The 274,080-nt window shown below is 42.5% G+C and overlaps 3 protein-coding genes across 6 annotated transcripts; 2 read left to right on the forward strand and 1 right to left on the reverse strand.

The window, feature by feature from the left end:
- The first annotated feature begins 5,911 nt into the window (after nt 1–5,911).
- On the forward strand, nt 5,912–63,054 carry Remo (Remoulade). Its single transcript, XM_071661054.1, has 5 exons — nt 5,912–7,694; nt 12,142–12,278; nt 12,635–13,102; nt 14,839–15,079; nt 53,224–63,054. The coding sequence occupies exons 1-5, from the start codon at nt 7,447–7,449 to the stop codon at nt 57,005–57,007; spliced, it is 4,878 nt and encodes a 1,625-aa protein (XP_071517155.1). The 5' UTR covers nt 5,912–7,446; the 3' UTR covers nt 57,008–63,054.
- Nucleotides 62,270–164,207, reverse strand: Tgt (tRNA-guanine transglycosylase). Of its 4 annotated transcripts, none has more exons than XM_071661058.1 (10): nt 163,952–164,207; nt 137,571–137,621; nt 136,113–136,202; nt 112,215–112,368; nt 110,607–110,742; nt 106,803–106,964; nt 79,008–79,176; nt 68,244–68,438; nt 64,555–64,703; nt 62,270–64,408 (listed from the first exon to the last, which is right to left on the reverse strand). In XM_071661058.1, exons 2-10 carry the CDS (start codon nt 137,604–137,606, stop codon nt 63,811–63,813), a joined length of 1,689 nt encoding a protein of 562 aa, XP_071517159.1. In that variant the 5' UTR covers nt 137,607–137,621; nt 163,952–164,207; the 3' UTR covers nt 62,270–63,810. The 4 variants fall into 4 exon arrangements, with proteins under 4 accessions (XP_071517159.1, XP_071517156.1, XP_071517161.1 ...); XM_071661055.1 differs by having other exon boundaries at nt 137,433–137,621; XM_071661060.1 differs by having other exon boundaries at nt 62,270–64,295; nt 64,551–64,703; nt 137,433–137,621.
- A 1,097-nt stretch (nt 164,208–165,304) lies between these two features.
- Nucleotides 165,305–186,710, forward strand: Sbds (SBDS ribosome maturation factor). Its single transcript, XM_071661302.1, has 6 exons — nt 165,305–165,612; nt 169,342–169,459; nt 175,003–175,105; nt 176,271–176,410; nt 183,191–183,322; nt 186,267–186,710. The coding sequence occupies exons 1-6, from the start codon at nt 165,470–165,472 to the stop codon at nt 186,396–186,398; spliced, it is 768 nt and encodes a 255-aa protein (XP_071517403.1). The 5' UTR covers nt 165,305–165,469; the 3' UTR covers nt 186,399–186,710.
- The last annotated feature ends 87,370 nt before the right edge of the window (nt 186,711–274,080 follow it).

Genomic DNA, 274,080 nt, shown 5'->3' on the forward strand with positions numbered 1-274,080 from the left:
TATGTAGGGAAGCAGTGATGGCTTGCACAAAAGATGCTTGTGGCATGAGAAGCGTGGGAGGTGGTCAGATTAGAAAGGGTGGTGGGATGAAGATTATTAGTGAAAGAGAAGAGAGAGGCATTTGGACGATTTCTGCAAGGAAATAATGCAAATGACTGGGAGGTGTATAAAAGAAAGAGGCAGGAGGTCAAGAGAAAGGTGCAAGAGGTGAAAAAGAGGGCAAATGAGAGTTGGGGTGAGAATCATTAAATTTTGGGGAGAATAAAAAGATGTTTTGGAAGGAGGTAAATAAAGTGCTTTAAGACAAGGGAACAAATGGGAACATCAGTGAAAGGGGCTAATGGGGAGGTGATAACAAGTAGTGGTGATGTGAGAAGGAGATGGAGTGAGTATTTTGAAGGTTTGTTGAATGTGTTTGATGATAGAGTGGCAGCTATAGAGTGTTTTGGTCGAGGTGGTGTGCAAAGTGAGAGGGTTAGGGAGAATGATTTGGTAAACAGAGAAGAGGTGGTAAAAGCTGTGCGGCAGATGAAAGCCAGCAAGGCAGCGGGTTTGGATGGTATTGCAGTAGAATTAATTAAGAAAGGGGGTATCTGTGTCGTTGACTGGTTGGTAAGGTTAGTTAATGTATGTATGACCCATGGTGAGGTGCCTGAGGATTGGTGGAATGCTTGCATAGTGCCATTGTATAAAGGCAAAGGGGATAAAAGTGAGTGCTCAAATTACAAAGGTATAAGTTTGTTGAGTAGTCTTGGGAAATTATGTGGGAGGGTATTGATTGCTTTGAAGAATGTATATGAGAAATACTTAGAAAAGCAAATGGATATGTATGTAGCATTTATACATCTGGAGAAGGCATATGATAGAGGTGATTGAGATGCTCTGTGGAAGGTATTAAGAGTATATGGCGTGGGAGGCAAGTTGTTAGAAGCAGTGAAAAGTTTTTATCGAGGATGTAAGGCATGTGTACGAGTAGGAAGAAAGGAAAGTGATTGGATCTCAGTGACTGTCGCTTTGCGGCAGGGGTGCGTGATGTCTCCATGGTTGTTTAATTTGTTTATGGATGGGGTTGTTAGGGAGATGAATGCAAGAGTTTTGGAGAAAGGGGCAAGTATGTAGTCTGTTGTGGATGAGAGAGCTTGGGAAGTAAGTCAGTTGTTGTTCACTGATGATACAACGCTGGTGGCTGATTCGGATAAGAAATTGCAGAAGCTGGTGACTGAGTATGGTAAAGTGTCTGAAAGAAGAAAGCTGAGAGTAAATGTGAATAAGAGCAAGGTTATTAGGTGTAGTTGGGTTGAGGTACAAGTCAATTGGGAGGTAAGTTTGAATGGAGAAAAAATGGAGGAAGTGAAGTGTTTTAGATATCTGGGAGTGGATTTGGCAGTGGATGGAACTATGGAAGTGGAAGTGAGTCACAAGGTGGGGGAGGGGGCGAAAGTTCTGGGAGCGTTGAAGAATGTGCTGAAGTCAAGAACATTATCTCGGAGAGCAAAAATGGGTATGTTTGAAGGAATAGTGGTTCCAACAATGTTATACGGTTGTGAGGCGTGGGCTATAGCTACAGTTGTGCGGAGGAGGGTGGATGTGTTGTGAATGAGATGTTTGAGGACAATATGTGGTGGGAGATGGTTTGATCGAGTAAGTAATGAAAGGCTAAGAGAGATATGTGGTAATAAAGAGTGTGGTTGAGAGAGAAGAGGGTGTTTTGAAATGGTTTGGTCTCATGGAGAAAATGAGTGAGGAAAGACTGACTAAGAGGATATATGTGTCAGAGGTGGAGGGAACGAGGAGAAGTGAGAGACCAAATTGGAGTTGGAAAGATGGAGTGAAAAAGATGTTGAGTGATTGGGGCCTGAACATGCGAGGTAGCGCAAGGAAACAGACAAAAGAATGGCCCAACCCACCCACATACACATGTATATACATACACATCCACACACCCACATATACATACCTATACATTCCAACGTATACATATATATAGACACACAGACATATACATATATACACATGTACATAATTCATGCTGTCTGCCTTTATTCATTCCCATCGCCACCCCGCCACACGTGAAATAACAACCCCCTCCCCCTGCATGTGCGTGCGGTAGTGCTAGGAAAAGACAACAAAGGCCACATTCGTTCACACTCAGTCTCTAGCTGTCATGTAATAATGCACCGAAACCACAGCTCCCTTTCCACATCCAGGCCGCACAGAAGTTTCCATGGTTTACCCCAGACACTTCACATGCCCTGGTTCAATCCATTGATAGCATGTCGACACCGGTATACCACATCGTTCCAATTCACTCTATTCCATACACGCCTTTCACCCTCCTGCATGTTCAGGCCCCGATCACTCGAAATCTTTTTCACTCCATATCTCCACCTTCAATTTGGTCTCCCGCTTCTACTTGCTCCCTCCATCTCTGACACATATATCCTCTTTGTCAGTCTTGCCTTACTCATTCTCTCCATGTGACCAGACCATTTCAAAATGCCCTCTTCTGCTTTCTCAACCACACTATTTTTATTACCATACATCTCTCTTACCCTATTTTTACTTACTCGATCAAATCACCTTACACCACATATTGTCCTGAAACATCTCATTTCCAGCAGATTCACCCTCCTCCGCACGATGTTATCTATAGCCCACGCCTCACAACCATATAACATTGTTGGAACCACTATTCCTTCAAACATACCCATTTTTGCTTTCCGAGATAATGTTCTCGACTTCCACACATTCTTCAACGCTCCCAGAACTTTTGCCCCCTTCCCCACACTGTGACTCACTTCCGCTTCCATGGTTCCATCCGCTGCCAAATCTACTCCCAGATATCTAAAACACTTGACTTCCTCCAATTTTTCTCCATTCAAACTTACCTCCCAATTGACTAATTTACCAAACTCAGTCACCAGCTTCTGCAGTTAATCACACATATCAGCCACCAGCGCTGTATCATCAGCGAACAACAACTAACTCACTTCTCAAGCTCTTTCATCCACGACAGACTGCATACTTGCCCCTCTTTCCAAAACTCTTGCATTCACCTCCCTAACAACCCCATCTGTAAACAAATTAAACAACCATGGAGACATCACGCACCCCTGCCATAAACCAACATTCACTGAGAACCAATCACTTTCCTCTCTTCCTACACTTACACATGCCTTACATTCTTGATAAAAATTTTTCACTGCTTCTAACAACTTGCCTCCCACAGAGCATCTCTATCAACTCTATCATATGCCTTCTCCAGATCCATAAATGCTGCTACATACAAATCCATTTGCTTTTCTAAGTATTTCTCACATACATTCTTCAAAGCAAACACCTGATCCACACAGCCGCTACCACTTGTGAAACCACACTGCTCCTCCCTGTTCTGATGCTCTGTACATGCTTTCACCCTCTTAATCAATACCCTCCCATGTAATTTCCCAGGAATACTCAACAAACTTATACCTCTGTAATTTGAGCACTCACTTTTATCCCCTTTAACTTCTTACAGTGGCACTATTCAAGAATTCCACCAATCCTCAGGCACCTCACCATGAGTCATGTCATACTATTCGCTATTTCCCGCGATAGCGAGGTAGCGTTAAGAACAGAGGACTGGGCCTTTGAGGGAATATCCTCACCTGGACCTCTTCTCTGTTCCTTCTTTTGGAAAATTAAAAAAAAAAAAAAAAAAAACGAGAGGGGAGGATTTCCAGCCCCCCGCTCCCTTCCCTTTTGGTCGCCTTCTACGACACGCAGGGAATACGTGGGAAGTATTCTTTCTCCCCTATCCCCAGGGAATACATACATGAGTCATACATACATTAAATATCCTTACCAACCAGTCAACAACACAGTCGCTCTTTTTTAATAAATTCCACTGCAATACCATCCAAACTCGCTGCCTTGTTGGCTTTCTTCTTGCAAAGCTTTTACTACCTCTTTTCTGTTTACCAAATCATTCTCCCTAATCCTCTCACTTTGCACACCACCTCGACCAAAACACCATATATCTGCCACTCTATCATCACACACATTCAACAAACCTTCAAAATACTCACTCCATCTCCTTCTCATATCTCCACTACTTGTTATCACCTCCCTGTTATCCCCCTTCACATTTGTTCTCTTGTTTTATGCACTTTATTTACCTCCTTCCAAAACATCTTTTTATTCTCCCTAGAATTTAATGATACTCTCTCACCCCAACTTTCATTTGCCCTCTTTTTTTACCTCTTGCACCTTTCTCTTGACCTCCTCCCTCATTCTTTTATATATCTCCCAGTCATTTGCTCTATTTCCATGCAAAATTCGTCCAAATGCCTCTCCCCTCTCTCACTAATAATCTTACTTCTTCATCCCACCACTCACTACCCTTTCTAATCTGCCAACCTCCCGCGCTTCTCATGCCACAATCATCTTTTGTGCAAGCCATCACTGCTTCCCTAAATACATCCCATTCCTCCTCCACTCCCCTTTTGTTCTTTGCTCTTACCTTTTTCCATTCTGCACTCAGTCACTCCTGGTACTTCCTCACACAAGTCTCCTTCCCAAGCTCACTTACTATCATCACTCTTCACCCCAACAGTCTCTCTTCTTTTCTGAAAACCTCCACAAATCTTCACCTTTGCCTCCACAAGATAATAATCAGACATCCCTCCAGTTGCACCTCTCAGCACATTAACATCCAAAAGTCTCTCTTTCCCGCTCCTATCAATTAACATGTAATCCAATAACACTCTATGGCCATCTCTCCTACTTACACAAGTATACTTATTTATATCTCTCTTTTTAAACCAGGTATTCCCAATCACCAGTCCTTTTTCAGCATATAAATCTACAAGCTCTTCACCATTTCCATTTACAACACTAAACACCCCATGTACACCAATTATTCCCTCAACTGCCACATTACTCACCTTTGCATTCAAATCACCCATCACTATAACCCGGTCTCATGCATCAAAACTACTAACACACTCACTCAGCTGCTCCCAAAACACTTACCTCTCATGATCTTTCTTCTCATGCCCAGGTGCATATGCGCAAGTAATCACCAATCTCTCTCCATTCACTTTCAGTTTTACCCATATCAATCTAGAGTTTACTTTCTTACACTCTATCACATACTCCCACTACTCCTGTTTCAGGAGTAGTGCTACTCCTTCCCTTGCTCTTGTCCTCTCACCAACCCCTGACTTTACTCCCAAAACATTCCCAAACCACTCTTCCCCTTTACCCTTGAACTTCGTTTCACTCAGAGCCAAAACATCCAGGTTCCTGTCCTCAAACATACTACATATCTCTCCTTTTGTCTTATCTTTGTTACATCCACACACATTTAAACACCCCACTCTTAGCCTTTGAGGAGGATGAGCACTCCCCATGTGACTCCTTCTTCTGTTTCCCCTTTTAGAAAATTGAAATACAAGAAGGGGAGGGTTTCTAGCCCCCTGCTCCCGTCCCCTTTAGTCGCCTTCTATGACACGTGAGGAATGCGTGGGAAGTATTCTTTTTCCCCTACCCTCATATATATACATATGTGTATGTATATATATTTTTTTTTTTTTTTTGCTTTGTCGCTGTCTCCCGCGTTTGCGAGGTAGCGCAAGGAAACAGACGAAAGAAATGGCCCAACCCACCCCCATACACATGTATATACATACGTCCACACACGCAAATATATATATATATATATATATATATATATATATATATATATATATATATATATATATATATATATATATATATATATATATATATATATATATATATATATATATATATATATATATATATATATATATATATATATATATATAATTACCTCACTGGAGGGGGGATGTTATTTCATGTGTGGAGGGGTGGTGATGGGAATGGATGAAGGCAGCAAGTATGAATATGTACATGTGTATATATGTATGTATATGTGTGTGTATGGGCGTTTATGTATATAAATGCATATGTGGATGGGTTGCGCCATTCCTCGTCTGTTTCCTTGTGCTACCTCGCTGACACGGGAGATGACGATTAAGTTTATTAAAAAATATAGATATAGATTTATAGATAAAGATAGATATCTGGGAGTGGACTTGGCAGCAAGTGCAACCAGGGAAGCAGATGTGAGTCATGGGGCGAAGGTTCTAGGAGCGATAAAGAATGTTTGGAAGGAGAGAATGTTATTGCCGAGAGCAAAAATGGGTATGCTTTAAGGAATAGTGGTTCCAGCAATGTTATATGGTTGTGAGGCATGAGGCTATAGAAAGGGTAGTGCAGAGGAGGATGGATGTGTTGGAAATGTTTGAGGACCATATGTGGTGTCACGTGGTTTGGTCGAGTAAGCAGTGAAAGGATAAAAGAGATGTGTGGTTGAGAGAGCAGAAGAGGGTGTGTTGAAATGGTTTGGACCTATGGAGAGAATGAGTGAGGAAAGGTTGATAAAGAGGATATATGTCAGAAGGGGAGACAACAGGGATAAGCAGGAGACCGAATTAGAGATGGAAGGATGAAGTGAAAAAGATTTGAGTAATCAGGGTCTGAATATGGAAGAGGGTGAAAGGGATGCTTGGAATAGTGTGAAATGGAATGATTTGGTATACTGGGGTTGACGTACCATCATTGGATTAAACCAGGGCATTTGAAGCATCTGTGGTAAACCATGGAAAGGTCTGTAGGGCCTGGATATGGATAGTGAGCTGTGGTTTCATTGCATTACACATGACAGCTAGAGGATGGATGTGAGTGGATGTGGCCTTTTTTTATCTGTTTCCTGGCACTACCTCCCTGACACATGGGGTAGCGATGCTGTTTCCTGTGGGGTGGAGTGGCGCCAGGATTGGATAAAGGTGATTAAATATGAATATGTACATTCATATATATGTGTATGTGCATGTATATATTTATATGTATGTGAATGTTCGTATATGTGTGTGAGTGGATGGGTCCCTCTTCGTCTGTTTCCTAGTGCTACCTCACTGATGTGGGAAATGGCAATCAGGTATAATAAATGATTATAATAAACTTGAATTTTATTTTTTCATATATGTTCACCATTTCCCATGTCAGCAAGGTATTATCAAGAACGGCTGACAGAGCCTTCAAGGAAAAAATCCTCTCTTGACTTTCCTCTGTTCATCCTTTTGGAAAGTATTGCAGGAAGGGAGGATTTCCAGTTGCCCACTCCCGCCCCTCTTAGTCGCCTTCAACAACATGCAGGGAATACATGGACAGTATTTTTTCTCCCCAGTCCCCAATTCTTTCACTTTATTTATCCATCTCTTTTTCTTGCAGTTTTTAACTATATTACTGCATATCTGCTAATAACTCTAGTTTGCCATATAAGCATAAAATTTTTTTTGTTAATTGCCTAGATATTTTGATAATTGCTGAATTAGCTTGTCAGTGAATTATTATTTTCTCTCTCTAGATGGTCCAGGTATGTCTGTAGTAGAGCTGGAGCCAGGTCTTGATCAGGTGGTGTTTGCGGGGGACTCTTTACGTCTGCGATGTCGAGTGACAAGTGCTGAAGAAGGTCACCGTGTCTGGTGGGCTCGGGGAAATACTCGCCTCATGCCTAGAGAACCTGCCTCGAACAGCTCTGCTACCGTCACCAACTACCTTGATCAGCACCTGCAGCGTGAGGGAGCCATAATCAAGTATACTTTTCTGCCGGAGGCTATAGAGAGGTTTGTTCAGAACCATTAATCATGGTGTGAAGAATCTAATTGCTATCAGCTGCAAATGCTGGAAACAACATTATATTTCTTAGAGGGTATATTGAATCAGTAGTAAGGTAGACAGTAAATCATATAGATATATATTTATTTTTATTTATTATACTTTGTTGCTGTCTCCTGCGTTAGCGAGGTGGCACAAGGAAACAGACAAAAGAATAACCCAACCCACCCACATACACATGTATATACATATGTGTCCACATACGCACATATACATACCTATACATCTCAACGTATACATATATATACACATGTACATAATTCATAGTGTCTGCTCTTATTCATTCCTGTCGCCACCCTGCCACTCATTAAAATGACAACCCCCTCCCTCCGCATGTGTGCGAGGTAGCACTAGGAAAAGACAACAAAGGCCACATTTGTTCACACTCAGTCTCTAGCTGTCATGTATAATGCACCGAAACCACAGCTCCCTTTCCACATCCAGGTCCCACAGAACTTTCCATGGTTTACCCCAGATGCTTCACATGCCCTGGTTCAATCCATTGACAGCATGTTGACCCCGGTATACCACATCGTTCCAATTCACTCTATTCCTTGCATGCCTTTCACCCTCCTGCATGTTCAGGCCCTGATCACTCAGTCTTTTTCACTCCATCTTTCCACCTCCAACTTGCTCTCCCACTTCTCCTCGTTCCTTCCACCTCTGACACATATATCCTCTTGGTCAATCTTTCCTCACTCATTCTCTCCATGTGACCAAACCATTTCAAAACGCCCTCTTCTGCTTTCTCAACCACACTCTTTATATTACCACACATCTCTCTTATCCTTTCATTACTTACTCGATCAAACCACCTCACACCACATATTGTCCTCAAACATCACATTTCCAACACATCCACCCTCCTCCACACAACTCTATCTATAGCTCACGCCTCGCAACCATATAACACTGTCGGAAGCACTACTCCTTCAAACATACCCATTTTTGCTTTCCAAGATAACGTTCTCGCCTTCCACACATTTTTCAATGCTCCCAGAACTTTCGCCCCCTCCCCCACCCTGTGATTCACTTCCACTCCCATGGTTCCATCCGCTGCCAAATCTACTCCCAGATATCTAAAACACTTCGCTTCCTCCAGTTTTTCACCATTCAAACGTACCTCAACCCTACTGTACCTAATAACCTTGCTCTTATTCACATTTACTCTCAGCTTTCTTCTTTCACACACTTTACCAAACTCAGTCACCAACTTCCGCAGTTTCTCACCCGAATCAGCCACCAGCGCTGTATCATCAACAAACAACAACTGACTCACTTCCCAAGCTCTCTCATCCACAACAGACTGCATACTTGCCCCTCTCTCCAAAACTCTTGCATTCACCTCCCAAACAACTCCATCCATAAACAAATTAAACAACCATTGAGACATCACACACCCCTGCCGCAAACTAACATTCACTGAGAACCAATCACTTTTCTCTCTTCCTACTTGTACACATGCCTTACATCCTCGATAAAAACTTTTCACTGCTTCTAGCAACTTACCTCTCACACCATATATTCTTAATACCTTCCACAGAGCATCTGTATCAACTCTGCCATATGCCTTCTCCAGATCCATAAATGCCACATGCAAATCCATTTGCTTTTCTAAGTATTTCTCACATACATTTGTCAAAGCAAACACCTGATCCACACATCCTCTACCGCTTCTGAAACCATGCTGCTCTTCCCGAGTCTGATGCTCTGTACATGCCTTCACCCTCTCAATCAATACCCTCACATATATATATATATATGTGGTGGCTGATTCATGTGAGAAACTGCAGAAGCTGGTGACTGAGTTTGGTAAAGTGTGTGAAAGAAGAAAGTTAAGAGTAAATGTGAATAAGAGCAAGGTTATTAGGTACAGTAGGGTTGAGGGTCAAGTCAATTGGGAGTTAAGTTTGAATGAAGAAAAACTGGAGGAAGTAAAGTGTTTTAGATATCTGGGAGTGGATCTGGCAGCGGATGGAACCATGGAAGCGGAAGTGGATCATAGGGTGGGGGAGGGGGCGAAAATTCTGGGAGCCTTGAAGAGTGTGTGGAAGTCGAGAACATTATCTCGGAAAGCAAAAATGGGTATGTTTGAAGGAATAGTGGTTCCAACAATGTTGTATGGTTGCGAGGCGTGCGCAGGAGGATGGATATGCTGGAAATGAGAAGTTTGAGGACAATGTGTGGTGTGAGGTGGTTTGATCGAGTAAGTAACGTAAGGGTAAGAGAGATGTGTGGAAGTAAAAAGAGCGTGGTTGAGAGAGCAGAAGAGGGTGTTTTGAAATGGTTTGGGCACATGGAGAGAATGAGTGAGGAAAGATTGACCAAGAGGATATATGTGTCGGAGGTGGAGGGAACGAGGAGAAGAGGGAGACCAAATTGGAGGTGGAAAGATGGAGTGAAAAAGATTTTGTGTGATCGGGGCCTGAACATGCAGGAGGGTGAAAGGAGGGCAAGAAATAGAGTGAATTGGATCGATGTGGTATACCGGGGTTGACGTGCTGTCAGTGGATTGAATCAGGGCATGTGAAGTGTCTGGAGTAAACCATGGAAAGCTGTGTAGGTATGTATATTTGCATGTGTGGACGTATGTATATACATGTGTATGGGGGAGGGTTGGGCCATTTCTTTCGTCTGTTTCCTTGCGCTACCTCGCAAACGCGGGAGACAGCGACAAAGCAAAAAAAAAAAAAAAAAAATAATTTCCCAGGAATTCTCATCAAACTTATACCTTTATAATTTGAGCACTCACCTTTATCCCCTTTGCCTTTGTACAATGGCACTATGCAAGCATTCTGCCAATCCTCAGGCACCTCATCATGAGTCATACATACATTAGATAACCTTACAATCCAGTCAACGACACAGTCACCCCCTTTTTTAATAAATTCCACGCAATACCATCCAAACCCGCTGCCTTGCCGGCTTTCATCATCCGCAAAGCTTTTACTACCTCTTCTCTGTTTACCAAATCATCTCTCTAACCCTCTTACATTGCACATCACCTCGATCAAAACACCCTATATCTGCCATTCTATCATCAAACACATTCAACAAACCTTCAAAATACTCACTCCATCTCCTTCTCACATCACCACTACTTGTTATTACCTCCCCATTAGCCCCCTTCACTGAAGTTCCCATTTGTTCCCTTGTCTTATGCACTTTATTTACCTCCTTCCCAAACATCTTTTTATTCTCCCTAGAATTTAATGATACTCTCTCCTCCAACTCTCATTTGCCCTCTTTTTCACTTCTTGCACCTTCCTCTTGACCTCTCGCCTCTTTCTTTTATACATCTCCCACTCATTTGCATTATTTCCCTGCAAAAATCGTCCAAATGCCTCTCTCTTCTCTTTCACTAATAATCTTATTTCTTCATCCCACCACTCACTACCCTTTCTAATCTGCCCACCTCCCACGCCTCTCATGCCACAAGCATCTTTTGCGCAAGCCATCACTACTTCCCTAAATACATCACATTCCTCCCCCACCCCCTTACCTCCTTTGTTCTCACCTTTTTCCATTCTGTACTCAGTCTCTCCTGGTATTTCCTCACACAAGTCTCCTTCCCAAGCTCACTTACTCTCACCACTCTCTTTACCCCAACATTCTCTCTTCTTTTCTGAAAACCTCTACAAATCTTCACCTTTGCCTCCACATGATAATGATCAGACATCCCTCCAGTTGCACCTCTCAGCACATTAACATCCAAAAGTCTCTCTTTCATGCGCCTATCAATTAACACATAATCCAATAATGCTCTATGGCCATCTCTCCTACTTACATATGTATACTTATGTATATCCCTCTTTTTAAACCAGTTATTCCCAATCATCGGTTCTTTTTCAGCGCACAAATCTACAAGCTCTTCACCATTTCCATTTACAACACTGAACCCCCCAGTGACCATGGATGTGGAAAGGGAGCTGTGGTTTTGATGCATTATCCATGACAGTTAGAGACTGAGTGTGAATGAATTTGGCCTTTGTTGTCTTTTCCTAGCGCTACCTCACACACATGCAGGGGAGGGGGTTTTTCATTTCATGTGTGGTGGGGTGGCAACAGGAATGAATAAGGGCAGACAGTATGAATTATGTACATGTGTATATATGTATATGTCTGCGTGTATATACATGTATACGTTGAGATGTATAGGTATGTATATGTGCGTGTGTGGACGTGTATGTATATACATGTGTATGTGGGTGGGTTGACCATTCTTTCGTATGTTTCCTTGTGCTACCTCGCTAACGTGGGAGACAGCGACAAAGTATAATAAAATATATAAATGAATATATATCATTCAACTGAGTTATGTGCAGTGAAGTAAGTTATTGGGAAACAATTTTTAGTGTGGTATATAAACTTGTTGTTCTCTTTCCTCCTTCAAAGCTTGGTTGAAATCCATGAGCTGAATGGTACACACAGTGGGGAGTGGTCATGCCTGGTGCAGGGCAAGCAGGGTAACCACACCCGCACAGTCAGTATATATGTGATTGCCCATGATACGAAGTATTGCCCCATGAATGGTAAGCATGTGTTCTAGATGGGATTTGGATGCTGTCATGATTTAATCACTGATTCAATCCTGTTTTGTAAATGTTTAAATAATCTTTGATTCAGCTTGGTATCATGATGATGTCAGAATATGATGACATCATTACAGTATTTGGTCCTGTTATGTAAAATATTTTTAAAGTCTTTTCTTCTACATTGCATCTTAATGTTATAATTTAGTGATTATTGATAATAGTCATAATTTATGTCATTTTAATTTATTTGGGAATAAGATTTGTCATAATAAGCAATTTATCATGACTAATGTCTTTGACTAACAGTATTCAGTAGTACACCACAGTCTGACACATCATCATCATCATTTCAGTGACCAGCAATAATCGTGGATCATATGTTTGGTCCAGGACTGTGGCTGGGGTAACAGTAGAGTTGCCATGTGCTGGTTTAGTGCCGTCTCACCAACGAGGTCCCAAATTTTCAACCAGAACATCATCATCTGTACCTACCCTCCAAGTTGCTAAGCACACATGTGCTCTTGACGGATACTGGCATGAACTAGACACCTCAGATTGTCCCTTTGTATCAGAAACCACAAAGATCTTGGAACATTTTGCCTCAACAAATGTCTTTGCCAGCAAAACACGACTTGAAGACAGCACAAGAAGTTTGCGCAATTTTACTCGTGATGGGAAAATTCTGCATGATGCCATGGATATTGTGTTCTTAGCCAAAACAGTAGAGCAATACACAAATCTCTTAGGAACCCTTTCTGGTCCCAAGGAGACGGCTTTTACACTTGTTGACATCATTAGTGCCTCAATGGCAGCTACAAAAGGTTAGTTACCCTTAGCCAGTTATGCTACTTAGAATAAAGAATAAAGGTAATTATACAGAGAATTAAAGCACTGTTTCATCTGATAGAGTAGGAACGCATAGTGAAATCTAGTTGAACATGAAAGTTGTTATATTGTATGGAGTTAGAATGAAAATAATGTTTCATGTGATGGGATAGAAAAGTGACAGTGAAATCTAGTAGTAAAGAGGGTTAGAATAGTGAATGCCTCAGATTTTGTGCAGCTTTGTAGAGTAATTTTGAAAGAGATGGTGTTGATATCTTCGACAGTAAAAACAGAAGAATGCTGATAAACTTTCGTAGAAGATAAATATGTTAGCATACTTATACAACAGATTTTAAGAGATGCACTTAATTCAGTTCATGGTTACAATCAAATAAATGTAAGATGACCATCAGAGAGCATGGTTTATAATACTTTTAAATGCTGGAAATTCAGAATTTGACAGTGTAGAACCATATTCCAGAAAAATGTGCTATTAACTCAATCAGTCCAGTTGCAATTGTCATCAAACTTTTGATACTTAGCAACCTGTGATTTTCTGAGCATTGATTGCAACTGTGATGATTTTGGAGCACTAGATGTTCTGGAATCATTCAAGCCCATCTTAGACAGATGATTGAAAAAAATTAATTGCAAATTATTTTCTTGTAACCTTACCAGGGGGAATGGTAGCTATAAAAGACTACTGAATATGTTAGAGTTTGTAAAACATCGTGCTTAAGGTAGCTTGTTCACAGAGAGAACTGATACATGAAAAGTCACTGGGGTCTGTAGTAGTTAGGCTGGATGCAGAAGCTATTGCATGGAAATTTGAAAGCCACAGGGTTAAACTGATATTTTGTAGAATGACTGGTGTGAAGATAGTTTGCAATGACAGGAAAGAAATAGAGATTTAGACGAGCAGGAACTGCATTGCCTGAGTGAATTCTTATTTTTTGCGATGTCATTAAGATTTATATGACAAACAGGAAAGGATTTCCTTGGAATGGGTTTCCAAAGAAAATTGACTAGAGAAAAAACATGGTAAAAGAACATCATTGGATATGAGTCTGGCAGGTAATTACTTTCAGCTCACTGGATGTTCATACTGTAACTACACACAGAATAGGCACTGAGAAGACAGTGTAGAAAAAGACGTGATTGATACGAATACTCTTTCTACCATTATTAACATTCTTTTTCACCCCCGTACTGTAGATCATTTTATGATATGCTACATTCCAGACTTTATACTCTCCTTGAAGGATACATACACAGATTTTTCTTTCTTGTTTCACTATTTTGTTGCTACCTTAATCAGGCACTGCTGCTCTGCAACAGTACCTCCAGTTTTCTTCACCTTTCTTGCTGAAGCAACCCTCAGTATTTTTACACAGTCTCGTTTCTTTGTGTAAGAAAGTTGCTTCTTATTCATTATAGTTCAGCCAAAAATCAGAACTCCAGTGATTATTTGAGACGTTGCCATTTTGGATGCTTGATACACATGAGGTTGTAGAAATAATTTATATCCCAGATTTTTTTTTTTTTTTTTTTTTAATATTCTGAATGCTTCCCAGAACTGAAAGTATTTTCAGTTAGGTAGATTGAGTTGTAGTTTTAGTTGTAATACATCATTTAATGTATAAATGATGCACTTCATATTATAACTCATGTAATTTTTCTACTTTCTTTTATCCACTGGAATAAGTGTATCATAAAAGTTCCCTTTTTCCAGAGTTACTGCATACAGCGGAGGTCTTGGATGGTGCCTGTCAGCGGCTGTTGAAGTGTCTGTGGGATGTTGCATCATATTTTCCGTCTCTGAATCATGCTGCTTTTCCCCACATAGAGATGCACCAGTTCAGTAGACAGCCAGAAACCTTCTCGGGCCTGACCTGTAACTGGTACAGACGTAGCCTACACTCAACGGAGAAACACTTCCGTTGTAATACTAACAATTACTCCATGTATTATAGGTATGGTAATGAATCTCTCTATTATAATACTGTAATTCTGGATTGTTAATGTAATTTTTTAATGTGGCTGTGTATTATCAGAAACTTTTCTCCCTATTGCGTCTGCTGCATCAAATACCTACTACACCTCAAATACACATCCTTCACCCATGCCAATAGTGTAAAATTGAAACATGAGCTTTTACATTTATATAGATGTTTCTTCCTTTTTCTATTTCCACATAGTTGATTCTCCAGGTGAGACAGTCTTCATTCACACTGCCTATATACACAAAATGCATACATTCCATTTAATCCTGAATCATACCTCAGGCATTCCCCGTATATACTCAATAGCTCCAGCTGATTTTCTTGCTGCATCTGTCAGTTCCTTCCAGAGCTATCAATACACCTGTGATAGGGCTTCACTTGCCCAGATGGTAATCTGTACTGAACTTTACTCCCACATATAGCTCCCAGGTCTTGACGATTCAGAGTGATATTACATTGTAATATCCAATATCTTTCCAAGAGAGAAGCCTTACTTTTGCTCTCAAACACCTGCGGCAGAAGCATCCTACATACATCATCAAAGCAGCCAACCATTTTATCAAGTCATCCATGGATACAGTTAACAGCATGGCATTATCAACATACAATTGTAGCAACTACCTATGTGTTTTACTAGATTTACTGCTGCACCACCAATCAACCCACTACCTTTTGCTTATCTCATGGAACACCCCATCTATAAAAACATTAAACAGCCGTGGTGACAGCACATTACTTTGAACACTCTTACATTAATTTCAAACCTCTTGGATGTACCACCATTTGTGGTACTACTCCATGGTGTTCTTGTCATGGATTATGCTGAAACTTTTGTCATGGCCTTCAGCCTCTCCAAAGCATTTTCCTTTGAGGTTTCTTTTCTCTTTGTTCCCTAATGCATAGATTACTCTGCTGTAGTTCTGTTGTGGTAGTCATGGTTGGAGCAACTTCCCTCTTACATCTTATCGACACGGGTGTCCCTGAGTTTTGTCCCATTGCCCACTTCCCTTCATAAATGATTTACTCTCTCCAGCTTCAAACTCTGTTTGCTCTTATGCTGATGATTAAAGTTTACACACTTCAGCTTAATTTCCCTACCCTACCCTTCATATATGTTCTCCCTCTCTCATACTTAACATACCGCTGCATCTCAGAACGGGGAAGCAGTGACCCATTTACATTTGATAGTACTGATGATACAGCGCTGGTGGCTGATTTGTGTGAGAAACTGCAGATGATGACTGAGTAAAGTGTGTGAAAGAAGAAAGCTCAGAGTAAATGTGAATAAGAGCAAGGTTATTAGGTACAGTAGGGTTGAGGGACAAGTCAATTGGGAGGTAAGTTTGAATGGAGAAAAACTGGAAGAAGTGAAGTGTTTTAGATATCTGGGAGTGGATTTGGCAGCGGATGTAAGAATGGAAGCGGAAGTGAATCATAGGGTGGGGGAGGGGATGAGAGTTCTGGGAGCATTGAAGAATATGTGGAAGTCAAGAACATTATCTCGGAAAGCAAAAATGGGTATGTTTGAAGGAATAGTGGTTCCAACAATGTTATATGATTGCGAGGAGTGGGCTATAGATGGAGTTGTGCAGAGGAGGGTGGATGTACTGGAAATGAGATGTTTGAGGACAATATGTGGTGTGAGGTGGTTTGATCGAGTAAGTAATAATGAGGTAATAGATTTTATTTTTCATACTATTCGCCATTTCCCGCGTTAGCAAGGTAGCGCTAAGAACAGAGGACTGGGCCTTTGAGGGAATATCCTCACCTGGCCCCCTTCTCTGTTCCTTCTTTTGGAGAAAATAAAAAAAAAATGAGAGGGGAGGATTTCCAGCTCCCCACTCCCTTCCCTTTTAGTCGCCTTCTATGACACACAGGGAATACGTGGGAAGTATTCTTTCTCCCCTATCCCCAGGGATATATATATATATATATATATATATATATATATATATATATATATATATATATATATATACCTATCCCCCAGGATATATATATATATATATATATATATATATATATATATATATATATATATATATATATATATATATATATATTTTTTTTTTTTTTTTTTATACTTTGTCGCTGTCTCCCGCGTTTGCGAGGTAGCGCAAGGAAACAGACGAAAGAAATGGCCCAACCCCCCCCCCATACACATGTACATACGTCCACACACGCAAATATACATACCTACACAGCTTTCCATGGTTTACCCCAGACGCTTCACATGCCTTGATTCAATCCACTGACAGCACGTCAACCCCTGTATACCACATCGCTCCAATTCACTCTATTCCTTGCCCTCCTTTCACCCTCCTGCATGTTCAGGCCCCGATCACACAAAATCTTTTTCACTCCATCTTTCCACCTCCAATTTGGTCTCCCTCTTCTCCTCGTTCCCTCCACCTCCGACACATATATCCTCTTGGTCAATCTTTCCTCACTCATTCTCTCCATGTGCCCAAACCATTTCAAAACACCCTCTTCTGCTCTCTCAACCACGCTCTTTTTATTTCCACACATCTCTCTTACCCTTACGTTACTTACTCGATCAAACCACCTCACACCACACATTGTCCTCAAACATCTCATTTCCAGCACATCCATCCTCCTGCGCACATCTCTACCCATAGCCCACGCCTCGCAACCATACAACATTGTTGGAACCACTATTCCTTCAAACATACCCATTTTTGCTTTCCGAGATAATGTTCTCGACTTCCACACATTTTTCAAGGCTCCCAAAATTTTCGCCCCCTCCCCCACCCTATGATCCACTTCCGCTTCCATGGTTCCATCCGCTGCCAGATCCACTCCCAGATATCTAAAACACTTCACTTCCTCCAGTTTTTCTCCATTGAAACTCACCTCCCAATTGACTTGACCCTCAACCCTACTGTACCTAATAACCTTGCTCTTATTCACATTTACTCTTAACTTTCTTCTTCCACACACTTTACCAAACTCAGTCACCAGCTTCTGCAGTTTCTCACATGAATCAGCCACCAGCGCTCTATCATCAGCGAACAACAACTGACTCACTTCCCAAGCTCTCTCATCCCCAACAGACTTCATACTTGCCCCTCTTTCCAAAACTCTTGCATTTACCTCCCTAACAACCCCATCCATAAACAAATTAAACAACCATGGAGACATCACACACCCCTGCCGCAAACCTACATTCACTGAGAACCAATCACTTTCCTCTCTTCCTACACGTACACATGCCTTACATCCTTGATAAAAACTTTTCACTGCTTCTAACAACTTTCCTCCCACACCATATATTCTTAATACCTTCCACAGAGCATCTCTATCAACTCTATCATATGCCTTCTCCAGATCCATAAATGCTACATACAAATCCATTTGCTTTTCTAAGTATTTCTCACATACATTCTTCAAAGCAAACACCTGATCCACACATCCTCTACCACTTCTGAAACCACACTGCTCTTCCCCAATCTGATGCTCTGTACATGCCTTCACCCTCTCAATCAATACCCTCCCATATAATTTACCAGGAATACTCAACAAACTTATACCTCTGTAATTTGAGCACTCACTCTTATCCCCTTTGCCTTTGTACAATGGCACTATGCACGCATTCCGCCAATCCTCAGGCACCTCACCATGAGTCATACATACATTAAATAACCTTACCAACCAGTCAACAATACAGTCACCCCCTTTTTTAATAAATTCCACTGCAATACCATCCAAACCTGCTGCCTTGCCGGCTTTCATCTTCCGCAAAGCTTTCACTACCTCTTCTCTGTTTACCAAATCATTTTCCTTAACCCTCTCACTTTGCACACCACCTCGACCAAAACACCCTATATCTGCCACTCTATCATCAAACACATTCAACAGACCTTCAAAATACTCACTCCATCTCTTCTCACATCACCACTACTTGTTATCACCTCCCCATTTGCGCCCTTCACTGAAGTTCCCATTTGCTCCCTTGTCTTACGCACTTTATTTACCTCCTTCCAGAACATCTTTTTATTCTCCCTAAAATTTAATGATACTCTCTCACCCCAACTCTCATTTGCCCTTTTTTTCACCTCTTGCACCTTTCTCTTGACCTCCTGTCTCTTTCTTTTATACATCTCCCACTCAATTGCATTTTTTCCCTGCAAAAATCGTCCAAATGCCTCTCTCTTCTCTTTCACTAATACTCTTACTTCTTCATCCCACCACTCACTACCCTTTCTAATCAACCCACCTCCCACTCTTCTCATGCCACAAGCATCTTTTGCGCAATCCATCACTGATTCCCTAAATACATCCCATTCCTCCCCCACTCCCCTTACTTCCATTGTACTCACCTTTTTCCATTCTGTACTCAGTCTCTCCTGGTACTTCCTCACACAAGTCTCCTTCCCAAGCTCACTTACTCTCACCACCCTCTTCACCCCAACATTCACTCTTCTTTTCTGAAAACCCATACAAATCTTCACCTTAGCCTCCACAAGATAATGATCAGACATCCCTGCAATTGCACCTCTCAGCACATTAACATCCAAAAGTCTCTCTTTCGCACGCCTGTCAATTAACACGTAATCCAATAACGCTCTCTGGCTATCTCTCCTACTTACATAAGTATACTTATGTATATCTTGCTTTTTAAACCAGGTATTCCCAATCATCAGTCCTTTTTCAGCACATAAATCTACAAGCTCTTCACCATTTCCAAATACAACACTGAACACCCCATGTATACCAATTATTCCCTCAACTGCCACATTACTCACCTTTGCATTCAAATCACCCATCACTATAACCCGGTCTCGTGCATCAAAACCACTAACACACTCATTCAGCTGCTCCCAAAACACTTGCCTCTCTTGATCTTTCTTCTCATGCCCAGGTGCATATGCACCAATAATCACCCACCTCTCTCCATCAACTTTCAGTTTTACCCATATTAATCGAGAATTTACTTTCTTACACTCTATCACATACTCCCACAACTCCTGTTTCAGGAGTATTGCTACTCCTTCCCTTGCTCTTGTCCTCTCACTAACCCCTGACTTTACTCCCCAGACATTCCCAAACCACTCTTCCCCTTTACCCTTGAGCTTCGTTTCACTCAGAGCCAAAACATCCAGGTTCCTTTCCTCAAACATACTACCTATCTCTCCTTTTTTCACATCTTGGTCCTCTGTTCTTAACGCTACCTTGCTAATGCGGGAAATGGCGAATAGTTTGAAAGAAAGAAATATATATATATATATATATATATATATATATATATATATATATATATATATATATATATATATATATATATATTATCCCTGGGGATAGGGGAGAAAGAATACTTCCCACGTATTCCCTGCGTGTCGTAGAAGGCAACTAAAAGGGGAGGGAGCGGGGGGCTGGAAATCCTCCCCTCTCAATTTTTTTTAATTTTCCAAAAGAAGGAACAGAGAAGGGGGCAGGTGAGGATATTCCCTCAGTGGCCCAGTTCTCTGTTCTTAACGCTACCTCGCTAACGCGGGAAATGGCGAATAGTTTGAAAAAAAACGAAGGAAATGGCGAATAGTTGAAAAAAAAAAAGAAAAAAAAATATATATATATATATTTTTTTTCTTTTTTTTTGCTTTGTCGCTGTCTCCCGCGTTTGCGAGGTAGCGCAAGGAAACAGACGAAAGAAATGGCCCAACCCACCCCCATACACATGTATATACATACGTCCACACACGCAAATATACATACCTACACAGCTTTCCATGGTTTACCCCAGACGCTTCACATGCCCTGATTCAATCCACTGACAGCACGTCAACCCCGGTATACCACATCGATCCAATTTACTCTATTCCTTCCCCTCCTTTCACCCTCCTGCATGTTCAGGCCCCGATCACACAAAATCTTTTTCACTCCATCTTTCCACCTCCAATTTGGTCTTCCACTTCTCGTTCCCTCCACCTCCGACACATATATCCTCTTGGTCAATCTTTCCTCACTCATTCTCTCCATGTGCCCAAACCATTTCAAAACACCCTCTTCTGCTCTCTCAACCATGCTCTTTTTATTTCCACACATCTCTCTTACCCTTACATTACTTACTCGATCAAACCACCTCACACCACACATTGTCCTCAAACATCTCATTTCTAGCACATCCATCCTCCTGCGCACAACTCTATCCATAGCCCACGCCTCGCAACCATACAACATTGTTGGAACCACTATTCCTTCAAACATACCCATTTTTGCTTTCCGAGATAATGTTCTCGACTTCCACACATTCTTCAAGGCTCCCAGGATTTTCGCCCCCCTCCCCCACCATATGATCCACTTCCACTTCCATGGTTGCATCCGCTGCCAGATCCACTCCCAGATATCTAAAACACTTTACTTCCTCCAGTTTTTCTCCAGTCAAACTTACCTCCCAATTGACTTGACCCTCAACCTTACTGTACCTAACTACCTTGCTCTTATTCACATTTACTCTTAACTTTCTTCTTTCACACACTTTACCAAACTCAGTCACCAGCTTCTGCAGTTTCTCACATGAATCAGCCACCAGCGCTGTATCATCAGCGAACAACAACTGACTCACTTCCCAAGCTCTCTCATCCCCAACAGACTTCATACTTGCCCCTCTTTCCAAAACTCTTGCATTCACCTCCCTAACAACCCCATCCATAAACAAATTAAACAACCATGGAGACATCACACACCCCTGCCACGAACGTACATTCACTGAGAACCAATCACTTTCCTCTCTTCCTACACGTACACATGCCTTACACCCTCGATAAAAACTTTTCACTGCTTCTAACAACTTGCCTCCCACACCATATATTCTTAATACCTTCCACAGAGCATCTCTATCAACTCTGTCATATGCCTTCTCCAGATCCATAAATGCTACATACAAATCCATTTGCTTTTCTAAGTATTTCTCACGTACATTCTTCAAAGCAAACACCTCATCCACACATCCTCTACCACTTCTGAAACCACATATATATATATATATATATATATATATATATATATATATATATATATATATATCTTTTTTTCTTTCTTTCAAACTATTCGCCATTTCCCGCACTAGCGAGGTAGCGTTAAGAACAGAGGACTGGGCCTTTGAGGGAATACCCTCACCTGGCCCAATTCTCTGTTCCTTCTTTTGGAAAATTAAAAAAAAACGAGAGGGGAGGAGTTCCAGCCCCCCACTCCCATATATATATATAAGTGATTGGTTCACAGTGAATGTAGGTTTGCGGCAGGGGTGTGTGATGTCTCCATGGTTGTTTAATTTGTTTATGGATGGGGTTGTTAGGGAGGTGAATGCAAGAGTCTTGGAAAGAGGGGCAAGTATGAAGTCTGTTGGGGATGAGAGAGCTTGGGAAGTGAGTCAGTTGTTGTTCGCTGATGATAGAGCGCTGGTGGCTGATTCATGTGAGAAACTGCAGAAGCTGGTGACTGAGTTTGGTAAAGTGTGTGAAAGAAGAAAGTTAAGAGTAAATGTGAATAAGAGCAAGGTTATTAGGTACAGTAGGGTTGAGGGTCAAGTCAATTGGGAGGTGAGTTTCAATGGAGAAAAACTGGAGGAAGTGAAGTGTTTTAGATATCTGGGAGTGGATCTGGCAGCGGATGGAACCATGGAAGCGGAAGTGGATCATAGGGTGGGGGAGGGGGCGAAAATTCTGGGAGCCTTGAAGAATGTGTGGAAGTCGAGAACATTATCTCGTAAAGCAAAAATGGGTATGTTTGAAGGAATAGTGGTTCCAACAATGTTGTATGGTTGCGAGGCGTGGGCTATGGGTAGAGTTGTGCGCAGGAGGATGGATGTGCTGGAAATGAGATGTTTGAGGACAATGTGTGGTGTGAGGTGGTTTGATCGAGTAAGTAACGTAAGGGTAAGGGAGATGTGTGGAAATAAAAAGAGCGTGGTTGAGAGAGCAGAAGAGGGTGTTTTGAAATGGTTTGGGCACATGGAGAGAATGAGTGAGGAAAGATTGACCAAGAGAATATATGTGTCGGAGGTGGAGGGATCGAGGAGAAGAGGGAGACCAAATTGGAGGTGGAAAGATAGAGTGAAAAAGATTTTGTGTGATCGGGGCCTGAACATGCAGGAGGGTGAAAGGAGGGCAAGGAATAGAGTGAATTGGAGCGATGTGGTATACCGGGGTTGACATGCTGTCAGTGGATTGAATCAAGGCATGTGAAGCGTCTGGGGTAAACCATGGAAAGCTGTGTAGGTATGTATATTTGCGTGTGTGGACATATGTATATACATGTGTATGGGGGTGGGTTGGGCCATTTCTTTCGTCTGTTTCCTTGCACTACCTCGCAAACGCGGGAGACAGCGACAAAGCAAAAAAAAAAAAAAAAGATATATATATATATATATATATATATATATATATATCTATATATATATATATATATATATATATATATATATATATATATATATATATATATATCCCTGGGATAGGGGATTAAGAATACTTCCCACGTATTCCCTGCGTGTTGTAGAAGGCGACTAAAAGGGGAGGGAGCGGGGGGCTGGAAATCCTCCCCTCTCGTTTTTTTTTTCTTTTTTAATTTTCCAAAAGAAGGAACAGAAAATTGGGCCAGGTGAGGGTATTCCCTCAAAGGCCCAGTCCTCTGTTCTTAATGCTACCTCGCTAACGCGGGAAATGGCGAATAGTTTAAAAGAAAAAAAAATATATATATATATATATATATGTATATATATATATATATATATATATATATATATATATATTGGATTACGTGTTAATTGACAGGTGTGTGAAAGAGAGACTTTTGGATGTTAATGTGCTGAGAGGTGCAACTGGAGGGATGTCTGATCATTATCTTGTGGAGGCTAAGGTGAAGATTTGTATGGGTTTTCAGAAAAGAAGAGTGAATGTTGGGGTGAAGAGGGTGGTGAGAGTAAGTGAGCTTGGGAAGGAGACCTGTGTGAGGAAGTACCAGGAGAGACTGAGTACAGAATGGAAAAAGGTGAGAACAATGGAAGTAAGGGGAGTGGGGGAGGAATGGGATGTATTTAGGGAATCAGTGATGGATTGCGCAAAAGATGCTTGTGGCATGAGAAGAGTGGGAGGTGGGTTGATTAGAAAGGGTAGTGAGTGGTGGGATGAAGAAGTAAGAGTATTAGTGAAAGAGAAGAGAGAGGCATTTGGACGATTTTTACAGGGAAAAAATGCAATTGAGTGGGAGATGTATAAAAGAAAGAGACAGGAGGTCAAGAGAAAGGTGCAAGAGGTGAAAAAAAGGGCAAATGAGAGTTGGGGTGAGAGAGTATCATTAAATTTTAGGGAGAATAAAAAGATGTTCTGGAAGGAGGTAAATAAAGTGCGTAAGACAAGGGAGCAAATGGGAACTTCAGTGAAGGGCGCAAATGGGGAGGTGATAACAAGTAGTGGTGATGTGAGAAGGAGATGGAGTGAGTATTTTGAAGGTTTGTTGAATGTGTTTGATGATAGAGTGGCAGATATAGGGTGTTTTGGTCGAGGTGGTGTGCAAAGTGAGAGGGTTAGGGAAAATGATTTGGTAAACAGAGAAGAGGTAGTGAGAGTTTTGCGGAAGATGAAAGCCGGCAAGGCAGCAGGTTTGGATGGTATTGCAGTGGAATTTATTAAAAAAAGGGGTGACTGTATTGTTGACTGGTTGGTAAGGTTATTTAATGTATGTATGACTCATGGTGAGGTGCCTGAGGATTGGCGGAATGCGTGCATAGTGCCGTTGTACAAAGGCAAAGGGGATAAGAGTGAGTGCTCAAATTACAGAGGTATAAGTTTGTTGAGTATTCCTGGTAAATTATATGGGAGGGTATTGATTGAGAGGGTGAAGGCATGTACAGAGCATCAGATTGGGGAAGAGCAGTGTGGTTTCAGAATTGGTAGAGGATGTGTGGATCAGGTGTTTGCTTTGAAGAATGTATGTGAGAAATACTTAGAAAAGCAAATGGATTTGTATGTAGCTTTTATGGATCTGGAGAAGGCATATGATAGAGTTGATAGAGATGCTCTGTGGAAGGTATTAAGAATATATGGTGTGGGAGGAAAGTTGTTAGAAGCAGTGAAAAGTTTTTATCGAGGATGTAAGGCATGTGTACGTGTAGGAAGAGAGGAAAGTGATTGGTTCTCAGTGAATGTAGGTTTGCGGCAGGGGTGTGTGATGTCTCCATGGTTGTTTAATTTGTTTATGGATGGGGTTGTTAGGGAGGTAAATGCAAGAGTTTTGGAAAGAGGGGCAAGTATGAAGTCTGTTGGGGATGAGAGAGCTTGGGAAGTGAGTCAGTTGTTGTTCGCTGATGATAGAGCGCTGGTGGCTGATTCATGTGAGAAACTGCAGAAGCTGGTGACTGAGTTTGGTAAAGTGTGTGGAAGAAGAAAGTTAAGAGTAAATGTGAATAAGAGCAAGGTTATTACGTACAGTAGGGTTGAGGGTCAAGTCAATTGGGAGGTAAGTTTGAATGGAGAAAAACTGGAGGAAGTGAAGTGTTTTAGATATCTGGGAGTGGATCTGGCAGCGGATGGAACCATGGAAGCGGAAGTGGATCATAGGGTGGGGGAGGGGGCGAAAATTCTGGGGGCCTTGAAGAATGTGTGGAAGTCGAGAACATTATCTCGGAAAGGAAAAATGGGTATATTTGAAGGAATAGTGGTTCCAACAATGTTATATGGTTGCGAGGCGTGGGCTATGGATAGAGTTGTGCGCAGGAGGATGGATGTGCTGGATGTGAGATGTTTAAGGACAATGTGTGGTGTGAGGTGGTTTGATCGAGTGAGTAACGTAAGGGTAAGAGAGATGTGTGGAAATAAAAAGAGCGTGGTTCAGAGAGCAGAAGAGGGTGTTTTGAAGTGGTTTGGGCACATGGAGAGAATGAGTGAGGAAAGATTGACCAAGAGGATATATGTGTCGGAGGTGGAGGGAACGAGGAGAAGAGGGAGACCAAATTGGAGATGGAAAGATGGAGTGAAAAAGATTTTGTGTGATCGGGGCCTGAACATGAGGAGGGTGAAAGGAGGGCAAGGAATAGAGTGAATTAGAGCGATGTAGTATACCGGGGTTGACGTGCTGTCAGTGGATTGAATCAAGGCATGTGAAGTGTCTGGGGTAAACCATGGAAAGCTGTGTAGGTATGTATATTTTTGTGTGTGGACGTATGTATATACATGTGTATGGGGGGTTTGGGCCATTTCTTTCGTCTGTTTCCTTGCGCTACCTCGCAAACGCGGGAGACAGCGACAAAGTATAAAAAAAAAAAAAAAAAAAAAAAAAAATAATTTGTTTAATTTGTTTATGGATGGGTTTGTTAGGGAGGTGAATGCAAGAGTTGTGGAAAGAGGGGCAAGTATGAAGTCTGTTGTCGATGAGAGAGCTTGGGAAGTGAGTCAGTTGTTGTTCGCTGATGACACAGCACTGGTGGCTGGTTCATGTGAGAAACTGCAGAAGCTGGTGACTGAGTTTGGTAAAGTGTGTGAAAGAAGAAAGTTAAGAGTAAATGTGAATAAGAGCTAGGTTATTAGGTACAGTAGGGTTGAGGGTCAAGTCCTGGGAGCCTTGAAGAATGTGTGGAAGTCAAGAACATTATCTCGGAAAGCAAAAATGGGTATGTTTGAAGGAATAGTGGTTCCAACAATGTTGTATGGTTGCGAGGCGTGGGCTATGGACAGAGTTGGGCGCAGGAGGGTGGATGTGCTGGAAATGAGATGTTTGAGGACAATGTGTGGTGTGCTGTGGTTTGATCGAGTAAGTAATGTAAGGGTAAGAGAGATGTGTGGAAATAAAAAGAGCGTGGTTGAGAGAGCAGAAGAGGGAGTTTTGAAATGGTTTGGGCACATGGAGAGAATGAGTGAGGAAAGATTGACCAAGAGGATATATGTGTCGGAGGTGGAGGGAACGAGGAGAAGTGGGAGACCAAATTGGAGGTGGAAAGATGGAGTGAAAAAGATTTTGAGTGATTGGGGCCTGAACATGCAGGAGGGTGAAAGGCGGGCAAGGAATAGAGTGAATTGGATTGATGTGGTATACCAGGGTTGACGTGCTGTTAGTGGATTGAATCAGGGCATGTGAAGCGTCTGGGGTAAACCATGGAAAGTTGTGTGGGGCCTGGATATGGAAAGGGAGCTGTGGTTTCGGGCATTATTGCATGACAGCTAGAGACTGAGTGGGAACGAATGGGGCCTTTGTTGTCTTTTCTTAGCGCTGCCTCGCACACATGAGGGGGGAGGGGGATGGTATTCCATGTGTGGCGAGGTGGCGATGGGAATGAATAAAGGTAGACAGTGTGAATTGTGTGCATGGGTATATATGTATGTGTCTGTATGTGTATATATATGTGTACATAGAGATGTATAGGTATGTATTTTTGCGTGTGTGGACGTTTATGTATATACATGTGTATGGGGGTGGGTTGGGCCATTTCTTTCGTCTGTTTCCTTGCGCTACCTCGCAAACGTGGGAGACAGCGACAAAGCAAAATAAATAAATATAAATATATATATATATATATTGGTGATTATTGGTGCATATGCACCTGGGCATGAGAAGAAAGATCATGAGAGGCTAGTGTTTTGGGAGCAGCTGAATGAGTGTGTTTGTGGTTTTGATGCACAAGACCGGGTTATAGTGATGGGTGATTTGAATGCAAAGGTGAGTAATATGGCAGTTGAGGGAATAATTGGTATACATGGGGTGTTCAGTGTTGTAAATGGAAATGGTGAAGAGCTTGTAGATTTGTGCTGAAAAAGGACTGGTGATTGGGAGTACCTGGTTTAAAAAGCGACATATACATAAGTATACGTATGTGAGTAGGAGAGATGGCCAGAGAGCGTTATTGGATTACGTGTTAATTGACAGGCGCGCGAAAGAGAGACTTTTGGATGTTAATGTGCTGAGAGGTGCAACTGGAGGGATGTCTGATCATTATCTTGTGGAGGCTAAGGTGAAGATTTGTATGGGTTTTCAGAAAAGAAGAGTGAATGTTGGGGCGAGGAGGGTGGTGAGAGTAAGTGAGCTTGGGAAGGAGACTTGTGTGAGGAAGTACCAGGAGAGACTGAGTACAGAATGGAAAAAGGTGAGAACAATGGAAGTAAGGGGAGTGGGGGAGGAATGGGATGTATTTAGGGAATCAGTGATGGAGTGCGCAAAAGATGCTTGTGGCATGAGAAGCGTGGGAGGTGGGTTGATTAGAAAGGGTAGTGAGTGGTGGGATGAAGAAGTAAGATTATTAGTGAAAGAGGAGAGAGAGGCATTTGGACAATTTTTGCAGGGAAATAATCCAAATGAGTGGGAGATGTATAAAAGAAAGAGACAGGAGGTCAAGAGAAAGGTGCAAGAGGTGAAAAAGAGGGCAAATGAGAGTTGGGGTGAGAGAGTATCATTAAATTTTAGGGAGAATAAAAAGATGTTTTGGAAGGAGGTAAATAAAGTGCGTAAGACAAGGGAGCAAATGGAAACTTCAGTGAAGGGAGCTAATGGGGAGGTGATAACAAGTAGTGATGATGTGAGAAGGAGATGGAGTGAGTATTTTGAAGGTTTGTTGAATGTGTTTGATGATAGAGTGGCAGATATAGGGTGTTTTGGTCGAGGTGGTGTGCAAAGTGAGAGGGTTAGGGAAAATGATTTGGTAAACAGAGAAGAGGTAGTAAAAGCTTTGCGGAAGATGAAAGCCGGCAAGGCAGCAGGTTTGGATGGTATTGCAGTGGAATCTATTAAAAAAGGGGGTGACTGTATTGTTGACTGGTTGGTAAGGTTATTTAATGTATGTATGACTCATGGTGAGGTGCCAGAGGATTGGTGGAATGCGTGCATAGTGCCATTGTACAAAGGCAAAGGAGATAAGAGTGAGTGCTCAAATTACAGAGGTATAAGTTTGTTGAGTATTCCTGGTAAATTATATGGGATGGTATTGATTGAGAGGGTGAAGGCATGTACAGAGCATCAGATTTGGGAAGAGCAGTGTGGTTTCAGAAGTGGTAGAGGATGTGTGGATCAGGTGTTTGCTTTGAAGAATGTATGTGAGAAACACTTAGAAAAGCAAATGGATTTGTATGTAGCAATTATGGATCTGGAGAAGGCATTTGATAGAGTTGATAGAGATGCTCTGTGGAAGGTATTAAGAATATATGGTGTGGGAGGCAAGTTGTTAGAAGTAGTGAAAAGTTTTTATCGAGGATGTAAGGCATGTGTACGTGTAGGAAGAGAGGAAAGTGATTGGTTCTCAGTGAATGTAGGTTTGCGGCAGGGGTGTGTGATGTCTCCATGGTTGTTTAATTTGTTTATGGATGGGGTTGTTAGGGAGGTGAATGCAAGAGTTTTGGAAAGAGGGGCAAGTATGAAGTCTGTTGTGGATGAGAGAGCTTGGGAAGTGAGTCAGTTGTTGTTCGCTGATGATACAGTGCTGGTGGCTGATTCATGTGAGAAACTACAGAAGCTGGTGACTGAGTTTGGTAAAGTGTGTGAAAGAAGAAAGTTAAGAACAAATGTGAATAAGAGCAAGGTTATTAGGTACAGTAGGGTTGAGGGTCAAGTCAATTGGGAGGTACGTTTGAATGGTGAAAAACTGGAGGAAGTAAAGTGTTTTAGATATCTGGGAGTGGATCTGGCAGCAGATGGAACCATGGAAGCAGAAGTGAATCATAGGGTGGGGAGGGGGCGAAAATCCTGGGAGCCTTGAAGAATGTGTGGAAGTCGAGAACATTATCTCGGAAAGCAAAAATGGGTATGTTTGAAGGAATAGTGGTTCCAACAATGTTGTATGGTTGCGAGGTGTGGGCTATGGATAGAGTTGTGTGCAGGAGGGTGGATGTGCTGGAAATGAGATGTTTGAGGACAATGTGTGGTGTGAGGTGGTTTGATCGAGTAAGTAATGTAAGGGTAAGAAAGATGTGTGGAAATAAAAAGAGCGTGGTTGAGAGAGCAGAAGAGGGTGTTTTGAAATGGTTTGGGCACATGGAGAGAATGAGTGAGGAAAGATTGACCAAGAGGATATATGTGTCGGAGGTGGAGGGAACGAGGAGAAGTGGGAGACCAAATTGGAGGTGGAAAGATGGAGTGAAAAAGATTTTGAGTGATCGGGGCCTGAACATGCTGGAGGGTGAAAGGCGAGCAAGGAATAGAGTGAATTGGATCGATGTGGTATACCGGGGTTGACGTGCTGTCAGTGGATTGAATCAGGGCATGTGAAGCGTCTGGGGTAAACCATGGAAAGTTGTGTGGGGCCTGGATATGGAAAGGGAGCTGTGGTTTCGGGCATTATTGCATGACAGCTAGAGACTGAGTGGGAACGAATGGGGCCTTTGTTGTCTTTTCCTAGCGCTACCTCGCACACATGAGGGGGAAGGGGGATGGTATTCCATGTGTGGCAAGGTGGCGATGGGAATGAATAAAGGCAGACAGTATGAATTGTGTGCATGGGTATATATGTATGTGTCTGTGTGTGTATATATATGTGTACATAGAGATGTATAGGTATGTATTTTTGTGTGTGTGGACGTGTATGTATATAAATGTGTATGGGGGTGGGTTGGGCCATTTCTTTCGTCTGTTTCCTTGCGCTACCTCGCAAACGCGGGAGACAGCGACAAAGCAAAATAAATAAATATATATAAATATATATATATATATATATATATATTTTTTCTTTTCAAACTATTCGCCATTTCCCACGTTAGCGAGGTAGCGTTAAGAACAGAGAGCTGGGCTTTTGAGGGAATATCCTCACCTGGCCCCCTTCTCTGTTCCTTCTTTTGGAAAAAAAAAAAAAAAAAAGAGAGAGAGGAGGATTTCCAGCCCCCCCGCTCCCTCCCCTTTTAGTCGCCTTCTACGACACGCATGGAATACGTGGGAAGTATTCTTTCTCCCCTATCCCCAGGGATAAAGGGAGAAATATATATATATTACAGAGGTATAAGTTTGTTGAGTATTCCTGGTAAATTATATGGGAGGGAATTGATTGAGAGGGTGAAAGCATGTACAGAGCATCAGATTGGAGAAGAGCAGTGTGGTTTCAGAAGTGGTAGAGGATGTGTGGATCAGGTGTTTGCTTTGAAGAATGTATGTGAGAAATACTTAGAAAAGCAAATGGATTTGTATGTAGCATTTATGGATCTGGAGAAGGCATATGATAGAGTTGATAGAGATGCTCTGTGGAAGGTATTAAGAATATATGGTGTGGGAGGAGAGTTTTTAGAAGCAGTGAAAAGTTTTTATCGAGGATGTAAGGCATGTGTACGAGTAGGAAGAGAGGAAAGTGATTGGTTCTCAGTGAATGTAGGTTTGTGGCAGGGGTGTGTGATGTCTCCATGGTTGTTTAATTTGTTTATGGATGGGGTTGTTAGGGAGGTGAATGCAAGAGTTTTGGAAAGAGGGGCAAGTATGATGTCTGTTGTGGATGAGAGAGCTTGGGAAGTGAGTCAGTTGTTGTTCGCTGATGATACAGCGCTGGTGGCTGATTCATGTGAGAAACTGCAGAAGCTGGTGACTGAGTTTGGTAAAGTGTGTGAAAGAAGAAAGTTAAGAGTAAATGTGAATAAGAGCAAGGTTATTACGTACAGTAGGGTTGAGGGTCAAGTCAATTGGGAGGTAAGTTTGACTGGAGAAAAACTGGAGGAAGTAAAGTGTTTTAGATATCTGGGAGTGGATCTGGCAGCGGATGGAACCATGGAAGTGGAAGTGAATCATAGGGTGGGGGAGGGGGCGAAAATCCTGGGAGCCTTGAAGAATGTGTGGAAGTCGAGAACATTATCTCGGAAAGCAAAAATGGGTATGTTTGAAGGAATAGTGGTTCCAACAATGTTGTATGGTTGCGAGGTGTGGGCTATGGATAGAGTTGTGCGCAGGAGGGTGGATGTGCTGGAAATGAGATGTTTGAGGACAATGTGTGGTGTGAGGTGGTTTGATCGAGTAAGTAATGTAAGGGTAAGAGAGATGTGTGGAAATAAAAAGAGCGTGGTTGAGAGAGCAGAAGAGGGTGTTTTGAAATGGTTTGGGCACATGGAGAGAATGAGTGAGGAAAGATTGACCAAGAGGATATATGTGTCGGAGGTGGAGGGAACAAGGAGAAGTGGGAGACCAAATTGGAGGTGGAAAGATGGAGTGAAAAAGATTTTGTGTGATCAGGGCCTGAACATGCAGGAGGGTGAAAGGAGGGCAAAGAATAGAGTGAATTGGATCGATGTGGTATACCGGGGTTGACGTGCTGTCAGTGGATTGAATCAGGGCATGTGAAGCGTCTGGGGTAAACCATGGAAAGTTGTGGGGCCTGGATGTGGAAAGGGAGCTGTGGTTTCGGGCATTATTGCATGACAGCTAGAGACTGAGTGTGAACGAATGGGGCCTTTGTTGTCTTTTCCTAATGCTACCTCGCACACATGAGGGGGGGGGGGGGATGGTATTCCATGTGTGGCGAGGTGGCGATGGGAATGAATAGGGGCAGACAGTGTGAATTGTATGCATGGGTATATATGTATGTGTCTGTGTGTGTATATATATGTGTACATTGAGATGTATAGGTAGGTATATTTGCGTGTGTGGACGTGTATGTATATACATTGTGTATGGGGGTGGGTTGGGCCATTTCTTTCATCTGTTTCCTTACGCTACCTCGCAAGCGCGGGAGACAGCGACAAAGCAAAATAATAATATATATTTTTATTTTTTTTTTTTTTTTGCTTTGACGCTGTCTCCCGCGTTTGTGAGGTAGCGCAAGGAAACAGACGAAAGAAATGGCCCAACCCACCCCCATATACATGCCTTGATTCAATCCACTGACAGCACGTCAACCCCGGTATACCACATCGCTCCAATTCACTCTATTCTTTGCCCTCCTTTCACCCTCCTGCATGTTCAGGCCCCGATCACACAAAATCTTTCCACCTCCAATTTGGTCTCCCTCTTCTCCTCGTTCCCTCCACCTCCGACACATATATCCTCTTGGTCAATCTTTCCTCACTCATTCTCTCCATGTGACCAAACCATTTCAAAACACCCTCTTCTGCTCTCTCAACCACGCTCTTTTTATTTCCACACATCTCTCTTACCCTTACATTACTTACTCGATCAAACCACCTCACACCACACATTGTCCTCAAACATCTCATTTCCAGCACATCCATCCTCCTGCGCACAACTCTATCCATAGTCCACGCCTCGCAACCATACAACATTGTTGGAACCACTATTCCTTCAAACATACCCATTTTTGCTTTCCGAGATAATGTTCTCGACTTCCACACATTCTTCAAGGCTCCCAGAATTTTCGCCCCCTCCCCCACCCTATGATCCACTTCCGCTTCCATGGTTCCATCCGCTGCCAGATCCACTCCCAGATATCTAAAACACTTCACTTCCTCCAGTTTTTCTCCATTCAAACTCACCTCCCAATTGAATTGACCCTCAACCCTACTGTACCTAATAACCTTGCTCTTATTCACATTTACTCTTAACTTTCTTCTTTCACACACTTTACCAAACTCAGTCACCAGCTTCTGCAGTTTCTCACATGAATCAGCCACCAGCGCTGTATCATCAGCGAACATCAACTGACTCACTTCCCAAGCTCTCTCATCCCCAACAGACTTCATACTTGCCCCTCTTTCCAAAACTCTTGCCTTCACCTCCCTAACAACCCCATCCATAAACAAATTAAACAACCATGGAGACATCACACACCCCTGCCGCAAACCTACATTCACTGAGAACCAATCACTTTCCTCTCTTCCTACACGTACACATGCCTTACATCCTCGATAAAAATTTTTCACTGCTTCTAACAACTTTCCTCCCACACCATATATTCTTAATACCTTCCACAGAGCATCTCTATCAACTCTATCATATGCCTTCTCCAGATCCATAAATGCTACATACAAATCCATTTGCTTTTCTAAGTATTTCTCACATACATTCTTCAAAGCAAACACCTGATCCACACATCCTCTACCACTTCTGAAACCACACTGCTCTTCCCCAATCTGATGCTCTGTACATACCTTCACCCTCTCAATCAATACCCTCCCATATAATTTGCCAGGAATACTCAACAAACTTATACCTCTGTAATTTGAGCACTCACTCTTATCCCCTTTGCCTTTGTACAATGGCACTATGCACGCATTCCGCCAATCCTCAGGCACCTCACCATGAGTCATACACACATTAAATAACCTTACCAACCAGTCAACTATACAGTCACCCCCTTTTTTAATAAATTCCACTGCAATACCATCCAAACCTGCTGCCTTGCCGGCTTTCATCTTCCGCAAAGCTTTTACTACCTCTTCTCTGTTTACCAACTCATTTTCCCTAACCCTCGCACTTTGCACACCACCTCGACCAAAACACCCTATATCTGCCACTCTATCATGAAACACATTCAACAAACCTTCAAAATACTCACTCCATCTCCTTCTCACATCACCACTACTTGTTATCACCTCCCCATTTGCGCCCTTCACTGAAGTTCCCATTTGCTCCCTTGTCTTACGCACTTTATTTACCTCCTTCCAGAACATCTTTTTATTCTCCCTAAAAATGGATTTGTATGTAGCATTTATGGATCTGGAGAAGGCATATGATAGAGTTGATAGAGATGCTCTGTGGAAGGTATTAAGAATATATGGTGTGGGAGGAAAGTTGTTAGAAGCAGTGAAAAGTTTTTATCGAGGATGTAAGGCATGTGTACGTGTAGGAAGAGAGGAAAGTGATTGGTTCTCAGTGAATGTAGGTTTGCGGCAGGGGTGTGTGATGTCTCCATGGTTGTTTAATTTGTTTATGGATGGGGTGGTTAGGGATGTAAATGCAAGAGTTTTGGAAAGAGGGGCAAGTATGAAGTCTGTTGGGGATGAGAGAGCTTGGGAAGTGAGTCAGTTGTTGTTTGCTGATGATAGAGCGCTGGTGGCTGATTCATGTGAGAAACTGCAGAAGCTGGTGACTGAGTTTGGTAAAGTGTGTGGAAGAAGAAAGTTAAGAGTAAATGTGAATAAGAGCAAGGTTATTAGGTACAGTAGGGTTGAGGGTCAAGTCAATTGGGAGGTGAGTTTGAATGGAGAAAAACTGGAGGAAGTGAAGTGTTTTAGATATCTGGGAGTGGATCTGGCAGCGGATGGAACCATGGAATCGGAAGTGGATCATAGGGTGGGGGAGGGGGCGAAAATTCTGGGGGCCTTGAAGAATGTGTGGAAGTCGAGAACATTATCTCGGAAAGCAAAAATGGGTATGTTTGAAGGAATAGTGGTTCCAACAATGTTGTATGGTTGCGAGGCGTGGGCTATGGATAGAGTTGTGCGCAGGAGGATGGATGTGCTGGAAATGAGATGTTTGAGGACAATGTGTGGTGTGAGGTGGTTTGATCGAGTGAGTAACGTAAGGGTAAGAGAGATGTGTGGAAATAAAAAGAGCGTGGTTGAGAGAGCAGAAGAGGGTGTTTTGAAGTGGTTTGGGCACATGGAGAGAATGAGTGAGGAAAGATTGACCAAGAGGATATATGTGTCGGAGGTGGAGGGAACGAGGAGAAGAGGGAGACCAAATTGGAGGTGGAAAGATGGAGTGAAAAAGATTTTGTGTGATCGGGGCCTGAACATGCAGGAGGGTGAAAGGAGGGCAAGGAATAGAGTGAATTGGAGCGATGTGGTATACCGGGGTTGACGTGCTGTCAGTGGATTGAATCAAGGCATGTGAAGCGTCTGGGGTAAACCATGGAAAGCTGTGTAGGTATGTATATTTGCGTGTGTGGACGTATGTATATACATGTGTATGGGGGGGGGTTGGGCCATTTCTTTCGTCTGTTTCCTTGCGCTACCTCGCAAACGCGGGAGACAGCGACAAAGTATAATAAATATAAATATATATATATATATATATATATATATATATATATATATTTTTTTTTTTTTTTTTTTTTATACTTTGTCGCTGTCTCCCGCGTGAGTAATGAGTAATGTGGCAGTTGAGGGAATAATTGGTATACATGGGGTGTTCAGTGTTGTAAATGGAAATGGTGAAGAGCTTGTAGATTTATGTGCTGAAAAAGGAATGATGATTGGGAATACCTGGTTTAAAAAGCGAGATATACATAAGTATACTTATGTAAGTAGGACAGATGGCCAGAGAGCGTTATTGGATTACGTGTTAATTGACAGGCATGCGAAAGAGAGACTTTTGGATGTTAATGTGCTGAGAGGTGCAACTGGAGGGATGTCTGATCATTATCTTGTGGAGGCTAAGGTGAAGATTTGTATGGGTTTTCAGAAAAGAAGAGTGAATGTTGGGGTGAAGAGGGTGGTGAGAGTAAGTGAGCTTGAGAAGGAGACCTGTGTGAGGAAGTACCAGGAGAGACTGAGTACAGAATGGAAAAAGGTGAGAACAATGGAAGTAAGGGGAGTGGGGGAGGAATGGGATGTATTTAGGGAATCAGTGATGGATTGCGCAAAAGATGCTTGTGGCATGAGAAGAGTGGGAGGTGGGTTGATTAGAAAGGGTAGTGAGTGGTGGGATGAAGAAGTAAGAGTATTAGTGAAAGAGAAGAGAGAGGCATTTGGACGATTTTTGCAGGGAAAAAATGCAATTGAGTGGGAGATGTATAAAAGAAAGAGACAGGAGGTCAAGAGAAAGGTGCAAGAGGTGAAAAAAAGGGCAAATGAGAGTTGGGGTGAGAGTATCATTAAATTTTAGGGAGAATAAAAAGATGTTCTGGAAGGAGGTAAATAAAGTGCGTAAGACAAGGGAGCAAATGGGAACTTCAGTGAAGGGCGCAAATGGGGAGGTGATAACAAGTAGTGGTGATGTGAGAAGGAGATGGAGTGAGTATTTTGAAGGTTTGTTGAATGTGTTTGATGATAGAGTGGCAGATATAGGGTGTTTTGGTCGAGGTGGTGTGCAAAGTGAGAGGGTTAGGGAAAATGATTTGGTAAACAGAGAAGAGGTAGTGAAAGCTTTGCGGAAGATGAAAGCCGGCAAGGCAGCAGGTTTGGATGGTATTGCAGTGGAATCTATTAAAAAAGGGGGTGACTGTATTGTTGACTGGTTGGTAAGGTTATTTAATGTATGTATGACTCATGGTGAGGTGCCTGAGGATTGGCGGAATGCGTGCATAGTGCCATTGTACAAAGGCAAAGGGGATAAGAGTGAGTGCTCAAATTACAGAGGTATAAGTTTGTTGAGTATTCCTGGTAAATTATATGGGAGGGTATTGATTGAGAGGGTGAAGGCATGTATATATATATTTTATCCCTGGTGATAGGGGAGAAAGAATACTTCCCATGTATTCCCTGCGTGTCGTAGAAGGCGACTAAAAGGGGAGGGAGCGGGGGGCTGGAAATCCTCCCCTCTTGTTTTTTTTTTTTTTTAATTTTCCAAAAAAAGGAACAGAGAAGGGGGCCAGGTGAGGATGTTCCCTCAGAGGCCCAGTCCTCTGTTCTTAACGCTACCTTGCTGATGCGGGAAATGGCGAATAGTTTGAAAAAAAAAAAAAAAAAATATATATATATATATATATATATATATATATATATATATATTTTTTTCATACTATTCGCCATTTCACGCGATAGCGAGGTAGCGTTAAGAACAGAGGACTGGGCCTTTTTTGGAATATCCTCACCTGGCCCCCTCTGTTCCTTCTTTTGGAAAATTAAAAAAAAAAAGAGAGAGGGGAGGATTTCCAGCCCCCCGCTCCCTCCCCTTTTAGTCGCCTTCTACGACATGCAGGAAATAAGTGGGATGTATTCTTAAGCCCCTATCCCCAGGGATAATATATATGTATATAAATATATTTTTTTTTTTCTTTTTTGCTTTGTCGCTGTCTCCTGCGTTTGCGAGGTAGCGCAAGGAAACAGACGAAAGAAAATGCCCAACCCACCCCCATACACATGCCTTGATTCAATCCACTGACAGCACATCAACCCCGGTATACCACATCGCTCCAATTCACTCTTATTCTTTGCCCTCCTTTCACCCTCTTGCATGTTCAGGCCCCGATCACACGAAATCTTTTTCACTCCATCTTTCCACCTCCAATTTGGTCTCCCTCTTCTCCTCGTTCCCTCCACCTCCGACACATATATCCTTTTGGTCAATCTTTCCTCACTCATTCTCTCCATGTGACCAAACCATTTCAAAACACCCTCTTCTGCTCTCTCAACCACGCTCTTTTTATTTCCACACATCTCTCTTACCCTTACGTTACTTAATCGATCAAACCACCTCACACCACACATTGTCCTCAAACATCTCATTTCCAGCACATCCATCCTCCTGCGCACAACTCTATCCATAGTCCACGCCTCGCAACCATACAACATTGTTGGAACCACTATTCCTTCAAACATACCCATTTTTGCTTTCCAAGATAATGTTCTCAACTTCCACACATTCTTCAAGGCTCCCAGAATTTTCGCCCCCTCCCCCACCCTATGATCCACTTCCGCTTCCATGGTTCCATCCGCTGCCAGATCCACTCCCAGATATCTAAAACACTTCACTTCCTCCAGTTTTTCTCCATTCAAACTCACTTTCCAATTGAATTGACCCTCAACCCTACTGTACCTAATAACCTTGCTCTTATTCACATTTACTCTTAACTTTCTTCTTTCACACACTTTACCAAACTCAGTCACCAGCTTCTGCAGTTTCTCACATGAATCAGCCACCAGCGCTGTATCATCAGCGAACAACAACTGACTCACTTCCCAAGCTTTTTTTTTTTTTTTAAACTATTCGCCATTTCCCGCGTTAGCGAGGTAGCGTTAAGAACAGAGGACTGGGCCATTGAGGGAATATCCTCACCTGGCCCCCTTCTCTGTTCCTTCTTTTGGAAAATTAAAAAAAATTGAGAGGGGAGGATTTCCAGCCCCCCGCTCCCTCCCCTTTTAGTCGCCTTCTACGACATGCAGGGAATACGTGGGAAGTATTCTTTCTCCCCTATCCCCAGGGATGAATATATATATATATATATATATATATATATATATATATATATATATATATATATATATATATATATATTATCCCTGGGGATAGGGGATTAAGAATACTTCCCACGTATTCCCTGCGTGTCGTAGAAGGCGACTAAAAGGGGAGGGAGCGGGGGGCTGGAAATCCTCCCCTCTCGTTTTTTTTTTTTTTTTTTTTTTTTTTTTTTTTTTTTCCAAAAGAAGGAACAGAGAATTGGGCCAGGTGAGGGTATTCCCTCAAAGGCCCAGTCCTCTGTTCTTAATGCTACCTCGCTAACGCGGGAAATGGCGAGCAGTATAAAAGAAAGAAAGAATATATATATATATATATATATATATATATATGGGAGCGGGGGGCTGGAAATCCTCCCCTCTCGTTTTTTTTAATTTTCCAAAAGAAGGAACAGATAATTGGGCCAGGTTAGGGTATTCCCTCAAAGGCCCAGTCCTCTGTTCTTAACGCTACCTCGCTAATGCGGGAAATGGCGAATAGTTTGAAAGATATATATATATATATATATATATATATATATATATATATATATATATATATATATATATATATATATTTTATTTATTTTATTTATTTATTATACTTTGTCGCTGTCTCCCGCGTTTGCGAGGTAGCGCAAGGAAACAGACGAAAGAGATGGCCCAACCCCCCCATACACATGTATATACATACGTCCACACACGCAAATATACATACCTACACAGCTTTCCATGGTTTACCCCAGATGCTTCACATGCCTTGATTCAATCCACTGACAGCACATCAACCCCGGTATACCACATCGCTCCAATTCACTCTATTCCTTGCCCTCCTTTCACCCTCCTGCATGTTCAGGCCCCGATCACACAAAATCTTTTTCACTCCATCTTTCCACCTCCAATTTGGTCTCACTCTTCTCCTTGTTCCCTCCACCTCCGACACATATATCCTCTTGGTCAATCTTTCCTCACTCATCCTCTCCATGTGCCCAAACCACTTCAAAACACCCTCTTCTGCTCTCTCAACCACGCACTTTTTATTTCCACACATCTCTCTTACCCTTACGTTACTCACTCGATCAAACCACCTCACACCACACATTGTCCTCAAACATCTCATTTCCAGCACATCCATCCTCCTGCGCACAACTCTATCCATAGTCCACGCCTCGCAACCATACAACATTGTTGGAACCACTATTCCTTCAAACATACCCATTTTTGCTTTCCGAGATAATGTTCTCGACTTCCACACATTCTTCAAGGCCCCCAGAATTTTCGCCCCCTCCCCCACCCTATGATCCACTTCCGCTTCCATGGTTCCATCCGCTGCCAGATCCACTCCCAGATATCTAAAACACTTCACTTCCTCCAGTTTTTCTCCATTCAAACTCACCTCCCAATTGACTTGACCCTCAACCCTACTGTACCTAATAACCATGCTCTTATTCACATTTACTCTTAACTTTCTTCTTCCACACACTTTACCAAACTCAGTCACCAGCTTCTGCAGTTTCTCACATGAATCAGCCACCAGCGCTGTATCATCAGCGAACAACAACTGACTCACTTCCCAAGCTCTCTCATCCCCAACAGACTTCATACTTGCCCCTCTTTCCAAAACTCTTGCATTTACCTCCCCAACAACCCCATCCATAAACAAATTAAACAACCATAGAGACATCACACACCCCTGCCGCAAACCTACATTCACTGAGAACCAATCACTTTCCTCTCTTCCTACACGTACACATGCCTTACATCCTCGATAAAAACTTTTCACTGCTTCTAACAACTTGCCTCCCACACCATATATTCTTAATACCTTCCACAGAGCATCTCTATCAACTCTATCATATGCCTTCTCCAGATCCATAAATGCTACATACAAATCCATTTGCTTTTCTAAGTATTTCTCACATACATTCTTCAAAGCAAACACCTGATCCACACATCCTCTACCACTTCTGAAACCGCACTGCTCTTCCCCAATCTGATGCTCTGTACATGCCTTCACCCTCTCAATCAATACCCTCCCATATAATTTACCAGGAATACTCAACAAACTTATACCTCTGTAATTTGAGCACTCACTCTTATCCCCTTTGCCTTTGTACAATGGCACTATGCACGCATTCTGCCAATCCTCAGGCACCTCACCATGAGTCATACATACATTAAATAACCTTACCAACCAGTCAACAATACAGTAACCCCCATTTTTAATAAATTCCACTGCATTACCATCCAAACCTGCTGCCTTGCCGGCTTTCATCTTCCGCAAAGCTTTCACTACCTCTTCTCTGTTTACCAAATCATTTTCCCTAACCCTCTCACTTTGCACACCACCTCGACCAAAACACCCTATATCTGCCACTCTATCATCAAACACATTCAACAAACCTTCAAAATACTCACTCCATCTCCTTCTCACATCACCACTACTTGTTATCACCTCCCCATTTGCGCCCTTCACTGAAGTTCCCATTTGCTCCCTTGTCTTACGCACTTTATTTACCTCCTTCCAGAACATCTTTTTATTCTCCCTAAAATTTAATGATACTCTCTCACCCCAACTCTCATTTGCCCTTTTTTTCACCTCTTGCACCTTTCTCTTGACCTCCTGTCTCTTTCTTTTATACATCTCCCACTCAATTGCATTTTTTCCCTGCAAAAATCGTCCAAATGCCTCTCTCTTCTCTTTCACTAATACTCTTACTTCTTCATCCCACCACTCACTACCCTTTCTAATCAACCCACCTCCCACTCTTCTCATGCCACAAGCATCTTTTGCGCAATCCATCACTGATCCCCTAAATACATCCCATTCCTCCCCCACTCCCCTTACTTCCATTGTTCTCACCTTTTTCCATTCTGTACTCAGTCTCTCCTGGTACTTCCTCACACAGGTCTCCTTCTCAAGCTCACTTACTCTCACCACCCTCTTCACCCCAACATTCACTCTTCTTTTCTGAAAACCCATACAAATCTTCACCTTAGCCTCCACAAGATAATGATCAGACATCCCTCCAGTTGCACCTCTCAGCACATTAACATCCAAAAGTCTCTCTTTCGCACGCCTGTCAATTAACACGTAATCCAATAACGCTATCTGGCCATCTCTCCTACTTACATAAGTATACTTATGTATATCTCGCTTTTTAAACCAGGTATTCCCAATCATCAGTCCTTTTTCAGCACATAAATCTACAAGCTCTTTACCATTTCCATTTACAACACTGAACACCCCATGTATACCAATTATTCCCTCAACTGCCACATTACTCACCTTTGCATTCAAATCACCCATCACTATAACCCGGTCTCGTGCATCAAAACCACTAACACACTCATTCAGCTGCTCCCAAAACACTTGCCTCTCTTGATCTTTCTTCTCATGCCCAGGTGCATATGCACTAATAATCACCCATATATATATATATATATATATATATGGGGATAGGGGATTAAGAATACTTCCCACGTATTCCCTGCGTGTCGTAGAAGGCGACTAAAAGGGGAGGGAGCGGGGGGCTGGAAATCCTCCCCTCTCGTTTTTTTTTAATTTTCCTAAAAGAAGGAACAGAGGGGGCCAGGTGAGGATATTCCGAAAAAGGCCCAGTCCTCTGTTCTTAACGCTACCTCGCTAATGCGGGAAATGGCGAATAGTTTGAAAAAAAAAAGAAAAAAAAAAAATATATATATATATATATATATATATATATATATATATATAATATATATATATATATATAAATATATATATATATATATATATATATATATATATATATATATATATATATATATATATATTTATTTATTTATTTATTTTGCTTTGTCGCTGTCTCCCCCATTAGCGAGGTAGCGCAAGGAAACAGACGAGAGATGTGTGGTAATAAAAAGAGTGTGGTTGAGAGAGCAGAAGAGGGTGTTTTGAAATGGTTTGGTCACATGGAGAGATTGAGTGAGGAAAGAGTGACAGAGGATATATGTGTCAAAGGTGGAGGGATAAAGGAGAAGTGGGAGACCAAATTGGAGGTGGAAAGATGGAGTGAAAAAGATTATGAGTGACTGGGGCCTGAACATGCAGGAGGGTGAAAGGTGTGCAAGGAATAGAGTGAATTGGAACAATGTGGTATACTAGGGTTGACGTGCTGTCAGTGGATTGAATCAGGGCATGTGAAGCGTCTGGGTTATACCATGGAAAGTTCTGTGGGGCCTGGATGTGGAAAAGGAGCTGTGGTTTTCGGTGCATTATACATGACAGCTAGAGACTGAGTGTGAACGAATGTAGCCTTTGTTGTTGTTTTTCCTAGCTTGTTGAGAAAGAATATAAGGCGTTGTTATTTCATGTGTGGCAGGGTGGCGATGGGAATGAATAAAGGCAGACAGTATGAATTATGTACATGTGTATATATGTATATGTCTGTGTGTGTATATATATGTATACATTGAGATGTACATGTTTTTTTTTTTTTTTTTTTTTTTATACTTTGTCGCTGTCTCCCGCGTTTGCGAGGTAGCGCGAGGAAACAGACGAAAGAAATGGCCCAACCCCCATACACACGTACATACACACGTCCACACACGCAAATATACATACCTACACAGCTTTCCATGGTTTACCCCAGACGCTTCACATGCCTTGATTCAATCCACTGACAGCACGTCAACCCCTGTATACCACATCGCTCCAATTCACTCTATTCCTTGCCCTCCTTTCACCCTCCTGCATGTTCAGGCCCCGATCACACAAAATCTTTTTCACTCCATCTTTCCACCTCCAATTTGGTCTCCCTCTTCTCCTCGTTCCCTCCACCTCCGACACATATATCCTCTTGGTCAATCTTTCCTCACTCATTCTCTCCATGTGCCCAAACCATTTCAAAACACCCTCTTCTGCTCTCTCAACCACGCTCTTTTTATTTCCACACATCTCTCTTACCCTTACGTTACTTACTCGATCAAACCACCTCACACCACACATTGTCCTCAAACATCTCATTTCCAGCACATCCATCCTCCTGCGCACAACTCTATCCATAGCCCACGCCTCGCAACCATACAACATTGTTGGAACCACTGTTCCTTCAAACATACCCATTTTTGCTTTCCGAGATAATGTTCTCGACTTCCACACATTTTTCAAGGCTCCCAAAATTTTCGCCCCCTCCCCCACCCTATGATCCACTTCCGCTTCCATGGTTCCATCCGCTGACAGATCCACTCCCAGATATCTAAAACACTTCACTTCCTCCAGTTTTTCTCCATTCAAACTCACCTCCCAATTGACTTGACCCTCAACCCTACTGTACCTAATAACCTTGCTCTTATTCACATTTACTCTTAACTTTCTTCTCCCACACACTTTACCAAACTCAGTCACCAGCTTCTGCAGTTTCTCACATGAATCAGCCACCAGCGCTGTATCATCAGCGAACAACAACTGACTCACTTCCCAAGCTCTCTCATCCCCAACAGACTTCATACTTGCCCCTCTTTCCAGGACTCTTGCATTTACCTCCCTAACAACCCCATCCATAAACAAATTAAACAACCATGGAGACATCACACACCCCTGCCGCAAACCTACATTCACTGAGAACCAATCACTTTCCTCTCTTCCTACACGTACACATGCCTTACATCCTCGATAAAAACTTTTCACTGCTTCTAACAACTTGCCTCCCACACCATATATTCTTAATACCTTCCACAGAGCATCTCTATCAACTCTATCATATGCCTTCTCCAGATCCATAAATGCTACATACAAATCCATTTGCTTTTCTAAGTATTTCTCACATACATTCTTCAAAGCAAACACCTGATCCACACATCCTCTACCACTTCTGAAACCGCACTGCTCTTCCCCAATCTGATGCTCTGTACATGCCTTCACCCTCTCAATCAATACCCTCCCATATAATTTACCAGGAATACTCAACAAACTTATACCTCTGTAATTTGAGCACTCATTCTTATCCCCTTTGCCTTTGTACAATGGCACTATGCACGCATTCCGCCAATCCTCAGGCACCTCACCATGAGTCATACATACATTAAATAACCTTACCAACCAGTCAACAATACAGTCACCCCCTTTTTTAATAAATTCCACTGCAATACCATCCAAACCTGCTGCCTTGCCGGCTTTCATCTTCCGCAAAGCTTTTACTACCTCTTCTCTGTTTACCAAATCATTTTCCCTAACCCTCTCACTTTGCACACCACCTCGACCAAAACACCCTATATCTGCCACTCTGTCATCAGACACATTCAACAAACCTTCAAAATACTCATTCCATCTCCTTCTCACATCACCACTACTTGTTATCACCTCCCCATTTACGCCCTTCACTGAAGTTCCCATTTGCTCCCTTGTCTTACGCACCCTATTTACCTCCTTCCAGAACATCTTTTTATTCTCCCTAAAATTTACTGATAGTCTCTCACCCCAACTCTCATTTGCCCTTTTTTTCACCTCTTGCACCTTTCTCTTGACCTCCTGTCTCTTTCTTTTATACTTCTCCCACTCAATTGCATTTTTTCCCTGCAAAAATCGTCCAAATGCCTCTCTCTTCTCTTTCACTAATACTCTTACTTCTTCATCCCACCACTCACTACCCTTTCTAAACAGCCCACCTCCCACTCTTCTCATGCCACAAGCATCTTTTGCGCAATCCATCACTGATTCCCTAAATACATCCCATTCCTCCCCCACTCCCCTTACTTCCATTGTTCTCACCTTTTTCCATTCTGTACACAGTCTCTCCTGGTACTTCCCCACACAGGTCTCCTTCCCAAGCTCACTTACTCTCACCACCTTCTTCACCCCAACATTCACTCCTCTTTTCTGAAAACCCATACTAATCTTCACCTTAGCCTCCACAAGATAATGATCAGACATCCCTCCAGTTGCACCTCTCAGCACATTAACATCCAAAAGTCTCTCTTTCGCACGCCTGTCAATTAACACGTAATCCAATAACGCTCTCTGGCCATCTCTCCTACTTACATAAGTATACTTATGTATATCTCGCTTTTTAAACCAGGTATTCCCAATCATCAGTCCTTTTTCAGCACATAAATCTACAAGCTCTTCACCATTTCCATTTACAACACTGAACACCCCATGCATACCAATTATTCCCTCAACTGCCACATTACTCACCTTTGCATTCAAATCACCCATCACTATAACCCGGTCTCGTGCATCAAAACCGCTAACACACTCATTCAGCTGCTCCCAAAACACTTGCCTCTCATGATCTTTCTTCTCATGCCCAGGTGCATATGCACCAATAATCACCCACCTCTCTCCATCAACTTTCAATTTTACCCATATTAATCGAGAATTTACTTTCTTACATTCTATCACATACTCCCACAACTCCTGTTTCAGGAGTATTGCTACTCCTTCCCTTGCTCTTGTCCTCTCACTAACCCCTGACTTCACTCCCCAGACATTTCCAAACCACTCTTCCCCTTTACCCTTGAGCTTCGTTTCACTCAGAGCCAAAACATCCAGGTTCCTTTCCTCAAACATACTACCTATCTCTCCTTTTTTCACATCTTGGTTACATCCACACACATTTAGGCACCCCACTCTGAGCCTTCGAGGAGGATGATCACTCCCCGCGTGACTCCTTCTTCTGAATAAATTGTACATTTCCTTTTCCATAGCCAGAGGTTGAACCATTATGTGACATTCATTTTTTCATTCATTTCAAGCTAAAAGTTTGTTTTCTAAATTGTTTCTTACATTTTTCATATGTATATATATGTATGTGTGTGTGTGTGTGTGTATGTGCGTATGTGTGTGTATGTGTGTGTGTGTGTATATGTATATATATATGTATATTATCCCTGGGGATAGGGGTGAAAGAATACTTCCCACGTATTCCTCGCGTGTCGTAGAAAGCGACTAGAGGGGACGGGAGCGGGGGGCCGGAAATCCTCCCCTCCTTGTATTAACTTTCTAAAATGGGAAACAGAAGAAGGAGATGTACATGTATAGGTATGTATATTTGCATGTGTGGACGTGTATGTATATACATGTGTATGTGGGTGGGTTGGGCCATTCTTTCGTCTGTTTCCTTGCACTACCTCACTAACGTGGGAGACAGCGACAAAGTAAAATAAATAAAATAAATAGTACTGTAACACAGTTACTCCCTGAAGCTCTGTTGAAGAGTCACTCATTTCCCTTTTTTTAAGTTTCAAAACATCAACAGTTCACCAGTTAAGAAACATAAGTCATACAGCCATATCCTCCATTATAATCTCAGAAATATATCACAGAATCTATTCCAAAAAGCTGGGGGAGCAGTATAGGTGCCATTATTACTACTCTTGTAAGCAAAATTTTTTTATCTACAGGTTTTTTTTTTTTATGCCTTAGTGTGGAGCACTGCTCTTCTTCCACCTCTTTGATAGCAGGATTGGAAATAAAAGTCTTCCTTCTTATTAATTCTACTGGTATCCTTCCTCCTCACTCTTCCCTTTCTTTATACCACAGTGGTCATACCCTCTTTCTGTTTTGCATGTATGATTTGGACCACTGCTTTTGTGAGCTTTCTGCATGTTTCCTTACCATGGGCCACTGCTTTTGTGGGCTCTCTGCATGTTTCCCTGCCACCAAGGCATGCGTCTGGTTGCTGCTTCCCACAGTTTCTATATAGAGACTGGCCACTTTTGGAAAGACCATTATTATATACACTTTCATTGAACAGCTAATCTGTTGAACCATTTTCCTCTGCTTGTAACCTTTCAGGTCCACAAACACTTGCTGAACCTTGATTAATTTCTACAGTTTCTTTCTCTCTACATTCTTGTTTTGTCCAGGATGGCCTTTGATTGGGACATGTTTTTGCTTATACCATGTTTGACATTGTGAAAAAAAATACTCTCACATGTACCACTTCCAATTTGAAAGCTCTTAACAGTATTCAAAACTCTTCCATACACACCACAGAGAGGACTCTTTTATTCACTTTATAGGCCTTTTTTCTAAGCCCACAAATACAGTAAATATTTCCTTTTTGTTTTTGAAGTTTTTCTACAACCAGTTTAACTGAAAACATCTCATGTACATACCTTCTTCCATTCTAGATTCCACCTGGTTCCTCACATGTACAGGATTTGCTAATCCATTTAGAATCATCAGTCACTGCCCAACATATATTGTACTAGATACCCTTAGAATTTATTCCTCTGTAGTTCTAATGGTCACACTTACTCCATTTATATGTACACCCATTCATTCTTTTGCATTCAAGACCCAAGATTTTGTCCAGTCATTAGGCACATGATCATTTTATCATGATTCCTCACCTTCTTAATCTGCTCGCCAGCAGATTTATCCCCTTCTTCACCTTTTTATTCACAAGTCCATCTACACCCACAGCTTTTCCATTCTTTAAGAACAGTATTGCTATTTTCACTTCCTTTTTATAATATTTTCCTTTTCCCAACATCTATTTCTAGTTATCCGTACTTCTAATCCTATTTTATCAACAACGACATCAAATCATACTCAGTCAGTTTTTGAAGTACACTCTCCTTATTCTACAAACTTCTTTTGTCCCAAGATTCCTCCTTCCAATATAATTTCTTATTCTTATTTCAACTCTCATTTTTCTCCCAAGAGTTCCTCATTTGTTATTTTGATTCATACTCACCATCTTTATAGCTCTGCTCTTAAACATACTTTTCTAAATTTTCGTTCCACTGTGCTGCATTTTTTCCAGGGACTGTATGTAGTGCTACATATCATCATGACAGTTTGTAATTAATAATGCATTCTTAAACTACTTCCACAGCACCTCTTCTCTCTCACTGCAGTTTTTAATTCTCTCAGCTTCCTCAACTTTTCTTTTACCTTTTTTTTTTCATGTTTATAATCCTCTGACATCAACATTATGAAGCTAGCCTTATGACCCAAGGATGCTATATTACTTTTTTCCTTATGTTATACTTTGTTGCTGTCTCCTGCTTTAGTGACATAACGCAACAAAACAGACAAAAGAATGGCCCAACCCACCCACATACACATGTGTATACACAAACGCACATATATATACCTATACATTTCAACATATACATGAATATACATACACAGACATATACATTTATACACATGTACATATTCACACTTACTGCCTTCATCCATACCCGTCACCACCCCACCACACATAAAATGACACACACACACACACACGTGCAAGGTAACACTAGGAAAAGACGACAAAGGCTACATTCATTCACACTCAGTCTCTAGCTGTCATGTGTAATGCACTGAAACCACAGCTCCCTTTCCACATCTAGGCCCCACAAAACTTTCCATGGTTTACCCCAGATGCTTCACATGCCCTGGCTCAATCCATTGTCAGCATGTCGACCCCAGTATACCCCATTGTTCCAATTCACTCTATTCCTTGCACGCCTTTCACCCTCCTGAATGTTCAGGCCCCGATCGCTCAAAATCTTTTTCACTCCATCCTTCCACCTCCAATGTGATCTCTCACTTCTCCTCATTCCCTCCACCTCTGACACATATATCCTCTTTGTCAATCTTTCCTAGCTCATTCTCTCCATTTCACCAAACCATTTCAATGCACCCTCATATGTTCCCTCAACCACACTCTTTTTATCATTTATCATCTTACCCTTTCATTACTTACTCGATCAAACAACCTCTTACCACATATTGTCCTCAAACATCTCATTTCCAACACATCCACCCTCCTCTGCACAACCCACGCCTTTCAGCCATATAACATTGTTGGAACCACTCCTTCAAACATACCCATTTTTTGCTCTCCAAGATAACGTTCTTGCCTTCCACACATTTTTCAATGCTCCCAGAACCTTCGCCCCCACACCCACTCAGTGACTCACTTCCGCTTCCATGGTTCCATTCGCTGCTAAATCCACTCCCAGATATCTAAAATACTTTACTTCCTCCAGTTTTTCTCCATTCAAACTTACCTCCCAATTGACTTGTCCCTCAACCCTACTAAACCTAATAATCTTGCTCTTATTCACATTTACTCTCAGCTTTCTTCTTTCACACACTTTACCAAACTCAATCATCAGCTTCTGCAGTTTCTCACCCGAATCAGCCACCAGCGCTGTATCATCAGCGAGCACCAACTGACTCTATTCCCAAGCCCTCTCATCCAGAACAGACTGCATACCTGCCCCTCTCTTCAAAACTCTTCCATTCACCTCCCTAACAACCCCATCCATAAACAAATCAATCAGTCATGGAAACATTACACTTCCCTGCCGCAAACTGACATTCACTGGGAAACAATCACTTTCCTCTCTTCCTACTTGTACACATGCCTTACATCCTCGATAAAGACTTTTCACTGCTTCTAACAACTTACTTCCTACACCATGTACTCTTAATACCTTCCACAGAGGATCTCTATCAACTCTATCATATGCCTTTTCCAGATCCATAAGTGCTACATACAAATCTATTTGTTTTTCTAAGTATTTCTCACATTCTTCAAAGCAAACACCTGATCCAACACATCCTCTACCACTTCTGAAACCACACTGCTCAGAAGTGGTAGAGGATGTGTGGATCAGGTGTTTGCTTTCAAGTATGTATGTGAGAAATACTTTGATGCTATATCATATTATATTCTTTCTCAACAGGAACGTATCAGTCATGCTCGTTTCCCTATGTTCCTTTTTTTCTTTGACGTCTTTTTGTGAACATCTTTATCACAAAGTATTTTTTTCAGTTATGCTTGCTGATGTGCATACACCATGTATTCTTTGTGGTCGTTATTTACATCTTGGATTCCATACCTGTCACTATTTGTTCTGCTCTGTCCCCTTACATATCTATTCAAATCTCTCATCACACAGTTTCTCCTATGGATCTACATCCCCATTGCTCTTTCATGTTCTTTATTGAAGGTAACTTTAACCTATATTTTCCTACACAGTTGCTTCTACCATCATAGTGAGGTAGATTAAAGAACAAACAAATTATGGCCTTATCTGCATATATCCACTCCCAAGCCCCACAGACTACTCCATGGGTTACTTTGACCCCTCGAAATGCTCTGTTTCATCCCATTAACAAGACTTGGCCCCTTCATACACTGCATAGACCCCTCTGTATTCTGTTATCTGCATGCTTCTCACTTCTCACCCCACCTCCTCCTAATGCTCAGGCCCTTATGCCTCTGAATCATCCTAATTCCCCTTCTCCCTCTTTCCACTCCTGACATGCAAATCTTCTCTCAGTTAGTCTTTCTTTGTTCATCTTCACATTGTGGTTAGCTTGCTCAATCAGGCTGTGCTTACTATCACACCTCTCTATTACACTGTCATCCTTATTTGATCAAACTGCAACACCCCAGATAATTTTCATAAGCACTTCATTTCCAGCATGTACACCCTCTTCCATTCTTTCACATTCAAGACCCAAGACTTAAATCTGTACAACACTATTGGGACTGCTGCACCTTCTAACATAAGTATAACTGTCTTTGCCCAAACAGATGATGACCTCCCCTTCTATACACTACTCAATGCATCCAAGACCTAATCCCTCTTACCACACTGCGAGACACTTCAGCTTTCATAATTCCATCGGCTGCCACAAACATCCCAGGTACCCAAAGCACTCCACTTCCTCTAGGTCGTCTACACTTAGACTTACGTTCAGAACCATCTTGTCATATTCTTACTGCACTGTATTACTTACTTTTGTTCTTATTTAATCAATACTTTCTTTTTTCACACATTCTCCCACTCTGTCTCCAGCTTCTGGAGTTTCTCAGCAGAGTCTGCCACCAGAGACATGCCCTTTGCAAACAGCATCTGATTCACTTGCCATGTCCCCCATCCACCAGCATACCATAAACCTGCCTTTTTTCCAGTCCCCTTGCAATCAACTCCATCACCAACCAGTATGTAAACAGATTAAACGACTGTGGTAACATCAAACATCCTTGATGCAGATCCACCTTCACTGGGAACCTTTCCCTCTTCCCTTCCTACTCACAAATGCCTTATCCTCCTGGTAGAAACTCACTACATTCAGTAACTTTCCATTTAACCCATATATGTGCAGCACCTTCCACAAAACTTCTCTGTCAACCTTGTCATGCCTTCTCCAGATCCAGAATTACCATATACAGTTCACTTTCTTGCTCCATGTATTTCTTACATGGATTCCTCAAAACAAACACCTGGTCCACACATCCTCTTCATCCCCTAAAGCCACACTGCTCCTTTCCAATATTCTTCACATACCACCACCCTCTTAGTCACCTCTCTCCAATATACTCATCCCATATTAGGTATACTAAACAGACTTATACCTATGTAATGCAAGCATTCACTTTTGTCCCCCTTGTCTTTATGTAAGGGAACTATACATAAATTCTGCCAGTTTTCAGGCACCTCATCTTTGATTATACAAATGTTGAATTGCCCCTTGTTGAGAAACTTAACTGCTGTCCCATCCACTTGTGCTATTTTGCCACATTCTTTGTTAAGCAAAGCCTTCTTTACCACTTGTTTTTTACCATACCATTTGCTAGAGCTCTTGCACAATGCATCCCAAACACTTTCTGTGTGCTACTCTTATCATTTAACACTGTCGACATTCCTTCAAAATACTCATTCCACCTCTTCTCTGCCTGTTACCTCTTACCCATTTGCTTCTGTCACTGTTGTTCCCATTTTCTCCATTGTTATCCAAAACATTTTCTCATTTACCCTGAAGTTCATCAATATTCTTACCTCATCTTTCTTTTGCACTTATTTCAGCTCTTTTCTCTCAGCCTGCTGCATCTCTTGTACATTTTCCAGTCAGTTCACTTCAAATGCCATCCATACATATGCAACCAGTACAGTGATTATAAATGTCTTGCATTTGAATTTTGTAACTAAGACACTTCAAATGATACACTTGTTATCTTTTCAAATCACTACTTCAAATGATACACTTGTTATCTTTTCAAATCACTCATCATTCTTGAACATCCCCACACCTCATACATAACCATCTATATCATCTTGCGAACTTGATATCTGGTATTTATAAAAGTTTAGCCGATTGATTCCTAGTATTTTCTAAGTTTCTAATACTTTGTATTCATTTTCATTTTACAGCGGTGATGATGAAATCATGGAGGCTCAAATTCAAGTACCGTCTAGTTTATTTGCAAGAGAACAGTTAAGGAGTTCAAACACATCAGAAGAGGAAACAGGACCCACAACTACACCACCTAATGTGCAATTTCAGTTTTTTGTGTACGACTCTGCCAGCCTCTTTCCAAGGGTGTTAGCAGGAAAGTCCGATACATGGGAAGTTACTTCATCTGTAATTGGTGCACGGGTGAGTGACATGGAAGAGGAATTACAGCTGCAAGACAATGTGTATGTTACTTTACGCTCAGAGATCCACAGCCATAATGTAATGCCTGTATGGTGGAAACAGAATGCCACAAGTAATCAAGGAAACTGGACCAGTGAAGGTTGTAAGATTGTTCGCATGTTGAATTCACTGATAGTTTTCAGATGTAACAGGTTGGCCCACTTTGGCCTCTTGGAAGACATGGCAGCTTCTCATAGGGATCAAGCAGGAGCAAGAGGTGCAGAATTTAGGCCAAGTGCCCCAGGAGTCTATGTTGGCAGTGCAATATGCATTTTATTCTTGATGGCATCTATTGTAACATGGGCAGCTCATCACCATCGCATTGCCACAATGAACAAAAATAAGCATTCATTAATGAATACTTGGATTGCATTATTGTTACTCGTTACTTTGTTCACAGTGGGTGTGTACCAAACTGAAAATCAAAAATTGTGTCAGGGGATTGGAGTGGCTCTTCATTATTTGACAACGTGTGTGTTATTATGGATTATTGTGACTGTGACAAACTTGTACAAGAAAGTAACAAAGGCTCTTCGTCCTCCTGTCCCAGTAGAGGATTCACCACCAGATATTCCTCTTCCACCTAAGCCAATGCTGCGTTTCTATCTGGTTGGTTGGGGCATTGCACTTATCCTCTGTGGCATATCTGCAGCTGTAAACCTCCAGCAGTATGCAGGGTATAGCTATTGTTTTTTAGCATGGGGACCAAGCTTGGGGGCATTTTATGCTCCCACTGCTGCCCTTGCTTTTATACTTTCAACTTTCTTCCTCCTCACTCACTGCATGCTGAGATCACTTCGGGCTAATTATCCCGAAGCTGCTGGTGCTACCGAGACAACAGAACTAGAACTCCTAGATGCAAACTCCCCAACCTCGGAAAATGCAAATGGTCCAGGTGAGGAGGAGCTTAGTATTGCTTCACGTGATACTGCTGTAAGTGTATCTGATGGCCAACACAGCCCACTTACACAACTTAGAGCACATGTAGTTACTCTCTTGCTTTTCATACTCACATGGGCAGCTGCAGCAATCACTACTGCAGCACCTTTTGCTTCAGTCATCCCGCACCATACTACAATCTTTAGTATTATATATGCCATATGTGCTAGCAGTTTGGGCATATTTATATTTGTGTTCTTTTGCATTAGCCGTAATGATGTATGGGATGCTTGGCGAGAATCTTCTTGCCCTTTTAATAAACAGAGAAAAGAGGAGGAAGAGGCACATTTAACAACTCCAGCTAATAATAGTGGTGCTAATCATGTGGTGGTGTCCAATAACCAGTCACGAGGACCTGTAGGAGCACCCAGTACGCACAGCCTAGACTCTTCACACACCCATCAAACAAACAAATCATCCTCTGTTTCACAGAGCATTCTTACTTCAAACAAACCAGAGAGTCTCAATAAAGCCACCAATAATCTTCAGCTACTGAGCTTAGGCACCATGACAAATGATTTACATTATGCACCAGAGATCTTTTACAATCCCAAACAGGCAGGAGTTGCAAAAAGATTCTTTCAAAAACAGCGCATGAGGCAGATGGTAAAACAGAATAACCTGGAAATCAATAGGACAGACAGCGACTGTAATTCTACTGTTTACAAACCAAAGGTTTCACGATCGGTAAATTCAGAATCTAACAAATCAAATTTCGATCCCTCATGTTTAGGAGCCTCCAGTAAGGTAAACAATACAAATATACATGTAGATTCATTGTATGCATATATGCCAAGTGAGTTTCAGAAGGGTGCAGGGAAGCATGCCAGCAAAGATCCCACTCCTGAAGTTTTGTGTGTTTTGGGACCAAGCAATGATGATAATAAAATGACTGGCATTTATCCTTCAATGAGCCTTGGGAGACCCACAGAGGTGGACAGAGGTTGGTCAACCATCCCTCGTAAACCTCGTGCTTTCATGGAGGAACCACTCAGTCCCATGCGCCGTGGAGGATCTTTCCCTAGCATTGTAGAGGAAGGCCAGCTGACTTCTCAAGCCACCAGTCAAAGTTCAGCCCTAGAACAGTTGCCCTATATTTCCCAAGAGCCACTACAGCAACAAAGATTGTGTAATTACCCTGTCCTAGGGCAGATAGCACCTTTGAATCAACAGCCAGTGCAGTACCACAACCCTAGACACCTCCAGTCACACTTGGATGAGGAGGGACATGTTAGAAAAAACAGAAATTCTTTTAACGTGGACCACTCTGAAAGAGCTGATGCAACAGGTATAGTACGTGGTATGGATCACTCACGGATGGTTCGACACCATAAGTACAGGTCAGGACGAGAGAGGCCTCGACCTGGGAGAAACCGGCGCAAAACATCCAGACTAAGAGGCACTTGTGCACATAATGAAAAAAATGATTGGACGGATGATAATACTTCTCCCATTATCATTAATCACTTGCCTTCTGGGGAGCCTGGAACACGCTCTTCTGAATCTGACAAGGATGGAATTCCACATCAGTTTGTATCATATCCTCAGCATGTCCATGCCATATCCCCTCCCAACACACAGCGTGCTATTCTCCAAACTAGTCTTGATTCTGTTAATCCTGCTCTTTCTTCAGAGCAGACAGGAGATATGCTTTGTGTTGACATGTCTTGGCCACATGTCATAACTTCTGGGATTTCTGGAGACAAAAATGGGAGAACCAGATCAGAAAAAAATAATTGTCATTGTCTTCACGCATATTCCTCAAACTTGGAAGATTCTTCACACTTATCATTAGGGATGTGTTGCGAGGGCCATGGTGAAGAGGAGGATTGTGGAGCATGGGACAGTGAGTGTGGTGAAGTATATTGGTGTGATGGAGGTGGTGAGGAACGTGCTAGTGTTTGTGAAATAAGTGGATGTGAGAACTCCAGCCTGTGTGGAGGAACATGTGGGGTGCGGGGAGATTTATGCGGTAGCCAGAGCAGTGAGGGTGGAACCAGCATAGGGGGTGCAAGTGTGGATCCTGCTGTTGGCACCAGTCCTCGTGGCAGTGTCAATATCTCAGATTCACCTTATGATTCCCCTTTACATCGCCTTCATCAAAATACTCCTGACAGTGGTTCATTAGATTCAGGCTTACTAGGATCTCCAGGTCGGCCACCCTATGATGCAGCAGTTGCAGACTGTGTCCCTATTCACAGTACACCAAAAGAAGGGGTTATGCTCCAAACAAATGATCTTCCACCTTGTGAAGGATATGCTCAAGAAGCAAGTTCTGAATCTGCGAACACTCACGACAGTCAAGACTCCACAAATATGAACCACAGTGAATTATATAATGCCACTTTAAGTACTGCAGATTCTTCTGGGAACTCTATTTTCTACCTTACTAATAGCTCTGCAGAGACAGTTCTGAGAAATGGTGGGAAATATGATGGGGATAATGGCAGTAGTGAGGAAGGGAGAGAGGACTGTCGGAAAGATCTTAGAAGTGTTAATAGTGGTAGTGATGTGGAAGACCAAAAAAGCAACACAGACTTGGACTCGGAATCTAATCCAAAGAGAGAAACCTGTGTTTAGCAAAGCTCTCATTGTGGTTTGAAGTGTACAGTATTTATATTGTAAAAGTTCCTGTTTGTGGCATTTTAATTATTTTTTCTCTAAACATACTTTGTGTTACTGAATTATAATTGATATTCGTAGGAGTGTATAGTAGAATTGAACTTGTACAGATCAAGATATATTTCTAATCATCTTATATATATGGAATGGCTCACTTCTCAACATATCAGCCAACACAATTTATACAGTATTCAGACTGGTTTTTATATACCATAATTTACAATGGAAATCAAAGCTGTTATTGTAAATTACATGAGCTGATATAAGTTGTGGTAGGTTAAAAACAGCGTTTTCTTTATTGGCATACAGTTTAGTGTATGAATATTGTTTTCTATCATGCAGCTACTTTTATCATAGTAATGTTGGCTGCTCTGATCGTATGTTTTTGGCAGTATTCTGATCGCCATGCCCAAGAAAAGGGTGATGCAGAGTGCCGTGTTAGCCAGAAACTACAAAGTTGTTTTTATTGATATTTGACTTTTTATGGCTTTTAAACATGCACTGTTTGTGTGTTGCTCATATGGAAACTTGACAGCTGCTGTTCTTGCTCTGTCAAGTATTAGAAATTCCAGACTATACAAGGTTGTCATTTGACTACAGCAGTTTATATATTAGGACGGTGCAGTATGGAAGTAGTTTATTCATTATGAATGTTGCTATTTTGATCACAAATGTAGATCTCCAGTATTATGAATCTGATGATAATTACCTATCATTTAATGTCAATGCTAAAGTTCGAAAGTTTAAAGACTTGTGAAGGTGTGGGTTCCATGTTTGTCTCAGCTCTGGTTTTTTCCAGGGTAGGTGTGAAAGAGTGGCATTTATACCCTTTTACATAAATACATCTATTTCTCTATATGATATGTTAGAGAAGACTATGAATTTAATAAAAAGAACTCCAAAATTGATGGTGGTAATGGGACTAAGTACAAAATTGCTAAGAATAGGGCCAGTTTAAACATTTTTCAGGACTAGATAAGCCAGGTTAATGACTGTTTTCTCACAGAAGAAGGCGGAGGGACTGAAAGTGATGGATGTACAAGGAAGGAAGTAAAAATATCATAAATAGTGTGTTACCAAATATAATGAAGTGGTTAATGTTTTGGTATTAGAACTGTATTTTGGTTAGGTCTGAATAGGGTAGGTATTGAGAAAGAAAATAACATGTTCTGGTATCAGAATTTCTTCGTCCTGTATGGTTTAGTTTACATTAGCTAGGGGGACCTATGCTCCCTAGAAGCAACTTCAAAATAAAAGTGGAAGTTTCCCTTATTCCCAACCCTCCATCCACCAGTGAAAAATTGAGGTCATAATGGCATGCATAATTGAAACCTCTTGTGTTGGACATATGAACAAGATAAGTAAGGCTCTTCAATCCTCGCCCCAAGCTTAAGGCACCCGCAGCCACAGTTTCGGTAGGTGTATTCCACAGTCTTAGTAATTTCAGTGCTTGCATTCCCTTTCTGTACATTTAAATTTTTCCCAGGCCCAAGCAATTTCAGTATCTGTGTTATCTCATACTTTTAGATATTCCCAACATGATCTAAAACAACTTTGTATTCATCATCTGTGCGTGCTCACACACACACAAACACAGAGCTAGGGACTGGTTGATTGAATGGGCACCTGCAATAGGCCAGGGTGTGTGTGTGTGTGTGTGTGCATACAAACATATGAGTAGGGGCAACACAAGTGTAAAACTCTGTGAAAACACAAATAGTAATCACACATACCTAAGGCCCTAGAAATTTTAGTGTTTGCAATGTCTGTTTCACTTTTAAATTTCTCCTGACCTAAGAACCAAGTAGTGTCAGTATATGCAATCCCCTACCAATGCTTTCAGACCTCTAAAAGCCCCAAGTTCTTAATAACTTTAGCATTTCCATTCCCTTTAAACCTTAGCAGTCCTCTTATTTGCATCTAGCACTATAGTTTTAAGTTCCCTTTCCCTTCCAGAAGGATCGAACACTTTATGATTTGTGATTTTCTTTTGTACTTTAGATATCACTCCCCTTCTAACCAATATAGATATCACACCCCTTCTAACACATATCACCCAAACAATAAGATGCATAGCTCAGATAAGATCTTGCCCTTCGTATCAGGTAGCATCCTACTATCAATCTATGTATTTGATGCTCGTTCCTTCCAGGAATTCCTATCAAGGGTTTGGCCACAGCAAAAGACTCTCGACTTATTCCTGTCCTTACATACCTCCCTTGTATATACCATTCCATGCATTCTTCCACCACTTCTCAGTCCCCATTACTCTTCCAGTCTATTTTCCCATATCACAGGTCGTCTTCCTCTCACACTAACCCCTTTAATCACACTATCAACCTCTCCTTGTAAACTACACCTTGCATTCTTTCCACACACCCAAACCACCTCAAAGTATTACGTTTCACCCATGCCACAACTCCACAATTCATTCCTTTTGCATTCCCTGCCACACCACCTCACTCATACACCCCTTCATTTCTTTATTCTGCCTAGAGTCATACCACGTGTTCCTCTCAAATGGCTAATTTCCACAGCCTGGATTGGTCAGTGTCAGGAGGACTATGCAGTCTCTTAATCCTGTCTTCACTTCCATACTTACATCCTTCATCCTTCTTTGTTCTATTAAGGGACCCAATGCCTCTTCTACCCTGCACTGCTCTCTCCTTCCGTATCACCAAACTTACCCAAGATAGTTCCTAAATCCTTAAATTCTCTCACCTCTTCCAGTCTTTCTCCCCATATGTCTTTAACACATTTTAGTACACATCTTTTTTACTCATTGTAAGGTTTTAGAAAATATGTTTTTTCATTCTTTCCCTTCTTACATGATCACTTTATTTTTACTAGAATGTACCTTCAGCTGCCTAAGCTTACACTCATCATAAAACACACATCATATTACAACCCCCATACTATATTTTCTGAAATCCTTTTGCAGTAGCATTTGAGTTTTGTCATCTTGAGGATTTAGAATTTTAGAGCAAATTACATGTATTTGATCTCCCCCACCTCGTATTTTAATAGCATCCAACCCTCAGCAATATCACTACTTGTATCCCTAGTACACAGTTTGATAATCGTCAATACTATATCTCTACATAATCTTTTATTTTTTTTCTATTAATTTCATCAGCTCTGACCTTATTTTCAAATATGCCTTCCACCAAATTTTCTAGTGCATCCACTAAACAACTTCACTAAGAAAGATGCCAATAAGATCAGGGTAGTTTGGGTGCAAGTTATGCTAGGCTAAGTTAGCCAGAAACACAGTTTGGTAAAGTTAAGATATTGTAGTGTTTTCCTCTGCCAGTTACACTGAAGTTCTAGTTATTTGGACCCCACTGGATTAGATCTGTAGATGGACTGAACAAAGTCTGGATACAATTCAGTCGCAGGCACATGTGCTGGTTGACTGAAGTGCATGTAGCTGTATCTTCACAACAGTTAATTATAACTGTGCATACCATATACAATATAGAATTAGCAAAATGTAAAAATATGTTCAGTACTATAGTATAAAGCGTGGATGAAAGCAAACAGCACAGTATTATCGGGAATATGCCAGACCATTTACTTCCCCATATGGCTGTTAGTTTATCCAGATTAACTTACAAGTTTTCATTGAGAAAACATCCAGAAAAATAAGTGTTTGTAAACTAACAGTAGTAAAACTACAGACTAGTGCTGAAACATAAAAACTGCATCAGTACTCTATTGTAAAAAGGGCATGTAGTGTTCAGCTGAAGTATTAAAAGAGCCAGCAACAATACAAAAATTATTAATGTAAATCAGAAACATGATCATACGTCAGTCTGCTTTTCTTGAATTCAGCACAGGTACTTACTTCCTGCCCCGGGAGTTACATTTGTCCTTATGAGGCTTCTGCAGCACTCGGGAAGCTGGCTACATCCACAGGCTATAAAGTGTGATGTGTTTGTGTCTGTGAGAAAAGAGAGTGTAGGGCAGGTGATCAGTAAATAATTTATAGCAGTTGCAGGGCAGGCACGAGGAGGTCTTGGAATATGTTGAAATGGTGTTTGTAGTGATGGGTTATGTTCAGAGTGCAAACTCAAGAGTGTGACTCAAGTTTGTCTGAGTGTGGTATGACTGAGTTGGGGTTTAAAGCAGAGTTGGGAGGTCAGTTGTTTAGTGCTTGTCCAGTTATTTTATTTGGTATAAGTTTCATCAGTTATATTTGTTAGGGGTGGTGGGATCTGTGAATAGAGGTTACGGAAGTGTGACAGCACGAATGTGTATTTATATTTCTACTTGGGGGTTGGTGGTTAGTTATAGAGTGATTTGGGTAGGAGGTGTCTAATGCTGCTGAAATAGAATTAGGTGTCGAACATGTTGAGGTGGGTCTGTATTAGGATCTTTAATTCATTGTGAAGGTGTTGAGAGTTTGTGGTGGCTAGGCAGCCAGCGATTGACAGAAATACTATTTTTTTGTGATTTTGCAGCTTTGTTGTTTTTTATTTTAAGAGAGTGGAGGACCAGATACGTGAGGCACAGTTTACATTGGAGTGGATGAATTTTCTTTTAAATGTTGAGGGATTCCTTTTCTTGTTCAAAGCTGGTACTGGTTAGCTTTCCGAGGACATTTAGTTTGTGTGTTGCTTTTGTGTTTATGTTACTTGCATGGGGAGTGAATGTTGTACGTGATGCCTAGAATGGTTGGTGTTTTCTTCAGTGGGTGAGACTGAAATGGGGGATCTGAGCTAGATTTTTCTGTCTGGGATTAAAAGACCAATGGAAGATTCCCATGGAGATGCAGACATTCCATACTGGATGAGCCATTGTGATGGAGTGCTGCAAATATGATGTTGCTAATGTGGTTTTAGGGTGATGTGATGTGACTGTGAGGTTGTCTGCATAGGAAAGGACCTTCAAGGTGAGGTTGTGTAGGAAGAGAGTTGGAGAAAGTACTACTCCTTGAAGTAATTATGTGAACAAAATTCTCATCATTGACAACAAAAAAAATGCTCTGCATTGTTAAAAATGCCATACCATTTCAAATAATATTGCATTATTACAGTAATATATAGAGAAGTAAAGAGGAGCTTGATAAAAATTCACCAAAAGGATAACTTTCTGAAAGGCACAACAAGAGACCGAGCATCTGGTATTGGGTAATTCAGATGCAATAAATTCACATGGATATACTAGTACTGAAAGAAATATTGAGATAAGTGTAGGTGAAAACTTATAGGTTACATGTACAGAATGGTATATTATATTTAATGTTTTATCAGTATTTGGTACAATATTTGTTTCAAAGGTTAACAATATGCACCTGAAGACCATTTTTTTCCTGTATGATACTGTATTTGGTAAAAAAAAAATCTAAAATGGGAGGGAGGGGGGTGTGTGGTCCCAAATTAATCTATGTAACTAGAACTTCGGTGTATAAATTCCACAAAAGGTAAAAGATGGGTTAATTGAATCTAAGCATAGACTTCTTGAGACACTTGATTTTATATTCAATTTTGACTTTTGTCCTGAAGTTTGTCAAATATCTTGAAAACTGAACATTATTTTAGTAAGGAAACACCCTATATGCACATTTTCTACTCATGAACACAAATTTAGGAAACACATCCTTTATAAAACAGCAAATTCTCTTCTTTATGGGCACAGGTTGAGTTCTTGACATTACAAAAATCAAAATACAACTTGATTTCATTTGCTTCTGCTTTGTGATTCTTAACAATACTTTGTTTTCTATGCATTTAAGAAAAAGTATGCCTAGAACAGTGCAAAGCTGAAATTAGGATACTGCTAGAATATTAATTTTTTCAAATATATGTATGATCAACTCTTTCAAAATATTTATTGAAAGAAAATGTTTTGTTCCAAAGATGTCCATCTATTACATAGTTTTATGGTAAAGTGTCATGACAGTATGATCTTTGCCCTGGTTATCAGCACTTCTAAAGTCAGATGTAAATAAGCTGTACGAGTCTGATTTATAAAATGTAAATTAAATGTAAATTTTGGCATAATTCTTCATTATCCTTCTAAAAAAATTCAATTTTATATGACAAGACATTGAGACTGGTATCATATGCAAAGGCATAGTGATTGAGAGACCTTGGACACAAATGACTTGGAGGCAAATAAACTTATTTGACTTCATGAAGGGGTATACCAATAAAAACTGTTGTCACAGAAATGCTGGTACTGAGGGCTGTATTAAGCAGTACACCTTATAATTTTCTTAAGTGTCTGAGCTTTTCAGTTCCTGTATGGACTGGTGCAGGAACTCTACAAAACTACTGTTCATAGTTCCAGTAGAGTATGGCTTTTGTTAATTTCCTAGTTGGACCTGGATTATACCTATGATGCAATGCCACTTGATGAATCCTTGGTGGGCCTTGCTACTGGGTCTTAAGATCATGAACATGAAGGGAAGATATTCCACTTTCAGATCTCTTAGCCATCTGTGCCTCACCCTTAACAGGCCAGTAGCAGAGGGCAACTACAGAGCAGTGTTTCCAGAGGTTCCTACCTTATGTACCCACCGACTTCTTTTAGCTAACATATCTACCTATGTTCCTGCCTAAAGTTCTAGCCTAACTAATGCTCTTGCCTAATGTTCCTACCTACTACAATTATCTATTGCTCTTAACATTTTGCCAAAAAGCAGGACTAACACGTAGCATTCACTAAAGGTGACTTTTCACACATGGTATAACGTCTCACAGATGGAGCCCAGTAACACCAATATCGCATTCACAAAAGTATGCTAGAATTGCAGATTACAAAAAATCGGGTACTTTCCATCCAGTACTGTGATACAAAGTTCTAATTCGAGCGAGAATAATAATTAGGTGTGTTTCTATCTTGCCAGTTTCTTTACTGATAGTACAACACTCACCCACTTTGGCCGTGGAGCAACTAGTATCTTGGCAACATCTATCAGATTCTAATCTGAAATTCTTTCTCTCAAATATTTTAATGTTTGGCTTACTTTTTAAGGTCTCTTCAAGCAGGGCACTTGATGGTTCATAAAACTGAGACTGTAGCTCCTTGATCTCTTTTTGTATCTGAAGAGCTTCAGTTCTTTGTTCCTCACTTAGACAACTCTTGCACTTTGATAAAAATGCAATCAACAATCCATCCAGCCTGGCTAATGTAACTGTAGGATTCACATCAGCTTGGGACCGAAAAGCGCTTCGAAAACCCTTCACTCTTCCAGCAGCTTCCTCCTCCTCAAAATCTCTTAGCACAGCATTTCTGTAACCTGTGAGGTAGAGTTTCTTAAAACCTGACTGAAGGTCCCAAAGATTTTCATTACTTTCTTCTTGGTCATCCCAGACATCAAAAGTCCTGTGTGCTACAATGTCACTGGAATTCGTAAAGAATGAAACTTTAACTAATGCAGTCTGAAAGATAGGTATACAGTGATATCGCTGAACAGTATTTCAAACGTCTAACTTGGGATATGAACAAGTAACATGTATATCTCAAACAAACTGAACATATGATATATAGTTACTTATTTTTTCAAGGTAATGTTGACAGCATCCAATGCATTTATGACCCACTGTGGATAGTCTTGATCTTTATAGTAGGTATTCATGAAGTCTTGGACAAAGTTCACAAAATTATCTTCCTTGATGCTATCCCGAATTTCCTGCAATAACCTCATCTGTGGGGAAAAAAGAAAACCTGTACATAACATTATGCACAACATGGACAAAAATTACAATTTCCCTAAAGTCAAACACAGCTTTGACAGGAAATGGATTCACTCACATGAAGGCAGCAAGTATGGATATGTACATGTGTATATATTTATGTGTGTGTATGTATATGTATGTATACGTTGAAATGTATAGGTATGTATATATGCATGTGTGGGCGTTTATGTATATACGTGTGTATGTGGGTGGGTTGGGCCATTCTTTCATCTGTTTCCTTGCGCTACCTCGCTAATGCAGAAGACAGCGACTAAGTATAATAATAAAAAAAAATAAATGTATATGTATGTATATGTGTGTGTGTGTGTGTGGGGATTTATATAGGTACATGTGTATGTGGGTAGGTTGGGCCATTCCACGTCTGTTTCCTTGCGCTACCTCGCTATCTTGGGAGATGGCCATTAAGTATAATGAAAAAAATAAAACCTATACCTCTAATGCCTGTTCCCTCCAGGAACTCCCTCAAGGGGTGGCCATGGCAAAAGATTCTCCATAACTGGGAACTTCAGTGCCGATTCTTAGCCTGTAATGCCTCGCCCTTAATAGGCCACAGGCAAAGAGCAACTCTAGTGCAGTGTCTCCTATCTAATGTGTCTCCCTAATGTTACAACCTACTACTTTTGCCTTATGCATCTGCCTGATATTCCTACCTACAACTCCTACCTAAAGTTCCTACTTACTACTTCTACCTATGCTCCTGCCCACCTAATGTTCCTAACTACCACATCTTTCTATTGTTCCTACCATCTTGCCAAAAGGTAGGGCTAATACAGAGCTTTCGCCACGGGAAGATATAGTTACAAAGTGAGTTGTTAGTATTTACAAGTGCTATGTGTGACATGGAGAAATTGTATGTTTGTGGACAAAAAACCAGCAGTCCATGAGGGGGTGAGACAGAAGGAACATGATAACCACTGGGTCACTACACAGCCATCACTAACCCTCCCGATACCCAGGTGGGTAGTACTTGTAATATGAATCCCTCATGCAGCCCAACCTTGGTCCCTGTAGGTAGTATCTTGTAGATGTAGATATGCTTATTTTCATATTTCATTTAAGCAATACTTTATGAGATTCTTTAGCATTACATTCAACAGTTGTGTGGTATCTCAAAGTTCTTTTCATTTCTTTGTTGCTTGAACATTTACAGGATGACGAAATCATCTGAGGCATTGCTTTACAAAAATTTTATTGGAATCTGCTCTCAATTGTGGCAATTCTGACATTCCTTTATAAAATGGACATACTCTCAATAATAATCCAGTTTTACTGAGAATCCTGAAAGTTTTCAGTATTTCAATAGGTAGGGAGAAACCTTTTCTGGTTGTTAAGCACTAAAGTTCTTACCATCTTGTTTGGCACATTTGTGTGCAAGTGTTCAGACAGACGACAAAAGATAGAAAAGCTGTGATTCCTCATGTCATTAGTGCAGTTCAATCCTTCCATCCCCTTGTTTTATCAAAGGATGATGTTTCTCATAAAGTTAAGGGATGTGGAATTCTATTCAGATTTCAACAGATGATTTTGGAAATGAAGAGTTGTAATGACACGGCAAGTATGTTCAGATTCTATCTGACAATGCAGTGGCTCTCGCTTGTTTCAGAAAAAAAATTTTCTTGAAAAAACCCCATGATTACTTATTGCAAGATGATTCCTTCTCATTCATCTCTTCAGCAAACTGAATGTTCTGTTGCACTGCTAGGTTTGTATGAAACCCACTGTCGTGAAATGGAAGCTGCAATGTTGTTCCCTTATGGTTTCCCGTGGGTCTCTTTGCCACAATAGTCATTTATTAGATTTCCCAGTTTATGTGTTGCATTTTTTCAAATTAGGCAGCTAGGGTTGTGGATAATTAATTGCTGAAATAAAGTTGTGGATAGTACAATGCTGAACTAAAGTCACTGGGAATCCTTCTACCTCCTCCCTTATATTTTCTCTCTCATCAGCTGTGGAGGCCAAGTTTCAGATTTAGGGTTATAATTGGTATTTTTCCCCATCCTTTAAGGTTTGATGGATTCTTTGGAGTAATTTTTGTCCGAGATCTGCATAACCATTTCTTCTTTCTTTCTTTTAAACTATTTGCCATTTCCCGCGTTAGCGAGGTAGCGTTAAGAACAGAGGACTGGGCCTTTTTTGGAATATCCTCACCTGGCCCCCCTCTGTTCCTTCTTTTGGAAAATTAAAAAAAAAAAAAAACGAGAGGGGAGGATTTCCAGCCCCCCGCTCCCTCCCCTTTTAGTCGCCTTCTACGACACGCAGGGAATACATGGGAAGTATTCTTTTTTCCCCAAAATGAATTTAATGCAGAGAATTCAGGATAGCATCAAGAAAGATCATTTTGTTAACCATGTCCAGGACTTCATGAGTACCTGCTTATTATAAGGATCAGAATTTTCCACAGTGGGTCTCAAATGCCTTAGATGTCTTCAACATCACCTTGAAAAAAAGAATAACTATATATCATATGTTCAGTTTGTTTGAAATAAACATGTTACATGTTCACATCCCAAGTTTAGATATCTGAGTTAGTATTTAATGGTATCACTGTATACCATTACATACTAACTCTTTGAGACTACATTAAAGTTTCACTATTTATGAATTCCAGTGACACTGACGTCTGGGATGACCAAGACGAAAAAACAAAAATCTTTGGGACCTCCAGTCAGGTTTTAAGAGAGACTACCCTAGAGATTTTCAAGAGGAGGAAGCTACTGGAAGACTGAAGTGTTTTCAAAGCACTTTTAAGTCCCAACCTGATGTGAATCCCACACTTACATTAACCAGGCTGGATGGATTGTTGATTGCATATTTATGAAAGTGCAAGAGTTGTCTAAGCGAGGTACAAAGAAATGAAGCTCTTCCGATACAAAAAGAGATTACGGGATTACAATCTCATTTTTATGAACCAGCAATCTGGATTACAACAATAACTCAGGTAATGGTTAGCAAGTAGCCACCGACCAGGGAGGTACTGGTAAGATCTGCCTGGGTATTGGGAGGGTTAGTGATGGCTGCATTGGAAGTCAGTACTATAGTGTATATCACACCGCACTCCAATGACCCATCCACACATGGCCTACTGGCATTCTGTCCACAAACATACAAACTCTCCTTGTCACGCTTACCATCTAAGAACACTTAACTCACACAACTCATTCTTCATAACTCTAGACAGAAGCAGTGGTAGGAACATTAGGCAGGAGCATTAGGTAGAAGTAGTAGGTAGGAACATTAAGTGGGAGCATTAGATAGAACATTAATCAGACATGTTTCATAGAAGTAGTCAGCAGAAAAATTACGAAGAAGCATCTAAAAACACTGCACTTGAGTTACCCTTTGTGAGTAGCCTGTTAAGGGTGAGGCACTATAGGTTAAAAAGTGATATTGGAGCTCATCAGTTATGGAGACTTTTGCCATGGCCACCCTCTTATGGAAGTTTCTAAAGGGAACAGGTATCAGAGATATAGGTATATCGAATAACTCACCTGGTAGGCAATATTGTGTATGGATAAGAGATGACATGCAACTGTCTCCTTTGTGACTATAGTGTGGAGATATGCACGAGTATAATTTTTGCATGTTGTACAGTCACATTTCTCGTCAAGAGGCTTGAAGTCACTGGCAAATTCACGAGCCTTGAGGTTCAGCTGGCCGTTGTCCACAAGAGCGCAGCCAAATCTCTACAGGGAATAAATAACAATAATTAGTAATGGAGAAAAGTGCAAGAAGACTGTAAGCAAAAGCAAATTTAGGTACAAGCATACGTAAATGTACTTATCAATGGAGTAAGATATGGAATGTATCCAGTGGCACATTCAATTAGCACTCATGTCACAACCTAATAAGTTGGAAATGGAAGTCTCATGTAGATCTAAACTTTTAAAGTATTCTTATCATTCCTTCAAGAAAACAAGGCTTAATTTAACAATATCCATGACTGGAATTATTTGAAGAATTATTATGTAACTCCAAGACCCGTTTTATGGCGCTCAAGCAACTTCAAGACTGTTCTCCACACAGAAGCAGGGTAAGATGGGTTCCTAAGGGGTGTGAAGGTCCTCAATGAAGTTGTGCTCTATTTTGCTTCAAGGGTAACTTCTTCCTCACAACGTTACCACATGCAGATGGAATTTACTAACACCAATTAGCAATAGAAGAATGTTCTTAAGTATAGTATGACTTATGGATTATATAAAACATGACATTGTCATATAGGTGTTCATAACTCATGATTTAGGGTTACAGTACATTAAAGGTATGTACAGTGTTCTTGCTTCTGGGATAACAACCTCACAATGTTACCACATGCAGATGGAATTTACTAACACATACTAACAATAGAAGAATGTGTGTAAGTATACAGTATGACTTTTGGAGTGAATAAAAACATGACACTGTCATATAGGCATTCATAACTCATGGTTTAGGGTACATTAAAGGTATGTAAGATGTTCTGGTTTCTGGGATAACGACCTTACAATATATAGCACAAATGCATAACTAGAATGAATAAATTCTTACTAAAAATTTCACTGTCATTTTTGCAGAATAAAAAGTGTAAGAAAGTAAACTCTAGATTGATGTGGGTAAAACTGAAAGTGGATGGAGAGAGATGGGAGATTATTGGTGCATATGCACCTGGGCATGAGAAGAAAGATCATGAGAGGCAAGTGTTTTGGGAGCAGCTGAGTGAGTGTGTTAGTAGTTTTGGTGCACAAAACCGGGTTATAGTGATGGGTGATTTGAATGCAAAGGTGAGTAATGTGGCAGTTGAGGGAATAATTTGTGTGCATAGGGTGTTCAGTGTTGTAAATGGAAATGGTGAAGAGCTTGTAGATTTATGGGCTGAAAAAGGACTGATGTTTGGGAATACCTGGTTTAAAAAGAGAGATATAAATAAGTATATATATACATATGTAAGTAGGAGAGATGGCCAGAGAGCGTTATTAGATTCGTGTTAATTGACAGGCGCGTGAAAGAGAGACTTTTGGATGTTAATGTGCTGAGAGGTGCAACTGGAGGGATGTCTGATAATTATCTTGTGGAGGTGAAGGTTTGTAGAGGTTTTCAGAAAAGAAGAGAGAATGTTGGGGTGAAGAGAGTGATGAGAGTACGTGAGCTTGGGAAGGAGACTTGTGTGAGGAAGTACCAGGACAGACTGAGTACAGAATGGAAAAAGGTGAGAACAAATGACGTAAGGCGAGAGGGGGAGGAATGGGATGTATTTAGGGAAGCAGTGATGGCTTGCGCAAAAGATGAGTGTGGCATGAGAAGCATGGGAGGTGGGCAGATTAGAAAGGGTAGTGAGTGGTCGGATGAAGAGGTAATATTAGTGAAAGAGAAGAGAGAGGCATTTGGACGATTTTGCAGGGAAATAATGCAAATGACTGAGAGATGTATAAAAGAAAGAGGCAGGAGGTCAAGAGAAAGGTGCAAGAGGTGAAAAAGAGGGCAAATGAGAGGTGGGGGTGAGAGAGTACAATTACATTTTAGGGAGAATAAAAAGATGTTTTGGAAGGAGGTAAATAAAGTGCGGAAGACAAGGGAACAAATGGGAATATTGGTGAAGGGGGCTAATGGGGAGGTGATAATAAGTAGTGATGTGAGAGGGAGATGGAGTGAGTATTTTGAAGGTTTGTTGAATGTGTTTGATGATAGAGTAGAAGATATAGGGTGTTTTGGTCGAGGTGGTGTGCAAAGTGAGAGGGTTAGGGAAGATGATTTGGTAAACAGAGAAGAGGTAGTAAAAGCTTTGCGGAAGATGAAAGCCGGCAAGGCAGCGGGTTTGGATGGTATTGCAGTGGAATTTATTAAAAAGGGTTGACTGTATTGTTGACTGGTTGGTAAGGTTATTTAATGTATGTATAATTCACGGTGAGGTACCTGAGGATTGGCGGAATGCTTGCATTGTGCCATTGTAAAAAAGCAAAGAGGATAAAAGTGAGGGCTCCAATTACAGAGGTTTGTTGAGTATTCCTGGGATATTATATGGGAGGGTATTGATTGAGAGGGTGAAGGTATATACAGAGCATCAGATTGGGGAAGAGCATTGTGGTTTCAGAAGTGGTAGAGGATGTGTGGATCAGGTGTTTGCTTTGAAGAATGTATGTGAGAAACACTAAGAAAAGCAAATTGATTTGTATGTAGCATTTATGGATCTGGAGAAGGCATATGATAGAGTTGATAGAGATGCTCTGTGGAAGGTATTAAGAATATATGGTATGGGAGGCAAGTTGTTAGAAGGAGTGAAAAGTTTTTATCAGGGATGTAAGGCATGTGTACATGTAGGAAGAGAGGAAAGTGTTTGGTTCTTAGTGAATGTTGGTTTGCGGCAGGGGTATGTGATGTCTCCAGGGTTGTTTAATATGTTTATGGATGGGGTTGTTAGGGAGGTGAATGAAAGAGTATTGGAAAGGGGGGCAAGCTTGGGAAGTGAGTCAGTTATTGTTCGCTGATGATACGGCGCTGGTGACTGATTCAGGTGAGAAGTTGCAGAAGCTGGTGACTGAGTTTGGTAAAATGTGTGAAAGAAGAAAGCTGAGAGTAAATGTGAACAAGAGCAAGGTTATTAGGTACAGTAGGGTTGAGGGACAAGTAAATTGGGAGGTAAGTTTGAATGGAGAAAAACTGGAGGAAGTGAAGTGTTTTAGATATCTGGGAGTGGATTTGGCAGCAGATGGAACCATGGAAGCGCAAGTGAATCATAGGGTGGGGGAGGGGGCGAAAGTTCTAGGAGCGTTGAAGAATGTGTGGAAGTCGAGAATGTTATCTTTGAAAGCAAAAATGGGTATGTTTGAAGGAATAGTGGTTCCAACAATGTTATATGGTTGCAAGGCATGGGCTATAGATAGAGTTGTGCGGAAGGGGGTGGATATGCTGGAAATGAGATGTTTGAGGACAATATGTGGTGTGAGGTGGTTTGATCGAGTAAGTAACGAAAGGGTAAGAGAGATGTGTGGTAATAAAAAGAGTGTGGTTGAGAGAGCAGAAAAGGGTGTTTTGAAATGGTTTGGTTACATGGAGAGAATGAGTGAGGAAAGATTGACCAAGAGGATATATGTGTCAGAGGTGGAGGGAACGAGGAGAAGTGGGAGACCTAATTGGAGGTGGAAAGATGGAGTGAAAAATATTTTGAGTGATCAGGGCCTGAACATGCAGGAGGGTTAAAGGCGTGCAAGAAATAGAGTGAATTGGAACGATGTGGTATACCGGGGTCGATGTACTGTCAATGGATTGAACCAAGGCATGTGAAGCGTCTGGGGTAAACCATGGAAAGTTTTGTGGGGCCTGGATGTGGAAAGGGAGCTGTGGTTTCAGTGCATTATACATGACAGCTAGAGACTGAGTGTGAACAAATGTGGCCTTTGTTGTCTTTTCCTAGCGCTACCTCACGCACATGCGGGGGAAGGGGGCTGTCATTTCATGTGTGGCAGGGTGGCGACAGGAATGAATAAGGGCAGACAGTATGAATTATGTACGTGTATATATGTATATGTCTGTGTGTGTATATATATGTATACGTTGAGATGTATAGGTATGTATATGTGCGTGTGTGGACGTGTATGTATATACATGTGTATGTGGGTGGGTTGGGCCATTCTTTCGTCTGTTTCTTTGCACTACCTCGCTAACGCGGGAGACAGTGACAAAGTATAATAAAATGAAATAAATAAATAAAAAGAATGAGTGAAAGACTCAAGAGAAAAAACTCCAGAAGCTGGTAACAGAGTCTGGGATAATATGTGAAAGGATAAAGTGAGAGTAAATGTGAATGCAAGCAAAGTATTGAGGTGCAGCAGAGGGTATATTTGAGGTTAGAGTTGTCCCAACAAAGGTGTATGGATGTCCTGAGTCATGAATGCCAAAGAAAGAAATAGGGTGGACCTGCTGGTAATGATTTGCCCAAGGAAAATATGAAGAGTGAGGCAGGTTCATCAAGTAAAGAATGACAGTGTTAGAAATTTATTTTTTTTTTTATTATACTTTGTCTCTCTCATTAGCAAGGCAGCGCAAGGAAACAGACAAAAGACTGGCCCAACCCACCCACATACACATGTATATACATAAATGCCCACAGGCACATATACATGCCTATACATTCAACATATACATACATATACAGACACAGACATATACATATATACACATGTACATATTCATACTTGCCGCCTTCATCCATTCCCATAGCCACCTCGCCACACATGAAATGGCACCCCCTTCCCCCCACATGAGGTAGTGCTAGGAAAAGACAATAAAGGCCACATTCGTTCACACTCAGTCTCTAGGTGTCATGGGTAATGGACTGAAATCATAGCTCCTTTTCCACATCCAAGCCCCACAAAACACCCCAAATGCTTCACATGCCCTGGTTCAATCCAATGACAGCAAGTCGACCCCAGTATACCACATTATTCCAATTCACTCTATTCTTTGCACGCCTTTCACCCTCCTGTATGTTCGGGCCCTAACCACTCAAAATCTTTTTCACTCCATCCTTCCACCTCAAATTTAGTCTCAAACTTCTCCTCGCTCCCTCCACCTCTTGACACATATATCCTCTATGTCAATCTTTCCTCACTCATTCTCTCCATGTGACCAAACCATTTCAATACACCCTCTTCAGCTCCCTCAACCACACTTTTTATTACCACACATCTCTCTTACCCTTTCATTACTTACTCGATCAAACCACCTCACACCACATATTGTCCTCAAACATCTCATTTCCACCACATCTACCCTCCTCCACACATCTTTATCTATATAGCCCATGCCTCAAAACCATATAACATTGTTGGAGCCACTATTCCTTCAAAATACCTTTTTTACTCTCCGAGATAATGTTCTCGCCTTCCACTCATTCTTCAACGGTCCCAGAACCTTCGCCCCCTCCCCCACCATGTGACTCACTTCTGCTTCCTTGGTTCCATTTGCAGCTAAATCCACTCACAGATATTTAAAACACATCACTTCCTCCAGTTTTGCTCCATTCAAACTTCCCTCCCAACTGACTAGTCCCTCACCCTACTAAACCTAATAACCTTGCTCCTATTCACATTTACTCTCAGCTTTCTTCTTTCACACACTTTACCAAACTTAGTCACCAGCTTCTGCAGTTTCTCACATGAATCAGCCACCAGCGCTGTATCATCAGCGAACAACAACTGACTCACTTCCCATTCCCTCTCATCCACAACAGACTGCATACTTACCCTTCTCTCCAAAACTCTTGCTTTCACCTTCCTAACAACCTCATCCATAAAAAAATTAAACAACCATGGAGACATCACGCACCCATGCTGAAAACCGACCTTCAATGGGAACCAATCACTTTCCCCTATTCCTACTCATACACATGCCTTACATCCTCTATAAAACTTTTCACTGCTTCTAGCAACTTACCTCCCATACCATATACTCTTAATACCTTCCACAGGGCATCTCTGTGAACTCTATCATATGCCTTCTCCAGATCCATAAATGCCACATGCAAATCCATCTTTTTTCTAAGTATCTCTCACATACATTCTTCAAAGCAAAAACCTGATCCACACATCCTCTACCACTTCTGAAACCACACTGCTCTTCCCCAATCTTATGCTCTGTACATGCCTTCACCCTCTCAATCAATACCCTCCTATATAATTTCCCAGAAATACACAACAAACTTATACCTCTGTAATTTGAACGCTCACCTTTATCCCCTTTGCCTTTGTACAATGGCACTATGCATGCATTCCGCCAATCCTCAGGCACTTCACCATGAACCATACATACATTGAATATCCTTACCGACCAGTAATAAGCACAGTCTGAATGACCGAATTGAAGTGGCTCAGATATAGAAAGTCTTGAAGAAAGACAGATTAAAAGGATCTATGTATAAATGTGGAGGTTGCAAAGTTGGCAAGATGGACTGAAGGAGGCTTTCAAGTATTGGGTATTACACAAGATGAATTGGATAGATGTGGTACATGATGGTGATGTGCTGCTATCAATGGGTTGAACCAGGGCACATAAGGCAGTCAGATAAACTATGCAGCAGTCTGTGGATGGTAGGCTCTGGATTCAGTACATCATATATGGCATCTGAAGAATGGATATGTTCATGTGAAACCTCTTTTCATTTGTTCCTAATGCTAACCTGCCAAAGCAGGAAAGGAAACAAAACCAATTATGAAAAAAAAAGTATATGAATATTTCAAAAGATTTCAAAATCAAAATATATATCTAGATTCTAAATCAAAGACATCAGAAGTCTGATGGTGTTCAAACCAGATCTATAACTTAAATTTCTACTTTTTATGTTCATTTATCTATTTATTTATTTATTTTACTTTGTCGCTGTCCCCCCCGTTAGCGAGGTAGCGCAAGGAAACAGACGAAAAAATGGCTCAACCCACCCACATACACATGTATATACATACACTTCACACACACAAACATACATACCTATACATCTCAACATATACAACATATACACACACAGACATATATGTACATATATACACATGCACATAATTCATACTGTCTGCGTTTATTCATTCCCATCGCCACCTCGCCACACATGAAATGACAACCCCCTCCCCCCGCATGTGCGCGAGGTAGCACTAGGAAAAGACAGCAAAGGCCACATTCGTTCACACTTAGTCTCTAGCTGTCATGTAATAATGCATCGAAACCACAGCTCCCTTTCCACATCCAGGCCCCACAGAACTTTCCATGGTTTACCCCAGACGCTTCACATGCCCTGGTTCAATCCATTGACAGCATGTCGACCCGGGCATACCACATCGTTCCAACTCACTCTATTCCTTGCACGCCTTTCACCCTCCTGCATGATCAGGCCCCGATCACTCAATATCTTTTTCACTCCATCTTTCCACCTCCAATTTGGTCCCCCAACTTCCCCTCGTTCCCTCCACCTCTGACACATATATCATCTTGGTCAATCTTTCCTCACTCATTCTCTCCATGTGACCAAACCATTTCAAAACATCCTCTTCTGTTCTCTCAACCACACTCTTTTTATTACCACACATCTCTCTTACCCTATTATTACTCGATCAAACCACCTCACACTACATATTGTCCTCAACCATCTCATTTCCAGCACATCCAACCTCCTCTGCACAACTCTATCTATAGCCCACGCCTCGCAACCACATAACATTGTTGGAACCACTATTCCTTCAAACACCCATTTTTGCTTTCCAAGATAATGTTCTTGACTTCTACACATTCTTCAACACTCCCAGAACTTTCGCCCCCGCACCCACCCTATGATTCACTTTCACTTCCATGGTTCCATCCGCTGCCAAATCCACTCCTAGATATCTAAAACACTTCACTTCCTCCAGTTTTTCTCCATTCAAACTTACCTCCTAATTGACTTGTCCCTCAACCCTACTGTACCTAATAACCTTGCTCTTATTCACATTTACTCTCAGCTTTCTTCTTTCACACACTTTACCAAACTCAGTCACCAGCTTCTGCAGTTCCTCACACGAATCAGCCATCAGCACTGTATCATCAGCGAACAACAACTGACTCATTTCCCAGGCTCTCTCATCCACAACAGACTGCATACTTGCCCCTCTTTCCAAAACTCTTGCATTCACCTCCCTAACAACCCCATCCATAAACAAATTAAACAACCATGGAGACATCACACACCCCTGCCGCAAACCAACATTCACTGAGAACCAATCACTTTCCTCTCTTCCTACACATACACATGCCTTACATCCTCAGTAGAAACTTTTCACTGCTTCTAACAACTTGCCTCCCACACCATATATTCTTAATACGTTCCACAGAGCATCTCTATCAATGCTAATCATATGACATCTTCAGATCCATAAATGCTACATACAAATTCATTTGCTTTTCTAAGTATTTCGCACATACATTCTTCAAAGCAAACACCTGATCCACACATCCTCTACCACTTCTGAAACCACACTGCTCTTCCCCAATCTGATGCTCTGTACATGCCTTCACCCTCTCAATCAATACCCTCCTATATAATATCCCAGGAAAACGCAACAAACTTATACCTCTGTAATTGGAGCACTCATTTTTATCCCCTTTGCCTTTGTACAATGGCGCTATGCAAGCATTCCGCCAATCCTCAGGTACCTCACTATGAGTCATACATGCATTAAATAACCTTACCAACCAGTCAACAATACAGTCAACCCCTTTTTTAATAAACTCCACTGTAATACCATCCAAACCTGCTGCCTTGCTGGCTTTCATCTTCCGCAAAGCTTTTACTACTTCTTCTCTGTTTACCAAATCATTCTCCCTAACCCTCTCACTTTGCACACCACCTCAACCAAAACACCCTATATCTGCTACTCTATCATCAAACACATTCAACATTCCTTCAAAATACTCACTCCATCTCCTTCTTACAGCAGCACTACTTGTTATCAACTCCCCATTAGCCCCCCTTCACTGAAGTTCCCATTTGTTCCTTTGTCTTATGCACTTTATTTACCTCCTTCCAACACATCTTTTCATTCTCCCTAAAATTTAATGATACTCTCTCACCCCAACTCTCATTTGTCCTCTTTTTCACCTCTTGCACCTTTCTCTTGACCTCCTGCCTCTTTCTTTTATACATTTCCCAGTCATTTGCATTATTTCCCTGCAAAAATCATCTAAATGCCTCTCTCTTCTCTTTCACTAATAATCTTACTTCTTCATCCCAGTCACTACCCTTTCTAATCTGCCCATCTCCCATGCTTCTCATGACACAAGCATCTTTTGCGCAAGCCATCACTGCTTTCCTAAACACTTCCCATTCCTCCCCCACTCCCCTTATGTCATTTGTTCTCACCTTTTTCCACTCTGTACTCAGTCTCTCCTGGTACTTCCTCACACAAGTCTCCTTCCCAAGCTCACTTACTCTCACCACTCTCTTCACCCCAACATCAAGGTCACTTACTCTCACCACTCTCTTCACCCCAACATTCTCTCTTCTTTTCTGAAAACCTCTACAAATCTTCACCTTCGCCTCCACAAGATAATGATCAGACATCCCTCCAGTTGCACCTCTCAGCACATTAACATCCAAAAGTCTCTCTTTCGCATGCCTATCAATTAACACATAATCCAATAACGCTCTCTGGCCATCTCTCCTACTTACATACGTATACTTATGTATATCTCTCTTTTTAATCCAGGTATTCCCAATCACCAGTCCTTTATCAGCACATAAATCTACAAGCTCTTCACCATTTCCATTTACAACACTGAACACCCCATGTATACCAATTATTCCCTCAACTGCCACATTACTCACCTTTGCATTCAAATCACCCATCACTATAACCTGGTCTTGTGCATCAAAACTACTAACACACTCACTCAGCTGCTCCCAAAACACTTGCCTCTCATGATTTCTTCTCATGCTCAGGTGCATGTGCACCAATAATCACCCATCTCTTTTCACCAACTTTCAGTTTTACCCATATCAATCTAGAGTTTACTTTCTTACACTCTATCACATACTCCCACCACTCCTGTTTCAGGAGTAGCGCTGCTCCTTCCCTTGCTCTTGTCCTCTCACTAACCCCTGACTTTACTCCCAAGGCATCCCCAAACCACTCTTCCCCTTTACCCTTGAGCTTCGTTTCACTCAGAGCCAAAACATCCAGGTTCCTTTCCTCAAACATACTACCTATCTCTCCTTTTTTCTCATCTTGGTTACATCCACACACCTTTAGGCACCCCAATCTGAGCCTTCGAGGAGGATGAGCACTCCCTGCGTGACTCCTTCTGTTTCCCCTTTTAGAAAGTTAAAATACAAGGAGGGGAAGGTTTCCAGCCCCCCGCTCCCGTCCTCTTTAGTCGCCTTCTACAAAACATGAGGAATGCGTGGGAAGCATTCTTTCTCCCCTATCCCCTGTTCAATAAGCTATAATTTTATTTGCTTAACCTTTGGTGAATCATGAGACCATTACAAACCCATCCCTATCTTTTGCATGCCCTGATGCCACAGGAAAATAAAATTTGCTTGCGGAGGTATTTCTAATATATCAGAAGCACTGTCAAAACATAAAACTAATTAAGAGAATCAGACGATAAATGTAAAGACCAACCTAAAGTACGAATATGTATTCCTTCTATAGCATAAATAATGATTTTGTCCTTAAAGCCAACATTTAAAATTTTAAAATATTGCAACAGTATCAATATCACCACCTTTCTGACAAACATGAACAAAAATAAGAACTTACAGCAGTTCGAGTGGGAAATACACAGTCAAACATATCGATTCCAAGAGCACAGCAAACAACAATATCTACTGCAAATCCAACACCCATGCAGTATCGAGGTTTATTCTTTGGAAGTTGATCTGTGCACAAGTGAATAGTTGGCCAGAATTTGTCCTTTTCCTCACCTCCACTGTGAAGAAAATTGAAAAAAATTAGTGCAATGCATATTGAAATTACAGTAGAAAAAGAAGGCAACTTCTTAAAGAAAAAGTTGCTGGTACCAATTTAGTTCACATGGGTAGCAAAGAACGTAAGAAAGTTAAGGCTACAGTGAAACACCAGGTCAGGTGTAGTAAATACAATATGTGAGAACTTGGAGCTATTATAAATTTTCTGAAAAATAACGAGGAGCAAAATCGAAAAACATAAGAAACTAAATGTCACAAAATTATAAAAAAATAATGAGGTACAAAGAATGCTAATGCAGGTTCCTAAAGAGGTTTGGATAAATAAGCTGATATCAGCAGTTAATATCACCTGAATCTCTTCTGATGGTTTCTCACTACAAGGAAATTCCATTTATCCAAAATGATCTTTTTTTTTTTTCTTTTTTTTTTTTTCTTTTTTTTTTTATACTTTGTCGCTGTCTCCCGCGTTTGCGAGGTAGCGCAAGGAAACAGACGAAAGAAATGGCCCAACCCCCCCCCCATACACATGTACATACACTCGTCCACACACGCAAATATACATACCTACACAGCTTTCCATGGTTTACCCCAGACGCTTCACATGCCTTGCTTCAATCCACTGACAGCACGTCAACCCCTGTATACCACATGACTCCAATTCACTCTATTTCTTGCCCTCCTTTCACCCTCCTGCATGTTCAGGCCCCGATCACACAAAATCTTTTTCACTCCATCTTTCCACCTCCAATTTGGTCTCCCTCTTCTCCTCGTTCCCTCCACCTCCGACACATATATCCTCTTGGTCAATCTCTCCTCACTCATTCTCTCCATGTGCCCAAACCATTTCAAAACACCCTCTTCTGCTCTCTCAACCACGCTGTTTTTATTTCCACACATCTCTCTCACCCTTACGTTACTTACTCGATCAAACCACCTCACACCACACATTGTCCTCAAACATCTCATTTCCAGCACATCCATCCTCCTGCGCACATCTCTATCCATAGCCCACGCCTCGCAACCATACAACATTGTTGGAACCACTATTCCCTCAAACATACCCATTTTTGCTTTCCGAGATAATGTTCTCGACTTCCACACATTCTTCAAGGCTCCCAAAATTTTCGCCCCCTCCCCCACCCTATGATCCACTTCCGCTTCCATGGTTCCATCCGCTGACAGATCCACTCCCAGATATCTAAAACACTTCACTTCCTCCAGTTTTTCTCCATTCAAACTCACCTCCCAATTGACTTGACCCTCACCCCTACTGTACCTAATAACCTTGCTCTTATTCACATTTACTCTCAACTTTCTTCTTCCACACACTTTACCAAACTCAGTCACCAGCTTCTGCAGTTTCTCACATGAATCAGCCACCAGCGCTGTATCATCAGCGAACAACAACTGACTCACTTCCCAAGCTCTCTCATCCCCAACAGACTTCATACTTGCCCCTCTTTCCAGGACTCTTGCATTTACCTCCCTTACAACCCCATCCATAAACAAATTAAACAACCATGGAGACATCACACATCCCTGCCGCAAACCTACATTCACTGAGAACCAATCACTTTCCTCTCTTCCTACACGTACACATGCCTTACATCCTCGATAAAAACTTTTCACTGCTTCTAACAACTTGCCTCCCACACCATATATTCTTAATACCTTCCACAGAGCATCTCTATCAACTCTATCATATGCCTTCTCCAGATCCATAAATGCTACATACAAATCCATTTGCTTTTCTAAGTATTTCTCACATACATTCTTCAAAGCAAACACCTGATCCACACATCCTCTACCACTTCTGAAACCGCACTGCTCTTCCCCAATCTGATGCTCTGTACATGCCTTCACCCTCTCAATCAATACCCTCCCATATAATTTACCAGGAATACTCAACAAACTTATACCTCTGTAATTTGAGCACTCACTCTTATCCCCTTTGCCTTTGTACAATGGCACTATGCACGCATTCCGCCAATCCTCAGGCACCTCACCATGAGTCATACATACATTAAAAAACCTTACCAACCAGTCAACAATACAGTCACCCCCTTTTTTAATAAATTCCACTGCAATACCATCCAAACCTGCTGCCTTGCCGGCTTTCATCTTCCGCAAAGCTTTTACTACCTCTTCTCTGTTTACCAAATCATTTTCCCTAACCCTCTCACTTTGCACACCACCTCGACCAAAACACCCTATATCTGCCACTCTGTCATCAGACACATTCAACAAACCTTCAAAATACTCATTCCATCTCCTTCTCACATCACCGCTACTTGTTATCACCTCCCCATTTACGCCCTTCACTGAAGTTCCCATTTGCTCCCTTGTCTTACGCACCCTATTTACCTCCTTCCAGAACATCTTTTTATTCTCCCTAAAATTTACTGATAGTCTCTCACCCCAACTCTCATTTGCCCTTTTTTTCACCTCTTGCACCTTCCTCTTGACCTCCTGTCTCTTTCTTTTATACATCTCCCACTCAATTGCATTTTTTCCCTGCAAAAATCGTCCAAATGCCTCTCTCTTCTCTTTCACTAATACTCTTACTTCTTCATCCCACCACTCACTACCCTTTCTAAACAGCCCACCTCCCACTCTTCTCATGCCACAAGCATCTTTTGCGCAATCCATCACTGATTCCCTAAATACATCCCATTCCTCCCCCACTCCCCTTACTTCCATTGTTCTCACCTTTTTCCATTCTGTACACAGTCTCTCCTGGTACTTCCCCACACAGGTCTCCTTCCCAAGCTCACTTACTCTCACCACCTTCTTCACCCCAACATTCACTCCTCTTTTCTGAAAACCCATACTAATCTTCACCTTAGCCTCCACAAGATAATGATCAGACATCCCTCCAGTAGCACTTCTCAGCACATTAACATCCAAAAGTCTCTCTTTCGCACGCCTGTCAATTAACACGTAATCCAATAACGCTCTCTGGCCATCTCTCCTACTTACATAAGTATACTTATGTATATCTCGCTTTTTAAACCAGGTATTCCCAATCATCAGTCCTTTTTCAGCACATAAATCTACAAGCTCTTCACCATTTCCATTTACAACACTGAACACCCCATGCATACCAATTATTCCCTCAACTGCCACATTACTCACTTTTACATTCAAATCACCCATCACTATAACCCGGTCTCGTGCATCAAAACCGCTAACACACTCATTTAGCTGCTCCCAAAACACTTGCCTCTCATGAACTTTCTTCTCATGCCCAGGTGCATATGCACTAATAATCACCCACCTCTCTCCATCAACTTTCAATTTTACCCATATTAATCAAGAATTTACTTTCTTACATTCTATCACATACTCCCACAACTCCTGTTTCAGGAGTATTGCTACTCCTTCCCTTGCTCTTGTCCTCTCACTAACCCCTGACTTCACTCCCCAGACATTTCCAAACCACTCTTCCCCTTTACCCTTGAGCTTCGTTTCACTCAGAGCCAAAACATCCAGGTTCCTTTCCTGAAACATACTACCTATCTCTCCTTTTTTCACATCTTGGTTACATCCACACACATTTAGGCACCCCACTCTGAGCCTTCGAGGAGGATGATCACTCCCCGCGTGACTCCTTCTTCTGTTTCCCATTTTAGAAAGTTAATACAAGGAGGGGAGGATTTCCGGCCCCCCGCTCCCGTCCCCTCTAGTCGCTTTCTACGACACGCGAGGAATACGTGGGAAGTATTCTTTCACCCCTATCCCCAGGGATAGGGATGATCTTGATACCTGAAAATTACAAAATTACAAATTTAAGCGAAAACGGTAAATCATAAATGAAAATGATGAAAAGAGTCCCTAACAGACAAGCTGAAGGATGACACTACACAGATGTGGTGGGCTGCATTTGCTAATGACTGCATGGTAAACATATTCCCCAGTAAGGGTTTACCTATAAAAGTAACAATCAACATGTCTGAGTCCTTAATGGATGTGGATAGGGAGCTGTGGGTTTGGTGCATTACACATGACAGCTAGAGACTGAGTGTGAATGAATGTGGCCTTTTTTGTCTGTTTTCCTGGCACTACCTCGATGAAGCAGGGGATAGCAATGCTGTTTCCTGTTGGGTGGGGTAGCACCAGGAAAGGATAAAGGCAAGTATGAATATGTACACATAGGTATATATGTGTGTGGATGTAACCAAGATGAGAAAAAACGAGAGAGAGGTAGTGTGTTTGAGGAAAGGAACCTGGATGTTTAGGCTCTGAGTGAAACGAAGCTCAAGGGTAAAGGGGAAGAGTGGTTTGGGAATGTCTTGGGAGTAAAGTCAGGAGTTAGTGAGAGGACAAGAGCAAGGGAAGGAGTAGCACTACTCCTGAAACAGGAGTGGTGGGAGTGTGTGATAGAGTGTAAGAAAGTAAACTCTAGATTGATATGGGTAAAACTGAAAGTTGATGGAGAGAGATGGGTGATTATTGGCGCATATGCATCTGGGCATGAGAAGAAAGATCATGAGAGGCAAGTGTTTTGGAAGCAGCTGAATGAGTGTGTTAGTGGTTTTGATGCACGAGACCGGGTTATAGTGATGGACTATTTGAATGCAAAGGTGAGTAACGTGGCAGTTGAGGGAATAATTGGTATACATGGGGTGTTCAGTGTTGTAAATGAAAATGGTGAAGAGCTTGTAGATTTATGTGCTGAAAAAGGACTGGCGACTGGGAAAACTTGGTTTAAAAAAGAGAGATATACATAAGTATACGTATGTAAGTAGATGAGATGGCCAGAGAGCGTTATTGGATTACGTGTTAATTGATAGGCACGTGAAAGAGAGACTTTTGGATGTTAATGTGCTGAGAGGTGCAACTGGAGGGATGTCTGATCATTATCTTGTGGAGGTGAAGGTGAAGGTGAAGATTTGCAGAGGTTTTCAGAAAAGAAGAGAGAATGTTGGGGTGAAGAGAATGGTGAGAGTAAGTGAGCTTGGGAAGGAGACTTGCGTGAGGAAGTACCAGGAGAGACTGAGTACAGAATGGAAAAAGGTGAGAACAAATGACATAAGGGGAGTGGGGGAGGAATGGGATGTATTTAGGGAAGCAGTGATGGCTTGCGCAAAAGATGCTTGTGGCATGAGAAGCGTGGGAGGTGGGCAGATTAGAAAGGGTAGTGAGTGGTGGGATGAAGAAGTAAGAGTATCAGTGATAGAGAAGAGAGAGGCATTTGGATGATTTTTGCAGGGAAAAAATGCAAATGACTGGGAGATGTAAAAAAGAAAGAGGCAGGAGGTCAAGAGAAAGGTGCAAGAGGTGAAAAAGAGGGCAAATGAGAGTTGGGGTGAGAGTATCAGTAAATTTTAGGGAGAATAAAAAGATGTTTTGGAAGGAGGTAAATAAAGTGCATAAGACAAGGTAACAAATGGGAACTGCAGTGAAGGGGGCTAATGGGGAGGTGATAACAAGTAGTGGTGATGTGAGAAGGAGATGGAGAGAGTATTTTGAAGGTTTGTTGAATGTGTTTGATGATAGAGTGGCAGATATAGGGTGTTTTGGTCGAGGTGGTGTGCAAAGTTAGAAGGTTAGGGAAAATGATTTGGTAAACAGAGAAGAGGTAGTGAAAGCTTTGCGGAAGATGAAAGCCGGCAAGGTAGCGGGTTTGGATGGTATTGTAGTGGAATTTATTAAAAAAGTAGGGTGACTGTATTGTTGACTGGTTGGTAAGGTTATTTAATGTATGTATGATTCATGGTGAGGTGCCTGAGGAGTGGCGAAATGCTTGCATAGTGCCATTGTACAAAGGCAAAGGGGACAAAGGTGAGTGCTCAAATTACAGAGGTATAAGTTTGTTGGGTATTCCTGGGAAATTATATGGGAGGGTATTGATTGAGAGGGTGAAGGTATATACAGAGCATCAGATTGGGGAAGAGCAGTGTGGTTTCAGAAGTGGTAGAGGATGTGTGGATCAGGTGTTTGCTTTGAAGAATGTATGCGAGAAATACTTAGAAAAGCAAATGGAATTGTATGTAGCATTTATGTATCTGGAGAAGACATATGATAAGAGTTGATAGAGATGCTCTGTGGAAGGTATTAAGAATATATGGTGTGGGAAGCAAATTGTTAGAAGCAGTGAAAAGATTTTTTCAAGGATGTAAGGCATGTGTACGTGTAGGGAAGAGAGGAAAGTGATTGGTTCTCAGTGAATGTAGGTTTGCGGCAGGGGTGTGTGAAGTCTCCATGGTTGTTTAATTTGTTTATGGATGGGGTTGTTAGGGAGGTGAATGCAAGAGTTTTGGAAAGAGGGGCAAGTATGAAGTCTGTTGTGGATGAGAGAGCTTGGGAAGAGAGTCAGTTGTTGTTCGCTGATGATATAGCACTGGTGGCTGATTCATGTGAGAAACTGCAGAAGCTGGTGACTGAGTTTGGTAAAGTGTGTGAAAGAAGAAAGTTGAGAGTAAATGTGAATGAGAGTGAGGTTATTAGGTACAGTAGGGTTGAGGGTCAAGTCAATTGGGAGGTAAGTTTGAATGGAGAAAAACTGGAGGAAGTGAAGTGTTTTAGATATCTGGGAGTGGATTTGGCAACGGATGGAACCATGGAAGCGGAAGTGAATCATAGGGTGGGGGGGCTACATTCTGGGAGCCTTGAAGAATGTGTGGAAGTCGAGAACATTATCTCAGAAAGCAAAAATGGCTATGTTTGAAGGAATAGTGGTTCCAACAATGTTGTATGGTTGCGAGGCGTGGGCTATGGATAGAGTTGATAGAGTTGTGCGCAGGAGAGTGAATGTGCTGGAAATGAGATGTTTGAGGACAATATGTGGTGTGAGGTGGTTTGATCGAGTAAGTAATAATAGGGTAAGAGAGATGTGAGGTAATAAAAAGAGTGTGGTTGAGAGAGCAGAAGAGGGTGTTTTGAAATGGTTTGGTCACGTGGAGAGAATAAGAGAGGAAAGATTGACCAAGAGGATATATGTGTCAGAGGTGGAGGGAGCGAGGAGAAGTGAGAGACCAAATTGGAGGAGGAAGGATGGAGTGAAAAAGATTTTGAGTGATCAGGGCCTGAACATGCAGGAGTGTGAAAGGCGTGCCAGCAATAGAGTGAACTGGAATGATGTGGTATACCAGGGTCGACGTGCTGTCAATGGATTGAACCAGGGCATGTGAAGTGTCTGGGGTAAACCATGGAAAGTTCTGTGGGGCCTGGATACGGAAAGGGAGCTGTGGTTTCGGTGCATTATTACATGACAGCTAGAGAGTGAGTGTGAACGAATGGGGCCTTTGTTGTCTTTTTCTAGCGCTACTCGCACACATGTGGGGGGGAAGGGGTTTGTTATTTCCTGTGTGGCGAGGTGGCGATGGGAATGAATAAAGGCAGACAGTATGAATTATGTACATGTGTATATATGTATATGTCTGTGTGTGTATATATGTATACGTTGAGATGTATAGGTATGTATATTTGTGTGTGTGGATGTGTACGTATATACATGTGTATGTGGGTGGGTTGGGCCATTCTTTCTTCTGTTTCCTTGCGCTACCTCGCTAATGCGGGAGACAGCGACAAAGCAAAATATTTTCTTTTTTTTATACTTTGTCGCTGTCTCCCGCGTTTGCGAGGTAGCGCAAGGAAACAGACGAAAGAAATGGCCCAACCCCCCCCCCCATACACATGTACATACACACGTCCACACACGCAAATATACATACCTACACAGCTTTCCATGGTTTACCCCAGACGCTTCACATGCCTTGATTCACTCCACTGACAGCACGTCAACCCCTGTATACCACATCGCTCCAATTCACTCTATTCCTTGCCCTCCTTTCACCCTCCTGCATGTTCAGGCCCCGATCACACAAAATCTTTTTCACTCCATCTTTCCACCTCCAATTTGGTCTCCCTCTTCTCCTCGTTCCCTCCACCTCCGACACATATATCCTCTTGGTCAATCTTTCCTCACTCATTCTCTCCATGTGCCCAAACCATTTCAAAACACCCTCTTCTGCTCTCTCAACCACGCTCTTTTTATTTCCACACATCTCTCTTACCCTTACGTTACTTACTCGATCAAACCACCTCACACCACACATTGCCCTCAAACATCTCATTTCCAGCACATCCATCCTCCTGCGCACAACTCTATCCATAGCCCACACCTCGCAACCATACAACATTGTTGGAACCACTATTCATTCAAACATACCCATTTTTGCTTTCCGAGATAATGTTCTCGACTTCCACACATTTTTCAAGGCTCCCAAAATTTTCGCCCCCTCCCCCACCCTATGATCCACTTCCGCTTCCATGGTTCCATCCGCTGACAGATCCACTCCCAGATATCTAAAACACTTCACTTACTCCAGTTTTTCTCCATTCAAACTCACCTCCCAATTGACTTGACCCTCAACCCTACTGTACCTAATAACCTTGCTCTTATTCACATTTACTCTTAACTTTCTTCTTCCACACACTTTACCAAACTCAGTCACCAGCTTCTGCAGTTTCTCACATGAATCAGCCACCAGCGCTGTATCATCAGCGAACAACAACTGACTCACTTCCCAAGCTCTCTCATCCCCAACAGACTTCATACTTGCCCCTCTTTCCAGGACTCTTGCATTTACCTCCCTAACAACCCCATCCATAAACAAATTAAACAACCATGGAGACATCACACACCCCTGCCGCAAACCTACATTCACTGAGAACCAATCACTTTCCTCTCTTCCTACACGTACACATGCCTTACATCCTCGATAAAAACTTTTCACTGCTTCTAACAACTTGCCTCCCACACCATATATTCTTAATACCTTCCACAGAGCATCTCTATCAACTCTATCATATGCCTTCTCCAGATCCATAAATGCTACATACAAATCCATTTGCTTTTCTAAGTATTTCTCACATACATTCTTCAAAGCAAACACCTGATCCACACATCCTCTACCACTTCTGAAACCGCACTGCTCTTCCCCAATCTGATGCTCTGTACATGCCTTCACCCTCTCAATCAATACCCTCCCATATAATTTACCAGGAATACTCAACAAACTTATACCTCTGTAATTTGAGCACTCACTCTTATCCCCTTTGCCTTTGTACAATGGCACTATGCACGCATTCCGCCAATCCTCAGGCACCTCACCATGAGTCATACATACATTAAATAACCTTACCAACCAGTCAACAATACAGTCACCCCCTTTTTTAATAAATTCCACTGCAATACCATCCAAACCTGCTGCCTTGCCGGCTTTCATCTTCCGCAAAGCTTTTACTACCTCTTCTCTGTTTACCAAATCATTTTCCCTAACCCTCTCACTTTGCACACCACCTCGGCCAAAACACCCTATATCTGCCACTCTGTCATCAGACACATTCAACAAACCTTCAAAATACTCATTCCATCTCCTTCTCACATCACCACTACTTGTTATCACCTCCCCATTTACGCCCTTCACTGAAGTTCCCATTTGCTTCCTTGTCTTACGCACCCTATTTACCTCCTTCCAGAACATCTTTTTATTCTCCCTAAAATTTACTGATAGTCTCTCACCCCAACTCTCATTTGCCCTTTTTTTCACCTCTTGCACCTTTCTCTTGACCTCCTGTCTCTTTCTTTTATACTTCTCCCACTCAATTGCATTTTTTCCCTGCAAAAATCGTCCAAATGCCTCTCTCTTCTCTTTCACTAATACTCTTACTTCTTCATCCCACCACTCACTACCCTTTCTAAACAGCCCACCTCCCACTCTTCTCATGCCACAAGCATCTTTTGCGCAATCCATCACTGATTCCCTAAATACATCCCATTCCTCCCCCACTCCCCTTACTTCCATTGTTCTCACCTTTTTCCATTCTGTACACAGTCTCTCCTGGTACTTCCCCACACAGGTCTCCTTCCCAAGCTCACTTACTCTCACCACCTTCTTCACCCCAACATTCACTCCTCTTTTCTGAAAACCCATACTAATCTTCACCTTAGCCTCCACAAGATAATGATCAGACATCCCTCCAGTTGCACCTCTCAGCACATTAACATCCAAAAGTCTCTCTTTCGCACGCCTGTCAATTAACACGTAATCCAATAACGCTCTCTGGGGTAAAGCAAAATATATATATAATAATAAATATAATAATAAATAATTTACCAGGAATACTCAACAAACTTATACCTCTGTAATTTGAGCACTCACTCTTATCCCCTTTCCCTTTGTACAATGGCACTATGCACGCATTCTGCCAATCCTCAGGCACCTCACCATGAGTCATACATACATTAAATAACCTTACCAACCAGTCAATAATACAGTCACCCCCTTTTTTTAATAAATTCCACTGCAATACCATCCAAACCTGCTGCCTTGCCGGCTTTCATCTTCCGCAAGGTTATTAGGTACAGTAGGGTTGAGGGTCAAGTCAATTGGGAGGTAAGTCTGACTGGAGAAAAACTGGAGGAAGTAAAGTGTTTTAGATATCTGGGAGTGGATCTGGTAGCGGATGGAACCATGGAAGCAGAAGTGGATCATAGGGTGGGGGAGGGGGCGAAAATTCTGGGAGTCTTGAAGAATGTGTGGAAGTCGAGAACATTATCTCGGAAAGCAAAAATGGGTATGTTTGAAGGAATAGTGGTTCCAACAATGTTGTTTGGTTGCGAGGCGTGGGCTATGGATAGAGTTGTGCGCAGGAGGAGGGATGTGCTGGAAATGAGATGTTTGAGGACAATGTGCGGTGTGAGGTGGTTTGATCGAGTAAGTAACGTAAGGGTAAGAGAGATGTGTGGAAATAAAAAGAGCGTGGTTGAGAGAGCAGAAGAGGGTGTTTTGAAATTGTTTGGGCACATGGAGAGAATGAGTGAGGAAAGATTGACCAAGAGGATATATGTGTCAGAGGTGGAGGGAACGAGGAGAAGTGGGAGACCAAATTGGAGGTGGAAAGATGGAGTGAAAAAGATTTTGTGTGATCGGGGCCTGAACATGCAGGAGGGTGAAAGGAGGGCAAGGAATAGAGTGAATTGGATCGATGTGGTATACCGGGGTTGACGTGCTGTCAGTGGATTGAATCAGGGCATGTGAAGCGTCTGGGGTAAACCATGGAAAGCTGTGTAGGTATGTATATTTGCGTGTGTGGACGTATGTATATACATGTGTATGGGGGTGGGTTGGGCCATTTCTTTCGCCTGTTTCCTTGTGCTACCTCGCAAACGCGGGAGACCAGCTTCTGCAGTTTCTCACATGAATCAGCCACCAACGCTGTATCATCAGCGAACAACAACTGACTCACTTCCCAAGCTCTCTCATCCCCAACAGACTTCATACTTGCCCCTCTTTCCAAAACTCTTGCATTTACCTCCCTAACAACCCCATCCATAAACAAATTAAACAACCATGGAGACATCACACACCCCTGCTGCAAACCTACATTCACTGAGAACCAATCACTTTCCTTTCTTCCTACACGTACACATGCCTTACATCGATAAAAACTTTTCACTGCTTCTAACAACTTGCCTCCCACACCATATATTCTTAATAACTTCCACAGAGCATCTCTATCAACTCTATCATATGCCTTCTCCAGATCCATAAATGCTACATACAAATCCATTTGCTTTTCTAAGTATTTCTCACATACATTCTTCAAAGCAAACACCTGATCCACACATCCTCTACCACTTCTGAAACCACACTGCTCTTCCCCAATCTGATGCTCTGTACATGCCTTCACCCTCTCAATCAATACCCTCCCATATAATTTACCAGGAATACTCAACAAACTTATACCTCTGTAATTTGAGCACTCACTCTTGTCCCCTTTGCCTTTGTACAATGGCACTATGCACGCATTCCTCCAATCCTCAGGCACCTCACCATGAGTCATACATACATTAAATAACCTTACCAACCAGTCAATAGTACAGTCACCCCCTTTTTTAATAAATTCCACTGCAATACCATCCAAACCTGCTGCCTTGCCGGCTTTCATCTTCCGCAAAGCTTTTACTACCTCTTCTCTGTTTACCAAATCATTTTCCCTAACCCTCTCACTTTGCACACCACCTCAACCAAAACACCCTATATCTGCCACTCTATCATCAAACACATTCAACAAACCTTCAAAATACTCACTCCATCTCCTTCTCACATCACCACTACTAGTTATCACCTCCCCATTTGCGCCCTTCACAGAAGTTCCCATTTGCTCCCTTGTCTTACGCACTTTATTTACCTCCTTCCAGAACATCTTTTTATTCTCCCTAAAATTTAATGATACTCTCTCACCCCAACTCTCATTTGTCCTCTTTTCCACCTCTTGCACCTTTCTCTTGACCTCCTGTCTCTTTCTTTTATACATCTCCCACTCAATTGCATTTTTTCCCTGCAAAAATCATCCAAATGCCTCTCTCTTCTCTTTCACTAATAAACTTACTTCTTCATCCCACCACTCACTACCCTTTCTAATCAACCCACCTCCCACTCTTCTCATGCCACAAGCATCTTTTGCGCAATCCATTACTGATTCCCTAAATACATCCCATTCCTCCCCCACTCCCCTTACTTCCATTGTTCTCACCTTTTTCCATTCTGTACTCAGTCTCTCCTGGTACTTCCTCACACAAGTCTCCTTCCCAAGCTCACTTACTCTCACCACCCTCTTCTCCCCAACATTCACTCTTCTTTTCTGAAAACCCATACAAATCTTCACCTTAGCCTCCACAAGATAATTATTAGATATATATATATTTTTTTTTTTTTTATACTTTGTCGCTGTCTCCCGCGTTTGCGAGGTAGCGCAAGGAAACAGACGAAAGAAATGGCCCAACCCCCCCCCACCATACACATGTACATACACACGTCCACACACGCAAATATACATACCTACACAGCTTTCCATGGTTTACCCCAGACGCTTCACATGCCTTGATTCAATCCACTGACAGCACGTCAACCCCTGTATACCACATCGCTCCAATTCACTCTATTCCTTGCCCTCCTTTCACCCTCCTGCATGTTCAGGCCCCGATCACACAAAATCTTTTTCACTCCATCTTTCCACCTCCAATTTGGTCTCCCTCTTGTTCGCTGATGATACAGCGCTGGTGGCGGATTCATGTGAGAAACTGCAGAAGCTGGTGACGGAGTTTGGTAAAGTGTGTGGAAGAAGAAAGTTAAGAGTAAATGTGAATAAGAGCAAGGTTATTAGGTACAGTAGGGTTGAGGGTCAAGTCAATTGGGAGGTGAGTTTAAATGGAGAAAAACTGGAGGAAGTGAAGTGTTTTAGATATCTGGGAGTGGATCTGTCAGCGGATGGAACCATGGAAGCGGAAGTGGATCATAGGGTGGGGGAGGGGGCGAAAATTTTGGGAGCCTTGAAAAATGTGTGGAAGTCGAGAACATTATCTCGGAAAGCAAAAATGGGTATGTTTGAAGGAATAGTGGTTCCAACAATGTTGTATGGTTGCGAGGCGTGGGCTATGGATAGAGTTGTGCGCAGGAGGATGGATGTGCTGGAAATGAGATGTTTGAGGACAATGTGTGGTGTGAGGTGGTTTGATCGAGTAAGTAACGTAAGGGTAAGAGAGATGTGTGGAAATAAAAAGAGCGTGATTGAGAGAGCAGAAGAGGGTGTTTTGAAATGGTTTGGGCACATGGAGAGAATGAGTGAGGAAAGATTGACCAAGAGGATATATGTGTCGGAGGTGGAGGGAACGAGGAGAAGAGGGAGACCAAATTGGAGGTGGAAAGATGGAGTGAAAAGGATTTTGTGTGATCGGGGCCTGAACATGCAGGAGGGTGAAAGGAGGGCAAGGAATAGAGTGAATTGGAGCGATGTGGTATACAGGGGTTGACGTGCTGTCAGTGGATTGAATCAAGGCATGTGAAGCGTCCGGGGTAAACCATGGAAAGCTGTGTAGGTATGTATATTTGCGTGTGTGGACGTGTGTATGTACATGTGTATGGGGGGGGGTTGGGCCATTTCTTTCGTCTGTTTCCTTGCCCTACCTCTCAACCGCGGGAGACAGGGACGAGGTATAAAAAAAAAAAAAAAAAAAAAATATATATATATATTTGCCTGAGGTTAAATGACAGAAGAATGAGTGACTTAAAGTGCAACTTTATCAACTAAAGAATGCTTCAAAAATCTTGAGAACCAGTGAACTTTTATTTTCAACTCTATAAAGATTAACATGGACACATCAAACATAACAAAGCAACTCCTGCACCCGTAACCGTTGTTTATCTAAAGAGGGATAAGAATTGTGACCCTATAATTCACCCTTTTCATGAAAAGTTGAAGGAACTTGTCAAGTATTTTCATCAAGCTTAATTAACTTACTTCAAAAACTCAAAACAATCAGGATTCCTTTCTAAGAAAGTCCTGGTGTTGCCTAGGAACTCTTTCCAGGAGCTCCTATATCTCAAGGACCACACTACTTCTAGAAGTAGGGAACAATGGACTCCTTTGGGGTAAAATGCTCTTTGATGAGACAGTACTCCAAAATGATACAGCATCGCAAAAGGTAACTCCTCCCTTGAAATTTTTTTCTATAGTTCTCGATGCTTAATTACCTCAGCTTAATTATTGTCAAACAACTCAGTCATATAAGTATCTAAAAGTCAACACCTTTCATTCACTGTCATATTACCTACATTCGTAAATCAGATAAATTTTTTTTTTTGCTTTGTCGCTGTCTCCCGCGTTTGCGAGGTAGCGCAAGGAAACAGATGAAAGAAATGGCCCAACCCACCCCCATACACATGTATATACACACACGTCCACACACGCAAATATACATGCCTATACATCTTAATGTACACATATATATTACACACACAAACACATACATATATACCCATGCACACAATTCACACTGTCTGCCTTTATTCATTCCCACCGCCACCTCACCACACATGGAATACCATCCCCTCCCCCCTCATGTGGGCGGGGTAGCGCTAGGAAAAGACAACAAAGGCCTCATTCGTTCACATTCAGTCCCTGGCTGTCATGCAATAATGCCCAAAACCACAGCTCCCTTTCCACATCCAGGCCCCACGCAGCTTTCCATGGTTTACCCAAGACACTTCACATGCCCTGATTCAATCCACTGACAGCCCGTCAACCCCGGTATACCACTTCGATCCAATTCACTCTATTCCTTGCCCGCCTTTCACCCTCCTGCATGTTCAGGCCCCGATCACTCAAAATCTTTTTCACTCCATCTTTCCACCTCCAATTTGGTCTCCCACTTCTCCTCGTTCCCTCCACCTCTGACACATATATCCTCTTGGTCAATCTTTCCTCACTCATTCTCTCCATGTGAAAAAACCATTTCAAAACACCCTCTTCTGCTCTCTCAACCACGCTCTTTTTCCACACATCTCTCTTACCCTTAAATTACTTACTCGATCAAACCATCTCACACCACACATTGTCCTCAAACATCTCATTTCCAGCACATCCACCCTCCTGCGCACAACTCTATCCATAGCCCACGCCTCGCAACCATACAACATTGTTGGAACCACTATTCCTTCAAACATACCCATTTTTGCTTTCCGAGATAATGTTCTCCACATCCACACATTCTTCAAGGCTCCCAGGATTTTCGCCCCCTCCCCCACCCTATGATTCACTTCCGCTTCCATGGTTCCATCCGCTGCCAGATCCACTCCCAGATATCTAAAACACTTTACTTCCTCCAGTTTTTCTCCATTCAATCTTACCTCCCAAGTGACTTGACCCTCAACCCTACTGTACCTAATAACCTTGCTCTTATTCACATTTACTCTTAACTTTCTTCTTTCACACACTTTACCAAACTCAGTCACCAGCTTCTGCAGTTTCTCACATGAATCAGCCACCAGCGCTGTATCATCAGCGAACAACAACTGACTCACTTCCCAAGCTCTCTCATCCACAACAGACTTCATTTTTGTCCCTCTTTCCAAAACTCTTGCATTCACCTCCCTAACAACCCATCCATAAACAAATTAAACAACCATGGAGACATCACACACCACCTGCCGCAAACCTACATTCACTGAGAACCAATCACTTTCCTCTCTTCCTACACGTACACATGCCTTACATCCTCGATAAAAACTTTTCACTGCTTCTAACAACTTGCCTCCCACACCATATTCTTAATACCTTCCACAGAGCATCTCTATCAACTCTATCATATGCCTTCTCCAGATCCATAAATGCTACATACAAATCCATTTGCTTTTCTAAGTATTTCTCACATACATTCTTCAAAGCAAACACCTGATCCACACATCTTCTACCACTTATGAAACCACACTGCTCTTCCCCAATCTGATGCTCTGTACATGCCTTCGCCCTCTCAATCAATACCCTCCCATATAATTTACCAGGAATACTCAACAAACTTATACCTCTGTAATTTGAGCACTCACTCTTATCCCCTTTGCCTTTGTACAATGGCACTATGCACGCATTCCTCCAATCCTCAGGCACCTCACCATGAGTCATACATACATTAAATAACCTTACCAACCAGTCAACAATACAGTCACCCCCTTTTTTAATAAATTCCACTGCAATACCATCCAAACCTGCTGCCTTGCCGGCTTTCATCTTCCGCAAAGCTTTTACTACCTCTTCTCTGTTTACCAAATCATTTTCCCCAATCCTCTCACTTTGCACACCACCTCGACCAAGACACCCTATATCTGCCACTCTATCATCAAACACATTCAACAAACATTCAAAATACTCACTCCATCTCCTTCTCACATCACCACTACTTGTTATCACCTCCCCATTAGCGCCCTTCACTGAAGTTCCCATTTGCTCCCTTGTCTTACGCACTTTATTTACCTCCTTCCAGAACATCTTTTTATTCTCCTTAAAATTTAATCTACAAAATGTTTCTCAATACAATCTTCATTATTTGTTCTTATGAGATTTATCTTTTTTTTTTTTCTTTTTTTTTTTTTTATACTTTGTCGCTGTCTCCCGCGTTTGCGAGGTAGCGCAAGGAAACAGACGAAAGAAATGGCCCAACCCCCCCCCCCCATACACATGTACATACACACGTCCACACACGCAAATATACATACCTACACAGCTTTCCATGGTTTACCCCAGACGCTTCACATGCCTTGCTTCAATCCACTGACAGCACGTCAACCCCTGTATACCACATGACTCCAATTCACTCTATTTCTTGCCCTCCTTTCACCCTCCTGCATGTTCAGGCCCCGATCACACAAAATCTTTTTCACTCCATCTTTCCACCTCCAATTTGGTCTCCCTCTTCTCCTCGTTCCCTCCACCTCCGACACATATATCCTCTTGGTCAATCTCTCCTCACTCATTCTCTCCATGTGCCCAAACCATTTCAAAACACCCTCTTCTGCTCTCTCGACCACGCTCTTTTTATTTCCACACATCTCTCTTACCCTTACGTTACTTACTCGATCAAACCACCTCACACCACACATTGTCCTCAAACATCTCATTTCCAGCACATCCATCCTCCTGCGCACATCTCTATCCATAGCCCACGCCTCGCAACCATACAGCATTGTTGGAACCACTATTCCCTCAAACATACCCATTTTTGCTTTCCGAGATAATGTTCTCGACTTCCACACATTTTTCAAGGCTCCCAAAATTTTTGCCCCCTCCCCCACCCTATGATCCACTTCCGCTTCCATGGTTCCATCCGCTGACAGATCCACTCCCAGATATCTAAAACACTTCACTTCCTCCAGTTTTTCTCCATTCAAACTCACCTCCCAATTGACTTGACCCTCACCCCTACTGTACCTAATAACCTTGCTCTTATTCACATTTACTCTCAACTTTCTTCTTCCACACACTTTACCAAACTCAGTCACCAGCTTCTGCAGTTTCTCACATGAATCAGCCACCAGCGCTGTATCATCAGCGAACAACAATTGACTCACTTCCCAAGCTCTCTCATCCCCAACAGACTTCATACTTGCCCCTCTTTCCAGGACTCTTGCATTTACCTCCTTTACAACCCCATCCATAAACAAATTAAACAACCATGGAGACATCACACACCCCTGCCGCAAACCTACATTCACTGAGAACCAATCACTTTCCTCTCTTCCTACACGTACACATGCCTTACATCCTCGATAAAAACTTTTCACTGCTTCTAACAACTTGCCTCCCACACCATATATTCTTAATACCTTCCACAGAGCATCTCTATCAACTCTATCATATGCCTTCTCCAGATCCATAAATGCTACATACAAATCCATTTGCTTTTCTAAGTATTTCTCACATACATTCTTCAAAGCAAACACCTGATCCACACATCCTCTACCACTTCTGAAACCGCACTGCTCTTCCCCAATCTGATGCTCTGTACATGCCTTCACCCTCTCAATCAATACCCTCCCATATAATTTACCAGGAATACTCAACAAACTTATACCTCTGTAATTTGAGCACTCACTCTTATCCCCTTTGCCTTTGTACAATGGCACTATGCACGCATTCCGCCAATCCTCAGGCACCTCACCATGAGTCATACATACATTAAATAACCTTACCAACCAGTCAACAATACAGTCACCCCCTTTCTTAATAAATTCCACTGCAATACCATCCAAACCTGCTGCCTTGCCGGCTTTCATCTTCCGCAAAGCTTTTACTACCTCTTCTCTGTTTACCAAATCATTTTCCCTAACCCTCTCACTTTGCACACCACCTCGACCAAAACACCCTATATCTGCCACTCTGTCATCAGACACATTCAACAAACCTTCAAAATACTCATTCCATCTCCTTCTCACATCACCACTACTTGTTATCACCTCCCCATTTACGCCCTTCACTGAAGTTCCCATTTGCTCCCTTGTCTTACGCACCCTATTTACCTCCTTCCAGAACATCTTTTTATTCTCCCTAAAATTTACTGATAGTCTCTCACCCCAACTCTCATTTGCCCTTTTTTTTCACCTCTTGCACCTTTCTCTTGACCTCCTGTCTCTTTCTTTTATACTTCTCCCACTCAATTGCATTTTTTCCCTGCAAAAATCGTCCAAATGCCTCTCTCTTCTCTTTCACTAATACTCTTACTTCTTCATCCCACCACTCACTACCCTTTCTAAACAGCCCACCTCCCACTCTTCTCATGCCACAAGCATCTTTTGCGCAATCCATCACTGATTCCCTAAATACATCCCATTCCTCCCCGACTCCCCTTACTTCCATTGTTCTCACCTTTTTCCATTCTGTACACAGTCTCTCCTGGTACTTCCCCACACAGGTCTCCTTCCCAAGCTCACTTACTCTCACCACCTTCTTCACCCCAACATTCACTCCTCTTTTCTGAAAACCCATACTAATCTTCACCTTAGCCTCCACAAGATAATGATCAGACATCCCTCCAGTTGCACCTCTCAGCACATTAACATCCAAAAGTCTCTCTTTCGCACGCCTGTCAATTAACACATAATCCAATAACGCTCTCTGGCCATCTCTCCTACTTACATAAGTATACTTATGTATATCTCGCTTTTTAAACCAGGTATTCCCAATCATCAGTCCTTTTTCAGCACATAAATCTACAAGCTCTTCACCATTTCCATTTACAACACTGAACACCCCATGCATACCAATTATTCCCTCAACTGCCACATTACTCACCTTTGCATTCAAATCACCCATCACTATAACCCGGTCTCGTGCATCAAAACCGCTAACACACTCATTTAGCTGCTCCCAAAACACTTGCCTCTCATGATCTTTCTTCTCATGCCCAGGTGCATATGCACCAATAATCACCCACCTCTCTCCATCAACTTTCAATTTTACCCATATCAATCGAGAATTTACTTTCTTACATTCTATCACATACTCCCACAACTCCTGTTTCAGGAGTATTGCCACTCCTTCCCTTGCTCTTGTCCTCTCACTAACCCCTGACTTCACTCCCCAGACATTTCCAAACCACTCTTCCCCTTTACCCTTGAGCTTCGTTTCACTCAGAGCCAAAACATCCAGGTTCCTTTCCTCAAACATACTACCTATCTCTCCTTTTTTCACATCTTGGTTACATCCACACACATTTAGGCACATTTATCTACATACACAAAAAATTGTGGATACACAATAATGTGTACCCACCAACACAACATAAAATAAATGTTTTACCGGACTAAGCTTGCTCAAGGTTACATCATTATAGAAATGTCCCCTTTGGTGAGACTGTATCATTAGGAGTACAGCCTCATCAAAGAGTCACTCCATAAGACTTCCCTGATATTGAAAGAGGTGCAGCGTTGGACTGCAAAAGCCTCTAGCAAAAGATCCTGAATAATACCAGACTATTTCTTAAAAACTGGTCCTGGTGTAATTTATTTCTATTACATTTAAGCAGGGGGGGCTGGACCCCCCCCCCCCCCCACCTTGTATTTAAATTTCTAAAAGGGGAAACAGGAGGAGTTACGTGGGGAGTGCTCATCCTCCTTGAAAGCTCTGATTAGGGTGTCTAAATGTGTGTGGATGTAACCATGATGAGAAAAAAGGAGAGACAGGTAGTATGTTTGAGGAAAGGAACCTGGATGTTTTAGCTCTGAGTGAAACGAAGCTCAAGGGTAATGGGGAAAAGGGGTTTGGGAATGTCTTGGAAGTAAAAGTCAGGGGTTAGTGAGAGGACAAGAGCTATGGAAGGAGTAACACTCCTCCTGAAGCAGTTGTGGGAATATGTGATAGAGTGTAAGAAAGTAAACTCTAGATTGATATGGGTAAAACTGAAAGTGGAAGGAGAGAGATGGGTAATTATTGGTGCCTATGCACCCGAGCATGAGAAGACAGATCATAAGAGGCAAGTGTTTTGGGAACAGGTGAGTGAGTGTGTTAGCAGCTTTGATGTACGAGACCAGGCTACAGTGATGGGGGATTTGAATGCAAAGGTGAGTAAAGTAGCAGTTGAGGGTATAATTGGTGTACATGGGGTGTTCAGTGTTGTAAATGGAAATGGTAAAGAGCCTGTGGATTTGTGTGCTGAAAAGGACTTGTGATTGGGAATACCTGGTTTAAAAAGAGAGATATACATAAGTTTTTGAATGTGAGTACGAGAGATGGCGAGAGGGCGTTATTGGATTACGTATTAATTGATAGGCATGTAAAAGAGAGACTTTTGGATGTTACTATGCTGAGAGGAGCAGCTGGAGGGATATCTGATCACTATCTTGTGGAGGCAAGGGTGAAGACTTGTAGAGGTTTTCAGAAAAGAAGAGAGAATGTTGGGGAGAAGAGAGTGGGGAGAGTAAGTGAGCTTGGATAGGAAACTTGTGTGAGGAAGTACCACGAGAGATTGAGTGCAGAATGGAAAAAGGTGAGAGCAAATGACATAAGGGGAATGGGGGAGGAATGGGATGTATTTAGAGAAGCAGTGATGGCTTGCACAAAAGATGCATGTGGCATGAAAAACGTGGGAGGTGGGCAGATTAAAAAGGGAAGTGAAGGGTGGGATGAAGGAGTAAGATTGTTAGTGAAAGAGAAGAGAGAGGCATTTCAGCAATTTTACAGGGAAGTGGTGCAAATGACTGGGAGATGTATAAAAAAAAAAAGTGGCAGGAGGTCAAGAGAAAGGTGCAAGAGGTGAAAAAGAAGGCAAATGAGACTTGGGGTGAGAGAGTAACATTAAATTTGGGGATAGGGGAGAAAGAATCCTTCCCATGTATTCCCTGCGTGTCATAGAAGGTGACTAAAGGGAGGGTGTGGGGGGGCTGGAAATCCTCCCCTCTCATTTTTTTATTTTCCCAAAGAAGGAACAGAGAAGGTGGCCAAGTGAGGATTTCCCTCAAAGGCTCAGTCCTCTGTATTTAACGCTACCTCGCTAAAGCAGGAGATGATGAATAGTATGAAAAAAAATGTTGTGGAAGGAGGCAAATGAAGTGTGTAAGACGAGAACAAATGGGAACGTTGGTGAAGGGGGAAAATGGGGATGTAACAACAAGTAGTGATGAAGTGAAAAGGAGCTGGAGTGAATATTTTGAAGGTTTATTGAATGTGTTTGATGATAGAGTAGCAGATATAGGGTGTTTTGGTCAGGGTGGTGTGCAAAGTGAGAGGGTCAGGGAGAATGGTTTGGTGAACAGAGAAGAGGTAGTGAAAGCTATGCAGAAGATGAAAACCGGCAAGACAGTGGGTTTGGATGGTAATGCGGTGGAATTTATAGAAGAAATGGGGTGACTGTTGTTGATTGGTTGGTAAGGATATTCAAAGTATGTATGGATAATGGTGAAGTGCCTGAGGATTGGCAGAATGCATGCATGGGACCACTGTACAAAAGAAAAGGAGATAAAGGTGAGTGTTCGAATTACAGAGGCATAAGTTTGTTGTGTATTCCTGGGAAATTATTATTTCTTTTTTCTTTATTATACTTTGTCACTGTCTCCCACCTTAGCGAGGTTGCGCAAGGAAACAGACGAAAGAATGGCCCAACCCACCCACATACACATGTATATACATACACATCCACACACGCACATATACATACCTATACATCTCAACATATACATATATATACATATATAGACATATACATATATACACATGTACATAATTCATACTGTCTGCCCTTATTCATTCCCGCTGCCACCCCGCCACATATGAAATGACATCTCAACATATACATATATATACATACATAGACATATACATATATACGCATGTACATAATTCATACTGTCTGCCCTTATTCATTCCCGTTGCCACCCCGCCACACATGAAATGACAACCCCCTCCCTATGCATGTGCGCGAGGTAGTGCTAGGAAAAGACAACAAAGGCCACATTCATTCACACTCAGTCTCTAGCTGTCATGTACAATGCACCGAAACCACAGCTCCCTTTCCACATCCAGGCCCCACACAACTTTCCATGGTTTACCGTAGACACTTCACACGCCCTGGTTCAATCCATTGACAGCACGTCGACCCCGGTATACCAAATCGTTCCAATTCACTCTATTACTTGCACGCCTTTCATCCTCCTGCATGTTCAGGCCCTGATCACTCAAAATCTTTCTTACTCCATCCTTCCACCCTCAATTTGGTCTCCCACTTCCCCTCGTTCCCTCCACCTCTGACACATACATCCTCTTCGTCAATCTTTCCTCACTCATTCTCTCCATGAGACCAAACCATTTCAAAACACCCTCTTCTGCTCTCTCAACCACACTCTTTTTATTACCACACATCTCTCTTACCCTTTCATTACTTACTCGATCAAACCACCTCACACCACATACTGTCCTCAAACATCTCATTTCCAGCACATCCACCCTCCTGCGCACAACTCTATCTATAGCCCACGCCTCGCAACCACATAACATTGTTGGAACCACTATTCCTTCAAACATACCCATTTTTGCTTAGAAAAGCAAATGGATTTGTATGTAGCATTTATGGCTCTGGAGAAGGCATATGATAGAGTTGATAGAGATGCTCTGTGGAACGTATTAAGAATATATGGTGTGGGAGGCAAGTTGTTAGAAGCAGTGAAAAGTTTTTAACGAGGATGTAAGACATATGTACGAGTAGGAAGAGAGGAAAGTGATTGGTTCTCAGTGAATGTTGGTTTGCAGCAGGGGTGCGTGATGTCTCCATGGTTGTTTAATTTGCTTATGGATGGGGTTGTTAGGGAGGTGAATGAAAGAGTTTTGGAAAGAGTGGCAAGTATGCAGTCTGCTGTGAATGAGAGAGCTTGGGAAGTGAGTCAGTTGTTGTTTGCTGATGATACAGTGCTGGTGGCTGATTCGGGTGAGAAACTGCAGAAGCTGGTGACTGAGTTTGGTAAAGTGTGTGAAAGAAGAAAGCTGAAAGCAAATGTGAATAAGAGCAAGGTTATTAGGTACAGTAGGGTTGAGGGACAAGTCAATTGGGAGGTAAGTTTGAATGAGAAAAACTGGAGGAAGTGGAGTGTTTTAGATATCTGGGAGTGGATTTGGCAGCGCATGGAACCATGGAAGCGGAAGTGAATCATAGGGTGGGGGAGGGGGCGAAAGTTCTGGAAGCATTGAAAAATGTTTGGAAGTCGGGAACATTATCTTGGGAAATTATATACCGGGAAATTATATATTCCTGGGAAACTATATACTGAGAGGGTAAAGGCATGTACAAAGCATCAGATTGGGGAAGAGCAGTGTGGTTACAGAAGGGGTAGAGGATATGTGGATCAGGTGTTTCTGTGAAGAATGTATGTGAGAAATACTTAGAAAAACAGATGGATTTGTATGCAGCATTTATGGATCTGATGAAGGCATATGATAGGGTGGATGGAGATGCTTTGTGAAAGGTTTTAATAGTATATGGTGTGGGAGGTAAGTTTCTAGAAGCAGTGAAAAGTTTTTACCAAGGATGTAAGGCATGTGTATGAGTAAGAAGAGAGGGAAGTGATCGGTTCCCAGTGAATGTTGGTTTGCGGCAGGGGTGCATGATGTCTCCATGGTGGTTTAATTTGTTTCAGGATGGGGTGGTTAGGGAGGTGAATGCAAGAGTTTTTGAGAGAGGGGCAAGTATGTGGTCTGTTCTGGATGAGATGGCTTGGGAAGTGAGTCAGTTGCTGTTTGCTGATAATACAGTGCTGGTGGCTCATTCGGGTGAGAAACTGCAGAAGTTGAAGACCGAGTTTGGTAAAGTATGAGACAGAAGAAAGTTTAGAGTGAATGTGAACAAGAGCAAGCAAGGTTATTAGGTTCAGTAGGGTTCAGGGACAAGTTAATTGGGAGGTAAGTTTGAATGGAGAAAAACTGGAGGAAGTGAAGTGTCTTAGATATCTGGGAAAGGACTTAGCAGCAGATGGAATCATGGAAGCGGAAGAGAGTCACAGGGTCGGGGAGAAAGTGAAGGTTCTGGGAGCATTGAAGAATGTATGGAAGGCGAGAACGTTATCTCAGAGAGCAAAAATGGGAATGTTTGAAGGAAAAGTGGGGCCAACAATGTTACATGGTTGCAAGGCATGGGCTATACATAGGGTGGTGTGGAAGAGGGTGGATGTGTTGAAAATGAAATGTCTGGGGACAATATGTGGTGTGAGATGGTCTAATCGAGTAAGTAATGAAAGGGTAAGAGAGATGTGTGGTAATAAAAAGAGTGTGGTTGAGAGAGCAGAAGAGGGTGTGTTGAAATGGTTTGGACACAAGGAGAGAATGAGTGAGGAAAGATTGACAAAGAGGATATATGTGTCACAGGTGGTGGGAAGAAGGAAAAGTGGGAGACTAAACTGGAGATGGAAGGATAGTGCAAAAGATTTTGAGTGATTGGGGCCTGAACATACAAGAGGGTGAAAGGCGTGCAAGGAATAGTGTGAACTGGAACAATGTGGTATACCGGGGTCGATGTGCTGTCAATGGACTGGACCAGGGCATGTGAAGCGTCGGGTAAACCATGGAAAGGCCTGTAGGACCTGGTTGCGATATGGGAGCTATGGTTTCAGTGCATTATACATGACAGCTAGAGACTGAGTGTGAACTAATGTGGCCTTTTTTGTCTGTTCCTGGCACTGCATCGCTGGAGGGAGGGGGGATGCTATTTCATGTGTGGCAGGGTGGTGACGGGAATGGATGAAGGCAGCAAGTATGGATGTGTACATGTGTATATATATGTATATTTCTGTATATGTTGAAATGTTATATTTATTATACTTTGTCACTGTCTCCCGCGTTAGCGAGGTAGCACAAGGAAACAGATGAAAGAATGGCCCAACCCACCCACATACACATGTATATACATACACGTCCACACACAGCACATATACATACCCATACATCTCAATGTATACATATATATGTTTCCTTGCGCTACCTCGCAAACGCGGGAGACAGCGACAAAGCAAAATAAATATATATATAAATACAAATATATATATACACACACAGACATATACATATATACACATGTACATACTTCATACTGTCTGCCCTTATTCATTCCCGTCGCCAACCCGCCACACATGAAATGACAACCCCCTTCCCCTGCATGTGCGCGAGGTAGCACTAGGAAAAGACAACAAGGCCACATTCGTTCACACTCAGTCTCTAGCTGTCATGTATAATGCACCGAAACCACAGCTCCCTTTCCACATCCAGGCCTCACAGACCTATCCATGGTTTACCCCAGATGCTTCACATGCCCTGGTTCAATCCATTGACAGCACGTCGACCCCAGTATACCACATTGTTCCAATTCACTCTATTCCTCACACCACATATTATCCTCAAACATCTCATTTCCAGCACATCCACCCTCCTCCGCACAACTCTATCTACAGCCCACGCCTCACAACCATTTAACATTGTTGGAACCACTATTCCTTAAAACATACCCATTTTTGCTTTCCAAGATAATGTTCTCGACTTGCATACATTCTTCAACGCTCCCAGAACTTTCGCCCCCTCCCCCACCCTATGACTCATTTCTACTTGCATGGTTCCATCCGCTGCCAAATCCACTCCCGGATATATAAAACACTTCACTTCCTCCAGGTTTCCTCCATTCAAACTTACCTCCCAACTGACTTGTCCCTCAACCCTACTGTACCTAATAACCTTGCTCTTATTCACATTTAATCTCAGCTTTCTTCTTTCACACACTTTACCAAACTCAGTCACCAGCTTCTGCAGTTTCTCAACCAAATCAGCCACCAGCGTTGCATCATCAGCGAACAACAACTGACTCACTTCCCAAGCTCTCTCATCCACAACAGACTGCATACTTGCCCCTCTTTCCAAAACTCTTGCATTCACCTCACTAACAACCTCATCCATAAACAAATTAAACAACCATGGAGACATCACGTACCCCTGCCGCAAACCAACATTCACTGAGAACCAATCACTTTCCTCTCTTCCTACATGTACACATGCCTTACATCCTCTATGAAAACTTTTTACTGCTTCTAACCACTTACCTTCCACACCATATATTCTTAATACCTTCCACAGAGCATCTCTATCAACTCTATCATATGCATTCTCCAGATCCATAAATGCTACATACAAATCCATTTGCTTTTCTAAGTGTTTGTCACATACATTTTTCAAAGGAAACACCTGATCCACGCATCCTCTACCACTTCTGAAACCACACTGCTCTTCCCCAATCTGATGCTCTGTACATGCCTTCACCCTCTCAATCAATACCCTCCCACATCATTTCCCAGGAATACTCAACAAAATTATACCTCTGTAATTTGAGTATTCACTTTTATCCCCTTTGCCTTTGTACAATGGCACTATGCAAGCATTCTGCCAGTCCTCAGGCACCTCACCATGAGTCATACATACATCAAATAATAATACCAACTAGTCAACAATACAGTCACCACCTTTTTTAATAAATTCCACTGCAATACCATCAAAACCTACTGCCTTGCCGGCTTTTATCTTCCGCAAAGCTTTTACTACCTCTTCTCTGTTTACCAAATCACTGAAATGTATATGTATGAATATGTGCTTGTGTGGGCATTTATGTATATACATGTGTATGTGGGTGGGTTGGGCCATTCCTCATCTGTTATCTTGCATTACTTTGCTAGCGCAGGAGACAGTGGTTAAGTATAAGAGAATAAATAAATAAATTGATTGCCATTTCCCACATCAGTTCATTATACACATTAATCACAACCTTCATTACCTGAGTCCTCCAATGGCATAACCAGGAGCATCTCGAGCAATCAGCTGTTCAAGTGAGATCTTCCTCAGGTCTGGAAAAAGTCCACCTTGGATGATAGGAAACAAGCTCTGTCTCTCAGGATTCTCATTAGCTTTCATGCAACGATCTAGCCAACGTGTGGTTCTGAAAACGTAAAGACATTTCTTAGACATCATCACTCATCAGAGACCTATGTTTCATCTCCAATTCTTACTTAATGCATTCATGAATCTGAGTGTAGAATTCAAATGCTTCAGATAATGTCTAAAAATATATGGTAAGATAGTACATGTATTCACCATAAAAACAAAATGTAAAGGTTTGCCATTTCGTGCTTTAGCAAGGTAGTGCCAGGAACAAATGAAGAAATGGCCTCATTCATTCTCAAAGCTGTAATGTATAATTCACCAAAACCAAGAGCCCCTATCCAAATTCAGGACCTCCAGACCTTTCCATGGTCCCCCTAACTACTTTATGCCTTGGTTCATCCTACTGATAGCATGTCATTCCCTGTAACCCACATCACTCCAGTTCACTCTATTCCTTGCCTGCTTCATATCCCCCTGCATGTTTAGGCTCTGAGTTTTCAAAGCATCTTTCACTCCATCCTTCCACTTCCTCCTTGGTGTCTCCCTATTCCTTGCTCCTTCCATTTTTGACATGTAAACCCGCTTAGTCATCCTTTATATATGTCCAAACCATTTCAGCACACCCTCTTCAGCTCTCTCACACATCCACTCATGCTACCAAACCTCTCTTATCCTATAATTTCTTATTCTATCAACCCTCCTCGTATTACTTCTGTCCTCATATATTTTATGTCCAAGACATTTGATCTAGCACTTACATTTTTTCCTATGAACCACTCATATCCATACAGTAATGATTGGACTCATATACTATGAAACATACAGTGACCTCTGTTTCCATATATTCCTCAATGTACCTAAGGCCTTTCCCCTCAACCATCCTGTGGCTCATGTCACTTCCTATGGTTCCATATGTTGCCATATCCATTTCCAGGTATCTAAGGAAAAATAAGCTCTCTTTGTTCAAAATCACACTCCGAATACCCTATATCTTTTCACTGCTAACTCTAAATACATTGCTTTTATTCACATTTACTCTTTCCTTAATTTCTCCTTTCACACACTCTCCCAAACCTTGACACCAACTTCTACAGTTTCTCAGTCATATCTGCAACCAGGACTGTATCATCAGCAAACAACTGACTGACCTCCCAGGCACCATCCATTCACCCATAGCATACTGCATACCTCCTCTTCTCCCCCCAAGACCTTTAAGAATAATATAAATGCATGATATAGATTACCTGCAAAAGAATAATGAACCAAAAACTCTGCTCACTATCCACCTGGGGCACCATCAAATACAGAATTCCCAAGAAATGTTAAAATGTCTCATAAACTGTATTCCAATCACTCTCCAGCATTTCCCACGGCCAACAGTTCACCAGCCATCAGACAGAGGTTGCACGTATGCTAAACTTCCTTATTTTGTGGTTTGTAGTGTTGTTCACTTCGATGCCCCACACTCTAGGCAGACACTATCCTTTCTATTATTCTCATGTGGCCTTTTTTCATATTTCAAAATGCATAAATTGGTAACCACAGGCTTTAGGCTGGGGAAGCCAATTTTTCAAGCAGTTTGGCTTCAGACAGCCAGCTGTCAAACTGATTTTATGGGTTACTACAGTTTAAATTCAACAATGAAGATATGAGTTTAATGGACAAACAAGGGGATATCAAACAGAACATGGATTACTATAAAACAAAATTAGTGGTGATGTGAGAAGGAGATGGAGTGAGTATTTTGAAGGTTTGTTGAATGTGTTTGATGATAGAGTGGCAGATATAGGGTGTTTTGGTCGAGGTGGTGTGCAAAGTGAGAGGGTTAGGGAAAATGATTTGGTAAACAGAGAAGAGGTAGTGAAAGCTTTGCGGAAGATGAAAGCCGGCAAGGCAGCAGGTTTGGATGGTATTGCAGTGGAATTTATTAAAAAAGGGGGTGACTGTATTGTTGACTGGTTGGTAAGGTTATCTAATGTATGTATGACTCATGGTGAGGTGCCTGAGGATTGGCGGAATGCGTGCATAGTGCCATTGTACAAAGGCAAAGGGGATAAGAGTGAGTGCTCAAATTACAGAGGTATAAGTTTGTTGAGTATTCCTGGTAAATTATATGGGAGGGTATTGATTGAGAAGGTGAAGGCATGTACAGAGCATCAGATTGGGGAAGAGCAGTGTGGTTTCAGAAGTGGTAGAGGATGTGTGGATCAGGAGTTTGCTTTGAAGAATGTATGTGAGAAATACTTAGAAAAGCAAATGGATTTGTATGTAGCATTTATGGATCTGGAGAAGGCATATGATAGAGTTGATAGAGATGCTCTGTGGAAGGTATTAAGAATATATGGTGTGGGAGGAAAGTTGTTAGAAGCAGTGAAAAGTTTTCATCGAGGATGTAAGGCATGTGTACGTGTAGGAAGAGAGGAAAGTGATTGGTTCTCAGTGAATGTAGGTTTGCGGCAGGGGTGTGTGATGTCTCCATGGTTGTTTAATTTGTTTATGGATGGGGTTGTTAGGGAGGTAAATGCAAGAGTTTTGGAAAGAGGGGCAAGTATGAAGTCTGTTCGGGATGAGAGAGCTTGGGAAGTGAGTCAGTTGTTGTTCGCTGATGATACAGCGCTGGTGGCTGATTCATGTGAGAAACTGCAGAAGCTGGTGACTGAGTTTGGTAAAGTGTGTGGAAGAAGAAAGTTAAGAGTAAATGTGAATAAGAGCAAGGTTATTAAGTACAGTAGGGTTGAGGGTCAAGTAAATTGGGAGGTGAGTTTGAATGGAGAAAAACTGGAGGAAGTGAAGTGTTTTAGATATCTGGGAGTGGATCTGGCAGCGGATGGAACCATGGAAGCGGAAGTGGATCATTGGGTGGGGGAGGGGGCGAAAATTCTGGGGGCCTTGAAGAATGTTTGGAAGTCGAGAACATTATCTCGGAAAGCAAAAATGGGTATGTTTGAAGGAATAGTGGTTCCAACAATGTTGTATGGTTGCGAGGCGTGGGCTATGGATAGAGTTGTGCGCAGGAGGATGGATGTGCTGGAAATGAGATGTTTGAGGACAATGTGTGGTGTGAGGTGGTTTGATCGAGTGAGTAACGTAAGGGTAAGAGAGATGTGTGGAAATAAAAAGAGCGTGGTTGAGAGAGCAGAAGAGGGTGTTTTGAAGTGGTTTGGGCACATGGAGAGAATGAGTGAGGAAAGATTGACCAAGAGGATATATGTGTCGGAGGTGGAGGGAACGAGGAGAAGAGGGAGACCAAATTGGAGGTGGAAAGATGGAGTGAAAAAGATTTTGTATGATCGGGGCCTGAACATGCAGGAGGGTGAAAGGAGGGCAAGGAATAGAGTGAATTGGAGCGATGTGGTATACCGGGGTTGACGTGCTGTCAGTGGATTGAATCAAGGCATGTGAAGCGTCTGGGGTAAACCATGGAAAGTTGTGTAGGTATGTATATTTGCATGTGTGGACTTATGTATATACATGTGTATGGGGGGGGGTGGGTTGGGCCATTTCTTTCGTCTGTTTCCTTGCGCTACCTCGCAAACGCGGGAGACAGCGACAAAGTATAATAAAAAAAAATATATAAAAAAATTATTTTAAAGGACAGTAAAATTTTGCCTTTCTAAGCTTAATAGGTAAATTGTATGATGTCTCTTCTTATCCAGTTTTCATTTTTAGGTATATGAATGGCATGATCATATCATACCTGTAAGTTGCTGTCTTGAACCGTTCATATTCCTTCTCCTTAACATCCACCACATCATCTAGCTGCATCATGATGTCTCCTCCGATTGCATTCTGAATTTTAATACTTTCCTCTGGTGTTAGCATACACTCTGATCCTGTGGAATAAGATCTCTCAAATTACTTCATAACATGATTAATGTTTACCTCTTTAATGGAAATGTCTGCCTTTCACTCCTTCCCACACCAACCTACATAAAGATATCTGCTTCTGAAATAGGTTCATTCTCATAAACCCACAATAAAAGGTAATTTAGTGATTTTTATGATGGCTTCTATTTGCTTAGTTTCGATCCCAACTGAATATTCTGAAAACAACTGTAAGAATTCTTAATTATATTTCCTACACTAGCAAGAAAGGCCCCATCTACTCACATCCATTCTCTAGCTGTCAAGTGTAATGTACTGAAACCACAGCTCCCTATTCACAACCAAGCTCCTCAGACCTTTCCTTGGTGTACCCTGCCATGGTGCAGTCCACTGACAACGCGTCGGCACCTGTATACCAAATCATTACAATTCACTCTATCCTGTGCATGTCTTTCACCCTCCTTCATGTTCAGGCCTTGATCACTCAAAATCGTTTTCACTCCATCCTTCCACCTTCAATTTGGTCTCCCCGTTCTCCTTCCCTCCACTTCTAACACATTCATCCTCTTTCTCAACCTTTCCTCACTCATCTTTCCATATGTCCAAACCATTTCACCGTAACCTCTTCAGCTCTGTAAACCACACACATTTTATGATCAGTGATATCTCTAGTCCTTTCATTATTTACTCAATCAAACAACTTCACACCAATTATTGTCCTTAACCATTTAATTTCCAATGCATCCACTCTCTCCTCCACACACCACTATCTACTGCCCATGCCTCACATCCATGTTATCTTGTTGGGACTTCTTTAACATAACATTTATTCTAAACTTCTTCCTTTCACACACTCCTTCACACTCAGTCATCAACTTCTGCAGCTTCTCACCTGAATCTGTCACCAGGGATATATCATCAGCGTGAAACAACTGACTCACTTCCCAGGCCCTTTCATCCCCTACAGACTGCACACTCGCCCCTCTCTCTCCAAGACTCAACCCTCTAACTCCCTCCCCATCCCATCCATAAACAAATCAAACAACCATGGTACCAATATTTGCAGTTTATATCCATACAGAGACTGAATTTTTAGATACTGTATAGTAACTACAGATCGAGTCTTTCTTTTTGTGGAGTTAATTTTGTTGCTCTTCTTTGCATTCAATCTTTTTTTTTATCTCTAATAGAGCAAACTGACCAGAACTGAGGAGTCACTTCTAAATGTGGTATTCCTTGGGCACCGTAAAGATTAAGTACCTTGTTTTCTGTTTGACAGTTCATACTACAGTATATGGTTGTTGAGAGCTGTGAACAAGCATCTGCTAGCCTTAAATGTTGCATGATGGAAACTGGAGGGTGAATCTTCATGGAAATGCACCTCCTTTAAAAAGTAAAACTGTGTTTTAACCCCCTGTGAGCAAGCCTACGCTCTCCTCTCAGAGTTGCACAACTCTAACAGTAAGTGAAAAAGACTTACCATCATATGGGGATTTGAACTTGACACCTTCTTCAGTAATTTCAGCCAAATCCAAGAGTGACACCATTTGAAAGCCACCAGAATCAGTGAGAATGGCTCGATCCCATTGCATAAATTTGTGGAGACCACCAAACTCATTGAGAAGATCTTTACCCTGTAAGATATTGACAAATGTCACATCAATTCATTCAAAGTGCTCTTATTATCAGGCAACCCTAGGACTCCTTTCATAGAACTCCTGCAGTTTAGAAACTAAGATCCATGAGGACTCCTCTGATGCAAAAAGATCTTTGATGATGCTACACTCTTTACTGTACACTGAGAATGATACAGCCTAATCAAAGGTGCCTTCTCACTTCAGTGTCACCACTTACAGTCAGAATTTACTTCCACCAATAGAGATATAGGACTGCACACAATTTCTATGACAACCAGGTGATTGCTACTAAAAGTTTAAGCATGTTTTCAATGTGACACCATATCTTAGTTTCCACCTCAAGCTGCAACAGTCTGCTAAATATTTCATTACAGTAACCAATTTCACCTTCGCCATTTAAGGTGTAAAAAAAGGTTTAGAAAATTGAGCATGATAACTAACTGCACTTTCTTGTGTCACCTTGACATCAGCCTGTAAAGTATATGGAGTCATTTCAATATGTTTGACAAGAATAATATAGGCATGCAAGGGAATACGAGAAGTAACCATACCAACTTAAAAGTGAAATTATACATGCTTCAGACATGTATATGAGATGAAACTCACAGCTATGGCTAAGTCTATGGGTCTCATTCATCATGAAAATAACAATAAAATATATTTCACCGTCTGGCATTCTATTAACTTACATCATGTTACGAACACATGTATTTGTATCTATTTCTTATCAGGGCGAGGAGTGATGCTTGACACTGGCTCGGAGTTTCTGTCCACCCAGCATTTTACGAGAGTGTGACTGCGCCAAGACTCTGGGACCCTCCAACCAATGAGAATTGCTCCTATATTTCTATAGCCAATCAAAATGTAAGGTTTATAGCAGCAAGGGTGAATGCTTGTCTTCTTGTACCCACTACCCCCGCTGAGATCTGATTCCTTTCTCTGAAGCCCAGCGAGGTGGGTGGTGTCCCCTGCTGTAAGCCTGTAAGCCTGTAAGCCCTGCTGTGCTATAAGCCGTTACTGCTGTAAGCCCGTTACCCGAGTGCTGTGCTATAAAGCCGTTACTGCTGTAAGCCCATTACCCGAGTGTTGTGCTATAAGTGTTTACTGTGTTACATCAGATTTAGCAAAGTGTTTACTGCGTTACATCAGATTTAGCTAAGTGTTTACTGTGTTACATGAGGTTTAGATAAGTGTAACGATGAAGTTCATTGTGTCACATCAAGCGTAACTAAGTGTCACAAGAAAGAGATCTCCTGGCTTGAAATCTTATCTAGAATACTGACCTATGTTCAGTGTTAACGTAATGTTTCATGCTTGATTCATGTGCCTATCTTTGTACACTTGAATTCTTTCTTTATAAGTAGATTTAATGTAATGCTGGTCTTTAATTCAATCCCATAACTTTATTATTGTGTTATCCTGAGTTGTGCAACTTGACAAATCTGTAACATCCTTGCAAGACAAGGTCAGTAGTATTTGTAACATATGTTACTGGCGACCTTAATAAATATTGAGTTCGTAACATATGAATTGGCGACCTTGCCAGGATATTTCTTGCCTTAATGGAATCTCTTTCCTTTTCGTTAATCATGCCGTTGACCAGCAACGCTGACGTTGACCAGTTCTGTCGATCTGAGCCCTCTCACGAGGACATCAAATCTTTAACAAAGCATGAGTTGAAGCTTACTGCAAATAGGTTAAAATTGAATTATGACTGGAAAGCTAGTAAAGTACAGTTGGAGACCTTAGTCATAAATCATTTTGCTAGTGAACAGATAGTAGATGCTGCGCCTGATGTTGAAATTAGTGTCGATAATACCGCTCCATCAGTGACGTCGGCCGAAGCCTTGATCCCTCCCAATATCCATGGTGATGTTAATGTTGATCCCGAATACTGGCGAATTCAACTAGAGATAGCTAAGATCAATGCACAAGCACAACAAGCACAAGTGCAAGTACAGAAGGAGCAGACTGAACAAGCTAGGTTCCAGGCTGAACAAGCTCGGTTAGCTCTCGAACGTGAAAAACTTAGACTTAACGCTTCACCATTAGGACCAGTGTCGTCTCGGTTGGGAGACTTACATCTCGTACCTAAGTTCGATGAAGATAATGTGGCTTCCTTTTTCCTTAAATTTGAACAGACTGCCCGTGACTGCTCTTGGCCGAAGTCAGCCTGGGTGACAGTTTTGCGGCCCCTCCTTTTTGGCAAAGCTGAATCCACATACACTGCGTTTAACGATGACCAGTGTGGTGATTATGAGGTCGTTAAGCAGGCAGTGATAAATTCTTATCATTTAAGCCTGGAAGCAAACCGACTCAGATTTCGAGCTAAGCATAAGCGCCCTGATCAAACCTACCTAGATCACTTTTGTGAGAAGTACAAGTTAGGCGCGCAGTGGATTCACTCCGCAGGAGCTTATATCGATGCTGAATCAGTCCTGAAACTATTTGTGTTCGAGGAATGTAAAGACGGTCTACCCCGTGATGTATGGCAGTACGTAATAACTAAATCAGCGAAGGATTTTGAGGAGGCTGGGAAACTAGCAGATGAGTACATGTTAGATGTCAAACTTGACGCGGGCAGGCATTCAAAGGGCTACGACGGCAGAGAGAGGACCAATGGTCATGTAATCCCACCTGAATCTGCTACCTTGCCGGTAACTCATAAAAGTCAGGGGAAATACTCCCAGAAAGTAAAGTTTTGCTCTCACTGTGGCAAGGCTGGGCACCAGGTGAGGGATTGCTGGGCTCGAGTGAAGGAATCCAGAGATTCTACCAAGAGTGGATCGGAGCATCTCGTCTCAACTTTAGGGCCACTTAGTAAAGAAGGTGAGGCTGTCCCTGCTCTTAGGAAAAAGAGAAGGTTGCAAGAGTATTAATCAATCTGTAATTAAGGATCCGTTCTGTGGGAACTACAATGCGTTCCTGTCTGAGGGCTATGTTAGTAGGTGTGGTGTACGACGAAAAGTGACCGTATTACGGGATTCTGGTGTGCTACAGTCCCTAATGGTGGATAGCTTGGTGCCGCGAGGAGAGTTTGGAGACTGAGTCTTGCTAGATGGACTGTCGGGTCCCAAGGAAGCTCCACTAGTCGATGTGAGGGTAGAAACAGATCCCTTCACGGGCCATGCTCTCATAGGGGTTGTGGATAGGTTACCTGTCTCAGGTGTGGACTTTGCGTTAGGCAATGACCTAGCGGGTGGGAAGATGAACCCAATGCCGGTGTTGCCTATGGGCCTGGTGGAGTCCACGGAGGCAGTGCAGCTTGAGGAAGAGGTACCAGACCTATTCCCCGTATACACAGTTACCCGGTCCATGTCCGCTAAGAAAGCAAGTTGCAAGCCCCAGGAGACAGAGTGTGAGGCGGGAAAACTACAGTCACTGCACGAGAGTGAGGTGGAGCTCACTGATACCTTCTTGGCTGAGTTAGGCACTGAACCCGCATCGACGGGTGAGACTGATAATTTGTCTCGTCAGAATCTGAAGAGATTACAGAGAGCCGAACCCGAGTTTAAGGAATTGTTTGAGTCTACTGAGGCATCGGATGATGGTTATTACCTCCGGGATGGGTAGTTAATGAGGAGGTGGTGTCCAGTGTCATGTAATGGGGAAGACGAGGAGTGGCAGGCAGTTCACCAGGTGTTAGTGCCGCGTCCCTACAGGAGGGAGATTTTGAAGCTGGTGCATGACTCAAATTTCGCTGGTCATTTAGGGGGAAGGAAGACCCTGGACCGTGTGTGGCGGAATGTATATTGGCCTGGTGTCCGCCGGGATGTCGCTCAGTACGTAAAGACATGTCATACATGTCAAGTGATGGGAAAGCCTAATCAGAAGCTTAAGGCTGCCCCCTTAGTTCCTATTCCCCCATTTGAAGCTCCGTTTGATCGAGTCATAGTTGACACTGTGGGCCCATTGCCAAGAACCTCCTTTGGCCACTTTTACATTTTAAGTATTATTGATATGGCCACGAGATATCCCGAAGCAATACCGTTGAGAAGCATGAATGCCAAGACTGTTGTCCAGGAGCTGCTTAGCTTCTTCACAAAATTTGGACTTCCTAAAGAGGTGCAATCTGATCAGGGATCCAATTTCATGTCCAGGACTTTTCGACAAACCCTGAGGGAGCTGGGTATCGGTAAGATTACCTCCACTGCTTACCACTCTCAGAGCCAGGGAGCACTGGAATGTTACCATTCCACCCTGAAGTCCATAATAAAGAAGTATTGTGCTGACAACACTAAGGACTGGGATAAGGGACTCCCATTTCTTCTCTTTGCCACGAGAGAAGTGCCTAATGAATCTCTAGGTTTCTCCCCCTTTGAGCTGATGTTTGCCCACGAGGTCCGAGGGCCTCTTAAGTTACTGGAAGACGTGTGGCTCAACTCGAACGAGAGTGTCGGCCTGTTGGACTCTGTCAGCGAGTTCAAGGAGAAACTACAAAGGCGCTGGGAAACCGCTCAGCAGAATTTAACAGAGACCCAAGCACGAATGAAGAGATGGTATGACAAATGATCTCGTTCAAGAAGGTTTGAGGTGGGCGACAAGGTGTTGCTCCTACTACTGCAACCAGGTCAACCCTTGGCTGCCCGGTTACAGGACCCCTACACCATTATCCGGAGTGTAGGAGACTCAAATTACCTTGTCTCTACCCCCGATAGGCGCAGAGGTTGGAGATTATGCCACATCAACATGCTTAAGCCATATTTCAGTCGTGATCCTCCCTCCTTGGAACCGAAGGTGCCAGTCTGCATCATCCAACGTCCAGCGGTAGCCGTGTGTGACGAAGTCGACGACATAGCTGCGAGCGCCTCGGAAGCCTGGGAACCGGATGAAGGCGCGAACGGGAAGTGGGAGACCAAAATTTCGCATCTATCGGAAGATCAACGTGTGCAAATGTCCGCCTTGTTGTCAAAACACCCGGAGGTTTTCCGAAACACACCTGGACAGACCTCACTCGCAACCCATAATGTGGACGTGGAAGCAGCCCGACCGGTTAAATTGGCTCCGTACCGGGTGAGCCCACAACGAGAGGCCATCCTTCACACTGAGGTGAACTATATGCTTGAGCACGACCTGATTGAGCCATGTCAGTCAGAGTGGAGCTCCCCTGTTACTCTCGTATCCAAGTCCGATGGGACCCATCGGTTCTGTATTGACTACCGCCGGGTTAATGAGGTAACAAGAACTGACAGTTACCCCCTGCCGCGAGTGGAAGATTGCATAGATCGCGTCGGCAATGCTCGCTTCCTGTCAAAACTATACCTCAGGAAAGGGTACTGGCAGATTAGATTGACGGAGAGAGCACAAGATATTAGCACCTTTGTAGCGCTAGGACAAACTTATAAGTGTAAAGTGATGCCTTTTGGCATGAAGAATGCCCCTGCTACATTTCAACGACTTATGGACATCCTCATCAGAGACCTGCCTGGTTGTGTCGTCTACCTGGATGATATTGTGATATACAGAGTTGGGACGAACATCTACAGAGACTTGACAACGTTCTGACGGCCTTGAATAAAGCTAACCTTGTTCTCAATTGGAACAAATGCGAGTTTGTGAAGGCCAAGGTGCAATATTTGGGTTATGTGATCGGTCAAGGTGAGCTAGCCCCATCGACTGTAAAGGTCCAGTCTTTATCCCAGATGAGTGCCCCCCGATCTCGAAGAGAACTGAGACGTTTTATGGGTATGGTTGGGTACTATAGGATGTTCATTGTAAATTTTGCAACAGTCGCAACCCCTCTGACAGATTTATTGAAGAAAGATGTTAAATATGTTTGGAATGAGCAGTGTGACATAGCCTTTCATCAATTAAAATCCATACTTTGTAATAGTCTTATTTTGCAGGCGCCTGATTTTGATCAACCTTTCAAGTTAGCTGTTGACGCCAGCAATGTGGGAGCCAGTGCTGTCCTCTTGCAGGAGGACGAGAACCATGTTGAGCACCCTGTAAGTTATTTTAGTAAGAAATTCAATCAAGCCCAAAGGAATTATTCTACCATTGAGAAGGAACTTTTGTCTTTAATATTAGCATTGCATCATTTTCATGTTTACTTGTGTCCTTCAGGCAATGTCATCAAGGTGTATACTGATCACCACCCCTTGAAATATGTTAATAAGTTCCGAGATAAGAATCAAAGGTTAACTAGGTGGGCCTTGTTCCTTCAAGAGTATAATTTAGATATTCACCATATTGCTGGTGCACATAATGTGTTAGCTGATTGTTTATCCCACTCTTAACGTGAGAAAATTCCTCTTCTAGGAATTTTCTCCTTTAAGGAGGGGGGTGTTACGATCACGTGTGTGTTTGTATCTATTTCTTATCAGGGCGAGGAGTGATGCTTGACGCTGGCTCGGAGTTTCTGTCCACCCAGCATTTTATGAGAGTGTGACCGCCGAGACTCTGGGACCCTCCAACCAATGAGAATTGCTCCTATATTTCTATAGCCAATCAAAATGTAAGGTTTATAGCAGCAAGGGTGAACGCTTGTCTTCTTGTACCCACTACTCCCGCTGAGATCTGATTCCTTTCTCTGAAGCCCAGCGAGGTGGGTGGTGTCCCCTGCTGTAAGCCTGTAAGTCCTGCTGTGCTATAAGCCGTTACTGCTGTAAGCCCGTTACCCGAGTGCTGTGCTATAAAGCCATTACTGCTATAAGCCCGTTACCCGAGTGTTGTGCTAAAGTGTTTACTGTGTTACATCAGATTTAGCTAAGTGTTTAATGCATTACATCAGATTTAGCTAAGTGTTTACTGTGTTACATGAGGTTTAGATAAGTGTAACGATGAAGTTCATTGTGTCACGTCAAGTGTAACTAAGTATCACAAGAAAGAGATCTCCTGGCTTGAAATCTTATCTGGAATATTGACTTATGTTCAGTGTTAACGTAATGTTTCATGCTTGATTTATGTGCCTATCTTTGTACACTTGAATTCTTTCATTATAAGTAGATTTAATGTAATGCTGGTCTTTAATTCAATCCCATAACTTTATTATTGTGTTATCCTGAGTTGTGCAACTTGACAAATCTATAACGTCCTTGCAAGACAAGGTCAGTAGTATTTGTAACATATGTTACTGGCGACCTTAATAAGGAGTTCATAACAATGTACAAGCAAAGAATCTGTGCACTGGAAAAATGGAAAACCTTCCGGGTTTCTGGGTAGAACACCAGAATTAAATAAACTAAAATTATCAAGTAAAGTCTTAAATCATTATCTAATGAGCTGATGAATGAAACACGAAAGACAACTAAAGAAGGAACTTTTGGTATGAGTAAGAGGTGGTCTGTGAGGTTCAAAAGGCATCATGTTTTGCATAACAATTACATTACTGCCAAAGATGCTAGTCAGGATACTGAAGCAAAAGAATGATATCCCTTTCACTGCAGTAGCCCGAATATCCAATGTAAATTCAGTGAGTGGGAGATTCTCAAATACTCTACAATATCTGTGAAGTTTGTAATCGGAAATAACAAGAACATAATTCTCTACATAAAATGATGCACAGCACAAGCTAGAGCAACATTTTTTACATGTGATATGCACCCTTTACCTTGCGCTGCTCTTTTGCCAGAAGAAGGAGTCACGCGGGGAGTGCTCATACTCCTCGAAGGCTCAGATTGGGGTGCCTAAATGTGTGTGGATGTAACCAAGATGTAAAAAAAGGAGAGATAGGTAGTATGTTTGAGGAAAGGAACCTGGATGTTTTGGCTCTGAGTGAAACGAAGCTCAAGGGTGAAGGGGAAGAGTGGTTTGGGAATGTCTTGGGAGTAAAGTCAGGGGTTAGTGAGAGGACAAGAGCAAGGGAAGGAGTAGCAGTACTCCTGAAACAGGAGTTGTGGGAGTACGTGATAGAATGTAAGAAAGTAAATTCTAGATTAATATGGGTAAAACTGAAAGTGGATGGAGAGAGATGGGTGATTATTGGTGCATATGCACCTGGGCATGAGAAGAAAGATCATGAGAGGCAAGTGTTTTGGGAGCAGCTGAATGAGTGTGTTAGTGGTTTTGATGCACGAGACCGGGTTATAGTGATGGGTGATTTGAATGCAAAGGTGAGTAATGTGGCAGTTGAGGGAATAATTGGTGTACATGGGGTGTTCAGTGTTGTAAATGGAAATAGTGAAGAGCTTGTAGATTTATGTGCTGAAAAAGGACTGATGATTGGGAATACCTGGTTTAAAAAGCGAGATATACATAAGTATACTTATGTAAGTAGGAGAGATGGCCAGAGAGCGTTATTGGATTACGTGTTAATTGACAGGCGCGCGAAAGAGAGACTTTTGGATGTTAATGTGCTGAGAGGTGCAACTGGAGGGATGTCTGATCATTATCTTGTGGAGGCTAAGGTGAAGATTTGTATGGGTTTTCAGAAAAGAAGAGTGAATGTTGGGGTGAAGAAGGTGGTGAGAGTAAGTGAGCTTGGGAAGGAGACTTGTGAGAGGAAGTACCAGGAGAGACTGAGTACAGAATGGAAAAAGGTGAGAACAATGGAAGTAAGGGGAGTGGGGGAGGAATGGGATGTATTTAGGGAATCAGTGACGGATTGCGCAAAAGATGCTTGTGGCATGAGAAGAGTGGGAGGTGGGTTGATTAGAAAGGGTAGTGAGTGGTGGGATGAAGAAGTAAGAGTATTAGTGAAAGAGAAGAGAGAGGCATTTGGAAGATTTTTGCAAGGAAAAAATGCAGTTGAGTGGGAGACGTATAAAAGAAAGAGACAGGAGGTCAAGAGAAAGGTGCAAGAGGTGAAAAAAAAAGGGCAAATGAGAGTTGGGGTGAGAGAGTATCATTAAATTTTAGGGAGAAAAAAAAGATGTTCTGGAAGGAGGTAAATAAAGTGCGTAAGACAAGGGAGCAAATGGGAACTTCAGTGAAGGGCGCAAATGGGGAGGTGATAACAAGTAGTGGTGATGTGAGAAGGAGATAGAGTGAGTATTTTGAAGGTTTGTTGAATGTGTTTGATGATAGAGTGGCAGATATAGGGTGTTTTGGTCGAGGTGGTGTGCAAAGTGAGAGGGTTAGGGAAAATGATTTGGTAAACAGAGAAGAGGTAGTAAAAGCTTTGCGAAAGATGAAAGCCGGCAAGGCAGCAGGTTTGGATGGTAATGCAGTGGAATTTATTAAAAAAGGGGGTGACTGTATTGTTGACTGGTTGGTAAGGTTATTTAATGTATGTATGACTCACGGTGAGGTGCCTGAGGATTGGCGGAATGCGTGCATAGTGCCATTGTATAAAGGCAAAGGGGATAAGAGTGAGTGCTCAAATTACAGAGGTATAAGTTTGTTGAGTATTCCTGGTAAATTATATGGGAGGGTATTGATTGAGAGGGTGAAGGCATGTACAGAGCATCAGATTGGGGAAGAGCAGTGTGGTTTCAGAAGTGGTAGAGGATGTGTGGATCAGGTGTTTGCTTTGAAGAATGTATGTGAGAAATACTTAGAAAAGCAAATGGATTTGTATGTAGCATTTATGGATCTGGAGAAGGCATATGACAGAGTTGATAGAGATGCTCTGTGGAAGGTATTAAGAATATATGGTGTGGGAGGAAAGTTGTTAGAAGCAGTGAAAAGTTTTTATCGAGGATGTAAGGCATGTGTACGTGTAGGAAGAGAGGAAAGTGATTGGTCCTCAGTGAATGTAGGTTTGCGGCAGGGGTGTGTGATGTCTCCATGGTTGTTTAATTTGTTTATGGATGGGGATGTTAGGGAGGTGAATGCAAGAGTTTTGGAAAGAGGGGCAAGTATGAAATCTGTTGGGGATGAGAGAGCTTGGGAAGTGAGTCAGTTGTTGTTCGCTGATGATACAGCGCTGGTGGCTGATTCATGTGAGAAACTGCAGAAGCTGGTGACTGAGTTTGGTAAAGTGTGTGAAAGAAGAAAGTTAAGAGTAAATGTGAATAAGAGCAAGGTTATTAGGTACAGTAGGGTTGAGGGTCAAGTCAACTGGGAGGTGAGTTTGAATGGAGAAAAACTGGAGGAAGTGAAGTGTTTTAGATATCTGGGAGTGGATCTGGCAGCGGATGGAACCATGGAAGCGGAAGTGGATCATAGGGTGGGGGAGGGGGCGAAAATTCTGGGAGCCTTGAAGAATGTGTGGAAGTCGAGAACATTATCTCGGAAAGCAAAAATGGGTATGTTTGAAGGAATAGTGGTTCCAACAATGTTGTATGGTTGCGAGGCGTGGGCTATGGATAGAGTTGTGCGCAGGAGGATGGATGTGCTGGAAATGAGATGTTTGAGGACAATGTGTGGTGTGAGGTGGTTTGATCGAGTAAGTAACGTAAGGGTAAGAGAGATGTGTGGAAATAAAAAGAGCGTGGTTGAGAGAGCAGAAGAGGGTGTTTTGAAATGGTTTGGGCACATGGAGAGAATGAGTGAGGAAAGATTGACCAAGAGGATATATGTGTCGGAGGTGGAGGGAACGAGGAGAAGAGGGAGACCAAATTGGAGGTGGAAAGATGGAGTGAAAAAGATTTTGTGTGATCGGGGCCTGAACATGCAGGAGGGTGAAAGGAGGGCAAGGAATAGAGTGAATTGGAGTGATGTGGTATACCGGGGTTGACGTGCTGTCAGTGGATTGAATCGGGGCATGTGAAGCGTCTGGGGTAAACCATGGAAAGCTGTGTAGGTATGTATATTTGCGTGTGTGGACGTATGTATATACATGTGTATGGGGGTGGGTTGGGCCATTTCTTTCGTCTGTTTCCTTGCACTACCTCGCAAACGCGGGAGACAGCGACAAAGAAAAAAAAAAAAAATGAGTTATGCCAGGAGAGGTACTGTCCAGTATAAATAGTGAAGCATGTGAAAAACCTCAGAGAAATAATGTTTGATGATGTCAATCTCAGTGTGTATTACAAAGCAACAGCTGCCTTTTCCACGGTGTGGGATGGATTCTGTGGACTTTTAAGAAAAGGGAGGAAAAACCAGTGATGGCAGTTCAAGGCACTAATAATCTCATGAAAGATATTGCAGTAACAACATCACACAAAGCATTGCAAAATTGGAAAGTGTTCAGAGATCTTTCACTGCCCATACTTATGTGGTACTGAAATGAACTACTGGGACTGACTGAAATCAACGAGTCCTATACTCTATATAATGCAGATGGGAGATGCATCTCATCATTTACATTTGGAGAATCCTACATAGCATGTTCCCCAACATGCACTATGAAATAGTTCCCTACTGGCATGACAACAATGCAAGACTGTTTAAAATATTACCTCTTTATTCAAAAGGTACAGTATGCAGAAAAAAAGAAAACAACTTGAACACCTCAGGCCCAAAACTCTTCAACCCTGCAACCATCAGAAACACTATGGTATGGACAGAAGAATAATCTAATAAGGCCTGGACAAAGTTTAGTAGACTAGCTAGGCTGCAGTGACTAACTGGGCCTGCTGACAGTGGCTTCCAACAGTTTGGTCGACCACAACACAACCCAGCACCCAGGGCCCAGCCCCAGCTGTGGAGGTAGAAAACCTCTGAAGACTACACTGTTATACTCCAGATGCGTGGTATTTTTGGAAGTGTTTCTGTGACAAACAAATACAATTACTAAAGGTCTTCATCTATGATATCTATTGTTTTGTAAGAGTGTCATGGCTTTGCAAATCATTGCAGTACATGTCATGCCTGCCTGACATCTCCAAACAGACTGACCACAGTATGGAAAAATTTTATACTATAAAATCTACTATCTCCCCTATCCCTGGGGATAGGGGAGAAAGAATACTTCCCACGCATTCCTCACATGTCGTAAAAGGCGACTAAAGGGGACGGGAGTGGGGGGCTTGAAAACCTCCCCTCCTTGTATTTTAACTTTCTAAAAGGGGAAACAGAAGGAGTCATGCAGGGAGTGCTCATCCTCCTAGAAGGCTCAGATTGGGGTGTCTAAATGTGTGTGGATGTAACCAAGATGAGAAAAAAGGAGAGATAGGTAGTATGTTTGAGGAAAGGAACCTGGATGTTTTGGCTCTGAGTGAAACGAAGCTCAAGGATAAAGGGGAAGGATGGTTTGGGAATGTCTTGGGAGTAAAGTCAGGGGTTAGTGAGAGGACAAGAGCAAGGGAAGGAGTAGCACTACTCCTGAAACAGGAGTGGTGGGAGTATGTGATAGAGTGTAAGAAAGTAAATTCTAGATTGATGTGGGTAAAACTGAAAGCTGATGGAGAGAGATGGGTGATTATTGGTGCATATGCACCTGGGCATGAGAAGAAAGATCATGAGAGGCAAGTGTTTAGGGAGCAGCTGAATGAGTGTGTTAGTGGTTTTGATGCACAAGACTGGGTTATAGTGATGGATGATTTGAATGCAAAGGTGAGTAATGTGGCAGTTGAGGGAATAATTGGTATACATGGGGTATTCAGTGTTGTAAATGGAAATGGTGAAGAGCTTGTAGATTTATGTGCTGAAAAAGGACTGGTGATTGGGAATACCTGGTTTAAAAGGCGAGATATACATAAGTATACGTATGTAAGTAGGAAAGATGACCAGAGAGCATTATTGGATTACGTGTTAATTGATAGGCGCGCAAAAGAGAGACTTTTGGATATTAATGTGCTGAGAGGTGCAACTGGAGGGATGTCTGATCATTATCTTGTGGAGGCGAAGGTGAAGATTTGTTGGGGTTTTCAGAAAAGAAGAGTGAAGTGAAGTGAAGAGTGAAGAGAGTGGTGAGAGTAAGTGAGCTTGAGAAGGAGACTTGTGTGAGGAAGTACCAGGAGAGACTGAGTACAGAATGGAAAAAGGTGAGAACAAAGGAGGTAAAGAGAGTGGGAGAGGAATGGGATGTATTAAGGGAAGCAGTGATGGCTTGTGCAAAAGATGCTTGTGGCATAAGAAGCGTGGGAGGTGGGTTGATTAGAAAGGGTAGTGAGTGGTGGGACGAAGAAGTAAGATTATTAGTGAAAGAGAAGAGAGAGGCATTTGGAAGATTTTTGCAGGGAAAAAAATGCAAATGAGTGGGAGATGTATAAAAGAAAGAGGCAGGAGGTCAAGAGAAAGGTGCAAGAGCTGAAAAAGAGGGCAAATGAGAGTTGGGGTGAGAGAGTATCATTAAATTTTAGGAAGAATAAAAAGATGTTTTGGAGGGAGGTAGATAAAATGCATAAGACAAGGGAGCAAATGGGAACTTCAGTGAAGGGGGGCTAATGGGGAGGTGATAACAAGTAGTGGTGATGTGAGAAGGAGATGGAGTGAGTATTTTGAAGGTTTGTTGAATGTGTTTGATGATAGAGTAGCAGATATAGGATGTTTTGGTCAAGGTGGCGTGCAAAGTGAGAGGGTTAGGGAAAATGATTTGGTAAACAGAAAAGAGGTAGTAAAAGCTTTGCGGAAGATGAAAGCCGGCAAGGCAGCAGGTTTGGATGGTATTGCAGTGGAATTTATTAAAAAAGGGGGTGACTGTATTGTTGACTGGTTGGTAAGGTTATTTAATGTATGTATGATTCATGGTGAGGTGCCTGAGGATTGGCGGAATGCTTGCATAGTGCCATTGTACCAAGGCATAGGGGATAAGAGTGAGTGCTCAAATTACAGAGGTATAAGTTTTTGGGGTGTTCAGTGTTGTAAATGGAAATGGTGAAGAGCTTGTAGATTTATGTGCTGAAAAAGGACTGATGATTGGGAATACCTGGTTTAAAAAGCGAGATATACATAAGTATACTTATGTAAGTAGGAGAGATGGCCAGAGAGCGTTATTGGATTACGTGTTAATTGACAGGCGTGCGAAAGAGAGACTTTTGGATGTCAATGTGCTGAGAGGTGCAACTGGAGGGATGTCTGATCATTATCTTGTGGAGGCTAAGGTGAAGATTAGTATGGGTTTTCAGAAAAGAAGAGTGAATGTTGGGGTGAAGAAGGTGGTGAGAGTAAGTGAGCTTGGGAAGGAGGCCTGTGTGAAGAAGTATCAGGAGAGACTGTGTATAGAATGGAAAAAGGTGAGAACAATGGAAGTAAGGGGAGTGGGGGAGGAATGGGATGTATTTAGGGAATCAGTGATGGATTGCACAAAAGATGCTTGTGGCATGAGAAGAGTGGGAGGTGGGCTGTTTAGAAAGGGTAGTGAGTGGTGGGATGAAGAAGTAAGAGTATTAGTGAAAGAGAAGAGAGAGGCATTTGGACGATTTTTGCAGGGAAAAAATGCAATTGAGTGGGAGAAGTATAAAAGAAAGAGACAGGAGGTCAAGAGAAAGGTGCAAGAGGTGAAAAAAAGGGCAAATGAGAGTTGGGGTGAGAGACTATCAGTAAATTTTAGGGAGAATAAAAAGATGTTCTGGAAGGAGGTAAATAGGGTGCGTAAGACAAGGGAGCAAATGGGAACTTCAGTGAAGGGCGCAAATGGGGAGGTGATAACAAGTAGTGGTGATGTGAGAAGGAGATGGAATGAGTATTTTGAAGGTTTGTTGAATGTGTCTGATGACAGAGTGGCAGATATAGGGTGTTTGGGTCGAGGTGGTGTGCAAAGTGAGAGGGTTAGGGAAAATGATTTGGTAAACAGAGAAGAGGTAGTAAAAGCTTTGCGGAAGATGAAAGCCGGCAAGGCAGCAGGTTTGGATGGTATTGCAGTGGAATTTATTAAAAAAGGGGTGACTGTATTGTTGACTGGTTGGTAAGGTTATTTAATGTATGTATGACTCATGGTGAGGTGCCTGAGGATTGGCGGAATGCGTGCATAGTGCCAGTGTACAAAGGCAAAGGGGATAAGAGTGAGTGCTCAAATTACAGAGGTATAAGTTTGTTGAGTATTCCTGGTAAATTATATGGGAGAGTATTGATTGAGAGGGTGAAGGCATGTACAGAGCATCAGATTGGGGAAGAGCAGTGTGGTTTCAGAAGTGGTAGAGGATGTGTGGATCAGGTGTTTGCTTTGAAGAATGTATGTGAGAAATACTTAGAAAAGCAAATGGATTTGTATGTAGCATTTATGGATCTGGAGAAGGCATATGATAGAGTTGATAGAGATGCTCTGTGGAAGGTATTAAGAATATATGGTGTGGGAGGCAAGTTGTTAGAAGCAGTGAAAAGTTTTTATCGAGGATGCAAGGCATGTGTACGTGTAGGAAGAGAGGAAAGTGATTGGTTCTCAGTGAATGTAGGTTTGCGGCAGGGGTGTGTGATGTCTCCATGGTTGTTTAATTTGTTTATGGATGGGGTTGTTAGGGAGGTAAATGCAAGAGTCTTGGAAAGAGGGGCAAGTATGAAGTCTGTTGGGGATGAGAGAGCTTGGGAAGTGAGTCAGTTGTTGTTTGCTGATGATACAGCGCTGGTGGCGGATTCATGTGAGAAACTGCAGAAGCTGGTGACGGAGTTTGGTAAAGTGTGTGGAAGAAGAAAGTTAAGAGTAAATGTGAATAAGAGCAAGGTTATTAGGTACAGTAGGGTTGAGGGTCAAGTCAATTGGGAGGTGAGTTTGAATGGAGAAAAACTGGAGGAAGTGAAGTGTTTTAGATATCTGGGAGTGGATCTGTCAGCGGATGGAACCATGGAAGCGGAAGTGGATCATAGGGTGGGGGAGGGGGCGAAAATTTTGGGAGCCTTGAAAAATGTGTGGAAGTCGAGAACATTATCCCAGAAAGCATAAAATGGGTATGTTTGAAGGAATAGTAGTTCCAACAATGTTGTATGGTTGCGAGGCGTGGGATATGGATAGAGTTGTGCGCAGGAGGATGGATGTGCTGGAAATGAGATGTTTGAGGACAATGTGTGGTGTGAGGTGGTTTGATCGAGTAAGTAACGTAAGGGTAAGAGAGATGTGTGGAAATAAAAAGAGCGTGGTTGAGAGAGCAGAAGAGGGTGTTTTGAAATGGTTTGGGCACATGGAGAGAATGAGTGAGGAAAGATTGACCAAGAGGATATATGTGTCGGAGGTGGAGGGAACGAGGAGAAGAGGGAGACCAAATTGGAGGTGGAAAGATGGAGTGAAAAGGATTTTGTGTGATCGGGGCCTGAACATGCAGGAGGGTGAAAGGAGGGCAAGGAATAGAGTGAATTGGAGCGATGTGGTATACAGGGGTTGACGTGCTGTCAGTGGATTGAATCAAGGCATGTGAAGCGTCCGGGGTAAACCATGGAAAGCTGTGTAGGTATGTATATTGCGTGTGTGGACGTGTGTATGTACATGTGTATGGGGGGGGTTGGGCCATTTCTTTCGTCTGTTTCCTTGCGCTACCTCGCAAACGCGGGAGACAGCGACAAAGTATAAAAAAAAAAAAAAAAAAAAAAAAAAAAGTTTGTTGAGTATTCCTGGTAAATTATATGGGAGGGTATTGATTGAGAGGGTGAAGGCATGTACAGGGCATCAGATTGGGGAGGAGCAGTGTGGTTTCAGAAGTGGTAGAGGATGTGTGGATCAGGTGTTTGCTTTGAAGAATGTATGTGAGAAATACTTAGAAAAGCAAATGGATTTGTATGTAGCATTTATGGATCTGGAGAAGGCATATGACAGAGTTGATAGAGATGCTCTGTGGAAGGTATTAAGAATATATGGTGTGGGAGGAAAGTTGTTAGAAGCAGTGGAAAGTTCTTATCGAGGATGTAAGGCATGTGTACGTGTAGGAAGAGAGGAAAGTGACTGGTTCTCAGTGAACGAAGGTTTGCAGCAGGGGTGTGTGATGTCTCCATGGTTGTTTAATTTGTTTATGGATGGGGTTGTTAGGGAGGTGAATGCAAGAGTTTTGGAAAGAGGGGCAAGTATGCAGTCTGTTGTGGATGAGAGAGCTCGGGAAGTGAGTCAGTTGTTGTTCGCTGATGATACAGTGCTGGAGGCTGATTCAGGTGAGAAACTGCAGAAGCTGGCGAGTGAGTTTGGTAAAGTGTGTGAAAGAAGAAAGTTGAAAGTAAATGTGAATAAGAGCAAGGTTATTAGGTACAGTAGGGTTGAGGGTCAAGTCAATTGGGAGGTAAGTTTGAATGGAGAAAAACTGGAGGAAGTAAAGTGTTTTAGATATCTGGGAGTGGATCTGGCAGTGGATGGAACCATGGAAGTGGAAGTGAATCACAGGGTGGGGGAGGGGGCGAAAATTCTGGGAGCCTTGAAGAATGTTTGGAAGTCGAGAACATTATCTTGGAAAGCAAAAATGGGTATGTTTGAAGGAATAGTGGTTCCAACAATGTCGTATGGTTGCGAGGCGTGGGCTATGGATAGAGTTGTGCGCAGGAGGGTGGATGTGCTGGAAATGAGATGTTTGAGGACAATATGTGGTGTCAGGTGGTTTGATCGAGTAAGTAATGTAAGGGTAAGACAGATGTGTGGAAACAAAAAGAGTGTGGTTAAGAGAACAGAAGAGGGTGTTTTGATATGGTTTGGTCACATGGAGAGAATGAGTGAGGAAAGATTGACCAAGAGGATATATGTGTCAGAGGTGGAGGGAACAAGGAGAAGTGGGAGACCAAATTGGAGGTGGAAAGATGGAGTGAAAAATATTTTGAGTGATCAGGGCCTGAACATGCAGGAGGGTGAAAGGCATGCAAGGAATAGAGTGAATTGGAACGATGTGGTATACCGGGGCCGACGTGCTGCCAATGGATTGACCCAGGGCATGTGAAGCATCTGGGGTAAACCATGGAAAGTTGTGTGGGGCCTGGATGTGGAAAGGGAGCTGTGGTTTTGGTGCATTATTACATGACAGCTAGAGACTGAGTGTGAACGAATGGGGCCTTTGTTGTCTTTTCCTAGCGCTACCTCACACACGAGGGGGGAGGGGGGTTGTTATTCCATGTGTGGCGAGGTGGCGATGGGAATAAATAAAGGCAGACAGTATGAATTATGTCCATGTGTATATATGTATATGTCTGTGTGTGTGTATATATATGTATACACTGAGATGTATAGGTATGTATATTTGCGTGTTTGGACGTGTATGTATATACATGTGTATGTGGGTGGGTTGGGCCATTCTTTCGTCTGTTTCCTTGCGCTACCTCGCTAACGCGGGAGATTGCAACAAAGCAAAATAAATAAATATAATAAATAAATAAAATCTACTAACAATGAGTGAGAAGCCACTGCAAGCATCATTGGTTGTATAATTCACCTTAAGGCAGAGGTGGGCAATTAAGGAGTTTTCACTCTATGCACCCAAGCCTGTGAACAAGAAATAAAATGCTATACTGCAATATATATGTAACAGCTTCAGTGAATGGGTTAAAAAAACTAATGAGGAAGAGTTTAATGTGGGTGTGACTGGCAAATACTAAAAAAGAAAGCCAGACAGGAATAAAAGATTGCTCTCGGGTCCAAGGGGGCCAAAGACCACTTGACACTTGCTAGTGTTTCATTAAAAAATTCCAGGGTTATGTAAAGTCTTCAATCCCTTTTATTTGGCACTCCAATGAAAAGGCATGGGCCACCTAAAATATTTTTCATGAGTGATGGCAATTTCTGCTTTGTTTTGTTCTGCTGTAGGAGTACTACTATCCAAGAAGAATTTAACCAATAACACACTGCTTATTCTTGACAAAGCACCAGACCATTTGAAAAACTGAGAGATGAATCAAAACATTAGGGTGGAGATGCTCCCTAAAAACCTTCATACTTCAGCCCATGTACCAAGGTGTGTTTGCCACGTTTAAGGCATTTTACCTAAGGAGGACATTCTGCCAATTCCTCTGATGGTTACAACCCTGTGTAAGCACAAGATACCCTGTCACATTCCCAACATCTTCTCACTTATCACCCTCAAGGAGGCAAGAAAAGAATACATATTCTGTTCTTCAAACTGGAATAGTAAGCAATGTTAAAGGAGAATAACTATGACTCACACATTTTCTCAGATACATTTGATTATGAAGGCAGGTGATATATATGATGGAGATCTACAATCTTCTGCATAAGAATATATACCCAATGGTACAGAAAATGAGGAGAGGAATATTGGCTGACAAGTACTTCACTGGTGAGGTCATCCAGCAAGTACCTCATGCACTGCCTTGGACTCACTGAGCCTAGACTGAACATTATTGTGCAAATTTCTTTACAAATACACAAATACCTGTGAACAGTTAAAAAACAATGCATAATAAATCAATTAAATATAAGTATCAAAAGAAAGTTACCAAATCATGTACTAATCTATTAATACCTGCATTAACCAAGTCAGGTAGGCAATGTAATATAAACCATATGGTTTTTCTTTGTTCTGTGGTAAATATAATCAATTGCATTTTACAATTTCACAAAACCCTCTCTTTTTAGACTATTTCCTTTAACTCAAGATCAATTTTCCCAGACGAAGGTGAACAGCTTTTACCAAACCACCTGGTGAAACAGTAAGTGCATGAAAAGATAAAAAGAGGATAGGATTTATGCACAATAACAAATGATTAGGATAGAGAAAAAATGGTAAAGAAAGAAAATGAGCATGCTGTAACTGGCTGTGAGGCATTATGATACTTCACAGTACTTTGCAGCGAAGCATTATGATTTTGTACTATGACTGAATGAAAAGCATCATGAAGCTTTACTCATGTTCATGAATTTTAATAATGGCTATCTCCTTTTATGCAATATTTTTTCCCACTTTTATCTTCACAAAGAAAATCTAATATACACATTCACTACCTATTCTAAAACCTTCAGTCTCTTTACATCCTTTGTACATTAACTTCTTTAAATTCTCAATTCCAGTTTTAAAGAACTTCTAAGGTATGCTAATCATACTGACACCTATACTGTTTTAACACTCTTACTTATCAACCTTTCCTTTGCACAAAGGCACTGTCACCAATTCTATTTATTCATCTGGCACCCTTCCACTTTTCTACAAACACACACATTTTGTGCATCCACTCTGCTGTTACATAATAACTAATCTTCAACATTTCTGTTGTTATTCAATTCATTCCAGGGTCTTCTCACATATTTAACCTGCCTATAGCAGTTTTTTATTCTATTCATTTATTTATTTTGCTTTGTTGCTGTCTCCCGTGTTAGCGAGGTAGCGCAAGGAAACAGATGAAAGAATGGCCCAACCCACCCACATACACATGTATAGACCTACACTTCCACAAAAGCAAATATACATACATATACATCTCACGTATACATATATATACACACACAGACATATACATATATACACATGTACATAATTCATACTGTCTGCCTTTATTCACTCCCATCGACACCCCGCCACACATGAAATAACAACCCCCTCCCCCCTCATGTGCACTAGGTAGCGCTAGGAAAAGACAACAAAGGCCACATTCGTTCACACTCAGTCTCTAGCTGTCATGTACTAATGCACCAAAACCACAGCTCCCTTTCCACACCCAGGCCTCACAGAACTTTCCATGCTTTACCCCAGACGCTTCACATGCCATGGTTCAATCAATTGACAGCACGTCGATCCCGGTATACCACATCGTTCCAATTCACTCTATACTTTGCACACCTTTCACCCTCCTGCATGTTCAGGCCCCGATCACTCAAAATCTTTTTCACACCATCTTTCCACCTCAATTTGGTCTCCAATTTCTCCTCGTTCCCTCCACCTCCAACACATACATACTCTTGGTCAATCTTTCCTCACTCATTCTCTCCATGTGACCAAACCATTTCAAAACACCCTCTTCTGCTCTCTCAACCACACTCTTTTTATTGACTCACATCTCTCATACCCTATTATCACTTACTCGATCAAACCACCTCACACCACATATTGTCCTCAAACATCTCATTTCCAGCACATCCACCCTCCTCTGCACAACTCTATCTATAACCCACCCATGCCTCGCAACCATATAACACTTGGAACCACTAGTCCTTCAAACATACCCATTTTTGCTTTCCGAGATAATGTTCTCGACTTCCACACATTCTTCAACACTCCCATAACTTTCGCCCCCTCCCCCACCCTATGATTCACTTTCGCTTCCATGGTTCCATCCGCTGTCAAATCCACTCCCAGATATCTAATACGCTTCACTTCCTCCAGTTCTTCTCCATTCAAACTTAACTCCCAATTGACTTGTCTCTCAACCCTACTGTACCTAATAACCTTGCTCTTATTCACATTTACTCTCAGCTTTCTTCTTTCACACACTTTACCAAACTCAGTCACCAGCTTCTGCAGTTTCTCACATGAATCAGCTACCAGCGCTGTATCATCAGCGAACAACAACTGACTCACTTCCCAAGCTCTTTCATCCACCACAGACTGCATACTTGCCACTCTTTCCAAAACTCTTGCATTCACCTCCCCAACAACCCTATCCATAAACAAATTAAACAACCATGGAGACATCACACACCCCTGCCGCAAACCTACATTCACTGAGAACCAATCACTTTCCTCTCTTCCTACACGTACACATGCCTTACATCCTCCATAAAAACTTTTCACTGCTTCTAACAACTTGCCTCCCACACCATATATTCTTAATACCTTCCACAGAGCATCTCTACCAACTCTATCATATGGCTTCTCCAGATCCATAAATGCTACATACAAATCCATTTGCTTTTCTAAGTATTTCTCACATACATTCTTCAAAGCAAATACCTGATCCACACATCCTCTACCACTTCTGAAACCACACTGCTCTTCCCCAGTCTGATGCTTTGTAAATGCTTTCACCCTCTCAATCAATACCCTCCCATATAATTTACCAGGAATACTCAACAAACTTATACCTCTGTAATTTGAGCACTCACTTTTATCCCCTTTGCCTTTGTACAATGGCATTATACAAGCATTCCGCCAATCCTAATACATACATTAAATAACCTTACCAACCAGTCAACAATACAGTCAACCCCTTTCTTAATAAATTCCACTGCAATACCATCCAAACCCGCCGCCTTGCCGGCTTTCATCTTCCGCAAAGCTTTTACTACCTCTTTTCTGTTTACCAAATCATTCTCCCTGACCCTCTCACTTTGCACACCACCTTGACCAAAACACCCTATATCTGCCACTCTATCTTCAAACACATTCATCAACAAACCTTCAAAATATTCACTCCATCTCCTTCTCACATCACCACTACTTGTTATCACCTCCACATTAGCCCCTTCACTGAAGTTCCCATTTGCTCCCTTGTCTTACGCACTTTATTTACCTCCTTCCAAAACATCTTTTTATTCTCCCTAAAATTTAATGATACTCTCTCAGCCCAACTCTCATTTGCCCTCTTTTTCAGCTCTTGCACCTTTCTCTTGACCTCCTTCCTCTTTCTTTTATACATCTCCCACTCATTTGCATTATTTCCCTGCAAAAATTGTTTAAATGCCTCTCTCTTCTCTTTCAGTAATAATCTTACTTCTTCATCCCACCACTCACTACCCTTTCTAATCAACCCACCTCCCACGTTTCTCATGCCACAAGCATCTTCTGCGCAATCCATCACTGCTTCCCTAAATACATCCCATTCCTCCCCCACTCCCCTTACCTCCTTTGTTCTCACCTTTTTCCATTCTGTACTCAGTCTCTCCTGAAACTTCCTCAAACAAGTCTCTTTCCCAAGCTCACTTACTCTCACCACTCTCTTCACCCCAGCATTCTCTCTTCTTTTCTGAAAACCTCCACAAATCTTCACCTTCGCCTCCACATGATAATGATCAGATCCTCCAGTTGCAACTCTCAGCATATTAACATCCAAAAGTCTCTCTTTTGCGTGCCTATCAATTAACACTTAATCCAATAACGCTCTCTGGCCATCTCTCCTACTTACATACGTATACTTATGTATATTTCTCTTTTTAAACCAGGTATTCCCAATCACCAGTCCTTTTCCAGCACATAAATCTACAAGCTCTTCACCATTTCCATTTACAACACTGAACACCCCATGTACACCAATTATTCCCTCAACTGCCACATTACTCACCTTTGCATTCAAATCATCCATCACTATAACCCAGTCTCGTGCATCAAAACTACTAACACACCCACTCAGCTGCTCCCACAACACTTACCTCTCATGATCTTTCTTCTCATGCCCAGGTGCATATGCACCAATAATCACCCATCTCTCTCCATCAACTTTCAGTTTTACCCATATCAATCTATAGTTTACTTTCTTACACTCTATCACATACTCCCACCACTCCTGTTTCAGGAGTAGTGCTACTCCTTCCCTTGCTCTTGTCCTCTCACTAACCCCTAACTTTACTCCCAAGACATTCCCAAACCACTCTTCCCCTTTACCCTTGAGCTTCGTTTCACTCAGAGCCAAAACATCCAGGTTCCTTTTCTCAAACATACTACCTATCTCTCCTTTTTTCTCATCTTGGTTACATCCACACACACGTAGACACCCCAATCTGAGCCTTCGAGGAGGATGAGCACTCCCCGCGTGACTCCTTCTTCTGTTTCCCCTTTCAGAAAGTTAAAATACAAGGACGGGAGTGTTTCAAGCCCCCTGCTCCCGCCCCCTTTAGTCGCCTTTTACAACATGTAAGGAACGCGTGGGAAGTATTCTTTCTCCCCTATATCCATAATACTGTTTCTTCTCTCCATCTCCAAACAATGTCATGGCCTTACCCCTTAACTTTTGATTCCATCAGCTTTCAAACCTCTCCTTCCACTGATTTAACATCTCGTCTGATTAAGTCAAAAGGCATCCTCTTCCATCTCTTTGTCCTTTCACTTCAAATAATTTTACACCCTCTTTCCTTTGTGCCATTTCTTCTAAATAGGCAGACGATCACAAGAATAATTTACAGTTACACATAACACACTCCATGATTAAACTATTTTTCTTTGCAAATCTAAGATTGTAAACTGATTACATACCGGACGAGTGCCCAGGTGGTATGTATTCCCTAAGATAATTTGAGCTTTGGCATCCTTCACTTGTTCCGGTAACAAACCCTTCATCGTGCCCTATAAAGATAAATAATACAAAATTAATTAAATTATTAGTCAGTAATCACAGAAGATAAAAATTACACAAGCAAGAGGAAATGTAGTAAAGGAATATAGTAGAAAGATTGAGAAAAAGAAAATTTGGAAGTTCTTTCATAGATTTCTTTACTAATTAATCTCCATATTTCTTCATAAATGCACCTGAGCTAGATGACTTTAATACATTTTCAACTTTTTCAGGAAATGATCATTTAATTTCTACGGACAGATCCATTAGGAGTTGGGTAACATCAGGTCTCATGACAATTAACTAATATGGATGATAAAACTAAGCATTTACAATATTGTGACAATACCAATGTCTGTAATCTAACTTAATCTTATAAAAGCAAGAGGATACGAAGAAAGTCCATCCTTGACCAGTTAGTGCTTCTGACACCTCGTGGCTTCATCAAAGGAGAGACTATCATACTGTACCTTATAACTGTGACTCAAAACCTTCAATTACATATTTCAAGAAATGCTAACTACCCATAATTGTTGTCTGTGATCAAACTGCTACACTAAAGGACTGGAAATACCGTTCAATTCATAAACCAATTCAGAGCCTCAACAAATACAAAAAAAAAATTATGCTTTCGAACTTGTTTCTAAGGCAACATATTTCACTGGGAAGAAACAAGCTCATTTCATTATTTCATCCCTTCTATTCTACCTTCAATGCACAATGTCCTGTAAAGCATTTCACAGTCCATAATTCACTGAAAACTGTAAAGGAAAACCCAAGTTCTATATCATATTCCTCTACATCCTCATAGCTCTAGGGTTTTGATTTATGACTACTTCTTTCTTTGCTATCATTAAATATACTTTACAAAGCTTTACACAATTATTTACGAAGATTTTGATATCTTCACATATAATCATACTCATTATCAATTCAGTGAAATGAGGCTTCTCACAAAACCTTCCAATGCAACACACAGCAATGCTATTCAAGCAAATTTTCTTTGAAATTTCAAAAAAAAATTCATCCTTACAAGAAATTAAACTGACATCCAAATATATTCCAGAATCAATTCATAATGATCAAATGATTCAATTATCTATACATATGCATTACTTCATGGTTGTTACATTAATATATATAACAGTAACTATAGTATGATTTTGCAAATACATCAAAACACAATTGATTATTGTGAAACATAACCCTGAACCCATTCAAAAATAATTCACAAACTTTACCTGAGTACCAACTGGCATAAACATTGGCAGTTCTACTGTATAGTGAGGCAGTTTCATGAGGCTGGTTCGAGCCTTAGTCTTGCTGCATTCTGCCAATATTCGGAAACTCAAGGCAGGGTTTGAGCTGCTACTACTCACCACTGCTGCAGCAGCAGAAGTTGCTGCAGTAGCCATCCTCCCCAATACAGCCTGAGAAAAAGAGGCACATGAAATGAACTGCTTCAATCTACATATGATCACTTACAATTTGAGACATTCTGACTCAGTGTTAAAGGCAATGATGAGCTACCCCTTTTCACAATTTACCTTATCACAAAGTCTAACTGTAAGCATTAATCAAAACACGAATAACTTTCAAGAAATTATCTTGAGGGTCCTAGTCTTGAACTTACTCTTTGCTAATGGTAATAATGTACTACAATACTTGGAAAACCAGAAACAAATGATAAATAATACATTCCCAAAGCTTGTAATTCTTAGTGTGAGTTTATACAAGTATCATGTAAGTATGACAACAATACATAAATGCACTCGCACTAGATCACTACCAAAAAAACACTCACAAAGTTTTCAAACATTCATGAGAAACAGCTATCATAAAACCAACATAATACCATATATGAGAAATGAAGCTCACTAACATTAAACAGCTACAAGATGAGTAGATCTGATATCCAAGTGTCCATATTCTAGAACAACAGGCTTTTGAAGAAAGGGCAATTATACAACAGGCTGTAGCAAAACATGGCCTGAGCTACTTGTATGATATGGTGACACTATGGCCTCTGTTGAATTCAATCTAAATAAACTTTTATATTACTGTGTTTCCATAGATTCTGAGTCCTTCTGAACACATGTACCCAAATCATCCCATTATTTAAGACAACTGTCATGCACAACAGGTTCAATCCACATACCAGTCCCAGTGACAGAGTACTGTAGCATTTTAAATAATGATGTATCAAAAGGTGCAATTTTCATCCATCATATCATAACAAAGTTGAATAAGTGGACAGGACTTGAAAAAGTGAGAACATTGAAGCGGAAAATATTAAAAATAAGCTCAAAACCTAATCAAACTAACCTTGCAAACACTTACTTTCCCAATGCCAAAAAATTTTATTAGTGGATTTCCTAACTTATCTCCTGAAAGAAAAGTTTTTGCAGTTGGCAATCTTATATCTTAAAATATGAAAAAGGAAACATGTACCTATTTCCTTTCCTTAAGCCGTATAAACTGTGAATGTACTGGCTTTTCATACTGAAGAAAAATGTACTTGCTTTTCACACTGAAGAAAAGCTGTGGCATATACGTCATGGCAGTTTGAAAAATACATACAATTACCAAAGATGAGAGAAAGTCCAGCGGAGGCCCCATAATGAAATGTTTCTAGTATCTATGTCTTAAAACCGTGATATAAAAAACATAGCAATCTTTAAAGATATATATATATTTTTTTTTTTTTATACTTTGTCGCTGTCTCCCGCGTTTGCGAGGTAGCGCAAGGAAACAGACGAAAGAAATGGCCCAACCCCCCCCATACACATGTACATACACACGTCCACACACGCAAATATACATACCTACACAGCTTTCCATGGTTTACCCTGGACGCTTCACATGCCTTGATTCAATCCACTGACAGCACGTCAACCCCTGTATACCACATCGCTCCAATTCACTCTATTCCTTGCCCTCCTTTCACCCTCCTGCATGTTCAGGCCCCGATCACACAAAATCCTTTTCACTCCATCTTTCCACCTCCAATTTAGTCTCCCTCTTCTCCTCGTTCCCTCCACCTCCGACACATATATCCTCTTGGTCAATCTTTCCTCACTCATTCTCTCCATGTGCCCAAACCATTTCAAAACACCCTCTTCTGCTCTCTCAACCACGCTCTTTTTATTTCCACACATCTCTCTTACCCTTACGTTACTTACTCGATCAAACCACCTCACACCACACATTGTCCTCAAACATCTCATTTCCAGCACATCCATCCTCCTGCGCACAACTCTATCCATAGCCCACGCCTCGCAACCATACAACATTGTTGGAACCACTATTCCTTCAAACATACCCATTTTTGCTTTCCGGGATAATGTTCTCGACTTCCACACATTTTTCAAGGCTCCCAAAATTTTCGCCCCCTCCCCCACCCTATGATCCACTTCCGCTTCCATGGTTCCATCCGCTGACAGATCCACTCCCAGATATCGAAAACACTTCACTTCCTCCAGTTTTTCTCCATTCAAACTCACCTCCCAATTGACTTGACCCTCAACCCTACTGTACCTAATAACCTTGCTCTTATTCACATTTACTCTTAACTTTCTTCTTCCACACACTTTACCAAACTCCGTCACCAGCTTCTGCAGTTTCTCACATGAATCCGCCACCAGCGCTGTATCATCAGCGAACAACAACTGACTCACTTCCCAAGCTCTCTCATCCCCAACAGACTTCATACTTGCCCCTCTTTCCAAGGCTCTTGCATTTACCTCCCTAACAACCCCATCCATAAACAAATTAAACAACCATGGAGACATCACACACCCCTGCCGCAAGCCTACATTCACTGAGAACCAATCACTTTCCTCTCTTCCTACACGTACACATGCCTTACATCCTTGATAAAAACTTTTCACTGCTTCTAACAACTTGCCTCCCACACCATATATTCTTAATACCTTCCACAGAGCATCTCTATCAACTTTATCATATGCCTTCTCCAGATCCATAAATGCTACATACAAATCCATTTGCTTTTCTAAGTATTTCTCACATACATTCTTCAAAGCAAACACCTGATCCACACATCCTCTACCACTTCTGAAACCACACTGCTCTTCCCCAATCTGATGCTCTGTACATGCCTTCACCCTCTCAATCAATACCCTCCCATATAATTTACCAGGAATACTCAACAAACTTATACCTCTGTAATTTGAGCACTCACTCTTATCCCCTTTGCCTTTGTACAATGGCACTATGCACGCATTCCGCCAATCCTCAGGCACCTCACCATGAGTCATACATACATTAAATAACCTTACCAACCAGTCAATAAAGATATATATACATGGAAAACTGGCCCTGAAACCAACCTAACGTAACCCAACTTGCCAATTCAATATCAGCTAACGACGAGCAATGAATGAAAACACATGGTGGACCCACTTTCCAAGCAATACCCTAAGGTCAACCACCATACTCAATGCACAAAGCAATTCCTGCAAGACTTTCAACAATACATCGAAGACTGATTGATCACCAAAATGTACAAAGCAATTAAAAATCATTAAAAGTACAGTAAATAAGTAGATGTCATTACATTCAGAACAAAATCAGTATACTAGGTTGGGTCAGGTTAGTTATGAGCAAAAATTAACCAGGCTATGTTTGGTTCATCTTTATGAACAAAAGCCACCCAGGTTAGGTTGGCTTCTTAGTTCAAGCAAAAAAAATCCGAGGGTATGTTGAATCATTAGTTCTTTTGCATTAAAGCATCTAAGTGAGGGTAGGCTCTGTTCTTCCTGCGTGAATATGATCGCCCAATTACCCTATTTTGGTAGAGAAAAATAAACTTCTAGCTATCTATCCAAAGCCTGTCTAAGAAATACAAGAAAGTGGAGCCAAACGCGCGGTTGCACTGGATGCTTTAATTCTATGCCAGCTCAAAATATGGAGCTGATTTTCAAGGCGCTTGTCCTACAGAAACTTTGCCCTGAGATTTAAGAAATGTTGAGGTGAGCAGGAGAGGACACCACTGTGAAGTTTGCAGACAACAGAGAGAAAACCGAGAACATGTGTTTCTTGTACATACAACTTTCCATACATGTAAACGAATGACATATATAACTTGAAACAATACGAAGGAATAACTTCACTTGGATACCTGAAGTAAAGGACCATGCCATGTTTTCTTTTAGATTTTTTGATTTAAGCATTCGATTCATTACAACATTCTTTTTTTAATATGTATTTTAACTTTCTAAAAATGGGAAACAGAAGGAGTCACACGGGGAGTGCTCATCCTCCTCGAAGGCTCAGATTGGGGTGTCTAAATGTGTGTGGATGCAACCAAGATGTGAAAAAAAGGAGAGATAGGTAGTATGTTTGAGGAAAGGGACCTGGATGTTTTTGCTCTCAGTGAAACGAAGCTCAAGGGTAAAGGGGAAGAGTGGTTTGGGAATGTCTTGGGAGTAAAGTCAGGAGTTAGTGAGAGGACAAGAGCAAAGGAAGGAGTAGCATTACTCCTAAAACAGGAGTTGTGGGAGTATGTGATAGAATGAGGGTGGTGAGAGTAAGTGAGCTTGGAAAGGAGACTTGTGTGAGGAAGTACCAGGAGAGACTGAGTGTAGAATGGAAAAAGGTGAGAACAAAGGAGGTAAGGGGAGTGGGGGAGGAGTGGGATGTATTTAGGGAAGCAGTGATGGCTTGCGCAAAAGATGCTTGTGGCATGAGAAGCGTGGGAGGTGGGTTGATTAGAAAGGGTAGTGAGTGGTGGGATGAAGAAGTAAGATTATTAGTGAAAGAGAAGAGAGAGGCATTTGGATGATTTTTGCAGGGAAAAAATGCAAATGAGTGGGAGATGTATAAAAGAAAGAGGCAGGAGGTCAAGAGAAAGGTGCAAGAGCTGAAAAAGAGGGCAAATGAGAGTTGGGCTGAGAGAGTATCATTAAATTTTAGGGAGAATAAAAAGATATTCTGGAAGGAGGTAAATAAAGTGCGTAAGACAAGGGAGCAAATGGGAACTTCAGAGGAGGGAGCTAATGGGGAGGTGATAACAAGTAGTGGTTATGTGAGAAGGAGATGGAGTGAGTATTTTGAAGGAATGTTGAATGTGTTTGATGATAGAGTGGCAGATATAGGGTGTTTTGGTCAAGGTGGTGTGCAAAGTGAGAGGGTTAGGGAAAATGATTTGGTAAACGGAAAAGAGGTAGTAAAAGCTTTGCGGAAGATGAAAGCCGGCAAGGCAGCAGGTTTGGATGGTATTGCAGTGGAATTTATCAAAAAAGGGGGTGACTGTATTGTTAACTGGTTGGTAAGGTTATCTAATGTATGTATGATTCATGGTGAGGTGCCTGAGGATTGGCAGAATGCTTGCATAGTGCCATTGTACAAAGGCAAAGGGGATAAGAGTGAGTGCTCAAATTACAGAGGTATAAGTTTGTTGAGTATTCCTGGTAAATTATATGGGAGGGTATTGATTGAGAGGGCGAAGGCATGTACAGAGCATCAGATTGGGGAAGAGCAGTGTGGTTTCAGAAGTGGTAGAGGATGTGTGGATCAGGTGTTTGCTTTGAAGAATGTATGTGAGAAATACTTAGAAAAGCAAATGGATTTTTATGTAACATTTATGGATCTGGAGAAGGCATGTGATACGAGTTGATAGAGATGCTCTGTGGAAGGTACTGAGAATATATGGTGTGGGAGGCAAGTTGTTAGAAGCAGTGAAAAGTTTTTATCGAGGATGTAAGGCATGTGTACATATAGGAAGAGAGGAAAGTAATTGGTTCTCAGTGAATGTAGGTTTGTGGCAGGGGTGTGTGATGTCTCCATGGTTGTTTAATTTGTTTATGGATGGGGTTGTTAGGGAGGTGAATGCAAGAGTTTTGGAAAGAGGGCCAAGTATGCAGTCTGTTGGGGATGAGAGAGCTTGGGAAGTGAGTCAGTTGTTGTTCGCTGATGATACAGCGCTGGTGGTTGATTCATGTGAGAAACTGCAGAAGCTGGTGACTGAATTTGGTAAAGTGTGTGAAAGAAGAAAGTTAAGAGTAAATGTGAATAAGAGCAAGGTTATTAGGTACAGTACGGTTGAGGGTCAAGTCAATTGGGAGGTAAGTTTGAATGGAGAAAAACTGGAGGAAGTAAAGTGTTTTAGATATCTGGGAGTGGATCTGGCAGCGGATGGAACCATGGAAGCGGAAGTGAATCATAGGGTGGGGGAGGGGGCGAAAATCCTGGGAGCCTTGAAGAATGTTTGGAAGTCAAGAACATTATTTCCGAAAGCAAAAATGGGTATGTTTGAAGGAATAGTGGTTCCAACAATGTTGTATGGTTGCGAGGCGTGGGCTATGGATAGAGTTGTGCGCAGGAGGGTGGATGTGCTGGAAATGAGATGTTTGAGGACAATGTGTGGTGTGAGGTGGTTTGATCGAGTAAGTAATGTAAGGGTAAGAGAGACGCGTGGAAATAAAAAGAGCGTGGTTGAGAGAGCAGAAGAGGGTGTTTTGAAATGGTTTGGGCACATGGAGAGAATGAGTGAGGAAAGATTGACCAAGAGGATATATGTGTTGGAGGTGGAGGGAACAAGGAGAAGTGTGAGACCAAATTGGAGGTGGAAAGATGGAGTGAAAAAGATTTTGAGTGATCAGGGCCTGAACATGCAGGAGGGTGAAAGGCAGGCAAGGAATAGAGTGAAATGGATTGATGTGGTATACCGGGGTCGAAGTGCTGTCACTGGATTGAATCAGGTCATGTGAAGCGTCTGGGGTAAACCATGGAAAGTTCTGTGGGGCCTGGATGTGGAAAGGGAGCTGTGGTTTCAGGCATTATTACATGACAGCTAGAGACTGAGTGTGAACGAATGGGGCCTTCGCTGTCTTTTCCTAGCGCTACCTCGCACACATGAGGGGGGAGGGGGATGTTATTCTGTGTGTGGCGAGGTGGCAATGGGAATAAATAAAGGCAGACAGTATGAATTATGTACATGTGTATATATGTACATGTCTGTGTGTGTATATATATGTGTACATTGAGATGTATAGGTATGTATATTTGCGTGTGTGGACGTGTATGTATATACATGTGTATGGGGGTGGGTTGGGCCATTTCTTTCGTCTGTTTCCTTGAGCTACCTCGCAAATGCAGGAGACAGCGACAAAGCAAAATAAATAAATAAATATGTATTGTTACTGTCTTTATCATTTTATTCCAATTCATCTACTTTCATGTTCATATATATATTTTCATTTATTTATTTATTATACTTTGTCGCTGTCTCCTGCGTTAGCAAGGTAGCGCAAAGAAACTGACGAAAGAATGGCCCAACCCACACACATACACATGTATATACATACATGTCCACACACAGCACCTACACATATCTATACATCTCAATATACACATATATATACACACACAGACATATACATATACACATGTACATAATTCACACTGGCTGCCCTTATTCATTCCTGTTGCCACCCAGCCACACATGAAATGAAAACCCCCTCCCCCTGCATGTCAGCAAGGTAGTGCTAGGAAAGGACAACAAAGGCCACACTCGTTCACACTCAGTCACTAGCTGTGATGTATAATGCACCAAAACCACAGCTCCCTTTCCACATCCAATCCCCACAAAACTTTCCATGGTTTACCCCAGACGCTTCACATGCCCTGGTCCAATCCAATGACAGCACACCGACTCCGGTATACTATATCATTCCAATTCATTCTATTCCTTGCACGCCTTTCATCCTCCTGCATGTTCAGGCACCAATCACTCAAAATCTTTTTCATTCCATCTTTCTACCTACAATTTGGTCTCCAACTTCTCCTCGTTCCCTCCACCTCTGACACATATATCCTCTTGGTCAATCTTTTCTCACTCATTCTCTCCATGTGGCCAAACCATTTCAAAACACCCTCTTCTGCTCTCTCAACCACATTCTGTTAATTACCACACATCTCTCTTACCCTTTCATTCCTTATTCAATCAAACCACCTCACACCACATATTGTTTTCAAACATCTCATTTCCAGCACATCCACCCTCCTCCACACAACTCTATCTGTAGCCCACGCCTCGCAACCATATAACATTGTTGGAACCACTATTCCTTCAAACATACCCATTTTTGCTTTCCAAGATAACGTTCTCAACTTCCACACATTTCCCAACACTCCCAGAACTTTCGCCCCCTCCCCCACCCTATGATTCACTTCCACTTCCATGGTTCCATCCGCTGCCAATATCCACTCCTAGATAACTAAAACACTTCACTTCATCCAGTTTTTCTCCATTCAAACTTACCTCCCAACTGACTTGTCCCTCAACCCTACTGTACCTAATAACCTTGCTCTTATTCACATTAATCTCAGCTTTCTCCTTTCACACACTTTACCAAACTCAGTCACCAGCTTCTGCAGTTTCTCACCTGAATCAGCCACCACCACTGTACCATCAGCGAACAACAACTGACTCACTTCCCAAGCTCTCTCATCCACCACAGACTGCATATTTGCCCCTCTTTCCAAGACTCTTGCATTTACCTCCCTAACAACCCCATCCATAAACGAATTAAACAACCATGGAGACATCATGCACTCCTGCCGCAAACCAACATTCACTGAGAACCAATCACTTTCCTATCTTTCTACACAAACACATGCCTTACATCCTCGATAAAAACTTTTCACTACTTCTAACAACTTACCTCCCACACATTTATTCTTAATACCTTCCACAGAGCATCTCTATCAACTCTATCATGTGGCATATGGCTTCTCCAGATCCATAAAGGCTACATACAAATCCATTTGCTTTTCTAAGTATTTCTCACATACATATTTCAAAGCAAACACATGATCCACACATCCTCTACCACTTCTGAAACCACACTGCTCTTCCCCAATCTGATGCTCTGTTCATGCCTTCACCCTCTCAATCAATACCCTCCCATATAATTTACCAGGAATACTAAACAAACTTATACCTCTGTAATTTGAGCACTCACTCTTATCCCCTTTGCCTTTGTACAATGGCACTATGCAAGCATTCTGCAAGTCCTCAGGCACCTCACCATCAGTCATACAAACATCAAATAACCTTACCAACCAGTCAAAAATAGTCACCCCCTTTTTAATAAATTCTGCTGCAATACCATCCAAACCCGCTGCCTTGCTGGCTTTCATCTTCCGCAAAGCTTTTATTAAATCTTCTGTGTTTACCAAATCATTCTACCTAACCCTCTCACTTTGCACACCACCTTGACCAAAACACCCTATATCTGCCACTCTATCATCAAACACATTCAACAAACCTTCAAAATACTCACTCCATCTCCTTCTCACATCACCACTACTTTTTATCACCTCCCCATTAGCCCCCTTCACTGATGTTCCCATTTGTTACTTTGTCTTACGCACTTTATTTACCTCCTTCCAAAACAAATTTTTATTCTCCCTAAATTTAATGATACTCTTTCACCCCAACTCTCATTTGCCCTCTTTTTCGCCTCTTGCACCTTTCTCTTGACCTCCTGCCTCTTTCTTTTATACATCTCCCGCTCACTTGCATTATTTCCCTGCAAAAATCATCCAAATGCCTCTCTCTCCTCTTTCACTAATAATCTTACTTCTTCATCCCACCACTCACTACCCTCTCTAATCTGCCCACCTCCCACGCTTCTCATTCCACAAACATCTTTTGCACAAGCCATCACTGCTTCCCTAAATACATCACATTCCTCCCCCACTCCCCTTACGTCCTTTGTTCTAACCTTTTTCCATTCAGTTCTCAGTCTCTCCTGGTACTTCCTCACACAAGTCTCCTTCCCAAGCTCACTTACTCTCACCACTCTCTTCACCCCAACATTCTGTCTTCTTTTCTGAAAACCTCTACAAATCTTCACCTTCGCCTCCACAATATAATGATCAGACATCCCTCCAGTTGCACCTCTCAGCACATTAACTTCCAAATGGCTCTCTTTCACATGCCTATCAATTAACACGTAATCCAATAACGCTCTTTGGCTATCTCTCCTACTTACATACATAAACTCATGCACATCTCTCTTTTTAAACCAGGTATTCCCAATCACTAGTCCTTTATCAGCACTTAAATCTACAAGCTCTTCACCATTTCCATTTATAACACTGAACACCCCATGTACACCAATTATTCCCTCAACTGCCACATTACTCACCTTTGCATTCAAATCACCCATCACTATAACCCGGTCTCGTGCATCAAAACTACTAACACACTCACTCAGCTGCTCCTAAAACACTTGCCTCTCATGATCTTTCTTCTCATGCCCAGGTGCATATGCACCAATAATCACCCATCTCTCTCCATCCACTTTCAGTTTTACTCATATCAATCTAGAGTTTACTTTCTTACACTCCATCACATACTCCCACAACTCCTGTTTCAGGAGTAGTGCTACTCCTTCCCATGCTCTTGTCCTCTCACTAACCCCTGACTTTACTTCCAAGACATTCCCAAACCACTCTTCCCATTTACCCTTGAGCTTCGTTTCACTCAGAGCCAAAACATCCAGATTCCTTTCCTCAAACATACTAACTATCTCTCCTTTTTTCTCATCTTGGTTACTTCCACAAACATTTAGACACCCCAATCTGAGCCTTCGAGGAGGATGAGCACTCCCTCCGTGACTCCTTTTTCTGTTTCCCCATTTAGAAACTTAAAATACAATATATACATATTTTATTTATTATTCATTGTATTATACTTTGTTGCTGTCTCCCGCGTTAGCGAGTTAGCGCAAGGAAACAGACGAAACAATGAACCAACACACCCATGTACACATGTATATACATACACGTCCACACACAGCACATATACATACTTATACATCACAACGTATACTTATATATACATATATACACAAGTACATAATTTATACTGTCTACCCTTATTCATTCCCATCGCCACCCCACCACACATGAAATGACAACCCCCTTCCCCCGCATGTGCACGAGGTAGCGCTAGGAAAAGACAAAAAAGGCCACATTCATTAACACTCAGTCTCTAACTGTCATGTATAATGCACCGAAACCATAGGTCCCTTACCACATCCAAGCCCCACAAAACTTTCCATGGTTTATCCCAGACGCTTCACATGCCCTGGTTCAATCCATTGACAGCATGTCGACCCCGGTATGCTACTTTGTTCCAATTCACTCTATTCCTTGCCCGCCTTTCACCCTCCTGCATGTTCAGGCCCTGATCACTCAAAATCTTTTTCACTCCATCTTTCCACCTCCAATTTGGTCTCCAATTTCTCCTCGTTCCCTCCACCTCTGACACATATATCCTCTTTGTCAATCTTTCCTCACTCATTCTCTCCATGTGACCTAACCATTTCAAAACACCCTCTTCTGCTCTCTCAACCACACTCTTTTAATTACCACACATCTCTCTCACCCTTTCATTACTTACTTGATCAAACCACCTCACACCACATACTGTCCTCATCCATCTTATTTCCAGCACATCCACCCTCCTGCGCACAACTCTATCTATAGCTCACGCCTCGCAACCATATAACATTGTTGGAAGCACTATCCCTTTAAAGGTACCCATTTTTGCTTTCCAAGATAACGTTCTTGACTTCCACACATTCTTCAACGCTTCCAGAACTTTCGCTCCCTCCCCCACCCTATGATTCACTTCTGCTTCCATGGTTCCATCCGCTGCCAAATCCACTCCCAGATATCTAAAACACTTCACTTCCTCCAGTTTTTCTCCATTCAAACTTACCTCCCAATTTACTTGTCCCTCAACCCTATTGTACCTGATAGCCTTGCTTTTATTCACATTTCCTCTCAGCTTTCTTCTTTCACACACTTTACCAGATTCAGTCACCAGCTTCGGCAGTTTCTCACATGAATCAGCCACCAGCGCTGTATCATCAGCGAACAACAACTGACTCACTTCCCAAGCTCTCTCATCCCCAACAGACTGCATACTTGCCCCTCTTTCTAAAACTCTTGCATTCACCTTCCTAACAACCCCATCCATAAACAAATTAAACAACCATGGAGACATCACGCACCCCTGCCACAAACCAACATTCACTGAGAACCAATCACTTTCCTCTCTTCCTACACAAACACATGCCTTACATCCTCAATAAAAACTTTTCACTGCTTCTAACAACTTACCTTCCATGCAATATATTCTTAATACCTTCCACAGAGCATCTCTATCGACTCTATCATATTCCTTCTCCAGGTCCATAAATGCTACATACAAATCCATTTGCTTTTCTAAGTATTTCCCACATATATTTTTCAAAGAAAACACCTGATCCACACTCCTCTACCACTTCTGAAACCATACTGCTCTTCCCCAATCAGATGCTCTGTACATGCCTTCACCCTCTCAATCAATACCCTCCCATATAATTTACCAGGAATACTTAACAAACTTATACCTCTGTAATATGAGCACTCACTCTCATCTCCTTTGTCTTTGTACAATGGCACTATGCAAGCATTTCGCTAGTCCTCTGGCACCTCATCATGAGTCATACATACATTAAATAACCCTAGAAAAAGCATTAAATAACCCTAAAAAATCTACAAGCTCTTCACCATTTCTATTTACAACACTGAACACTCCATGTACACCAATTATTTCCTCAAGTGCCACATTACTCACCTTTGCATTCAAATCACTATAACCCAGTCTCGTGCATCGAGACTACTGACACACTCACTCAGCTGCTCCCAAAACACTTGCCTCTCATGAACTTTCTTCTCATGCCCAGGTGAATATGCACCAATAACCACCCATCTCTCTCCATCCACTTTCAGTGGTGTGAGGTGGATTGATCGAGTAAGTAATGAAAGGGTAAGAGAGATGTGTGGTAATAAAAAGAGTGTGGTTGAGAGAGTAGAAGAGGGTGTTTTGAAATGGTTTGGTCACATGGAGAGAATGAGTGAGGCAAGATTGACCAAGAGGATATATGTGTCAGAGGTGGAGGGAACGAGGAGACGTGGGAGACCAAATTGGAGGTGGAAAGATGGAGTGAAAAAGATTTTAAGTGATCAGGGCCTGATCATGCAGGAGGGTGAAAGGCGTGCAAGGAATAGAGTGAACTGGAACGATGTAGTATACTGGGGTCGGCATACTGTCAATGGATTGAACCAGGGCATGTGAAGCGTTTGGGGTAAAACATGGAAAGTTCTGTGCGGCCTGGATGCGGAAAGGGAGCTGTGGTTTCAGTGATTATACATGAAAGTTAGACAATAAGTGTGAACAAATGTGGCCTTTTGTTGCCTTTTCCTAGCACTACCTCGCGCACATGCGGGGGGAGGGGGTTGTTATTTCATGTGTGGAGGGGTGGCGATGGAAATGAATAAAGGGAAACTATGAATAATGTACATGTGTATATATGTATATGTCTGTTTGTGTACATATATGCATACGCTGATATGTATAGGTATGTGTATTTGCGTGTGTGGATGTGTATGTATATACATGTGCATGTGTGTGGGTTGACCCATTCTTTCATCTGTTTCCGTGTGCTACCTTGCAAACATGGGAGACAGCGACAAAGCAAAATAAAATAATAAGGACGCAAATGGGGAGGTGATAACAAGTAGTGGGGATGTGAGAAGGAGATGGAGTGAGTATTTTGAAGGTTTGTTGAATGTGTTTGATGATAGAGTGGCAGATATAGGGTGTTTTGGTCGAGGTGGTGTGCAAAGTGAGAGGGTTAGGGAAAATGATTTGGTAAACAGAGAAGAGGTAGTAAAAGCTTTGCGGAAGATGAAAGCCGGCAAGGCAGCAGGTTTGGATGGTATTGCAGTGGAATTTATTAAAAAAGGGGATGACTGTATTATTGTATTATTGGGTATTGATTGAGAGGGTGAAGGCGTGTACAGAGCATCAGATTGGGGAAGAGCAGTGTGGTTTCAGAAGTGGTAGAGGATGTGTGTGAGAAATACTTAGAAAAGCAAATGGATTTGTATGTAGCATTTATGGATCTGCAGAAGGCATATGATAGAGTTGATAGAGATGCTCTGTGGAAGGTATTAAGAATATATGGTGTGGGAGGAAAGTTGTTAGAAGCAGTGAAAAGTTTTTATCGAGGATGTAAGGCATGTGTACGTGTAGGAAAAGAGGAAAGTGATTGGTTCTCAGTGAATGTAGGTTTGCGGCAGGGGTGTGTGATGTCTCCATGGTTGTTTAATTTGTTTATGGATGGGGTTGTTAGGGAGGTGAACGCAAGAGTTTTGGAAAGAGGGCCAAGTATGAAGTCTGTTGGGGATGAGAGAGCTTGGGAAGTGAGTCAGTTGTTGTTCGCTGATGATACAGCGCTGGTGGCTGATTCATGTGAGAAACTGCAGAAGCTGGTGACTGAATTTGGTAAAGTGTGTGAAAGAAGAAAGTTAAGAGTAAATGTGAATAAGAGCAAGGTTATTAGGTACAGTACGGTTGAGGGTCAAGTCAACTGGGAGGTAAGTTTGAATGGAGAAAAACTGGAGGAAGTAAAGTGTTTTAGATATCTGGGAGTGAATCTGGCAGCGGATGGAACCATGGAAGCGGAAGTGGATCATAGGGTGGGGGAGGGGGCGAAAATTCTGGGAGCCTTGAAGAATGTGTGGAAGTCGAGAACATTATCTCGGAAAGCAAAAAATGGGTATGTTTGAAGGAATAGTGGTTCCAACAATGTTGTATGGTTGCGAGGCGTGGGCTATGGATAGAGTTGTGCGCAAGAGGATGGATGTGCTGGAAATGAGATGTTTGAGGACAATGTGTGGTGTGAGGTGGTTTGATCGAGTAAGTAAGGTAAGGGTAAGAGAGATGTGTGGAAATAAAAAGAGCGTGGTTGAGAGAGCAGAAGAGGGTGTTTTGAAATGGTTTTTTCACATGGAGAGAATGAGTGAGGAAAGATTGACCAAGAGGATATATGTGTCAGAGGTGGAGGGAACGAGAAGAAGTGGGAGACCAAATTGGAGGTGGAAAGATGGAGTGAAAATGATTTTGTGTGATCGGGGCCTGAACATGCAGGAGGGTGAAAGGAGGGCAAGGAATAGAGTGAATTGGATCGATGTGGTATACCGGGGTTGACGTGCTGTCAGTGGATTGAATCAGGGCATGTGAAGCGTCTGGGGTAAACCATGGAAAGCCGTGTAGGTATGTATATTTGCGTGTGTGGACGTATGTATATACATGTGTATGGGGGTGGGTTGGGCCATTTCTTTCGTCTGTTTCCTTGCGCTACCTCACAAACGCGGGAGACAGCGACAAAGCAAAAAAAAAAAAAAAAATATATATATATATATACTGTACCTAATAACCTTGCTATATATATATATATATATATATATATATATATATATATATATATATATATATATATACACACACACACACACACACATACATATATATACATATGAAAAATGTAAGAAACAATTTAGAAAACAAACTTTTAGCTTGAAATGAATGAAAAAATGAACGTCACATAATGGTTCAACCTCTGGCTATGGAAAAGGAAATGTACAATTTATTCACACAAACGTCAATAGCAGTTCTCATCAATTTCACCACTGAATCAATAAGCTTCAATGACTAAGCTACATTTTTCTCCAACTTCACTATTTTCTTGTCAAAACACCATGCATGAAAACTATCACTCCAGTAACACAACTATAAACATTTTCTTCCCCTTTAAAAAGTTCTGGGGAAGTCTGTCTCGATACACTGCGGCGAGGCGACGCGACACTGACACAATCACTGTCACAATATCACTTTTGCCTCCTTCCAAGCGTTATTTCAGGGAATAATTCCGGGTTGCTGAAGTGCCGCATAGGCTGGCACGATAGCCCGGGCCACATCGAAGACGTTATGAGCCCGGCCGTTGTCCACAGATTTGAACGCAGCGTCGATTCATATTCCAAATTTCTCAGCAATTTCTTTAGCCCGCTGCTCAGACACCATGCGTTGATCTACCAGATCTACCTTGTTACCACACAAGATTATGTCTGGGTTGTCACAGTAGGCATGAGTCTCTTGACAGAAGTCGGTGGCTTCTTCTCTAACACACGTAGATACCTCACTCCATGATGCACCATTTTGACTAACTCCCAGATGGCGACGACTCCCCCTACACTCCATTGGCCAAGGAACACCAAAGGGGCTTCGACGTAAAGCTTCAATTTGGGGCTTTGATCCTGGATGCCACCACGCCCCTCTGATGGCCTCTGGCGCAGCTGTCTCCCTTCTGATCTTAGATGGCAAATGAAGTGAGGCGTTTCTCTTCAAGTCGAAGGCTTTGGCCAAATGCTTAATGCCTTATGGAGGCCATAAACATACTTCTATTATCAACTAAGTTCTGTTGAGTTCTGTGCGTATGTGTGTGTATGTGTGTGTGTGTATATATATATATGTATATTATCCCTGGGGATAGGGGTGAAAGAATACTTCCCACGTATTCCTCACGTGTCGTAGAAAGCGACTAGAGGGGACGGGAGCGGGGGGCCGGAAATCCTCCCCTCCTTGTATTAACTTTCTAAAATGGGAAACAGAAGAAGGAGTCACGCGGGGAGTGCTCATCCTCCTCGAAGGCTCAGAGTGGGGTGCCTAAATGTGTGTGGATGTAACCAAGATGTGAAAAAAGGAGAGATAGGTAGTATGTTTGAGGAAAGGAACCTGGATGTTTTGGCTCTGAGTGAAACGAAGCTCAAGGGTAAAGGGGAAGAGTGGTTTGGAAATGTCTGGGGAGTGAAGTCAGGGGTTAGTGAGAGGACAAGAGCAAGGGAAGGAGTAGCAATACTCCTGAAACAGGAGTTGTGGGAGTATGTGATAGAATGTAAGAAAGTAAATTCTCGATTAATATGGGTAAAATTGAAAGTTGATGGAGAGAGGTGGGTGATTATTGGTGCATATGCACCTGGGCATGAGAAGAAAGATCATGAGAGGCAAGTGTTTTGGGAGCAGCTAAATGAGTGTGTTAGCGGTTTTGATGCACGAGACCGGGTTATAGTGATGGGTGATTTGAATGCAAAGGTGAGTAATGTGGCAGTTGAGGGAATAATTGGTGTGCATGGGGTGTTCAGTGTTGTAAATGGAAATGGTGAGGAGCTTGTAGATTTATGTGCTGAAAAAGGACTGATGATTGGGAATACCTGGTTTAAAAGAGAGATGTGCATGAGTTATGTATGTAAGTAGGAGAGATGGCCAGAGAGCGTTATTGGATTACGTGTTAATTGACAGGCGTGCAAAAGAGAGACTTTTGGATGTCAATGTGCTGAGAGGTGCAACTGGAGGGATGTCTGATCATTATCTTGTGGAGGCTAAGGTGAAGATTAGTATGGGTTTTCAGAAAAGAAGAGTGAATGTTGGGGTGAAGAAGGTGGTGAGAGTAAGTGAGCTTGGGAAGGAGACCTGTGTGAGGAAGTATCAGGAGAGACTGTGTACAGAATGGAAAAAGGTGAGAACAATGGAAGTAAGGGGAGTGGGGGAGGAATGGGATGTATTTAGGGAATCAGTGATGGATTGCGCGAAAGATGCTTGTGGCATGAGAAGAGTGGGAGGTGGGCTGTTTAGAAAGGGTAGTGAGTGGTGGGATGAAGAAGTAAGAGTATTAGTGAAAGAGAAGAGAGAGGCATTTGGACGATTTTTGCAGGGAAAAAATGCAATTGAGTGGGAGAAGTATAAAAGAAAAGAGACAGAAGGTCAAGAGAAAGGTGCAAGAGGTGAAAAAAAGGGCAAATGAGAGTTGGGGTGAGAGACTATCAGTAAATTTTAGGGAGAATAAAAAGATGTTCTGGAAGGAGGTAAATAAAGTGCGTAAGACAAGGGAGCAAATGGGAACTTCAGTGAAGAGCGTAAATGGGGAGGTGATAACAAGTAGTGGGGATGTGAGAAGGAGATGGAATGAGTATTTTGAAGGTTTGTTGAATGTGTCTGATGACAGAGTGGCAGATATAGGGTGTTTGGGTTGAGGTGGTGTGCAAAGTGAGAAGGTTAGGGAAAATGATTTGGTAAACAGAGAAGAGGTAGTAAAAGTTTTGCGGAAGATGAAAGCCGGCAAGGCAGCAGGTTTGGATGGTATTGCAGTGGAATTTATTAAAAAGGGGGTGACTGTATTGTTGACTGGTTGGTAAGGTTATTTAATGTATGTATGACTCATGGTGAGGTGCCTGAGGATTGGCGGAATGCGTGCATAGTGCCATTGTACAAAGGCAAAGGGGATAAGAGTGAGTGCTCAAATTACAGAGGTATAAGTTTGTTGAGTATTCCTGGTAAATTATATGGGAGGGTATTGATTGAGAGGGTGAAGGCAGGTACAGAGCATCAGATTGGGGAAGAGCAGTGTGGTTTCAGAAGTGGTAGAGGATGTGTGGATCAGGTGTTTGCTTTGAAGAATGTATGTGAGAAATACTTAGAAAAGCAAATGGATTTGTATGTAGCATTTATGGATCTGCAGAAGGCATATGATAGAGTTGATAGAGATGCTCTGTGGAAGGTATTAAGAATATATGGTGTGGGAGGAAAGTTGTTAGAAGCAGTGAAAAGTTTTTATCGAGGATGTAAGGCATGTGTACGTGTAGGAAAAGAGGAAAGTGATTGGTTCTCAGTGAATGTAGGTTTGCGGCAGGGGTGTGTGATGTCTCCATGGTTGTTTAATTTGTTTATGGATGGGGTTGTTAGGGAGGTGAACGCAAGAGTTTTGGAAAGAGGGCCAAGTATGAAGTCTGTTGGGGATGAGAGAGCTTGGGAAGTGTCAGTTGTTGTTCGCTGATGATACAGCGCTGGTGGCTGATTCATGTGAGAAACTGCAGAAGCTGGTGACTGAATTTGGTAAAGTGTGTGAAAGAAGAAAGTTAAGAGTAAATGTGAATAAGAGCAAGGTTATTAGGTACAGTACGGTTGAGGGTCAAGTCAACTGGGAGGTAAGTTTGAATGGAGAAAAACTGGAGGAAGTAAAGTGTTTTAGATATCTGGGAGTGAATCTGGCAGCGGATGGAACCATGGAAGCGGAAGTGGATCATAGGGTGGGGGAGGGGGCGAAAATTCTGGGAGCCTTGAAGAATGTGTGGAAGTCGAGAACATTATCTCGGAAAGCAAAAATGGGTATGTTTGAAGGAATAGTGGTTCCAACAATGTTGTATGGTTGCGAGGCGTGGGCTATGGATAGAGTTGTGCGCAAGAGGATGGATGTGCTGGAAATGAGATGTTTGAGGACAATGTGTGGTGTGAGGTGGTTTGATCGAGTAAGTAAGGTAAGGGTAAGAGAGATGTGTGGAAATAAAAAGAGCGTGGTTGAGAGAGCAGAAGAGGGTGTTTTGAAATGGTTTTTTCACATGGAGAGAATGAGTGAGGAAAGATTGACCAAGAGGATATATGTGTCAGAGGTGGAGGGAACGAGAAGAAGTGGGAGACCAAATTGGAGGTGGAAAGATGGAGTGAAAATGATTTTGTGTGATCGGGGCCTGAACATGCAGGAGGGTGAAAGGAGGGCAAGGAATAGAGTGAATTGGATCGATGTGGTATACCGGGGTTGACGTGCTGTCAGTGGATTGAATCAGGGCATGTGAAGCGTCTGGGGTAAACCATGGAAAGCCGTGTAGGTATGTATATTTGCGTGTGTGGACGTATGTATATACATGTGTATGGGGGTGGGTTGGGCCATTTCTTTCGTCTGTTTCCTTGCGCTACCTCACAAACGCGGGAGACAGCGACAAAGCAAAAAAAAAAAAAAAAATATATATATATATATATACTGTACCTAATAACCTTGCTATATATATATATATATATATATATATATATATATATATATATATATATATATATATACACACACACACACACACACACATACATATATATACATATGAAAAATGTAAGAAACAATTTAGAAAACAAACTTTTAGCTTGAAATGAATGAAAAAATGAACGTCACATAATGGTTCAACCTCTGGCTATGGAAAAGGAAATGTACAATTTATTCACACAAACGTCAATAGCAGTTCTCATCAATTTCACCACTGAATCAATAAGCTTCAATGACTAAGCTACATTTTTCTCCAACTTCACTATTTTCTTGTCAAAACACCATGCATGAAAACTATCACTCCAGTAACACAACTATAAACATTTTCTTCCCCTTTAAAAAGTTCTGGGGAAGTCTGTCTCGATACACTGCGGCGAGGCGACGCGACGCTGACACAATCACTGTCACAATATCACTTTTGCCTCCTTCCAAGCGTTGTTTCAGGGAATAATTCCGGGTTGCTGAAGTGCCGCATAGGCTGGCACGATAGCCCGGGCCACATCGAAGACGTTATGAGCCCGGCCGTTGTCCACAGATTTGAACGCAGCGTCGATTCATATTCCAAATTTCTCAGCAATTTCTTTAGCCCGCTGCTCAGACACCATGCGTTGATCTACCAGATCTACCTTGTTACCACACAAGATTATGTCTGGGTTGTCACAGTAGGCATGAGTCTCTTGACAGAAGTCGGTGGCTTCTTCTCTAACACACGTAGATACCTCACTCCATGATGCACCATTTTGACTAACTCCCAGATGGCGACGACTCCCCCTACACTCCATTGGCCAAGGAACACCAAAGGGGCTTCGACGTAAAGCTTCAATTTGGGGCTTTGATCCTGGATGCCACCACGCCCCTCTGATGGCCTCTGGCGCAGCTGTCTCCCTTCTGATCTTAGATGGCAAATGAAGTGAGGCGTTTCTCTTCAAGTCGAAGGCTTTGGCCAAATGCTTAATGCCTTATGGAGGCCATAAACATACTTCTATTATCAACTAAGTTCTGTCGAGTTCTGTGCGTATGTGTGTGTATGTGTGTGTGTGTATATATATATGTATATTATCCCTGGGGATAGGGGTGAAAGAATACTTCCCACGTATTCCTCACGTGTCGTAGAAAGCGACTAGAGGGGACGGGAGCGGGGGGCCGGAAATCCTCCCCTCCTTGTATTAACTTTCTAAAATGGGAAACAGAAGAAGGAGTCACGCGGGGAGTGCTCATCCTCCTCGAAGGCTCAGAGTGGGGTGCCTAAATGTGTGTGGATGTAACCAAGATGTGAAAAAAGGAGAGATAGGTAGTATGTTTGAGGAAAGGAACCTGGATGTTTTGGCTCTGAGTGAAACGAAGCTCAAGGGTAAAGGGGAAGAGTGGTTTGGAAATGTCTGGGGAGTGAAGTCAGGGGTTAGTGAGAGGACAAGAGCAAGGGAAGGAGTAGCAATACTCCTGAAACAGGAGTTGTGGGAGTATGTGATAGAATGTAAGAAAGTAAATTCTCGATTAATATGGGTAAAATTGAAAGTTGATGGAGAGAGGTGGGTGATTATTGGTGCATATGCACCTGGGCATGAGAAGAAAGATCATGAGAGGCAAGTGTTTTGGGAGCAGCTAAATGAGTGTGTTAGCGGTTTTGATGCACGAGACCGGGTTATAGTGATGGGTGATTTGAATGCAAAGGTGAGTAATGTGGCAGTTGAGGGAATAATTGGTGTGCATGGGGTGTTCAGTGTTGTAAATGGAAATGGTGAGGAGCTTGTAGATTTATGTGCTGAAAAAGGACTGATGATTGGGAATACCTGGTTTAAAAAGAGAGATGTGCATGAGTTTATGTATGTAAGTAGGAGAGATGGCCAGAGAGCGTTATTGGATTACGTGTTAATTGACAGGCGTGCAAAAGAGAGACTTTTGGATGTCAATGTGCTGAGAGGTGCAACTGGAGGGATGTCTGATCATTATCTTGTGGAGGCTAAGGTGAAGATTAGTATGGGTTTTCAGAAAAGAAGAGTGAATGTTGGGGTGAAGAAGGTGGTGAGAGTAAGTGAGCTTGGGAAGGAGACCTGTGTGAGGAAGTATCAGGAGAGACTGTGTACAGAATGGAAAAAGGTGAGAACAATGGAAGTAAGGGGAGTGGGGGAGGAATGGGATGTATTTAGGGAATCAGTGATGGATTGCGCGAAAGATGCTTGTGGCATGAGAAGAGTGGGAGGTGGGCTGTTTAGAAAGGGTAGTGAGTGGTGGGATGAAGAAGTAAGAGTATTAGTGAAAGAGAAGAGAGAGGCATTTGGACGATTTTTGCAGGGAAAAAATGCAATTGAGTGGGAGAAGTATAAAAGAAAGAGACAGAAGGTCAAGAGAAAGGTGCAAGAGGTGAAAAAAAGGGCAAATGAGAGTTGGGGTGAGAGACTATCAGTAAATTTTAGGGAGAATAAAAAGATGTTCTGGAAGGAGGTAAATAAAGTGCGTAAGACAAGGGAGCAAATGGGAACTTCAGTGAAGAGCGTAAATGGGGAGGTGATAACAAGTAGTGGTGATGTGAGAAGGAGATGGAATGAGTATTTTGAAGGTTTGTTGAATGTGTCTGATGACAGAGTGGCAGATATAGGGTGTTTGGGTTGAGGTGGTGTGCAAAGTGAGAGGGTTAGGGAAAATGATTTGGTAAACAGAGAAGAGGTAGTAAAAGCTTTGCGGAAGATGAAAGCCGGCAAGGCAGCAGGTTTGGATGGTATTGCAGTGGAATTTATTAAGAAAGGGGGTGACTGTATTGTTGACTGGTTGGTAAGGTTATTTAATGTATGTATGACTCATGGTGAGGTGCCTGAGGATTGGCGGAATGCGTGCATAGTGCCATTGTACAAAGGCAAAGGGGATAAGAGTGAGTGCTCAAATTACAGAGGTATAAGTTTGTTGAGTATTCCTGGTAAATTATATGGGAGGGTATTGATTGAGAGGGTGAAGGCAGGTACAGAGCATCAGATTGGGGAAGAGCAGTGTGGTTTCAGAAGTGGTAGAGGATGTGTGGATCAGGTGTTTGCTTTGAAGAATGTATGTGAGAAATACTTAGAAAAGCAAATGGATTTGTATGTAGCATTTATGGATCTGGAGAAGGCATATGATAGAGTTGATAGAGATGCTCTGTGGAAGGTATTAAGAATATATGGTGTGGGAGGCAAAGTTGTTAGAAGCAGTGAAAAGTTTTTATCGAGGATGTAAGGCATGTGTACGTGTAGGAAGAGAGGAAAGTGATTGGTTCTCAGTGAATGTAGGTTTGCGGCAGGGGTGTGTGATGTCTCCATGGTTGTTTAATTTGTTTATGGATGGGGTTGTTAGGGAGGTAAATGCAAGAGTCTTGGAAAGAGGGGCAAGTATGAAGTCTGTTGGGGATGAGAGAGCTTGGGAAGTGAGTCAGTTGTTGTTCGCTGATGATACAGCGCTGGTGGCTGATTCATGTGAGAAACTGCAGGAGCTGGTGACGGAGTTTGGTAAAGTGTGTGGAAGAAGAAAGTTAAGAGTAAATGTGAATAAGAGCAAGGTTATTAGGTACAGTAGGGTTGAGGGTCAAGTCAATTGGGAGGTGAGTTTGAATGGAGAAAAACTGGAGGAAGTGAAGTGTTTTAGATATCTGGGAGTGGATCTGTCAGCGGATGGAACCATGGAAGCGGAAGTGGATCATAGGGTGGGGGAGGGGGCGAAAATTTTGGGAGCCTTGAAAAATGTGTGGAAGTCGAGAACATTATCTCGGAAAGCAAAAATGGGTATGTTTGAAGGAATAGTGGTTCCAACAATGTTGTATGGTTGCGAGGCGTGGGCTATGGATAGAGTTGTGCGCAGGAGGATGGAGGTGCTGGAAATGAGATGTTTGAGGACAATGTGTGGTGTGAGGTGGTTTGATCGAGTAAGTAACGTAAGGGTAAGAGAGATGTGTGGAAATAAAAAGAGCGTGGTTGGGAGAGCAGAAGAGGGTGTTTTGAAATGGTTTGGGCACATGGAGAGAATGAGTGAGGAAAGATTGACCAAGAGGATATATGTGTCGGAGGTGGAGGGAACGAGGAGAAGAGGGAGACCAAATTGGAGGTGGAAAGATGGAGTGAAAAAGATTTTGTGTGATCGGGGCCTGAACATGCAGGAGGGTGAAAGGAGGGCAAGGAATAGAGTGAATTGGAGCGATGTGGTATACAGGGGTTGACGTGCTGTCAGTGGATTGAATCAAGGCATGTGAAGCGTCCGGGGTAAACCATGGAAAGCTGTGTAGGTATGTATATTTGCGTGTGTGGACGTGTGTATGTACATGTGTATGGGGGGGGGGTTGGGCCATTTCTTTCGTCTGTTTCCTTGCGCTACCTCGCAACCGCAGGAGACAGCGACGAGGTATAAAAAAAAAAAATATATATATATATATATATATATATATATATATATATATATATTTTTTTTTTTTTTTTTTTTTATACTTTGTCGCTGTCTCCCGCGTTTGCGAGGTAGCGCGAGGAAACAGACGAAAGAAATGGCCCAACCCCCATACACACGTACATACACACGTCCACATATATATATATATATGTGGAAGTCGAGAACATTATCTTGGAAAGCAAAAATGGGTATGTTTGTGGGAATAGTGGTTCCAGCAATTTTATATGGTTGTGAGGCATCGGCTATAGATAGAGCTGTGGTTGACTTGACCCTCAACCCTACTGTACCTAATAACCTTGCAATAAATATATATATATATATATATATATATATATATATATATATATATATATATATATATATATATATATATATATATCTTTCTTTATTTTCTTTAATACTATTCGCCATTTCCCGCCTCAGTGAGGTAGCGTTAAGAACAGAGGACTGGGCCTCTGAGGAAACATCCTCACCCGGCCCCCTTCTCAGTTCCTTCCTTTGGAAAATTAAGAAAAAAAATGAGAGGGGAAGATTTCCAGCCCCCCGCTCCCTTCCCTTTTAGTCGCCTTCTACAACATGCAGGGAATACGTGGGAAGTATTCTTTCTCCCCTATCCCCAGGGATATATATATATATATATATATATATATATATATATATATATATATATATATATATATATATATATATATATATTTTTTTCATACTATTCGCTATTTCCCGCGATAGCGAGGTAGCGATATATATATATATATATATATATATATATATATATATATATATATATATATATATATATATATATATGTGGAAGTCGAGAACATTATCTTGAAAGCAAAAATGGGTATTTTTGTGGGAATAGTGGTTCCAACAATTTTATATGGTTGTGAGGCATCGGCTATAGATAGAGTTGTGCATAGGAGGGTGGATGTGCTGGAAATGAGATGTTTGAGGACAATATGTGGTGTGAGGTGGTTTGATCGAATAAGTAATGAAAGGGTAAGAGAGACATGTGGTAATAAAAAGAGTGTGGTTGAGAGAGCAGAAGAGGGCATTTAGAAATGGTTTGGTCACATGGAGAGAATGAGTAAGGAAAGATTGACAAAGAGGATATATGTGTCAGAGGCAGAGGGAATGAGGAGAAGTGGGAGACCAAATTGGAGGTGGAAAGATGGAGTGAAAAAGATTTTGAGTGATCGGGGCCTGAACATGCAGGAGGGTGAAAGGTGTGCAAGGAATAGTGAATTGGAATGATGTGGTATACCGGGGGCGACATGCTGTCAATGGATTGAATCAGGGCAAGTGAAGTGTTTGAGGTAAAACATGGAAAGTTCTGTGGGGCCTGGATGAGGAAAGAGAGCTGTGGTTTCGGTGCATTATACATGACAGCTAGAGACTGAGTGTGGACGAATGTGGCCTTTGTTGTCTTTTCCTAGTGCTACCTCGTTCACATGCAGGGGGGAGGGGGTTGTTATTTCATGAGTGGCGGGGTGGCAACAGGAATGAATAAGGGCAAGCAGTATGAATTATGAACATGTATATATATATGTATATGTCTGTGTGTGTATATATATATAAAAATATATATATATATATATATATATATATATATATATATATATATATATATATACGATGAGATGTATAGGTATGTATATGTGCATGTGTGGACGTGTATATATATATATATATATACATGTGTATGTGGGTAGGAGGGCCATTCTTTCGTCTGTTTCCTTGCGCTACCTCGCAAACGCGGGAGACAGCGACAAAGTATAAAAAAAAAAAATATATATATATATATATATATATATATATATTTTTTTTTTTTTTTTATACTTTGTCGCTGTCTCCCGCGTTTGCGAGGTAGCGCAAGGAAACAGACGAAAGAAATGGCCCAACCCCCCCCCCATACACATGTACATACGTCCACACACGCAAATATACATACCTACACAGCTTTCCATGGTTTACCCCAGACGCTTCACATGCCTTGATTCAATCCACTGACAGCACGTCAACCCCTGTATACCACATCGCTCCAATTCACTCTATTCCTTGCCCTCCTTTCACCCTCCTGCATGTTCAGGCCCCGATCACACAAAATCTTTTTCATTCCATCTTTCCACCTCCAATTTGGTCTCCCTCTTCTCCTCGTTCCCTCCACCTCCGACACATATATCCTCTTGGTCAATCTTTCTCCACTCATTCTCTCCATATATATATATATATATATATATATATATATATATATATATATATATATATATATATATTATGGGTGTGTGTGTGTGTGTATCACCACATTAAAGGTGAATTAACCCCACATATTCCCTAAATTTCATATCACTCTTTAAGTGACATTCAGGCAGTACCATATTAAATAAGTACTCCAAAACATGCAATGCCAGTCCACATCCCATACACTACCTGTAAGAAATGTGCTGACATTAAAGTTTTGTCCTATAGTCAAATAACATACACCGTACATGTTGAAATATTTCATCATTATCCTAATCAACATCAAGCCGTGCCCCCCCACCCCTCCCAGAAAAAAAATGACTAACCTCGAGTATTGCCTGCTCGATAAACTCGGCCCGGCAGAAGCCCTCGCCAAAGCCGTATGTAGTAAACTAAGGTACTTATGGCTGCCTCAGCAAGACCGACAATATGTATTTTCCCAGTAGACCTACACCTCTTCTCCTCGCTTTCCACATTTTTTGACACTGTCACTGCCACATGTGATTAATCAGCCTCTTTTTATCTCTCGGATTCACAGATGACACCTATGCCGGTACTCTATCTCACAACAACACGTCGTTCGCGTAGATCTCGTATGTTGTTTGTATTCATATCCACCATTCTTTTAAGATATAATTTTTTTTCTAGAAATCGTGAAAAAAATTCTTTCGTCGAAAAATAGCACTGACAGTTCGAAAATGTACACGAAACTTTTATTTCAATTACAGATTACTATAACTAGTATCTGTATATGTTATTTTGTAAAGTATTTGCCTTCGAGCAAGACATTTAAGACACAGGTCCTCTTTTAACTGTAAGTTAGTTGGCTATCGTGTTTCCGTTTTCCCATTTGTCATACAATGAATTTGGTCTTCATAATATGCACGACTCCACACGTGTCTGGGTGAAACTTTAATAGCTATTTAGAGGTACGCTTTGTCATCTTGAATTAGTCACTTTGGAATAGTTTTGTGCTGTTCTCATGAAGGGTAAGGAAAGACCTCATAACACAACTATTTCTTATATAGCAAAGGCTTTCACGGACTACAATGTTTGCAAATACTGCTGAAAATTGAAGACCTAAATACATTCATGTTTCCGTGATATTTGTATCAGGAAATCATTTGATTTCCTGGATGAACTGTCCGAATAACTGAGGACATGTTATAACACTCAATTCTTGACCGTCAGTGATTTGTGGAACGCTGACTTCTTCCCTCTCTATTCATTTATCATTTTTAGTATATCAGGTGATTAGGCTGACAAACTACAAAACAGTCACTATAATTGTTTGTTTCCCATTGTTTCGCCATGTTGCGTTAGGTGGCCATACGTTTCCCTTTTTTGCTTATCTATTAACTCGATTCCCAATATTTTGTAGTGTGGAGCAGTTTACCCTTTGAAATTGTCTACAAGTCTTGAACCGGTACAGAACGACTGAACATGGCCGAGTGAAACATGACCTTCCAGAAAGTTCATTGTGATCTGCGCTTGATTTTGCTTGCTTTTGGGGCCTGTGCACTTTTGGGTTATTCATTAAGACCATTAATTGCTTTCACAACCATCAGTCAGATAGTCTACGAACACGAATCTTTGCCATTTAAGAAAGCTGTCAGGTTATAATATTCTTGGTCTACATATATGGCTATGGTGTGATGACGTCATGTCATTTCATGACCGGATTCCATCCAGATTGCCAACACGAACACTCCACTTGTCAAGAGTCACGTTAAAACGCTCTTAGGTGACAGTGGTGGCAAGTACGTCGTTGTCTTGTAGTCGTCCCGCAGGAACCAGGGAGTGTCCAGGGTTCGGAATTATCTTGGAAGAAGTAGACAGCAGCCATGAGTAAAGGAGGTGGTAAGATCTTCACACCCACTAATCAGATCCGTCTGACCAACATCGCTGTAGTCAGGATGAAGAAAGGGGGCAAGAGGTTTGAAATCGCCTGTTACAAGAATAAAGTCCAGAGCTGGCGGCAGAAGATGTGAGTTTAAAAAAAAAGTCTTTGGGTCAGTCTTAATTGGGTAGTTAGTGATTGATTTACCTGTTAAGCTTTGCTTAAGTAATTAGGAGCAAAATGATTTATGCTATTGCAGTGGTGTTGCTTCTAGAATACCATGGCGCGGATGTGGACCATTATATTTAATTTTGCGATGTTATCGAAGGTGATAACGGTGAGGGAGATATCAGGAGAAGTATTAGGTTATCTTTAAGATAATTTAGCTGTATACTTGTGAAGGGATCAAGGGAACGTGTGCTGGTTAATTACGTTTTGTCGCGTCTCGAATTACCTTTGGGTAATGAGTGACTTTGTTTAGTGTTAGTGTGTTATATATGGGTTAGATTTCAGACCTATGGAGGTTGTTGTTATATTTTTACATCAATTAATGCATTAGTAATAAAGATTATGAATGTCGATGTAGAATTATTGAAGCTGGTCAAACACGGTACCATAAATGGTAATATGTGCAAGTGGAATGATACATTACCATGATTTGAAAGGCTATGCTCATGAATTTTCAGGTTTTTCTTCTAATGCCCACTTGAAAGAACAGCCTCAGTCAGTGGCTGAAAGCATGTCATGATAGTATTTTTTTCTAGAATAATGCAGAAACTACAATAAACTTCATCCTTGGGAGAAGTTTTTCTAGTTCAGGATGATTTTACATAGTTCTTGTTTAACATTGTTTAATCACACGTATTTCCTCATCTTTAGGGTTGACACCATTGTTTCAGCTGCAAGAAACTTCCTTTATATAACGTAATACTTCCATTTTTTGTGGTGACAAGCTGTAGTGTATGATTAGGATTTCCTTGCAACCTGATTTTTTTATCTTTTTACCCCTTTTGATATTCAGTAATTATGAAATAAGTTTAAAAGTGGTGGTTATTGATTTTTGTGCAGTTCAAGCTTACAGCTTACCAGACTACTTTGTAGCAGTCTTGTGCTGAGCATACTCTTGCATCATTTGGCATTGTCTGATAAAGTAATTTTCTAATACTTCTTTTACCATATTTTTTTTCACACTGCTGGTTGGCTAAATGTGACTTTAGTATAAAGGCAACTACACAGGTAGGAAAAATCCACCGATTGCAAAAAAAATGATAGATACAAGTCATTGATCACCCATCTCTCTGAGTGAAATGAAGCTTGAGGGTAAAAGGGAAAAATGCTGTGGAAAAGTCTTGGGAGTACAGTCAGGGGTTAGTGAGAGGACAAGAGCTAAGGAAGGAGTAGCACTACTCCTGAAGCAGAAGTTGTAGGAGTGTGTGTTAGAGTGTAAGAAAGTAAATTCTGATTGATGTAGGTAAAACCGAAAGTGGATGGAGAGATGGGTGATTATTGGTGCTCATGCACCTGGTCATGAAAAGAAAGATCACAAGAGGCAAGTGTTTTGGGAGCGGGTGAGTGAGTGTGTCAGCAGCTTTGGTGCTCGGGACCGGGTATTAGTGATGGGTAATTTAAATGGGAAGGCGAGTAATATGGCGGTTGAGGGTATAATTGGTGTACATGGGGTACTCTGCGTTGTGAATGGAAATGGTGAAGAGCTTGTGGATTGATGTGCTGAAAAAAGAGTGATGATTAGGAATACCTGGTTTAAAAAGAGATATACACATAAGTATACATATGTGAGTAGGAGGAATAGTCAAAGGACATTATTATATTACATGTTTATTGATAGGCATGTAAAAGAGACTTTTGACTGTTATTATGCAGAGAGGGGCAGCTGGTGGGATGTCTGATCACTATCTTGTGGGGGCAAAGTTGAAGATTTGTTGAGTTTTCAAAAAGAGAAAATGTTAGGGTGAAGAGAGTGGTGAGAGTAAGTGAGCTTGGAAAGGAGGCTTGTGTGAGTAAGTACCAAGACAGATTGAGTCTAGAATTGCAAGTGATGAGGGGAATGGGTGAGGGATGAGATGTATTTAGGGTAGCAGTGATGGCATGTGCATGAGATGCATGTGTCATAAGAAAGGTGGGTGATGGGCAGAATAGAAAGGGTAGTTGTTAGGGAAAGAGAAAGTAGAGGTGTTTAGAAGATACTTACAAGGAAGGAGCACAAATGACTGGGAGATGTATAAAAGAAAGTGGCAGGAGGTCAAGAGAAAGGTGCAAGGGTTGAAAAAGAGGACAAATGAGAGTTGGGGTGAGAGAATATTATTAAAAAGATGTTTTGGAAGAAGATGAGTAATGTGCATAAGACAAAGAGAACAAATGGGAGCATCAGTGAAGGGGACAATAGGAGAAGTGATAACAGGTAGTAGTAAAGTGAGGAGGAGATGGAGTGAGTGTTTTTGAAGGTTTGTTGAATATGTTTGATGATAGAGTGGCAGATTGAATGTGTTTTGGTTGGGCTGGTGTGCAAAGGAAGAATGGTTTAGTTAAGAGAGAAGAGGTAGTGAAAGCTTTGTGGAAGATGAAATCCAGCAAGGCGACTGGTTTGGTAAGGATATTCAATGTATGTACGGATCTTGGTGAATTGCCCGGGTATTAGCAAAATGCATGCACAGTGCCATTGTACAAAGGCAAAGGAGATAAAGGTGAGTATTCAAACTACAGAGGCTTAAGTTTGTTGAGTATTCCATGGAAACTATATGGAAGGGTATTGATTGAGAGGGTGAAGGCATGTACAGAGCATCAGACTGGGGAGGTGCATTGTGGTTTCAGAAGTGGTAGAGGATGTGTGGATCAGGTGTTTGCTTTGAAGAATGTGTGTAAGAAATACTTAAAAAACAAATGGATTTGTATGTAGCATTTATGGACCTAGAGAATGTTTATGATAGGGTTGATAGAGATGCTCTGTGGAAGTTCTTTAGAGCATATGGTGTGGGAGGTAAGCTGCAAGAAGCAGTGAAAAGTTTTTACCAAGGATTTAAAGCATTTCTGGTTGAGAGAGCAGAAGTGGGTGTGTTGAGATGGTTTGGACTTATGGAAAGAATGAGTGAGGAAAGGTTGACAGAGGAGGTATGTGTCAAGGTGGAGGGAACAAGGGGAAGTGGGAGACCAAATTAGAGGTGGAAGGATGGAGTGAAAAAGATTTTGAGTGATTAGTGCCTAAACGTACAGGAGAGTGAGAGGCATGCAAGGAATAGAGTGAATTGGAACAGTGTGGTATACTGGGGTTGACGTGCTTTCAATGGACTGAACCAGGGCACGTGAAACATTCTGGGGTAAAACCATGGAAAGGTTTTTGGGGCTTGTATGTGTGCAGGGAGCTGTGTTTTTGGTGCATCACACATGACAGCTAGATACTGAGTGCGAACGAATGTGGCCTTTTTTGTCTGTTTTCCTGGCGCTACCTTGCTGAAGCAGGGGGTAGCGATGCTATTTAGTGTAGGGTTGGGTAGTGCCAGGAATGGATGAATGCAAGCAAGTCTGAATGTTTATGTCTCTGTATGTGTATGCATATGTGTATATGTGTATATGTTATGTATATGTTCATGTATGGGCATTTATGTATATATATTTGCATATGAGTGGATGGGCTGTTCTTTGTCTGTTTCCTGGTGCTACCTTGCTGATGTGGGAAATGGCAATCAAGTATAACAAATGATAATAGTCATTGATAATCATAAATTAATTTTGCTGTGGCCTGTACATGACTAAGAGAAGGATCCTTACATTGAATGTATGAAAGTACTGTACTTTAGTAGATGCAGATATAGATACGACTTTTGAACAAACTTTTTTTTGAAGATGAGGATTTACTTACAGAGAGAAAGACTTGGATGAGGTTCTGCAGAGTGAAGCTGTGTTTACCAATGTATCCAAGGGTCAGGTGGCAAAGAAAGGAGAATTGTTAAAATGTTTTGAAACTGAAGATCAGAAAAAGGTTAGTCTTTTTAGGATGGACGTTTGAATTCATGTTGATTGATTCAGTTGATTATCATTATTTTTTCGTGCATTTTCAAAGTCTAAATTCATGTAAGTTGATTACAGGAGATCAGTCTGAATAGGATGAATGTTTGAATTCATACTGATTGATTCTGTGAATTATCTTAATTATTTTTTCGTGCATTTCCATCGTCTAAATTTACATCAGTTGGTGAAGGGCCTTTTTTATTATATGTTTACTTATTTTCATTTTGTTGTATATATATATATATATATATATATATATATATATATATATATATATATTTTTTTTTTTTTTTTTTAGCTTTGTCGCTGTCTCCCGCGTTTGCGAGGTAGCGCAAGGAAACAGACGAAAGAAATGGCCCAACCCCCCCCCCCATACACATGTACATACACACGTCCACACACGCAAATATACATACCTACACAGCTTTCCATGGTTTACCCCAGACGCTTCACATGCCTTGCTTCAATCCACTGACAGCACGTCAACCCCTGTATACCACATGACTCCAATTCACTCTATTCTTGCCCTCCTTTCACCCTCCTGCATGTTCAGGCCCCGATCACACAAAATCTTTTTCACTCCATCTTTCCACCTCCAATTTGGTCTCCCTCTTCTCCTCGTTCCCTCCACCTCCGACACATATATCCTCTTGGTCAATCTCTCCTCACTCATTCTCTCCATGTGCCCAAACCATTTCAAAACACCCTCTTCTGCTCTCTCAACCACGCTCTTTTTATTTCCACACATCTCTCTTACCCTTACGTTACTTACTCGCTCAAACCACCTCACACCACACATTGTCCTCAAACATCTCATTTCCAGCACATCCATCCTCCTGCGCACATCTCTATCCATAGCCCACGCCTCGCAACCATACAGCATTGTTGGTACCACTATTCCCTCAAACATACCCATTTTTGCTTTCCGAGATAATGTTCTCGACTTCCACACATTTTTCAAGGCTCCCAGAATTTTCGCCCCCTCCCCCACCCTATGATCCACTTCCGCTTCCATGGTTCCATCCGCTGCCAGATCCACTCCCAGATATCTAAAACACTTCACTTCCTCCAGTTTTTCTCCATTCAAACTCACCTCCCAATTGACTTGACCCTCAACCCTACTGTACCTAATAACCTTGCTCTTATTCACATTTACTCTTAACTTTCTTCTTTCACACACTTTACCAAACTCAATCACCAGCTTCTGCAGTTTCTCACATGAATCAGCCACCAGCGCTGTATCATCAGCGAACAACAACTGACTCACTTCCCAAGCTCTCTCATCCCCAACAGACTTCATACTTGCCCCTCTTTCCAAAACTCTTGCATTCACCTCCCTAACAACCCCATCCATAAACAAATTAAACAACCATGGAGACATCATACACCCCTGCCGCAAACCTACATTCACTGAGAACCAATCACTTTCTTCTCTTCCTACACGTACACATGCCTTACATCCTCGATAAAAACTTTTCACTGCTTCTAACAACTTTCCTCCCACACCATATATTCTTAATACCTTCCACAGAGCATCTCTATCAACTCTATCATATGCCTATCATATATAGGCATATCATATATATATATATATATATATATATATATATATATATATATATATCTTTCTTTCAAACTATTCGCCATTTCCCGCATTAGCGAGGTAGCGTTAAGAACAGAGGAGTGGGCCTTTGAGGGAATACCCTCACCTGGCCCAATTCTCTGTTCCTTCTTTCGGAAAATTAAAAAAAAAACGAGAGGGGAGGATTTCCAGCCCCCCGCTCCCTCCCCTTTTAGTCGCCTTCTACGACATGCAGGGAATACGTGGGAAGTATTCTTTCTCCCCTATCCCCAGGGAACAAATATATATATATATATATATATATATATATATATATATATATATATATATATATATATATATATATACTAAGGATGAAGAAGTAAGATTATTAGTGAAAGAGAAGAGAGAGGCATTTGGACGATTTTTGTAGGGAAAAAATGCAATCGAGTCGGAGATGTATAAAGGAAAGAGACAGGAGGTCAAGAGAAAGGTGCAAGAGGTGAAAAAGAGGGCAAATGAGAGTTGGGGTGAGAGAGTATCATTAAATTTTCGGGAGAATAAAAAGATGTTCTGGAAGGAGGTAAATAAAGTGCGTAAGACAAGGGAGCAAATGGGAACTTCAGTGAAGGGTGCAAATGGGGAGGTGATAACAAGAAGTGGTGATGTGAGAAGGAGATGGAGTGAGTATTTTGAAGGTTTGTAGAATGTGTTTGATGATAGAGTGGCAGATATAGGGTGTTTTGGTCGAGGTGGTGTGCAAAGTGAGAGGGTTAGGGAAAATGATTTGGTAAACAGAGAAGAGGTAGTAAAAGCTTTGCGGAAGATGAAAGCCGGCAAGGCAGCAGGTTTGGATGGTATTGCAGTGGAATTTATTAAAAAAGGGGGTGACTGTATTGTTGACTGGTTGGTAAGGTTATTTAATGTATGTATGACTCATGGTGAGGTGCCTGAGGATTGGCGGAATGCGTGCATAGTGCCATTGTACAAAGGCAAAGGGGATAAGAGTGAGTGCTAAATTACAGAGGTATAAGTTTGTTGAGAAAGTTAAGAGTAAATGTGAATAAGAGCAAGGTTATTAGGTACAGTAGGGTTGAGGGTCAAGTCAATTGGGAGGTAAGTTTGACTGGAGAAAAACTGGAGGAAGTAAAGTGTTTTTGATATCTGGGAGTGGATCTGGCAGCGGATGGAACCATGGAAGCGGAAGTGGATCATAGGGTGGGGGAGGGGGCGAAAATCCTGGGAGCCTTGAAGAATGTGTGGAAGTTGAGAACATTATCTTGGAAAGCAAAAATGGGTATGTTTGAAGGAATAGTGGTTCCAACAATGTTGTATGGTTGTGAGGCATGGGCTATGGATAGAGTTGTGCGCAGGAGGATGGATGTGCTGGAAATGAGATGTTTGAGGACAATGTGTGGTGTGAGGTGGTTTGATCGAGTAAGTAACGTAAGGGTAAGAGAGATGTGTGGAAATAAAAAGAGCGTGGTTGAGAGAGCAGAAGAGGGTGTTTTGAAATGGTTTGGGCACATGGAGAGAATGAGTGAGGAAAGATTGACTAAGAGGATATATGTGTCGGAGGTGGAGGGAACGAGGAGAAGTGGGAGACCAAATTGGAGGTGGAAAGATGGAGTGAAAAAGATTTTGTGTGATCGGGGCCTGAACATGCAGGAGGGTGAAAGGAGGGCAAGGAATAGAGTGAATTGGAGTGATGTGGTATACAGGGGTTGACGTGCTGTCAGTGGAGTGAATCAAGGCATGTGAAGCGTCTGGGGTAAACCATGGAAAGCTGTGTAGGTATGTATATTTGCGTGTGTGGATGTATGTATATACATGTGTATGGGGGTGGGTTGGGCCATTTCTTTCGTCTGTTTCCTTGCGCTACCTCGCAAACGCGGGAGACAGCGACAAAGGAAAAAAAAAAAAAATTATATTATATATATATATATTTTTTTTTTTTTTTTTTTTTTTTATACTTTGTCGCTGTCTCCCGCGTTTGCGAGGTAGCGCAAGGAAACAGGGATAGGGGAGAAAGAATACTTCCCACATATTCCCTGCGTGTCGTAGAAGGCGACTAAAAGGGAAGGGAGCGGGGGGCTGGAAATCCTCCCCTCTCGTTTTTTTTTTTTAATTTTCCCAAAGAAGGAACAGAGAAGGGGGCCAGGTGAGGATATTCCCTCAAAGGCCCAGTCCTCTGTTCTTAACGCTACCTCGCTATCGCGGGAAATGGCGAATAGTATGAAAAAAAAAAATATATATATATATATATATATATATATATATATATATATATATATATATATATATATATATATGTGTATGTGGGTAGGTTGGGCCATTCTTTTGTCTGTTTCCTTGTGTTACCTTGCTAATGCGGGAGATAGCGATAAATAAAATAAAATAAAACAAATAAAATAAAATAAAGAAAATAATAAAATAATGTCATATTAAATGACTTGCATGTTTTTGCTTTATGCATTGCTGTAGTTAAAATTCATAGTGATTGGTCAAGTAACTTGTTTATGTATTTGTGCATTTCCTTGATCTGAAATTGATTTTGACTCTGTGGAATATTTTGTCATCAGGGGATTTCCACACTGAATGTGCATTTTGTGTGGTTAGAAATATGTAATGTAGTAGAGAGCTAAACTGTATGATTATTACCTCCAGAATAGAGAACTTTTCCATGTAACTGCTTATTGCACTAACTACTAAGGCCTTTAGACTCCTCACACAGGATGGATGTGGTCAATTTGGTTTGTACAAAGATACAGATTGATACCAAGACTTCATCTGTAAGAAACTTGCTTAAGATTGCCATATATAACTCGATATTTATATTGTTTACCCAAGATGTTTCACATACTGTGGTTTAGTCCATTGACAGCACGTCGATCCCAGAATACCACATGGTTCCAGTCCACTCTATTCTTTGCACGCCTCTCACCCTCCTGTATGTTCAGGCCCTGGTCACTCAAAATCTTTTTCACTCCATCTTTCCACCTCCAATTTGGTCTCCCGCTTCTCCTTGCTCCCTCCACCTCAGACACGTATATCCTCTTTGTCAACCTTTCCTCACTCATTCTCTCCATATGTCCATACCATTTCTACACACCCTCTTTTGCTCTCTCAGCCACACACTTTTTATTACCACACATCTCTCTTACCTTTTTGTTACTTGATCAAACCACCTTACACCACGTATTGTCCTCAAACATTTCATTTCCAACACAGCCACCCTCCTCCATTTGACCCAATCTATAGCCCATGTAGGGCCTGGATGTGGACAGGGAGATGTGGTTTCAGTACATTGCACATTGACAGCTAGAGACCAAGTGTGAACAAGCGTGGCCTTTTTTTATTGGTTTTTCTGATACTACCCTGCTGAAGCGGAGGAGCAGTAATGCTAATTTCTGTGGGATGGGGGTGGCGCTGGGAATGGATTGGAGGCGGACAAGTATGAATATGTATGTTTATATATGTTTGTCTTTGTATGTGTTTGTATATGTGTTTATGTTCATATGCATATGTATGTGTATGAGCATTTATGTATATATATGGGTATATTAGTGGATGGGTTTTTCTTCATCTGTTTCCTGGCCCCACCTTGCTGATGCAGGAAACGGCAATCAATTATGATAATGTAAAGCTTTTCGTTGTATGCAGTAAAATGTACAAACTGCAGTGTTTGATTGGAATCTCCTTGCATCTTGAATTTTGTATCTTTCTTCCCTTTTGATATTTAGTGCTTGTGAAATAAGTTTAAAAGTGCTGGTTATTCATTTTTGAGCAGCTCAAGCTGACCATATTTCTCTGTAGCGGATTTGTGTTGAGCATATTGTTGCATCATTTGTCAGATGAATTGTTTAATTTCTTTCATCGTATTTTTTTTTACTTTGCTGCAAAAGCTTCCTACATTTCTCACAATTCTCCCTTAAATTTTTTTGTTTTTTCAGGTATGTCTGGAGATTTTGGAAAAAGGAGAGTTACAAGTGTCTGACAAAGAACGTCATGCAAATCAGGAGGCCTCATTTAGGGAAATTGCCTCTATTGTTTCAGGTATTTTTTTCTCCTGTCTACTTCCTCCAAACATTTTTGACTTAAGGTTCCCATAGGGCAGCTACTTTTAATCTTTCTTAAGTAAGTGTAAACCTTCCACAATCGAAGTATGTAAGGAATAAGGAGGTAGAAATTTATTGAGCATAAGTTTCATATAGCACCAGCTTGAATAATAACCCATGTTTAGAACCACAGTATTACGGATAAATGGGAATGAATGTGCGATGAATGATTGGTGCTTTGCATATGGATAGTACCTAAAGCATATAAGTGTTAAGTTTGTGTGAATGTGAAACCTAGAGCTGCAGCAGCAGTATCGAGTACTCTACACTTTTCTACATAAAAGTAGATAATACAAACAATGTTGTTTCACGTAATCTGAGCCTACTTGTGTGGGTAAGGTGGTGCGGGTCTCCATCTGCCTGTGGTCACACCAAGTGAAAAGTCATCTTCAGCAAGACTGTATCATAATCTGTTGATGAAAGGGAGTAACGGTCTCATTGGAGAACCTCCTCAATCCATAGTTGTCCATCAGTTCCTTGCTAATGGAAGTAGCACAACCCTAGGGCTGTAGGAGCTCTTGGGAATGGGATCATGGAGTTATATCAGAACCCTTTCATGAAAGGGGTCCAGGGGCAGTTATAGAATATGTAAATAAATAGTGCACAGCCCCTCTGGCTAATTGTCAAGATACCTCAGTTCAGTCCCATGCTATGCTAACCACAAAGTCACCCAAGATAACCTAGATAACAGGAGAGGGCTCTAGATCACATATAGTTAGTCGGTACATAGGCCAGTTAATGCAAGATGACTTAAGAATTTCTGCCTTGTCTCCAGAATCGCACAGGTTTTAGCTGAAGATGGCTTAGTAAACCATAAATGTGGTTTTTCTTTTCACTTGCTTCTTTTTGAGATATGCAGCTCCCTTAATCTATTTTTGCTTTTTATCTCTGGTCTTTTTTAACCCTATCTTCAGCTTACTTCACTCGGATACTTTTTATCAGTCTCCAGAAATTCATTCTTCATTGATACCATGCTACCACAGCATACTGGACTTTCTTTTACAAACTTATTTTCTTATATTTCCCTCATACTTCTATGTAGTTTACTGGAAAACATTATTACTTTCAAGTTTCCATTAAAACATTCATTAATCTGTTACCAGACAAGTGCATCAACCCAGAGACTAAGACTCCATATACTGTATCCATGATAGAGAGTGCCATGAAAGATCTCCACTTCTCACTGAACCCCAAGCGTAACAACAAGCAGCAAGCCCTTGATGTCATCAAACAGCTAACTGGGGTATGTAAAAAGTATTTGTCTTTCTCACAATAGAATGAGCCCTTTGAGCACCAGAGAAATCACTTGGTTACAGCAGAGGTTCAGAAAACTGATTTTTCTTTTAAATACAGTGTATCCGATAGGATTTCACCCTCTTTAACCACCATGATATCTATGAGGCTTGCTAGTATTCATTGACAGAGGCTTGTCAGCTATGCAGCATCCTGCCCAGACCTCCAGCACCCAGTCCTATTATTGATTTGTTCTCACTGCTGCATTGTCAATCTGTTGACTCTTGCTTTCATTAGTCTGTGGAGTATTTATCGTATAACGTTTGCTTCTGGCCATCAGAATTATATTCTATATTCTCTACTTTTATTTGTGTTTGGTGCTGCCGACTTTGATAATTTTGGTCTTTTCTTTTTACAGGTACATGTACAGTTTTGTGATATGTTTAGTTGGCTAGGCTAGTCATGTGTTCATGATTTCATCGTACTGGCCTGTACAAATTTCCATAACTTACACTCTAATATTTTTGTTTTTAAAGACAGGTTTATGTTTTATAGATTCTTTTTCTTGTATGTGTAAATGGTGGGAGTATTAGCCAGTTAAGCTTTCAGCTTTTTTCATTATGAAAACCTTTGTCATCGTTGGTAGTCATTCTACTCAGTGATGTATTATTTGTTTTGTTGTTCATCATGTGTTTGTTTTCTTTTTCTGTTGTGAAAAATAATGAAGACTGTGTATAGTTTACAATGTACTTTGTCATGTGTGATTGATAAGAGCATTCAGGAGTGAAGGTACTTTGTGTATTGATGGCCCTATGTGGGATATGAATCATATGCCTGTATAGAGACGTTTTCAAATATTTCAAGATGTTGTGACATTGGTACACTTGGTTTAGAATGTCGTTCATTTGGCTTCTTTCGCTTCACTTTTTTTGTTCCAGTTGCTGTTTTTAATGTCTCAGCTCAACATATACTTCTGTTGAGGTCTTCTAACTTTTTGTCAGTGATAGTGAAGACTGGCCCTAAAGCCTAAGGTTCCTATCCTATTACTAGTCTACTGGTAATACATTAAATGAACTGAGTCTGAGGATGTTTACCTTGCAAGGTCATATTATTGTTCTCAACACATTATATTATACATTTTGTCGATTTAGGACAACTGTAAACCAATTTGAGACATGCAGCTGCCATGTAGCTGTAAACAAAATGAGTGATAGAGAATTGGATATTATCACTGTAGCTCGTGGATTGACATAATTTTTTCTTTTATCTTTTGATGTATTGTGGCCTTTGTCAACTTGATGTTACCTTAGCAACCCCATTAATGCTTTTCAGAAAATTGACTGTCAGGTTTCACATGAAACTGTGAGGTGAGCAAATGTCTGATCCTAGACATAATGAGTTAATACTGTCCTGGAAAACTTCTTGTTTGAAATGTCATCCTTCATGTCCAGTCATACTTAAGAATTTCTTTAGTCTCCAGTAAGATTGGAAAGAGGAATATTCATATATTTAGGCTGTCCAAAGCATTTGTCAGCAAAAAACATATCATGTTGCTTATAAAGTTGTCACTACTTTCACAACCCGGACTGACTGCTAGAGCCCATGATATAAGGAAAGTGATATCTTCCATGACTATCATAAGGGTTCTGTTACTGGATAAGGCTAGTGAGAGAGGTTTATAGCATTTGGCTGTCTTTCTGATTATTATATGATCTTTCAGCTTCGGTTTATTTCTGGTCATTCTCCCCTGTGTGGGTTTAGGTTTACCATGTTCAGGTGAAGATTGTGGGCCATACTGTTGCCAAGGGTAAGATCCCATTTCCATCATGCGAGTCTTAGTTTCTAATGCTCAGAGGGCACCATCTTGAGGTAAGAAATGCAAGTTTTGCAGTATGAAAAACATTTTCTCCACCTTGAGGCAGAGCCCTGTGCATGTTCATTTATTTTCCTTCTCTTCTTTCCCCTCCATACCTTTTGAAAAATATTTTTTCTGAGTCCTTATGTAACTAAGCTTGAGGCAACATTTTACCAGTGACATTATAGTCCTTGCTGACTAGCTGTTGGCTTTATGTGAACGAAAAGTAACTGACTTCATAGACGTTAGGATAGTGAAAGAAGGTGATATTTTAGAGTGAAATGTTGTTCTATTTCATATTGCAAAACTTAGTTTTATTATGATGTGGAAATAGTCAGTATGTAAATCACTTGTTGATTGTTTCAGTAAAAGTGTAAATGGCAATATAAGGAGATGAGAACAGTGATGAGATTCTTGATGAACTTTTTTTTTCATACTTTCTTGCCTCTAGCACCATAGTAGGGGTGACATCAGGACCAAATGACAGCCAACCTCAACACCCTGGCACACAGATGTCTCAATGTACATCCTCTAGAATACTTATGCTGGCATACAATACATGTCTAAAGCTTTAAAATTTCACTAAAAATCCATTTTGGCATGAATATTATTCATTATTTGATCTACAAGTGGATGTTTTTTAAGGTATTGTATCATATAACTTTTCCAGCAAATTATTTGGCTGTATCATGCTTGAATTCAGCAGGATTCCCCCTGCCTCTTACTGGTAAATGATTAGAGTGGCAGTCAACAAACCCACTAAGTAATAGTCATTTAGTATATGAGAAAGAATACTTCCCATGTATTCCCTGCGTGTTGTAGAAGGCGACTAAAGGGGGCTAGAAACCCTCCCATCCTTGTATTTAACTTTCCAAAATGAGAAACAGAAGAAGGAGTCATGGGGGGAGTGCTCATCCTCCTTGAAGGGTCAGATTGGGGTGTCTAAATATGTTTGGATGTAACCAAGATGAGAAAAGAGGAGAGATAGGTAGTATGTTTGAGGAGAGGAACTTAGATGTTTTGGCTGTAAGTGAAATGAAGCTTAAGGGTAAAGGGGAAGAGTGATTTGGGAATGCCTTGGGAGTAAAGTTAGGGGCTGGTGAGAGGACAAGAGCAAAGGAAGGAGTAGCACTACTCCTACTCCTGAAGCTGGAGTTGTGGGAGTATGTGATAGAGTGTAAGAAAGTAAACTCTAGATTGATATGGGTAAAACTGAAAGTGGATGGAGAGTGATGGGCAATTATTGGTGCCTATGCACCTAGTCATGAGGAAAGGATCATGAGAGGCAAGTGTTTTAGGAGCAGCTCAGTGAGTATGTTAACAGCTTTGCTGCTCAAGACCGGGTTATAGTGATGGATGGTTTGAATGCAAAGGTGAGTAAAGTGGCAGTTGAGGGTATGATTGGTGTATATGGGGTGTTCAGTGTTGTAAATGGAAATGGTGAAGAGCTTGTAGATTTGTGTGCTGAAAAAGGATTGGTGATTGGGAATACTTGGTTTGAAAAGAGAGATGTAAATAAGTATACGTTTGTAAGTAGGAGAAATGGCCAGAGAGTGTTACTGTATTACATGTTAATTGATAGGCATGTGAAAAAGAGACTTTTGGATATTAATGTGCTCAGAGGGGCTGCTTGAGGGATGTTTGAACATTATCTTGGGGAGGCAAAGGTGAAGATTTGTACTGGTTTTCAGAAAAGAAAAGAGAATGTTGGGGTGAAGAGAGTGGTGAGAGTAAGTGAGCTTGGAAAGGAGACTTGTGTGAGGAAGTACCTGGAGATGTTGAGTGCAGAATGGAAAAAGGTGAGAGCACATGATGTAAGGGGAGTGGGGGAGGAATGGGATGTATTTAGGGAAGCAGTGATGGCTTCCACAAAAGATGCTTGTGGCATGAGAAAGGTGGGAGATGGGCAGATTAGAAAGGGTAGTGAGTGGTGGAATGAAGAAGCATGATTGTTAGTGAAAGACAAGAGAGGGGCGTTTGGATAACTTTTGCAGGGAAGTAGTGCAAATGACTGGAAGATGTATTAAAGAAAGCAGCAGGAGGTCAAGAGAAATGTGCAAGAGGTGAAAAAGAGGGCAAATGAGAGTTGGGGTGAGAGAGTATCATTAAATTTTAGGGAGAATAAAAAGATGTTTTGGAAGGAGGTAGATAAAGTGCATAAGTCAAGAGAACAAATGGGAACATCGGTGAAGGGGGCTAATGGGGAGGAAATAACAAGTAGTGGTGAAGTGAGAAGTAGATGGAGTTAGTATTTTGAAGGTTTGTTGACTGTAGTTGATGATAGAGTGGCAGATATAGGGTGTTTTGGTTGAGGTGGTGTGCTAAGTGAGAGGGGTCAGGGAGAATGGTTTAGTAAACAGAGAAGAGGTAGTGAAAGCTTTGCGGAAGATGAGAGCTGACAAGGCGGTGGGTTTGGATGGTATTGCAGTGGAATTTATTAAAAAAAAAAAAAAAGGGGTGACTGTGTTGTTGATTGGTTGGTAAGGATATTCAAAGTATGTATGTTTCCTGGTGAAGTGCCTGAGGATTGGCGGAATGCATGCATAGTGCTATTGTACAAAGGCAAAGAGGATAAAGGTGAGTGTTCAAATTACAGAGGTACAAGTTTGTTGAGTATTCCTGGGAAATTATATGGGAGGATATTAATTGAGAGGGTAAAGGCATGTACAGAGCATCAGATTGGGGAAGAGCAGTGTGGTTTCAGAAGTGATAGAGGATGTGTGGATCAGGTGTTTGCTTTGAAGATTGTATGTGAGAAATACTTGGAAAACAGATGGATTTGTATGTAGCATTTATGGATCTGAAGAAGGCATATGATAGGGTAAATAGAGATGCTTTGTGGAAGGTATTAAGAGTATATGGTATGGGATGTAAGTTGCCAGAAGCAGTGAAAAGTTTTTATTTAGGATGTAAGGCATGTGCACAAGTAGGAAGAGAGGAAAGTGATTTATTCCCAGTGAATGTTGGTTTTCGGCAGGGGTGCGTGGTGTCTCCATGGTTGTTCAATTTGTTTATGGATGGGGTGGTTAAGGAGGTGAATACAAGAGTTTTGGAAAGAGGGGCAAGTATGTAGTCTGTTGTGGATGAGAGGGCTTGGGAAGTGAGTCAATTGTTCACTGATGATAGCGCTGATGGCTGATTCATGTGAGAAACTGCAGAAGTTGGCGACTGAGTTTAGTAAAGTTTGTGAAAGAAGAAAGCTGAGAGTAAATGTGAATAAGAGCAAGGTTATTAGGTTCAGTAGGGCTGAGGGACAAGTGTATTGGGAGGTAAGTTTGAATGGAGAAAAACTGGATGAAGTGAGGTGTTTTAGATATGTGGGAGTGGATTTAGCAGTGGGTGGAACCATGGAAGCAGAAGTGAGTCACAGGGTGGGGTAGGGGATGAAGGTTCTGGGAGCATTGAAGAATGTGTGGAAGGTGAGAACATTATATTGGAGAGCAAAAATGGGTATGTTTGAAGGAATAGTGGTTGGTTCCAACAATGTTGTATGGTTGCGAGACATGGGCTATAAATAGGGTTGTGTGGAGGAGGGTGGACCTGTTGGAAATGAAATGTTTGAGGACAATATGTGGTGTGAGGTGGTTTGACCGAGTAAGTAATGAAAGGGTAAGAGAGATGTGTGGTAAAAAGGGTGTGGTTGAGAGAGCAGAAGGCGTGTTGAAATGGTGTTGTCACATGGAGAGAATGACTGAGGAAAGATTGACAAAAAAGATATATTTGTCAGGGGTATAGGGAACGAGGAGAAGCGGGAGACCAAATTGGAGGTGGAAGGATTGAGTGAAAAGGTTTTTAAGTGATTGGGGCCGGAACATACAAGAGGGTGAAAGCCATGCAAGGAATAGAGTCAATTGGAATGATGTGAGCAATCGGGGCCTGAACATACAGGAGGGTGAAAGGCATGCAAGGAATAGAGTGAATTGGAACGATGTGGTATGTTGGGGTTGACGTGCTGTCAATGGATTGAACCAGGATATGTGAAGCATCTGGGGTAAACCATGGAAAGTTTTGTGGGGCTTGGATGTTGAAAGGGAACTGTGGTTTTTGGTGCATTACAGATAACAGCTAGGCACTGAGTGCGAACAAATGTGGCCTGTTTTTTCTTTTCCTTGCGCTGCCTTGTAGGAGGGGAGGGTGTGTGCTATTTCATGTATGGCAGGGTGGCGACAGGAATGGATGAAGGCAGCAAGTATGAATATGTGCATGTGTAGGTAGCTTGAAATGTATAGGTATGTCTATGTGTGTGTATGGGCATTTATGTGTATCCATGTGTATATGGCTGGGTTAAGCCATTCTTTCATCTGTTTCCTTGTGCTACCTCACTAACTTTGAAGAAGGTGATTAGATATAATAAGTAAATAAAGATGACATATTGTATATGATACAGAGCACTCATCTACAAACAAATGCATGTGGAAATTGCAAGACCAAAAACAGTGTCACAAATATGTGATTATCATAAACATACAAGTAAGTGGTAATATCCATATCATCAAATTTGCTTTGTAATTGTGATGGTTGTGTAAGATTTAGTACTTGGTGTATGTAATGTTATAGAGCAATCAGATATGAATAAACAGAAATAGAAACAAATAATACTATGACCAAAACCATTTTCACAGATGTATGACTAACCCAAACAGTTATGGACTAACAGTAGTGTTCTTTTCAAACTTGCAGTAATGGTGTTGCTGGTGTAAGGTTTACTATTTGGTGTTTATATTATCAATGAGCACTCATTTATGTACAAAACCATGTACAAAATATGTAATGCTAAGAATTGCATCAGAAGGTTATAATTATCACAAATGTTTATGTGCAGATGTACTGAACATGCAGTTCCCTTTTATATTCTTGGATGAATCTTTAAATACAAATAGTAAACTAGTCAAAATATGTGCTTCATATTTGAGAATTTTTTTTTTATTTCTTTAGAGGATTCCAATCCAACGTGCCCAGATGAGGGTGCGAATGATAATTCCAGGTAAAGAAGCCAAAAAGCTGAAGGAGAAGGTTGTACCTCTGATGAAGGTTGAGAGTGAGAAATTTGATCCAGACCTTAACATTGTAAGTATGAGTGGAAGATTAATTCGCATTGATAGTGTTAATTAGGAATATCATGTCATTGGAAGGCCTTATTTCTTTAAATTTGATGCAAATCTGCACCTTAATTTTTAGATATACTCAGCAGTGCGTCGAGTGTAGAGGAGGAAGTTGCATACCATATGAAATTACTTCTGGTTATTGTGGAAGGCTTTTGATTATTGATGTATTAATCCCTAAAAGGTAGGTTAGGTCTAGAATTTCATGATCATGTAAAAGAAAAGACTCATGAATTGATAGATTGGAATAGAGATATAAGGGAAAATATGCAGAAGGTAGTATACCCACCATTGTATTGGCTGGTTGGAATTCTGAGTGAGCAGGAGGAAGGAATGTGGTAGAGACATCGTGTTTCTTTCTTTCTTGAACTTGGTGTCTCACTTTTCTCCTGTTTTTTTAAAAAGGCACAGCATTGGTGGTGAAAAGCATGAATTTGTATAAAAATATATGATGATTTCTGATAACGAGTGGAAGGAAGTGGGTTGACTAGCACATCTAGGGCTGTCCTTCACTTGTTTCTTTGTTTTTTCCTAAAGTAATATCATACCATACTTAAAGTGGTAGAGGATGTGTGGATCAAGTGTTTGCTTTGAAGAATGTATGTGAGAAATACTTAGAAAAGCAAATGGATTTGTATGTAGCATTTATGGATCTGGAGAAGGCATATGATGGAGTTGATAGAGATGCTATGTGGAAGGTATTAAGAATATATGGTGTGGGGGGCAAGTTGTTAGAAGCAGTGAAAAGTTTTTATCAAGGATGTAAGGCATGTGTACATGTAGGAAGAGAGGAAAGTGATTGGTTCTCAGTGAATGTTGGTTTGCATCAGGGGTGCATGATGTCTCCATGGTTGTTTAATTTGTTTATGGATGGGGTTGTTAGGGAGGTGAATGCAAGAGTTTTGGAAAGAGGGGCAAGTATGCAGTCTGTTGTGGATGAGAGAGCTTGGGAAGTGAGTCAGTTGTTGTTCGCTGATGATACTGCGCTGGTAGCTGATTCATGTGAGAAACTGCAGAAGCTGGTGACTGAGTTTGGTAAAGCGTGTGAAAGAAGAAAGCTGAGAGTAAATGTGAATAAGAGCAAGGTTATTAGGTACAGTAGGGTTGAGAGACAAGTCAATTGGGAGGTAAGTTTGGATGGAGGAAGTGAAGTGTTTTAGATATCTGGGAGTGGATTTGGCAGTGGATGGAACCATGGAAGCGGAAGTGAATCATAGGGTGGGGAGGGGGTGAAAGTTCTGGGAGCGTTGAAGAATGTGTGGAAGTCGAGAACGTTATCTTGGAAAGCAAAAATGGGTATGTTTGAAGGAGTAGATGTTTCAACAATGTTATATGGTTGCGAGGTTTGGGCTATAGATAGAGTTGTTCGCAGGAGGGTGGATGTGCTGGAAATGACATGTTTGAGGACAATATGTGGTGTGAGGTGGTTTGATCGAGTAAGTAATGAAAGGGTAAGAGATATGTGTGGTAATAAAAAGAGTGTGGTTGAGAGAGCAGAAGAGGGTGTTTTGAAATGGTCTGGTCACATGGAGAGAATGAATGAGGAAAGATTGACCAAGAGGATATATGTGTCAGAGGTGGAGGAAATGAGAAGTGGGAGACCAAATTGGAGATGGAAAGATGGAGTGAAAAAGATTTTGGGTGATTGGGACCTGAACATGCAGGAGGGTGAAAGGAGTGCAAGGAATAGAGTGAATTGGAACGATGTGGTATACCGGGGTCGACGTGCTGTCAATGGATTGAACCAGGGCATGTGAAGCATCTGGGGTAAACCATGGAAAGTTCTGTGGGACCTGGATGTGGAAAGGGAGTTGGGGGTTCGGTGCATTGTACATGACAGCTAGAGACTGAGTGTGAACAAATGTGGCCTTTGTTGCCTTTTCGTAGTGCTACCTTGTGCACATGCGGGTGGAGGGTGTTGTTATTTCATGTGTGGCGGGGTGGCGATGGGAATGAATAAAGGCAGACAGTATGAATTGTGTACATGTGTATATATGTATATGTCTGTGTGTGTATATATGTATACGTTGAGATTTATAGGTATGTATATGTGCGTGTGTGGACGTGTATGCATATACATGTGTATGTGGGTGGGTTGGTCCATTCTTTCGTCTGTTTCCTTGTGCTACCTCGCTAACGCGGGAGACAGCGACAAAGTCTAACAAATGAAGTAGATACTTAAACTTCTCATTCAGGCACTATGCACATTAAATGATACTTTACACACTATCATTAATTCCATACACTGAAGATAGTATCTTGAAATATTTTGGCTCATGACAATCGTCTCAGGATTACAGCCATGAAAGTTATGCACATTTGTAACAAAATTTGTTCCACACATCCACACAAAGGTAATGGGATTCCTTGCTGTCCACTCTCCTCCTTACTCCCAGAAGGAGTTAGGAGTTGCTTCTTTCTTGACCTTTTACATGTTATTCAGCTTCACTTCCCTCTCCAGCTGTTAAGTGATGATGTGTTCCTCACATAGGTCATTAAACAGTCACTGAATGCACAACTTGAAATGGACTTGCTTCAGTAGTGATGTTTATAGGGTACTTGGCATAGCAGAATTTTTGCCTGTTCCTGACAGGCAGTGGAGAGACTTTTATAAACTACTAATGTTAATATAAGTCAGCTGAATATTTGAATAGAGGAAGGAAAAGTTGAAACATCGCATTATGTTGGTCTCCATCCCGAAAGAAAATTGCATGTGATGTTGGATACCACTGTATGGTTAAACACAAAGTTTTAATGAACCTGGATTAAAACAATGGCATAGTTTAAATACTTTTGGGATGTATGAATTTGTAAATTGCTCTTTTGGTGACTGCAGGTAAAGAAAACTGAAAGAACTATGAGATTGTTTGTTCTTATGCAGTGTAGTGTTCATCAGAATTGTTTTCCAGGAGGGTTTGATTGATCCTGGACATTTCCGCACCATTGAAGAGATCATCACTGCACCAACGAAAGGCAAAGCTAAGATTGAGGTGATGAGCTTAAAAGATATGACAGATGTTGGTGATATGGCCTTAACATAGTTCAGATGTATGAACCGTCCAACTGTTTTATTTTTGTTTTTCTCCATCCATTATATACAGCATTATGATGTATGCTACTGTACAATGTGATATTTCATTTTTGCATCTACAGCTTTGTTTAACAAATATCATTTGCTCTGAGTCACTGTAAAGAATTTTCTTTGAATTGCTTTAGTATATATTGTTGCTCCCCTTTTCTTCTCTAGTTAATTGTTAAAGCAGCCTGAATCATCCAAGTCCTTTGTAAACCAAGGATTATAATTTATTTGTTTTGTTGTGTCAAATTGAGTCCTAATAAAATCATGAAATGCAGCACATTTTAATAAGGACATTATGAGGTCCTTGATTCCAGTCCTTGAGCACTTTAATGCATAAAGTGTACTACCCACATTTTAATGAAGTTGAAATGAATGGCAGTTACAGAATTTATTTTTATTACAATAAACTCTTTAGCATTATCACCCTAATCTTCCCTTAACTGAAGATTGCATATTATACTTCCAAAGTATTTTTAACAATGTTGTGGATATAGGGTCTCAAAATCAAAAAGTGTGTAGATTCATGAAGTAGGTGAGCCCAGAGTAATGGAGAAAGTGTATGCTTCATCGTGTATTTGTGTCTTTTGGATAAAGAAAGAATATTTAGAGATCTTGCTGACAATTGCGTAGTAAGATTGATATGTATGGGAAAGGCAAAACCTCAGCATGTATTTTTAGCATCTTTTGTAATGTTAACTGTAAAGAATAGCATATACTCATATTGGGATAACCTCAGGAAGATGCATTGTCAGCATATTTTCATGATGTCAGGACGATTGATGGCTTGTCTGTAAGTAGCACAGGGGAGCTTTGGCTCACGACCCTGGCAGTGACGTTGGCTGTGACTGTGGTGTTTCCCTACTCTAAGATAAAGAAATCTGTACCATTTTTCTGTCATTAGTACAGGAGAGCAGTGTGTTTGTGACCCAGTTAATGATGTTTGCTTTGGCACTAGGGTTTGCTTACACCGAGATGATTACGCTGGTCAACAAAATTTTAGCTTTTTTTTTATTCTTTTTTTTTTATGCTTTGTCGCTGTCTCCCGCGTTTGCGAGGTAGCGCAAGGAAACAGACGAAAGAAATGGCCCAACCCCCCCCCATACACATGTATATACATACGTCCACACACACAAATATACATACCTACACAGCTTTCCATGGTTTACCCCAGACGCTTCACATGCCTTGATTCAATCCACTGACAGCACGTCAACCCCGGTATACCACATCGCTCCAATTCACTCTATTCCTTGCACTCCTTTCACCCTCCTGCATTTTCACGCCCCGATCACACAAAATCTTTTTCACTCCATCTTTCCACCTCCAATTTGGTCTCCCTCTTCTCCTCGTTCCCTCCACCTCCGACACATATATCCTCTTGGTCAATCTTTCCTCACTCATTCTCTCCATGTGCCCAAACCACTTCAAAACACCCTCTTCTGCTCTCTCAACCATGCTCTTTTTATTTCCACACATCTCTCTTACCCTTATGTTACTCACTCGATCAAACCACCTCACACCACACATTGTCCTCAAACATCTCATTTCCAGCACATCCATCCTCCTGCGCACAACTCTATCCATAGCCCACGCCTCGCAACCATACAACATTGTTGGAACCACTATTCCTTCAAACATACCCATTTTTGCTTTCCGAGATAATGTTCTCGACTTCCACACATTCTTCAAGGCCCCCAGAATTTTCGCCCCCTCCCCCACCCTATGATCCACTTCCGCTTCCATGGTTCCATCCGCTGCCAGATCCACTCCCAGATATCTAAAACACTTCACTTCCTCCAGTTTTTCTCCATTCAAACTCACCTCCCAATTGACTTGACCCTCAACCCTACTGTACCTAATAACCTTGCTCTTATTCACATTTACTCTTAACTTTCTTCTTCCACACACTTTACCAAACTCAGTCACCAGCTTCTGCAGTTTCTCACATGAATCAGCCACCAGCGCTGTATCATCAGCGAACAACAACTGACTCACTTTTTTTTATTCAACAGACTATAATAGATAGACCATGTAGTAGTTTTGTACGCTGAGTTTGAGTCTGTTTTTAGAATGTTTCTGTCAACCATGGTTTTTAAGTGATAGAGCAATTAATTTTTACAGTAAGTGTATGTTACTCATTCATAGATATGGATGGTATTGCTTTTAAAAAACTTACCTTTGAAAAGTAGAAGTGTACAATTTTCAGCTACATTTGGCCTCGGGAACATCCCTCCTTTGTGTCCAACAGTAATCTGCCAACATAGAGGGGCTCCACTTTCCTTGACACTGCTTTTCCATGTCCAAAATGTCCTCATGAAATCTTTCACCCTCCATGCTCATCACAGACTGCCCAAGATTTTCCAGGAAAAAGTTGAAGTGCAAGTCCAAAAAGTGGATCTTTAGACTTGTATTGCACCCCAGAGCTTTATATGACGTCAATAAATCTTTCACAACATCACAGTAGTTTTCCAAACTGTGATTCCCCAAAAGATTTTTGCAAACTCTCTTAATGACAGCCATGCATTTTTTCAATTTCATTTAGCTCGTCAAACTTTTCGTCTTAAAGCAGTTCCCTAATCTTTGGTCTTACAAAAATACCCTCCTTTATTTATGCATCGCTGATTCTGGGAATTTATTCCTCAAATATGTAAATCCATCGCCAGTTTCATCCAAACCTTTGACAAAGTTATTCATCAACCCCAACCTAATTGTGCGAAGGAGGTAGATAAATTTTCTCAGGATCAACAATAGAAAGATTGATGACATACTTCCATGGAGTCAGTGATGTTCGTTTTGGCTATAATTTCTTAACATAATGATTTTTCTTGTCCCAGCTGTCCCTCACACGGAGAAAACAAAAGAACTTCATGTAACCGAGTTGCATGACAAGTAACAGTGCCACAACTTTTAGGTCACCACATACATTCCACTAAAGTGCCCATACTTAATTTTTTCAAAAGAAACTTCATGTTATCATACGATTTCTTCATGTTATCTGCGTGAGCCAGAGGAACCCAGGAGAACTTGTCTCCATTCTGGAGTAGAACTGCTTTCAAGCTTGCTTTTGAGTCAATAAACAAGTGCCACTCATCTGGTGACTCATTTATCTAGGCTTGTGCTTTCAAAAAGAAGCTACTGCACTTCACAAACAATGAATATATCTGTTATTAAACTTTTTGTTTTAAATGCTCCATAGAACACTGGTATATATATATCCCATTTTAGAAAGTTAAAAAAAAAGAGGGGCAAGTATGCAGTCTGTTGTGGATGGGAGACATTGGGAAGTGAGTCAGTTGTTGTTCGCTGATGATACAGCGCTGGTGGCTGATTCGGGTGAGAAACTGCAGAAGCTGGTGACTGAGTTTGGTAAAGTGTGTGAAAGAAGAAAGCTGAGGGTAAATGTGAATGAGAGCAAGGTTATTAGGTACAGTAGGGTTGAGGGACAAGTCAATTGGGAAGTAAGTTTGAATGGAGAAAAACTGGAGGAAGTGAAGTGTTTTAGATATCTGGGAGTGGATTTGGCAGCGGATGGAACCATGGAAGCGGAAGTGCATCATAGGGTGGGGGAGGGGACGAAAGTTCTGGGAGCGTTGAAGAATGTGTGGAAGTCCAGAACGTTATCTTCGTCTGCCACGCTGCTTCCTCCTCCACCAAGGCGCCGTCACAAGCACTTGGCCATCGTTGGAAAGCAAAAATGGTTATGTTTGAAGGAATAGTGGTTCCGACAATGGTATATGGTTGCGAGGCGTGGGCTATAGATAGAGTTGTGCGGAGGAGGGTGGATGTGCTGGAAATGAGATGTTTGAGGAGAAATGTGGTGTGAGGTGGTTTGATCGAGTAAGTAATGAAAGGGTAAGAGAGATGTGTGGTGGTAAAAAGAATGTGGTTGAGAGAGCAGAAGAGGGTGTTTTGAAATGGTTTGGGCACATGGAGAGAATGAGTGAGGAAAGATTGACCAAGAGGATATATGTGTCAGAGGTGGAGGGAACGAGGAGAAGTGGGAGACTAAATTGGAGGTGGAAAGATGGAATGAAAAAGATTTTGAGTGATCGCGGCGTGAACATGCAGGAGTGTGAAAGGCGTGCAAGGAATAGAGTGAATTGGAATGATGTGGTATACCGGGGTCGACGTGCTGTCAATGGATTGAGACAAGGCATGTGAAGCATCTGGGGTAAACCATGGAAAGTTCTATGGGACCTGGATGTGGAAAGGGAGCTGTGGTTTCGGTGCATTATACATGACAGCTAGAGACTGAGTGTGAACGAATGTGGCCTTTGATGTCTTTTCCTAGCGTTACCCCGCGGACATGCGGGGGGAGGGGGTTGGTATTTCATTATGTAGCGGGGTGGCGACGCTAATGAATAAGGGCAGACAGTATGAATTATGTGCATGTTTATATATGCATATGTCTGTGTGTTTATAAATATGTATACGTTGAGATGTATAGGTATGTATATGTGCGTGTGTGGCCGTGTATGTATATACATGTGTATGTGGGTGGGTTGGACCATTCTTTCGTCTGTTTCCTTGCGCTACCTCGCTAACGCGGGAGACAGCGACAAAGTATAATAATAATAATAATAATAATATATATATATATATATATATATATATATATTTTTTTTTTCAAACTATTTGCCATTTCCCGCGTTAGCGAGGTAGCGTTAAGAACAGAGGACTGGGCCCTTGAGGGAATATCCTCACCTGGGCCCCTTCTCTGTTCCTTCTTTTGGAAAGAAAAAAAAAAAAAAAAAAAAAAAGTGAGAGGGGAGGATTTCCAGCCCCCCGCTCCCTCCCCTTTTAGTCGCCTTCTACGACATGCAGGGAACACGTGGGAAGTATTCTTTCTTCCCTATCCCCAGGGATATATATATATATATATATATATATATATATATATATATATATATATATATATATATATATATATATATATTATCCCTGGGGATAGGGGAGAAAGAATACTTCCCACGTATTCCCTGCGTGTCGTAGAAGGCGACTAAAAGGGGAGGGAGTGGGTGGCTGGAAATCCTCCCCTCTTGTTTTTTTTTAATTTTCCAAAAGAAGGAACAGAGAAGGGGGCCAGGTGAGGATTTTCCCTCTAAGGCCCAGTCCTCTGTTCTTAACGCTACCTCGCAAATGCGGGAAATGGCGAATAGTATGAAAAAAAAATATATATATATATATATATATATATATAAAAGTAAAAAAGAAAAAAAAAATATATATATATATATATTTTTTTTTTTTGCTTTGTCGCTGTCTCCTGCGTTTGCGAGGTAGCGCAAGGAAACAGACGAAAGAAATGGCCCAACCCACCCCATACACATGTATATACATACGTCCACACACGCAAATTATACATACCTACACAGCTTTCCATGGTTTACCCCAGACGCTTCACATGCCCTGATTCAATCCACTGACAGCACGTCAACCCCGGTATACCACATCGATCCAATTCACTCTATTCCTTGCCCTCCTTTCACCCTCCTGCATGTTCAGGCCCCGATCACACAAAATCTTTTTCACTCCATCTTTCCACCTCCAATTTGGTCTCCCACTTCTCCTCGTTCCCTCCACCTCCGACACATATATCCTCTTGGTCAATCTTTCCTCACTCATTCTCTCCATGTGCCCAAACCATTTCAAAACACCCTCTTCTGCTCTTTCAACCACGCTCTTTTTATTTCCACACATCTCTCTTACCCTTACGTTACTTACTCAATCAAACCACCTCACACCACACATTGTCCTCAAACATCTCATTTCCAGCACATCCATCCTCCTGCACACAACTCTATCCATAGCCCACGCCTCGCAACCATACAACATTGTTGGAAACACTATTCCTTCAAACATACCCATTTTTGCTTTCTGAGATAATGTTCTCGACTTCCACACATTCTTCAAGGCTCCCAGGATTTTCGCCCCCTCCCCCACCCTATGATCCACTTCCGCTTCCATGGTTCCATCCGCTGCCAGATCCACTCCCAGATATCTAAAACACTTTACTTCCTCCAGTTTTTCTCCATTCAAACTTACCTCCCAATTGACTTGACCCTCAACCCTACTGTACCTAATAACCTTGCTCTTATTCACAATTACTCTTAACTTTCTTCTTTCACACACTTTACCAAACTCAGTCACTAGCTTCTGCAGTTTCTCACATGAATCAGCCACCAGCGCTGTATCATCAGCGAACAACAACTGACACACTTCCCATATATATATATATATATATATATATATATATATATATATATATATATATATATATATATATATATATATATTTTTTTTTTTTTTTTTTTATACTTTGTCGCTGTCTCCCGCGTTTGCGAGGTAGCGCAAGGAAACAGACAAAAGAAATGGCCCAACCCCCCCCCATACACATGTATATACATACGTCCACACACGCAAATATACATACCTACACAGCTTTCCATGGTTTACCCCAGACGCTTCACATGTCTTGATTCAATCCACTGACAGCACGTCAACCCCGGTATACCACATTGCTCCAATTCACTCTATTCCTTGCCCTCCTTTCACCCTCCTGCAAGTTCAGGCCCCGATCACACAAAATCTTTTTCACTCCATCTTTCCACCTCCAATTTGGTCTCCCTCTTCTCCTCGTTCCCTCCACCTCCGACACATATATCCTCTTGGTCAACCTTTCCTCACTCATTCTCTCCATGTGCCCAAACCATTTCAAAACACCCTCTTCTGCTCTCTCAACCACGCTCTTTTTATTTCCACACATCTCTCTCACCCTTACGTTACTTACTCGATCAAACCACCTCACACCACACATTGTCCTCAGACATCTCATTTCCAGCACATCCATCCTCCTGCGCACAACTCTATCCATAGCCCACGCCTCGCAACCATACAACATTGTTGGAACCACTATTCCTTCAAACATACCCATTTTTGCTTTCCGAGATAATGTTCTCGACTTCCACACATTCTTCAAGGCTCCCAGAATTTTCGCCCCCTCCCCCCACCCTATATATATATATATATATATGTCTAAATGTGTGTGGATGTAACTAAGATGAAAAAAAAGGAGAGATAGGTAGTATGTTTGAGGAAAGGTACCTGGATGTTTTCGCTCTGAGTGAAACAAAGCTCAAGGGTAAAGGGGAAGAGTGGTTTGGGAATGTCTTGGGGGTAAGGTCAGGGGTTAGTGAGGACAAGAGCAAGGGAAGGAGCAGCACTACTCCTGAAACAGGAGTGGTGGGAGTATGTGATAGAGTGTAAGAAAGTAAACTCTAGATTGATATGGGTAAAACTGAAAGTGGATGGAGAGAGATGGGTGATTATTGGTGCTAATGCACCTGGGCATGAGAAGAAAGATCATGAGAGGCAAATGTTTTGGGAGCAGCTTAGCGAGTGTGCTGGTAGTTTTGATGCTCGAGACCGGGTTTTAGTGATGGGTGATTTGAATGCAAAGGTGAGTAATGTGGCAGTTGAGGGAATGATTGGTGTGCATGGGGTGTTCAGTGTTGTAAATGGAAATGATGAAGAACTTGTAGATTTATGTGCTGAAAAAGGACTGGTGATTGGGAATACCTGGTTTAAAAAGAGAGATATAGATAAGTGTACATATGTAACTGGGAGAGATGGCCAGAGAGCATTATTGGATTATGTGTTAACTGATAGGTGTGTGAAAGAGAGACGTTTGGATGTTAATGTGCTGAGAGGTGCAACTGGAGGGATGTCTGATCATTATCCTGTGGAGGCAAAGGTGAAGATTTGTAGAGGTTTTCAGAAAAGAAGAGAGAATGTTGGGGTGAAGAGAGTGGTGAGAGTAAGTGAGCTTGGGAAGGAGACTTGTGTGAGGAAGTATCAGGAGAGACTGAGTACAGAATGGAAAAAGGTGAGAACAAAGGAGGTAAGGGGAGTGGGGGAGGAATGGGATGTATTTAGGAAAGCAGTGATAGCTTGCGCAAAAGATGCTTGTAGAATGAGAAGCGTGGGAGGTGGGTTGATTAGAAAGGGTAGTGAGAGGTGGGATGAAGAAGTAAGATTATTAGTGAAAGAGAAGAGAGAGTCATTTGGATGATTTTTGCAGGGAAATAATGCAAATGAGTGGGAGATGTATAAAAGAAAGAGACAGGAGGTCAAGAGAAAGGTGCAAGAGGTGAAAAAGAGGGCAAATGAGAGTTGGGGTGAGAGAGTATCATTAAATTTTAGGGAGAATAAAAAGATGTTTTGGAAGGAGGTAAATAAAGTGCGTAAGACAAGGGAATCAATGGGAACATCAGTGAAGGGGGCTAATGGGAGGTGATAACAAGTAGTGGTGATGTGAGAAGGAGATGGAGTGAGTATTTTGAAGGTTTGTAGAATGTGTTTGATGATAGAGTGGCAGATATAAGGTGTTTTGGTTGAGGTGGCATGCAAAGTGAGAGGGTTAGGGGAAATGATTTGGTAAACAGGGAAGAGGTAGTAAAAGCTTTGTGGAAGATGAAAGCTGGCAAGGCAGTGGGTTTGGATGGTATTGCAGTGGAATTTATTAAAAAAGGGGTGACTGTATTGTTGACTGGTTGATAAGGTTATTTAATGTATGTATAACTCATGGTGAGGTGCCTGAGGATTGGCAGAATGCTTGCATGGTGCCATTGTACAAAGGCAAAGGGGATAAAAGTGAGTGCTCAAATTACAGAGGTATAAGTTTGTTGAGTATTCCTGGTAAATTATATGGGAGGGTATTGATTGAGAGGTTGAAGTCATATACTGAGCATCAGATTGGGGAAGAGCAGTGTGGTTTCACAAGTGGTAGAGGGTGTGTGGATCAGGTGTTTGCTTTGAAGAATGTATGTGAGAAATACTTAGAAAAGCAAATGGATTTGTATGTAGCATTTATGGATCTGGAGAAGGCATATGATAGAGTTGATAGAGATGCTCTGTGGAAGGTATTAATAATATATGGTGTGGGAGGCAAGTTGTTAGAAGCAGTGAAAAGTTTTTATTTAGGATGTAAGGCATGTGTACGTGTAGGAAGAGAGGCAAGTGATTGGTTCTCAGTGAATGTAGGTTTGCGGCAGAGGTGTGTGATGTCTCCATGGTTGTTTAATTTGTTTATGGATGGGGTTGTTAGGGAGGTGAATGCAAGAATTTTGGAAAAGGGGGCAAGTATGCAGTCTGCTGTGGATGGGAGAGCTTGGGAAGTGAGTCAGTTGTTGTTTGCTGATGATGCAGCGCTGGTGGCTGATTCGTGTGAGAAACTGCAGAAGCTGGTGACTGAGTTTGGTAAAGTGTGTGAAAGAGGAAAGCTGAGAGTAAATGTGAATGGGAGCAGGGTTGTTGGGTACAGTAGGGTTGAGGGACAAGTCAGTTGGGAGGTAGGTTTGAATGGAGAAAAGCTGGAGGAGGTGGGGTGTTTTGGATGTCTGGGAGTGGATTTGGCAGCAGATGGCACCATGGAAGAGGAAGTGAATGATAGGGTGGGGGAGGGGGCGAAAGTTCTGGGAGCGTTGAAGAATGTGTGGAAGTCGAGAACATTAACTCAGAAAGCAAAAATGGATATGTTTGAAGGAATAGTAGTTCCAACAATGTTATATGGTTGCGAGGCGTGGGCTATGGATAGAGTTGTGCGGAAGAGGGTGGATATGCTGGAAATGAGATGTTTGAGGACAATATATGGTGTGATGTGGTTTGATCGAGTAAGTAATAATAGGGTAAGACAGATGTGTGGTAATAAAAAGAGTGTGGTTGAGAGAGCAGAAGAGGATGTTTTGAAATGGTTTTTTCACATGGAGAGAATGAGTAAGGAAAGATTGACCAAGAGGATATGTGTCAGAGGTGGAGGGAGTGAGGAGAAGTGGGAGTCCAAATTGGAGGTGGAAAGATGGTATGAAAAAGATTTTGAGTGATCGGGGCCTGAACATACAGGATGGTGAAAGGTGTGCAAGGAATAGAGTGAATTGAAACGATGTGGTATACTGGGGCCGATGTGCTGTCAGTGGATTGGGGCAGAGCATGTGCAGCATCTGGGGTAAACCATGGAAAGTTGTGTGGGGTCTGGATGTGGAAAGGGAGCTGTGGTTTCAGTGCATTATTACATGACAGCGAGAGACTGAATGTGAACGAAAGTGGCCTTTGTTGTCTTTTCCCAGTGCTACCTCGTGCACATTTGGGGGAGGGGGTTGTTATTTCATGTGTGGCGGGATGGCGTTGGGAATAAATAAAGGCAGACAGTATGAATTATGTACATGTGTATATGTGTGTATGTCTGTGTGTGTGTATATATATATATATGTATACGTTGAGATGTATAGGTATGTATATTTGCATGTGTGGATGTGTATGTATATGCATGTGTATATGGGTGGGTTGGTCCATTCTTTTGTCTATTTCCTTGCGCTACCTCGCTAATGCAAGATACAGCGACAAAGCAAAATAAATAAAATGAATATATATATATATATATATATATATATATACGATTTTTGCAGGGAAAAAATGCAATTGAGTGGGAGAAGTATAAAAGAAAGAGACAGGAGGTCAAGAGAAAGGTGCAAGAGGTGAAAAAAAGGGCAAATGAGAGTTGGGGTGAGAGACTATCAGTAAATTTTAGGGAGAATAAAAAGATGTTCTGGAAGGAGGTAAATAGGGTGCGTAAGACAAGGGAGCAAATGGGAACTTCAGTGAAGGGCGTAAATGGGGAGGTGATAACAAGTAGTGGTGATGTGAGAAGGAGATGGAATGAGTATTTTGAAGGTTTGTTGAATGTGTCTGATGACAGAGTGGCAGATATAGGGTGTTTGGGTCGAGGTGGTGTGCAAAGTGAGAGGGTTAGGGAAAATGATTTGGTAAACAGAGAAGAGGTAGTAAAAGCTTTGCGGAAGATGAAAGCCGGCAAGGCAGCAGGTTTGGATGGTATTGCAGTGGAATTTATTAAAAAAGGGGGTGACTGTATTGTTGACTGGTTGGTAAGGTTATTTAATGTATGTATGACTCATGGTGAGGTGCCTGAGGATTGGCGGAATGCGTGCATAGTGCCATTGTACAAAGGCAAAGGGGATAAGAGTGAGTGCTCAAATTACAGAGGTATAAGTTTGTTGAGTATTCCTGGTAAATTATATGGGAGGGTATTGATTGAGAGGGTGAAGGCATGTACAGAGCATCAGATTGGGGAAGAGCAGTGTGGTTTCAGAAGTGGTAGAGGATGTGTGGATCAGGTGTTTGCTTTGAAGAATGTATGTGAGAAATACTTAGAAAAGCAAATGGATTTGTATGTAGCATTTATGGATCTGGAGAAGGCATATGATAGAGTTGATAGAGATGCTCTGTGGAAGGTATTAAGAATATTTGGTGTGGGAGGCAAGTTGTTAGAAGCAGTGAAAAGTTTTTATCGAGGATGTAAGGCATGTGTACGTGTAGGAAGAGAGGAAAGTGATTGGTTCTCAGTGAATGTAGGTTTGCGGCAGGGGTGTGTGATGTCTCCATGGTTGTTTAATTTGTTTATGGATGGGGTTGTTAGGGAGGTAAATGCAAGAGTCTTGGAAAGAGGGGCAAGTATGAAGTCTGTTGGGGATGAGAGAGCTTGGGAAGTGAGTCAGTTGTTGTTCGCTGATGATACAGCGCTGGTGGCGGATTCATGTGAGAAACTGCAGAAGCTGGTGACGGAGTTTGGTAAAGTGTGTGGAAGAAGAAAGTTAAGAGTAAATGTGAATAAGAGCAAGGTTATTAGGTACAGTAGGGCTGAGGGTCAAGTCAATTGGGAGGTGAGTTTGAATGGTGAAAAACTGGAGGAAGTGAAGTGTTTTAGATATCTGGGAGTGGATCTGTCAGCGGATGGAACCATGGAAGCGGAAGTGGATCATAGGGTGGGGGAGGGGGCGAAAATTTTGGGAGCCTTGAAAAATGTGTGGAAGTCGAGAACATTATCCCGGAAAGCAAAAATGGGTATGTTTGAAGGAATAGTAGTTCCAACAATGTTGTATGGTTGCGAGGCGTGGGCTATGGATAGAGTTGTGCGCAGGAGGATGGATGTGCTGGAAATGAGATGTTTGAGGACAATGTGTGGTGTGAGGTGGTTTGATCGAGTAAGTAACGTAAGGGTAAGAGAGAGGTGTGGAAATAAAAAGAGCGTGGTTGAGAGAGCAGAAGAGAGTGTTTTAAAATGGTTTGGGCACATGGAGAGAATGAGTGAGGAAAGATTGACCAAGAGGATATATGTGTCGGAGGTGGAGGGAACGAGGAGAAGAGGGAGACCAAATTGGAGGTGGAAAGATGGAGTGAAAAAGATTTTGTGTGATCGGGGCCTGAACATGCAGGAGGGTGAAAGGAGTGCAAGGAATAGAGTGAATTGGAGCGATGTGGTATACAGGGGTTGACGTGCTGTCAGTGGATTGAATCAAGGCATGTGAAGCGTCCGGGGTAAACCATGGAAAGCTGTGTAGGTATGTATATTTGTGTGTGTGGACGTGTGTATGTACATGTGTATGGGGGGGGTTGGGCCATTTCTTTCGTCTGTTTCCTTGCGCTACCTCGCAATACGCGGGAGACAGCGACAAAGTATAAAAAAAAAAAAAAAAAAAAAAATATATATATATCCCTGGGGATAGGGGAGAAAGAATACTTCTCACACATTCCTCACGTGTCGTAGAAGGCGATTACAGGGGACGGGAGCGGCGGGCTAGAAACTTGCCCCTCTTTGTATTTTAACTTTCTAAAAGGGGAAACAGAAGGAGTCACACAGGGAGTGCTCATCCTCCTCGAAGGCTCAGATTGGGGTGTCTGAGTGTGGATGGAACCAAGATGACAAAAAAGGAGAGATAGGTAGTATGTTTGAGGAAAGGAACCTGGATGTTTTGGCTCTGAGTGAAACGAAGCTCAAGGGTAAAGAGGAAGAGTGGTTTGGGAATGTCTTGGGAGTAAAGTCAGGGGTTAGTGAGAGGACAAGAGCAAGGGAAGGAGTAGCACTATTCCTGAAACAGGAGTGGTGGGAGTATGTAATACAGTGTAAATGGATGGAGAGGGATGGATTATTAGTGCATATGCACCTGGTCATGAGAAGAAAGATCATGAGAGGCAAGTTTTTTGGGAGCAGCTGAGTAAGTGTGTTAGTTTTGATGCATGAGACCGGGTTCTAGTGATGGGTGATTTGAATGCACAGGTGATAATGTGGCAGTTGAGGGAATAATTGAAGTACATGGGGTGTTCATTGTTGTAAATGGAAACGGTAAAGAGCTTGTAGATTTATGTGCTGAAAAAGGACTGGTGATTGGAATACCTGGCTTAAAAAGAGAGATATACATAAGTATACATATGTAAGCCAGAGAGCGTTACTGAATTATGTGTTAATTGATAGGCGCGAAAGAGAGATTTTTGAATGTTCATGTGCTGAGAGGTGCAACTGGAGGGATGTCTGATCATTATCTTATGGAGGCAAAGGTGAAGATTTGTAGAGGTTTTCAGAAAAGAAGAGAGAATGTTGGGGTGAGGAGAGTGGTGAGAGTAAGTGAGCTTGGGAAGGAGACTTGTGTGAGGAAGTACCAGGAGGGACTGAGTACAGAACCTGAGTACAGGTTAGAACAAAGGGCATAAGGGGAGTGGGGGAGGAATGGGATGTATTTAGGGAAGCAGTGATAGCTTGCGCAGAAGATGCATGTGGCATGAGAAGTGTGGGAAGTGGGCAGATTAGAAAAGGTAGTGAGTGGTGAGATGAAGAAGTAAGATTATTAGTGAAAGAGAAGAAAGAGGCATTTGGACGATTTTTGCAGGGAAATAATACAAATGAGTGGGAGATGTATAAAAGAAAGAGGCAGGAGGTCAAGAGAAAGGTGCAAGAGGTGAAAAAGAGGGCAAATGAGAGTTGGGGTGAGAGAGTATCATTAAATTTTAGGGTGAATAAAAAGATGTTTTGGAAGGAGGTAAATAAGTGCATAAGACAAGGGAACAAATGGGAACTTCAGTGAAGGGGGCTAATGGGGAGGTGATAAGTAGTGGTGATGTGAGGAGATGGAGTGAGTATTTTGAAGGTTTGTTGAATATGTTTGATGATTGAGTGTCAGATATAGGGTGTTTTGGTCGAGGTGGCATGCAAAGTGAGAGGGTTAGGGAGAATGATTTGGTAAAGAGAGAGAAGAGGTAGTAAAAGCTTTGCGAGAGATGAAAGCCGGCAAGGCAGCGGGTTTGGATGGTATTGCAGTGGAATTTATTGAAAAAGGCAGTGACTGTATTGTTGACTGGTTGGTAAGGTTATTTAATGTATGTATGACTCATGGTGAAGTGCCTGAGGATTGGAGGAATGCTTGCATAGTGCCATTGTACAAAGGCAAAGGGGATAAAAGTGAGTGCTCAAATTACAGAGGTATAAGTTTGTTGAGTATTACTGGGAAATTATATGGGATGGTATTGATTGAGAGGGTGAAGGTATGTACAGAGCATCAGATTGGGGAAAAACAGTGAGGTTTCAGAAGTGGTAGAGGATGTGTGGATCAGGTGCTTGCTTTGAAGAATGTATATGAGAAATACTTAGAAAAGCAAATGGATTTGTATTTAGCATTTATGGATCTGGAGAAGGCATATGATAGAGTTGATAGAGATGGTCTGTGGAAGGTATTAAGAATATATGGTGTGGGGGGCAAGTTGTTAGAAGCAGTGAAAAGTTTTTATCAAGGATGTAAGGCTTGTGTACGTGTGGGAAGAGAGTAAAGTGATTGGTTCTCAGTGAATGTAGGTTTGCGGCAGAGGTGTGTGATGTCTTCATGGTTGTTTAATTTGTTTATGGATGGGGTTGTTAGGTAGGTGAATGCAAGAGTTTTGGAAAGAGGGACAAGCTTGGGAAGTGAGTCAGTTATTGTTCGCTGATGATACAGCGCTGGTGGCTGATTCGTGTGAGAAATTGCAGAAGCTGGTGACTGAGGTTGGTAAAATGTGTGAAAGAAGAAAGCTGAGAGTAAATGTGAATAAGAGAAAGGTTATTAGGTACAGTAGGGTTGAGGGACAAGTCAATTGGGAGGTAAGTTTAAATGGAGAAAAACTGGAGGAAGTGAAGTGTTTTAGATATCTGGGAGTGGATTTGGCCGCAGATGAAACCATGGAAGCGGAAGTGAATCTTAGGGTGGGGGAGGGGGCAAAAGTTCTGGGAGCGTTGAAGAATGTGTGGAAGTCGAGAACATTATCTCAGAAAGCAAAAATGGGTACGTTTGAAGGTTTGGTGGTTCCAACAATGTTATATGGTTGCGAGGCATGGGCTATGGATAGAGTTGTGCAGAGGAGGGTGGATATGCTGGAAATGAGATGTTTGAGGACAATATGTGGTGTGAGGTGGTTTGATTGAGTAAGTAATAATTGGGTAAGGGATGTGTGGTAATAAATAGAGTGTGGTTGAGAAAGCAGAAGAGGGTGTGTTGAAATGGTTTGGCTACATGGAGAGAATGAGTGAGGAAAGATTGACCAAGAGGATATATGTGTCAGAGGTGGAGGGAATGAGGAGAAGAGGGAGACCAAATTTGAGGTGGAAAGATGGAGTGAAAAATATTTTGAGTGATCAGGGCCTGAACATGAAGGAGGGTGAAAGGCATGCGAGGAATAGAGTGAAATGGAACAATGTGGTATACTGGGGTCGACGCTGTCAATGGATTGAACCAGGGCATGTGAAGCATTTGGGGTAAAGCATGGAAAGTAGTGTGGGGCCTGGATGTGGAAAGGGAGCTGTGGTTTCGGTGCATTATTACACGACAGCTAGAGAGTAAGTGTGAACGAATGTGGCCTTTGTTGTCTTTTCCTAGCGTTACCTCGCACACATGAGGGGGGAGGGGGTTGTTATTCCAATTATAATAATAATAATGATATATATTTCTATTCTTTCTTTCTTTCAAACTGTTCGCCATTTCCCACGTTAGCAAGGTAGCGTTAAGAACAGAGGACTGGGCCTCTGAGGGAATATCCTCACCTGGCCCCCTTAGTGAAAGAGTATTAGATTATTAGTGAAAGAGAAGAGAGAGGCATTTGGACGATTTTTGCAAGGAAAAAATGCAAATGAGTGGGAGATGTATAAAAGAAAGAGACAGGAGGTCAAGAGAAAGGTGCAAGAGGTGAAAAAGAGGGCAAATGAGAGTTTGGGTGAGAGAGTATCAAATTTTAGGGAGAATAAAAAGATGTTCTGGAAGGAGGTAAATAAAGTGCGTAAGACAAGGGAGCAAATGGGAACTTTAGTGTAGGGGGCTAATAGGGAGGTGATAAAAAGTAGTGGTGATGTGGGAAGGAGATGGAGTGAGTATTTTGAAGGTTTGTTGAATGTGTTTGATGATAGAGTGGCAGATATAGGGTGTTTTGGTCAAGGTGGTATGCAAAGTGAGAGGGTTAGGGAAAATGATTTGGTAAACAGAGAAGAGGTAGTAAAAGCTTTGCGGAAGATGAAAGCCGGCAAGGCAGCAGGTTTGGATGGTATTGCAGTGGAATTTATTAAAAAAGGGGGTGACTGTATTGTTGACTGGTTGGTAAGGTTATTTAATGTATGTATGATTTATGGTGAGGTGCCTGAGGATTGGCGGAATGCTTGCATAGTGCCATTGTACAAAGGCAAAGGGGAAAAGAGTGAGTGCTCAAATTACAGAGGTATAAGTTTGTTGAGTATTCCTGGTAAATTATATGGGAGGGTATTGATTGAGAGGGTGAAGGCATGTACAGAGCATCAGATTGGGGAAGAGCAGTGTGGTTTCAGAAGTGGTAGAGGATGTGTGGATCAGGTGTTTGCTTTGAAGAATGTATGTGAGAAATACTTAGAAAAGCAAATGAATTTGTATGTAGCATTTATGGATCTGGAGAAGGCATATGATAAAGTTGATAGAGATGCTTTGTGGAAGGTACTAAGAATATATGGTGTGGGAGGCAAGTTGTTAGAAGCAGTGAAAAGTTTTTATCGAGGATGTAAGGCATGTGTACATGTAGGAAGAGAGGAAAGTGATTGGTTCTCAGTGAATGTAGGTTTGCGGCAGGGGGTGTGTGATGTCTCCATGGTTGTTTAATTTGTTTATGGATGGGGTTGTTAGGGAGGTGAATGCAAGAGTTTTGGAAAGAGGGGCTAGTTTGCAGTCTGTTGGGGACGAGAGAGCTTGGGAAGTGAGTCAGTTGTTGTTCGCTGATGATACAGCGCTGGTGGCTGATTCATGTGAGAAACTGCAGAAGTTGGTGACTGAGTTTGGTAAAGTGTGTGAAAGAAGATAGTTAAGAGTAAATGTGAATAAGAGCAAGGTTAGTAGGTACAGTAGGGTTGAGGGTCAAGTCAATTGGGAGGTAAGTTTGAATGGAGAAAAATTGGAGGAAGTAAAGTGTTTTAGATATCTGGGAGTGGATCTGGCAGCAGATGGAACCATGGAAGCGGAAGTGAATCATAGGGTGGGGGAGGGGGCGAAAATCCTGGGAGCCTTGAAGAATGTGTGGAAGTCGAGAACATTATCTCGGAAAGCAAAAATGGGTATGTTTGAAGGAATAGTGGTTCCAACAATGTTGTATGGTTTTGAGGCGTGGGCTATGGATAGAGTTGTGCGCAGGAGGGTGGATGTGCTGGAAATGAGATGTTTGAGGACAATATGTGGTGTGAGGTGGTTTGATCGAGTAAGTAATGTAAGGGTAAGAGAGATGTGTGGAAATAAAAAGAGCGTGGTTGAGAGAGCAGAAGAGGATGTTTTGAAATGGTTTGGTCGAATGAAGAGAATGAGTGAGGAAAGATTGACCAAGAGGATATATGTGTCAGAGGTGGAGGGAACGAGGAGAAGTGGGAGACCAAGTTGGAGGTGGAAAGATGGAGTGAAAAAGATTTTGAGTGATCAGGGCCTGAACATGCAGGAGGGTGAAAGGCGGGCAAGGAATAGAGTGAATTGGATCGATGTAGTATACCGGGGTCGATGTGCTGTCAATGGATTGAATCAGGGCATGTGAAGCGTCTGGGGTAAACCATGGAAAGTTGTGTGGGGCCTGGATGTGGAAAGGGAGCTGTGGTTCCGGGCATTATTACATGACAGCTAGAGACTGAGTGTGAACGAATGGGGCCTTTGTTGTCTTTTCCTAGTGCTACCTCGCACACATGAGGGGGGAGGGGGATGTTATTCCATGTGTGGCGAGGTGGCGATGGGAAAAAATAAAGGCAGACAGTATGAATTATGTACATGTTTATATATGTATATGTCTGTATGTGTATATATATGTGTACATTGAGATGTATAGGTATGTATATTTGCGTGTGTGGACGTGTATGTATATACATGTGTATGGGGGTGGGTTGGGCCATTTCTTTCATCTGTTTCCTTCTGCTACCTCGTAAATGCGGGAGACAGCGACAAAGCAAAATAAATAAATGTAAATGATTTGTTTATTGATTCCGCTTTGTCGCTGTCTCCCGCACTAGCGAGGTGGCGCAAGGAAACAGACTAACGAATGGCCCAACCCACCCACATACACAGCATGGGCTTCCACTTTGCTACACGATGTAACTAAATAAGAATTTATGTGGTCCATACGATGAATAAGGCTGCATCTCACATTTGAACATAACAGGAGACTATGAGATATAGTGTCTTTATTATTAGTTTAAGGCTCAGTCTTCAGTGAGAGCAGAAGCTGAAGGATGACAGTGGGTCATAGAGTACACTAATTTGAATGGCCTTGGCATTCTAAGATTAGAATGCCCAAGTGTCATACCAGAGTTTAGATGTCTGTTACATGATTTGTATGGCTTTGGTTGTTTAAATGGCCCTTTTTTTTATTTCCAAATATTGTTAATAATTGTTGGGCTGAGGAAGACAGCTTTTTTGATGCCGTTTGGGCTGAAAGGGTTAAACTTGGAAGTTTTGTCATTTACTGTATGAGATACCTCATGAATTCTGGCTGGTTATTTTTTTTTTTTTTTTGTGAAAATTATACATTATTGATCAGGATGTTCCATTGAAACCATAATACCTTTTACACTGAGAGGACTGAACTTCAGTTTTCCCTGTAAAGTTCACAATTAGATTTTGTATTGGTTCCTTTGAGGGTCTGGGGTAGGTTTGAATGGTATGGTATATACTTAATATATGTGGAAATTAAAAGTTGTTTTTTTTATTAGTCCAGCTCTGACTACCATATATTGAGTAATGATATGTATTTTTTATAGTCTTAAATGATTTGGACAACAGTATTATGATTTTTTTTTTTTTTTTTTTTCTTTGTCGCTGTCTCCCACGTTTGCGAGGTAGCGCAAGGGAACAGACGAAAGAAATGGCCCAACCCACCCCCATACACATGTATATACATACGTCCACACACGCAAATATACATAACCTACACAGCTTTCCACGGTTTACCCCAGACGCTTCACATGCCCTGATTCAAGCCACTGACAGCACGTCAACGCCGGTATACCACATCGATCCAATTCACTCTATTCCTTGCCCTCCTTTCACCCTCCTGCATGTTCAGGCCCTGATCACACAAAATCTTTTTCACTCCATCTTTCCACCTCCAATTTGGTCTCCCACTTCTCCTCGTTCCCTCCACCTCCGACACATATATCCTCTTGGTCAGTCTTTCCTCACTCATTCTCTCCATGTGCCCAAACCATTTCAAAAAACCCTCTTCTGCTCTCTCAACCACGCTCTTTTTATTTCCACACATCTCTCTTACCCTTACGTTACTTACTCGATCAAACCACCTCACACCACACATTGTCCTCAAACATCTCATTTCCAGCACATCCATCCTCCTGCGCACAACTCTATCCATAGCCCATGCCTCGCAACCATACAACATTGTTGGAACCACTATTCCTTCAAACATACCCATTTTTGCTTTCCGAGATAATGTTCTCGACTTCCACACATTCTTCAAGGCTCCCAGGATTTTCGCCCCCTCCCCCACCCTATGATTCACTTCCGCTTCCATGGTTCCATCCGCTGCCAGATCCAATCCCAGATATCTAAAACACTTTACTTCCTCCAGTTTTCTCCATTCAAACTTACCTCCCAATTGACTTGACTCTCAACCCTACTGTACCTAATAACCTTGCTCTTATTCACATTTACTCTTAACTATCTTCTTTCACACACTTTACCAAACTCAGTCACCAGCTTCTGCAGTTTCTCACATGAATCAGCCACCAGCGCTGTATCATCAGCGAACAACAACTGACTCACTTCTCAAGCTCTCTCATCCCGAACAGACTTCATACTTGCCCTTCTTTCCAAAACTCTTGCATTCACCTCCCTAACAACCCCATCCATAAACAAATTAAACAACCATGGAGACATCACACACCCCTGCCACAAACCTACATTCACTGAGAACCAATCACTTTCCTCTCTTCCTACACGTACACATGCCTTACATCCTCGATAAAAACTTTTCACTGCCTCTAACAACTTTCCTCCCACACCATATATTCTTAATACCTTCCACAGAGCATCTCTATCAACTCTATCATATGCCTTCTCCAGATCCATAAATGCTACATACAAATCCATTTGCTTTTCTAAGTATTTCTCACATACATTCTTCAAAGCAAACACCTGATCCACACATCCTCTACCACTTCTGAAACCACACTGCTCTTCCCAATCTGATGCTCTGTACATGCCTTCACCCTCTCAATCAATACCCTCCCATATAATTTACCAGGAATACTCAACAAACTTATACCTCTGTAATATGAGCACTCACTCTTATCCCCTTTGCCTTTGTACAATGGCACTATGCACGCATTCTGCCAATCCTCAGGCACCTCACCATGAGTCATACATACATTAAATAACCTTACCAACCAGTCAATAATACAGTCACCCCCTTTTTTAATAAATTCCACTGCAATACCATCCAAACCTGCTGCCTTGCCGGTTTTCATCTTCCGCAAAGCTTTTACTACCTCTTCTCTGTTTACCAAATCATTTTCCCTAACCCTCTCACTTTGCACACCACCTCTACCAAAACACCCTATATCTGCCACTCTATCATCAAACACATTCAACAAACCTTCAAAATACTCACTTCATCTCCTTCTCACATCACCACTACTTGTTATCACCTCCCCATTTGCGCCCTTCACTGAAGTTCCCATTTGCTCCCTTGTCTTACGCACTTTATTTACTTCCTTCCAGAACATCTTTTTATTCTCCCTAAAATTTAATGATACTCTCTCACCCCAACTCTCATTTGCCCTCTTTTTCACCTCTTGCACCTTTCTCTTGACCTCCTGTCTCTTTCTTTTATACATCTCCCACTCAATTACATTTTTTCCCTGCAAAAATCGTCCAAATGCCTCTCTCTTCTCTTTCACTAATAATCTTACTTCTTCATCCCACCACTCACTACCCTTTCTAATCAACCCACCTCCCACTCTAATCATGCCACAAGCATCTTTTGCGCAATCCATCACTGATTCCCTAAATACATCCCATTCCTCCCCCACTCCCCTTACTTCCATTGTTCTCACATTTTTCCATTCTGTACTCAGTCTCTCCTGGTACTTCCTCACACAAGTCTCCTTCCCAAGCTCACTTACTCTCACCACCCTCTTCACCCCAACATTCACTCTTCTTTTCTGATAACCCATACAAATCTTCACCTTAGCCTCCACAAGATAATGATCAGACATCCCTCCAGTTGCACCTCTCAGCACATTAACATCCAAAAGTCTCTCTTTGGCGTGCCTGTCAATTAACACGTAATCCAATAACACTCTCTGGCCATCTCTCCTACTTACATACATATACTTATGTATATCTCGCTTTTTAAACCAGGTATTCCCAATCATCAGTCCTTTTCCAGCACATAAATCTACAAGCTCTTCACCATTTCCATTTACAACACTGAACACCCAATGTATACCAATTATTCCCTCAACTGCCACATTACTCACCTTTGCATTCAAATCTTTTTTCTTTCTTTCAAACTATTCGCCATTTCCCGCATTAGCGAGGTAGCGTTAAGAACAGAGGACTGGGCCTTTGAGGGAATACCCTCGCCTGGCCCAATTCTCTGTTCCTTCTTTTGGAAAATTAAAAAAAAACGAGAGGGGAGGATTTCCAGCCCCCCGCTCCCTCCCCTTTTAGTCGCCTTCTACGACTATAACCCGGTCTCGTGCATCAAAACCACTAACACACTCATTCAGCTGCTCCCAAAACACTTGCCTCTCATGATCTTTCTTCTCATGCCCAGTTGCATATGCACCAACAATCACCCATCTCTCTCCATCAACTTACAGTTTTACCCATATTAATCGAGAATTTACTTTCTTACATTCTATCACATACTTCCACAACTCCTTTTTCAGGAGCACTGCTACTCCTCCCCTTGCTCTTGTCCTCTCACTAACCCCTGACTTTACTCCCAAGACATTCCCAAACCACTCGTCCCCTTTACCCTTGAGCTTCGTTTCACTCAGAGCCAAAACATCCAGGTTCCTTTCCTCAAACATACTACCTATCTCTCCTTTTTTCACATCTTGGTTACATCCACACACATTTAGACACCCTAGTCTGAGCCTTCGAGGAGGATGAGCACTCCCCGCGTGACTCCTTCTTCTGTTTCCCATTTTAGAAAGTTAAAAAATACAAGGAGGGGAGGATTTCTGGCCCCCCCGCTCCCGTCCCCTCTAGTCGCCTTCTACGACACGCGAGGAATGTGTGGGAAGTATTCTTTCACCCCTATCCCCAGGGATAATGTATATATATATACATATATATATATACATACACATACATACACACATATACACACACACACACACACATATACATATATATACATTTGAAAAATGTAAGAAATAATTTAGAAAACTGGAACTTCTAGCTTGAAATGAAATGAAAAAATGAATGTAAAAAAATGAATTTTATGTGTACATATTTTTTTATGCATGCTCACTTTTCCATTCTTAGTGATGAAGCAAATGGAACTGAGCTGTCAAGGAAAATTCCATGGTTTACCCATCCTGTTTCTACTTTTAGAAACTGGTGATACTGCAGGGGAGGACTTTCAGCCTCCCAGTCCTATCCCTCATAGTTGTCTTGAGTGACTTGCAAGAGATATGTGGGTAGTATGTTATTATTTTATTAGTGTTATTTATTGTTTTATTATAAGTATTAGTAGTACTATTATTTTTATTTGTTATACTTGACTGCCATTTCCCACATCAGCAAGTAGTGCCAGGAAACAGATGAAGAAAGATCCATCCACTTGTATATACATACATGTACATGTACATACATATTAACATGAATACATATACATACGCATACACAGCCATATACTTATATATATGCACATGTACACATTCATACCTGCTGGCCTTTTTCCATTCCCAGCACCACCCCAACCCACAGGAAACAGCATTGCCTTCCCGTGCTAGAGGTAGCACCAGGAAAAGTGTCAAAAAAAGGCCATGCCCATTTACACTCAGTCTCTAGTTGTCATGTGTTAGCACCAAAACCACAACTCCCTATCTACATCCAGGCCCCTTAGACCTTTCCATGGTGTACCCCAGATATTTCACATGCCCTGGTTCAGTCTATTGACAGCACGTCTGCTGTGGTATACCACATCATTCCAGTTCACTCTATTCCTTGCACGCCTATCACCCTACTGCATGTTCTGGCTGGCCTTTTTCCATTCCTGGCGCCACCCCAACCCACAGGAAACCACTGCCTTCCCGTGTTAGAGGCAGCACCAGGAAATGTGTCAAAAAAAGGCCATGCTCATTTACACTCAGTCTCTAGTTGTCATGTGTTAAGCACCAAAACCACAACTCCCTATCCAGGCCCCTTAGACCTTTCCATGGTTTACCCCAGATATTTCACATGCCGTGGTTCAGTCCATTGACAGCACGTCTGCCCTGGTATACCACATCATTCTTGTTCACTCTATTCCTTGCACGCCTATCACCGATTGCTAAAAATCTTTTTCACTTTATCCTTCCATCCCCAATTTTGTCTCCCACTTCTTGTTCCCTCCACCTCATTCCTCACTCATTCTCTCCACATGTCCAAACCATTTCAATACACCCTCTTCTGCTCTCTCATCCACACACTTTTTATTACTACACATCTCTCTTACCCTTTCATTACTTGCTCAATCAAACTTCTGCACACCACATATTGTCTACAAACATTTGATTTCCAACACATCCACCCTCCTCCATACAACCCTATCTATATCCCGTGCCTCGCAACCATATTATATTGTTGGAACTACTATTCCTTCAAACATACCCATTTTTGCTCTCTGAGATAATGTTCTCTTCCACACATTCCTTATCGCTCCCAAAATTTTCAACCCCCTCTCTCACCCTGACTCACTTCAATTTTCACCTCCCTCTCCCACCCTGACTCACTTCTGCTTCCATGGTTCCATTTGCTACTAAGTCCACTCCCAGATATCTAAAACACTTCACTTCCTCCAATTTTTCTCCATTCAGACTCATACCCCAACTAACTTGTCACTCAACCCTGCTGAACCTAATTATCTTGATCTCATTCACATTTACTCTCAACTTTCCCCTTTCACACACTTTTCCAGACTTATTTACCAACTTCTGCAGTTTCTTAGTCGAATCAGCCACCAGTGCTGTATCATGAGCGAACAACAACTTACTCACTTTCCAGGCCCTCTCATCCCCAACAGACTGCATACTCGTCCCTCTCTCCAAAAATCTTGCTTTCACCTACCTAACCACCCCATCCATAAACATATTAAACAAGCATGGGGACATCACACAGCCCTGCTGCAGACCAACCCCTCACTGGGAACCAATCACTCCTCTCTCCCTACTCGAACACATGCCCTACACTGTTGATAAAAACTTCTCTGCTTATAGCAGCTTACCTCCCACACCATATACTCATAAGACCTTCCACAAAGCATCTCTATCCAACCAGTCATATGCCTTCTCCAGATCCATAAATGCCACATACAAATCCATCTGTTTCTCTAGGTATTTCTCACACACATTCTTCAAAGCAAACGCCTGATCCACACATCCTCTACTACTTCTGAAACCACACTGCTCCTCCCCAGCATGATTCCCTGTATGTGCCTTTACCCCTCTCAGTCAATGCCCTTCCATACAATTTCCTAGGAATACTCGACTAACTTATGCCTTGTAGTTTAAACACTCACCTTTATCCCTTTTGCCTTTGTACAAAGGCATTATACATGCATTCCACCAATCCTCAGGCACCTCACCATAATCCATACATACATTGAATATCCTCACCAACCAATTAGCAACACAGTCACCCCCTTTCTTAATAAATTCAGCTGTAGTACCATCCAAACTCACCAACTTGCCAGATTTCATCTTAAGCAAAGCTTTTATCCCCTCTTCTGTCTCTACCAAAGCACTCTCTCACTTCACACACAGCTCTGAGCAAAACACCCTACAACTGCCACTTTTATCATCAAATACATTCAACAAACCCTCAAAATACTCACTCCATTTCCTTCTCACTTCATCACTGCCTGTAATCTTTTTCTTCCTTGCCCCCTTCACCGATGTTCCCATTTGTTCTCTTATCTTATGCATATTAGTACTATTTATATTTATTACACTTAGTCGCTGTCTCGCGAGGTAGCGCAAAGAAACAGACGAAAGAATGGCCCAACACACATGCATATATACATACCTATACATTTCAACGTAAGGGGAGTGGGGAAGGAGTAGGATGTATTTAGGGAAGCAGTGATGGCTTGTGCAAAAGATGCTTGTGGCATGAGAAGTGTGGGAGGTGTGCAGATTAGAAAGGGTAGTGAGTGGTGAGTTGAAGAAGTAAGGTTGTTAGTGAAAGAGAAGAGAGAGGCATTTGGATGATTTTTGCAGGGAAGTAATGCAAATGAGTGGGAGATGTACAAAAGAAAGAGGCAGGAGGTCAAGAGAAAGGTGCAAGAGATGAAAAAGAGGGCAAATGAGAGTTGGGGTGAGAGAGTATCATTAAATTTTAGGGAGAATAAAAAGATGTTCTGGAAGAAGGTAGATAAAGTGCATAAGACTAGGGAACAAATGGCAACATCAGTGAAGGGGGCTAATGGGGAGGTGATAACAAGTAGTGGTGATGTGAGAATGAGATGGAGCGAGTATTTTAAAGGTTTGTTGAATGTGTTTGATGATAGAGTGGCAGATATAGGGTGTTTTGGTTGAGTTGGTGTGCAAAGTGAGAGGGTTAGGGAGAATGATTTGGTAAACAGAGAAGAGGTAGTAAAAGATGAAAGCTGGCAAGGCAGCAGGTTTGGATGGTATTGCAGTGGAATTTATTAAAAAAGGGGGTGACTGTATTGTGATTGGTTGGTAAGGTTATTTAATGTATGTATGACTCATGGTGAGGTGCCTGAGGATTGGCGGAATGCTTGTATAGTGCCATTGTACAAAGGCAAAGGGGGGATAAGAGTGAGTGCTCAAATTGCAGAGGTATAAGTTTGTTGAGTATTCCTGGTAAATTGTATGGGAGGGTATTGATTGAGAGGGTGAGGGCATGTATAGCGCATCAGATTGGGGAAGAGCAGTGTGGTTTCAGAAGTGGTAGAGGATGTGTGGATCAGGTGTTTGCTTTGAAGAATGTATGTGAGTAATACTTAGAAAAGGGAATGGATTTGTATGTAGCATTTATGGATCTGGAGAAGGCATATGATAGAGTTGATAGAGATAGTCTGTGGAAGGTACCAAGAATATATGGTGTTGGAGGCAAGTTGTTAGAAGCAGTGAAAAGTTTCCATCGAGGATGTAAGGCATGTGTACGTGTAGGAAGAGGGAAAGTGATTGGTTCTCAGTGAATGTAGGTTTGCGGCAGGGGTGCGTGATGTCTCCATGGTTGTTTAATTTGTTTATGGGTGGGGTTGTTAGGGAGGTGAATGCAAGAGTTTTGGGAAGAGGAGCAAGTATGCAGTCTGTTGTGGATGAGAGAGCTTGGGAAGTGAGTCAGTTGTTGTTCGCTGATGATACAGCGCTGGTGGCTGATTCGGGTGAAAAACTGCAGAAGCTGGTGACTGAAACAGTTTGGTAAAGTGTGTGAAAGAAGAAAGCTGAAAATAAATGTGAATAAGAGCAAGGTTATTAGGTACAGTAGGGTTGAGGGACAAGTCAGTTCGGAGGTAAGTTTGAATGGAGAAAAACTGGAGGAAGTGAAGTGTTTTAGATATCTGGGAGTTGATTTGGCAGCGGATGGAACCATGGAAGAAGTGAATCATAGGGTGGGGGAGGGGGCGAAAGTTCTGGGAGCGTTGAAGAATGTGTGGAAATCGAGAACGTTATCTTGGAAAGCAAAAATGGGTATGTTCGAAGGAATAGTGGTCCCAACAATGTTATATGGTTGCGAGGTGTGGGCTATGGATAGAGTTGAGCGGAGGAGGGTGGATGTGCTGGAAATGAGATGTTTGAGGACAATACGTGGTTTGAGGTGATTTGATCGAGTAAGTAATGAAAGGGCAAGAGAGACGTGTGGTAATAAAAAGAGTGAGGTTGAGTGAGCAGGAGAGGGTGTTTTGAAATGGTTTGGTCACATGTAGAGAATGAGTGAGGAAAGATTGAGCAACAGTATATATGTGTCAGAGGTTGAGGGAACGAGAAGTGGGTGACCAAATTGGAGGTGGAAAGATGGAGTGAAAAAGATTTTGAGTGATCGGGGCCTGAATATGCAGGAGGGTGAAAGGCGGGCAAGGAATAAAGTGAATTGGAACGATATGGTATACCGGGGTCAATGTGCTGTCAGTGGATTGAACCAGGGCATGTGAAGCGTCTGAGATAAAGCATGGAAAGTTGTGTGGGGCCTAGATGTGGAAAGGGAGCTGTGGTTTCAGTGTATTATACATGACAGCTAGAGACTGAGTGTGAACGAAAGTGGCCTTTGTTGTCTTTTCCTAGCGCTACCTCGCACACATGAGGGGGGGAGGGGTTTGTTATTTCATGTATGGCGGGGTGGCGATGGGAATGAATAAGGGCACAGTATGAATTATGTACATGTGTATATATGTATATGTCTGTGTGTGTATATATATATATATATATATATATATATATATATATATATATATATATATATATATATATATATATATATATATATATGTATACGTTGAGATGTATAGGTATGCATATGTGCGTGTGTGGACGTGTATGTATATACATGTGTATGTCGGTGGGATAGGCCATTCTTTTATAGAGTTGCTGGAGGCATCCAAAAATACAGAGGCAAATTGAAGGTTTTATTTAAGTCCCCTTTGGCGGTGCCAAACGCCATTATAGCGGTATCCACAAAGAAAGAAACAAATTGAAAGTTTACTTAAAAGACCCTTTGGTGGTGCCAAAGTCCAATAGAGTGGCATGGCAGCATCCAAAAATAAAATGAGAAGTTGAAGGTTTACTTCAGATCCCCTTTGGCGTCGAGAAAGGCCATTACAGGGACATAGCGGCGTCCAGAGGCAAAGAGACAAACGGATGGTTTACGTTATTGCCCCTTTGGGGGTGCCAAAGACCAATGGAGTGGCTTGAAGACATCCAGAAATATAGAGAGAAATTGAAGGTTTAATTGAAATCCCATTTGGCGTTGCCAGAGGCCATTACAGGGGAATAGCGGCATCCAAAGGGAAAGACAAATTGAAAGTTTCCTTAAAAGACCCTTTGGTGGTGCCAAAGTCCAACAGAGTGGCATGGCAGTATCCAAAAAAGAAAAAAAAATTGAAGGCTTGAATTCAATCTCCTTTGGCGGCACCAAAGGCCATTACAGGAGCATATCGGCATCCAAAGGCAAAGAGACAAATGGAAGGTTTACTTCAATACCCCATTGGGGATGGCAAAGGCCAATAGAGTTGCGTGGAGGCATCCAACATTATAGAGGGAAATTGAAAGTTTTATTTAAATCCACTTTGGCGGTGCCAAAGGCCATTTCAGGGTAATAGCGGCATCTAAAGGGAAAGAGACAAAGTGAAAGTTTAAAGACCCTTTAGGGGTGCCAAAGTCTAACAGAGTGGCATGGAGGCATCCAAAAATAAAAAGAGAAATGAAAAGTTCAATTTGAATCCCCTTTGGCTGCGCCAAAGGCAATTACAGGGGCATGGCGGCATCCAAAGGCAAGGAGACAAATGGAAGGTTTACTGTAATGCCCCTTCAGGGATGTCAAAGGCCAATAGAGTGGCGTGGAGGCATCCAAAAATATAGAGGGAAATTGAAGGTTTTATTTAAATCCCATTATTTGGGAATATCAGTATCTAAAGGGAAAGAGACAAATTGAAAGTTTCCTTAAAAGACCCTTTGGGGGTGCCAAAGTCCAATAGAGGGGCATGGCGGCATCCAAAACTAAAAAGAGAAATCGAAGGTTTTAATTTAGATCCCCTTTGGCGTCGAGAAAGGCCATTACAAGGGCATAGCGGCATCCATAGGCAAAGAGACAAATGGATGCTTTACGTTAATGTTTCTTTGGGTGTGCCAAAGGCCAACTGAGCTGCTTGAAGGCATACAAAAATAAAGATAGAAATTAAAGGTTTAATTTAAATCCCCTTTGTCATCGACAAAGGCCATTACAAGGGCATAGCGGCATCCAAAGGCAAAGAGACAAATGGATGCTTTACGTTAATGTTTCTTTGGGGATGCCAAAGGCCAATAGAGTGGATTGATGGCATTCAAAAATATAGAGGGAAATTGAAGGTTTTATTTAAATCCCCTTTGGCGTCGCCAAAGGCCATTACAGGGGAATAGCGGTAGCCAAAAAGAGAGAAACAAATTGAAAGTTTACTTAAAAGACCTTTTGGGGGTGCCAAAGTCCAACAGAGTGGCATGGTGGCATCCAAAAATAAAAAGAAATTAAAGGTTCAATTTAAATCTCCTTTGGCGGCGCCAAACGCCATCATTTGGGAATATCGGCTTCTAAAGGGAAAGAGAGATATTGAAAATTTACTTAAAAGACCCTTTGGGGGTGCCAAAGTGCAATAGAGAGGCATGGCGGCATCCAATTAAAAAGGGAAATTGAAGGTTTAATCTAATTCCCCTTTGGCTTCGCCAAAGGCCATTATAGGGGCATAGCGGTACCGAAAGGCAAAGAGAAAAATGGAAGGTTTACTTTAATGCCCCTTTGGGGTTGGTTGCGAAAGGCCAATGGAGTAGCTTGAAGGCATCCAAAATTATAGAGTGAAATTGAAGGTTTAATTTAAATCCCCTTTGGTGTCGCCAAAGGCCATTACAGGGGAATAGCGGCATCCAAAGGGAAAGAGACAAATTGAAAGTTTCCTTAAAAGACCCTTTGAGGGTGCCAAAGTCCAACAGAGTGGCATGGTGGCATCAAAAAAAAAAAAAAAAAAGAAATTGAAGGTTTAATTCAAATCCCCTTTGGCGGCACTAAAGGCCATTACAGGGGAATAGCGGAATCCAAAGGCAAAGAGACAAATGGAAGGTTTACTTTAATGCCCCTTTGGGCGTGCCAAAGGCCAATAGAGTGGCTTGGAGGCATCCAAAATTATGGAAGAAAATTGAAGGTTTTATCTAAATCCACTTTTGCGGCGCCAAACGCCATTACAAGGGAATAGCAGCATATAAAGGGAAAGAGACAAATTGAGAGTTTACTTAATAGAGCCCTTGGGAGTGCCAAAGTCCAATAGAGTGGCATGGCGGCATCCGAAAATAAAAAGAGAAATTGAAGGTTTAATTCAAATTCCCTTTGGCGTCGCCAAAGGCCATTACAGCAGTATAGCAGCATCCAAAGGAAAAGAGACAAATGGAAGGTTTACTTTAATGCCCCTTTGGCGGTGCCAAAGGCCAACAGAGTGGCTTGAAGGCATCCAAAAATATAGAGGGAAATTAAAGGTTTAATTTAAATCTTTGGTGTCGCCAAAGGCCATTACAGGGGAATAGCGTCATCCAAAGGAAAAGAAACAAATTGAAAGTTTACTTAAAAGACCCTTTGGGAGTGCCAAAGTCCAATAGAGAGGCATGGTGGCATCCAAAAATAAAAAGAGAAAGTGAAGGTTTAATAAAAATCCCCTTTGGCGTCGCCAAAGGTCATCACAGGGGCATAGAGAGAAATGGAAGGTTTACTTTAATGCCCCTTTAAGGATGCCAAAGGGCAAGAGAGTGGCGTGGAGGCATCCAAAAATAAAAAGAGAAATTGAACGTTTGATCTAGATAACCTTTTGCGTCACCAAAGGCTATTGCAGGGGAATAGCGGCATTCAAAATGAAAGAGACAAATTGAAAGTTTACTTAAAAGAACCTTTGGGGTGCCAAAGTCCAATAGAGTGCCATGGCGGCATCCAAAAATAAAAAGGGAAATTGAAGGTTTGATTTAAATCCCCTTTGGCGTCGCCAAAGGCCATTACAGTGGAATAGTGGCAACCAAAGGGAAAGAGACAAATTGAAAATTTACTTAAAAGACCCTTTGGGGGTGCCAATGTCCAACAGACTGGCATGGCGGGATTCAAAAATAAAAAGAGAAATTAAAAGTTTAATCTAAATCCCCTTTGGCGGCGCTAAAGGCAATTACAGGGGCATAGCGGCATCCAAAGGCAAAAAGACAAATGGAAGGTTTACTTTAATGCCCCTTTGGGGTTGTCAAAGGCCAATAGAGTTGCGTGGAGGTGTCCAAAAATATAGACGGAATTGAAGGTTTTATTTAAATCCCCGTTGTCCGCGCCAAACGACATTACACGGGAATAGCGGCATATAAAGCGAAAGAGGCATATTGTAAGTTTTCTCAAAAGACCTTTTGGGGGTGCCAAAGTCCAATAGAGTGGCATGACGGCATCCAAAATTAAAAAGAGAAACTGAAGGTTTAATTCAAATCCCCTTTGGAGGCACCTAAGGCCATTACAGGGGAATAGTGGCATCCAAAGGCAGAGAAAATTGGAAGGTTTACTTTAATGCTCCTTTGGGGGTACCAAAGGCCAATAGAGTGGCGTGGAAGCTTCCAAAAATATAGTGGGAAATTGAATTTTTTTTTAAATCTCCTTTTGCGTCGCTAAAGGCCATTACAGGGGAATAGCGGCATCTAAAGTGAAAGAGACAAATTGAGGTTTACTTAAAAGACCCTTTGGGGGTGCCTAAGTCCAATAGAGTGGCATGGCGGCATCCAAAAGTAAAGAAGGAAACTGAAGGTTTAATTTAAATCCCCTATTGGGAGAGCCAAAGGCCATTACAGGGCATAACTTCGTCCAAAGGGAAAGAATAATTTGAACAATTAATATAAAGCCCCTTTCGTGGTGCCAAAGGCAACAGAGTGGTGTAGCTGCATAAAAAATAGAGAAATTTAAGGCTTAATCTAAATCCCGTTTGGTGGCGCCAAAGGCCATTGCAGGGCATAGCGTCATCCAGGGGGAAAGAGACAGATTGAAGGTTTACTTTAAAGCCCCTTTGGTGGTGCCAAAAGCCAATAGATTGGCGTGGCGGCACCTAAAATTAAGAGGGAAATTGTAGGTTTAATCTAAATCACCTTTGGAGGCGCCAAAACCGATTACAGGGGTATAGCAGAAGACAACCTGGAGGTAAAGCAGAAGACCACCTGGAGGTGCAGTAGAAAACAACCTGAATATTGAGCAGAAGACAACCTGGAGGTGCAGTAGAAGACAACCAGAATATCGAGCAGAAGACAACCTGGAGGTGCAGTAGAAGACAACCAGAATGTTGAGCAGAAGACAACCTGGAGGTATAGCAGAAGACCAACCTGGTGGTCCAGTAAAAAACAACCTGGTGGTGCAGCAGATGATAACCTGAAGATGGAGCAGAAGAAAACCTGGATGTACAGCAGAAGACAACCTGGAGGTGAAGCAGATGACAAACTGGAGGTGCAGCAGAAGAAAAACCGAAGGTGCAGCAGAAGACAACCTGGAGGTATAGCAGAAGACAACCTGGAGGTACATCAGAGGACAACCTGGAGGTACAGCAGAATACAACCTAGAGGTGCAGCAAACAACGTGGAGGTGCAGCAGAAGGCAACTTGAAGGTGCAGGAGAACACAACCTAAAGGTGTAGCAGAAAACAACGTGGAGATACAGCAGAAGACAACTTCAAGGTACAGCAGAGGACAACATTGAGGTACAGCAGAATACAACGTGGAGGTTCAGCAGAAGACAACCTGAAGATGGAACATAAGACAACTTGGAGGCATGGCAGAACAACCTGGAGGTGCAGCAGAAGACAACCTGGCGGTGCAGCAGAAGATAACCTGAAGATGGAGCAGAAGAAAACCTGGAGGTATAGCAGAAGACAACCTGGAGGTGCAGCAGAAGACAAACTGGAGGTGCAGCAGAAGACAAACTGGAGGTGCAGGAGAAGAAAACCTGAAGGTGCAGCACAAGACAACCTGGAGGTACAGCAGAGGACAACCTGGATGTACAGTAGAATACAGCCTGGAGGTGCAGCAGAAGACACCCTGGAGGTACAGCAGAGGACAACCTGGAGGTACAGCAGAATACAACCTGGAGGTACAGAAGAATACAACGTGGAGGTACAGCAGAAGACAACCTGAAGGTGCAGCAGAGAACAACCTGGAGTTGCAGAAGAAAACCTGGGGGTACAGCAGAATACAACTTGTAAGTGCAGCAGAAGACAACCTGAAAGTGGAGCAAAGGACAACCTGGAGGTACAGAAGAATACAACGTGGAGGTACAGCAGAAGACAACCTGAAGGTACAGCAGATGACAGCATGGAGGTACAGCAGAAGACAACCTGTAAGTGCAGCAGAAGACAACCTGAAGGTACAGGAAAGGCCATGTTGGAGGTACAGCAGATGGCAACCTGGAGGTGCAGCAGAATACAACGTGGAGGTACAGAAGAATACAACGTGGAGGTACAGCAGATGACAACCTGGAGGTACAGCAGAATACAACGTGGAGGTACAGAAGAATACAACGTGGAGGTACAGAAGAATACAACGTGGAGGTACAGCAGATGACAACCTGGAGGTACAGCAGAATACAACGTGGAGGTACAGAAGAATACAACGTGGAGGTACAGCAGATGACAACCTGGAGGTACAGCAGAATACAACGTGGAGGTACAGAAGAATACAACGTGGAGGTAGAGCAGAAGACAACCTGGAGGTAGAGCAGATGACAACCTGGAGGTACAGCAGAATACAACCTGGAGGTACAGCAGATGACAACCTGGAGGTACAGCAGATGACAATCTGGAGGTACAGCAGATGACAATCTGGAGGTACAGCAGAAGACAACCTGAAGATGGAGCAGAGGACAACCTGGAGGTACAGCAGAAGACAACCTGGAGGTACAGCAGAAGACAACCTGGCGGTGCAGCAGAAGATAACCCGAAGATGGAGCAGAAGACAACCTGGAGGTACAGCAGAAGACAACCTGGAGGTACAGCAGAAGGCAACCTGGAGGTGCAGCAGAAGACAACCTGGAGGTACAGCAGAAGACAACCTGGAGGTACAGCAGAAGACAACCTGGAGGTACAGCAGAGGACAACCTGGAGGTACAGCAGAAGACAACCTGGAGGTACAGCAGAAGACAACCTGGCGGTGCAGCAGAAGATAACCCGAAGATGGAGCAGAAGACAACCTGGAGGTACAGCAGAAGACAACCTGGAGGTACAGCAGAAGGCAACCTGGAGGTGCAGCAGAAGACAAACTGGAAGCGATGGAGAAGAAAACCTGAAGGTGCAGCAGAAGACAACCTGGAGGTACAGCAGAAGGCAACCTGGAGGTGCAGCAGAAGACAAACTGGAGGTGCAGGAGAAGACAACCTGAGGGTGCAGCAGAAGACAGCCTGGAGGTACAGCAGAAGGCAACCTGGAGGTACAGCAGAAGGCAACCTGGAGGTGCGGCAAAATACAACCTGGATGTGCGGTAGAAGACAATCTGGAAGTGTAGCAGAAGACAACCTGGAGGTACAGCAGAAGACATCCTGAAGGTGCAGCAGAAGACAACCCAAAGGTGGAGCAAAGGAGAACCTGAAGGTACAGAAGAAGACAACCCAAAGGTGGAGCAAAGGAGAACCTGAAGGTACAGAAGACAATCTGGAGGTGCAGCAGAATACAACATGGAGGTACAACGGAAGACAACTTGGAGCTACAGCAGAATACAACCTGTAAGTGCAGCAGAAGACAACCTGAAGGTATACCAGAGGACAAGTTGGAGGTACAGCAGATGACAACCTGAAGGTAAAGCAGAGGACAACCTGGAGGTACAGCAGAATACAACCTGGAGGTACAGAAGAATACAACCTGGAGGTACAGAAGAATACAACGTGGAGGTACAGCAGAAGACAACCTGGAGGCACAGCAGAGGAGAACCTGGAGGTACAGCAGAGGACAACCTGGAGGTACAGCAGAATACAACCTGGAGGTTCAGCAGAAGACAACCTGGAGGTACAGCAGAGGACAACCTGGAGGCACAGCAGAATACAACCTGGAGGTACAGAAGAATACAACCTGGAGGTACAGCTGAAGACAACCTGAAGATGGAGCAGAGGACAACCTGGAGGTACAGCAGACAACCAGGAAGTATAGAGCAAGACAACCTGGAGGTGCAGCAGAAGACAACCTGGAGGTGCAGCAGATGACAACCTGAAGATGGAGCTGAAGACAACCTAGAGGTATAGCAGACAACCTGGAGGTCTAGCACAAGACAACTTGGAGGTGCAGCAGAAGACAACCTGAAGATGCACCAGAAGACAACCTGGGGGTACAGCAGACAACCTGGAGGTATAGCACAAGACAACCTGAAGATGCAGCAGAAGACAACCTGGGGGTACAGCAGACAACCTGGAGGTATAGCACAAGACAACCTGCAGGTACAGTAGAAGACAACCTGGAGGTACAGCAGAAGACAACCTGGAGGTACAGCACATGACAACCTGGAGGTACAGCACATGACAACCTGCAGGTACAGTAGAAGACAACCTGGAGGTACAACAGAAGAAAACCTTTAGGTGAAGCAGAAGAAAACCTAGAGGTGAAGCAAACAGCATAAAGGTACAGCAGACGACAACCTCGGTGTGAAGCAAACAGCTTAAAGGTACAGCAGAAGACAACCTGGAGGTGCAGCAAACAACCTACAGGTGCGGCAGAAGGCAACCTAAAGGTATAGCAGAAGACAATCTGAAGGTACAGCAGCAGAAAACCTGAAGGAGAAAATAGATTTTTGGCGCGGCAGAAGACAACCTGGACTTACAGCAGAAGACAACCTAGAGGTACAGTAGACGACAACCTGGAGGTACAGCAGAAGACAACCTGAATATTGAGCAGAAGACAACCTGGAGGTATAGCAGAACAACCTGGAGGTCCAGTAGAAGACAACCTGGCGGTGCAGCAGAAGACAACCTGGAGGTACAGCAGAAGGAAACCTGAAGGTGCAGCAGAAGACAACCTGGAGGTACAGAAGAAGACAACCTGGAGGTACAGCAGAAGACAACCTGGAGGTACAGAAGACAACCTGGAGGTGCAGCAGAAGACAACCTGGAGGTACAGCAGAAGACAACCTGGAGGTCCAGTAGAAGACAACCTGGCGGTGCAGCAGAAGACAACCTGGAGGTGCAGCAGAAGGAAACCTGAAGGTGCAGCAGAAGACAACCTGGAGGTACAGCAGAAGGAAACCTGAAGGTGCAGCAGAAGACAACCTGGCGGTACAGAAGAAGACAACCTGGAGGTGCAGCAGAAGGAAACCTGAAGGTGCAGCAGAAGACAACCTGGAGGTGCAGCAGAAGGAAACCTGAAGGTGCAGCAGAAGACAACCTGGAGGTGCAGAAGAAGACAACCTGGAGGTACAGCAGAAGACAACCTGGAGGTACAGCAGAAGACAACCTGGAGGTACAGCAGAAGACAACCTGGAGGTACAGCAGAAGGCAACCTGGAGGTACAGCAGAAGGCAACCTGGAGGTACAGCACAATACAATCTGGAGGTGCAGCAGAAGCCAGCCTGGAGGTGTAGCAGAAGAAAACCTGGAGGTTCAGCAGAGGAGAACCTGAAGGTGCAGCAGAAGACAACCTGGAGGTGCAGCAGAAGAAAACCTGGAGGTACAGCAGAAGACAACCTTGAGGTACAGCAGAAGAAAACCTGAAGGTGGAGCAGAGGACATCCTGGAGGTACATAAGACAACTTGGAGGTACAGAAGAAGACAACCTGGAGGTACAGCAGAAGACAACCTGGATGTACAGCAGAATATAACCTGTAAGTGCAGCAGATGACAATCTGGAGGTACACCAGAGGACAACCTGGAGGTCCAGTTGAAAAAGAAAAAAAACCTGGAGGTACAGCAGAATACAACGTGGAGGTACAGCAGAAGACAACCTCGAGGTACAGCGGAGGAGAACTAGGAGGTGAAGCAGAATACACCCTGGAGGTACAGCAGAATACAACGTGGAGGTACAGCAGAAGACAATCTGAAGGTGCAGCAGGGGACAACCTGAAGATGGAGCAGAAGACAACCTAAAGGTACAGCAGAAGACAACCTGTAGGTAAAGCAGACAACCTGGAGGTACAGCACAAGACAACCTGAAGGTGCAGCAGAAGGCAAAATGGAGGTTCAACAGAAGACAATCTGGAAGTGCAGCAGACAAACTGGAGGTTCAGCAGAATACAACATGGAGGTACAGCAGAAGACAACCTAGAGGTACAGCAGAAGACAACAGGGAGGTACGGCAGATGACAACCTAGAGGTGCAGCAGGAGACAACCTGGAGGTACAGCAGAAGACAACCTGGAGGTACAGCAGAAGACAAAATGGAGGTACAGCAGAGGACAACCTGGAGGTACAGCAAAAGAAAAAAGCTAGAGGTGCAGCAGGAGACGACCTGTAGTACGGTAGAAGACGACCTGGAGGTACAGTAGAAGACGACCTGGAGGTACAGTAGAAGACAACATGGAGGTTCACCAGAAGACGACCTGTAGGTACAGCAGAAGCCGACCTGTAGGTACAGTAGAAGACGACCTGTAGGTACGGAAGAAGACAACCTGGAGGTACAGTAGAAGATAACCTGTAGGCACAGTAGAAGACGACCTGTAGGTTCAGTGGAAGGCGACCTGGAGGTACAGTAGAAGACAACATGGAGGTTCACTAGAAGACGACCTGTAGGTACAGCAGAAGCCGACCTGTAGGTACAGTAGAAGACGACCTGTAGGTACAGTAGAAGACGACCTGTAGGTACAGAAGACGACGACCTGCAGGTACAATAGACGACGACCTGTAGGTACAGTAGAAGACAACCTGGAGGTACGGTAGAAGATAACCTGTAGGCACAGTAGAAGACGACCTGTAGGTACAGTAGAAGACGACCTGGAGGTACAGTAGAAGACAACATGGAGGTTCACCAGAAGACGACCTGTAGGTACAACAAAAGCCGACCTGTAGGTACAGTAGAAGACGACCTGTAGGTACGCAAGAAGACGACCTGCAGGTACAGTAGACGACGACCTGTAGGTAAAGTAGAAGACAACCTGGAGGTACAGTAGAAGATAACCTGTAGGTACAGTAGAAGACGACCTGTAGGTACAGTAAAAGACGACCTGGAGGTACAGTAGAAGACAACATGGAGGTTCACTAGAAGACGACCTGTAGGTACAGCAGAAGCCGACCTGTAGGTACAGTAGAAGACGACCTGTAGGTACAGTAGAAGATGACCTGCAGGTACAATAGACGACGACCTGTAGGTACAGTAGAAGACAACCTGGAGGTACAGTAGAAGATAAAACTGTAGGCACAGTAGAAGACGACCTGTAGGTACAGTAGAAGATAACCTGTAGGCACAGTAGAAGACGACCTGTAGGTACAGTAGAAGATAACCTGTAGGCACAGTAGAAGATGACCTGTAGGTACAGTAGAAGATGACCTGTAGGAACAGTAGAAGATGACCTGTAGGTACAGTAAAAGACGACCTGTAGGTACAGTAGAAGATGACCTGTAGGAACAGTAGAAGACAACCTGTAGGTCCAGTAGAAGATGACCTGTAGGAACAGTAGATGACCTGTAGGTACAGTAGAAGACGACCTGTAGGTACAGTAGAAGATGACCTGTAGGAACAGTAGAAGACAACCTGCAGGTACAGTAGATGACCTGTAGGTACAGATGACCTGTAGGAACAGTAGAAGATGACCTGTAGGTACAGTAGATGACCTGTAGGAACATTAGAAGACAACCTGTAGGTACAGTAGAAGATGACCTGTAGATACAGTAGAAGATGACCTGTAGGAACAGTAGAAGACAACCTGTAGGTACAGTAGATGACCTGTAGGAACAGTAGAAGATGACCTGTAGGTACAGTAGAAGATGACCTGTAGGTACAATAGATGACCTGTAGGTACAGTAGAAGACGACCTGTAGGAACAGTAGATGACCTGTATGAACAGTAGAAGACAACCTGTAGGTACAGTAGAAGACGACCTGTAGATATGGTAGAAGACAACCTGGAGGTAAAGTAGATGACCTGTAGGAACAGTAGAAGACGACCTCTAGGTACAGTAGAAGACGACCTGCAGGAACAGTAGAAGACAACCTGTAGGTACAGTAGAAGACGACCTGTAGGTACAGTAGAAGACGACCTGTAGGTACAGTAGAAGATGACCTGTAGGTACAGTAGAAGACGACCTGTAGGTACAGTAGAAGATGACCTGTAGGAACAGTAGAAGACGACCTGTAGGTAAAGTAGAAGACAACCTGGAGGCACAGTAGAAGATGACCTGTAGGTACAATAGAATACGACCTGTAGGTTCAGTAGACGATGACCTGTAGGAACAGTAGAAGACGACCTGTAGGTACAGTAGAAGACGACCTGTAGGTACAGTAGAAGACAATCTGGAGGTAAAGTAGACGACGATCTATAGGTACAGTAGAAGACAACCTGGGGTACAGTAGAAGATAACCTGAAGGCACAGTAGAAGACGACCTGTAGGTACAGCAGAATATGAAGAGTAGGTACAGCAGAAGATGACCAGTAGTTACAGCGGAAACACAACCTACAGGTACAGTTGAACACACACTGTAGGTTCAATAAGAGGCAACAGGTTACTATACAGTAAGGTATGTCAAGGGGTTGTAAAGAATGGCAGTATTGTTAAAAAAGAAGAATTATCATTATATAAGATCCCATCTTATAACACGTTATAGGATACTATAAAGGGACTTAATATGAACCTTATACCACGAAACATGTGAAAAGCGTACACGTGAGTGAAACCTACTGGTCTAAAAGATGATGATAAACACAGCCTATGCAACACAGCACAGGAGGAAACATTACTAAAGAGTGAACTGTAAGAAATATATGATCAAATCTTCTTAACATTTCTGTGCTGACGTCAAAACCATTTTGAAGTCGACGTCATCAGGCCGACCTAATCATGGAACAGTGACGTCACAACATCAGGTGTCGTCACCAACATATATAAATACAACGTGTAAAAAAGTTGAGGTGAAAACATGGGCTGGAATCTAGAGGCGTGTTAACACTCAGGTCTGAGGCCGGCGGCTCCCATCCTCCCTTCACGGTCTCGGGTCTCCATGTATTTCACCCGACCAACCAAACATGTTTACGTCTTTTCTGATAATATACGATCTATACCAGATAAAATTATCTGTTTCTTCATCAAAATGATCATACAAAGCTCATTTAGAGTTTCTTTTAAATAGACGTATATGAAAAATACAATATTTCGATAGGTAATGACGTAATCAAAGTATATTCTTATTTATATGTAAAAATGTATAGCTTCTACGTAATGTATAGATAACATAACTATTCACTCATATCGTCTATAAATTTGAATATGAATCATACAGCAACAGCTCCACCCACTTGCGTCAAACATGTCTTATGATTTCAACGAAAACTTGCTTACCTCGTCTAGGTCATGCAGCGTCCTGAGTATGACTTCTCTATCCAAATGTATAGCAGTATAATACTTTGACCTCCATTTGGCCTGCCTCTTGTGACGTACGCTTGTGTGTGTGTGTGTGATCTTCATGGCATCGACAACTGAATGTTTACACTCTCTGAATGTCTGTACACCAAGATGGAGACACTTTAGGATAATTAGCCGTTGTTCTTATATCCATTGGTATGTCAACAGTTCTCATACCGTAACACGGTCTAAAAAACGGGTTTAGAACCATTTTACAAACACAGACACACACTGGATACATCCTAAAACCACCAGTGCTCTGGGTTAACTGACACAAACATCTGACGTCACGTATTTGAACGACAGAGAATGTATTTGAGAAGGGTAACTACCCTAGATTACTAAAGGTTTTATGAAGACGTCAAATATTGCCACCACTAACGCTATCTTGTGGATAAGCTCGTAATTTGTAAAGGCGAACGTGTAGAGAACGGTTAGGGTAAACTAAACTTTCTCGTGGGTGACACATTAAGTAAATTGTGCTTAATGGTAAAGCGATCTTATACTGATAATCATGTGCTTTGATTTTGATCATTGTATTGATATGTATACTATCTTTTATGGCGTTATTGTGACCATTAACACCACCTTTTTGAATCTTTCAAATTTCGGTGGAACTTATTTTTTCTTTGCCGAAACCATCAAAACAAAATATCAGAAGAGATGTCAGACGCAGAGCATGTGATTATTGTGACGCTGTCTAATCGCTGAGGTAGAGTTCTATATATCACTTTCGTGATAGATTGGCTCCACACTAGTCTGGGAGAGTAATATTTCCCGAACTGATCTTGTTCGATTGGACAGATATGCCAGCCGTATTATCAAATCGCCAGATAACACGTATGAAAGCCAGAGATACAAAATATCAGAATGCAACTTAACACATGATACCTTATACCTGTGTTCACTTGTGGAACCCCTGTGAGAGTTAAGCTACCTTGGGGCCCCAGGCACTATATTAGAGCCATTAATTCCTCACACTTAAAGCATGAAATTATAACACTACACAAATCTTATACAAGCTGGTCACGGAGTCGATAGCATGCTGGGTTAACATTCAGAAACGCTCATGTGGAACGTAGGTTTCTAAATATTTTAATAGCTCGATCCCCTCCAGCAGTTGACGCCATACTTGTCACAAATATTCAAAGCAACTCATCTGTTGGGCAAAAGCATATCCAGTTGTGAAGTGTCTAGTTTACGAAGTGCATTTAAAAGGTCTTGTCATCACATGTGACTTGCCCTTTGTATACTGAACATAACGAAGGAATTCATCAGGGAAGCAGTCCTCCAGGTCCTCTGGATATGCCTGTTGCAACCTTGCAGCCATTTGACGTATTTCAGTGGCATCATTTCCTTCAACAATGCTCACGTCAGTCAGTACACCGACACTGGTATTGACAACTTAATACAAAACCTTTTCCCGGTCCAGTTTTACAGTCGATGGTGTAAAAGACACTGATGTGAAATTGGCTTCTTGCTGATTGTGGCCGAGTTGTGCTTATATTTTCCTTAATACACCTTATCCTCCACCAACAAATCACCTTCCGGTTCGTAGCTGTAACAGTGAGAACGAATCTCTCTTATGCAAGCAATGTCATACACTATAGTACAGGTCATAAGTGTACAATCCTTCGCTTGCAACAGCTGATGCCACTGATGAGAGGAAGCTGTCATAATTACCTCTGTGATTTGAGCACTCACTTTTATCCCCTTTGCCTTTGTACAATGGCACTATGCAAGCATTCCGCCAATCCTCAGGCACCTCACCATGAGTCATACATACATTAAATAACCTTACCAACCAGTCAACAATACAGTCACCCCTTTTTTAATAAATTCCACTGCAATACCATCCAAACCCGCTGCCTTGCCGGCTCTCATCTTCCACAAAGCTTTTACTACCTCTTCCTTGTTTACCAAATCATTTCCCCTAACCCTCTCACTTTGCATGCCACCTCAACCAAAACACCTTATATCTGCCACTCTATCATCAAACACATTCTACAAACCTTCAAAATACTCACTCCATCTCCTTCTCACATCACCACTACTTGTTATCACCTCCATATTAGCCCCCTTCACTGATGCTCCCATTGATTCCCTTGTCTTACGCACTTTATTTACCTCCTTCCAAAACATCTTTTTATTCTTCCTAAAATTTAATGATACTCCCTCACCCCAACTCTCATTTGCCCTCTTTTTCACCTCTTGCACCTTCCTCTTGACCTCCTGCCTCTTTCTTTTATACATCTCCCACTCATTTGCATTATTTCCCTGCAAAAATCGTCCAAATGCCTCTCTCTTCTCTTTCACTAATAATCGTACTTCTTCATCCCACCACTCACTACCCTTTCTAATCTGCCCACCTCCCACGCTCCTCATTCTACAAGCATCTTTTGCGCAAGCTATCACTGCTTTCCTAAATACATCCCATTGCTGCTCCACTCCCCTTACGTCCTTTGTTCTCACCTTTTTCCATTCTGTACTCAGTCTCTCCTGATACTTCCTCACACAAGTCTCCTTCCCAAGCTCACTGACTCTTACCACTCTCTTCACCCCAACATTCTCTCTTCTTTTCTGAAAACCTCTACAAATCTTCACCTTTGCCTCCACAGGATAATGATCAGACATCCCTGACGAAAGTTTGACGAGGTAAATGAATTTAAAAAAATGCATGACTCTCATTAAGAGAGTTTGCAAAAATCTTTTAGGGAATCACAGTTTGGAAAGGTTAGGTTAGGTTAGGTTAGGTTAGGTTAGGTTAGGTTAGGTTAGGTTGGGTTGGGTTGGGTTGGGTTAGGTTAGGTTAGGTTAGGTTAGGTTAGGTTGGGTTGGGTTGGGTTAGGTTAGGTTAGGTTAGGTTAGGTTAGGTTAGTTTAGGTTGGGTTGGGTTGGGTTGGGATGGGTTGGGTTTGGTTGGGTTGAGTTGGGTTGGGTTGGGTTGGGTTAGGTTGGGTTGGGTTGGGTTGGGATGGGTTGGGTTGGGTTGGGTTGAGTTGGATTGGGTTGGGTTGGGTTAGGTTAGGTTAGGTTAGGTTAGGTTAGTTTAGGTTAGGTTTTGTTTGATTAGGTTAGGTTAGGTTAGGTTAGGTTAGGTTAGGTTAGGTTAGGGTTAGGTTAGGTTAGGTTAGGTTAGGTTAGGTTAGGTTAGGTTAGGTTAGGTTAGGTTAGGTTAGGTTAGGTTAGGTTAGGTTAGGTTAGGTTAGGTTAGGTTAGGTTAGGTTAGGTTAGGTTAGGTTAGGTTAGGTTAGGTTAGGTTAGGTTAGGTTAGGTTAGGTTAGGTTAGGTTAGGTTAGGTTAGGTTAGGTTAGGTTAGGTTAGGTTAGGTTAGGTTAGGTTAGGTTAGGTTAGGTTAGGTTAGGTTAGGTTAGGTTAGGTTAGGTTAGGTTAGGTTAGGTTAGGTTAGGTTAGGTTAGGTTAGGTTAGGTTAGGTTAGGTTAGGTTAGGTTAGGTTAGGTTAGGTTAGGTTAGGTTAGGTTAGGTTAGGTTAGGTTAGGTTAGGTTAGGTTAGGTTAGGTTAGGTTAGGTTAGGTTAGGTTAGGTTAGGTTAGGTTAGGTTAGGTTAGGTTAGGTTAGGTTAGGTTAGGTTAGGTTAGGTTAGGTTAGGTTAGGTTAGGTTAGGTTAGGTTAGGTTAGGTTAGGTTAGGTTAGGTTAGGTTAGGTTAGGTTAGGTTAGGTTAGGTTAGGTTAGGTTAGGTTAGGTTAGGTTAGGTTAGGTTAGGTTAGGTTAGGTTAGGTTAGGTTAGGTTAGGTTAGGTTAGGTTAGGTTAGGTTAGGTTAGGTTAGGTTAGGTTAGGTTGGTTAGGTTAGTAGGTTAGGTTAGGTTAGTTAGGTTAGGTTAGGGGTTAGGTTAGGTTAGGGTTAGGTTAGGTTAGGTTAGTTAGGTTAGGTTAGGTTAGGTTAGGTTAGGTTAGGTTAGGTTAGGTTAGGTTAGGTTAGGTTAGGTTAGGTTTTGGTTTGGTTGAGGTTCGGTTAGGTGGGTTTGGTATAGGGTTAGTTTAGTTGTTAGGTTAGGTGGTTTGTTAAAGGGTTTGGTTAGGTTAGGTTAGTTTTTGGGTTTAGGGGTTTGGGGGAAGTTAGGTTAGGTTAGGTTAGGTTAGGGTTAGGTTAGTTAGGTTAGGGTTTAGGGGTTTAGGTTAGGTTTAGGTTTAGTTTAGGTTAGGTAGAGTTAGCTTACGCGTTTTCAGGTTACGGTTCGGTTAAGGTTAGTTGGGTTAGTTTAGTTAGGTTAAGGTTAGCGTCATTAGGCATCCACGGTTAGGTTCGGTTATGGTTAGGTATTAGGTTAGGTTAGTTAAGTTAGGTTAGGTTCAGGTTATTAGCGCTAGGTTATGAGTTAGGTTTTGGTAAGTTTAGGTTAAAGAAATTTAGATTAGTTTAGGTTAAGGGGTTAGGTTAGGTTAAGTTAGGTTATGGTTGAGGGTTGACGTTAGGTTAGTTTTTAAGGTTTAGCTTAGTCTCTCTGATATGATTAAGCGTATAGTGATTAGGATTACTTGTTAGTTACGGGTTCAGGTTCTGTTTTTCGTCTCTATTTAGGTTAGGTTCAGGTCGGGTTAGGTTTGTTAGTTTAGGTTAGTTACCCGGTTAGGTTAGGTTTTAGGTTAGTTCTGTGTTTCGTTCAGGTAAGGATAGGTAACAGGGTTATAGTTCGTTTCTGTTAGGGTTAGGATTGGACTTCCTGTTCGGTTCGGATAGGGTATTAGGTTACGCGTTAGTTTAGGTTAGGTACAGAGTTAGGGTCGGTTTAGGCTTCGGTTTCAGGTTAGTTAGGTTAGAGGTAATAGGTCGGTTATGTTATGGTTAGTTAGGTAAGTTCTATGATCGATTAGGTTCGGATATAGGTTAGGTTGTAACGGAGTTCAGGTTCTAGTTAGGTTTAGGTTAGTTAGGTTAGGTTAGGTTAGGATTAGAAGTTCGTTAGTTAGGTTTAGGTTAGGTTCAGTTAGAGTAGCCGGTTCGTGAGAAGGATCTGATTAGGATTAGGGTTCGTTCAGGGATAGTTTAGGTTCGGAAAGGTTCTGATACGGACGTAGAATGTACGGAACTTATCTATATGTTTTAGGCGGATACTGGTTCAGGATCTCTGTTATCCGGTTTCTGATATTAGTACAGGTTTAGGTATAACGGATTCGTATTAACCGGTTCTATGGTTCGGTTAGTGAGATTATTGATAAGGTTAGGTGCTCGGTTCTAGGTCTTAGGTTAAGTTTCGGTTATGTGTCGGGTTACGGTAAGCGGTTATTATACTTGATTAGTTACGGTCTCGTCTTAGGACGGTTATTAGGTTCTCTAGTTATGGAGTTAAGGTAAAAGGGTTAAGTTTAGTTACTGAATCGGATAAGGTTAGGTTCAGGATCGGTTCCGGTTAGGATATTTACTGTTAGTTAGTGTGTTAGTGTTCGGTTTCGTTTCAAGTGGATAAGAGAAACGTGGGTTATTGCAATCGGGACACTTTTGGTCGAGGTTCCTGAGTATCTGGTATCGGCTTAGGTTCTGTATCTGATAGGATCGCGGATATCGAGTTCATGTTAGGATACATTCTGCATTGATAGGATCTAGGTTGTGTCATGGTTATGTTTCGGTTCTAGATTATAGGTTTAGGTTCGGAATAGTGTACTCGTTTAGGTTAGGATTAGGATATAGGTTAGGTTCCGTGTTCCTGTAACGGATTAGGAAGAGTGGTTTTAGGTTAAGGTTAGAGGATAGTGTAAGGGTTCGGTTAGGATCGGTTAGGTGTATCTCGGTCTGTTCTTGTTAATGTTATCGTTTGACACGGTATACGGTGATATTCTGCATCTCGGATTTTAGCTTAGTTGTTCTCGATCTCTGTAAGGTCTAACGGAAATTGTGTCTGTTAAGTGTTAGGTAAACTGGTTCGGCGGTTAGGTTCGGTCTAGGTTCGGGTTATTCATGTTTAGTTAAGGTTCGGTTTAGGATTCAAGGTTTAGGTAAGTCTTAATTATCAGGATTAGTTACGGGTATCACTGAGTTAGCATAGGGTTAGGATGCGTTGCATAGTGTTCCATGCGGATCTCTGTTTTAGGAAATTTTCGGATAGGTAGGATACCGCGATAATGCGTTGCGGAATCGTTTATAGGACTTCTTTCGGTTCTGTTCACGGGTACGCGCACTATCGTATTCTCTCGTAGCATCCAGTCTATAGCTCTCACACACGGACGCCTCACGCGTGATGCATCCTGCTCCTAGGCACACTGCTTACGATGTTTTATCACGCGGAGCACTTAGTTGATCAACAGATCGCACTTCTCAATCGCACCTTGCCTTGAGGTGGTGGGTTGGCAGCGAGTCATCAGTCAGCGTCCCTGTCTAGAACGGCGACAGCGCTTGCCTATTCATCGTCCGACGGTTTAGGTTGTAGTCCTTTGCAGCGCGCTTTACACCGGGGTCGCGTGCACTGTAGTCATGTATTAGAGGGGAGGCCTCCGAGGCACCACGCATAAGAGAGCTGGTTTCCAGCTCGGGCTCTCTCAATTGGTCTCCGTACTACAGAGCGCGAAATCATATATGCGGCCCTCTGCAACCACGTAGGCCTGACGGTGCCACGGCGGCGCGAGGCGCGAGCAGAGTCGCTCTGAGGCATCTATAGCGTGAGGTCGGCTGCGAGGTGTCATCGGCGGACGGACAGGTGCCGCTATCGGATTGGTGTCGCTGAACGGATCACCGTCTATCTGGGCTCAGGCGGTGCAAGTTTGCAGCCAGTCAGCTGGCTGAGAGGGAGATAAGAGATGGGCCGCCCTCAGGTGTGCCGGTCTTAGTGGCACTCGGGTCAGGTCCGCGAGCTGAACGATATTCGCAGAGCCTTCGTCGGTCTAGGCAGCGACGGTTACATCTCTGTTATAGCGCGAGTTCGCGCAGCGGTTGGCAGGCTATCGGGCGAGAGGCGAGCAGGTCTGTACATGTGGATGGGTGCAAGGCAGCCGCTCGTATTGGCTCTTAGGTCAGCACTGAGTGAGTGCGCGCTTGTATAGTGAGTCACAGTGTAGCCGACTATAATGACTAAGGGGAACGTTGTACGGAGCTGTATCTGGCGCTCACGAAGTGCTGCGACAGCAAGTGCGCGTCTAGCACGGGAGAGAGGAGGTGACGGTGGCTTCACGACAGACCCCGCGAGCCTCTTAGGATGCTCCGGCTCTCATCGCGCTGTCGGCAATATGATTGTTCGCCCGGTCACGCGTATCAGGGCTGTATAGAGGTAGATCCACGCGGGTTCCACAGCGGAGATATCTTAGTACGCTCAGCATTCGATTCTAACCGCTGCCAGATTATTGAATCCGAGCCATACGAAGCACGTATCAGCGACGGCACGCTCAGTTAGAGAGATCATGTAGGTACCTCTCCAGTGTGAGCCCGTGACTGAGCACTCTCATGAGGGACCTTAAGCTCTCTAATATCCTCGTTTGATTCCTGTCTTATCGGTATGACGAGTTCATCTTGTATGCACACGCCGGTCTAGGGGCACAAACATCAGATATAGCACGCTGATGCTGTCGTTGCGAGAGTTCCCACGAGGCTGCTAGCCGTGAAGCCTATGCTGCGAGCTGGTATTGATAGGCCGCCTAGATCGAGAGCTACTGCGCTGTCTCGGTGGGGCGCCAAGCTCTCTCTGGAGGCGCCGCGTGACTAGCAGACTTACGAGAGTGTCGTGAGCCTCTCCTTCTTGGTAGCGCAATCCTGATGCAAGTCACCTCGCCGAACAGACGTCTGTACCCGTTATGGCTTCTAAGAGGACGTGAGATAGTACAATACTCCGGAGAGGGTCTGTAAACGAGAAGCTGAACACGACCCCTGCGTCTAGCATAGCTCTTAGGCATTTCGAGCGGTAGAGGGGAGACAAGTATGCGGCGAGGATCTCGTTTATGCGACTGCGTCTGCGGGCTATCACGAGGTTAGCGGGTATGGCGAAGAGCGCCAATATCTAGGTCCGCAGGGTGAATTGGGAACTTTTAGCAGGCGGGGAGGGCTAGATCTAGCGGCGTACTGGGGTATAGCGCTAGCCCGGACACAGTCATATAGGGCGTTTAATACGGGTTAGGTGACCGTCACACTGAGAGACAGAACGAGAGATCGATCACCGAGGTTGAGTCGAGCTCTCTTAAGAGGTACCACGATGTCTATCCATGAGATCACTTGGTATCGTAAGACTTGTATTTCTCAGGCGCTACTGAGTCCGTATCCCTAACATAGCAAAGGCTCTCGATGAGCTCACGACGATACGGCTTCATAATGTAGCGCATCTTATCGGAGCGTACCGGTTATGGCGACGCTGATAGCTGGGCGTGGGGGTCCCGCGCATGCGTGAGGGCGGAACATGTACCGTTGGCCGACTAGCTCCCTCTTCGAGAGACGATAAGCGCCTCTGCTAGCGCTCATATGTTAGTAGAGTGTGAGGCCAGATGCGCGGTTACATGCAGAACACTTAGTATCTGCGGGCGTAGTAGTTTCTCGAGTGCGACTGTGCACTCTGAGCTGACCCGTTGCTCTATCTTGTGGAGGCGAATAGAGCTCCGGGACGTGCAGGTATTGACATGGCGCTAGCACGCGAGTGTCACCCAGGTCCTCAGGCTCGCGCTTCGAGGAGAGAGGAAGGAGGAGTGATGTTTCTCGATGTACATGATAGTAGATAGGACAGCGCGTAATACTCGTAGCACAGGCCTTACAGGAATACCGAGTCTCTCGCCGTGGGGGAGGGGGTCACGGCTTTAAGGTTTAGCGGCTCCTAGAGTAGATGATCAAGAGATACACTAGTGCATGATATGCGGACGAGTGGCATAAGAGACCGTAGCGCTGCTCGCGAGATAGCGTCAGGGGGTGCGGCGCAGGTTGAGCCTGTGGGGCGCTTAGCATGCTTAGCCGGCAAGGCACAGGATCTTGTTACTACGCTCGGGGTTGCTCCTCGAACAGTACCGAGAGCATCATTTCTCGCTAACCGCTCGTGGTGCTCGGGTGAGTCCAGCGACCAGTCACGGGTGTCAGAGGCTCAGTAACTGACGTCGCGGCACAGGAGAGTCTATTGCCACTCATGTCAGAGCGAAACGTAAGCGAGGAGACAACCTAGCATCGCTTCAAACGATCTCAGCGACGGGCCATCTCGTTCTGCAGCATCAACCGAGCGGTTCTGCCTGTGGATTTATGCACGACGATCGCGTAGTGGTAAGGGGAGGGTATAGAGATTCTCCAATGAGCGTGCCCTTTGGGCACGAGAGTGGTGGGTGCCGTCCAGGGTTGCGCTGTCACACTTGTCTGATACGCCCGAGGACACATTATGCGCCTATTACCGTGATCGCAAACTACCGGTAGTTCTGGTTTTTCAGCCCTAAAATTGATGAAGATGATACTGCTCGTCACAGGCTCCTAAGGCTCGCATATATGTAGCCCTTCTTCATGTTCACCTCGAGTGCACCGTATCCAGGTTGTCAGGCCCTCGCGTTGGCATCTTAGTGCGAGTTTTATTCACCATGCGGTCTGCACGAGCCTACAAGACCAGGCTGGTAGATGATCTGTCGCCGTGTCAGTGAGAGATGAGCGTCCACGAGGGTAGCAGTTTGAGAGCCGTCTCCTGCCGCGAGCTATAGGTGCACCAGGGAGGGTGCACTAGGGAGCGTCTTGATTCTGTATGCGTACATGCGCCACCGTGATTCGAGCTACGGAGGTTTATGGGGTGGGTACGGTCGAGGTGGTGGAGGTTAGTGACGATTGGGTGAGGGTTGGGGGAGTGGCGGTACAGTTGGACTAGCTGACAAGTGCAACTTTCAGAGGGCGTCCCGATCGTTGAGGGTAGTCGTATATGGGGGTCGACAAAGCACGAAGAGCTTCTGTTGTGGGGGCGGCCGATCCTGGTGTGTAGACGCATCACTGGAGGATGTATACCGCTATATACAGCGTAGTGGCGCCGAAGGCGACTGGTGCCACGCGTCCACGTTCCCGCCTGGAACGTCCGTTTGGGGCGTCGGTAAGCCTTTTGGAGTGCGCTGCGGACTAGCGTGCAGTCTCGATCGGTTCGTGAGCGCTGTGTGGAACTAGGTGAGGTAGGGGTCAGCCACGCGCAGCCTCGGATGATGGCCTTTAGAGGGACGGTGAGCGCTCACTTCACACGGCTCTCTAGCACGGCTTCGTCTTCACCTCCTAGGCGCGCATTCTCAAGTATTCTGAGTTCAGGAGGATTGATGCCGGCGCGGTAACTCCTCATGCGCGCAATCTTTCTACGGCAATGCCCTCTTGAAGCGATAATTTAGCATCGAGACATTCGCGCGACAGATATCTAGTGGGCAGGCTCAGCGATTCACGCGAGCGGGCAGCAACAATATATTGGAGTACAGAGCGCCTAACGGTCGAGTCTCGTCTGTTGAGCTACCGGCGACTGCTTGTGCAATTAATCGACAAGAGAGCCAACGAGATTACGCTGCGTCTAGGGTCCACTCGGCTTTGATCCGCGATGTCTCACTACTAACAGTCGCGATTGTCTATAGAGAGGGTGATTAGGGGCGGGGTATCCTGCTATTCACTTAGGACAGAACCTAGTTATAGTATTCCTAATGCATGCACTTCAAAGTCTCATTGGGTTTCGAGCTCAGTAGTTTGTGGCGAGGACAGGCTCTTGCACTTCACTGTGTTCCATGATCACGCAATCGACGTGAACATAACCTGCCATATGTAGAATGAGGCTCTTTCAATTGGGAGAGACCTTCGAACATCCACGAGGTGAGGCGAGCTTCACCATTGCGGTGTGCAGAATCGGACGCCATGCAACGTTGTAACGGCTGGTCGAGAGGTGGCATCAAACCAAGATAAACTCACTCTGTATCGACTGCTAATGCAGAGCAAATTAACGGAGCGTCTACGGCCTCTCTTCACACTATTAGCTTCGTCAGTGAGGGCCCAGTAACGATAGTATAGCACGCGCAAGTAGCGGGCAGGGTAGTCTTCCCTCTGCTCTGCCTTTTGCATAACTCTCTGATTAGTCTTTCTAAGCCCGATAGTGTATCAGGAGGCGTCGGAGAGATATGAGCAGCGTTGTACGTTTACATGGACTAATGCACATATCGCTCCGTGCCTCTTACGAGCGCATGGGTAGAGTTCTAGGAGTGTTCGCCGTTAGGTCTTGTGGTCAGCTGGCCTTTGGCGCACTTATGCGCAGGAGGCCTCAGGGTCGACTAGAGCTACCCGGTTTCACGGAGGGAGCATTACGTTGCACTTAGGCAGTAGCGATATCCGTCGTTCAAGTCCACGTTGTGGTGCTATCCCAGTTTGTTCGCCTTTAATAGGAGTATAGCGTTCTCATCACAAAGTCAGACAGAGCTACAGCGACAACTAGGATCCTAGTGTCTATAGTTCGCGAGTAGGACCTCGCAGCGTCATACGTACGTTTTTACAAGCGGTTCTGCGGCTCACGAGGATTAGTATTCTCGCACATCTTGGTTTCCGATCTACGGTCCTACACGATCTCTAGTTACCACCGACAGTTCAGGGAGGTCAGGCGTCTTCACGGATAGCGGATGGAACACTTAGGTTCCCTCCTGTCCGGAGATCTGACCGTTCTAGAGTCTGAGAGCGTTGTAGCCTGTCATTTGTGCAGAGAATCTTTTCAGAAATACTCAACACTCAGTGGAGGTAGAGTGTAGGATTGTTCCTATGTGCGGCCGCTGTCCTAGCGTCTCACAGAGGCTCAGCCTTCTCAGTGTACCCTCAGCGGCGACACATTCACAAGCGCGTAGACTCGGGCGAATATTAAGATGTGTAGGGTAGGGTAGGTAGGTAGGGTGAGGGTAGGGTTAGGGGTAGGGGTAGGGTTGGGGTAAGGTTAGGTTAGGGGTTATGAGGGTAGGTTTAGGTGTAGGTTAGGGGTAGGTGTAGGTTAGGTTTGGTTAGGTTTAGGTTAGGTGAGTTAGGTGGAGGTTAGGTGTGTATGGGGTGGGTAGTGAGGGTGTTGGGGGGATGGGGGAGGTGGTAGGGTAGGGTAGGTACTGATTCTGGACGCGCCCTATCCGGCTGGGGTGATAGCAGGGATCAGATACAGTACAGGTATACTAGTGAGTATTAGTGAATGAGTGCTTTGAAGAGAGTGCTAGAGTGCATGTTAGATATAGGTCCTAAGTAGCATTCAGGGAGTAGGCGGGGGCGTGGACAACTAGCATGATAGATCTACGCGTGAGTGAGACATCGACTAGCGCACTCAATGCACCTACACGGGAGTTATATCGGGTTAGGCGATGAGGAAGCGTAGTAATGTAGGCGAGGCGTATCACTTTAGGACGATCACGCAGCGAGCTTCTAGCTGAAATTGACAAGCAAGAAAACATCATGATAGGTTAGAGATTTTTTAGGTTCTATATTCTGGTTTATATACTGTTCTTCACTGGAGTTCTGTACTATATGTTTCTATAGTGATTCTTTTTTCTCTGGTGAGTTAGGAGGGTGGGCGCGATTGCCGTCCCGATACGTCACGTGGTTTGGCAGAGGGATATGGTCGCAGAGAAACACTGTAGACGCAATCAGAAAGTTAGGGCCATATACCGCCCGCCCTCTTACTACAAGTTATCTAGGTTTAGGTACGTCTTACGTGTCGACGGGGACGAGCGCAAACGTCGAGTGATGCAGTACCGTACACACTTTAGCCAGTGTTTACCGTCACAGGGCGTCGCGTGTCACATGTCCGCATGAAGTCCGCGAGCCACTGTAGAGGGATGACTGACGAGCACGGGTCAGAGTCCCGCGGAACTACTCGGCCCGTCTGAGCGATGGTGGGACCTTCTTCACTCGATATTATACCATTGTCCCGATCCTTTCGTCACTCCTGCCTGTGCGTTGGTATATCAGGAGTGAGGTTTAGGCTTTGTGAGGGTTGAGGGAGTGAGGTGTCCCGAGCGAGTCTTACGGACTCAAAATCCATTTTTACAACGTGCACATCTCTCTCTCTCTCTCTCTCTCTCCAATCGTATGCGGGTCTCCCGCACTTCTCTGGCCTAGCGTAGAGGTCCCTGCTCAGCGACCTCTGCGACGTACACATGGGCTTATCGCAGCTAGAGGCGAGGCAGAGGTCTCTGAGCCCTCCGGAGGATGCGGATTAGCCATTCCAGTTGTGAGGCCCAAGCAGCGCATTTTCAAAACGCACAGCGGTGGGTGGGGTAGGACCCGTTGCTACGCTGCTCGAGCGGGTGATTGAGCGTTCGCTCGGTGGCTGCGTTGGTAGAGGTCTTTGATATTCCTCAGCGCAATCTCGTCTAGTCCGTCTCTAGGACGCTGGATAGGCTTGGGGTGTTAGTAGCGATAGAGAGCCCTAACCTCCGTGACGGGTCTCGTCGCCTCTCCGAGGACTGCCAAGCGCTTGAGTTACCACACGAGCACATGGCAGGTTCGTTACAGGAGACCACGAGCGGAGCATCCTAGCAACGGGTAGCTTGGGTCGGCGGAGCCATGACGCTATTAGGCATAGGCTCGGCTGTCGCCGGTATTCGCAATCCGAATGACACATAGAGGCTTAGGGAGGTCCGGGTGCGCTCAATGTCGGGGGCTTGGAAAGGACTCTCAGAGGACGCGTCGAGTGTTGATCGTGTGAGAGCTTGGCGATGGATACGAGGTGGAGGGTGAGAGGGTTACTTTGTGGCAGCAGAGGTCCGACGAGAAGATTTCGTTGCATAGAGCGAGCCGCTGGAGAGGTAGGGTGTACCAGTCGGCGCGAGCGCGAGTCGCTAGGCGGTCGTGAGCCGGACGCAGCCGTACGACTGATGCTTCGACTGTCGTCGCTAGATGCCGAAGATATCCAGGTGTAGCAGAATGGGGTATAAGAGAGAGTGTAATAATAGTAAAGATCGATATAGGTCTATAGAGAGTAGATTTTGAGTCTGTATAACAGTAGCAACTGACGAGGGTGCAGTCTCTCTGGCGCGGATCAGGGGGGGTGGGTGGCGTTCGCTCGTGGGGATTGCCCCTACGTTAGATTTGCTCGAGAGAGGTGGAGGGGGCGTCAGTGTGAAAGCTAGCGTCGAGAGAAAGAGACTCTAGGGCCCAGAACCGCGGTCCGTGTACATCGATGTACCAGGAAACGGATCGCGAGTCGCGCGTGACGGTAGGCCTATGCGAGCGATAGAATTACATGAGCCTCACAGGCGAGCTATGAGCCAGTACTATAACACGCCTCGCGGGTCGGCGCGTGATACACGGGCGTTTCACGTGAGACCGGTTTGCGTAGCTAAGTCCCTGGAGCGTGTGCAGCTAGCGTGCGAAGCGTCCCAGTATCGATCCGACGAGTTGGGTGGGGGGTTGTCTACACGTGAATCTTCCAATTCACGGCTTGAGCTACAATAGCGCTTATGGCCTGCTACGGCTTTCTCGACCCTGCTCCGATGACATGGTTAGCAGATATGTCCCCGTGTCGATGCGGCGGATCTGCGCGAGCAAGAGGACGAAGAAAAGCAAAAAAGGAAGATCCTGTGTTCTCTCCATTGCTTGTGCCAGCGCGGATCGGGCAATTAGGAGTGATATCGTCCGGATGTCGTCTATATACTCGCTCAGGAGGTCCCGTGACTCACTGCGGTCCGGAGCAGCTTGAGTTGTCCAGGCTTTGGTCAGGCTTTGGGACGCTGCGACAGCATTGTGCTATCGCGCGAGTGTGTAGCGCGTCGAAAGCGCATATTGTCAGAAACGCGCGCGCGCAGTACGGCGGATCTCTGCGCAACCACATGGCTCGTTTTGACATCATGATAGCCCGACAGCTACTGAGCTTGGATCCTATCGTTAGCGAGCGAGTTGGACATACCACCCGACGACGGCTCGACTCGGGAGACTGAGAGGTCTCGTGCGAGTGCCATTCGTCTCTATATGGGTCGCCTGCACGGGGTAGCCTTGGCCTGCTGTAGGCTTAGACGTGGCGCGCGTAGACGATCTTGCAGGCTGACACAGCGCCCAGCGTGACGCGGTATCTGCAACCGATGGTACGAGACGATAGGTGTGTTAGGAGAAGGCGCAGAATGACATGAGCCATCGCCTCGACGGATAGTGGCGCGCTGTTACTTGGTGATGAGCGATAGCGTCTGAGTAGGATGGAGGGGTTGGTATCTTGGCTCTCGGGACTAGAGGAGCTCGTCGAAGCGATTGATTTGCGGCTAGGGCAGCCCAAAGAATATTGGGTAATCTCGAGAGAGCCGCGCGGTACACATCCGCGACCGCTACTATGGCGCACGTAGCGCCGGTCGCGTGTCTTGCCGGTGTCGGTGTGCGCATGCCGCTGGTCGTCGGGTGAGGACATACCGAGCGTCCGCTGAAGGTTCGAATGCTACTAGCTGTATTCAGCTAGATTTCTGCAAGCGCGAGAGTGTGAGAGTTCTCCAATGGTCTCGAAGAGCTCACCGGTCGGTGTGGGCGCGAATGTGGTAGACGATGACGGCGGCATCGGGCTACCCGTGGAGGCGATGGGCTTCTAGAGAGGTCGCACGCGGTTGACTCAGAAGGAGCACGTTTTTAGCATGCGGTGGGCGATTGAGACTATGCCTTTGCGATCCACAGGGTGGGCATCGTGGATCGGATACTGCGAAACACGAGCGTGTAGCACGGCGCGGTCTGGAGGACTGGGGGCTCAGTGAGGAGGTCGTGTGCATTGGCACGTCGATTAGACTGTGGGTGGTCCGCCGCAGCCGGTATCGGGGAGGCGCGGACAGGGGTGCTATCGACTCTAGAGGCTCGACGCGCGCGAGGTGGGCACTGGGGTTTCGCCAGAGAACGGTCGTTGAGCCGGTTAGTATAGCTGCTAGCGGGCCCGAACTTAGTTCGCTAGTGGCTGCTACAAGAGGGGTACGTGGTCTCTGGCTCTTCCGCAAGTGCTCCCGTGTGTGCGAGTTGTAGTCCGGCTGCCGGAGATACGACTCAGCCCGATGCTCGGCATAGATCGTGATAGGAAGTACATGCTACCAGTGGTGACACGCTCAGCACAGGCACCCGTGGAGTGGTGGGCGTTCGCAGGAGCGCAGCTGGTCGTGGCATGAACACTGAGAGTGAAGCGCGGATAAGTGCACGTCTTCGCTTCGTCGTAGGGGGATAGGCGCGAACACGTAACGGAACGACGGCTATCAACGGATGAACAGATATCCTCGTCAGTGGCGGAAGACAAGCGAGGATGGTAGATAGTTCAGGCGTTGGGGGAGGATTTACTGCTGCAGTTCAGCACGAGGTCTATGGGGCCGTCGTCCATCACCAGTGGTGTACTGGTAGTGCGATTAGATGGGACCTGGTAGGGCGGTCGACAGAGCAGATCCCTGATCTAACGTAGAGCGGAGGTACTTCGTGTGCCTGTAGCGCTCCGGGCGAGGAGTCTGCATCGCTACTATAGCTGGACGAGGGGGAATCAAGATCGCGTCATGGTTGTGGCTAGGCTTATCTAGATAGTCTGGAGTCGCACGCATAGCAGTGCTATCGCGCGTAGGCGCAGTGCAGCGCGTTGGAGTGTGATCACACGGCATCTCCTGGCGGTGACGTCAGCGCACGCTGCTAATAAGTAGACACGACAGCGACTGTGCTGCGCATTCCGCCAATCTGAGCTGCGAAATGCTTATACGCGTGGCCGTCTTGGCTATGGGGGTATCGACACCCACTCAATCGCAGCTGCTCCCTCGCGGGCATTAGTAATTTACAGGTCATTACTCAGGTTCAAGGAGCTAGGGTACGTCGGGGTTCGGAGAGTAAGTTGTGTGCAGTGCACGTCACGTATCAGGGGGTGAAGTGGATATGGAACGGATGTGAAGATAAGATAGACGGGCGTGTGGCGTTGAGCGGTGGATGAGGGTAGGAGGAGAGTGAAGAGGAGTGAGTTAGATAGGTGTAGTAGTAAAGGTAATTTCATGGAATAGGAGGGAACGCGTGTATGGTGGGCAAGGACGGAGAAGTCTAGGATGCGATAGGTGATGGTAAGAGTGTGAGAGGAGTAGTGAGTGCATAGACTATTAGCGGAGTAGAGGGAGAGCCATTGGTAGTATGAATGAGAAGTGGTGGAATAGTCGGAGAGTAGAGCAAGGGCTACTCGAGATGGCAAGATCGAGAGAAAGAGGTGGTTATGGTGTGATCAGAGCGTGGCAATACGTAGAGTGGTATCCAGGTAGCAGCGGACTAGTGCTTGGTGCGTCGGGTTATGTCTGGGGGCGACAGTGTGCTTTGGGACTTATAGGGATAGAGATAGTGAGTGGATCTAGTGGATGTGGTCAGACAGTGGTCGACGGGAGTAGAGGGGCGTCTAGTGAGCGAGGGATTACTACTGTGAGATCACTACGTGGAATCTTGGATGAGGCCTCAATGTTTGTCTGATGTGAGGGGATGGATTAGTAGACTAGAGAGTCGATTAACGATACTAGTGTAAGTAGATAGCGAGATAGAGTATGTGAGGAGGAGATCTTAAATAGCAAATAGAGACAGGCTTGTGAGTTCAGAGTCTGTACGGCTCTAAACTAACGGATAGGTAAGTCTCTACGAAGGATTGCTGACGATGTCGGTCACAGAGGTTCAAGAGTCCTTAGCAGTGGGAGGAAAGATTCTGACCTAGAGGATAATTTCGGAGGTTGGATAGGGGAACGGGAGCAAGTAGAGGAAGTGGCTACACGCAAATATAGAGAGTGCTGGTGTAGCGCGTTAGGCGTATCTGTGACATAAAGACATCTCTTGCGGTGTTTTAGAGTCGGGGGTCTCAGATGAACATTATCGCGGAGAATGAGAGAAAGTGTTCGTGGCCGTAGGTAGATATATGAGTGAATTGGAGCGCTCGTGGGTAAAGACCGGTGATGACTATGCATCAGTACACGAGTCAGGTATTGGAGATTGTGCAATCATAAGGTATGAGTTAAGTAGCGTTCTGAGGGCTCTAACCCCTCTAGAGAACAGTATTGTCTATGGTGTCAGGTAAGGGTATCTAGGTTTGGTTAGGTTAGGGGTAGGTTGAGGTTAGGTTAGGTTAGTTAGGGTTAGTTAGGTTTTATGAGGGAGCTGTTAGTGATGTGACACATTGTTAAAGTCACCTCAGACTTAGAGAGAGAGGCGGGGGGGTGTTTCTAGGAGGGCCTCATTTTCTTCTTTCGTGTCTGGTATTCTCACATGCGCTGACCATCGCAAACGAGTGAGCCATGCGTCGCAAGTATAATTAAGGAAACATATAAAATATAAAATAGATAGAGATTATTCTCTATAAAATATACGTAGTATTATACGTATATAGTATATATAACTTTAAAACATCTAGTTACTAGTATTTTCTTTCTTTTCATACTATTCTTCAGCCCCTGTCCCGCTCACGAGGTAGCACTAAGATCAGAGGACTGGACCTTTGAGTGAATATCCCCACCTGGCACCCCTCTCCGTTCCTTCTTTTGGAAAATTAAAAAAAAAGAAGAGAGGGAGGATTTCCAGCCACCCGCTCCCTTCCCTTTTAGTCGCCTTCTACGACACGCAGGGAATACGTGGGAAGTATTCTTTCTCCCCTATATTTATTTGTGGGTTGGTCCACTCTTTCGTTTGCTTCCTTGCGCTAACTCGAGAGATAGCAACTCAGGTGGTTTGATCGAGTAAGTAATGTAAGGGCAAGAGAAATGTGTGGAAATAAAAAGTGTGTGGTTGAGAGAGCAGAAGAGGGTGTTTTGAAGTGGTTTGGTCACATGGAGAGAATGAGTGAGGAAAGATGGACCAAGAGGATATATGTGTCAGAGGTGGAGTGAATGAGGAGAATTGGGAGACCAAATTCTAGGAGGAAAGATGGAGTTAAAAAATTTTGAGTGATTGGGGCATGAACATATATATATATATATATATATATATATATATATATATTTTTTTTTTTTTTTTTTTTTTTTTTATACTTTGTCGCTGTCTCCCGCGTTTGCGAGGTAGCGCAAGGAAACAGACGAAAGAAATGGCCCAACCCCCCCCATACACATGTACATACGTCCACACACGCAAATATACATACCTACACAGCTTTCCATGGTTTACCCCAGACGCTTCACATGCCTTGATTCAATCCACTAACAGCACGTCAACCCCTGTATACCACATCGCTCCAATTCACTCTATTCCTTGCCCTCCTTTCACCCTCCTGCATGTTCAGGCCCCGATCACACAAAATCTTTTTCACTCCATCTTTCCACCTCCAATTTGGTCTCCCTCTTCTCCTCGTTCCCTCCACCTCCGACACATATATCCTCTTGGTCAATCTTTCCTCACTCATTCTCTCCATGTGCCCAAACCATTTCAAAACACCCTCTTCTGCTCTCTCAACCACGCTCTTTTTATTTCCACACATCTCTCTTACCCTTACGTTACTTACTCGATCAAACCACCTCACACCACACATTGTCCTCAAACATCTCATTTCCAGCACATCCATCCTCCTGCACACAACTCTATCCATAGCCCACGCCTCGCAACCATACAACATTGTTGGAACCACTATTCCTTCAAACATACCCATTTTTGCTTTCCGACATAATGTTCTCGACTTCCACACATTTTTCAAGGCTCCCAAAATTTTCGCCCCCTCCCCCACCCTATGATCCACTTCCGCTTCCATGGTTCCATCCGCTGAGAGATCCACTCCCAGATATCTAAAACACTTCACTTCCTCCAGTTTTATATATATATATATATATATATATATATATATATATATATATATATATATATAAGGGGAAGAGTGGTTTGGGAATGTCTTGGGAGTAAAGTCAGGGGTTAGTGAGAGGACAAGAGCAAGGGAAGGAGTAGCAGTACTCCTGAAACAGGAGTTGTGGGAGTACGTGATAGAATGTAAGAAAGTAAATCCTCGATTAATATGGGTAAAACTGAAAGTTGATGGAGAGAGATGGGTGATTATTGGTGCATATGCACCTGGGCATGAGAAGAAAGATCATGAGAGGCAAGTGTTTTGGGAGCAGCTGAATGAGTGTGTTAGTGGTTTTGATGCACGAGACCGGGTTATAGTGATGGGTGATTTGAATGCAAAGGTGAGTAATGTGGCAGTTGAGGGAATAATTGGTATACATGGGGTGTTCAGTGTTGTAAATTTAAATGGTGAAGAGCTTGTAGATTTATTTGCTGAAAAAGGACTGATGATTGGGAATACCTGGTTTAAAAAGCGAGATATACATAAGTATACTTATGTAAGTAGGAGAGATGGCCAGAGGGCGTTATTGGATTACGTGTTAATTGACTGGCGCGCGAAAGAGAGACTTTTGGATGTTAATGTGCTGAGAGGTGCAACTGGAGGGATGTCTGATCATTATCTTGTGGAGGCTAAGGTGAAGATTTGTATGGGTTTTCAGAAAAAAAGAGTGAATGTTGGGGTGAAGAGGGTGGTGAGAGTAAGTGAGCTTGGGAAGGAGACTTGTGTGAGGAAGTACCAGAAGAGACTGAGCACAGAATGGAAAAAGGTGAGAACAATGGAAGTAAGGGGAGTGGGGGAGGAATGGGATGTATTTAGGGAATCAGTGATGGATTGCGCAAAAGATGCTTGTGGCATGAGAAGAGTGGGAGGTGGGTTGATTAGAAAGGGTAGTGAGTGGTGGGATGAAGAAGTAAGAGTATTAGTGAAAGAGAAGAGAGAGGCATTTGGACGATTTTTGCAGGGAAAAAATGCAATTGAGTGGGAGATGTATAAAAGAAAGAGACAGGAGGTCAAGAGAAAGGTGCAAGAGGTGAAAAAAAGGGCAAATGAGGGTTGGGGTTAGAGAGTATCATTAAATTTTAGGGAGAATAAAAAGATGTTCTGGAAGGAGGTAAATAAAGTGCGCAAGACAAGGGAGCAAATGGGAACTTCAGTGAAGGGCGCAAATGGGGAGGTGATAACAAGTAGTGGTGATGTGAGAAGGAGATGGAGTGAGTATTTTGAAGGTTTGTTGAATGTGTTTGATGATAGAGTGGCAGATATAGGGTGTTTTGGTCGAGGTGGTGTGCAAAGTGAGAGGGTTAGGGAAAATGATTTGGTAAACAGAGAAGAGGTAGTAAAAGCTTTGCGGAAGATGAAAGCCGGCAAGGCAGCAGGTTTGGATGGTATTGCAGTGGAATTTATTAAAAAAGGGGGTGACTGTATTGTTGACTGGTTGGTAAGGTTATTTAATGTATGTATGACTCACGGTGAGGTGCCTGAGGATTGGCGGAATGCTTGCATAGTGCCATTGTACAAAGGCAAAGGGGTTAAGAGTGAGTGCTCAAATTACAGAGGTATAAGTTTGTTGAATATTCCTGGTAAATTATATGGGAGGGTCTTGATTGAGAGGGTGATGGCATGTACAGAGCATCAGACTGGGGAAGAGCAGTGTGGTTTCAGAAGTGGTAGAGGATGTGTGGATCAGGTGTTTGCTTTGAAGAATGTATGTGAGAAATACTTAGAAAAGCAAATGGATTTGTGTGTAGCATTTATGGGTCTGGAGAAGGCATGTGACAGAGTTGATAGAGATGCTTTGTGGAAGGTACTAAGAATATATGGTGTGGGAGGCAAGTTATTAGAAGCAGTGAAAAGTTTTTATCGAGGATGTAAGGCATGTGTATGTGTAGGAAGAGAGGAAAGTGATTGGTTCTCAGTGAATGTAGGTTTGCGGCAGGGGTGTGTGATGTCTCCATGGGTGTTTAATTTGTTTATGAATGGGGTTGTTAGGGAGGTAAATGCAAGAGTTTTGGAAGGAGGGGCAAGTATGAAGTCTGTTGGGGATGAGAGAGCTTAGTAAGTGAGTCAGTTGTTGTTCGCTGATGATACAGCTCTGGTGGCTGATTCATGTGAGAAACTGCAGAAGCTGGTGACTGAGTTTGGTAAAGTGTGTGAAAGAAGAAAGTTGAGAGTAAATGTGAATAAGAGCAAGGTTATTAGGTATAGTAGGGTTGAGGGTCAAGTCAATATGGAGGTAAGTTTGAATGGAGAAAAATGTGAGGAAGTAAAGTGTTTCAGATATCTGGGAGTGGATCTGGCAGCGGATGGAACCATGGAAGCGGAAGTATATATTTTTTTTTTCTTTTTTTTTTATACTTTGTCGCTGTCTCCCGCGTTTGCGAGGTAGCGCAAGGAAACTGACGAAAGAAAGGAAGTATATATATATATATATATATATATATATATATATATATATATATATATATATATATATATATATTTTTTTTTTTTTCATACGATTCGCCATTTCCCGCATTTGCGAGGTAGCGCCAAGAACAGAGGACCGGGCCTCAGAGGGAAAATCCTCACCTGGCCCCCCTCTCTGTTCCTTCTTTTGGAAAAAAAAAAAAAAAAAAAAAAACGAGAGGGGAGGATTTCCAGCCACCCGCTCCCTCCCCTTTTAGTCTGCAGTTTCTCATATGAATCAGCCACCAGCACTGTATCATCTGCGAACAACAACTGACTCACTTCCCAAGCTCTCTCATCCCCAACAGACTTCATACTTGCCCCTCCTTCCAAAACTCTTGCATTTACCTCCCTAACAACCCCATTCATAAACAAATTAAACAACCATGGAGACATCACACACCCCTGCCGCAAACCCACATTCACTGAGAACCAATCAGTTTCCTCTCTTCCTACATGTACACATGCCTTACATCCTCGATAAAAACTTTTCACTGCTTCTAACAACTTGCCTCCCACACCATATATTCTTAATACCTTCCACAGAGCATCTCTATCAACTCTCTCATATGCCTTCTCCAGATCCATAAATGCTACATACAAATCCATTTGCTTTTCTAAGTATTTCTCACATACATTCTTCAAAGCAAACACCTGATCCACACATCCTCTACCACTTCTGAAATGACACTGCTCTTCCCCAATTTGATGCTCTGTACATGCCTTCACCCTCTCAATCAATACCCTCCCATATAATTTACCAGGAATACTCAACAAACTTATACCTCTGTAATTTGAGCACTCACTCTTATCCCCTTTGCCTTTGTATAATGGCACTATGCACGCATTCCGCCAATCCTCAGGCACTTCACCATGAGTGATACATACATTAAATAACCTTACCAACCAGTCAATAATACAGTCACCCGCTTTTTTAATAAATTCCACTGCAATACCATCCAAACCTGCTGCCTTGCCGGCTTTCATCTTCTGCAAAGCTTTTACTACCTCTTCTCTGTTTACCAAATCATTTTCCCAAACCCTCTCACTTTGCACACCACCTCGACCAAAACACCCTATATCTGCCACTCTATCATCAAACACATTCAACGAACTTTCAAAATACTCACTCCATTTCCTTCTCACGTCACCACTGCTTGCTATCACCTCCCCATTTGCGCCCTTCAGTGAAGTTCCCATTTGCTCCCTTGTCTTACGCACTTTATTTACCTCCTTCCAGAACATCTGGAAAGCTGGTGACTGAGTTAGGTAAAGTGTGTGAAAGAAGAAAGTTAAGAGTAAATGTGAATAAGAGCAAGGTTATTAGGTACAGTAGGGTTGAGGGTCAAGTCAATTGGGAGGTAAGTTTGAATGGAGAAAAACTGGAGGAAGTAATGTGTTTTAAATATCTGGGAGTGGATCTGGCAGCGGATGGAACCATGGAAGCGGAAGTGGATCATAGGGTGGGGGAGGGGGCGAAAGTCCTGGGAGCCTTGAAGAATGTGTGGAAGTCGAGAACATTATCTCGGAAAGCAAAAATGGGCATATTTGAAGGAATAGTGGTTCCAACAATGTTGTATGGTTGCGAGGCGTGTTCTATGGATAGAGTTGTGCGCAGGAGGATGGATGTGCTGGAAATGAAATGTTTGAGGACAATGTGTGGTGTGAGGTGGTTTGATCGAGTAAGTAACGTAAGGGTAAGAGAGAGGTGTGGAAATAAAAAGAGCGTGGTTGAGAGAGCAGAAGAGGGTGTTTTGAAATGGTTTGGGCACATGGAGAGAATGAGTGAGGAAAGATTGACCAAAAGGATATATGTGTCGGAGGTGGAGGGAACGAGGAGAAGTGGGAGACCAAATTGGAGGTGGAAAGATGGAGTGAAAAAGATTTTGTGTGATCGGGGCCTGAACATGCAGGAGGGTGAAAGGAGGGCAAGGAATAGAGTGAATTGGATCGATGTGGTATACCGGGGTTGACATGCTGTCAGTGGATTGAATCAGGGCTTGTGAAGCGTCTGGGGTAAACCATGGAAAGTTGTGTAGGTATGTATATTTACGTGTGTGCACGTATGTATATACATGTGTATGGGGGTGGGTTGGGCCATTTCTTTCGTCTGTTTCCTTGCGCTGCCTCACAAACGCGGGAGACCGGTAAAAAAAAATATATATATGGTTGTTTAATTTGTTTATGGATGGGGTTGTTAGGGAGGTAAATGCAAGAATTTTGGAAAGAGGGGCAAGTATGAAGTCTGTTGGGGATGAGAGAGCTTGGGAAGTGAGTCAGTTGTTGTTCGCTGATGATACAGCGCTGGTGGCTGATTCATGTGAGAAACTGCAGAAGCTGGTGACTGAGTTTGGTAAAGTGTGTGGAAGAAGAAAGTTAAGAGTAAATGTGAATAAGAGCAAGGTGATTAGGTACAGTAGGGTTGAGGGTCAAGTCAATTGGGAGGTGAGTTTGAATGGAGAAAAACTGGAGGAAGTGAAGTGTTTTAGATATCTGGGAGTGGATCTGGCAGCGGATGGAACCATGGAAGCGGAAGTGGATCATAGGGTGGGGGAGGGGGCGAAAATTCTGGGGGCCTTGAAGAATGTGTGGAAGTCGAGAACATTATCTCGGAAAGCAAAAATGGGTATGTTTGAAGGAATAGTGGTTCCAACAATGTTGTATGGTTGCGAGGCGTGGGCTATGGATAGAGTTGTGTGCAGGAGGATGGATGTGCTGGAAATGAGATGTTTGAGGACAATGTGTGGTGTGAGGTGGTTTGATCAAGTGAGTAACGTAAGGGTAAGAGAGATGTGTGGAAATAAAAAGAGCGTGGTTGAGAGAGCAGAAGAGGGTGTTTTGAAGTGGTTTGGGCACATGGAGAGAATGAGTGAGGAAAGATTGACCAAGAGGATATATGTGTCGGAGGTGGAGGGAACGAGGAGAAGAGGGAGACCAAATTGGAGGTGGAAGGATGGAGTGAAAATGATTTTGTGTGATCGGGGCCTGAACATGCAGGAGGGTGAAAGGAGGGCAAGGAATAGAGTGAATTTGAGCGATGTGGTATACCGGGGTTGACGTGCTGTCAGTGGATTGAATCGAGGCATGTGAAGCGTCTGGGGTAAACCATGGAAAGCTGTGTACGTATGTATATTTGCGTGTGTGGACGTATGTATATACATGTGTATGGGGGGGGTTGGGCCATTTCTTTCGTCTGTTTCCTTGCGCTACCTCGCAAACGCGGGAGACAGCGACAAAGTATAAAAAGAAAAAATATATATATATATATATATATATATATATATATATATATATATATATATATATATATATATATATTTACATATTTATACATGCTTGCCTTCATCTGTTCCTGTTGCTACCCTGCCACACAGGAAATAGCATTGCTACCTACTGCATCAGCAAGGTAGTGCCAGGAAAACAGACAAAAAGGGTTACATTTGCTCACGCTGTCTCTTCATGTCATGTGTAACGCATGGAAATCAAAGCTCTTTGTCCACATCCAGGCCCCACACACCTTTCCATGGTTTACCCCAGACACTTCACATGCTTTGGTTTAGACCATTGACTGCATGTCGACCCTGGCATACCACATCGTTCTAATTCACTCTATCGTGCATGCCTTTCACCCTCCTGTATGTTCTGACCCCGATTGCACAAAATCGTTTTAACTCCATCCTTCCACCTCCAGTTTAGTCTCCCACTTCTTGTTCCCTCCACATTTAACACATATAACCTCTTTGTCAATCTTACCTCTTTCATTTTCTCCATATATCCAAACCATTTCAACACACCCTCTTCTGCTCTCTCAACCACACACTTTTTATATGCTCATCTCTCTTACCCTTTCCTCACTTACTTGATCAAACCACCTCACACCACATATTGTCTTCAAACATTTAATTTCTAACACAACCACCACCCTCTGTACAACCTTATCTATAGCCCATGCCTCACAACCATATGACGTTTTTGGAACTGCTATTCCTTCAAACATACTCATTTTAGCTCTCCAAGACAACATGGATCTGGTGTTTTCTTTGAAGAATGTATGTGAGAAATACTTAGAAAAATAGATGGTTTTGTATGTAGCATTTATGGATATGGAGAAGGCATATGATAGGTTTGATAGAGATGCGTTTTGGTAAGTTTTAAAGAGTATGGTGTGGGAGGTAAGTTGTTAGAGGGAGTGAAAAGTTTCACCGAGGATGTAAGGCATTGTGTATGAGTGGGAAGAGAGGAGAGTGATTGGTTCCCAAGGAATGTTGGTTTGCAGCAGGGCTGTATGATGTCCCCATGGTTGTTTAATTTGTTTATGGATGTGCTGGTTAGGGAGGTAAATGCAAGAGTTTTGGAGAGAGGATTGAGTATGCAGTCTTTTGGGGATGAGAGGGCCTGGGAATTGAGTCAGTACTTGTTCGCTGATGATACAGCTTTAGTGGCTGATTCGTGTGAGAAACTGCAGAAGTTGGTGACTGAGTTTAGAAAAGTGTGTGAAAGGAGAAAGTTGAAAGTAAATGTGAATAATAGAATGATTATTAGGTTCAGTAGGGTTGAGGGATGAGATGATTGGGATGTAAATTTGAATGGAGAACAATTGGAGGAAGTGAAGTGTTTTAGATATCTAGGGGTGGATTTGGCAACGGATGGAACCATGAAAGCGGAAGTGAGTCACAGGGTGGGGAGGGGGCGAAGGTTCTGGGAGCGATGAAGAATGTGTGGGAGGAGAGAATGTTATCTCGGAGAGCAAAGATGGGTATGTTTGAAGGATAGTGTTGTATGGAGGAGGGTGGATGTGTTAGAAATAAAATGCTTGAGGACAATATGTGGTGTGAGGTGGTTTGATTAAGTAATGAAAGGGAAAGAGAGATATATTTATTTATTTATTTTGCTTTGTCGCTGTCTCCCGCGTTAGCGAGGTAGCGCGAGGAAACAGACAAGAGAATGGCCCAACCCACCCACATACACATGTATATACATACACGTCCACACACGCAAATATACATACCTATATATCTCAATGTACACATATATATACACACACAGACATATACATATATACACATGTACATAATTCATACTGTCTGCCTTTATTTATTCCCATCGCCACCCTGCCACACATGAAATAACATCCCCCTCCCTCCCTCCCTCATGTGTGCAAGGTAGCGCTAGGAAAAGACAACAAAGGCCCCATTCGTTCATACTCAGTCTCTAGCTGTCATGTAATAATGCACCGAAACCACAGCTCCCTTTCCACATCCAGGCCCCATAGAACTTTCCATGGTTTACCCTAGACGTTTCACATGCCCTGGTTCAATCCACTGACAGCACGTCGACCCTGGTATACCACATCGATCCAGTTCACTCTATTCCTTGCCCGCCTTTCACCCTCCTGCATGTTCAGGCCCCGATCATTAAAAATCTTTTTCACTCCATCTTTCCACCTCCAATTTGGTCTCCCACTTCTCCTCGTTCCCTCCACCTCTGACACATATATCCTCTTGGTCAATCTTTCCTCACTCATTCTCTCCATGTGACCAAACCATTTCAAAACACCCTCGTCTGCTCTCTCAACCACACTCTCTTTATTTCCACACATCTCTCTTACCCTTACATTACTTACTCGATCAAACCACCTCACACCACATATTGCCTTCAAACATCTCATTTCCAGCACATCCACCCTCCTGCGCACAACTCTATCGATAGCCCACACCTCGCAACCATACAACATTGTTGGAACCACTATTCCTTCAAACATACCCATTTTTGCTTTCCGAGATAATGTTCTTGACTTCCAAACATTCTTCAATGCTCCCAGAATTTTCGCCCCCTCCCCCATCCTATGATTCACTTCCGCTTCCATGGTTCCATCCGCTGCCAGATCCACTCCCAGATATCGATGTGTGGTAATAAAAGGAGTTTGGTTGAAAAAGCAGAAGAGGGTGTGTTGAAATTGTTTGGACGTAATGGAGTGCATGAGTAAGGAAAGATTGACAGAGAGGATATATGTGTCAGAGGTGGAGGAAACAAGGAGAAATGGGAGACCAAATTGGAGGTGGAAAGATAGAGTGAAAAAGATTTTGAGTGATCGGGGCATAAACGTACAGGAGGGTTAAAGGTGTGCAAGGAATAGTCGGGGCATAAACGTACAGGAGGGTTAAAGGTGTGCAAGGAATAGAGTGAATTGGAATGATGTGGTATACCAGGGTGACTCATTTCCACTTCCATGGTTCTTTATATTTCAAGTCAAAACATTTTGCTCTAGTTAACCATAAGAACAGTTTGATTTTTGTTATTTTATATTTTTTTTAGGTAGTTATTGGTAGGTACGATAACATTACTACCTACCTGGAAGGGTCACTGATGACTACATAGTGAGCAAGCACTTCTGTGTTTGTCAAGTTGCACTCCTTAGATCCAGGTAGCCATATTTTCTTTCTGCCTCACCTGCACAAAGACTTCTGGAATTCTGTTCACAAACAATCTCTCCATGTCTTTCATATCACAAGACAAACACATGACTCACACAAGCCCTGCCTCTTGGCAAAATAGGAGCAGTAGATAGAAGTGTTTGGTAGAAGTAGTAGGTATGCGCATTTAGCTTGTAGCATTAGGTAAAAGTAGTAGGCTAGAAAATTAGGTAGACATATTAGGTAATATTAGTTGATGGGAACTTTAGGTAGGAGTTTCTGACGACACTTCGCTAGAGTTGCCCTCTGTCAGTGGCCAGCTAAAGGTGAAGCACAGAAGTCTAAGAAGCTACAGTGGAGTCCACTGGTTAAGGAGACCCACTTGCTGTGGCTCCCGCCTCAAGGGAGTTCCCAGAGGAAACAGGTGTCACGAGTTATAGACAGACAGACAGATAGATTAAGTTTTTGTCTTCATTGTATACAGAAAGTTAGATTATTGCAGTTGCTTTTCTTAAGGGATATTCCATCAGTGTTGTGGAACAGAATAGCATTAGCTAAATGTGTCAAAGTCTATTTGAAAGGTATCAAAATAAGGTTTTGGAAAACACCAATTACCTCAACTACCCCTTTTTGTTTTTCTCTTGAACCTTGTGATACTCAGAACCATCCACTAGATAGAAAAACAAAGGTACTTGTCTGCTGGTACGAGGGAAATTAGCCAGCAGTAGACCATGCATTTTATGTTGAGTGCTTCAAAAGGAAACTAATAATTCTTTAAATCATTAAACTTTACATGACTTGTATATCATTGAACTCCATAATTTTCCCCTGTCCATGATAACCCTCCTGATGTAAGGTTATTTAATTTCTGAGGATAAGAATTACTAGTTCTAAAGAAAAATTCACTCTTATTCCTCATTTTTAAACTAAACAGTAATTTCACAGGAGTAGAACTAAATTCCCAAAGTTTTTCTGGTAAATTTAATATATTATCAAAAGGTTAAAAAACAGTTACCTTGTTACAAGTAAAGTCGTGAGAACCTTCAAACATATAGACAGTACAAGTTTTAAGTGTGTTATGTACAGATCTTGTAAGCCCCTTGTTGAATGTACATATATGCAAACCAGATGTCTCCGTGTATGAAAAAGCACATAGCCATGATAAAAGATTTGCAGGAGAGAAACCAAACTTTTTAGTGACTGTCATGATACAGGCAAAACATGCCTCAATCAAAGGCCATCCCTGGTGAAAGCAAAATGGTCACTAAAATTTAATTTTCTGTGGTAAGATTGAAAACTGTACTTGGGAAAAGGAAGTCCAGAATGGTCATGCTACATAGTGAATGGTGGTTAGGTAGAACAAAAAGGAACATAGAGAAAAACTGAGATATGTAAATCACTTGAAGATTTTAATCACCTATACATTGTTGGAGAGCTAGCTCCCAAAACCTTCACCCCCCTCCATCACCCAGTGACTCATTTCTGCTTTCATGGTTCCATTCACTGCTAAGTCCACTCCCAGATGTCTAAAACACTTTGCTTCCTCTAATTTTTCTCCATTCAAACTTGCATCCCAACTGACTTTTGCTACTTCCCTGGTGAACCTGATAAGCTTGCTTATATTCATATTTACTCAACTTTTTCCTTTCACATGTTCTTCAAAACTCATTCTCCAGCTTCTGCAGTTTTTCACTCCCAAAACAGCCACCAGTGCTATGTTATGGATGAGCACTATGTGGATGCTGTGCTCTCAGAGGTAGTTGAATAGATCTTTGTATTGTTCTTGATGCCATTGGTGCTGAGTTGAAAGATATTTAGGTTGTCGTTTAAGTTTTGTGGAGTAGAATGAGGCACTAAAGGCTGAGAAGCAGCTCTGGAGTTCGCTAATTATGGAGACTGTTGCCATGGCTACTACCTTGAGGGAGTTTCAGGTGGAACAACCTTCAGAAATATAGATAGATAAGGTAGATGGATTGAATGCTTTATTTGTGAAGATTAAGAAAGTGCACTCTGTGATGTTTTTTGGGAGTTTGTGATGAGGTTTTGGTAGTTGCTGTCTGGATGGTTGCTGCATTTACAGTGTTTTGCAGTCTCTTATGGATGACAGTGATGTGCAGTGGAGGTGATACTACTGAATGGTAGTAATAAGCATTTTTGGCACTGGGGGCAGTGGTTTACTGGTGGTTCAGGGTTAGGATTAATGTCACTGGCTTAGTAGTTGGGAGATGATGACCATATTCCTTATGTAGATGCATTGTGAGCATGAAGGGTCTCACGATATGATGAAAGTGTTTGTAGTGATGGATGATTTCCTAATCATAAGCAGGAGAGTATGACTTAGAGTTTGTCCAGGAAGTGTTGTTTTTGATGGGTTAGAGTTTTAGACTGAGTTCAGAGGTAGGTTGTTTTGTGTTTGTTGGGTGTGTATGTGTTTTGTCATTGTAATATTTGTAAGGGGTGGAAGTAATCTGGGGGTTGGTGGTTAATTATTGAGTAGTTTGGATTGGTTGGGTCAAGTGGTCTGTGAGTGAGTACTAAATTTGGGAGAGTGTTTGAAATGAGAAAGTTAAGGGTTTTTATGAATGTGTTTAGTTATAAAGTTTAGTAGCATAAAGATACAGGTTGTTTGGAGTGTGTTTGAATTAAGGGAACCTGGAAGAAGTGGAGTGGTTTAGTTACATAGGAGTGGGTATGGCAATGGATGGAATTATGGGAGTTGAAGTTAGCCATAGAGGGAGTCAGGGGCTAAGATCCTGGGGACATTAAGGCATATATGGAAAGAGAGGTGAAGGCAGTGATTGCTATGTTTGGTAGTATAGTAGTCCTGATGGCAGGTTATGGATGTTAGGCATGGGCCCTAGATGAAAAAGTATGGCAGTGGATGGATTAATTGAAATTGTGTTTTGAGACTATATGTGGGATGGGGAATGTTGATTAATTGCTGAAGTATAGGGTATGAAAGTTTTGGTAGTAAGAGAAATATGCATTAGAGAACTGAAGAGGCTGTGATAAGTTGGTTTGGGCTGATGGAGGGAATGAGAGGTAATGCTGACTAAGGGGGTATACATGTTGGAAGGGAAGAGAACAAGAAGTGGAAGCCAAGGGGGAGTTGAAAGGATAGAATGAAAGATACTTTATGTGATTGGGTCCTGAATATGCAAGAGAGCTTGATATGTCTATGGGATAGAGCAACTAGGGGCAATATAGTATACAAGGATTTTTTTTGCTGTCAGTTGGCTGAATTAGGGTGTGTGAAACAGTAGTGGGAAACATGTTGAGGTGAATTGGACTTGACTGTGGATAGGGGCTTTGATTTTGATGCATTGTGCATGACAACTAAAGAGTTGACGTGTGAGTAAGGCCATTCTTTGATTAGGAGAACGTGAACAAGTTTAAGAATGAAAAATACACTAACCTGTTGGGTTTTATTTTTCATTGTACAAGCTTGTATAAGTTTTAGCATCACAACAGATGTTATTATTTAGTCACAGTGAATGTTAACAATACTTTGAATTTAACTTGTGGAAATCATTTAAAACTTACCACTACAATCATTACACTGAACAGTGTAAAAAATGCTTACAAATAGAAGGGTAAGTCTTGACCAGATCAGCAAGGCATTGAAGTAGAGGGCAAATATGGATAAGAACAAGGAATATAAATTACCAGCACAAGAAACATAATCCAGCTTCACCAAGCATACAGAATATGAGACAGTGTCCTTCAATTAGTCCAAAGCACTTTCTCCTAATACACTCATGTTCCTTATCTCGAGGTGAACCAGATAGATGGGTTGGAGGGAGTAATGTGTGAATTTTTATACAGTATTCATTCTTATTGTTTTATTGTGCCAAAATTGTTTATACATTTATATGTGGTTTCAGAAGTGGTAGAGGATGTGTGGATCAGGTGTTTGCTTTGAAGAATGTATGTGAGAAATACTTAGAAAAGCAAATGGATTTGTATGTAGCATTTATGGATCTGGAGAAGGCATATGATAGAGTTGATAGAGATGCTCTGTGGAAGGTATTAAGAATATATGGTGTGGGAGGAAAGTTGTTAGAAGCAGTGAAAAGTTTTTATCGAGGATGTAAGGCATGTGTACGTGTAGGAAGAGAGGAAAGTGATTGGTTCTCAGTGAATGTAGGTTTGCGGCAGGGGTGTGTGATGTCTCCATGGTTGTTTAATTTGTTTATGGATGGGGTTGTTAGGGAGGTAAATGCAAGAGTTTTGGAAAGAGGGGCAAGTATGAAGTCTGTTGGGGATGAGAGAGCTTGGGAAGTGAGTCAGTTGTTGTTCGCTGATGATACAGCGCTGGTGGCTGATTCATGTGAGAAACTGCAGAAGCTGGTGACTGAGTTTGGTAAAGTGTGTGAAGAAGAAAGTTAAGAGTGAATGTGAATAAGAGCAAGGTTATTAGGTACAGTAGGGTTGAGGGTCAAGTCAATTGGGAGGTGAGTTTGAATGGAGAAAAACTGGAGGAAGTGAAGTGTTTTAGATATCTGGGAGTGGATCTGGCAGCGGATGGAACCATGGAAGCGGAAGTGGATCATAGGGTGGGGGAGGGGGCGAAGATTCTGGGAGCCTTGAAGAATGTGTGGAAGTCGAGAACATTATCTCGGAAAGCAAAAATGTGTATGTTTGAAGGAATAGTGGTTCCAACAATGTTGTATGGTTGCGAGGCGTGGGCTATGGATAGAGTGGTGCGCAGGAGGATGGATGTGCTGGAAATGAGATGTTTGAGTGAGATGTGTGGTGTGAGGTGGTTTGATCGAGTAAGTAATGTAAGGGTAAGAGAGATGTGTGGAAATAAAAAGAGCGTGGTTGAGAGAGCAGAAGAGGGTGTTTTGAAGTGGTTTGGGCACATGGAGAGAATGAGTGAGGAAAGATTGACCAAGAGGATATATGTGTCGGAGGTGGAGGGAACGAGGAGAAGAGGGAGACCAAATTGGAGGTGGAAAGATGGAGTGAAAAAGATTTTGTGTGATTGGGGCCTGAACATGCAGGAGGGTGAAAGGAGGGCAAGGAATAGAGTGAATTGGAGCGATGTGGTATACCAGGGTTGACGTGCTGTCAGTGGATTGAATCAAGGCATGTGAAGCGTCTGGGGTAAACCATGGAAAGCTGTGTAGGTATGTATATTTGCGTGTGTGGACGTATGTATATACATGTGTATGGGGGTGGGTTGGGCCATTTCTTTCGTCTGTTTCCTTGCGCTACCTCGCAAACGCGGGAGACAGCGGCAAAAAAAAATATATATATATATATAGACCAAATTGGAGGTGGAAAGATGGAGTGAAAAAGATTTTGTGTGATCGGGGCCTGAACATGCAGGAGGGTGAAAGGAGGGCAAGGAATAGAGTGAATTGGAGCGATGTGGTATACAGGGGTTGACGTGCTGTCAGTGGATTGAATCAAGGCATGTGAAGCGTCTGGGGTAAACCATGGAAAGCTGTGTAGGTATGTATGTTTGCGTGTGTGGACGTGTGTATGTACATGTGTATGGGGGGGGGGGTTGGGCCATTTCTTTTGTCTGTTTCCTTGCGCTACCTCGCAAACGCGGGAGACAGCGACAAAGTATAAAAAAAAAATATATATATATATATATATATATATATATATATATATATATATATATATATATATATTGATGTTTGTGTAAATAAATTAAACATTTCCTTTTTCCATAGCCAGAGGTTGAACCATTATGTGACATTCATTTTTTCTTTTCATTTCAAGCTAGAAGTTTCAGTTTTCTAAATTGTTTCTTACATTTTTCACATGTATATATATGTATGTGTGTGTGTGTGTATATGTGCGTGTGTGTGTGTATGTGTGTGTATGTATATATATATATGTATATTATCCCTGGGGATAGGGGTGAAAGAATACTTCCCACGCATTCCTCGCGTGTCATAGAAAGCGACTAGAGGGGACGGAAGCGGGGGGCCAGAAATCCTCCCCTCCTTGTATTTTTTTTAACTTTCTAAAATGGGAAACAGAAGGAGGAGTCACGCGGGGAGTGCTCATCCTCCTCGAAGGCTCAGATTGGGGTGCCTAAATGTGTGTGGATGTAACCAAGATGTGAAAAAAGGAGAGATAGGTAGTATGTTTGAGGAAAGGAACCTGGATGTTTTGGCTCTGAGTGAAACGAAGCTCAAGGGTAAAGGAGAAGAGTGGTTTGGGAATGTCTTGGGAGTAAAGTCAGGGGTTAGTGAGAGGACAAGAGCATGGGAAGGAGTAGCAGTACTCCTGAAACAGGAGTTGTGGAAGTATGTGATAGAATGTAAGAAAGTAAATTCTCGATTAATATGGGTAAAACTGAAAGTTGATGGAGAGAGATGGGTGATTATTGGTGCATATGCACCTGGGCATGAGAAGAAAGATCATGAGAGGCAAGTGTTTTGGGAGCAGCTGAATGAGTGTGTTAGTGGTTTTGATGCACGAGACCGGGTTATAGTGTTGGGTGATTTGAATGCAAAGGTGAGTAATGTGGCAGTTGAGGGAATAATTGGTATACATGGGGTGTTCAGTGTTGTAAATGGAAATGGTGAAGAGCTTGTAGATTTATGTGCTGAAAAAGGACTGATGATTGGGAATACCTGGTTTAAAAAGCGAGATATACATAAGTATACTTATGTAAGTAGGAGAGATGGCCAGAGAGCGTTATTGGATTACGTGTTAATTGACAGGCGCGTGAAAGAGAGACTTTTGGATGTTAATGTGCTGAGAGGTGCAACTGGAGGGATGTCTGATCATTATCTTGTGGAGGCTAAGGTGAAGATTTGTATGGGTTTTCAGAAAAGAAGAGTGAATGTTGGGGTGAAGAGGGTGGTGAGAGTAAGTGAGCTTGGGAAGGAGACTTGTGTGAGGAAGTACCAGGAGAGACTGAGTACAGAATGGAAAAAGGTGAGAACAATGGGAGTAAGGGGAGTGGGGGAGGAATGGGATATATTTAGGGAATCAGTGATGGATTGCGCAAAAGATGCATGTGGTATGAGAAGAGTGGGAGGTGGGTTGATTAGAAAGGGTAGTGAGTGGTGGGATGAAGAAGTAAGAGTATTAGTGAAAGAGAAGAGAGAGGCATTTGGACGATTTTTGCAGGGAAAAAATGCAATTGAGTGGGAGACGTATAAAAGAAAGAGACAGGAGGTCAAGAGAAAGGTGCAAGAGGTGAAAAAGAGGGCAAATGAGAGTTGGGGTGAGAGAGTATCATTAAATTTTAGGGAGAATAAAAAGATGTTCTGGAAGGAGGTAAATAAAGTGCGTAAGACAAGGGAGCAAATGGGAACTTCAGTGAAGGGCGCAAATGGGGAGGTGATAACAAGTAGTGGTGATGTGAGAAGGAGATGGAGTGAGTATTTTGAAGGTTTGTTGAATGTGTTTGATGATAGAGTGGCAGATATAGGGTGTTTTGGTCGAGGTGGTGTGCAAAGTGCGAGGGTTAGGGAAAATGATTTGGTAAACAGAGAAGAGGTAGTAAAAGCTTTGCGGAAGATGAAAGCCGGCAAGGCAGCAGGTTTGGATGGTATTGCAGTGGAATTTATTAAAAAAGGGGGTGACTGTATTGTTGACTGGTTGGTAAGGTTATTTAATGTATGTATGACTCATGGTGAGGTGCCTGAGGATTGGCGGAATGCGTGCATAGTGCCATTGTACAGAGGCAAAGGGGATAAGAGTGAGTGCTCAAATTACAGAGGTATAAGTTTGTTGAGTATTCCTGGCAAATTATATGGGAGGGTATTGATTGAAAGGGTGAAGGCATGTACAGAGCATCAGATTGGGAAGAGCAGTGTGGTTTCAGAAGTGGTATAGGATGTGTGGATCAGGTGTTTGCTTTGAAGAATGTATGTGAGAAATACTTAGAAAAGCAAATGGATTTGTATGTAGCATTTATGGATCAGGAGAAGGCATATGATAGAGTTGATAGAGATGCTCTGTGGAAGGTATTAAGAATATATGGTGTGGGAGGCAAGTTGTTAGAAGCAGTGAAAAGTTTTTATCGAGGATGTAAGGCATGTGTACGTGTAGGAAGAGAGGAAAGTGATTGGTTCTCAGTGAATGTAGGTTTGCGGCAGGGGTGTGTGATGTCTCCATGGTTGTTTAATTTGTTTATGGATGGGGTTGTTAGGGAGGTGAATGCAAGAGTTTTGGAAAGAGGGGCAAGTATGAAGTCTGTTGTGGATGAGAGAGCTTGGGAAGTGAGTCAGTTGTTGTTCGCTGATGATACAGCGCTGGTGGCTGATTCATGTGAGAAACTACAGAAGCTGGTGACTGAGTTTGGTAAAGTGTGTGAAAGAAGAAAGTTAAGAGTAAATGTGAATAAGAGCAAGATTATTAGGTACAGTAGGGTTGAGGGTCAAGTCAATTGGGAGGTAAGTTTGAATGGAGAAAAACTGGAGGAAGTAAAGTGTTTTAGATATCTGGGAGTGGATCTGGCAGCGGATGGAACCATGGAAGCGGAAGTGGATCATAGGGTGGGGGAGGGGGCGAAAATCCTGGGAGCCTTGAAGAATGTGTGGAAGTCGAGAACATTATCTCGGAAAGCAAAAACGGATATGTTTGAAGGAATAGTGGTTCCAACAATGTTGTATGGTTGCGAGGCGTGGGCTATGGATAGAGTTGTGCGCAGGAGGATGGATATTCTGGAAATGAGATGTTTGAGGACAATGTGTGGTGTGAGGTGGTTTGATCGAGTAAGTAACGTAAGGGTAAGAGAGATGTGTGGAAATAAAAAGAGTGTGGTTGAGAGAGCAGAAGAGGGTGTTTTGAAATGGTTTGGGTACATGGAGAGAATGAATGAGGAAAGATTGATCAAGAGGATATATGTGTCGGAGGTGGAGGGAACGAGGAGAAGTGGGAGACCAAATTGGAGGTGGAAAGATGGAGTGAAAAAGATTTTGTGTGATCGGGGCCTGAACATGCAGGAGGGTGAAAGGAGTGCAAGGAATAGAGTGAATTGGATCGATGTGGTATACCGGGTTTGACTTGCTGTCAGTGGATTGAATCAGGGCATGTGAAGCGTCTGGGGATAAAACATGGAAAGCTGTGTAGGTATGTATATTTCTTTTTTCTTTCAAACTATTCGCCATTTCCCGCATTAGTGAGGTAGCGTTAAGAACAGAGGACTGGGCCTTTGAGGGAATACCCTCACCTGGCCCAATTCTCTGTTCCTTCTTTTGGAAAATTGAAAAAAAAAAAATATATATATATATATACATATATATATATATATATATATATATATATATATATATATATATATATATATATATATATATATATATATATTTTTTTTTTTTTTTTTTATACTTTGTCGCTGTCTCCCGCGTTTGCGAGGTAGCGCAAGGAAACAGACGAAAGAAATGGCCCAACCCCCCCCCCCCATACACATGTATATACATACGTCCACACACGCAAATATACATACCTACACAGCTTTCCATGGTTTACCCCAGACGCTTCACATGCCTTGATTCAATCCACTGACAGCACGTCAACCCCGGTATACCACATCGCTCCAATTCACTCTATTCCTTGCCCTCCTTTCACCCTCCTGCATGTTCAGGCCCCGATCACACAAAATCTTTTTCACTCCATCTTTCCACCTCCAATTTGGTCTCCCTCTTCTCCTCGTTCCCTCCACCTCCGACACATATATCCTCTTGGTCAATCTTTCCTCACTCATTCTCTCCATGTGCCCAAACCACTTCAAAACACCCTCTTTTGCTCTCTCAAACACGCTCTTTTTATTTCCACACATCTCTCTTACCCTTACGTTACTCACTCGATCAAACCACCTCACACCACACATTGTCCTCAAACATCTCATTTCCGGCACATCCATCCTCCTGCGCACAACTCTATCCATAGCCCACGCCTCGCAACCATACAACATTGTTGGAACCACTAGTCCTTCAAACATACCCATTTTTGCTTTCCGAGATAATGTTCTCGACTTCCACACATTCTTCAAGGCCCCCAGAATTTTCGCCCCCTCCCCCACCCTATGATCCACTTCCGCTTCCATGGTTCCATCCGCTGCCAGATCCACTCCCAGATATCTAAAACACTTCACTTCCTCCAGTTTTTCTCCATTCAAACTCACCTCCCAATTGACTTGACCCTCAACCCTACTGTACCTAATAACCTTGCTCTTATTCACATTTACTCTTAACTTTCTTCTTCCACACACTTTACCAAACTCAGTCACCAGCTTCTGCAGTTTCTCACATGAATCAGCCACCAGCGCTGTATCATCAGCGAACAACAACTGACTCACTTCCCAAGCTCTCTCATCCCCAACAGACTTCATACTTGCCCCTCTTTCCAAAACTCTTGCATTTACCTCCCTAACAACCCCATCCATAAAGAAATTAAACAACCATGGAGACATCACACACCCCTGCCGCAAACCTACATTCACTGAGAACCAATCACTTATATATATATATATATATATATATATATATATATATATATATAAGAGTGAGTGCTCAAATTACAGAGGTATAAGTTTGTTGAGTATTCCTGGTAAATTATATGGGAGGGTATTGATTGAGAGGGTGAAGGCATGTACAGAGCATCAGATTGGGGAAGAGCAGTGTGGTTTCAGAAGTGGTAGAGGATGTGTGGAACAGGTGTTTGCTTTGAAGAATGTATGTGAGAAATACTTAGAAAAGCAAATGCATTTGTATGTAGCATTTATGGATCTGGAGAAGGCATATGATAGTTGATAGAGATGCTCTGTGGAAGGTATTAAGAATATATGGTGTGGGAGGCAAGTTGTTAGAAGCAGTGAAAAGTTTTTATCGAGGATGTAAGGCATGTGTATGTGTAGGAAGAGAGGAAAGTGATTGGTTCTCAGTGAATGTAGGTTTGCGGCAGGGGTGTGTGATGTCTCCATGGTTGTTTAATGTGTTTATGGATGGGGTTGTTAGGGAGGTGAATGCAAGAGTTTTGGAAAGAGGGGCAAGTATGAAGTCTGTTGGGGATGAGAGAGCTTGGGAAGTGAGTCAGTTGTTGTTCGCTGATGATACAGCGCTGGTGGCTGATTCATGTGAGAAACTGCAGAAGCTGGTGACTGAGTTTGGTAAAGTGTGTGAAAGAAGAAAGTTAAGAGTAAATGTGAATAAGAGCAAGGTTATTAGGTACAGTAGGGTTGAGGGTCAAGTCAATTGGGAGGTAAGTTTGAATGGAGAAAAACTGGAGGAAGTAAAGTGTTTTAGATATCTGGGAGTGGATCTGGCAGCGGATGGAACCATGGAAGCGGAAGTGGATCATAGGGTGGGGGAGGGGGCGAAAATCCTGGGAGCCTTGAAGAATGTGTGGAAGTCGAGAACATTATCTCGGAAAGCAAAAATGGGTATGTTTGAAGGAATAGTGGTTCCAACAATGTTGTATGGTTGCGAGGCGTGTTCTATGGATAGAGTTGTGCGCAGGAGGATGGATGTGCTGGAAATGAGATGTTTGAGGACAATGTGTGGTGTGAGGTGGTTTGATTGAGTAAGAAACGTAAGGGTAAGAGAGATGTGTGGAAATAAAAAGAGCGTGTTTGAGAGAGCAGAAGAGGGTGTTTTGAAATGGTTTGGGCACATGGAGAGAATGAGTGAGGAAAGATTGACCAAGAGGATATATGTGTCGGAGGTGGAGGGAACGAGGAGAAGAGGGAGACCAAATTGGATGTGGAAAGATGGAATGAAAAAGATTTTGTGTGATCGGGGCCTGAACATGCAGGAGGGTGAAAGGAGGGCAAGGAATAGAGTGAATTGGATCGATGTGGTATACCGGGATTGACGTGCTGTCAGTGGATTGAATCAGGGCATGTGAAGCGTCTGGGGTAAACCATGGAAAGCTGTGTAGGTATGTATATTTGCGTGTGTGGCCGTATGTATATACATATGTATGGGGGTGGTTTGGGCCATTTCTTTCGTCTGTTTTCTTGCGCTACCTCGCAAACGCGGGAGACCGAGAAAGCACAAAAAAAAAAAAGATATTTATATTTAATTTTGCTTTGTCACTGTCTCCCGCGTTTGCAAGGTAGTGCAAGGAAACAGACGAAAGAAATGGCCCAACCCACCCCCATACACATGTATATACATACACGTCCACACACGCAAATATACATACCTATACATCTCAATGTTCACATATATATACACACACAGACACATACATATATACCCATGCACACAATTCACACTGTCTGCATTTATTCATTCCCATCGCCACCTCGCCACACATGGAATACCATCCCCCTCCCCCCTCATGTGTGCGAGGTAACGCTAGGGAAAGACAACAAAGGCCCCATTCGTTCACACTCAGTCTCTAGCTGTCATGCAATAATGCCCGAAACCACAGCTCCCTTTCCACATCCAGGCCCCACAGAACTTTCCATGGTTTACCCCAGACGTTTCACATGCCCTGATTCAATCCACTGACAGCACGTCAACCCTGGTATACCACATCGATCCAATTCACTCTATTTCTTGCCCGCCTTTCACCCTCCTGCATGTTCAGGCCCCGATCACTCAAAATCTTTTTCACTCCATCTTTCTACCTCCAATTTGGTCTCCCACTTCTCTCGTTCCCTCCACCTCCGACACATATATCCTCTTGGTCAATCTTTCGTCACTCATTCTCTCCAAGTGCCCAAACCATTTCAAAACACCCTCTTCTGCTCTCTCAACCACGCTCTTTTTATATCCACATGTCTCTCTTACCCTTACATTACTTACTCGATCAAACGACCTCACACCACACATTGTCCTCAAACATCTCATTTCCAGCACATCCACCCTCCTGCACACAACTCTATGCATAGAACACGCCTCGCAACCATACAACATTGTTGGAACCACTATTCCTTCAAACATACCCATTTATGCTTTCCAAGATAATGTTCTCGACTTCCACACATTCTTCAAGGCTCCCAGGATTTTCGCCCCCTCCCCCACCCTATGATTCACTTCTGCTTCCATGGTTCCATCCGCTGCCAGATCCACTCCCAGATATCTAAAACACTTTACTTCCTCCAGTTTTTCTCCATTCAAACTTACCTCCCAATTGACTTGACCCTCAACCCTACTGTACCTAATAACCTTGCTCTTACTCACATTTACTCTTAACTTTCTTCTTTCATACACTTTACCAAACTCAGTCACCAGCTTCAGCAGTTTCTCATATGAATCAGCCACCAGCGCTGTATCATCAGCGAACAACAACTGACTCACTTCCCAAGCTCTCTCATCCACAGCAGACTGCATACTTGCCCCTCCTTCCAAAACTCTTGCATTCACCTCCGTAACAACCCCATCCATACACAAATTAAACACCCATGGAGACATCACACACCCCTGCCACAAACCTACATTCACTGAGAACCAATCACTTTCCTCTCTTCCTACACGTACACATGCCTTGCATCCTCGATAAGAAAATTTTCACTGCTTCCAAGAACTTGCCTCCCACACCATATATTCTTAACACCTTCCACAGAGCATCTCTATCAACTCTATCATATGCCTTCTCCAAATCCATAAATGCTACATACAAATCCAGAAGGAGATGGAGTGAGTACTTTGAAGGTTTGTTTTATGTGTTTGATGATATAGTGGCAGATATAGGGTGTTTTGGTCGAGGTGGTGTGCAAAGTGAGAGGGTTAGGGAAAATGATTTGGTAAACAGAGAAGAGGTAGTAAAAGCTTTGTGGAAGATGAAAGCCGGCGTCAGCAGGTGTGGATGGTATTGCAGTGGAATTTATTAAAAAAGGGGGTGACTGTATTGTTGACTGGTTGGTAAGGATATTTAATGTATGTATGATTCAGGGTGAGGTGCCTGAGGATTGGCAGAATGCTTGCATAGTGCCAGTGTACATAGGCAAAGGGGATAAGATTGAGTGCTCAAATTACAGAGGTATAAGTTTGTTGAGTATTCCTGGTAAATTTTATGGGAGGGTATTGATTGAGAGGGTGAAGGCATGTACAGAGCATCAGATTGGGGAAGAGCAGTGTGGTTTCAGAAGTGGTAGAGGATGTGTGGATCAGGTGTTTGCTTTGAAGAATGTATGTGAGAAATACTTAGAAAAGCAAATGGATTTGTATGTAGCATTTATGGATCTGGAGAATGCATATGATAGAGTTGATAGAGATGCTCTGTGGAAGGTGTTAAGAATATATGGTGTGTGAGGCAAGTTCTTGGAAGCAGTGAATATTTTTTTATCGAGGATGCAAGGCATGTGTACGTGTAGGAAGAGAGGAAAGTGATTGGTTCTCAGTGAATGTAGGCTTGCGGCATGGGTGTGTGATGTCTCCATGGGTGTTTAATTTGTTTATGGATGGGGTTGTTAGGGAGGTGAATGCAAGAGTTTTGGAAAGAGGGGCAAGTATGCAATTTGTTGTGGATGAGAGAGCTTGGTGAGTCAGTTGTTGGTTGCTGATGATACAGCGCTGGTGGCTGATTCATGTGAGAAACTGCAGAAGCTGGTGACTGAGTTTGGTAAAGTGTGTGAAAGAAGAAAGTTAAGAGTAAATGTGAATAAGAGCAAGGTTATTAGGTACAGTAGGGTTGAGGGTCAAGTCAATTGGGAGGTAAGTTTGAATGGAGAAAAACTGGAGGAAGTAAAGTGTTTTCGATATCTGGGAGTGGATCTGGCAGCTGATGGAAGCGGAAGTGAATCATATGGTGGGGGAGGGGGCGAAAATTCTTGGAGCCTTGAAGAATGTGTGGAAGTCGAGAACATTATCTCGGAAATCAAAAATGGGTATGTTTGAAGGAATAGTGGTTCCAACAATGTTGTATGGTTGCGAGGCGTGTTGGCTAGGGATAGAGTTGTGCGCAGGAGGATGGATGTGCTGGAAATGAGATGTTTGAGGACAATGTTTGGTGTGATGTGGTTTGATCGAGTAAGTAACGTAAGGGTAAGAGAGATGTGTGGAAATAAAAAAAGTGTGGTTGAGAGAGCAGAAGAGGGTGTTTTGAAATGGTTTGATCACATGGAGAGAATGAGTGACGAAAGATTGACCAAGAGGATATATGTGTCAGAGGTGGAGGGAATGAGGAGAAGTGGGAGACCAAATTGGAGGTGGAAAGATTGAGTGAAAAAGATTTTTGAGTGATCGTAGCCTGAACATGCAGGAGGGTGAAAGGCGGGCAAGGAATAGAGTGAATTGGAACGATGTGGTATACCAGGGTAGATGTGCTGTCAATGGATTGAATCAGGGCATGTGAAGCGTCTGGGGTAAACCATGGAAAGTTCTGTGGGGCCTGGATGTTGAAAGAGAGCTGTGGTTTGGGGCATTATTACTTGACAACTAGAGACTGAGTGTGAGCGAATGGGGCCTTTGTTGTCTTTTCCTAGCTCTACCTCGCACACATGAGGGGGGAGGGGGATGGTATTCCATGTGTGGCGAGGTGGCGATTGGAATGAATAAAGGCAGACAGTGTGAATTGTGTGCATGGGTATATATGTATGTGTCTGTTTGTGTATATATATATGTGTACATTGAGATGCATAGGTATGTATATTTGCGTGTGTGGACGTGTATGTATATACATGTGTATGGGGGTGGGTTGGGCCATTTCTTTCGTCTGTTTCCTTGCGCTGCCTCGCAAACGCGGGAGACAGCGACAAAGGAAAATAAATAAAAAGTAATATATATATATATATATATATATATAGTGGTTCCAACAATGTTGTATGGTTGCGAGGCGTGGGCTATGGATAGAGTTGTGCGCAGGAGGATGGATGTGCTGGAAATGAGATGTTTGAGGACAATGTGTGGTGTGAGATTGTTTGATCGAGTAAGTAAGGTAAGGGTAAGAGAGATGTGTGGAAATAAAAAGAGTGTGTTTGAGAGAGCAGGAGAGTGTGTTTTAAAATGGTTTGGGCACATGGAGAGAATGAGTGAGGAAAGATTGACCAAGAGGATATATGTGTCGGAGGTGGAGAAAACGAAAAGTGGGAGACCAAATTGGAGGTGGAAAGATGGAGTGAAAAAGATTTTGTGTGATTGGGGCCTGAACATGCAGGAGGGTGAAAGGAGGGCAAGGGATAGAGTGAATTGGATCGATGTGGTATACCAGGGTTGACGTGCTGTCAGTGGATTGAATCAGGGCATGTGAAGCGTCTGGGGTAAACCATGGAAAACTGTGTAGGTATGTATATTTGCGTGTGTGGACGTATGTATATACGTGTGTATGGGGGTGGGTTGGGCCATTTATTTCGTCTGTTTCCTTGCGCTACCTCGCAAAAGTGGGAGACAGCGACAAAGCAGAAAAAGAAAAAAAAAATATATATATATATATATATATATATATATATATATATATATAGATATATATGATAAAGCGGCTGTGGCTGATTCATGTGAGAAACTGCAGAAGCTGGTGACTGAGTTTGGTAAAGTGTGTGGAAGAAGAAAGTTAAGAGTAAATGTGAGTAAGAGCAAGGTTATTAGGTACAGTAGGGGTGAGGGTCAAGTCAATTGGGAGGTGAGTTTGAATGGAGAAAAACTGGAGGAAGTGAAGTGTTTTAGATATCTGGGAGTGGATCTGTCAGCGGATGGAACCATGGAAGCGGAAGTGGATCATAGGGTGGGGGAGGGGGCGAAAATTTTGGGAGCCTTGAAAAATGTGTGGAAGTCGAGAACATTATCTCGGAAAGCAAAAATGGGTATGTTTGAAGGAATAGTGGTTCCAACAATGTTGTATGGTTGCGAGGCGTGGGCTATGGATAGAGATGTGCGCAGGAGGATGGATGTGCTGGAAATGAGATGTTTGAGGACAATGTGTGGTGTGAGGTGGTTTGATCGAGTAAGTAACGTAAGGGTAAGAGAGATGTGTGGAAATAAAAAGAGCGTGGTTGAGAGAGCAGAAGAGGGTGTTTTGAAATGGTTTGGGCACATGGAGAGAATGAGTGAGGAAAGATTGACCAAGAGGATATATGTGTCGGAGGTGGAGGGAACGAGGAGAAGAGGGAGACCAAATTGGAGGTGGAAAGATGGAGTGAAAAAGATTTTGTGTGATCGGGGCCTGAACATGCAGGAGGGTGAAAGGAGGGCAAGGAATAGAGTGAATTGGAGCGATGTGGTATACAGGGGTTGACGTGCTGTCAGTGGATTGAATCAAGGCATGTGAAGCGTCTGGGGTAAACCATGGAAAGCTGTGTAGGTATGTATATTTGCGTGTGTGGACGTGTGTATGTACATGTGTATGGGGGGGGGTTGGGCCATTTCTTTCGTCTGTTTCCTTGCGCTACCTCGCAAACGCGGGAGACAGCGACAAAGTATAAAAAAAAAAAAAAAAAAAAAAAAAAAAAAATATATATATATATATATATATATATATATATATATATATATATATGTGTGTGTGTGTGTGTGTGTGGTTATTTGTGAAACTGGTATTAGAATAGTTATTGGGTAATTCAGATTTATTTAAAGGAAGGCATGGTACGTACCATTGAATAATAAATGTTTTATACTTTTTAAGTGGTCACAGAGGTATTTTGAAACATTCATCATGAAGGAGAGCTATAGGTTTTAAAATAGTTTATATTTGGAGTATCATTTGTATGAAGTACAGTTTTTTTTAGTTAACATGAAGAAATACAAATGTATACTTGCAGTTATTTGTGTTTAAAACTACACATGGTAAGAATAAACATAAAGCATACTTGCTTGTTCATGTTATTTGAAATGCCATGTTTTCATGCAAATGAAATTTCATTTAAAGTATTTAACAGTATTTGTTTTTGATAGCTTTTAAGATATTATCTGTTTCATAATAATTAACCATTACTAAAATAATGGTTTATGTGGATAAACAGAGGTAGATCATATTTTGTAATGTTAGATTGGCATTACTATAAGGCAGCTGAATTTGTTCTTCTGCACTCTGATATGCTGATGTACTGCATTATAGACCCTGTAGGAATTAATATCCCATGTGCAAACATTCCTGAGATAATTTCAAAGTACTTTTTCTAGAAGCTTTTGATCATTGGACATATAATTTGCTACTAGCCTTGAAGTCATGGTGCACCAGAATGTACTCTTACTGTGAAATTAGTAAGTGATTGGGGAAACTGAGGATACTTGTGGAAGAGATTAGAATTCTGAAGACTTGTAGCCAGTGGTAACAGTTATTAGCTCAGCGAGTTTTTGTGGGAAGGGAAAAATTTTTATGGTTTACCTTTATGTTGTCCTTGAAAGAAAATGAATAAATGCCAATGTCTTTTTCAAAGTAAAGATGAAAGGATGTGCACACAAATACATGTAAAGTGTGTTTTAGAACTAAATCCTTAAAAATGTTCATTCAATTCTTTT

This window comes from Panulirus ornatus, chromosome 73 (assembly GCF_036320965.1).
Source record: "Panulirus ornatus isolate Po-2019 chromosome 73, ASM3632096v1, whole genome shotgun sequence".
Taxonomy (NCBI): Eukaryota; Metazoa; Arthropoda; class Malacostraca; order Decapoda; family Palinuridae; genus Panulirus; species Panulirus ornatus.

Excerpts from the sequence above, each read along its gene's own strand:
- Remo (XM_071661054.1), top strand. The coding sequence starts at position 7,447 with ATGTCTGTAGTAGAGCTGGAGCCAGGTCTTGATCAGGTGGTGTTTGCG. Across the intron at positions 7,695-12,141 it reads CTGCCGGAGGCTATAGAGAG|CTTGGTTGAAATCCATGAGC; the intron begins GTTTGTTCAGAA and ends CCTCCTTCAAAG. Across the intron at positions 12,279-12,634 it reads GAAGTATTGCCCCATGAATG|TGACCAGCAATAATCGTGGA; the intron begins GTAAGCATGTGT and ends TCATCATTTCAG.
- Tgt (XM_071661055.1), bottom strand. The coding sequence starts at position 137,606 with ATGGCTACTGCAGCAACTTCTGCTGCTGCAGCAGTGGTGAGTAGTAGC. Across the intron at positions 136,203-137,432 it reads TTATGCCAGTTGGTACTCAG|GGCACGATGAAGGGTTTGTT; the intron begins GTAAAGTTTGTG and ends TTATCTTTATAG. Across the intron at positions 106,965-110,606 it reads TTCAAGACAGCAACTTACAG|AACCACACGTTGGCTAGATC; the intron begins GTATGATATGAT and ends TTACGTTTTCAG.
- Sbds (XM_071661302.1), top strand. The coding sequence starts at position 165,470 with ATGAGTAAAGGAGGTGGTAAGATCTTCACACCCACTAATCAGATCCGT. Across the intron at positions 169,460-175,002 it reads AAACTGAAGATCAGAAAAAG|GTATGTCTGGAGATTTTGGA; the intron begins GTTAGTCTTTTT and ends TTGTTTTTTCAG. Across the intron at positions 175,106-176,270 it reads AATTGCCTCTATTGTTTCAG|ACAAGTGCATCAACCCAGAG; the intron begins GTATTTTTTTCT and ends ATCTGTTACCAG.